Source organism: Prinia subflava, chromosome 6 (genome assembly GCF_021018805.1).
Source record: "Prinia subflava isolate CZ2003 ecotype Zambia chromosome 6, Cam_Psub_1.2, whole genome shotgun sequence".
Lineage (NCBI taxonomy): Eukaryota > Metazoa > Chordata > Aves > Passeriformes > Cisticolidae > Prinia > Prinia subflava.
This window is the reverse complement of record NC_086252.1, coordinates 22,698,159-22,967,192: the sequence shown is the minus strand read 5'-3', so window position 1 is coordinate 22,967,192 and position 269,034 is coordinate 22,698,159. Positions and strand designations below refer to the sequence as shown.

At 38.9% G+C, this 269,034-nt stretch overlaps 1 protein-coding gene across 4 annotated transcripts; it reads right to left on the bottom strand.

The window, feature by feature from the left end:
• Window positions 1–28,157: 28,157 nt before the first annotated feature.
• Window positions 28,158–170,837, bottom strand: RBMS1 (RNA binding motif single stranded interacting protein 1). 4 transcript variants are annotated; one of them, XM_063400662.1, is made up of 14 exons: window positions 170,560–170,837; window positions 92,916–93,091; window positions 68,302–68,360; window positions 65,405–65,496; window positions 54,073–54,230; window positions 50,887–50,966; window positions 42,153–42,268; window positions 41,225–41,274; window positions 41,038–41,131; window positions 37,710–37,760; window positions 35,504–35,614; window positions 34,753–34,833; window positions 33,424–33,508; window positions 28,158–30,949 (listed from the first exon to the last, which is right to left on the bottom strand). In XM_063400662.1, the coding sequence occupies exons 1-13, from the start codon at window positions 170,632–170,634 to the stop codon at window positions 33,431–33,433; spliced, it is 1,221 nt and encodes a 406-aa protein (XP_063256732.1). In that variant the 5' UTR covers window positions 170,635–170,837; the 3' UTR covers window positions 28,158–30,949; window positions 33,424–33,430. The 4 variants fall into 4 exon arrangements, with proteins under 4 accessions (XP_063256732.1, XP_063256731.1, XP_063256733.1 ...); XM_063400661.1 differs by having other exon boundaries at window positions 28,158–30,568; XM_063400663.1 differs by having other exon boundaries at window positions 28,158–30,568; window positions 42,162–42,268.
• Between the last annotated feature and the right edge of the window lie 98,197 nt (window positions 170,838–269,034).

Genomic DNA, 269,034 nt, shown 5'->3' with positions numbered 1-269,034 from the left:
TTCCCAGTACAGCAACTGACTTGAAATCAGAATCATGTCAGCCTTAACTCTGACTAAGTGGCCAAATATTCTACAGCACAGAAACAACTGCATAACAAGTTATTGCTATCTTTCCTCTGCCTTCTCAACCTGAAATGAATGCAAATACATGTATTTCTTACCACCTCATTAAAAGGAAATCAAATTCCTTATTTCCAGATTTCATCTCTTCCCATCTTTTATGTTCTGCTATTGTCTGTTTTAAAAATCATTTGTTAAAGACAAGTCCTGTCTTTTCATAAGGATTTGTAATAGTGAAAATAGAGATGGGTCTGTATTAGTTAAATTCAACATGCCTGAAACATTCCTGGGCATTGAGGCCAACTGGCACAGAAAGACTTGAGTTTATGATTGCAAAGTGCCTATTGGGACCATTCTAGCAACCAAATTGTGCCCAGAAATTGTTTGCAGTGAGTGTTAATTGGAAGAGGTCAAATTCATGCCAGGGAGCATTTTAACAGTCTAATAGCATAGACAATCTCATTCTAGTGCCTGGAAATATTCCCAGGCACATCCAATTTTACTAGTATTTACACAGACTATGAGTAGTTTCAATAGCAACTCAAACTGGATTACATCAGGACTACCTTTGCTCTGCCCTTGTGTTCCCACCCCTTGGCTCTTACTAGTCAGCGTTCCTGTCCAAACACGCTGTGTTTCAAGCTGATCCAATAAAACCCAGTCACCTCCTGTGGGGAAGGTGGAGGGCTGGTTTTCATCTCGTTGGGTCCCTTGACCCCTGTGGCTGCCCAGTTCAGAGCTCAAGGCAGAACAGGCAGGAAAGGTCAGAATATGTTAGGCCAAGTTTAGCCCAGTTGAGGCTGATGTGGAACCATATCTTAGCATTTCTATTTACAACAACATTCCTAAATCTCCTTCAACTGCTCTCTGCGCCTCAGAGTGCCCTTTGTAAGGCACTTGCTCAGTTACAGCAATTTCCTGTGGCGTTAAAAAAGCATTGATTAGATTATGTTCCCTCAGTTTGTGAAGACACAACTCTGTGAGAAGACTGTCTAGGTAATTACATAAGGTCAAAAAGAAGTGGAATCAACCAAAAGTGTTTGCCCTTGCTGAGAAAAACATCCTCCTGTAATATGTCATTCAAATATCCTACCTCCCTGGGCCTGACTAGCATTTGTGTATGTGTCCTTTAATATTGTTACTATGTCCACAGCATTGCAGCCCTCCAAACCCTGGTGCTTTTTCTGTCAGTGTGGAAGGTGACCGTGCAGCTCTTGCCTGCTCCTGTCCCCTGGTAACACAACAACTCTTCAAAGCACAGGGCTGGTGGCAGTCCTGCAGCCACCACAAGGCACAAGCCACCAGCAGTGTCTCAGCTAAGGACCAGCCAGCTGAACAGCTGGCAATTAGCAAATGCTTATTCTTGGATTCAAGATATCAAACTTTGAAGTGCAGAGAGAATTAGTAACACAGCCTAGGTAAAAATTACAAATTCTATTTGATCAGTTCCCCATTTGCTCGTGAGGTAATATTTTATACAGGTCTCAGCAAGAATAGCATAGCAGGAGGCTAAATGCCTGCCTCTGAGTGAGGTGGCTGCCAAAGACTATCTGAATTAAGTCTTTCCTGAATAAAATAGCTAAGTTTCTGCAAATTATTAGGAATAGACCTCTCTGGATTGTCTGGAGAGAGTAGACAAGGAAAAGAAAGTAGCAGAATAAACAACAAAAAGAGACAAGGAAAAGAAAATGGAGAGCAGGAGCCTAAGAGAGGTCCTGAAAGAGAGACAGTGTGCACCAAGAGTAAACCCTGGGCAAGATAAGAATATCTAGACAGGAAGCAGATAGATGATTCTTGTTTAGAAACATTACCCATGATAATTAAAGGTAAGTTGACCAGGAAGTTCCTCTACTGGATCAGTGCTTTGTTTACTTTAATTGTCACTAGAAGAGTAGAATCTCAGTCTGGAATAGTCACGCTGATGTAGGAAGGATGTGTAAAATACTTTGGGGTCATGGCATTGTTTGATTTGACAGCAGGGTTCCCCTTCTTCATAAGGTTTTTAATACAGCCTTGTGTCACCCACCCAAATTAAAAGCATTGATTCAATGAGATACAACAAAAAGGTAGTTTACAGTACAGAAAGAGCACAATTATTATTGTTTCCATGATATCTCCATTTTGGAGCAAATTCTGGTCTCTATTAAGTCAGAGTTACAGTTTTGAAATGACACATCAGAACTGAAGCCAGCTGTTTATCATTCAGTGCAGGCAATGCTGAGCAATGCAAGTCTTCCCTCCATTCCTGATCTCTCAGCTTCACCAAGCTCTTAAGTCCCAGTGATTTTGTCATACACATTCACATCCTGAAAGCCAGAAATACAGAACAATTTAAAGTCTGAATGTCCCCCGGCTGAGAAGATTCTCAGAATATTTACAAAGGTGCAGGGAGGCACCTCTTGCACTTGAGAAAAACTTTCTGAAGTTTGTGAAGTGGAGTCTCCCTTCTCTCCACCCTATTCATCTCCTCAATGCCTCTGGAAGAGACAGAGGGCTGCACTCCTTAGGTCAGAGGCAGGTTGCTTTGTACTTGAAACATCTAGTGACTTTATTCTCTGTCTGGTCGGCTTCCCAGTCAAATCCTGAAAGCTCCTGACAATCTCTAGCGGGGAAACAAGGTAGACTTTAACACTTCAGTCAAACTTTTTAACCTGAAGGGTAGTAAGTGAAGATTCTACGAAAGTCTACAGGTCAAAACACTCCTCTCCCAAAGAAGACATTTGTTCCATAGCTGCACAATCAAGTGCTTCCATACTCTTGGGCCAGCAGAATTGGAAGTCATTTTCTTTGGAAGGTCTGCACAGAAAGATATCTCCCAGCAGCCTGATAGACCCAGTTCCAAAGAAAAGCAATGGCAGAGGTTTCAGAGGATGACTGTCAGTTAGCTAAGCAATAAAGGCTGAAAAAGGTTTCAAAGCTTGAAACTTTGATTCATCTCTAAGGAGCTGGAGATGATGTGAGTGTCCACACAGTGGTGTGAGAGTTCTGCGCACAGGCCAGTCCAGCACAGACAGAAACTGCACACAAGTACTGCAGACACTGCAAGGACTGTCCTGTCTCTGCCTCCGCTGCAGGACAGATCTGACAATGCTTGAAAGAGAGCTGAAAAACATTTCAAGAGGAAGCAACAATCCCTAACAAACAGTTGTATTTAATAGGGAAATTCACAGTGAAGGCGAAAGTAACAAATCAGCAAAAATCAGCAACTTTTGCTTCTTTTATTGTTGATTTTTTTTTAGTTGATACATCTGCTCTCTCTTTCTTTGTTAATCATTATTAATGGTGGGAGTCTGATATTGCTCCAACAGAAAATGACATCTATTCAAAGAAACTGCTGTAAGCATTTGAGTCCCTTATGAGTGATTTGGAGCCTGATGAAAGCAAAGACCTGAACACACAGTGACTGAGCTGCTTCATTTCAGCTCCTGTGTTTTGGGGTGTACTAATGTCACATCCCATTAGGGGCAATGACCAAAACACTGCCACAGAGCCCAGTGAGACATGGTCTTTCCTACCCTCCAGGTGTTGTTTCCAAGCAGGGCTAGGCACGATGGAATGCAGTTTTGGAAGAGGAGGAGGGGTGTCTGTCTGTAGCCTCTTCTGGAGAAGGAGAGATGGGGAATCACAGAGAGGAAAGGAATTTTCCCCTCAGGTTCTGAGCAAAACAAGGTGTTGGGAATTGGTGACTCAGGTTGTGATTCATGCTCTGGTCTCCTCCTGTTTCCGGAGCAGCGTGCTGCTGGTAGAGTAGGGCAGGGAATGAAGTCAACAAACAGAACAAACAGAGGGGCAGAGGAGAAAGGAGGAGGGACTGCTCACCAACTGCACAGTGAGCAGCAGGCAAGAAAATCAGGGTGTTTTCCACTTGTGTTCACCTTGCCCTCAGCTCTGACCTGGCTGGTTCCAGCCAAGGGTGTGAGGAAACCTTTGTTCTCAGATTTTTTGGAATAGGTGAGAAGCATGAAGGATTTGCTTGCTTTTCAGATTTGAATACACTCCCACACTCAAAGAGAAGTAATCAGACCTCTGAACTGCAGAAGGGCTCAGGTGGAACTGGTAGGAAAATGGAGTGGGACTGCCAACTAGCCCACGACACTCGAGTTATGCCAGGGACTTCCACACAACCCGTCAAATCTCACCTTGGTTTCTGTTTGCTTTTCTTGGTTATGTGGTACCCCTTGCTTTCCCTGCACTATAAAAATGTGGGCAAGGTGATGGCCTTGCTGTTGCAAGAGCTCCAAGGGAGAGGCAACCCTTCATCACAGCCCTGCAGCAGGCTGGGCTTGCTTTTGGAAAAGACTGTAAGGTTGTGTAAACACAATGTCTTCAGGCCTGACTGCCCATATGTAAATTCTAAACTACGGAGCTGGGATTAGATCACTTGTAAAAAGTGATTCTGCTCTGGTTTGATGCACAGAAAATAATTTTATAGCCGACCTAGCTGTGCTTAGACCTGTAGAGGTATGGTACTTTGCTAAAACACAGGGTTTGAAGAAGGTGATTCTAGAATAACCAAAACAGGTAAGAATGCTTAGCCTAGCACCCAATACTGAGGAAAGTGGGCTCAGGTATTGCATGGGAGCAGCTCCATTTCTGGAGCCTCCCAGAGCTATCCTGGACTGGGCTGGTTTGATTCCATTCACAGACACCCAGCACTCAGGCCGCTTGACCTCCAGTGGCTGCCGTCTCTTTTTGAGAAAAGAGTAGAATTTATGGTTTCAGGAGCCTTTCGTGCAGAGTGCTGCCATCTGATGGCTACTCTGCTCCTCAGGAGTGGGAAAATGAATACTCAAACTCATGGGGGAAAAAGGTGATACTGAGAGTCCTGTTACCTTTTAACAATGTTTTGCTTTGGGACTTATAGAAAAACCTTTGGAGATATTCACATCTTTGTAAAACTATTTATTCACTTATGTTATATTCGAATTGTAATTTTGTTAGCATCCTTCTTTCAAATTCCATCTCTCACATTAAACAGAACATTACTTCCATTGTCTTTGTTATAAGCTTGGTTACAAGCTTCTGAAATGTCAGAAATGGTTTGCAATATCTTTATCAGTGTAAATTATCACTGTATTTTAAATCTTGCCTTGTTCTTATGTGTTTCTTCTGGAAGCAGGAAGGAAATTTAAACCAGCAGTGTCTGCTCACATGCAAACAGGAACATTGGAAAAACAATATTATACAGAATGATTACTGCTTCTACAATTCTTAAAGTACTGGTCAGGACTGCCAATATTAAACATCTAATAAGCCCATGCAAAACTAAGAATAAGTAAATAGAGCCACCTCTAAATAAGAATAAAATCAAACTAAATCAATTCCAAGTATTTTTGCTGACTATTTACCAAAAGAATAAGGCAGAGCAGATTTTCTCTAACAATGTTTTCCAAGAGTTCAAAATGATTAATCATGTAAATACTGTTGATAATATTAGATCCACGGACACCTTATGCTTCTTATCTCATGTTTGTTGTGCTCTAGTTGGATGCTTAGCAAAAAGATTTATCACATATTTAAACCAATCTTTTAAAAAAGTTATTTCTTAACATTTTGTAGCATATCAATATGACACAGGCCATTGAGTCATGCTTTCTATCTGATCCAGTAAATTAACAGAAATTTAAAAAAACACTGTTGCCACAGTAATAAAAAGGAGAGGGCACAACACTGCAAAGGATCTTATAGATACTGAGGATGTGTCCTTTCTCCTTACACAGCTCTCTTAATAAACTTATGGAAATCCATCATAAGTCTTGTCAGACTGCTCGACTCTCTGGCAGAGAGGCAAAGTGAAAATGGCTCTACTCACCGTTTTGCAAGAGCTACGTAACTCGTGTCATCCAATTTGCAAGGAAATAACTTCCATTTTACTGTGGTACCTACACCTACAGCAGTTTGTCCCTGTCACTCTTACAAGAAGACTGTTTCAGAGACTTCACTCTTCTCATGGCTGGAAACTGCCTCAGTTCCAGCCTGGATGGACTAACTTTCAATATATATCCATTTATTTTAATGACAACATTGTCTGGCAACTTAAATAGCTTCTTTCCTCCCTAGTATTTGCCCTGCCCTTCTTTCCCCTCCCCTTGATGTATTTATAGAGAGCAATTGTATATCCCTCATTCTTTGTTTTGTGCAGCACTACTTTTCTGCATTTCTGTCAATGTACTTTCCTAATTATGGCTGGCAGACTGTTCTCAGTACTCAGAGGATCTTTGACCAGAGGAGCCTCCTACAATGGTGTTTGTACCAGGTATCCCTTCTTTATGTCTGCCACATGATATCTAAGGAGAATAATTTTGGCTTTTCCCATGGCTCCACCCCAGTTCTCTCAGGATCCTTCTATGACTGACCAAGACATTATGGTCTTCCTCTTACCCAACCAGCTTGCCACAATTTACAACAGAAATCATTTCTACCTCAGTCTGGGTGTGATCCAGCACTTGCACTATTAAATTCTACCTGACACCTCCAGATCTCTGTTCCTTCATAATGGAACAGATATTTTTCTCATCTGATCATACCACTTTTAGCAACAATGGAAGTGTTGACACTTTGAAGGGCTAGATGAAACAGTAAAGCTTGAAAACCTCTACTCAACCTTAAGACAGCCCAGTAATTCCCTTTTTAGAGCAGATAGCACCATACAAAATATTTCCCCAGCCCTCTTACACTGTATTAAAAATTAATTGTTTACTTTCTCTATTTTATCGTCACACAATTGTTTATTATATCTTGCAAAATGCATACAAAATTTCCAGATTACTAAGGTACAATGAAGTTGTAGATGTGAGGTCACTTTTTCCTCTGCTTTTCTCTCTTCTTTGTTTTGGGAGATCTTTAAAAGAAAACTTGATTCTATACCTGAAATTTATTTTTTCTCCTTTGAGCAATTTAGGATGGATACAAACACCACTTCACTATGGGCCTACTACACCTTATTTACAAATTTTCAAGTTTGTAAATATTAGTTTTTATTTCTACAGATTCTTCCATTTTTCTCCATGATCTGTACCAACATCTTTACAGAAAAAAGAGAATTTGCTTGGTTTGGGCAGTATTTACACAGTCTTTAATCTCTACCAGAGAGAGAGTACTTGCCACCTACCGGACTCCCTTTTATTTCTGTGATAGGAGAGACTTCCATTTTTTCAAATATTGTTACAGATGGTATGTCTGCAAACTTGACAGATCTGACTGCACCCTCTGCTTCCAGGTTCCCAAAATATCATTTTCACTGATGATCTGGTATGGTGGGGACTTTCACTCCCTGTGCTAACTCCTAATATTTTCATTTCTTTTTTAAGGATTTGTAAGGTGCTAGCAGTCTTCAGTGTCTCCTTGTAAAAATGAAAGATTTTTATATTATTATTTAAATTAAATTTTAATAGGTTTGGAGCTTTCATCCAATTAATATCACTAACTAATTTCTTTAGGTACAGTACTTCACAAAGACAAATTCTGAGAAATGAACAGGCCTATTCTCATTCATTCTTCCATTTAATCAAGTTGGGATAACTTTAGCTAGGTTATTTTCTACAACCAGCTGCTCTATGTCATCACTACCTAACAAAGATCACCTAGAATAGCATCATGGCAGTCCAGTGACTGCTTGCTGATGAAATCTGCCAGCTATTACACCCTGGAATAACTGACTCTTATCAGTAACATTTGCTTTATACTCTATTTCTGACCAGTTAAAATCTCCTGCAGTGAGGCAATGCCTGGGGGCTTCTCTTTCATGCTTGTAGCCATCTGAGTTAGACCTCTCTGTGAAATGTTCCTCCCTAGTAACCCTTCATTAGACCTTTAGCTTGGCAGATTCCGTTCTGCCCAGGCCACCTCTCTCTGCCTCTGCAGGCAACTTCACTGCTACCAAGGGATGTCTCTGTGCCACTGGTTTTATTTCTGGTTTTCTTAAAAGACTACACATTAGTTTAAGTGCTTTTCAGTCACAGATCACCTATCCACCATCCTTCATTATTCTTGGAAGATTTGGGATCGTCTTGGATCCTGCAGCTCTAACCTGTGTTTGCAGGTTTTGTACACAAACATCTCAGCTCATCTTCTATGACAACGTGCAAATTTTTTTTCAAATATCACATCCCTTTGATTCCAGGCCACACACACCACATTCCCACATGTGTTCATTTTGCCATTCCATTTTTATCCCATCTGATATTTCTTTCTTTCTCCCTAACTTATTCACCACGCTTTGCTTTTCAGAACCAGGCATCAAAATTACTTATGAGTGTCCCCCAAGATCCTCTCCTATTTCTTAGAATTATTTTACTGATTATACTGATGTATATATAGATAGAGATATGTTGTTATCATCTATTATTTTGGAACATGCTACATGATCTAACTGTTATACTATAATGATACCAGTTATAGCAATCTCGGTTCCAGAAAATCCATGCTATATTTGCTCCAACAGAATTCATCCAATTTGTGTGAAAAATCCTCCTTCTCAAAAGCTAAATTCCTTACAACACTCCTCATAACACCAATTCTTAAGACATCTGCTGCTCTTTATTATCTTGCATGCTTTAACACACCCTCTTCAGGAATGAAACCCTGCAGTGGGAGGTTTTCCTTCATGACAAACCTACTCACACAGATTTCCTCTGGTTTTTGTTCTTTCCAGTGCTCATTCCTTTAGTCTTTTATCCTACAGTGTGAACTGGTACAGTTGTATTTCATCCCATAAATGATTGCACTGCCAGCAGTATCAAAACGTCTTCTGTTTTATAAATGGAATAAATAATAAACTGCATGCACATACTGTGTGTGTATTTTCCTGGAATGCAATCATTTTACCTTAAAACTATGCTCTAATAGTGCTGCTGAACTTATATTTGTTAAAATAAGTATTTTTGCATGAAAGAGATAAAGCGAAAGCTTGAATATACTTTTGAACTTGAGTAGCTTCGTAAAATGTCTCATCATTTCTCCTGGAGATATTTTAGTCATTGGGAGTTAATCATTACCTGAAATTATGGGAAAAAACCTATTCAAAGCCAGTCTACCATGTAGTGTTGTGTTAGGGAAGAAATGCAGACACTGACTCATGGCTCTCAGTTATTTATTCAGTCAGTTTTGATGTGATTCCTTCCAACATTATTTTTCTTTTGATGTACAGTAAGATACTGATCTGGTGGATGAGACTTTCTCAGTTAGAGCAAGACCCTGCCCACCCTAATCAACAGAGACATTTGAATGTCAAACTACCAGAGGAACACTACAAAATTTTAAAACAGTACAAGAAATATATGAAAGGTAAAGAGGTCAGTGAGTTAACATTATCTGGAAGAGGCATCTGATGGCCCTCCAAAATCAGAAAATTTTTGCTTGGCAATGTCTGAGAGCAACAGGAAAAACCAAGAAAAAATCCAAACAGGTCAAACACTGGTGCTGTGTTTGCTCCCCAGACCGTGCCAAGTCATGGATGTGGCAACAATCAAACCTGCAGGGAACACCAGACACAGGAGATGCCTCACCCTGTACTTTCCACAGATACAGTCAAGAGCAAACTGGTTCCTAACCTGGGCATATCAGATGCTACAGTGCACATTTTCTTTCCATATTAAAAAGCCAGGCAAGTTCCTCTCTGGCTGTGTAGTGTGTCAACTTTCTTGTGTGTAGGGAAAACAGAAACATGTTCTTCTGCTGGTGTCATGTTAATATTAAGATTATAAGATTAGACAAGTTGGGTACATGATGTAACAGTCAAAAATCATGGTAAAAATTTGAATTTAGGTTATCTAACTAATAGTGTCAGCACTTGTGGAAAGTGTCTATTTGTCGTGTTCTCATGACATCACAATTTTCTGTCTAATTTTGTGAAATTTGATCAATATTCACGGTTTTGAGCAAACAGAGAAGTAAACAAGACCATTGCAGTTATTTATTCTGTGCTGACACACAGCTATTCATGATGCCTGTGCATCACATTACTGATAAAAACATTCATTTTTACTAGGTCTGCCTCATCATCAGTTTGCTCAAGGGCAGTAATAAAGACTATTTTTCCTTCATCCTGAACTGATGTTTATGTTCTCATGTGTTACCATCTGATTTATCCTGACCTCTTTAAAAGAAGTATTTTTCTCTCCTTTCCCTGCTGCTTCAAAACTCCCTCTTATTTGCTGTGCTCGTGGGTTGAGCAATGACAGTTTGCTTTAGCTAATGCTTCTGAACCTGTATATTAGTGCATCTTTCAAGACTTGGCCTTTTTCTTACATTCTTCTAAGTTCATGGTTTTCAGGGTGCATAATTTTCTTCATGAACCTGGTGATCTGCTGCTTCTCTTGTTGTAGTAAAGCTTGAGGAAGGTTGTTTCTCAGAAGTATTTTCTCCCCTGTTACAACTAGAACAAATCCAGGCTCAGAGTCAGACAAAGTATCACAAGCTCCAACCTGGGCAGCCTTCCTGGCTGAGGAAATTCCTCAGTGCATTCCTTGTGGCAGAAATCTGACAATCTCTAGCTGTTTACAGTGTCTATTAACACTCTGAGTAACAACACAGGCACCACGGAGGCCTTGACTCTATTCCACAAGGATGGCAGGTAAATATTGCCAGAAAAATAACAGTCCACTGTCAGGAGCAGGGGATTTCCAAATCTGAGCCTGAAAGCCTGGGTGGAGGACAGCCAAGCACAAGAGACGTGGAAGCCAGGAAAGGGTCAGAGAGGGAGCAAAGCTTGCTGAAGCTGATTTTAAACAACCATTTGAGGTATTGGCTGTGGTTGCAATTCCACCACTGTTGGATGAGATTAATTGCTGCTAGCATGGTTCTCAAGGAGGCAAGAAGCATCTTCTAACGATGCCAAGGTTCATCATTCCGAATAGATTTTGTGCCCTGAGGAGAAATGGCAGCATTTGCATTTTCTACCCCCAGACAGTTCCACTATGTGAAGAAAACCCAATCTCTCCATGACCCTCATAAGACACCTCTGCAGACACAGCCAGAAGGCTTTTTCAGTCAAGTGCCATTCCTAAGTAGTCTGGCAGAACCTCATTTCAGGGAAAGCTAGTGCTAAATGAAACCTCATTTGGACGAGGCTCTACCTCCCCCACAAGTGGCCTGCAGAAGGCTGAGGATTGCCTTACCAGCCTTCAGGCTGCCTGGATGCCAGCAGTGGGAAACACACCCTAGAGGAGATGCCTATCCCCAGGTTCACAGCTCTGTACCCCAGGAAAAGGATGAGATCCACTGCCAGAGCACCACTACTCCAGTTCTGCTCTGCTAAATTCTTGGGATGCTACTGGAAAAACCTGCTGACTACAGAAAATCAGATGGATTTGTATTTTCTTATGTGTAGGATACCAGAGAGCAAGACAGAGCAGAGTTTTGAATACCACTGAGATATTAACCAGGTCACAGATGTCTGATTTAAGAAGCATATTCCTATCTTCCTAAACTTCCAATAAGAAATTGTGTTAATGACAGGACTGGCGTCTCATGCATTTCCCCAAGATCCTTCACTCTTAACTGATAGCATGAATGTTTAATTAAAGCTTTGGCAGAGAAGCAGATCAGGACCACTGTATCATTTTCCTCTCAAGGCGTGCTTCAGCAGGCTGATGCAGATTGCTGGGTTGATGAGATATATCAATATTATAAGGCACCATGTGTCAGGCCGAACACATTAAAGGCTGTGTTAAATTTTAACACAGGTCATGAATCACTTAAACTAATTCAGCCAACCAGAATTAATATGAAAAGTATGAGTAACAAGGGGCTGTTTTTTGTTCTGCTTTTATATAAGCAGGAGGATGAGGCACCTGAGCAAAGGTTTATATGCAGCAACAACTGTAACTCTGCTCATGTAGGAATGATTCAGACATTTGGGTCACAATGCAGAAAGATCTACACTTGCATTTTGTTGAAAACCTCATTATTCATTTTCTGAGAATTAAATTTTTGACAACTTGGTTTGGGGGAGCCTTTTAAGACCGTAAACTCTGATATAAAATAATAAACAGTGTATATGAAACAAAGCCTGTTTAAAATAAATTTTTCCTGACATCTCCTGAAGAGAGAACAGGAAATGGTCAAAGTGAATACTGCCTTAATTAGTTTTTCTCTTTTCCACCATTTATTGGCAGTGTCAGCTAAATTTTCTTACAAAGGTGTTAAACTGCAAAGTTATTTTGGGTTAAATTGCAAACACAGTCATTGAAGTGCACTGAATAGTCTTTGGCTTTACTTGCACAAATAATGATTATATGCCCTACACGGCATGATAAGTATTTACATGATTTTACATACTTTGAGCAATATGTCATCATGATTTATCATTCTTTATCTCTCTTTACTTTTGCTGATTTTGCTTCTTTTATAGCTCACCTCTGTCTACACCAACACACAATTCCTTTTAAACGCAAGCTTAACCACACCTAGAAATGCAAGCTCAGCTGGGCAAAGAGGTGATGTTTTCACCAGATTAACAGTTTGTATTTCAGTAGCATGGAAATACTTTGTTCTCTGAAAAAACCTTTCTTTTTTCCTCCTTGCCGTAGGATGTGCGTTGATGCAGCATCTGACAATGACAATCGCCGAGCACTATTATTAAAAGCAAGTGCTACAATAACTTTACTCGTTCACTTTCTGCACGTCCTTGGTAAGTGTGTGGTGTCTCAGAACCTGTGCCTGGAGACGGCACAGAAGCACTCACCGAGCTCTACAGCTCTGCCAGAAGGAAAAGCACCGCTCGTGGCTTTGGGAGCAGCAGTAGCTGCAGAGGGAAAGACCATTGTTGGGAAGTGGCACAGCCATCAGAGATGGTGGCACAGCAGAAGCAGAGCTGAGAGCACTGCAGCCAGAGCTGCAAGTAACAGGTCTATTCATAGCCCTGCTTTTCCCCAGGGGATGGCGCCTTGCGAGCGGCTTCATTAGCTGCTGACAGCAGACAGACTGCGCCGGGCGGGGAGCGAAAGGGAAACACTCATCAGATGGCCCCAGCCACAACTGAGGAAACGCACAGAAGAGATAACTGGCAAGCGTGGTGCTTCCCTTGCTGTTCAGAGGAATTAGTCACATCCCTGAATGCACTGCTCTGTTCCTTTCCTTTCAGTTCCTTTCTCTCCTCTTGCGGACAGAGTTGCTCTGCACAAAGGGTGCTGCTGTCGATTCACTGCACCCTTGGATTCTGCCCAGGCTGTGGAACATGGCATCTGAACTCCAGATTGGCTGTTAATTGTAAGACAACCCCCCAAATATCTTGGTATTTGTTACTTTTAATAGTTGGGAGAAGACAGCCACCAAGCCTCATTACCTGTCATTCAAATCCTTGCTGTGTGTGACCCTGGCACTGTCAAGAGGACTTCCCTCACTGGGTGCCAGCAGGATGTGTGTTCTCTTTGGTGTCTCCAAGGCATTTACTCACAGAACGGGGTCACACAGCCCAGATTGCCTGTATCCTTAAAACCAGGGACCCTCACTCCATCCACAAGATTAGAAACCTCCATCCTTACTGAACCAGCTGTTGTTCATCTGCCCATGCTTTCCACATCCAAAAGGTCTTACTAACAGCTAAAGACCTGAAACGCAAGGCTTTCTACACACAGGTACTTCCTCCTTTGCTCCAAAAATTCACAGAAAAAAGTGTTGCCTTACCTGCTGCTCCCCAGAGCACTTGCACATTTCTCGTGTCCAGAGCACATTCCCCAGCACTGCAGACATCCTTGCACCGTAGCCCAGCTTTCTGCAGGATCACAGAAAGCTTCTCTTCTCCACATGGCAGCTGCCTTGCTTCTCACCAGCCCTGAGGTCAAGCCTCTGTTTTAAAAGCACATCAGCATCCTGCTCCTTCAAACTTCAGTTTTCTCTGTGACTCTCCAGGCTCACCCAGTGTCTGTGTTTCAAAAGTTAATACTTTGATTATTGTCTTTCTTTAGCAGACTTTCTACTCTCCAAACCCCATCTCCTATAGAAAGTCTGACAAAAACTGGCCTAAAATGCCATCAGTAAAAATCCTGTTCTTCCCAGAGGAAACACTACTGGTCCTTCATAACCAAGCATGCTATTTATAGGAATGGTGACAGTGTGTCTAACCCCACAGTACAATGAGAATGAGGCACTCCAGACAAGACAGGATGATAGAGGCTGTTCATAAAAATCAAAACTGGAATTCATGTGCTGTATGTCAATAGGGATTTAAGCAACCCCTTTCTTTTCCCATTTCAGAGGGAAGAACTAAAGGCCCTCTTAGCACAGGGACACACAACACATTGTCACTGGAATAATGAATCCATTACTTTAAAGAATATTGTTGAAGCTATGTGTCTGTTATAATCCTAATTTCCCCTCTTTCTGCAGGATAGTGCTTTCAACCTCAGAGGCACCTGCTTTCACACTTCCCAAAGGAGCTTCTTCCTCATAAACTGCATTGCATGTTCATCTTAATAGACAGAAAAACAGGTTCTTTGATCTGAGCAGCAAAATACAATTAGTTTGGGATAGAGAACAGAGGAATCCCAGACAAGCCCCAGACAAAAGCAGAAATGGCAAGGAGGCAGAATTACCTTAGGGAATGCACAGGGAAGCACCAGTGCCAGCTGGGTTGCAAATCAGAGCAGCAAACAGCTGTAACACTCTTCTAGGGAACTGGGTGGGAAGCCAGGCATAAAGAGCAGAGGCATCCCAGTGCTCACATCATTTCCCTGGGCAGTAGTTAAGGAGCTGGGGGAGCACTGTAAGAAAAGAGAAAAGACATAAAAAATAAGCTGAGATGAGATAAGGATCTAATGTCATCTTAGGAATGCACCTAGTTGAGAATTAGGAAAACCTGTGAAGAGGCAGGGAAATGATATTTCTTGGACTGGGGCTGGAAGCTGCAGTGGCTGGGGCACCCTGCAATGGCACAGTGGGCTCAGCAGGCCACTGGCCCCTTCCCCATGGCCAGGCTGCCCTGAGATGGGGGCAGACCCCATGGGCCCCAGCTGAGGACCCCTCACCACCAGTACTGACACTTTTCCCTCTGCCTACAGTAATAAATGAAGGCACCAGCCCATCTCTTCAAGACCCAAATAGGAAGTTAACCAGCTCCTGTTCCACCCTGGGCAATCATGCCTGGGGCACAGCTCTTTGGGCTCATGCACAGAGGTGGAGAGGCAATAGCCCCCTGTGCTGACTGTCCCCATGTTGAAGCCTTGTGGGATGTGCTGCCATGGAACTGACACCGTGCACTGTCCTCCTCCTACTCCTGCCTACAGAGAAATGAAGCCCCTTAGCAAACTTCTCCCCCTGGTGCCTGTAGGTGACTCCCACAGCGAGCTGGTGGCACAGTTCCTGGGCAGCTGAGGGGTCTCTCAGAGTCTGGGTGATGTCAGGTGCTGCAGGGCACCCCCACAAAACTCTGCCACACTGCAGCTCTGCTCAGCCTGTCCCTCTCCTGAGCCACCCTCAGTGGGGCCCGTTGAGCTGCAGTGTGGCACTCAGGGAGGATCACATCTGGAGAACAGATCCCAGGGAGGGAGGTCGTGGGGACCGATGGAGGTTGTTCTTTAATGTCAGTGTCACCCATGGCTGTGATTGCTTTTTGGCAGAAAGTTGTCTTGGGCCAGAGATGGCTCTGTGTTCAGTCCAGGCTGTTCTGGGGTGTGAAAGGACAGTGGTGGAAGGCATTTCCTGCATAGCCTCTGAGCTGTGAAGGTGATTCAGAGGGGAGGGAGGAGAGGAACAATTGACAATCAAAAGAGCTTCAGGGAGCGGGGCATGGACCTAAAGTGGAATTAACAGAAAATTATTTGGAATTAAATTGAATTGATGGCAAAGCAGTATGGTCAGAGTAGGAGAAGTAGGTTATACTGCAAGAGGAGAGTCCCTCTGAGAACTGGGTGGAAAAACTCGCAGAGCACAGGGTTTGCTCTGAGGGAGCAATAACTCTTGTGGCCCCCTATAAACCCACATCATGACTTTCCACTGCTAAGTCCCTGGAAGCTAATTAGAACCTAAAGCTGTAAATTGGCAGTTGATTGGGAGGCCAGAGGTGCCTGGAGAACAAGGACACAGCAAAAAAGCCCAAGAGGCTCCTCCAGCAGGAGCCACTGGGATGTGCAGCGCGTCCCTGCTGCACAGGGCTCTGTGGCTTCATTGTGGCTCTGCGGGTGAGCGCCAGGATCGCCTGGCAGGCGGGCTCTGCACTGCGGTCACCGTGACCTGCCCAAAGCCAGAGCTGCCCACGGCAGCTGGGGAGCACCACTGAGGGAGGCTGGAGAGGGGCCTGAGATGTCCTGACAGCAGGAGCGAGACCCAGCACGTCAGCAGCCCCAGAGATCTCCCCTGCCCACTCACAAACCCAGCAGCCCAGCCCATTTATAGATATGTACACAACAACAATCAGCAAGAATTCCTTCCTGAGCTGTTAACATTAATGTGGCACTAGGCCTGTGGCAGACTAGGGAATTCTATTACATACCTTTAAAAATGGAATTTAAATAGTTACAGAAGGGCTTGCTAATAGTAAAGAGCAATAAAACTTCCCTAGCAAATTTAAAAAATCACATAAAAAGAGACAGACAAAACTCTTCCCCACTCTGCTTGCCTACTGCACACCTTCCAAAAGATATGGCTGGATTTTGGCCTTGATACCTGGAGGATTATATCGCTAATAACTAGAACTGAATTTATACTTAGATATGTACTCCAGGGAAAAATATTACCCATGTTGTCTGCAGTTATAGAAACTCATTATCATAATTTTCTTTTTTTTTCTTCATACAGGCACAGAATTAAAAATCCATTTCCTTCTTAAATAAAAATCTGAGGCCAGATTCATCCCACACATAATTCTGTAGTTTCAGGTCCTCTTGATTGATTATTTCTTCAGTAATCCCTAAGGAGTGGAAAATTTGAAGGGAAAGAATGTTTGTTAAACACAATTATGTGTGCCTTGATGTACAAACAATAAGTAAGACCAGAAAACATTTTTCCTGTAATAAAATGCAGACTCCTTTAATCCCCAGAAATTCACTGCTTTTCTTCAGAGCAAACATTTATTGGTGATACTCACTTCCTTGAACTAGGTAAAACTCACAGCTGTGGTGGTAAACCAGAAGACCAGACATGAAATGAACAAAATGGCATGTAAAATTATTTTTGAGAAGCTCAATAAAATTAAATGTTGTCATTGCTTAAGACAATCTACCTCTGACTGTATTAAATTTGCCTAGATACATCCCTGAGAGAAAAAATGCAGCTGCCTGGCATAAAACATGGAGATACAGAAACCAAACTCCCATGTGAGAACTTTATCAAAGCAGGGAGAGTAAAATCTTTTATACCCCTGTTACACAAAATTAAGTAATAGAAATACCTAAATATTTTATGGGACAGATTCAGCTGAGATATATTTATTCAAGGCCAAAAACCTCAGGCCTATGTCCTTGAAGATATTTACTTAATCTGTGGTTAAACCTTTTGGTCAAACAAGTGTTAAGTTATATCACTTTACATCCTGAAGGACAAATCCTGCCATTACTTGATTTGTAGATATAAAAGGTGCTGGAGGTAGTGATGGGAACACTTTATATGATTTTACTTCTATTACAGCACTGCTTCAATCAGAAACAGAACTTTGTGGTAGAAACTGCACAAATACCATACATATATATACAACTGACACCAGAAATTCAACACGGGGAAATTCATTCTATAGCAGCAGAGGTAAATTTTGCACAGAAGCTGCTGGAGAGGTGGCATGACACTGGGGATGGACTCAGAGCATGCTGCAGTCTGTAAGTAAAGAGCACCTGAAGAGTGTATGGGCCGAGAGGGACTTTGTGAGGCTGCAGGACAGGATGAGCTTTGCCTCTGCTCTGGTGAGGCACTGCTGAACACTGCTGGGGAAACACGCAGCACCACTCAGGGTCTGCCCCAGACCAAACACAGTGCCAGGAATCACTGCTCAGAACAGAACTGAGCAGTAAATATATGGCATTTATTCTATCAGTCATAAGCCTGACTGGAGTGAAATGTAATGTAGTGCTAATAGTCTCAAAGTATCTGTAAGGAAAATTTGGATCATAATATGATTTTCATAATTAATAGAACAGGTAACTATTGTACCAGGCAGTAAATGGTTACAGGTGTCATGCAGGACTGAATTATTAACACCACCACAGATAATTTCATTACAATGTTACAATTGTGCTTTTTTAACATTCTTAATACAGTAAAATATCTGAATAAGCCAGAATGAGCATTATTATTATTAATTAGGTTGCGTAAATGAACACTAGTTCATTCAAGCACTAGTTTAGAACACTAGTTTAAAAAAAAATCCCAAAGATATTAAAGGTAGGAATAGAAGAGCAACACTGACAAAACAGCTAAACTTCAAACACAGCATTTTCCTAGCCAAATCAATTTGTGAAAAACCTTAAAAGGTAAAGGATATAGCACTGAACCTTTCATGTTTTTTACACAAATTATGAAAGAAAATGATCATTAACTAATTTGTATGTATTTCATGATGAATCATATTCTCTTTTGCAGCCAGCATCCTATTTTATCAAGAAATTTGTTGGAAACACAGGGAAATTTTTTAAAAAATATTTTTTTAATTCATCAGTTGAATGTACTTTTTAATATTATTAACTGCAAATTAGAGTGATGACAGGAACAGACCTAGAATATGTGCTCTGAAGCCTATAATGATGCATTGCACTACTTACCATTCAGGACAGACCTTTCAATTCAGAAAGTGCTGAATGCATTACCAGGCCCATTGTCCAGAGCTGCAGCCAGACATATCATTTGTCTCTATTGCGGTAATAAAGAGATTCCTGGCATTCTGGTGTTAAGAAACCAGAAGTAAAATATTAGTTTTACTTTACCTCTGCTACTTAATAACGAGCACATATAATAGAGCACACACTTTAGAAGACTATGCAGATAGTATCCTATTGAATGACAGACTGTCTGCTTGATTTACATGAAATACCAAGTGCTCGTATGAGAAAAGGTTAAAATTAGATTGACGAGCAAATGTGCTACCAGACTGCTGGCTGACAAATGGCAAAGTTATGCCAACGTATTACTTATTCTGGAGGCGCCCAAGAAGCAAGCAGGAGGATAGTAATTCATGTGCTAAAATATATTCACATTTAGCATAAACAAAGAGTCCTCAGGGTCCGCAACAGGAACATATTAGCTACATGTAATTTATGCCAAGCAGTAAGTCAGTGGAACAATTTCCTTATTAGATATGGAATTTCAATGACTCGTATTTTCTTAAGTCAGGAGTGGGCTGCTCTACTGTCATTTAAATGATTTCAGAATAATGCTCTGATGAATGACTACATTGTTCTTCCAATAAACTGACTGTTGTGCTACATCCTCCTTCCTGCTACCAGCCACACAATGAAAATACAGATTAGTCATGTAGCTTTTCACAGGGGCCCTTGGATTATAGTCTGGCTGCTTCTTGGTCACCATAAAGAGCAGGCTAGGTCAGTAGTGGTGACTCCTTTCCCTTCCTCTTTTCCTTTCAGGAAGTTCTGCTGAGATCCACGCAGCCATCCTTACTAAAACTTGTTCCCTAGAAGGTGTGAACTAAGGGAAAATTTTGACTTGCCCAAATTAAGGCACTTTGAGTCTTGAAATTCAGCAGTGAAGACCTGACCTTCATGTTCTGGGCACGTCTGCAAGTCTGAAAGTAAAGTTTTATGATTCTATGGGTACAAATATCAATCCATCAGAGATAGAGGACACTTCTGCAAGCATCAACTTTAATGATGAGAAGCTGGATTTTGGTGATAATGAGTAACAACCAGTCAGATGTGCCTCAATTTTTGTCTATAAACTAAAAACAACATTCTGAAAGACCTAGAAACAAATTACTGATGCCTGCTACTTTTTAATTCATTTTACACAAATGAACTAATTACACAGTGAAAAGCTGTTACTGTATGAAGTAGACAATGCAAAATTGTCTTTCTCAGTAGTCAATGGCAATTCTGCAGCTTACTCCTGTGGGATTATGGATTGGCTATAAAATGAATTTTTCAACATGTGAACATGAATTAAAAAGGAATTTACAGAGCAGACAATATGGACTTGAACCTGCTCTTCATTGGAACAACTTTTTGATGCTTTGTTAATATGAAATTTCATTAACATGAACACTAAAGCTTTAACAGACCCAAGCCCATTTGCCAACCTGTTTCCTTAGGGAAAAGTGTTCTGATTTCCTTTCCAATCGCCATGACAGACAGCAAGTTAGGGGAGGGAGTTAATTGTCCCCATTAGTCATCACCTTGTCAGGATGACTGGCAGTCAGTAGCCTTCAGGCTTGCAGGAAAAGCTAAAGCTAGTGGAGATCTTCTTAAGTCTGGACGGGAGAGACACCTCTGGACCTGCTGCCCCTCAGTGACACCTGAAAAGCTGGTCCAGTATTTTATGCCAGGTCTTTCACATGTCTGTTATTTCTTCCTCTTCCAAAACTCCTGTCAAGTAACAGGGGAGGGGAACAAAAGGGAATTCAAGGCTTGAAGCCCATCAGGTTCTCTTTCTAGCCTCCTTCTCTTCCTGCAATACTATTCTTGCAAATCATTGATGACCAAAGATACACAGGAACAATTTGTTACTATCTAAAATAAACCACTAGAGTGCAAAACAGGCTCTATAAAAAGAGTAGCCATTTCTGGAAAAATTTCTGCTTTAAAGTTACAATATTTAAATGGAGTTTACCACCAGAGCCTTCACAAGTAGCTGTTGGAAGCAGTTATTAAAGTAGGTATTAGGCTAGATTCAGATCTTGTGCAAACAGTTGTAGCTCCTGTGAGTACGATCACACTGACAGGCTGGTTTCAGTCCTCCAGGCAAGAGAGAGGCAAAAAAGTGAGAGACGCTAGCAGAGCATCTGCTAGTTAGATCAAAAAAAGTCTGTCTTGTTGGCAGAGCTATTGTCCTTTGGTCACACCAATCCTAATTTGAGTCCTGCTTGCAGCAGCACATAAAACCTGTGACAAACATAGTCATGCTGACATTGAGCCGGATGCCAAAAGAAGATAATCACAAGTACTTGAGACTGCAAAGAAAAGAAATTTTAAAAAAAACCCCAAAATACAAAATCAAAACAAAAACCCTGAAGCCACACACGGGGAAGGAAAGCTTTCAGGTCTTAAATTGGAGGGGGGTGGGGGAAGAAATCGTGTCTTTTCCTCCCCAGCCCTCATTCAACATAGAAAAATTCCTCAAAAATTGCAAACACATGCCTGGATCAGATCTTTTTTTCCAGAAATTCAAGTCTGTGTCTGTGCACTGTTTAGCCTAAAGCTGGGGTGTATGCAAAACAGAGAAATACTTTATATTTCCAGACTTACAATATTTTTATTCATGACTGTCTGTAAACTCTCCTACTTGTTCTGATTGCTCTTTGGGTCTTTTATTGTGCCTGATACAGAAATCTGGCCTGGTCCAGAACTGAATCATCTAATTACTTTGAAGACTGACAAAACCCTGGCAGAGATTAACAAGTGCTTCTTGTAGTCTACATCTAAGAGCAAGTCTGTGCAGGTCAGAGGCACTGGCCAGGCCTCAGGCAAGGGGAAGTGCAAGGCTGTGTCCAGCACAACCAGAGGGGAACACAATAGTCTGAAATGCACTGGCAACATGATTCTCCCTGACCAAAGGGGATGCTGCAAAAAGCTTCTGAGATCTGAGGCACTAATATCCTCTGTGGGTTATGGTTAATTTATTCATTAGATTCAAGCTGTACAGATAGAGACAAGCAGCAAAAATATCTATTTCTGTGGGCCCCTTCTCCCACTTGCCACAGCTGTATTAGTCATCTGGACTGATACGTAAGAAGCCCTCTTTAGTGATCACTGACAGTTTTTCTGGAATGAACTTTGCAAAAAATGAGCTGCCTTTTCCACATCACTCAAAAAACTTACAATAATTTTGGTTTGTAGTACAGATTTTTCATTTAGCCCTCAAGACACCAATTTACTTTCACAGCTTTATCTATTTTCTAAGAAGGTATTTGCTTGTTTTACACTGTGTTTGGAATAATGTACTTTCAACTGTCATGGCTCTTATAAAGATATAGCAATAATAAAACAGATGCTCTCAAGAATACATGAAAATTGAGTGGCTTTGAATTAATGGGAAAAAGATTTTTAACTCTGGTCTGGGTCAAACCTTTGCAGGCTGCTTGGCTACTCCAGAATTCCCTTGCTGTTTGTCTCCTTTTGTGTTTGTATGTGACCTACAAGCTACTTACCAATTCTCCCTGATCTTGCATGGAGCACTTGTGTTTCTGGTGACATTGTGGTTTCTGTTAGATTCCTTTTTTTTCCTCCCCCTTGGCTGCTGTGCACTGAAGGCATCCTTACGAGTTTCATTAACCAAAAGAAAATTAAGATATATTCCTCTAATAAAGACAATCCTATTGTTATCTTATTGAGGACTAAACCCACCTAGTCAGAAATGTGAGCACTTGCATAGTATTGTGCAAAGGCGGGCCGAGGTTTCGTTTTTAATGACAGGTGACTGTAAGCGCTCCACGATGACCGCTGTGAACGGTGTTTGCCTGTCGGGACCATTTCGGCTGGTCCCGGTGCCCTCTGGTGGCTGCACAGGAGCTGTTCCTGCAGCTCCCGAGAGAGAGCAGCAGCTGCGGGCGGCTCCGCGCTCTCCGCTCCGCCGGCAGCCACGGGAGGAGGCCGCAGGGAGCGCCCGAGCCCGGCGGGCAGAGCGGCCCTGGGAGCGCGGGGCGGCCCCCGGAGCGCGGGGCGGCCCCCGGAGCGGCCCTCAGAGTCCGGGACTCCGCGCCCTCACTCAACTCACCCCGAGTCCGAATAAACAAGGGCCGCTCCAGCCGCTGGCTTTGCTCATGTAGCAAACACTGCCCGGGAAATGAACTGCGGGCTCGGAGCAAGGCAGCAGCACTGCAGGGCTGATCGGGTGGTTCCCACTCGGAAGAGAGGAGCTGTGCATATGTGGACTGTAGGACACAGAATGGTAGGGTATGGCCTGAACTGTTTTTTCAGAGACGACTGGCTAGTTTAATCTGCAAAATACTTTTTAGAGAGGAATTTCTGTAACTGCCTATTTTTTTGTTGTTTTTTAATAACTGCATTTTCAACACTGTTGTACAAAATTCACCCTAGAATAGAGGGTAACGCTGTTTCTAGGGACACCACAGCAAAGACAGAGCCAGACCACTCTTAAATACGAACAGTTTACCCAGAAACAACTCAAACCCCAAATGTTCCCACTCTTGTGCACAAGCTTACTCCCCTACTGCTGGCTTTGTTCCATAACTTCTGCAGCCCAGGGCACAGTGACTTGCCTGAATGCACAAGAGGAAAAAGGTTTTTGCTGTGTGAAGCCTGCGAGCTGCTGATGAGCTGCCTCCCTCCCCCTCACGTCAGAAGCCTCTGCCTACAGGCAGCTGGAGCCTGATGGAGTATGGAGAGTGAGCAGAGGGGGCTGAAGGAGGTCAGGAACTGGCAGTCCATGCAGCTGCTAACTTCTGGAGCATCTCATTCTACTGAGCTGCACTGGCCTCTTAGAGCTGTTTGAAATATAGTTTCCATTCTGTTCTGGCAAAGACAGCAATATGAGGAGCTCTTGGAATACCCTTTCTTCCAGCTGCACTGGAATGTTTTCCTGACTCAAGAAGACCTGGAGTTTGTCAGCCCTTACTGCAGCTCCTGTCCTGTGCCTCCCTTCCCTCTCCACAGCTCATTGCACATGAGGGCACAGCTCTGATCCAGCCCAGCTGTGTAACCCTGCTCAGAGTGCTGGGAAAAAGGCTGTGAGGAAGTATGAGAGATAAGAAAGGTAGAAATAGACAGAGGTAGAGCTGGTGGGACAAGACTGCTGGGAGCTTGAGGGTTTAGGAGGGAAAGCAGCAATGTGTAAAGGGTATAAAACCTAAAGGGAGCAAAGAGCAAGGCAAGTCAGGAAGCAGCAGGTCAGTCAGTTTCTTGGGACAAGGAACCCATGCCAGGGGCCCTGATGGAGCTTGGCAGAAGATAGAAATGTGGCAATGTTGAGGGTCTGCTCTTGGGAGCTGCAGGGACTGAGCCCTCCCCTACTGCTCCACTCCAGCCAGCAAAGCCCCTGCTGGTACCTCGCTGGGTGAGCAGGCCCATGCTCAGCCCAATGGCTTGTGAAATCCTTTCTCTTCTGTGGGCTGGTCAATAAATAACTGCTTCGTGGGCCTAGTTATGTATATTCTGTTTACAGATTATCTCTGAGACTGGTTAAAGATACCAGAACAAATGGATACAAAAACAAGCTGGTAACAAATGCCTGTAAATATATTTTCAGGTTTTTTGACATTCACTGGGGGAAAAAAATATAGCAGTATTTTCCCATTGGGAAAAGGCTGAAGCACACAAAGGAAAGATACTTTTCTATTTGTACTTGGAAAAAGCTAAAACTATTTACCAAAACACAATATTTACTAGTAAATTTTCTCTTGGGCTTGTTTTACAGCATTGTTTTATTTCATTACCCTTAAATGCTTCACAGACATTGCTTAAAACCATCATCCCTGTGCATGAATTTCAGGTGGTTAAAATACTTGGGGAAATTTTTTAAGATCAGCAGAATGCATGTGCAGAAACCATTTTCCAAATATTATTCCCCTTGCTAACACTTGCATGCAGGGCTCTGGAACAGTAACACTACTTAGAAAGCTGCCTGAGCAGGCTGAGCCGAACACCTGCAGCGTGCACTGGGAAATCTTTAGGGTGCCACGTACCTCCATTCCTTCAGCTCTCCAAAAATCCCTTTGTATTGCAGTGAAGCTGTCAAAAGAGGTCAGTTTATTCAGCTGAAGGGAGACCAATGTAACACAACAGAATTCAGAACACCACTGATGTAGGTACTGAGTGAGGGGATAGTGTTGAAAAAGGCAAGATAACTTAAACAGTTAAGGCTTGCCTGTGGAGAAGCTGGCCTTTCTTCTTGGACATGGAAAAAAACCCCGTAGTATTTTCCTGTGATGTGATTTCTTCTTTACTACAGAAGTGGGCTGCACAGATTTCTCAGATGGTAGATGTGGTTAGAGCTGTCCTGAAAAGGAAAGACTGACTCATTCCACATGCAGGCTTTTACACCCTCCCTCTGATCACTGCACTGTAAATCTTTGCTGTTCTGACATCAGCTTGGCTTTTCTGAGTCACTGAAAGAGAAGTTGCCAAACAGAATAGGTTTTGTATATCCTAACCCCTATTCTGGAGAGAATTAATGGACTGAGTCTGAAAGCCAAAAGCCTCAGATTTGTTTGGGTTAATCAATGCCAGGATTTGTTGGCGGGGGAAGGATACAGATGATCTTTCACAGTTGAAAGAGTACGTCAGTGTGGCAAGCGTTTGGAAGGTAACACGTCTTGAACGCCACCAAACAACACACTGGCTTTCACAAGAAGGCACTGCTGGACAGGATAGATTATCTTATTCCAACACATGTGGAAGCTCGCAAAAAACTCTGGAGTGGTTGACTACAGCAAAAGGAACAAGTGCAATGAAGTGTGCACAGGAGGAGTAGGAGTACAAACGCATAAATATTCCGGCACATAAAACACATTTCTGATATGATGTTTCTGTGGAAAATTAGGTGGCAGTTTAAGTCAATCATGATTTTGTTTGGCGTGGTGGAGGTACCATGGCATAAATTAAAGCTAGAAGGGGAGAGCAAAACAGCACTGACTAACATTTTTTTTTCCCATGAAAACTAACAGAGTACCAGCAAAGTGCTTCAGACTACCCTGACTTACTCTGTTCCAATGCATGCAGTCATGAGCAAGGCTCAGTGGCTCAACAGTACTTGGTTATACTCCTTGTTAATGCATTGCTTGCACTTGTCTTGCACCTGCCCAGAGTAGTTAATTTAGAACACAGAGAAAGATTAAAAAATTATGTTCAGTGCCTAAAGAAAGGCTACTTTGTAATTACTAACAACCAAAAACAACAGGGTGGGTGCATCATCTTGCACAAAAAATTTATATTGGTACACAGTCATCCTACATGAATCTGATACACGTATTTGTTAACAGGTAAAAAAATTAACAGCAGGTTTGCAAGTAGGGCTCAAAACAGGTTGTATGCAAGAGGATGGAGTCAATGTTTGAACAAACTAGCTGGTAATGAGTTTTATTATACACAATAAAAGTATATTACATAAAGATATCGTATTGCTGCATATTGCCTGATAGGAATGACACACACAACCTTATTAGATCAGGCAAAAGATACTAACCTGAAAAAAGCATTCATTCTTATCAAATATACTAAGAGAGCTAAGTTTATCATAGGGATAATTAGAAAAGCAAATAGCAAAAACATTCCCAGCCTGTATTATTCTATTTACATACAGCTTTTGTGAGGGGTATTCATACCTAATTAAAAAAGAATGCTTATTAATCTGAGATTAATTCAGTATAGTGAAGAACATGAATAATATAAAAAACCCTTTTAAACTTTTCTGTATTCATCTTCTCATACATTTCATTTGGGACAGGCAACATACTGGGCCAATATTTAAATGACCCCCCAAATGGTTAAATGGTATTTTTTTCAGTTACAGGAGTTGAGTGTTTAAGTAGCACAGTGTGATTTTTTTTCTCTCAATTAATCACAGATTATGCTGATTTGGAAGGGCCCCACAAGGATCATTGAATCCAACTCCCTGCCCTGTACAGCACCATTCCCAAGAGTCACACCATGTGCCCAAGAGCATTGTCCAAATGCTTCCTGAACTCCGTCAGCCTTGGTGCCGTGGCCACTTCCTGGGGAGCCTGTTCCAGTGCCCAGCCACCCTCTGTGTGAAGAGCCTTTTTCTAATATCCAACCTAAACCTCCCCTGACACAACTTCAGGCCATTCCCTTGGGTCAATCAGTGCTATCATTGTTGAGGATGTCTTCATTGCACAAGCAACTGTAAATCAAGTTTCTTGCTCTCCAAGTGAGTTGCTCTGCCAGCTCCACTCGAAGCTCAGGCTGTGCACTGCCAGCAGCATGCCCCTACCCCCAGCAGGCTGCCTGGCCTGCCACAGCACTGGCAGAGCCCTTGGGATCCCTCCAATCCAGGCGTGCAATGGAAAGCACTGTCTCCCAGGCTGGAGAGGGCTCTCCAGGGCAGCACAGCCTGGGGTCAGCGAGCCTCCCTTTTGCCTATGCAGCTCCCACAGCAAGGAGCAGCAGCCCTGTGGAACACCCAGCCCTGCTCTGTGCTGCTGGGCGCACCCCGGGGTGCCCAGGGCTAGGCCAGAGCCCCTCTCCTGTCACACAAACCAATCCAAAGCCTTGTCAAGACCATGCAGATGGTGAAGCATTTGGCTGTGGAGACACAATGGTTCCACTTTTCCCCTCTTGCCTTCCCAAGCCTTACTTTGGTCAGAGCACTCCTCTACCTGACACACACCACCAGCAGTACTGATCCTGCCAAAGGGATAATCAAACCAGAGATTACCTTTGAAGAAATACGGGGGTTAAAGATGGCAGCTGGAAGGCCAACATTGGGGATCTCTGAATCCAGTGAAGGATCACCTCTGCTCTCCAGACCTAGGCATTCCAGCCAACACCAGCACACGTGGGAAGGCAAAAACATTTGAAGGCAGAGATCCTGTGCCATGAGCTACCAAAGTGACCCTGCACCTCCAGCCTTACCTCAGGAAAATGGCATTTACAGCCACAGCATGCCAGCCTGCTTACACACAGCTCCCATGTGGGCTGATGCACAGCAGAACGGAGATCTTGCATCCAAACCAGACATCTCATCATATATTTTTCATATATCTTCTCCTGTTCTGTTTGGAAGTATTAGTAATTTTGTAGTGTGGTGTGAAAGAGTTAAATTTTGGTTTTGATAAAAGATAGAGGAGAAAAAAACCCCAGGCTGTCAAGCAGAAAGCAATTCCAAACATTTCAAAATAAATGCAGAAGTTTTACTATAACGTGTTTGGGTTTTCCCCCAATAAAGGAAGGTCTGAAGGAAAAAGACGATGCATTTTCTTTTTTTTTGGATCTTTTTTATTCAAAAGTTTTCAAAGAAATAAAACAGAAAAAGCTAACAATCTAATCAAATTTACAGTTCAAAAATGTCTTTTGGCGTTTAACAACAAGTCCTAGGAAACAAAACTACAGAGTTATCTTGAACCGGACAAATAAGTTACCACTGGCAAGTTTGTGGCACTAGTAAAACAAAAATAAAAAATTAACTCTCTTGATCATATAGATATCTCTATGAAAATCTTTTTTTTTTTTTTCAATCTGTACAAAAGGTCTTTCTTCATAAATTAATTTTTTATAATTTAATGGCTGTCTACTATGTGATGTTTAAGTAACTGATTATTTCTTTATGTACAGAGGTTAAATTTCCCAAATCTTACCCAGACAATGAGTATGGCACTTAGTTCAGACATTTCTGGCAGCAACTCTTCCCTCCCTCTAACACAGCTATCATACTGCAGTTTTTAATTAATGCAAAAATAGCAAGTAGTGAGAGATCCAGGTTTGGAAAGTTACCAAATACAGGCAAGGTGCTGCAGGAAGTCTGGACTTTTACAAAGCAGTAATATTCCAGGGAGCATAGAACCAATAATACCACAACTTTTTAAAAAAAGAAAAAACAAAAACACATCTCTTATGACTATGCATTTCACTAGAATCTACACTTCTCAGAGCAGCAATTTACTTTTGAAACTATGAAATGTCACCGACATCTATACTCCAATACTCACACAAAATTTAAAAACTAAAAAATACTTGAAAGAAACAACTGCTTAGCCCTAGCTCCCGAGCTAGGATGATTTGGTCTGTGGAAACAGGGAGGGCCAGCAACCTGTCCCAATACAAAAGGAAATAAACTTTGAGGTAGATAACTGATCATATACAGCTGACCAGAGAAGTACACAGTTTTGGAAGACAACTTAATTTATCATTCAATTTAAAACATATGCAATTGTAATAAAAAGCTTTAGTAGCAGTGAATTATCTAATATGTGAAGTACAAATAACTGTGTATTTATGAATCAGGAATTTCATAGTTTCAAAATTGGTTTTCTTTACATTTAACACTTGTAGTGATGATGTAAAGTGTGGCACTGCTTGGATCCAAGTCTTCCTTCATGCTTTTGTGTCCATACATCAATTAAAATTATAAAACCTAAATGCAAATGTACAAAAAAGGCACATTCTCTTAACCGCAAACTGGTCCGGCAAAAATAAAGAGTACAGAAGACACGATGCTGAGACAAATCAGAATTATTGGTTACTGGCTCTTTGTTCTTTGGTAAAGTTACCTTTTAAAAGTGCCAAGTCTTTTTATTTTTATTTACCTACTATAGAGAGCTAGTACCCAATCAATTATGCTTCTACTTAAATCTCAGCATATGTTTGAAAACGAGTCCTTTAGCTTTTGCCATTTTGCTGTAATAGCAACTTTTTTGTTTGCTAAGTCTCAGCACAATCCTCATCCTAAAGCACTATCATTAGTATAAAGGAAGGACAAAAACATTCGGTGATATCTCCACCCCAAACTCCCTACTCTACCTATGCTAAAACTAGAACATCAAGTTAGTTTCTGAAAAAAGGCAAAAAAAGATTTTACATTGCATCATACAGCAGAGTTCCTAAATCATTCAAACTACCAGAGGGAACTATTGGCATATGGCCTTACAAACAATTTATACTATTAAAATTTCCCCAGTCAGAAAATGTGTTTCACACAAAACATTTTTTCCCCTCTTGCATTTCACTACCTTACATATTATGTGAAAAAATCATTAAAAACACTTACTACACATTAAAAAAGCCAAATTTTCAGCAATTTTTATTGACTACCTTTAAAAGCCCTATGCTGCTGTTTTACAAGGCATAATAGACCAGCTCATTTGGTCAAAGCATTCTACACCATTAGTTTGGACTACTTACTGAAACAGCTACAGCATTGAAAGATTTAAGGCAAATTGGAATTTATAGAAAAGGATAAGACACTTCACACTACATTAAAAGAAAAACAGAAAGCTAAGAGACCAGACACTATAACTGCAACACTGCACTAAAGCAACACTCACACACTGCAAGCACAGAACATCGTCTTAGATGTTTTACTATTTTAAACTTCAGAAAATCCATTTCATACAAAAAAAAAAAAAAAAAAGATAAAAGAAACAAACATAATAAAAATAAACCAAAGCACAAATTCTGTCATGCACGTGAATAAGTCTTCGTGGTCATCTGTGCATACCCAGAAATTTGAAGGTTTTTTTTTTTTGCGTCATAACACTTGATAAAAACTTTTTTTTTTACTAAAATAAACCTGTTCATGGGAACAGCTACTAGATGAATTTAAGGTTTTTCTTATGCACCTTATAGAACTTATAGCAAAAATAGTTTTAGTTGATTTCATTATAAATAACATTTTCAAGAACCTGTGCAAAACTGTCAATAATTCCTAAAGCACAATTGATCAGTAAAATCCATGATTGTTTCAGCCTTTGCACCCTTCTCCAGGCCAGGTCAACACTGGACATCTGTAACACAGAAAGGTCAGAGCTAGAGCGGAGTTACAATCACACACTTCATTTCTAACGTAGCTGTCCACAAAACAAACTGATTTCCTATTTTAGACAGCGGTGAGAAGACTACATGAACGTGAGTATGAACCTGGGAGGGGACACAGGCGGCACTGCAGGCGCTCAGCCCTGCCCAGGATAAGGCTCTCACCAGGACAGAGCCTGCGCTGCATTTCCCCCTCTCTCTCTAGAGCTGCTCAGCACACAGAGCTCCCACGGGGGAACTGTGAGGCTGCACTCAAAGCTCTTCCCTTCTTTGTTGTTTTGTTGTTGTTCCTTTTAATCGACCAGAAGTGGTTGAGTGTGCTACTCCTGTGGCATCTCCAAGGCTTTTGATGTCTGGAAAAGGAACAAGAACTTTCTTTTGGTGCAGCCTCAAGGAGGCTACGTGCAACAGCTAAAACAGACACAGCTACTGTGCCTCCCTGATGGTAACACTGAACAGCAAGGCAGGGCTCGTCATACCTGAAGGCAGACTTTTCAGTGTACTGGCTTGTATTGCCACAGGGGTTTAAAAAATACCCAGCTAACGACAAAAAGTTTAGACAATCTTTTAATTTTTCAAAGCAAGGCAAAGTTTGGTATTTTAAGGCTTGTACATTTGTAGGTGCATATAAAACAGGTTTGGTTTTTTTTTCAAGTCCCTTTGACTATTTTTCACATAGAAGGAACTTTTTGAAAAGAAGCTAGAAAGTTACTAAATGTAGCTGCCAGAGGAAAGACACTGAGTATTTCTGATTGACTGCATCCACTCATGCAAATGTGCTAGTTGTAATTTACTCCTCGAATTATGGGAATATGGATACTGACTTTAAATAGGACATTCCCAAAGTGCTGCATGTGGAGTTAGAAAATGTTGCAGTTTGACAACAGTGACAAAGCCACAACAATCAAGAGACTGCAGTGTTCCCTGTATTTAGGGCACAAAATAAGTGTTGATTCCCTCCCCTTCACCTGTCTGAAACACGACAAGTACCAGCATGTTCCAGGGACAGAAATACCAAATGCCATGCTCTGAGGCTGAAATCAGCTGGGTAATATTAACCTTCCCCATGTGCCCACTGCTACAGCCTCTGCTGACACAGATTTCACTTGTTCCTATGCATATAAATACAGGTAACAGTGCTTCTCTGAAGATTAAAATAAGTGGATAACTGACGTACAGCAAACACAAAGAGTTGCTCACAGAGCTTGGAATTCTACACAGAGTCATCAACACAAAACATGTCTCGGATGGCAACAACTCATCCTTTCAGCAGACTTAAGGCTGTTCCTCATGCCTGGCCTCAGTCTATGGGGAAAGATACTGACAGGCTGGGAGAGGCAGGCAGGATGGGGATGTGACATGCAGGATTACGCTTCGCTGGCTACCACAGATCTCTGTTAGTAAGGAGGTTTTACATGCCCACAGGGAAGACTTAAGGCAAAACATCCAATTCCTTGAAAAGCGGTTAACACCAGGCAACAGCCTTGGCATGGGAAACGTGCAGGAGTCACGGATTTAACAGGAGGAGATGGGTAACGAGAAGAGCCTGTGGCTTTGCTTTCTGCCTGCCCTGGAAGCAAATCAAGGATGTGGGCTTCCTCTAGATGCCAGCATTTGGCCCGACGACAGGAATAACACAGGTCATGTGCTGTGCTACGCTGCTCTGCCATCTGTTGGATTTGCCAAGTTTCCCCATTGGTTTGTTTCTATCTTTCCATACAAGAGGCTGTTATGCCAATAATGGGGATGAGAGCACTCCCGTCAAACAGCAGAGCTGACCTGCAGGATCAAAGCTAATGCCAAAATGTGTGTTTTGTTGGATCAATACATTTTAGAGAGATCACACAATGGTAGCACATAACCGATTTGGATTTTGCAGTATCAAATAAATGCCACAAGGGCTCTAGAGAAACCTTTCTAACATGGCCTCCAGCACATGATTGCAGATAAATGGAATTTTTCAGTGTGAGGTCTTAGAAAATATGATGTAAAAAATTATGTAGCCAGGTTGCCTGGCTTACAAAGCACTCAAAAACAAAAAAACAAAAACAAACCACGAGTTAAGGAAAAGGAAAAACTAAATTCCAAAACTTTAAAACATGGATCATGGAAAAGGGAACAGTTAGTGCAAGTAACATTTTCAGGACGGAAATGTACAGAAAGCAAAACAATTCTGTATAAGTAAGCTGAGGTAAAGCTAATGATTTGCTAGTAAAAAAGGCCATGCAAGCAGAACCAGAGGAAACCTGGAGTAGGAAAATAACATCTGGAATCAGAGCCAAATGAGGACATGGGTTAAAAACTAATTGACAAAATTTTGGACCAAATTGCTTTTTCCTAGAATAATGGGAAGTCTTCAGGAGAAAAGGTCAGCCAGGATTTCTACCAGACTGCCTCCCTGCCCGTGGCCTGTAAGTCAGCCACAAAGCTGCTTCTAATCTTACAGGTACCACAAAACTAGAGCATGATATGTCTGTCAGTACAGTTCCCTTTAGCATTTTGATTCTTGTATTTTTGCATTAATTCATTGTTGTTCTGTATACAGCATGCTGCTAAAATGAACAAATTAAAATCCAACATAATCCAGTTATAGTATAGAGAAATCATTAAAACAATATGACTCAGAATTCATTAATTCACTTCTGGATCCCATGTTTCCTTCCCTGGCTTTTGACTCTGGCCAAGTTCGAATCAGCTTCACTGTCCACAGATATTATCATCAGTATTATTTATATGACCAAAAAAATAGTTCAATACAGAGTAATGTGAATTATGAAATAAAGCATCTTTGAATTCACATCTTTCATGAGACAGGATGAGCCCCTACCTCACAGTTACTTATTTTGCTGATACGTATATGGAGAATGGTCACTGGATGTCTCTACTGTAACCTGCTGCTGACCACTGGCTTCCTGCAAATGAAAAGGAAGGCAAGCCATGAGACACAAAATCAAGCAGCATTACCTGCAATCTGTATTTCCACTTGACTCACACCAGTAACAGTCTTCAAATCTAAAATCTTCATTGCATTTCTCAAGTGAGGTATTCCAAATCTCAGGTGTTAACTTTACCATGATTAATATTTCAGCAAACAGAGAAATTAAATGGTCATGCTAACTTTGTACTTCCACAGACGCTTTTGATGATAATGAAAAAAACCCCTCAAACTTTTGACATTATAGAAATAAATAAAGAGAGCAAATCACTGCTAGAATATTTTCTATCTGTAGATGTAAAAGAGCATTCTGTCCCTCTCTTTTTGAAGGGGAGGGAGAAGAATGGGATCTACTTAGCACACAAACACTATGAATACTGCAATGGGATTAGCACTAGGCAACACAAAGAATTGTAGATGGGACTTTGCACCAGGCTCCCCAGAAACCAGGCAATTAAATCAGTTGAGAGTGCTCTGGCAGACAGAGCAATCAGGCAATTACCAAAAGAACTTCTCTGGTCCACATGGGCAGATGCACCAAAATGAGTCAAACAAACTCTGGAGTTTCTGGATAAACAGACTTTGAGATGAAGGGGTTTTTTCTTACTCTCTGAAGAGACTGTCTGGCACTCATTTTGAATACATGAGCTGCAGCATGCCTTGTCTAACTCCTCTTTAAAGAAGTACTGACCTATGAAAGAGTGCAAGGTAAGCTAAAGTAGTAGATAAATTATTTAGTTTACTTATGTTATGCTCTCCAACAAAAGTAATAAATTACTCTTCAATGGAGAGATTTATTAGGCAAACATGCACAGTATCCTGAGATGCCAGGGTCAAATCAGGATTCTCTGCAAAAAGCTACAATCAAGGTCTGCTGGCAGATAATCCTGTACACAGGTAAACTAAATGAAAGATCAAAATTACAATACACTCCCTGATTTGTTACTATTGGAGTTACATTTGACAAAACAAAGGTTTTGCCTGAGCTATGCTCATAGAGAAGATTGCTCCAAGTATTGTACTGCCATAAGTACAGGTAATTCCTCATTGTAATACTGGCTACATTAGTTGAGAAAAATGACATTTTATAGTTTTAATACATGTGGCATTCACAGTACATTCACAGTTAAAATATTTGCCTTTGAGCATTATTTTTCCCTGGGGGGGAAAAAGAATCGTATTGATATTTCTTATCTCTGGTCTTTTATAAAATATACTGACCTCAACAGGAACTGCTGCTGTCTGGACATGTGTGTACTGGGGGATGTAGGCTCCTTGCATAGCTGTTGTGGCTGGCATGTACTAGAAAGACAGAGTCCATCACATTGAGTTAAACCCCAGGAGAAGTGTAAAAGTATTCAAAATACCTGTCATGGTATTGTTTAACAGACACTGACTGTTTCCCTAAAGCAATGTACACGAGAGAAAGACTTTTGCATCTGAAATCAATAGGCTTCCCAGAAAGTCATGTATCTATTCTGAGAAAATTCAAATTTAGACTTCAAAGACTATGTAAAGGCCTCTTCCTTCTCTGTTAACCCCAGTTATCATATTCCCTTTTTTTAACCCAATCTGGTCAGAAAATAAGGGCCTTGCAGTTTAGAAGCAAGTCTGAATCTCTTTTGATTTAACTTCTGTTCCACACTTTAAGAGACTGGAATTGAAAGGAGTATAAAGAGTAAAACTAACTATTTTTAATCTTTTGGATGCAACTCAGAAGTTATCTCCTGGATTCCTTTCATTTATTACGGTCTATTTTTATTTACTCATTTCCAATTCCCGATCAGTTAATAGAGTGAATAAAAGCTGCTAAATATAATTTTTAAATGGAGACAGTTTCTAATAATTTACTGGACATAAGATGACTAATAGGAATACTTTTTCCCACATGCAAGCTGCACAGGGATCCTGTGATCTACAGGCAGTATTTGCTACTTGGGTAAGTTCTATTTTGTATCAAATGGCTACATACTGTTCCAGTACTGCCTAATGAAAGATGACTCATCTGCTGTGTCAGAGGGCTTATCATCGATGCAGGCTGTAGTGACATGGTGTGGTCCATGGAGGGAGTCAGAACAGCACCCTGGTAAAACAGAGAAACAAAGAAATGGCTGCAGCACTCAGATTTAATTTAATTTTTGATTTGAGAGTCTACGTACGGACTGTCCTTCGGAGGGGATGTACCACAAGAACTCTCCTTAATCCCAGGCACTGACTCAAAAAGCAGGTCTGGGGCATTCTGAGTATTTTACTTGAGCATCTGTAGATGCTCAAGGTGGGAGACCTGCTTTGACTTCCCGTTGTACATTCAATTGATGTGCAATACCCTTGAGAGACCTGCTGAAAATCTTTTGTAAAATATGAGTTTAACCAGATGCTGACTTGAAAGCAAAAATTTGCACATGTTACCTGGTACAGATTCACTCAGCTTAAGCTTCGGAATTTCATGCTTTAGGAAGAAACTTTTATCTCACCTTTAGGAATGGTGGCTTTGGAGGAAGAACATTTGTGCTCCTACCCATCACACGGTACAGCTGCCCTGCTCAGTGGCTGCTTTCATTAGCACGCACATTTTAGAGGAGTGACTTAGCAATCCTGATTCTTTGTCTAAATACCAGCTGCTCCTGATGACATTTCTATTGCTTCCGTATCATTTTGTTAAGTTCCTACAAATTATACTCTAAACTTTTAAACACTTCAGATTGCTTAAAATGGAGGGCACACTCATAAAAGTTTTCAGAGTTAACTGAAATGGAAGATTATCAAGAATTTCATTTTACTGATCGTGTTCCACAGAAACACATTTTCAAATACTTTATATGACTTATGCTTGCAGAAGGTGTTGATTAAAATTAATGGAGGCTCAAAACTAACAGAAATAATTGCAATGTACTGATAGAAAGTATTTTGAATCAATAACTAATCCTTAAAAAGAAAAAAAAAGAAGTAAAGAATATACTTGGAAAAACAACCATGTGATCAGTGTAGATGAAATGAGTCACAGGCACATCAAACACTGAAAGAATTTCCTGTCTGTAGACTGCAGGCTTCTCTGAAAAGCAAATGAGCAAGACAGCACCCGTCTTTGCACAGGCCAAAACTGAACTTCAGTCTAGAATCTAGGTCTTTATCTTCAACTGGGAAATCTCATCTTGTGTACCTGTGAAACGAATACACCTAAACTAATACACCATTATAACATATCAACTCTTGTCTTTCACTGCATTATTTGCAGCATGTTGTTTTATGAAAATCTGTGTTGATAGAGAGGAAAGTTAAAACCTACTCTGTGTATGTGTATTTAACACCAAAAACCCACAAATACAACAACCATCAAGCGTGTGAGAGGGTGTTCTGGTTCAACATCACCTCCTCTGCATGCCCAAGAAGAAAATGTTCTGCTAAAAAGACATACACTCTATAATCTTCATGGAGAGCTTAATTAAAGTCAAGACAATATCCTTTCTATATCTGGAAACAGACCAGTTTGTTAACTATGGGAGTGCATGTATTAAAGTGCCTGTTATTATTAGTACTGCCCATCTCAAGAAACCCAGTAAGTCTCAGATGTAATGGTACTTAATTGGCAAATGACACAGACAGAAGCAAAATATCATGGGAGAGTAGAGATTAGAATGCCTGACAGTCTGCTGCAGATGCCACAGCCAAAAGTGTAAGGAGACCAGCATTACTCATGAGTGGTGAAGCCAGAACAAGCTATGCAGGTTTTCTCAAGTGAGCGCCCATAATGTCATTCATATCACTACATCCATCTGTCTTTCACAAATTATCCAGTCTGAACTATTGTAGATCTTTTCTAAAATACTTTGTATCCAATTTCAGCTCCTGAAAGGTAAACAGTATATAAAATATTTGGTATTTGCAAAGTGCTTTCAATTTAGAGTAAATAAAATAAAACAAAACTAAAAAAACCAACACCACTAAGTTTCCTCTTGGAAATTTTCTCTAGTGGTTCTCATCACATTGATAGTCTGAAGGTAGCTTTCTTTTTTTTCCTAATAAAATGAGGCCCAAGTTCATGTTACTGTCTTCATTTCGCTATTAATTTTGATCCATGGAAGTAATTGGGCAGGAATTGACATATTTCCTGTTGTTTAAAGTATGTAAAGTGTTTATATAATAGATAAAAACAACAGTGGAGAAGCATAGAAACTTACTGGGTGCTGCATTATATATGGTTGAGGCTGCATCCAAGAAGGACTCTGAACCTAGAACAAAAGTGGTATTTTATTTTTCATTTTACACATTCTTGGAATACTCCAACTTAGATATAGTAATAACCTGAATCATGTTAACATGCCTCCTCCCTTATTTATTGACTTTTTAATCCAATTAGCCCCTCTGTGGAACAACATTGATTTCTATGAAAAATGTACTCATTGTAACCAGTAAATCAGAGAAAAGATTTGGAGACCATAGACCACATACACCTGTCAGAACAAAAGACAATGTTTTTAGTGCAGGTTTCAGAAACTTGATCAAGTACAATGACAGGGGTCAAATAGATAAATGGCAGATTTCTGCTATGTTGAAAAAGGAAGCTCCTCCTGTCTCAGAAACTCCTTTGTGGAAAAGTAATTGGGATCTCAGAAGGTATAGCACCTTCCAGTGTATAGCCTTCTAGTGTGATCTGAACAAAAAAAAAAAAATCATAGTATTTTCACAACTGAAAGAAAAAAAAAATCAAGAATTCTGTAATTTTGTTCCAGGAAAAAGGAGAAGATTTAGGAGAATTTAGGAGAGCTATTCTTCTCTGAGACACTGTGGTGTGTTATTCCCAAAGCACAGGAAGAGGAGGTGGCTCTGATGAGAATTCCTGCTCGTGCAACAAGCATTTTCTCTCCAAAATCAGGGACTGCCCAAATACTTCAATTGCAGTAGAATGCCTAACTTCACATGACAAAGTGAATTATAAAAAGGGAAACTAACAGGTTATATTGTTATCCTGGTTAAAAAAGAGCTGGTTGCAACAGCTCTTTGAAAAAGTGTGCTGCACGAAATACTAAAGGTAAGAACAAAAATGTTTCCTCCCCACCTGCTGTAGGTATGTAAGGCAGGAATCTGACCTGCACCACACACAGAGCAGGCTCACCACTGCTGCTGGATATTAAAGCCTTTTAAATGCCTCTACCACCACTCCCAGAGCTGTGTTAACAGGAGAGGTAAAAACACAGCCTTGAAAAAAATTGAGGTGAGGAATTTTCTGGAAGATGGAAATATTTCTTGCCTCCTTTCGGTACTTACTTTCAAACCAGAGTTGTTGTGGGGTTTTTTTTGGGTTTTTTTTTTTTCCTTTTTCAGTCAGGAAAAGAGCAAACAGGAGTTCAAAACTGGAATGGAAAGGACTGGAACACTCCCTTTCCTCAGGCAAAATCTTAATGGCAAAAATACCGGTACAGCCTGACTAAAGCTTTGGCTAATCTCACACTATGATAGCAACAGGCTCAGTCCAGTCATTTGGGTGTACAGGGGCTGCAGAAACAAACACTAGCCAAAACTTTATTTAATTTGTTTACCTGAATAAGAATAAATCTAGGAGCAGGTTATACCATGCCTCAAAGGAAAAAAAAAGCCCAACAAGAACTGTGCTTGTGTGATACATCCTGTTGTGTAGAAGACAGAAAGCTGCAGGATTCAGCGAGAAGAGATCAGTAATGAAGATGTGACTAATACTCAAATTGTGAAACTCTTCTGGCCAAGAACCTCCTTCCTCCCCAATACAGAATACTTCAATTTAATTTTCAATTCCAATTACTGTGTCACTTCAAGCATAATGATATTAATAACTCCATCCACAATAATTTAAGCTCCATGGCATGTATATTGAAATACTGGTAACTACATTTCTGGAAACATAATGGATTGTGGTCTGCCTATCTCAATGAGCCCAAAAAATAATACTGTATTGCTAAGTAGTATGTTTCCATGCCAACTTCGAATTTTTACATGGATTCTGAATATCAGAGAGTCTTATATCAATAAATAATTTATATTTTAATAAAGAATAGCAGTTAATCTTACTGAAATATTTTTCTGGGTAAGAACTTACTGTAATTTCTGAGGTAATGCAGTACCAAGCAGAATGATTCAGTATACTGAAAAATACAGTCTAGCACTGTCTGCCGAGAGCAAACATTGTGTTGCATAAGTCACCTCAGAAATTAATATAAAAAAATCCAGCTGCCCTTCACACCAGAGAACACAGTTTTAACTCCTACACAACACTTTGCTCATGCAAGATGGCATTAGATCCCCAGACTAATATTAGACAATTCTTCCTCATCCTCCTCACTTGGAATTGAAGGTTACATGGAAATTTCTGCAAGAGACAGAGGATGCAGGGCCCACAGTGCCTTTGTTCGCCTTCCACCTCCCGTTTACATTCCCTTCCATATTCATTCACACACAGAGCAATTAGAAAGCTCAGCATGTCTCTCTCAATGGAAAGCATTCTCCTTCTCCTTCCCCTGACACCTAGAGGTAAGAATTTTCTAAATTTAATTAGTTTGGGTTATTTATGACCTGAATTACTGCTGTTTACTCCATCTATGTGTTAAACATTAAAATGCCAAAATAGCTCATCATTTAGCATACACTGGCATAATTTGCATGTCTCAAGTAGTAATTACAGAGCACAGATCTGAGACTGCCATACCAGTTGTATTTAAAGCAAGTTGTTTGTAAACTGGAATGTACAATGCCCTAAAATTGAGGGTTCCTAAGAGATCTATATCAAAGTGCTAAAACTGTTCCATATAATTTCCTGATGTGTTGAATTGTGTATCAATATCCCTTGTGAGGACTCAAGATGGCACCTATCAAAATCCCTCTTCAGAAAGCTTTGGACAAAAGTGTTCACAATTTACATTTAATTTATTATTCAAAATGAAGTAACCTTTGGTTTAGAAATACTGTCCTAGGCTATTAAATGCTTGACTCCTAATATAAAGACACTGAATTTGACTGCTAAAGTAATTTGAACTCTGAGCTCTTTTTTTCAAATTTTCTTCTCTAATGTCAAGAGTGTTTTTGTACCCCTCTTAGTACAACTACACAAGATATTACTGTTGAGCTTTCTGAGAAAAAAAAACCAGAGGAAACCTCAAAATGCATGGAAAAACATCTTTAAAAATGAATTTAATTAAACCAAGAAGGTTTTAAATAAAGAATAATTACTTCACATATACTGGTGACATTAAAAGAATTTGAGAGAAAATGAAAAATCTTCCATGCAATGCAGAATGCTACAAATCCATCAGCCATCAGCACAAGTTGGAGACTTGTTTTGCAAGGCACCAGGATCTCGTTAAATTGCTGTGCTTCCTGAAACACACACTCAGGTCTGCAGGCTGTCACTTGCACCACAAGAAGGCCACTTCATTAAAATGAAGCATTATTGGAGACTTCATAAAAGCAGATGTAACAATTGATAAATAAACACAAGCTCCAATGAACCATTTCAGCTACCAAGATCTAAATACAAACCTGGTATGTAGAAACTGGAGAAGCAATATATGGCGTAATGGATGTCTGAGTGATCATTCTGTTTGCTGTAATACTGTAGGGTGATGGATAAAATCTAGAAAATGCAGAAATATTTATTAAATGCTAGTTCTGTGCATCTTTCATAATGCCAATATTTTTTTTCTTAGTGTGCTGTTACTCAACATACCCATTTTGTAAAGCAGCTGTGGTTGGATCATATGTGAGTGTCATTCCAGCCTTAAAAAAAAAAAAGTGGAAAAGAGAGAGTTGACAAAATTAATTTTAGTTGTAAATTATTTCTCTTATTCTTTCTTTATTTGTCTAAATTTTTAACTGAAAATTTGTATTGAAATAATTTATTACCAAAACTTAATGAAAGGTTAATTAACAGAAGTAATTATACAGTGAAGAGGATCAGCAATATTGATTGTGAATACAAGTTTCCATGTTCCCATCATGAGGAACAAAATGCAATCTATTCAACACCTGGTTAAAAGAACATGTGTGTGTTTGAGATTCAGGGCATGCAGATGATTATGGTAGGGTGTTGCCTACAATATATGAACTACAAGAATGAATGGGGAGTGCAGTTTTTCAGAAGGCACATTTGAATTTTCCTGTCTTATACAAATGAGGTGTCTAGGCTTGCTAACCACAGTAAGTCTATGAAACCATTATCTTGAACATTAAAGATTAAAACCACTGTTGACTAAAAATAATAATGTTGCATGGCACTGGTATACTATTTTAATCTTGTGAAAATTATGTGAATTTTAGTGTTGCATAGATCAAAGGAGTATTTACTGCATGTGAGCATAGTTATATTTCTGGTAGTTTAATAATATGAGAAAGCTGAAGTTTATATTATGATCAAGTTGAAGGAGATTTTATTATTCACTTTAATGAGATAGGACTCAGCATTTCACATTTTGCCTTTTCTCCTCAGAAGAAAGACACAGTTAAGTATTTTTTTTTATAGAGACACAAACTGTCAGGTAAGAATTCCTTGCACATTTTTAATATGCCAAAGACCCAGCCAAGAAGTCTCAATGCCTATCATTTTCCTAAGTATTCATTATTGCACACCCACACTAAAGCTTGAAGGGAGGACTTACAAGTCTCACCTCGCCTTCTCTGTGCCATGCTCTTCCATTCTGTATGTATTTATTCTGATTCTGTCTCTTCTTCTGTCCTCCATCAGCAAACTTGCACAATAAAGGTTCTGCAGGAACTGAGAAGAAAGAAGAAAAATTGGTTGAAGTAGGATTCATACACAGGTGTTCAACTCTCCAAATGAGGCGTGGTTTTAATTTATATTCTAAATCTGACAGTTAAATAACACAGAGCTGCACTACAACACCAACAACCATTCAGCACAGTAGAAAGCTGCCCCACACAGAGCATCTGGAATGCCTTATATATTTGATTTTAAACTACTGCTGTAAAACCTGCTGGAAAGAAACACGGTCTGTATATCCTGAGTATGTGTCTCTTGGTCTGGATTGAACAAGAACTGCCATCTGCATTCTGAGCTTTGTCTCTCTGGAAGTAGATCCTCTAAGGAAGGTGGAGAAAAAATCTGGCCGAAGGTCTCTAAGATATTCTCCCCACCCCTTGGAGGTTTCAGTAATGTCCCAAAACTTAAAGGTGTTTTACTCATCCAGAATAGGCAGAAGAGCTGGCACAGCTGGCACATCCACTTACTCCAGCTGGCAAGGGAGAATGGGCATCTTCACCTCCTGACACCTTGCACTGAGAAAACGCCACAATTGTCCATTCTCATTTTATCTCTGCTCTATAATGAACACACAGTGCAACCAGAAATTCTTCAAGATTGTCCTTTTGGGGTTTTTTGCATACTGCCATGAAACAGCATCAGCATACTTTATTATTTCTTATTGTTATTATTATTTTTCCTAATACAATCCCAACCATGGCTTCGACTTTTAATGTCAGAATTGAAGCAGTGAAAAGGTTTGCATAGTATTCTTCCTTTCCCTGTTCCTAGCTTCCACATTTCCAAGTACTTATGGCTGAAGCACAGCTCTGCTGCATCACACCACACCCTCCCTAATCACAGGGTGGAAACTCTGTTATGACTTGGATGTAAACCCTTCCCTGCCAATAATTCCTGACACATGAGCTGTCTAAGCTTTACCATGACACTCCTCCAATCACTCTCTGTTTGGAAAAATCTTCATGAGACATGGCTGGACCTGAAAACATACAAGTTTCCAAATGTAAAGTAAACACATGGGGTGGGAAGGCCACCTGCAAAAAAAACAACCCCAAGAAGAATTTTCAACCAAATCTATTAATATAACCATGGTGAGTGCTGATGTCTCATCGCCCTGTCTGCATTTGCAAAAGACGATTGGTATTGAAAACCTCAGAGATGCGTAAGCTCGCAAACAGCTTCACTTTTCAAACTTTGGCACAAAGCTAGCATTAATGGCCAACTTATCCCTGGCTTTGGATGAGACACCTAAAACAGTAGCCCTGGTTCTACAGGAAAAACACCCACTTCCTGCATGATACATCTTCTGACAGCCTTCTCTGTAAAAAAGGGAGACACAACTGGTGTGTGGTTCCCTGTCTCATCTCCAGCACTGACCACACAGTTCAGAGACCTGGACCTCCCCTACCTGTGTGCTGTTGTACAGAGTGTCAGACTATAATGTTACACATGACAACCAAATTAATTTAAAATGTACTATCCTTCAGAGAATGGTAATTAAAATCCTATAATCATAAAATAAACCAGGAAAAGGTTAGGCTAAGGACACTGGAAAATATAGGAGACCTATGGATGATGGAGTAAATGAACAAGGAAATAATAGAAACCCTAAAGTAGGAGACAAACTGGAAAATATTGTCTTCAATACCCCGCATTTCTGAGGGGATTTCTGGCATTCCCAAAACTGAGTTTTACTTTGGAGTCTTCTATTATGTGAAGCAACTTCTGTTTCAACATATGTGGAGCAAAAACGTACTATATCAATATGGTGATGGATGATTTGATGTTGCTTTATAAAAGCTGTATCCAGTAACCTTGATCATAGCACACAGCATTTTAGTCCACATACAGTTCTGTTGAAGTAAGAGGAGGTAATCTCAGAATATATCAGCCAATATGGATAAATTTGTCAGGTTCTGGTTTGAAATTATTTTGATTGATTTCACACAGTGTGGAAAACAAGAATCCATTGGACACTGAGAGAGGAGGTCCAAATACTGAAGTTTACTGCCTTAAATGAAAAAAAGCTTTTCCCCTAGTTATCTTAGGCTACTTATACATTACTGCAAAAAATCTAATTTTGTGAGGAGCATATGTGACTTCCAAAATATGCACTATAAAATTTTGGATGAAATCAAAATTTCATTTCAAAATTCAATTTCTCTGGCATGAGAACAGTACAGAAAGACATCACAGAAAGGTTTCTAGCCCTTCATTCTGTATTATAGCATTCACAGGTAGTAAATGCTTTATTTAAAGCTGCATTATGCTTTCATTAAAAATCCCTACAATGAATTGTAAAAACCTTTTCTGAAAGCATTATTTGTGCTTGCATTCCCCATCATTGTCTCAACATAAAGATCTTTTTTTAAAAAAACAGCAAAGTAAACCCATCCAACTCTTTGAATAAAATATTCATAAAAACCTATTTTAAGAATAAATCTGATTTTTTTTTGTCAGTAGATAACTCAAACCAGCAACATTTTAGATGATTAAACATCTTCTGTGTTGCATTGTAAAAATTCTCCAACAAATTTAAAGAGGAAGAAAGAAATGGAGTAAGAATTATACACATGCCCTGGATTTTGCATATATAATATCCAAAACCTGTATCAATAAAGAAACCCAAACATTTAAAAAGCTATCAATCTGTGATCTACTAGAAGTTAGTGCTCCATCTTACTGAACACAGATGCAGCCATGGGATCCCTTGTTTCTGTGACCTTCCCCTTCCCTTGCTCCTCACTGCACCCATCAAAGTCTCCAAATGCTGTGAACGCTCCAGCTCATGGTAAAATCCCCACACAGGCCCTCTCCTTGGACCAGCAGCTGCTGTGAGCAGGCTGCACAGCATTGGCCATCCCTGATTCTGCTTCAAGACCTGAATGCTGACAGTGGGCATGGCTCCAGTTGAAAGCCCAATTTTTGGCTGCTCTTCCATACCTGTGACCTGAATAGTACCGTGTTTGTTCCTGCAACAGCACAGGGACTGAGGGCACCACAGGGAGGGTCATGAGAAGGAGATAAACCTTCTTGGGCTTATCTTGACCTACTGATCTCCTTCCCACCAAAGAATGGACATAGACCTTACTCTCCTCAAAATTAAATCTGAACTTTATTTCTTCCGCTTGCCTTTTCTCATATTTTTCATGAATATGCAACATATTCTCTCTCTAGCATAAAAGAGCACGCATATAATAGATACATATTTAAACAAAAAGCTGTAACAAGTCCTACAGACCAGCTAAGCAATCTTTTGTAGTACAGGAAGGAAGGGAGAGTCATTTTTATTGTTTAATTGCTGGGAACTGTGCAGGCCCAGTGATGAAGCAGATCATTAATCATTCAGTGACTTGTCTGTATGTGCAAACACAAAGGCAGAGAACAAATATTCAGAGTTGCATTCACAGCTGAGAGGTATCTGATGTAAAAGGCTACAGCTTACAGTGGAGTTAACCTTTTGCAGCTAGGACATCACATTTAACATGCCCACTCTTCTGACACACAGAGCAAACCAACACTGCCAGTTGGGCTGTAGCTACGGAGGGGATCTGTAACCACGGGCTTCTGGCCCTCAGCATCAGGTCAGGGCTGTAAAACTTGGGTGTGGGAAGTGCTGACCATCTCCTCCTGCCCTGAATCACTCTCCTCTAGGGCTAACGTTTTGACAGAAGAGAGATCTGAATGCAATATTAGTCCAGACAGTAAACTCTCCCTTGTTGTAGACACACTGTGCACATTTGTACATTAGAATTCAGTTTGTTCAGTGTCTACCCAAATTTGTACCAGGTGATACCATACATGCAATAACAAAACTGATGTTCCTTGTTGGACCTTGAGTTTATGTCCTTAACTTTACATGGCTAATTTTATCAACTTTCCAATAAACCCTACTTTCAGTTACTGAAAAATACAACAAAGAGTTGGAAAATACTATTCCTTTAGTCAGTTTTCAATTAAACTGCATCTTTTAGAGACTTTCATTGCTTATTTTCCAGTGCAAAGCATATGGGACTTAATGAATGCTGACATTAAAATATCACTTTAATTGATAGAGCAAACCTGTACAGCTAGAAACTTTTGCCAAAGGCTGTGGGAATTAAAAAAAAAAAAAAAAAAAAAAAAGCACAATCCAAGATCAGGGGAGCTTATATGTTAAAGGAGAATTTAAATATTATACTTTTCACCATCCTAGTCTTCACTTAAACATAATGCTCAGGATTACATTGCTTTAATAATTTATACAAGGTTTAATAATTTGTCACAGAAGGATATTTTGAGTGGTTTTAAGAAGCATTTTTCTCTTCTATCCCTATCCTGTTGCTTCTTAAAACTAAGCAGCAATTGCAAATTACGGGAGTTTGAGCAGTAAAAGCCTCTGTATCAAAGATTTCACAAAATATTCAGAGTTGATGATCCTTGTGGCTCCCTTCCAAGTCCAAATTGTAAGTGAATGGATCAAACCTACAACGTTGGTGCGTTAGCACCATGCTCTGACCAGATGAGCTAATCTCAGGGTCTTGATCAAAGGAATGAAATTTCTGTTCCTCTGCCTTCAATGAGACAACCAGGAGTAATATCAGCACTGTCAGCCCCTGATACTCTGTAGCAGTGCTTTTCAGGCTGTGGTTCATGTGGGTTTTTTAAAGGATCTGTGAAAGATAATTGCAAGAAAACTTGAATTTATGGTCAAGCAGCTTACATTCACTAGAGGTCTTCAGTGCTGGATACTTTATAGAGGTAAGAAACTAGAAAACACTCCAGTATGACTGACAGAACACAGCTACTTCTGGGCTCCATTTTCATTCCTCTCCCCACTAGAAAGGTGTCCAAGGCCAGATAATTTCAAACCGTAGTGTGTATCATTCCTGGTGGACCTCTTCCTCGTCTAGTCAAGAACACAGGCAGCAGCAGGGCTTTTACACACTCAATTTTTTCCCTAAAAGAGAATCTGAGCTACCAATATTTTATCCTAAGTGGGAAGAGAGGGGTGAGTCATGGATAATTTTTGATTTTTGCATCTTCACCATAACCAGTCATTCCTGAAGGAAAAATGTTATGGGGTGCTCAGCAAAAATGCTCTCTACCTTACACCCATTAAAACAAAATCACCTAAGTTCTTTTTCAGTAAAAGAAATATTAAATAACCCATAATGCCTATAGAATGGGCATAAAACTTTTGTAACTTTTAAACTTCTGTATTTCTCATTTTAAATATAAGTGAGACAAATACACTCAGACTTACATATTCCACAGCACAGCTACTTTGGGTAATTATTTATATAAATGTTCTCATGTATCACCACACAGACACATGCTACTGTGATTGGGAGGAGATGCCTTTGAAGATTTGCCCAGATCATTTCTACAATCACTATGGATCCAACACAAGACTAAAAGCCACTGAACACTGAGTATCATCTTTAGAGGAGGAAGGCTAAGCATGCTGCTGCTCTGCTCTCACTGCTCATCTGCTGGCTGCTGGCTCTTTACACTAGTCTGCTCTGTCCCCTCCAATTCATGTCATACATTTTGCAGGAGAATAGAAAAGCTTAAATATTACACTCTTCACTGAAAACAGTAGTTCTTTAATGAGGAGAATGAAATGAAATGCAAAAGTTACTTTAAAATTATAGCAATCATATGATAGTTACATATCATAGTTGAGAAGATTAAGTAAAAAATTGAAGTTCTGAATATGGTTTTCAGTGAAAACATGGAGAGGAAATCATAGTCCATAAAACACATCCAATTAATACAATAACTTGCATTAAAAAGGACAAAGCCCAACAACAAATGGTGAAACTAATACAACACTTCTAGCAGTTTCAGGATTATACCAACTTGCAGTGCATTTCAGATTGCTGTCTGAGCCAACCTTTCTTCTTCTTTACTGAAGATAAACAAGGACACACTAAATACTGAATATATTCCATTAAGCTAAATAAAGCCTGAATAGCCAGTTATATCTGGGTTTAGCTTGCTCAGCACCATCAATGCCCAGTCACTCACCTAACGCTGGAGCTGACACTTTTGTGACCATCCTGTGCTAATCCCTGGCCTTCCCACATTCTTAGAGGTTTTTTCGTTGTGTCTTCTCATACTCCAGAGGAGGTTTCAGTTATGCTTTCTATAACTGTTTAACCCATTCTTCCATTTAAGCCCAAACTTAGCTAAAATAACAAAGCTGCTTTATGAAAGCATGTTTTTGTTGAACAAATGTTCTTACTCCCACACCTATTTCATTACAGGCCCATCTCTCCTACCCTCTTCAGCCTGATATCAGTGTTTTTAGAGCCAGCTCCCTTTGCTGATTTTAGCCAAGTTTCTAGGACACAATGTTTTAATTTAAACACAGATCCAGTTTTATGATTTTGTTTTGCATGTGTTTGAACTCGATCCTTTATAATCTCAATGGTCGCTAATCTATTTCAAAACAGTTTCCTAATCTCTGTTTGTTCAAGAGCTTTCCTACTACCATCCAGTTTTCTCTGTGCAGGTAGTCCAAAATCACAGCTGCCTCATGACTCCACTCCACTTTTTGGCAGACTGCAGTGTACTATGATGCATAAGCTGAATTCTCTAGTATGATTGCATTATTGGACAGCTGCTTGCTACGAACTGTGGAACTCTGGGAAGAATTGGAACTCCATAAAAACCTTTGCAAGGAGCAATGAAACTTCACAGCACCAGCACGAAACACAGAGCTGAGGCTGTGCCCTATACAACAAAATTGAGGGTCTTTAAGAACCAAGGTTCACACAACTGGACCCTTATGCACCTGATCATTTGTCTCTTTTTGAGTATCACTGAAGGTGAGACCCATCTCACTTAACTGACTTCCAAACCTTTGGAGTTCTCTCTTTCTGAGTGGCTGATCTAGACACCCTTTGTAAGCACAAGGACAGTCCCTGGAGGTGTGTTTTTCTTTACCTGTCCTAGACAGAGAGCCTGGACAACTACTTTGCAAAGTAAGCATCAGAAGTTCAAGCCTGTGAGGTGGATTACATCTCGAGACCCCTGTTTAATTTCCACTTTCAGACAATGGACAGTTCTGTGCAAATTTCTTGCTCCAAATTCATCACATTTTTATGTTAAATGTTTCCTTCAGACTGCAAAAATCATTCCTACAATTCCATGCAGCAATTTTTTATTTCGACCTAGTTGAACCTCCTCACATAAGGATGCAACTCCAGCTTCAGCCATGACCCAACAGGGACAGAGCATGATTAGCAATGACATGCTTGATGGCTCATTCAATGCAAGTGAAAATAAAAATTAACAAACTAAAAAGCACTAATAGCAGCTTCTGTTACAGTTCTTTGGTGTCATTACTGTATATACATAGACTGCAACATTTTTACTAAATGTAATAGAGAAAAGATTACAATATAACTAAAGTAAAAAAAAAAACAACAAAACAACAATGTGCCTAAACTTACCAAAACTTTGTAACAAAGTTTTAACTAAATAACAGCATCAGCAATTAATCCCTGTGCAAAGGGTCTGTGAAAGCAAGGCTAGGGAAGTCCAAATACTGCATTAGATTAGCTTTGCCGAAGGGAGTGGCTTCCTGTGCTCTGAAGCATTTTCCATCCTTACAGCAGCACAGACTGCCTCAAACTGGAGCAGTCTTTCAGGGATGAGGCACGTTTGGAGTTTTACTAAACAAGCCACATTCTTGTCTGCCTGCCGAGGGCTACTTCCCTCCTCCTCAGTGACAGGGTCTGGCTGCAGGGAACATTTCACCAGTGGGATAAAAGCAGCTTCAGCAACCACATCAACACTGTAATTTGTAAAATTCCCACTTGGGATCCTCAATAAAATGCCTACCGAAAGCTGCCTGGAATGTCAGGCATGTATTCTTTCCTTCTCTATTGTCCTCTTTACTTTCTATTTTACTCAGCAGCATTGAATTTCCTCTCATTTTTCAGTATTCATGGAATATACATTTTGTCTCTTAGAAACAGTGCTGACAAAGCAGACAAACTGATGAGGAACTTGGCGTGACAACAAAATTGTACTAAGACTTCTCTGAATTTTGCCTGGCACAATATTTCTAGAACCAGCATTCTATGCTGACCTCCTTCCATTTTCCTGAAGGACTTTAAAACCTACGCTGACTTGGGAGTTGCAGCTCCCCAGTGAATCATCATGCCAGGCAATGCTGCAGATTCCATTTTTTTTTTCTAAGCAAATGTGGGTTTTTTTAAATATGTGGAAAAAATCATCAACAGATGACAAAACCAGCTCATTTTTGCCTCTGAAAAAAGCCCTGTTTATGGACAATCAGCCAAATTCTGTTCTGATACAGATATTTGTTTCCTCACTTCAACTGGGATTACGTGGGATGTAAATTTGTACATAGCTGGCATCTTAGCTGCTTGTTTCTCTGCTAAGAGAGAACACTACTAGATTCCTAGAAAAGGTTTACAACAGAAAAGCAATATACTGCGTTCCAAGCAAGCATTACAGCCATCCAAAAAGACACAGTTTAATTTTAATAAGCCTGCCTCTAAATGAGAAGCCAGATACAACAATCAGTGTAACAGGCTTCCATCATGTAAGCAATAACCCATTCATACATCTTGTAAGAAATATATGCAACATACCAGAAACTCCTGCTGGTGTCTTTATGAATTTTCCATTAAAATGAGCAATCACTGCTTCACATTTTTCTGTTGACTCCATCCTAAGAAAATACAGAATAATTTACATAAATTAAACACTCAACCAGATTCCCATGTTTGTAATTTTTTTTAAAGCATATTTCTTGCTTTTTCTCAAATCATATTTCTTGCTTTTTCCCTCTTCACTGCTGTGGCTTGCTTTCCAATGTGTGAACAATGGAGAAGATGTTTTCTAAGAACATATAACTTCAGGAAGGTAAAGCCAAACTCAATTAACATTTTATGCACTCTGAGACCAAAGTCAGTGCCAAACTGAAAATAATACTCTTATTTACTCAGAAATTGTACTGTAGCTATCCAAGCTGTTTGAAGTACCTCTCTTGTCTTGAAAGAAGCAGGACTGACTCAGTCGAAGTCATAACTGAATCCTCAGTGTACATGCATGCAGCAAAGGTTAATGCCACTCTTAAGAGAGGATTCAGAACTGTCTGTTCAGTTTAAGGGTAATAAACTCAAATATAAACCTGCCTGACTGCATGACCCAAACTGACTTGGCAGCTTTTAGCTAATACACATCACCTCCACTAAATGACGCCCCTGGCTCTTATTTAATCATCTCCAAGTTCCAAACAGGAGCCAGGACCAGCAGAGCTGCGATGGCCACTGAGAATGTACCCAAAATCTTGCAGAGGTTTGTGCACTTGTGCTGTCAGAGCCAGACTCACCACACTGGGCTGACGGCTGGAGAGCTCCTGCTGGCCTGGGAGAGGCTGCACACCCGCAGGGTGGATCTGCCAGCCCCAACCATCAGTCACAGTGTATGACTGAGATGTGCAATTACAACAAAATGTATTTTAAAAAGAAGAACTTATTCTGCAGCTGCTTGCAAGATGATTTTTGGTTATGTTGAACAGATAATTTCTTTTCATTTGTTCATTAAGTTCTGTAATTCATATCCACAAATTAGGCCAATGGTCACATCAGCAAAGGACCACCAGGTCCAGGACTAAAAATTACTGTCTTGGCATGTTTTAAATTCTGATATCCTTTCTGCACAGGCTGACAAAATATAAGCATAGATAATAACCAGTATCACCAAAAAGCCAGACTGACCAAGAGGTTTTCCTAATGATTCAAAAAATATTTCCTAGAGAATTTTCATAAGTTCTGGATTATTGGATCTGCATCAAAGAAATCGAATTTTTTTTTTTTTGTCTCACATGGAACAAACAATAAAATTTAGTTTCAGATTCAAGTCTGAACTTGATAGAATACATTACTCCCTGTGAAATTATTAAAAGTCTCCCAAATGCAAGAAATTAAAATGTTTATTTAATGTCTACAGGTTTCTTAAAAAATTTTAGCTTTAATTAAGATTTATCTGAGAATTTTCCAATACAAGAAAAACGTTCACCTTGTAGAAGGAAAGAAACTCTAATCAGATATAGAAGCAACACTTATCCTACAACTTATGTATACTACATGTATGTATATGAATAAACATTTGTATAAAAATAATTTAGTCATGTATAAAACACAAAATGCATAATACAGAAACTATTGAGAAAATACTTTAAAACTGTTCTGTTTTAATGTCTTCAACATGAGTGAGGTTTTGCATACACACAAGTCTTTTTGACTTTTGCATATGATTCTAGAACACTTCCAGCTATATTAGAGAAAATACATCCCACCATGTTTCCTACCATACCACTCATTAACGGTAGAGGTGGTACACAACTGTAGGGAGGATGAATTCGAAATGTCTACTGAATTTTAGAGTGGGTGTTAGTGGATTCTACCAAAAAGAGAAAGCTACATATAAAACACACGTATATTAAGGAAATTAAAATGTCCAGTTAACTTTACCCCAAAAATATTACAAACACTTGTTGATTTTTTTTAAAGGGGACAGGAAGAAATTTTAGCAAAGCCCAAACTTGCTGGTTTTCTGCTCTTAAATAATGAATTTCACTCTGTTACATCTGATTTTGTTCCTCTGTTATACCATCTTGGAACTTGGTAGTTTGACAAGCATATTAAGTTGGGGGTCAGGAGGTTGGTGGGGAAAGAGATTTAAAAAAAAAATAAAAAAGAAAAAGAAAATCACAGTGCTATGAAATACCCCCCAGCCAACTCACAAGGAAACCAATCCCTAAAAATTTTGGCCTCGTCAGGAGATAAATTTGTTCAGTTCTTTTCTGTGCACTAATTTTAGATTTTGCTATTTTGTTCGAATACAGAGCTATTATAATATTGGCTGAACATCTGAATTACTGAAATTTAATTTCACAGAGATTTTATCACATATTTTGAGATCCCAATCCTTTGCTCAAAGCATGCTTTTATTTTTGATAATAGAAACCATCAATTTAAAGCCTCTAAATTTTGATTATTATACCAGGTTTAAAGCAGGACCTAGACAAATAAAAACAGCACAGAAAAGGCTTTGATGAAAAGATCCCAGAAAAAATAACTGCATTAACTAGATAAAAAGTAAACTTATATGGACAGAATATTTGGGATGTATCTACTAATTTATGGGAAATACTTGTTCTTGTTGATTTGGGCAAGATATTTGACTTAGCACACAAATATTTTAAGATGAGATTTACTGTAAGTGAATAAAAATAGTTTCTTTCCCAGTTGACATCATGTTAATGAGCCTGAAAATTCAAAGGGCTGATGTTCAACTGGCAATGATGAGTTTATTTTCTTCAAGGAACTAAGGAAGAAAAACAAAAAAAAAAGGCATGACGGTGGGGAAGAAGGTTCTTCCTTCTGGTCTGCTGCCTGGGATTCAAACTTCACAAGCCACAAAAGTCACAGAAGTCTCTGGGAAGCATCACGTAATTCTTGCTTACTGGTTCAGGGACAGAGGAGAAAGGAGAAGTACAAAAAAGAGAAGGAAGTGGTTTAGAGTGAATTCTTGTTCTAGATAGTTGTCCAGCAAGAGCAATAAATTTAGATTTAGCCATCTAAGCAAGATGAGACACAGCTTTACCAAAGGGCGAATTAACAAAACCCTACTGGGTAACTCCATCTCAATTTCCCTTCTCTTTATAAACTTTGTCATTTTCTGTAGTTCCTGCCTTTTCCACCTACTCTTGCCTTTTCAATCAAAACAAAGGCAAGAGGCTGCCAGCACAGCTGACACCACTGCAGTACCTTGCAAAGCCGACGCCACGGCTTGTCCCGCTCGAGTCCCGCAGTATCCTGGTGGAGATGACCTGCCCGAAGGGCTTCAGCATGTTCTCCAGCTCCTGCTCATCCATGGAAAGAGGCAGGTTGGAAATGTATAAGTTAGTCGGGTCTTGTTCCTGTTGCTGAAAGAGAATTAAAACCAACTGTTATTGTTGTTGCTGCTGACATTTTGAATTTAAAACAAACAATTACATATGACTTCTGGTGCAGATTTGTAATTCTCAGGCCCTTTGTAAAGGCTCATCTTTCCTAGTAATAGTGACCTCTATCTTCTGCCACTGCCTGCAGCATTCCTGAGGAAGTTCCCCTTCTCCTATTACTGCTGACACTGACATTTTTTAGTAGAGATAAAGGTGAATAATTGACCAGTTTATAGTCCATGTTAAAACTCCAGGTTTCAAATTTTTCTGAAAGGAAAAAAAAAGTAAAAATGAGATAAAGGAAAGAAATTAGCAGACAAGAAGTGCAAGAGAGGTGGAAAGCACTAAGAAAGCCAGATGTAAATTAAAGAGAGAAAAAATTGGGGTGACAACTGGAAAATAATATTAGGAAAAAATGAGAAAATGGATTTAAGAGTATGTACTGCCATAATAATGCCAAAAGAATAGGGTGATAGAGAAATGAGTAGGACACTGCCATCTCCTTCCACACATGAACATTTTTGACTTTTCACCAAACTTTTACGTTATGCATTCAGACAATGCAAAAGGCTTCCAGAAACTTTCTCTAGAAACAGACAAAATGAGAGAGGAGGGCAGCCAGGAGAGGAGCAGTTAGGGAGGACACAAATGTAGCCACATTTTTGCCATTCTCCTGATCTTAGGCTATTCACTACTTTGTGTTATCTATGTATGTGCCACAAAATGACACCTCAAATAAACCTTTTTTGTTGAAATTGATGATTTCCAGTGTTTGTCTAAAGATTTCCAGCTGTGGCAGGGGAGCATCTCTTTCATGCTGGTGATCACTGGCCATGCTCTGTACTGAAGCACATTCTTAATCCACATAGTCATGGGACATGGCCTTTAAAGTTGTGCAAAACTTTGATGTCATCACTGTTAGCCTGGTATAAATTTAAGTCTCTGCAGGATGCCCAGATCCAGTGGAACTTTTCTGGCATCTGCAGTGACATGATCTGGAATCAATTTTAGTGATATATACACACAATTTTCATAGAACACAGAATGGGTAAGGTTGGAAAGGACCATGTCTGGTCACTCTAGATCACATTGCACAGGATTGTGTTCAGACAGTTCTTGGACATCTCCAGTGAGGGACACTCTACAGTTTCTCTGGGCTATCTGTTCCAGTCACTGCCCAGTAGAGAAGTTCATCCTCATTTGCAGGTGGAACTCCCTGGGCATCAGTTTCTGCCCACTGTCCTAACATATTTATTGGTCCCAACATACTTGATGGCACAGTCCACAACATATTTTCCTTCTGGACAAGAGGGCTGACTGGCCTGCAGGGAAGTTTGAATCAAACCAGACAACAAAAACAAAACCATACAAAACCACAACACTTGCCTCCTGCCATTAAAACATTTTTTAAAGTGATTATACTGGATGGATGGTGATATCTTCACATGCAGATCAGGCATCAATTTGTCCTTAAGCTGCCCTTATATTAATAATATCCCAGCACTTTTAGCAGCATATTGCATAATTTTATAACTTGATTTCTTGGATATCACCTCTCAGTTTGGGCTAGTTTTTCCCAGGAGGGGAAAAAAAAAAAGTTTTGAGGCTTGGGGGGAGGTCACATCTTTTAGGCACAGAAATGAACTATCCTGTTCCAAAACCTAATGAAAATTAAAAATGGGGAAGCAAATTCTAGGCTGAAAAACTTTTACCTTTTTAGATTTTTACCCCAAGCCTAACATTCAGTTGAAAAAAGTTAATGTTTTGAAGTTTTCCAAAAGAGTTTTTAAAGAAATCTGAATAAAAGACCTACAGGAGGGAAATGTTCTGCCATTACATCCTCCTGATGTGCATGCCTCTGCCACTGGTATGGCTGTAATTCCTAGGCACCCCCAAATCCCACATCCCTTACAAAACAACCTTTTCCAGCTCCCAAATGTTGCCTCATTGGCCCCTTTATGGTCCATTACAAATGGCATTTGATTACCCTGTATGATTTTTCTTTTGTTACCTAGCAGAGACATCTCCCTTCCAAAATACTGAATCTATATAGCACACAGACAAGTTTGGGGTTCAAATTATCTTATCATAGGATATCTGAATTCTTTTTCATATTAGAAAAATCAACAGAAAGAGAACACAAGAAAATGGATTCACTGTGAGACCAGAGCTGACATTAATATTAATATTAATTGCTGTGCAGTGTTACAGTAGTTACATCTTGACATTCAGCACAAATTTCCTCAGGCAGGAATGTGAGATGAAGAGTTTTCACAGTGTTAGAACTGGTTTGTTACTTAGAGAGTATTAGGCAATTTTGTTTTGCACCTTGAGATATGTATGCTTAACCTCCTTCTTTAACGAGTTCTATTAGCAAAAGCTTTAAAGGAGGTTTCAGGCATTGGCATTACAAAATTGCACTTGTAGCCATAGCAAGATTTTCTGAAATTCCAAATAGTATTTGAAAGGAAAAGTTTTGAATGTTTTATTTTTTATTATAGGCAGTAAAAGTGCATTTTGAATGTCTGACTGGAAAGGATTTCTGCTTTCCTGACCCTTTCTCCACATCAGTCTAGTACAGCCTGAATACTCCCAGGGATTCAGTTACTTCTGATTTGATCCCTTGATGGAACACACAGAGCCCAGCAGACAAAGGGGAGTCTGAAGACACTTCCACACACATCCACAGCTAGAACTGGTAAAGATGGCAGGCACAGAAAGGAAACGAAAAGCAAAGAAGCTGCCAACAGATGAGGATGCCTCACTGAAATCCTGGAATAAAACTTGACATTTCTTCCATCTGTAATTCTTCCAGCAAAATAGCTAAAATGCCAACACATTCCACAGTGCATTGAAGTGGTATCCACACTGCAGGTGCAAACCCACAGCCACTCTGGGGAACAGCAGCAGCTCAGCTATCAGGATAAATCTCAGAACCACAGGATATCTCAAGTGGGAAGGGACCCATAAAGAACAGCAAGTCCAACTAGGTCAGGACAGATTAATTTAACCCACTTCTTCACTTTTCAAGAAAAGAAAGAGACTGCCATTGGTTCACAAAAGGGCTCATTTACAATGCTCGTTTGCAACCCCTACTACAGCTGGCACAGATGCAAAGCAAGACTGAACTTTTTCTTGAGTGTATTTGGAATTCCCTATGGTTTGACAGTGGAAGACTTATACCAGTTAATGTGCAAGACACCTCCTCTCTTCCTGTGAATGACTTATTTCACCATGCAGCTTCTGTCATGTCCACAAGGCTGTTAAACCTTGAAACACCTATCTGAGGACGTTTTGGGAGACTGCAAGCAGCAAGTTAGTTCCTTCCCCTTAGAACACGCTGAGTTTCCAAGCTGACTTCCAAATAGCAGCCACAACTAGGATTCCCCTTCCAGATCTGTGCTACCTTACACAAAAGGCACTGTACAAACAGATGTTTGCCTTTATAAAAGATTTTGTCATGAAAAATGGTTACAGGTTAACAGTTAAAATTCAGAAAGTGAGGAGGAAGACAAACGATTTAAGTCATCTCTCTCTGGCAAGCAAGAGTTTAATACTTCAAGTTCTGTGACTTTCTTCCTCACCAAAACCTGTCTCATCATAGCTTAATTCACAGGGTTATTACTATTCTGTCTCAGCAGAGAAAACTAAATCCTTTGATACCTGAGTTTTTAATTCCTCTTCTGGAATTAAGAAAAATAAAATGAAATCAGCAAAAATACCTTCCAAAATAAGTCAGCTCAAACCTTGCCTATACACTGTAATCATCCTTAGAATTTAAAGTAGGTGTTTCTCTGCTTAAAACAGATGAAATTGTATAAGCCACTTTCCCCTTATATACCTTAAATCTCTTGAAATTATTTGCACTATTTAATGGAGATGATAAAAAATATTTACTAAAATCAGTGGGAAGTTCCCTAATTCTGGGCAGCAAGCCTCCATTAACATACAAACTACTGAAGTAGTAGTTTTTTTTGAATTTATACAATTTAGGAAAACTGCTTAATTTGAGTGCCTTCATATCTCATGCAGGGTTCTCCTTATTTAAGAGAACCATCAGCAGATCCTGAAAGATGCTGAAATTGCTCAGCATTTTCAGATTAAAGGCAATGTCAGGGAATTTGTGGGCTACTGTAAATATCCATATTACTGAGGAAACTAGTAAGTCTTGTTTTTAGCAATGCAAGTCATCAATTTTCTCTCAGTGTTTTCTCACCAAACACCTTCAGCTGTGTCTCCAGAAGTTCTCTACCAGAATGTAACAATATAAAGATGTAGAGCAGAGCTCTTGCAGAGTAACACGATGCTTTTTCCCAAAGAGCTCTTGTAACACACAGCATTTCTTATAACAGTGGTGGGAATGATCCACTGTTAATACTTATTTCTGCAGGAAGAGGTGATCAGGATTCTTACCTAATGTGAAGTGCTCTAGCATCATCTGCAAGAAATTAACAAAAAACCTTCCTGTGCGTGTGGAATAGTTCCTAAATTGTGAGCAAGAAACTTGGCAAAAGGCAAAGGCATCTGTTTTGTGTTGCTCTGTGTAAGGTCAGAGTGAACAGATAGCCATTCACAAACATGTGACTAGGCTCTGCTCACAGCATGGAAGATCCTCGGCCTGATAGGAAAGGGATTAAATGCTTGTCTGCCTTCATATAGATACTACTTAAAAATCTACAATTGGCCAGTTTCTCACTGAAATATGTCTGGTTTAGTCACAGTTTTAATATTGTCTGACCACAGACTGTTAACAACAAAACCAGGGAGAAATCACTACCATAATCTTCACTTGTTCTCCAGAACTGCATATGATTAATACACTAAACATTTAAATTTATTTTTACAGGCACATCTGTATTAAGAAGAGAAATTAAACTACAGTAAGCATTGTGATCAGTCTGACTATCACTGCATTAATACATTCCTTTTTATTTCTCAGTGATTTTGCTTTGCCAGAAGGGCACGAAGGTGCTCTCTGGGAGCTCTGAGCCCACCACAGCTCATAAGAAGGCACCAGACCCTTGCCAGAACAAGCCACAGCACTACTTAGCAACTGAGATCAACTTGTGTGGGTTGAAGCTCTTTACTCAAGGCAAGTGGTTGTTAACTGTCTATTAGTGCACTTGCAATTCCTGACATGATAGTCATTTGGCTCCCAGGTAAGCAAAACTTGGCTTACCTTCAATTTATTTTATAATGGCTTTTAAGAACTTTTACAAATATAAGGAGGAAAAATTATTATGTTTATTTAAAAGGTGTTGCAGTAAGATTTAATACTATTACCTACAAAAAGTAGTACAAACGAGGTAAAAAGGAAACTTTTTGAGACAGTTGCTAAAAACTGCTGTAGAAATCTGCTTGAGTTAGCTCCAGTTTGCCTGTCATCTGTTCTCTGGCATTCAGAAGCCCAGATGCAGAATAAAAAAACTGCAACATGCCTACCTTCTCCAGTTAGCTTAAGTGCACTAGCACCATGGTAACCTAAACTATTTTTCTTGGTTTGCTCTATAGGAATGAAAACTGATTTAATTCTCCAGAAGGTTGTCACAGTGAAGACAAGTACTATAAGCAACATATTAGTGAACTTAAAAGTTCGCTCATTTTTGCTCATTTAAAAGCATGTTCTTCACCAGCAACATAAAGGAAGACCTGCCTCCAATACATTTTGCTTATTAGGTGTGGAAAAGCCTTGATTTCTGTTACAGAGATGAGGACAAGCAGCTAAGCAGCTTTTCCCTCCCGAAGTTCACACTTCATATGGTGTGACAATTCATCTTTTTCAAATGCACTGGGGAAAAAAGTCACCTAGAGTAAGTTAAAGTATAAAAATGTAGGAAAGAAAGATAAAGCTACCTGCACATGGAGAGTACATCACAGTTCTGCCTTTGTAATCATGAGTGAAAAAAGAAAGATTGCAAATTCATCTCTGTACTCTAGAGGGCCAACATGAACTCAGACAATGGGCTCATATTCATCATAAGCTAAAACCCACTCCACGTAACAAGTTTCAGAATTTGGTCTTTTGCTTTGGGGGCCAGTAGACCACTCCAGAAAACACAAATTGTGTCATAAGAATGGCAGGAGTCAGTATGTGATGGGAGAACATCCTTTACATTGTTAGTACATTGTTATTCTGACACAATTCAAATAAGAAGCAATCGTTAAGACGGCCCTAATTTTTTGCACAAGTTTAAAATATTTGAAAGTATTTAGTGATATGGTAATGTGAGAGCTAACACGAATAAGCAGGACCACACTTCATTGTGTCAGCGGAGGCGAAGACTTTAAGGAGGAGGAAATTGTAACATTATGAATCTGAAGCCCCAAGTCCTAAAATGTGCAACTCTGGGGAAATCTTTGAATGCATAAACAGTGAGTCTTCCCACAAAAATGCACATTACTACATAGAACAGCATTCCTGGCTCAAATTAACAAGTCTCACTGACCACAGAAATCTTCCATGTCCGTGGACTATTTTCATGGCTTCTATTGTAAGCATTATGTTTTCTTTATGCTTCCATATGGAAAAAAAGACAAGAAAACACCAACTGGAAAATAATGAATATCAACCATTTGAGTGATAAATTATCTTGACTAACTTATAGTGAAGTTGTACATACAGAAGAACTACAAGTCTCATAAGGAGAGAGAGAATTGAAGAGACATGAGAAGACAAGATCCTCAACAACAAAGTGTGGAGAATCAGGGTCATCGAGCAGCTGTGTTGGACTTGGACAGCTAAATCATTTAAAGAGAGGACACTACACTAATTTCAAACACATGGTTGAAGTTGAATTGTGAGAGCATCCATTAATCCTTCTTGTGATGCCTAAAGTACATTGCAAGTTCTTTGCAAAAAGGGGTAATTCTTATGTAGAACAGTTTTAGTAGATATAAGCCTTTCACTATTACTCAGAAATCTGTCAGCCTACCAGGAGATGGCCAATCTGGTTGTACAAATGTCCCATGCCAGGAAGGAGTTAACACTCAGTGAAGTCTGAGCTGGCAGAGCCACACTGGTATTCTAGCTGGCTTGTGCAGCTCTACAATGCTGCCAGTATAATACAGATATTCTCTTGCTAACTTTATCTGGGCTACAAACGCAATGATTCTCTTCCTGTCTTAAGTCTGCTGGACAGAAAGATGAGAAGAACTGTGGGTTTTATTAACCATTCTTATTTAGTAGCTCTTTTTTACCTTTTATATTTATACTTTGGTTTACATCCAGAAAGTAAGAATTAGTCAACTTTCCATTTGAAACAGTTGCTTCAGTAGCTTCAGTAGCTACATTAACATCATTTAATGGGACAGAACTTGGTCTGAGCAGTGACTTGAATGCTTTATGTTAACCTCAAAGTCAAAAGCCTACAAGAACATTGGTGTCTGATATCTCCATAGCACTTATAGCTCACCATTTCTAAAACATCCTTACAGACTCTCAGTATTTTAAATCTCCATTCAAAATACCAATATATAGTGGATTTTCTGTGTGCATCTATCTTCATATACATGAAGTCACTTTCTGTCTGCTCTGAATAATATAGAAACCTAGAGTTATCTCACTTTTATCTGAGGGGTGGTGGGAAGAGAAGAGGGCTCTCAGAAGAATCACTCTGACAGCAACCACAACTTTTCCAACAAACAAAATGGTCAAAGCTTTTCAATACTACTACTGATCTTACCTAAGGATGCACAGCTCTACAAAACCACAACTTTTGAACTTATGATTATTGGTTTATAATTGTTCCTCTAGGAGCAAGAACAATAACTGAGAAAAAAAAAATTGATAAATTAAAAGAAATGAAAATAGAAATCAGACACCCAGAAGTTACTAACTAGCTTAGTAATAACACTACTCTTGCAAGACATGTATTTGCTCTTTGATCTGTTGAGTAAGAGATAATCTACTGGTTTGTACTGAAACAAGCTGTCTACCAGTACAGCTCACATCATCTGATATCCTTCCACAGCCACCTACATACCCTAAAAAAGATGGACTTACCACTAGCAATACACAAGTGGAAGAGAGGAGGGGGGCAATAGCTTGTTAAATCCATTTTAAATTTCTATCCAAAAACTACTCCCATCCCCTGGCTATTATCACCTTATGTGAGCTCTTAGCCACATTTTTTGGCCACAACAAAACATTGGAAACATTTGCTTCAGCAGTGACCAGAAGACACTGGTAACCAGCACAAAGCAAAAAATCTTCCCAGGCTGCCTTGTCCTAGCCAAGGGTTCCCAGTTCAGATCTCAGAAAGAGCAGAATAGCTGAAGAGATGGTATTTCATGAGCAATGGACTGACAGGGTTCCTTTATCGTGGCATCTCCTGAGTGGTGGCCACTTCTCCATCAACAGTGACCCTGGAACAGATTTGGCAGGATTTGGCTTGAAGCTGTATCTCGGGCCCTGGGCCTTCCCACTGTGCTCAGCAGTAGTAAAACAGCAAGTGGGATTTTTCTCATCTGAGATCAATTTGGAAGCAGACTGCCAAGTACAGCATGATTTTACCCCATGGATAGGGAAAAAAAAACCCCCACAACACCAAAAAACAACAAACAAACAAACCCCCAAAACCCAACCTACAATGTCATTCACTAGTTAATATTTTGAAAAACAATATAACTGTATTTTGAAGTTATCTCTACAAAACAACAAAAAATTTGATATATAAAAATCTGAACCACTTCCACTTAAGTAGGATTTGCAGATGAACTTGCTGAGTAGTTTTTAACTCGCTGACCTAGAGCTACAGTAGGACACTGCAAAAAGGACTTTATGGCAGCCAGAGCCAGGACGTGGCTCCAACGTTTTCCTCCCTGCTCAGCTGTGGGTCAGGAGCCACATCTGGGGAAGGGTGAGAGCACTGAGGGGCTGTGCTGCTCCTGACAGCCTGGGCACAGAGTAATTACAACACCTTCCCATGGATAAATCACACCAACAGGCACGGATTTCCTCTTTGAAACTGCAGCAGTTGTGGTGGCCACTAAAGAAATCATTTGCCCAGACAGCCAGGAAACTCCTCAGATCCCTCTCTGTGACACTCAGGCTTAAGCCTGGAGCAGTGGCACTGCAGGATCACCACCCCCTGGCACAGGTGGTCACATGCAAAAGCATAAAATACCAAATACACAAACACAAACTTTTATAGTGTTTTGCATGTGAAGGGTGTGATCTGCTAATCTTGCCAAAACAACTGTGACTGGCCATTCCCAGTTTGGAGCATCTAAGCAGAGACAGGGTTTTTCAGACAAAAGGAGAACAACATTGCCCAGAGGGGGAAAAAAAATACAATGGCTCAAAATAGACAAAAATCAAAGCACTGAAATTCATAGTCACTAGTGACTGTTTGTTGTGGCACTGTTCATTGGGCTGGTTCCGGAGTTGGTCTTTTTAGTAATTCAAACACTCTCTCTGTGTTAAGAAGCAGAACAAGTTTCACTGGAATGCAAACCTCATAATTACAGGTTTCCCACAGGTCATCAAGCTTCACACAGGGCCAGAAAAATACCCAAAACTGTAGCATATTTTGGTGCACATTTTTTCACTAATGCTAACAAAAAGAAATATTACCAATCTTGGAACTGTCAGAGGAATTGAGTCAGAAATATATACTATAAAAAAGATTAAGAAACTATTCATTAGGTTACTATAGTTAATTATTAGAGCTTCTCCATCTACTCAAGAAAACAGTTAAATCAGATATGAAAGTTTATTAAGAAAATGAATTTACATGACTTCAAAATTTCTTTTTCCAGCTTCTATCTAGATATCATATTCATAGGATGGCAGACAGAACTTTGAAAAATCCGGGGTATATTTTAAAGTGAACACCTAAAACCAAAAGGTTAAATAAATGGCCTTTATTAAGCATACGTAAAACCTTATAAAAGGAAAAAACCCTCAAGTGTTTTCCAGTAAGCATGTACGTTTGTGTCACGGCTGTAATGAAACACGCATTAAGTATGAAACATATGGTTTCCATTTTGTTGCCCTGGAATCCATCCAAAGACATTTATGTTGTTAGCTTAACTGTTCTCTTCAGCTGAGAAGCTGTGGAAAATATCTCATCTGAAAAAAATCTGTACCTAGTGGATAACTATAAAAGATTTGCTAGATTTTTAACAGACTACTTTAAGAAAAAAGCCTCTGAGATTACTAGATTTTAGGGTTTTTTAATTAGTATATAATTTTCAAACTAAAAATAAATTTGCTTTAAGAGGTACCAGAATTATATCAACAGATTCTACTGGTAATATTTTCTTTAGTTAACAAATTTGTAGAGGTGTTTATGGCTGTCTTTTGGAACCAGGCCATCTGACCCAACAAGAATGCATGATGGTATCATTACTAAAGTATCACCTCCCTAATTTCATAAAAGAGCACTGAAGATGCTCTGAAGCTCACATTTGGCAAATAAGCTGGTTCAGAAGCAAGATTCGTTAAAAATTAGAGAAAAAGAAGATAGCTTTCATTCTGTTATTTTTTAGTAATTCTTGGGTTTGCTTTGATGCAAAAGTAGGTCAGCCAAGAGCTGGCTAAGAATTTCAAGACATCTATCATGAATGCTCAGGTTCAAATTTTACTTGTACTCACAGAAAATATACTAGAAGGGCTGAAACAAAGTTCAAAGGTTAAATTATGCCATGGTACACTCAAAAATTACTCCCTACATCACAAGGCTTCTAACCTCAGTAACAAACAGACAATCTTTGAAACCTTTCATACCTTTGTGCTCTAAACCAATTCATTAAGCCTGCTGTAGTTTTTACAAATGATTGCTAAACTTCTGTTTGATTAAGCCAATGGAAAATGAATAAACTGATAAACTCATGTTATGAATAAATTGATAAATTAATAAATTAGATGAATATATATTGAATAAATTGATAAATGTTAAGAATAAATTGATAAATGCAATGAGATCAGTTTGGAGACTTTACAATATCATGCTTCTTTATTTAATTAGTTGAGATTATTTAGGATATGGCAGTCAAAAGTCTTCATTTTATTACATTAAAAATCATGTGGCTTGAGGACTGTGCTCTCTGTTAAGGACCCTGCAGCTGGAAACTCCACACAGCCCTTGTGCCACTGTACAAGCTTGCTCCCCTTCACAATGCATTGCAAAAATTAGCTGGTTATTTTAACTCACCTTTGCCATCTGTGCTTGGACTCCATTGGCCTTTAAAGCAGAAACTGCCTTCTGAGCAGCTGCTGGGCTGTCAAAGTCAACAAAACCATAACCTGAAAGAAAAAAAATCACTTTGTTAACGAGACAGCAACCAGCTTACAAACAAACACTTCACAGCCATGCTACTGGCATGGTTATTTAATACAATTTTCTTGTTGATGAAGAGCCACAATTTGAATTCAAGTTCTTCACCCAGTGTCCCTCCCTCACGAAAAAACCTAGCAAAGTTCTTGAACCTTGAACTGGTGGCGATCTGCCCAGTGGAACAAATCCATTTCCATGCCCACTCATTATCAGAATTTTGGCCAAATTGCTAACAAGCAGTATAGCGCTTCACTTTGTTTTATCTGGTATGTAACTTCTTACAGCAGATTATTTCAGAGATCACCAAATAAAGCATCATCTGTTAATTTTTCCAAAGTAAATTCGCATTACAGTTTGAATAAGCAACAAGTATGTCTGTAAATTACTTTTCATTTATTCAAAATTGGGAGAGGAATTTAGTTTAAAAGACACATATCTACCCAGTTTTTGGTAAATTACTTATCTCACTGTATGTATATACATAAAAGACAGTTAAATTTAAAAGTGAATGAAAACCCAGCTTCAGTGAAAGCAAATGTTTTTTCCTATTATTGAAAGAATGTAAAAAAATGTCCCAAAAGCATTTTCTATGCCATATAACACAATCTTTAAAATATAAAAATAAGCTCAACACTAATTGAAACAAATTCCATATATTTGCAATAACCTCTTTTCTTATTCTGAACAAGAACACATAACTAAGGGATTCCAAGATGTCCAATTAGCAATATACCTTGGCCTCAACAGACACTGACCTTACAGGCTGGGATTTTTAATCCAGCCTGGGAATTGGAGGCTCAAGGCTCACCAAGAGCTAGTCAGAGTTTGGAAGCTACTTCCACTAGATGTTATTGCAAACCTCATTATGCATTTTTCAATCTCCCTCTTTTCTACCAGTGAACTGCCCAAGTATTAATAAAATCCCTTTCCACAGTTAAAGTTGGGGTAAAAGAAAACAAACAAAAAAACCCCAACAATGAAATAACCTCTGGAGGAGTAGAAAATGGAAATATTTCTTCAAAATATATTATTATCCTCTTACAGTATCTCTATACTGAGAAAATGTTGTCTAATCTTATAACAGAAGAAGTTTTAAAGCTCTTAACTCAGGAAAAACAACTCAAGCAGCCTTCTACATCAGTGCAAGCTTATTTATGCTGCCAAGAAGCTGAAGAAGGCAGCATATTGTTTTGTGTAACACGTGGTGGCGTGGATTGTTCAATCCTGACATGAAACAAAGTGAATTAGTTCATATCAAGTTCTGTGCTGCCAAGGCAAGACTAACTTCCCATTCCCCAGACTAGCTCTCCACACCCATGGCAGCCTGGGTGATCACCAACACGCTGCAGGGTGGAATACAAAGTTACACACTGACACCAAGCGTGCCATCAAAGCTGCTTTGCCACCTTCCAGATGATAGAGAAACTCAACTGCTCATTGTTCCAGTTAGTTTAAACCCCATGGTGTGTTTTTTGGCAAAAGCCAGAGATGCTGTCAATCTTTTGGTTAAATTCCAGTTAGATATTTGCATTCTGCTTACTTATGTTCCCTTTGCAATTTCAGTGACACGCAGTGAGCTTCCCTGGAGCCCTACCTTGCAGTGTATTGTCACAACAGGCTGTTCGCTACTGCTTCTCAACAGTGGGACTTAAATTCTGTATTGAAAAAGTCACCCTAAATCTCTTCAAGAATTAAAGTGAGAATTTCTGTATCTCTGAAAGGACTACTGAACACTTCAGGAACTGACAGAATGGACAGACTAAATCAGCTAAGTGCAATTGCAGGCATTAACTAATTAAAATAATTGAAAAGGGCATCTCCACTTTCCTAGTCACAATGACATCTGCATACAAGCTAGGAAAAAAAATTCTAGAAATTTTGATTTCTGAACTGTCAGTGCCTCTTTAATTTGCTTAAGATGGGGAGTTGAGAAGCTATGTCCCTGCACTGCTTCCAAGTTCTGCAAAAAAGCTTTGTGTTAATTAATGATGAACTCTTCTACCTCTGCCTATCAGCTTTCTGCTCATTCATGGGCATTATATGCTTATTAACACTGCTCAATCAGCTGACTTAATATTTCACTTTGCTTAGAAATTATCCTCTGAATTGTAAAAAATTGAAGTCTGAAATCTGGTATTTCAGATTCTGCTACCACACCTTCTCCCACAAGCATACTGGGATCGCAGCAATTGCAGTGAGTGATGAAAATCTGTGAACTGATGTATCCAGCTTATCTAGAGGCATTCTAATTTTTTTTTCCCAGCTGCAATTACTTCATTGAAAATGAACCCTCTCTTTGCTTCCAATACATTCAATAGAACATAACAAAACACAATTAGAGTACTGGAACATGTAATTAAGTGCTGCTTCAAGCTACACTAATCAATGGAGCTTATTTCCACAATGTATAATTTTTTAAGATGCTTAGCAGAGTTGAATGGTCATCTGCAAGCGTCCCTGGTTTCTCCAGGCGAAAGGGGAAAAGCTGCTTTTAGCTCCCTTTTTGTTTTTAAAACAGAGGCGTGCTGCCAGCCAGCAGTGTGCGTCAGTTCACTGCGCCTCGGCTGTGCCACCGACAGCGGCTGGCTGCCAGCTCCACTGGGGCACCGAGTACAACACCCAGCCAGAATGAAACTCGTTCAGGAACAGGAATGGGAAGAAAAAACCCAAACCAAACAACAAAGGTTAAAAGCACTTAAAATACAACATTAATGTATTTTACAGAATCTGTTACAACTTTCAGGGGAATGCACTATAAAGGAAAATATACATACCTTTGCATTTGTTTGTAGTCTTGTCCAAAATAGCCTTTGTGGATACAATTTTCCCATACCTAAAATGTATTATACATGTGTGAGGAAAATGAGAAAAGAACATCCTATTATAATAGACACGCAAATCACTTTATTTCATATCCTAGTACCCTTTACTCTATGCAAAATGAAACAATATATAGACTATATAATTATGGAATGCAAACACATACATAGATGGAATTGACAAAAAATATCAACAATGTCAAGCACAATCTTGTTCTACTTGCCCTATATTCTCAGTGGCACCACAGAATCACAGAACAAGCCAGAAACCAGGGCTTTATAGAAAAGAATTCCATGCAGTTAAAATCCTGGTATGCATAGGACACCATGTTATAGATATAAGCTGGGACTCTCTCAGTATATAGACCAGTTAAAGCAGACCAGTTGCCTTGTCAGTGCTAGGCTGGCTGGCCAGCACAGTATGCAAAGAGAAAAAAAATAAAGAAAGATAAAAACCCAGCAAAACCCCAACTGACAAACACAAAAATATTACATCTGATTTAATATTATTCTGTTCTGGACTATGACAAGTGCAAGACTTACAAAAGCTGAACAACAATGTTGGCAAAAAATTTCTGTACATTTCTGTAAATATAAGCAATTTCACCTAAAACAAAAGCATCCCTTAGGAAAGTTTTAATTGTCAGTTTCTCAGCTTCTCAGTACCTGGTAAGCCCAGTCTGCTCTGCAGCCCAAAGGTGAGCACACAGAGACCTCAGCAACTAAGCTGGGGAAAAAGGTGGACAGCGACCCCAGCTATGAGAACAATGGCTGTTTCTGAAGCACTCTGCAAAGTTTATCAGAATTAGGTATTTTGATGATTTTTAGAGTAGAATTTGTTCCTGCTTGGAATAAAAATCTCACTTGCAATTTAAAAACAGCAATTCTCTTGGCCTGCCTCAACAGTGGGACTGGAAACGGGCACAGGTTTCCCAAGCTCCTTCCAACATCCTCCTCTGTTTGCTTCTCAACTGCACTTATTAGGGTGTCCCGAGCACAGAAGAAAAAAATCATGCAAAAGGAGTTTGGTTTCACTTGAGAACGTAATGCAACTTATTACACTAACAGGTGTATCTATGCACTGTGTGCTAAGAGGCTCTTTATCACTGTACAAGAACCCAAAATGAATGGAGAATTATGAGAAATGTTACCAGTAGATAAAAGGGGAATTTGGGGAAAAATGAATTTTCACCATGTTACCTGCTAAATAGAACTTCAACAGAGTGACTTCAAAAAATATTATGTCAAAAGACAACTAATTCCATTTCTGCAGTAGCTGCATTAGCCTTAAAAATTCTTCAAAATATATAAGAAGCCTAATAAATTAGGCTTAGTTTGTTAAGAGTATTCAATTAACTGTTCACTTGCAAAGTGATAGTTATTCAAAGGCAAAACCTATTCACAAAGTACTTTCCCCACGAAGAGCATTTAAATACATCTTTCAGTATAGTTATCACTTTTGTGACCACTTTCAAGACCCTGCTGTTTATGCAATAGTTATTGGATAGTTTCAAATAATTGCAAGGGAGTAAACCCAGACACAAGCCACGAGGTGGTGGTTTCCTTCTTCTATCTGAAATTGTGAGCATCTACATTGATATAAAATAGAACTATCCATCTATAGCCTAAAACCATAAAAGCACCAATGAAAATCAGTGCATACCAAAATTTACCATTTTAGAAGCTGTAATAAAGCAATAGATACTTGCATAATAGTCGGAGCAGGTACTTCCTTATTTGTATCACTTATTTTTCAAATATTTCACTCCATTCAGAAAGCTGTATAGTCCCTAAGTCAAAACTTCTCACATTTTCTCTAGAATTTTTCTGAGTGCACAATAAATGCACATTCCATAAATGAGAGAGGCAAACTGCTCAGGCTGCTTGCACCCAGCACAACATTTGACAGCCAGCATTCTCCATATCCTATCAGCCTCCCTAAAGCTTCTTAAAGTGAAGAGTTACACAGCCTTTTGTGGGAAAAAAAAATCCCTGCAGGATGATCTTGTCTCTGCTACTGTGTCAGCTCCTGAAAGCACAGCAAGGGGTGGTGCAGACCCACAGCTCTGGGTGTTGCTGTGAACCTGCTCCTGCCCGCCGTGCTGATGCTCACCAGCCCAGGAATGGTCTCTGCACATCTGCTCTGTACAGAAACTTCGTGGATCACCTTCCACTGTGCAAAGATGGCTCAGTGATTTATTGCACTGCCCTAGATAGCACGGCTCCTGCAAAGAACCAGCCACCATGGAAGGCTGCCAAGAAATTTCAGCAGTGTGAGTCTAGGAGCAAACTGGGAACCAGTATAACAATAGCAGCTATCGCCAGGATTTCTCCTACGATTTTCCCTCCCGTGTGTGAGTTGCTCTCCACTCATGCCCTGAGGCACAGAAAAGCCATTTACCAGCCCTGGGCCTGGCCAGCAGGATGCACCCCCTCCTTGCATGTGGTCTGATACCAAGGAATTACTCCTTGCAGTTTCTCCCAAGTGCTTCCTTCAAATTATGACCATTGTGAAAACTTTTCTTTCCCTTGAATCCTACAGTCTGCTTTTAACACAAACTCTTGTCTTTAACTGCTTATTTGTTGGGTGCAACTGCAGTCAAGACCCTGCAGAAATCAATGAGCTATAAAACACAGCAGTCATGATGCAAACTGGTGTGTATTGCCTGCTTACAAAAGGATTATGGCAACAGAAAATTTGTATTCTAAAGATGTCTGTGATGTTAGGTCTTGCCTGAAGATCCTAACTCGCAAAGCCTACACACATTTAGCTGTCCAAGGCACTTGCTGAGGGTTCTCTCCTGCTCCACAGCCTTACTGCATGCTTGGTGAGATTCTGTACCTCCAGCAGGTCACTGTTCTCATGGCTGGCAGAATCACTTCTACAGCGACTGGCGATTGCTCATTCCCTCTCAGCTGAAACAGTTCTTTAAAACATGTTTTCTTTTAAATTAAGTACTAGCCTTAAGAAATAACTGCTAATCTGCCTGGTGACAAGCAACTAGGTATTTCTTATTAAATGAGATTATTTTTCTCCCCAATATAGCATCAAACTCATGTTCAGCAGTAATAGAGAGTTCTTTTTATTTTCTTTGGAGTGCTATTAACATATTTTTCAGTCTGAGTTATGTTTGGAGATGGAAAGATGTTTTCAGCTTTGCTTCTCTTTTCTATACAGCACTTGTACCAATATCAACTCACACACTGAGAAAGAGAGGGCTTGGGTTAAGAGGCAGGTGAATAATTGCCAGGGTGCACTGGGTATGGGATCTACAGGGGTGCACTCAGTGACTGCCTGGACCCAGTGTACAAGATACAGCTGTGGCACAGAACACCAACACAAATGTCTGTCTGGAGAGAAGATAAAGAAGAAACGTGTTCAAAGCCAAACTAGGAAGAAATGCAGTACAGCTGCTAACAGGATAAATTTACTACTGCTCATTACATATTCATAGGGCAGAAATGAAAAAATAACCCTCACCTGCTCATGCTGCCCCAAAATCTACTGCCAGGTGATAAGAACATTAAACACTGCACTCTACCTTTGTCTTAGATGCTTTTGAAGTGGAAGACTTGAAGTGAAGCACCACCATATAATTTTTTTTTTAAATTGTATTGTTCAGCAACATGGTCAAAACCAGTGCAAGCAATCACCCTGACAGATTCACTGCAAACAGCTAGCAATACATTTGACATTTAAAACATCTCCGAAGCCTAATTTTGGCAACCTCTACAACACTGAAAGAAAAGGATCCTTAGAAAACCAAGTACAAGAATCAAACTGAACCACTATTTATTTTTCTGCCTTCGTACATCTGGCAGTGTAATGAACATATGTGGAAATGTGAGGGTGAAAACACACCATCATGAGCATGACAAAGAATGGGGAATGAAGTAGCTTGAAGTCTCTGCCCCATGTGTTGTTTCGAGTGCTGAAAGAACTTATCTGTGTGTGCATTAGGGGAGGTACAGTAAGAACAGGCAGCGAAAGGCTTGATAAGGTTTGTCTGGAATGAATTGTTCAAATCTTTGTCCACAACATAATGTGATATACCTCATACCACCAAGCTTACAGTGCTCCCCTTTGCAGTACTTTCAACCTGTCTTCCAGCTTTTGCTCTGAAAGATTTCTCTACCACAAGATGTTGACCTGGACAAAAATATGCCAGAAGGATCTCTGCTACCATGGAAAGTTGTTGCCTTTAAATGCTGCCTAGGTCCATGTTATATAGGCTGACACAGTTTGGTTTTTAGTTAAAATGGAAATAGTTAAAATTGGTGAATGTGAAACTACTACAGTCCTCCATCCCAAACTGTCCAAAACTTTGTGTTGAAGATGAACAGTGATGTCCCTTTGCCTAAGTCCAGTCCAGCTGTAAAAAGAACATTCCTAGAGATCCTGCTGTTACAGTTTGCATTGCTGTAGTGCAGTCAAAACTCCTCTGATATACAGAAACAATGTTGCATATCTTCCGTGTTTGTTCTAGATAAATTTTTACATCTTAGCATCTTATCACTGCCCTTCATGGAATGCTCTTATTTTTAAGATCCAGAATCATGCGGTAAAACCAGACATGGATTTCATAACTTGTAAGTGGCTCCAAGTACATGAATTCACTTTAAGGTGGAATTGTGAAAGGAAAGAGAACCTGGCTGAAGACAAAATATTCTGATAGGGTGCCAATATTCTCACCAGATGACTCAAAGACTGGAGAGCAGAACAAACAGGCAGATCTGGCAAGGAATGTCACATAGGAGAGCAGATCTCTTAATCCTAAAATATAATGCAGCTGCTGAATAGATCCACATCAAAATAAATTGTAATTTTGACTAGGGTAAGTAACTAGATGAAAATGCATAAAACAAATACTTCCAAAGCAATTCCTATATATTCATGGCAACACTAAAAAGAAAAAGCAGGTAGGCCTGCTCCAAATCAGCTTTAAAAATAAAAGAGACAACAACAAAAACTGAAAAAACATTTCTTATTAAAGATGGCCTTGTTCACCACACAGCATGGTCAGTGGGTACCTTGCATGTACTCTAAATGCAGTAAATTCTTGCTTGAAATCACGTTGTCTTTCAGTATAATCTCGAATCAACGCACACAACAAACAGGGACTTCTGCAAATCAGTGATGTGCAGATTTTAAGATCCTCACCTTCCAAAAAACAGAGTATTCTGTTTTGAACACTATGACTCAAAACATTTATATGCAACTGATGGTCTTACCAGCCAGACCTGTACCACCATCTATCCTGCTTGTGGAGTGGATGGAAGCCACTCCACTCATCTCAGTTGAGAACTGATAAGGAAAAACCCTAAAGCCCATGAGAAAGGCTGATCTCAGCTGGAGTTCACAGTTCCTCTGTAACACCGGGTGCAGAAGGAACAATGAAAATTCCCTGGGTCTGAGAAAAAGAGGGAGTTGTCAGCAAGAGCTGACTTGGTCCAGCTCACTCCTTTTCCTCACCAATTCTCCTGTGTTCAGGGCATTTCTAAGCCAACAGCACAGCCAAGGGAACATGATCAGCCCCATCAATCTTTTCTCCTGGATCCAAAACCCAAGCACAAAAAGTTTTATCTGGCTCCCATACCTCCGCGCCTCTGCTGCATTTTGAGAAAATGGTGTACTGAACCTCAAGCTCTTGGTTCCTTCTAAGCTTAGACAAACACAGGGAGCTTTTGTTTCTCAATGTATCAAATTTTCAATTTTCCAGTAAGGGGGATTTTGGAAAATAATTGTCAATACAACACAACTAGTCCTTGTGATAGACTACTCTGATCCCACTCTTTATTATGGGTAAATGTTTCTTACAAAAACTTGATAAAGAAATTTATTCAATCCAGCAGAATACTGAGTTTAGAGAACAGAATCAAACCATATGGTTTCCATTTTTAAATTCTTCTTCACCACATCTATGCCCTCGTACAGAAGGAAACATTGCTGAGAACATTTTGTTTTCTGTTGTTGGAAGACACACTGTTCTCTGAGAAACTCTTCAGAATACTCATTTGCTCAAGGCCATCATGCACCTAAAGGTTTTCTACCAGAACAAAATAAGTATCTACCACCAAAAGCTGGACCAATCATTTTAAGTGCATAATTAAACATTACATAAGAAGTTGCAGCTATAATTTTATATTTTTATTTTCCAAGTTAATGGGTATGGATATTCTAGCTTAGTATGAGGTCTGTTCTGAAATTGTTACAGATTTGGCTAATTTATTTGGTTTAGTAAAATCTCCTTTCCTAGCTTCAGATATTCAAGCACTGGGTTAACCAAGGCCACCAGATGTGCCCTGTTTCAGGCATTAGACCATATTTTTCACTATCTGCAAAACAGAACTTACTTGAGTACCTAAATTAAAGTGTTCTTTTCATGACATGGTGTTAAATGGTAATGTGGTTTTGACATAAAGCTAGTTCATTGCTTTCTTACTGATTGTCCCTTGGACTCTCTGGTACTTCAAAAGAAAGACAGTATTTTCAAAATATCCAAATATCCAAGAAGTTCTCATTCTCATTTATTATTATTTTATTTGGGAGATAAATAATACCTCCAAATAAATCAGAATTTATTATTATAAAAGCCAACTACTGTTTTGTCTTTACAAAATTACAAAAATTACATTTTATCTACTAACATAAAGACTACTTTTGAGGTCTGTGTACTAAAAAATAAGGGGAAAAAAGATCCCCCAACTAAAAAAGACAAAAAACTCTAGGTTCCTAGGAACCTTGCCTTTACTGACAAATCAATATTCTTATATACTACTGTAAACTCTTCATTAAGATTAACAAAGCTTTCTTCACAAGATGTCTATGTTTAAATCTTCTTTTAAATTTGATTTCTGTGTAAATAAGAATCAGTCCATGTCATCACCATTACCAATGCAATTACTAACATCTCCACAGAGCAAACTACTATTATTTTGGTACAAATAATTTTTTCTTCAGTCTCAGTAGGTTACAATTCCAGATCTCCCTGAGAAGTAATCAAAACCAGCAAAACCAGATGCAAGCCCAGATATTCTCTCATCTCTTACAGCTGTCTGCCCTCACAGGAGAGCAGATGCTTTGCACAATGGACATACACAATTCAGTAAAGTGTCAACAAATACCTTCTAAGTTTCTTGGAAAATATTAATTTCAATAGATAAAAGCAATATTTTATGAATAGGTATTTGGTTTGTAGTGTACAAGCTGTTCACAAATGTAAATGCTCCTTAGAATTAAAAATAATCAGGAATTCAAAATACTAATGGACAATGGAACATCACACAAAAAATTACTTTGGACATGATTATTTTTCAGCTACCCAATTTGTTTTTCCCAGGAGTAGTTATTTCCTAGTTCAGACAAAGATAAGCTGTGGGGACAGGGAAGATATGTTTTTAGAATCAGGAAATGCTTGCTTCCTTCTGGTCTTGCCTTGTAGAGTTGTGAATAACCTCTATCCACTCCTTAGAAGCTGACTGAAATTCAAGGGGGAAGAGCCCCATCAGCATCCTACATCGCATCTTTATTACATTTTCCAAAGGTTTTTCAATTAATATGATACTTGTTGCACAACTAATTGATTATTTTAAAAGGAAGACTCACTGCACAACGTACTTTTATTTAGCAAAACTGAGGTAGACTTGGGGTTTTGATGTCTCTGGACATTTTAAACATTTCAGTAATATTAACACTAAAGCAGCTTTCCCAATGTGGCTTTCTAGTGTCTTAATGAACACACTTTCAACAGCTGCCTGCAGAGGTGTTTTCTCTGTCAATCTCAAATCAATAAAAATGTAAGGGCATGTTTATTTAGTTTTACTTTATAAGGTTAAGAATGTTGCAATATGTGAAAAAGCAGCTATTCTTCAGTACTATGAAGAGACAGTTATGGTGGGGGAAAAAATTAAAAATAATCTGTTAAGTATGCACACACACACACACACACACCCCCACCCACTTCCAGCAAAAAGCTTTTGGAGTTGGAGGGGAAGGCTCTCGTGTTATGCCCTGTCAGGCACCAAGAAGAATTCTGCTGATGCTGCTTTGAGAAAAAACACAACAGCTGTAGAATCAATTTAAAAAGAGATTTAAAAATATAATATAAAAATCTTTAGATTAGGGTTTTGGGGGCTTTTTTTCTTAATTTAAAAGAAAGAAAAAGGCAAATTCTGAAGGATGAACCTGTAACTTCTATTCTAGGCTCTGCCAAGTTTATCAGTATCTGCAGTCTCAGCCGCTCCACCGAGGATGTGAATTCAGATACTTGGCAGAGCTATGATTAATAATCACCCTCTCTTCAGGGAGAGATTTTTGTCAAAGCCCTCAATCTTGGCCTATCCTTGCTCAGCTGCAACATGAATTTTACTACTAAACATATGGCACCTAATTTCCATTTAATCTTCCATAGGCTGAAAAGAGAATGCTGCTCCACGTTGTGGTAGGGACAGACAACAGCTCCAGACACTGAAAAAGGAGAGGGCAATAGCAGCTAAAGTGGCAGAGTTGACCTCTTGCTCTGCACTGGAGATCAGCTTTCATATTTTAGAGACACCTAAAGATTCTCATCAACCTAATGACTCTTATGAAAGCCAGAATACGAACATGCTGGTCCTGAATTTGCTGACAGCATAGCTGTTTTAGCTGTAGACACAAGATGTCTCATGCTGTGAAGAAAAATGGAATTTCAAGCAACAAATTGTGAAAAATGATCCTGTTCTTTGCTTCTTGCAGTCTCTGCCCCTGCAGTAACCCAACCTGACTTCTGACAAGCTGAGGTGATTTTGCATAATCTCTGAACCATCTGCTAGGCTATCTGTCAGTTCAGTAGCCTTGTTACTTTACAGTTTATAGGTTAAGCAGGATAAATAACCTATCAGAATCACAACCAGATTTGCCTCTGACACACTTTGAAGTGCAAGTATTGTCTAAGTAATCATAGCTTGCTTACTCCTAAATGGAAGAAAAAGAAAATAATAATCAAAGTAATGCATTAAAACAAATGTCTGTTCTTTTGGAAAAGGAAATTGTTTATCATAATCTTTACAGTTTATGAAATGAATAGAACAGCAAAACTCAAGTGATTTTTCCTAACTAATTTTTGCCTACACTTTTAGGAGATTTTTCTCTTTACCCATTTAAAAACACATACATAAAGTATTTTTAAATGTGTAAACTATGCAGAGTTATGGTTTTCAAACATCTGTTTGCAGGAACACAATTGCTGCTTGACATTAAAAGTGCTGTTTCCTGCCAAAGATCTATTGAGTTTGTTAACCAATGAGAGTAAAAGACCACTCTGGTTTTCCTTATAAATTATGTGGCATTGTTCTTTTGAGAAAAATATTTAAATATGAAGTGATGTGTGCAAATTAGATAGAATGCTTTAGAAACTGATTTGTTACTATTCTGCTTCTAATATAGAATATTGTAATTTATGTGAAGTACTCTTCCACTGAAAGCATTACAGAGTTTTACCATAAGACAGGGAACTGAGGATCCTTTGCATGAAAATAGTTTGCAGTTATTCAGATAGTCACAAACAATAAATCTCGGAATGATCATAAATTATCATAAATCAACTAACATGCATTAAGATGATCCAAACAAGAAGCTGCCAGTAAATGCTACAACATCAGAAAAATCAAAGACTCTGCCTCTCAGTATCTGCCTTACAAAGCAGGCTGCACTTCCTAATCTCTACTGTCCAGCATGTAGTTCAGCAGTTTTGGAGAACCCTGACCTTACAATAAGTAAAAAAAACCCCAAAAACAAAAACAAACAAACAAACAAACAAAAAAAAAACACCACAAAAAACACCAAGGGAAATTTTTTTTTAAAAAAATAATTCAATTAAGATATTTGGAATTCTTGGCTAACTCACTTTTTAGTACTACCATCACTCTTATTTAAGAAAATACAGGATAATCTATGTTTTCTGCAGCAGTTTGCATGTACAATTACTGACAAGCCTATCCAAGTATATGGCAAGAGGTTACAGTTCCCTGTTGTTTCAAGATGGAAGAACAAAGCCATGTTATTTCAAGAAAGCAAGTGGTCTTACCCTGATGTTTTCTTACCCTAGTTCTACAGAATGGACACAAAATAAGTATTGAAAAAAAAATCTGCATTTTACAGACAACTGAAAGCTTGAAACAATATAATTTGCAAATAAATTATCACAGTTTCTGTGGCTCCCAGAAAGAATATAAAAGATAGGAGAGCATACGGTTTCACATAGCCACAAGATACAGCTTTTTTTTTTAATAATAATAATTCGTTTGCAAGGATAACAAGAAAGTACCAAAAAGGTTGAAATTACAAACCTGAAATGTTGTTTCTATAGTCTAGTGATTTCTTTTATAATGTTCTTTATACTGAGAAATGATCACTACTCAGGACAATGACCTGGGAGGATGAGAAATGAATCTAGATGAATGCTAGTATGTATTTATAAGCCGAGCTCATGGCAGGTCTGCAGACATGCACATATTGATTTACCACTGCTCACTGTTTTAATCTGAAAGTATGGCAGCATTTCCACACTCAACCACAAATCTTAGCAAATTTCAGCCTCACTGATTTTGCAGAGCCTATACTAACAGCTTGAAAGAATAAAACTATGAAGACATTACAGAGCAGTTCTTGTTATTCATAACTCTTTCCTCTTCCCTCTGTTAAAAAATAGAGATCAGCTTCGGAGCATAAATGAGTCTCTCTACCTGCAGACCTTTTATTTTGCAATTCCTCCTCCTCCATCCAAGGAAGACAAATTCAGTCACTGTCAGCATATGATGCATTATCCATTACTTTGGCTATTCCTAAGCATATTTCTTTTTCTTGTGGGAGGGAACTAAGGAAAAGGCACAGGGAAAATAAAATCATTTATCTACGCTTCCCAATACTTTTTCTCTTCTTTAGTCAGAACAGTATAAATCAAAATTATTTTATCATCTGGCTACAGGCTTAGCTAGCATGAGATTACCTTGTTTCTGGATAGATAGGCAGACACCTATTAATACCACAAGCCTACGTACTTGCAGAAGATTACTCTTTAATTTATTCTTGCATATCCATTTCACTTCTGGTGAAGGTTCCTAACCAAGTCTTACACACTCGGTTTAAACAGATGAAGTCTCTCAAGGAAGCCACCAATCTAGAAAACCATGAGACTGAAGACTGCCATAAAAGGGCCCTTTCAACCACATCCCACTTCCCAAGCCCTGACCCATCTGCCAACTCTGAACTACAAAAAACTGTTTCACATATTGTGAAAATTACATATAAAAAATACATACCTCTACATGCACATGCATACATAATGCTTTTTCTTGCAATGAAGATGTTTTGTTGTTGGTATAATGCCTAGCATGGGTAACTTTTCCAAAATACACCAACAGATTTTGTATGTTTTCTTTCTGGTTTTGTAACATTAAGACAACTCAAAAGCCAACAGGATTTCCAAGACTTGCCTGCTGGGTTAAAGTACACTATACATAAAGATAACTGTTTGTCCTTACCTCTATCTTGCACTAATTTAACACCCCCTCTCAGAAAGTGTTGACTGCCTCTCTTCTGTCTGGAAGGCAGGAGAGGAAAAATCCCAAAACGTTCAAATGACTTCCAGTTTCTCTGAATTGCATTTTACAGTGGTTCTTTTAAGAAATACTCATAGCAACATCCTGCTTTCAATAGCTATTCTATACTGGAATTAACACCTTGTAATGAAGACACTACAATAAATAAAGTACGCACTCCTTTAATTTCTGGTAACAATGTCAATCTTATTAGAACAGAGCTAAATGGACAAATGACTCAAAATCACTGCTAAGCCTCCTCGATGCTTTGTCCCCTTAATAGCACAGCATGTAGACTTTATCTACATTTGAATCTGCTTCTGTAGTCTCAAGTCCCAGCTGTGCTGAATAGCAAATATCTCCATTTCAATAGGGAAGATGGTTGTACTAAAGTAGTTCTCTCCAGGGGTCAATATACTTCAGAAGGGCATTTAAGTGGCTGTATGTTATTGAGCAGAAACATCAGCTCACATATTATTGATTGTAACTGCACGGCTCTGTTGAAAAGCTGCCTGCAATAGTATTAAGTGCTGAGACAGGGATAGAGGAGTGTTATGCATTAAAAAATACTATCCATCTGTTGCCAAATTTTAGATAGATGAGCAATCACAAGCTGTAACACAAAATCTAAAGCACAACCTCTGTGGCTGATGCGTCATGGTCATATTCAGTGACACTTCCTCAGTTTCACACTGCTTAGATGGTTTTTTGAACACTGACTGAAGCAAGCAGGAGGCAGAGCTTGATTTCTGCAGTTTTGCAAAGAGTATGTAATAGACACTTACATGAAAATCTGCTTTTGGTAGCTTAAATAGACCCTTTTCTTTAAGAAGTCATTAATCTGTTCTGATCAACAACAACTGAAGCCTTCTGTGGAACCACTGCACCCTCAGCCTATGAGCCTGAGCTGCAGTCACACAGCCTGGGCACCACCACACTGCCCTGCAGAACACATGGACTGGCTGAAACTCATGTGATCCCAGACCCTCACCTCCAGTGACTTTTGCATAATGACTGGGTCAAATACCATCATGGAAGGGTAAGTCCAGCGTCCCAGGCTGCACTTTTGGCAGTGTGCCCAAGGAAGCACTTGGATCACTGGGCTTCACAGTGAAGTACACGGATGACAGAGGTTAATCCTGGCCTAGCAGGGAAAACTCAACCCAAAAGCTTTTGTGCAAAGGGGGGAGTCAGCTGGGCTCAGAGAAAATTAGGATCTTCCAGCTGTCTGTGTCAACCTGGATGGAAACTACATTAAGCAGAATAAGACATACAGTCAAAGTTTCTTAAAAGGAGCATCTGTAGGAGTTTCACAAACCCAGAACATCAGCAGCCACAGAAAGGATTAGTCAAAAAAGATGTTCTTATACAGAGTCAAAAAAAATCAATCAAACACTGCGTGACTGCAAAGCTGACAGGTAAGCCCAAAGTCAGTAAAATCCATCCTGTATCACCACCTTTCTTGAACAGATTCAACATTATATGACAGCAAGGAAGCTTGTATGACATGATCACAGTGTTTCTGGGCTTTACAGACCTTTTTGTTTCAGGGAGCCCGAGATGACTATTTTTTTGCCTGCAAGAGGGCAGCAGAACAAGCTTTTCTCTCACAAGTGATAAAGTACTACAGGAAAGAAGCTGTAACTTCTGAGGATGAATCTCCATGCCCACACTTCAGGTTTTAAACTACTTTTAAATTTTTTCCAATCAATTTAGTTAAACAAGATGCTTAAAACAATTCAAATAGAAACCTTAAAATACTTTATATGAAAATCACTCAGAGGCAAGGAAATGTAATGGATACAATTATCACATAGGAAAGGACTGAGAATGCAAAGAGGCAATACCCAATGTCAGAAAGCCACGCCCTAGTAAAGAGTTAAATAGTATCTAGGTCACTCTAAAGTCTTTCCTGCACACCCTCAGCTCACTGCATATCGGAAATGCTGTGTGGGAAGGCCAGGGAACTAAACTCACCGACCAAGTATGACTCAGACTGCAGCAACTTAATGATACTTTTATTCCCTTAAATTATATTTGGGATTAAAAGAATCCACACCCTTGACGTGAAACCAAATCACAATGAAAGGAAGAAACCACAAATTAACAGATCTTAGTGTTAACAAAAGGTATCTAGAAAGAAATGAATTATTAATGGCAAGGACCGAAACCTCTCCTATAACATACTACATGGTCAGAACAGCAGAAGGCGAAGAATTTGAACCCTGTCAGATGTTCTTCTGAAAGCCTAGTAAGGATGATCTCAGCAACAGGAATGTCAGAGAACTCCCAGCCAAAAAAATAAAGGAGAACTGTCATAGCCAAATGCTGACCTCTACCACTAGGGGAAAGCAACTTGAGAGAAACAGCCTCCCATTTCTTCCACCGCTGAAGAAGTTGAACCTAAGAGTTTTCAAATATCTTTGGCACAAGCAAGAACAGAACTATTGAATCCTGAAGAAGGCAGAACACCAGTGACCCAGATCCAAATACAAATCCAGCAAAAATCTTGAGGAAAAATTAATTTTTTTGCAAATTCTCTCCCCCATAAAATCCCAAAAGTTTGGAAAAGACACTAATGAGCAGAAGAAAACACAGCTGCCAGAAACACTCTCTCCTGACTGCAATACAAAATTCTGAAAATTTACTCTTTCCTCTGCACTTTAAGCTGCCTCCCCATCTCTCACTTATGGAAAGGACAAAACAAGGCACAGCAAGTACCAGAAAATGATGAGCAAATCTCAGATGCCCTAAAGGCACTCAGATGTCTTCTATCACAAGAACTTGAAAATCTTCACAGAGAGAAATAGAAATTAATTTCCCTTTTTTCATGGCAAATAAATAACTGATTTTGTTGTAGTGATATAAATAGCAGTGGATGTCCTTTTCAGAAGAGTTTCTATTAGTATGTTATTATACCATTCTAAAGAATTGAGCATCTGGCTTTACAGCTATGTTTAGATGTATTCTGCTCTGTTTCTAATTAAACGGTATTTTTTAAAATCCTGTAAGATAAAGAAACTAACAATGGTCCCAAAACCTGTATCTACCACTAGGATGCTTGTTCAGTAACCTGTTACCTTTAAAAGCCAAGCTTTGCTACTGCTCACCTGTCAGCTACATCCAGACCAGTGAGCCTGTGCTCCTCAGATCATCACCTGACCTCAGCTCAAGTGTTAGAGGGGAAACAGTTGAGCAGTGGCAGTCAGAGCTGTCCCCTCTTCCTGGGAGGGCCACTCTTTTCCAAACATTTAATGACATTTGTGAAACTGCATGAGTGAGTGTCCTAGACTTCAAAGAAAATTTTAAAATATATAATTAATTTTAAAAAATGGGTGGGAAAAAAACCTTCAAATTTTCCGTGGAAGAAAGTAATATGCAATTCACTTGGGAAGAACGGAGGACAGGGACAGATTCTTGTATATTTTTAAAATGTCATAATATCTGGAAGATGTTCAAAAAGAATTGATCCAAATTTACATTTAAAGTACATTCGCGCTGAGGCCTTTGTATGATGATGGACTTTCAGCAGCAGTCCTGGCTTAATAGTCTTTCACTGCTAGTTCTGTACTTCTGTTGTGAAATGTGGAAGCCCTGTAAGCTGTTACAGAGAAAAAGGAACAGAGAGCAAGACTTTCCCTCTCACTATTTGAGATCTTCAAAATGTAGCACACAGACTTTTGGCAACAAATAAAACGCCTTAGCAATAAAACTAAGACAAAGCCTGCCATACGATAAAAAACATGTAGCTTCAAGTATGGGAAATGTAAGAGTTTGAACACAGGATCTCTGGGGAGGAGGGGGAGGAAAGACAAATGATTTACTAAGAGTCCTTTCCAGATCAACAATACCACAAACAAACAGTGATGAGAGAAAGGAAATGCACACTGCTACATCGGCTCGGCTGGATACCCCACCATGCCGATACCCTCAGGTCCTGAAAGAAAAAACTCTCTCTTCTCTCTGCCAAACATCTCCTCCAGAACTCAGCCAAGGCATTCAGGCTTAACACAGGGGAGATTTCTGCCTGGGGTACTGCAAGCTATGGGTTGAAAAGAAGAAACCACAACGCCAAAAGAACCAGACGCGGTGGAGTTCATCTGGCACTCTGCAGCTGCAAGCTCGGCCCTCCCAGCAGATCAGAGCTCAGGGCACACTGCGGAGGGCTCTCACCCCAGCGCTGCCCTGGGCTCTGCAGGACCAGGCCCCTGTGAGCGCACTGCACACAGACAGCTCCAGGCAGGCCTGCCATCGTCTCTGGGGCATGGGGAAGCATTTCTGTCTGTGGGCACAGCAGCCTCTTTGGGCTTTGATGCACACACTAAATGAAATTATATACCAAACTATAAAACTCTGCTTGTCTCTGGGCTCCAAAAGCTCTTCAGTTACCCTTTCAACAAAGTCCTTGAAACCAGAAGTTGTTTGGCTCTTTTTCAGGTCTTTCTATTTATTTCTGACATTAAAGGTTTGCAAATAAAAGCTTGGAAGTTTCTCATGTATCTGTACTACCCTGTATGAAGCTCTTTTCTTACAATTTTAGATCTTTTTATTAACATAACACTTATTTCACTATTGCATTCACTCAGACATTAAAGACCTTCTTAATGCAACAGAATAATTGTTGATACTTTGAGAAGACTTGTGAAAGCTTATTAGTGACTACAAATAAGCCAAAAAGCAGCACTAGGATTAGAAATATTAATAATGTGTAAGACCTAAGTCCACAATGTTCTCCTAGGAAAAAATACTGATTCAGACTCTGTCTTCTAAAGATAACATATAAAACTACACAAGTGCACAGAATATGGAAAACGAGCATTTAAAAAGAACACACATTTTAGGCTAACATATTTCAGTTAAGATGGCCAAACCGATCAGTTAATTAAATGTAATTATTTATAATCAAAAGTGAAGTTACATGCATTTTGGTGGATAATTTTCCTGGTTTGGCATAATAAGTAAGAGAAGAAATGGAAATGTAAGGGGCAGGATAGGAGTACAAATCAGAACATATTTCTTCCACTGCAACTGAGTCTGTAAATGATTAACTCAACACACACAGGTTATTTCAAGTAGAATATTTGTACTAGTAACAGTGTCAAAACAGACCCCAAATCAAAGTCTTCTCTTTTTGAGTTTTCATTGGTGTTTTTTTGCTCTGTGCTCATGTATCATAACATTATCAACATTCAAATTAAAATTTGATTTTTTTCCCAAGTATAGCACATTCATCGACAAAGATCAGACATTTAAATTACGAAATTCTAATTCTTCTCTCAGTAAACTTTAATGATTTAATCTTCTACAGAGTTGGTCTGCGGCTTGAGTAAGACAACTCCTCAAACTGAGCTGAGGCAGCTGACATTTTCTGAATGTCAAAACAAAATTTTAGGAGTTGTGGGGGAAAAAATTGAGGATCAAGGCTTAATATTCTGTGGAGGTTTTTAAAAGATAAACACTGGTTTTTTTATTTCCTCAGTTACACATTTCATTTGAGGTAGCAGGATCTGAAAACTAATTAATTAATTAATTAAATTAAACTAGTTTACCTATATTGCTACTGGTTTCATTCTGCAGGTTAAATATGAATATTTATTATATGGGTGTTGTTTGCCAACCCTAAATGTAGCTCAGCAATATTGTGGGTAAAAAAAACATTAAAAGGTTATCAAAAAAATGAATTGCCTTATAACTTGTCAGCATCAGATGGCTCATTTTTTAATTTCAAGCGATTAGCATTACAGAAATCAGAGCTAAGCAGAATGAACCTTTAGCAAACAAAGTCAAGACTTCACAAGATTTCTACAAGTTATGTGAAGCCACATGAGATATTCAACACTGGATATAAGAAACTGTTTGCAAATACTAATCCTGATTTCTGAATGGTTTCCTGAAAAAAAAGGACAAGCTTGATGTAAGCACACAGAGCCAAAAACAACTTGGGCTCTAAGCTGAACCAATTCTGGACTGGTTTCTGACTGAGATGCCTGCCCAAGAGGTCTCTGACAGGAGGGGCAGTTGTTGGCATCATGGAACCCACTAAAAAGCCTGATTAGTGCTTGTTAACATTTTTAGTAGTCTACAGGAATTAAACTGTCCCCTTCAAGATGTTCTTGAATCACTGGTTATTCCAATGAACAACTGCTGCTATCCCTTCCCATCTGCATCAGTCCCCTGCACTGGGGAGCCGGGACTGGGGCCCTGATCAAAGGCATTCCAGAGGCTGCCGCTGGACGTTCCTTTCCTGCAGCTTTGTGGTTGCATCTCTGTACAACAAATACCCAGCCCTGCGCGACCCAATCAGCTTTTTGTTTTCCAATAAGAGATCTTCAATGGTGGTAACTTTTACCAAATCTGTTTTCCTAGTGCTTCTTTTGCAAGCAGCTGTGGCTGAAACATTCTTTCCACTCTCTTCTCCTCCCTCGCCCCCACTTCCTCAAGGAAATTCCATGGGATCACCATTCCTCTGGCCCCACTGCAACAAAACTCTCATCTCCCAGGGGACAGGGAGCTTGTGCAATCATTGGATCTCCACATCTGTGAGCACAGAGCAAACACAGAGTTCCTTTGCACGTCTGTATTTGGATTACTTGTTTTTTAAACAATGTGCTGAGGGGAACTGCTTTTAAGTTAGGCTAAACGAAATACTTTGAAAAGCCAAATCTTTGCTTAATAAAAAATGGAAAGAGAAAATTAAAACTATATTTGTTTTAAATTCAAGGTATGTCAAGAGACTATCTGCAGGACAGACAACTGTTTTACTTTCTCTCAACTACAATTTCCCTGAAAATATCTATGGGTTCCTAATAACATTCTAAGAAAGCATTACTGTAAAAAAACACCCTGGAACTTCTCAGAGAGAATTTCAGTGTTGCTTTCATTTGATCATGAATGTAAAGCTGTCTGAATTTTATTTCTAACTAATTAAAGTCCAAATACTGAGGGGAAGATAGTCTTCCTTCACATCATGCCAGGCTAGACACCTCATGACATGACTGCTGAAATCAGTTGCTAAACAATAAAGGAAATGACTATTTAAACCAAGCATCACATCCCCAGGCCAATCGCAGCTTCCATGGCATACCAAGCAAACGCCTCACTGCTTGTTGTGGAAGTCAAGCCCTGACAAAAAGGAGCATTTCACCCTCCATACCAAGCCTACATCTCTCTGGTGCATCTGGCAAAAGGAACACATGATAATAAATTCTATTTCTTTTCAGCTGTAGAAACGGGATACTTATTTTTGACAGCAACCTCTCAGAAGATCGCCAGCTCAGACAGAAGCCAGCAGAGCCGGTTTACACACCACAGTGTGAGGCCACTCCTCCTCTGAAAGTCTGTCTGGTTGAGAAACTGGGTGCAGCAGCTGGGCAGAACACAGCTGAGATTAGCTAAATCTGCTCCCAGGGTTCCTGTGGGTGTTTCTCTACAGTGCTCCACACCTCTGCACAGGCAGCAGCACAGGCACAACCAATGAATACATCCAGGGAACACACCTTCATCATCCCTGGGGGTACGTTTGCTCTGAAGAGCAAAACTGAGTGAAAAGTGCTGCTAAGGAAAATCTGCTGCAGGTAGTACAAAACCCACACCATGCCATGGTCTTTGAACAGGGAATAAAGGAAAAATATGATACTGGTATTGTACAACAGAACTGAACAGTACAAATCACATACTGCTAAATCACTAAGGAATTTATCTCCTCCTAGAATCAAATATTATTCTGTAAACTTTGTTTTATTTATTCAGACATGTATGCAATAATTCCATTTTAAAAAATGCACACATAACTCTGAAAAAAAAGAAATTTGCAGAGGGCTTCTTTCTACCCTAAAAAGGTAAGAACAATAGATAGGCTCCTGCTACAATACAGTCAGTATTAATACTATTCTCAAAGGGAACAGTTTCAGAGACGCTGATGTATCACATTTAATTATATGACATGAAATCATATTCCACATAATTATGAATGCAATACTTCACTGCAGTCAGCAAATCATGAAAGAAAAATGCAAGAAAAATGGAGAATAAAGGAAAAAAGGAATAAAGATTAAAAACTTCAAAAAAATAGAGAAGTTAGCTTTGAAAACTTCCATTCTACTTTCACTTGGCCACACTATTTATATAGAAGGGTTGTGTTCATGTGCTATAAGTATTTCTAAGCAGCAATGACCTGCCCAGACCACTCTCCCAAGGAGTTAAATTCAAGAAACGTTCAGACTATTTTGTAAAGCCCAGTCTTTTTTTTTTTTTTTTCTATTGAGGTATGCTGAGTAAAATTAACAAATTTCTTGATTTTAAGTGACCACAGTGGTGCCAGCTCCCTGCTACAGTAAATGTCTGAGCTCCAGTTCACCTCTTTTCAGCCCTAATGTTTGAAGAAGATGAGAAATGGCAATGTGGGAGAGGTCACAATTACACAGCAAAGAACACGGAGACATGAATATATTAATGGATGTCACATGACAATGAAAATACATCTTTTATTAAGAACAGGGAATGGAAACAACTTTCAAGTGATCTTGCCTCAAAACAGGGAAACTCTGGAGTACATAACTATGTTTTTGAAACAAAGCTGTATATCTGGGTCATATATTTCAAGAAAACCATTAGCCTGCCAGTTGTTTTAGCTATGCCTGTGTTCATGATGCTGAATATTTAGCAAGGAGCCCTTAAATTACTCTCTCAACAAGACAGGTCATTTCAGAATGCACATATGCAAAGGCAGCCACTGCAAGGTCCTGTTTCTCTGTGCAGGCCATCCTGACACAGAACAATGACCTGCTGTGGTAATTTTATATTTTGTTACCTTAAAGCAGCTGCTTTACTGAATGTAATCCCATTAAAAAGCCACAATATGACCCTACAGTGATAACTTAAGGGGGAAGGCCAACTAAATTAAACTGTCCAGAGGAAAAAGCGATTTCAAAAGTATCATATAGACTACAAACAGCTTGATACAAGCAGCAGTGTGAGAAAACAGCCTGGAAAGGAAAATACCAAAGGGTGGGCTGACCAGATAATTTATGCTGAGCTGAAGAGAGAAGAATTGAGTTAAGCCTCAAAGCTTGAAATCTCACCCAAGGACTGGGGATAGTCAGGAGGATGAAGGCTCTGCTGCATCATCCTCATTTAATGATGTAAATGTCACAAAAGGAGGTCTCTAAGAAACAGCATTACACAGACACAATGCTGCTGCAGGCCAGCAAGCAAATCATAAGCAAGACAGTGGAAAGCACAGGGCTTTGGAACCATGTGGCTTCAGCATAAAGGTCATCCTCAGCAGAGCACAGTGCTTAGTGAGAGTCTGGAAAGCACCTAGAAAACATGTCAAAGCAAGTTACAAACTCCTGACTGAATCTGCTAAGACCCAATCACGTAAGTCCCTAATCAGATAAGCAGGCTCAACGATTTCAGTGAATAACTGGAATGGATTTCATCTTGTATCTTCAGATCCAGATATTCAATAAGTTAAAAGAAATGACTGAGAGTCACCAAATAAGAAAGTATAGTTAAAGCCTAAGTAATATATTCAACAGGAGAGCTGAAGAAAGCATATCCAGTATTGATATTCACACCAGGAGAAGGGAGTGCAATTAGGCATGGCTGAAGTAACCAGTGCTTCAGCAACCCTGTCAGACCAGCTCTTCACAGCAGAGGTTGCTCAGTGCAGCAGATCCCATGCAATGGCACTCCATGGTTGTGAAAAGAAACCACACAGCAGTCAGGCAGCTTCCTGCAGCCTTTTCCAAACCTCACTGGCTCCTGTCCTATTTAGCTGATTGCTCCTGTCCAGCCTCCCACAGAAAAGACAGGATCTGTGGGCCACTGCATTGATTGTTTTCCCCACTCCCACATACCTGATGGGAAGCTCTTACAGCCAGGACTGACTCACACCATGTCCCCCCGACACTCCTCTGGTTCCAGGCTGTTATGACATCCTTGTGACAAACAATACCTACTTTAGTCCTCCCCACACTTCTGCCTCTGGCACAACTGATATGAAGAAATTTGTTTTCTCAATGCAGAACTGGAGTAGCAGGCTCGAGTTTGAATGAACTATTCAGAAACATGGCAGCTTCATTTACCACACAAAAGCCAGTAACATGCTCTGAAAAACAGCCATGCTCCCAAGCCCTCACAACAAAAACACAACCAGGAAGACCTTTTCAACCAGGAAGACAGGAAAAAAGCTTCACCCAACAGAAAAACAGAAAGGACCAATCAGTTGAAGGTGGAGACAGATTTGTAGACACATATACTGGCAAATTGTGCTCTTGCCAGGAAAATACTTTTCCACAAAGCTGGTGAACGTTTGTTCACTGTGTCTGTAAATACTGCACAGCTGTGCTCCAACAGGAGAGCAAGCCCAACGCTTCCATAATTGATAAGGGGTTTTTCTAGTGATTCACCAAAAATAACTAAACAAAGTAAAAACATGGCCAAAATGAGCACTGCTGTCATGACAAGAACTAATGAAAATCCTGACTACATCAAATAAAAGTCACAGTATAACAAACCCTCACAGATTCTGGAGATAATTTGAGCTTGTATTCTGAGGGATTCTGTGAAAAGCAACCTTTCTCTACCATAACCATCACTGAAAATAACTTTTCAGTAGAGTATGTATGATACAAGTCCATGATGATCAGAAGGAAAATCTCTGCAGATGGGATGTTTCTGGCACTAGCAGTGACAATGATGTTTTTCAACCATTATTTCCTCAATCCACAGGTGTTTCTCTGTCCTGTCTGACATCAGCCAAAAGACACAAAACAAGCCAGTGACCTTCTAATGTACACCCACCAAAAGCTGCTTATTGCCAGCTGGCAAGATCATTTCTACACTATGCAGAGCAGCCTTTCTATTCATTCTCGGCATCAAGCACTGCAGTGGACACCCTCTTAGGATAGCAAGACCCACTCTATATGGAGAAAATGAGCTAAAATTTCTCTAAAAGCTTCTCAGTAAAATCTTAGGAATTTGGAATGAGCTAAAAAAAATTTCAGAGACCTGGAGTAAACAACAGTCTCTTCATTGACTTCCATGCGTCCATGATTTTATTCTCCATTTATTTTGTATTATCTCAGCTTAAATAATGAACATGGCAGGTTCACTCTCAAGAATATCTTGCCTTTTACATCCTAGAAGCTTAGGCAGATTTATAAGAAAGAAAAGGTTTGTATCTTAAACTTTCCATGGTCTACAAAAGTGGATTACTGAGCTTTGGTGAACAGAGAGAGAGCTGCCATTTCTATCTTATTGCTGCATCCAGTTAGTTGCTAAGAGATTACGTTGTCCAAACTACAGTTTCTGAACATGACATCTCACTGGCTTCCTCAACAGAAATGGAGAATTTTGAGACAGCATCTCCTTTCCTCTTAAGTAAAATGCTTAGGAGGGAAATATCTCACAGGAATAAAAGTCGTGACTTTCCAAGTCTGTAAATTCACATCAGAATTGATTTAACAATTTCATGGGTGAAGTTCTTGCCTGCTCTTTATTTTTACAATTCATGCAATTCCAACTACAATTATATATTGAACAGCAACAACAAAATTGGAATCTTTGGCCATTTAAGAGGAAGGGGACCAGTTACAGCAAAGCATTGAACATATTTTTTTCTAGGCTGTTCATGCATCAATGACATCTGAGACTGTGCAAACCAAAATGTCTTCAGAAAGAGATTTAGGAGTTATAGTAACCACTGCACAAATAGTAGTTACTGGGGCGGCTCCAGTGCAAAGTAACCTCACAGCTCTGTCCTAACAGAGTGCACAGGCCAAGGTTTCTTCATCAGTTCAAAAGACAAAAACGGGAAGGAAAAATCCACTTCTGTAAAACATGCATTTGCAACCAAAATTCAAGTTACAAGAGGTCATTGTCACAGGGGAAGTTATAAAAATGTTTAATTTATCAACAAGTCTTTTCACAGATTGATTATCTATTCTCTTCTCTGCAAAACACAAGGATTTCATTTGCTGGTGGAGAAATGAGCAAACTGAATTTTTTTCTTTAAAGACTTGAGAGCAAGCTGTTTTTATTATAATACTAAGATGACTTATATGTGACTACTACTCTGAAAGTCCATTTTTTAAAAAAATAAAAATACCAAATCTTCTCTATAAATTAGGTATCAGAGTTTTTGCAATGTTCAAAACCAAGGTACTTCACATAAGTTTGGATCCAAAATTTTACTTTTGATTTCAAAATAATACAGACAATGCACTATGAATTTCAGAAGTACTAAGATATTTTAAAAATCCAGTAAAACATTTAAGGCAGGTGATTTTAAACAGTGTATAAACAACCCAACTGCACAGTCTTTTGACACATAACCAATATTTGAAAGTAAGAGGCACATGCTGCTGTAAAAATTAAAAAACAGAAGAAATAACTCCTATAAGCAAAAAAATCTTATGTCAACAACACTGCCTAAAAGCCCTCTGCTAAGGCAAGTCTACCCAGAACTTCAGCCATTAGAGAGGATTCTTAGATGGATCAGCTATTTCTAATCATAAAAATAACTGTGCAGTAAACTGCAGCCATAAATTAGTCTGAAAATAGGATAAGCTTCAAATGCACATTGTAGTTTACAGTGATTCAGAACAATTACTTGAGTTTGTATCAACAGACCAACTTAGTAGTGAACAGAGGAGACCCTCTATGCAGGTTCTCAATAGCAAGTTTCACATTTAGGTATTAATTTCATCTGTGATTTCAACAGCACTAGGGGTAATCACAGCTTTTACAAAAGCAGTGGGTTGCTTCAGTTCACCACTGTATTCCCACTTTCCTTGCTTCTCCAAAGCATCAAACAATCTTTTCCTTCTGATTGCCAACAAAGCTGAAACCTGCCACCCTATCACAGCATGAAGCTGTTTGTTTATGAATCTGGTTCTCTTTCCTCATAATCCAAACACTCATCTTGGATACCTACTATAAGCTTTTAAGGTATGACATTATAATTTACATTTAAACGTAGTACTTACGGTTGGCATAATTTTACCAGGTCCTGATCAGTGGTGTTTGGAGGCAGTGCTCTGATGTAAAGGTTAGTTTTACTTAATTGATCCCATCCTGAGTTGCTGCTGCTACTACTGTTGTTATTACTGCTGGTGGTGCTGGGACTAGGAGGAGCCATTGGGTGGGCTGGTACAATGGACTGCTGTAAAGGAAAAAGCATGTTAGAGTAAAGAACAGGCAGCAATCACAGCATGCACATCAGCTCAGTCTACAGCAGCCTGGTTACCATTTGGAGCACTGTGCTCAATCTGTTACCATGGGATTTTAAACAACTGCTTTCACACCACATTTGGGACAGGATTCACAGGCACATCCTAATATCTCCAACCACCATTTGATGCATTACACAGGGTCAAATTAAATATAACCTCCACTGAATATTACTCATAGGATTTTATCACTCTTCATTGTGTCATCTGATGTGAAAATGAAATAGGAACTATTGTTCCTCTCGGTTCCAGCAGGTACAAAGTTTATACCACGATGACTGTTTCACATGTCAAATTGTGGCGAACACAAAGACGACGCTCTTTCCTTAATCTATCAAAAAATACAAAAATAGTTGGAAGCCACCTTTCTTCTGGCTTTTAGTACTTCACACAACACTGCTATTATTTTTTTAGAGATAGAGAAGGAGCACAGATAGCTTAAGGACCAGACTTTAAATGAATGGTGTGCCTTGGGAGAACGTTCATACTGCTGTCTGTCTCCGTATTTGTGGATTACTTCACAATTGTCAAGAAAAAGGCTCTGTATAATGGTAATAAATTCAGGTTTCAAAAGGAGAAAAGCACTTTTACTTACTCCTCAAGGTATCTAACACTATTGCTCTTAAAATCAGACCCCAGTGGAACACAATAACATCCTAGAGGAAATCTGCAGTAATCGTTTGCTTTAAGAAAAGTATAGCAGGGCACAGTTCAAAAAGTACTATGAACATGTCTGTGGTGTTGTAAGAGAGAAATACTTCAAAAATATACTAGAGAACTGAAGTTGCCTGTAAACATCTTGTAGCTACACCATTTTCACTGACAAAGTGGCTGCACATGGCCCCTTTCCTGCAAAAGCCTGAGCTTCCACCACAAACTCACAGCAAAGAACTGACCCATGAATGCAGAGGGAAGGCACAGGAGGGGGAAAAATACAATGGAATACAAAGTGAGAGGTCAGTGTAGACTCACTTGTTCCCACCCTAGTGCCACCCTCTTCCTTGGATGAGTACAAACAGTTGTATAGCCACAATCAACCAAAAAATGATCTTCCCTGATCTGGTACACCACATTGTGGGCTTTGCACTGCGCAAAAGCTCTGGCTGTCACAAGGCAGGGAGCAGGAATGTGAAGGCAGGGAGGAAAGGATTAGAGTTTACCTCTGTTTAAAGCACCTATAAAACTACACACAAGAAAAGCAAAACTATTTTGGAGATAACCTCAAGAAATTGGAATGGAACTGTGAGTGGGAGAAAAGTACAAAGGCATGCCTTGTATCAGATACTTTATGGTAATTATGTGTTTCTTTTTCGTGTTTCCCTAGGAAGGTTTTGAAATCTTCCAATTTGGCACGTTGCAAAGTTTATTATGCAGCTATAATGGCCTGGAACAGCCAACTGCAAGACTTGCTACAAAATCAACATTGATAAGCAGTAACATTGTTTCTGCCTAATTTAATTGAACTGAAAACTACAAAAAAGAATGAAATACATTCCCGATCATTTAGCATTTCAAAACTGAATATCAATATTTCATTGCCATAGAGTTAGAGGTTTATCTGTTTTGGTTGTTTTTAATAAAGATTTTTAGAAACATCAAATCTCTTCCAAAATATTTATATTTGGAATTGAAGCACCGATCTAGAATTTCTTCCAGGGAAAAAGATTAAATGCTCCTTTCCAAGTTTGCAATGGAAACATTGACGGATTTTAACAATAGCAACACAAGTCAGTCTGTCAGACCACTCTGCTTCCAGTAACACCAGGCAATTATTTTTAGGGTTACAAGCAATGCAGAATGACAGAGCAACTAGTTTCAAAACATTTTCACAACAGAACAAACTAGTCTGGCACAGTGATATTCTCTTTAAAAAGCCTTCAGTGAAGTTCTCAAAATGCAAACAGTGATCAAATGCAAAACTGCTCTGTTCATGGTTCCAAATTGTGCACATACAGCTGCCAGAAAACTCAACATACACATACCTGACTTCAACTAAACTGGTAATTACAACTGAAGGCTAAGAGCCTCTATTAAGTCTTTCGATATCTTTATTTTTTTTATTTGCTTTTATTTCTTACGGTGTTTTTCCCTTAAAATCTTTGCTTTTCTATGTTATGTATGAAGAACTGGAGTTTTGTAAAATCTTGTCACCAGCTGGCCAAAGGCAGGAGAGGAAAATATGTGTCTGTGTGTAGAGAGAACAGGAATCCTAATTCTGTCTGTCTGTAAAACCTAAACATTCCATTCTGAGAAATTTAAACTTCTATTTAAACATGAAGATGTTCTAGTGCTAGTGGTCACATTCAAACATGATGGGAATGTAAATGGGACTATAGCTGTCGTCCTAAGTTTACAGACAGAAGGTTTTTCAGTGCTTCCAGAGAGACTCATACCTGTACAAGCCTTACAGGCTTTACAAAACACATGTGCTGGGTGTCCTGCAGCTCTCAAAGTCTGCAACCCAATGACAGACAGCCATTAAAGGGACAGTGACATCTTAAAGCCATACAACTAAAACACGTTTTTTACATTAAAACTTTAATTTTAAAGTCTGAATCACTTTTTCCGTTCTGCTCCTCATCGACGACGACTTGTAAAAACTAAATTATAGAAGTCCCTCTGTTGTTCAAAAGGGCCTTTTTTTCCAGTTGCTATTGCTGCAAAGGGTTGGTTGGCAGTGCAGGCTCAACGCCGTGACCGCGCTGGCGGAGCCGCCTACGCTGAGAAGAGTTTGTCTGCTGGCGCAGTCGCATCACCTCCCCAAACAACAGCCGAGCCGATAAAAGCTCCTCTGCCTGCACAGCTGCATCCACACCTGGGCTTTTGCCAACATATTGATGTCAGCGAGGATGTAGGGCTTTTTTCCACACCCCTGGCTGATACATACTGCTTTGCTGGCAAGACATTCTGCAGTGGAGACCTGGCCAAAGTTTGAGGTTGTTTGTTTAGAAACAGCTTTCACAAACCTTAACTTAATGCTTTGTCTAAAACCTGAAATCAAATTTGAAAAGTTTTGGTTTACAAACTGTAGTTTCTGCTAAAAATCCTTATCAAAAGCTGTTCTTAAGTTTTTACTATATGATTTGCAATATTGCAACATACACAAAAAAAATTTATTAATTTTTCTTCATAATCATTGCATCTTAAATTAAAATATAAAACTCAAGGATAGAAGGAATGAATGTAAGCAACAGACCATTATTTCTTGTGACAATATTCCTGCTCACAAGAAATACCATTATCACACTGGTTTGCCATTTCCTCCTTAGTTTTCACTCCAAAAGGTAATTAGTGATCCTTCTTTTTACACAGCAGCTTCCTGTCATCTTCACAGACATCTAAGCAAAAAAGGCCAGTGACAGAATAATCAGCCCATCTGCTCTATGATCTCCCCAGCCCATTCTGGAGCCAGCTGTGAGGCGCTCCCAACACCCCCACCTGATCTCTGAGGGACCTTCCCTCCAGCCCTCCACAGCCTCACCACAGCAATGGGAAAACCACAGGTACTTATTAGGAAAATGAAAGCCTCAGTGACACAATCCCCATGAAGTGCCTTAAAAAAGGGAGAATTGTCAGCCTGTGTATTCTTCTCAATATAAACCCCAAATGGGAATAATTGCAAGTACTGAAAACCAGCTGGCAAATATACTCATCTTATATGAGCCATTCCTGTCTTTCTTAAAAACCATTCTATGCTTAAGGACTGCAAATGAGTCAGAGTAGGATTCTGTCTATGAAGGAACAGAAGAATCCCTTTGCTGTCAACAGATTTAAAAAAAAAAGACACTAAACCAAAATGGAAGGATCCCAAGAAATTCCTTTGACCTGGGGGCTGAGAGGTATTGATCCCTGATGCCTTCAGACTAGAGAATTGCAACAGAACCTCAACGAGCAGAAGATAACTTGGACAATGACTGTCCCAAAACTGAGTAAGATCATTGCAGTAGCAATCCATTTAAGTCTCTCACTTTGTACAATGAAAGCATGCATATAAAGTTAGATAACATGCTAGCATTTAATTATGAGTTAAATAACTCAGCTAAAATTCCTAATGGGAAAAGTGCCATGACTTAACAAGACACAGTTCTCACACATCTACTCTAAATTCAAACCAGAAATTGCAGCATACATTAACTATCAGATTTAGCAGAACTGCTATTTGGATCATCTCATAGTATCAAAATTTCCTCATAGAGTTTCCCTAGCTTTGTGCAGGTGATTAAAATACAGGCACCTCCTTATTCTGCCTGACTTTGCCTAACCTTCCTGATTTTGAAAGCAGCACATTCAGTAACTGGCACTGATATAAAAATCACCATACAGTTCTTTTGTGGATGTGTGCAACGGTGAGAAAAAGTATTAAATCTAGGTTTATTTTTTCTTAAATTGGGGGTTGCTTGGTTATTCATTAACCTATCTAACAATTTAGGTTAGGGAAAGCTTTACATATACAATGAAAGCAAGGGCTCGGGAGAATAGAAGATGCCATACCTAGTGAAGGAAGACAATGCAACACTTTGTGCACAGCTCAGAAAATAGCAGCTCGTTAGGAATTAAATCATGTCCCTAGCAGAAAGAAGAACTCCAAGTGTTTAACAGAAATGAGTGTTCATAGATGAAGAGAGTTGTTTTATTACCTTTCTTTAAATAAGGAAACAGTTAACCTTGATCACTTATTCTACAGCAGCAAAGTGACAGCCGCAGCAGAGATGCCATTTTGAGTGTCCTGCACTATTCTGTTTCATGTTTTTCCTCATCATGTCTGAAACATTACAGCAAGCAAAACTGAATTTCTGGAGGCCTCTCCAAGTTCAATTCTCAGTGGACGTGAGTCAACCAGTAGAAACCGAAAGCTTTGCTTCTGCTTTACTCACATCTCCTGCCTCAGGGTAGCTTCTCCAACAGCTCTTCTTGAGTCTGTAAGCACTTGTCACAGGAAGATTCAGCAACCAAATCTAAGCATTTTCAGCATGACACCAGTATAAAGAGTGCCTCAGAAACTCCAGACTTCTGTTGAAAATCTCCTCAGGCAGGAAAAACCCTGATTCCTGCCCCCTTTCTCTCCTTTAAACCACCAATCTTAATTCCTCTTTGCACAGATAAAAAATACAGTGACAATGTAGGAGTCAGCAGGACTATTCCAGAAAAGGCTGGTGTACTGCATGAGGCAGAAACTATGAATATTGTGTTTTGTGATCAGGCAGAGGTATTTGCATACCCAGGATGTAAGCCTATTCCATCTCTCCTTAGTGGTGATGATAGGTGTTAGTGGTTCAGCCACATGGAGCAGAAACAGCTGCTGGGAAGATGCAGGACCCTGAGGATGGAGGCTGGCATCAGGCAAAGACTCTGCCTGTTACAAAACATGACAGGCAGACCAGGAGCACCTGGAGATCCAGCCCTGTGCTTCTCCCAAAAAACACTCTAAATGTTCCATATCTTGGTATGAAAGAACTATGCCCAGAATAATACAGTTGGGATTACAGCAATGATGGACTGCAATAAATAGGATGAAAATTAAGTAATCATGGAAAAAAAACCTATCACACTCAACAGGGAAGCCCCCTTGCCTCAGTAGATAAGTTTTAAGAGAAGCTTTGCAAGATAAAAATACAGGGTTATACCTTTTTTCTTGCCTGTATGTTACAGTCAAGTCCTATGAAAATTATTTTTCTAAATACAGGTAACAGTCTTTTCCATACTAAAAGGAGACAAAAGGAAACAAAACCATAGGTGGATATCATCCTGCATCTATGAAGATAATAATAAAAAAGTTATTTTCACACTGATATTTGTTTTTAGTTAATAATCTCTTTCTCCTTTGTTGTACTTTAACCAATTTGAACCAATTTGCCAGTAAGAAAAACGTTTCTGCTAAAATCCAGGGAAGCCGTTAATGCATTTTTTTCTGAGCCATTTAAAGAAGCCCTCCCTTGATATACAGAAATGCATGAATGAGTAGGTATTTCTTGCAGCTTCCTTTTTAAAATATCTTCATGAAGAGTGGCTCTCAGCAATGAAACAAGACAAAGTCTAGCCTAACCCCCTAGTCATGGATCAGATGCTCCTAACAATTTCACCTCTAGACTCTTCTGATGATAACCCAAGCTCACTCCTCACTGAGCTTCCTTTCTTCAGGTCTTACGGCAACATAGCAGGACTGAACCTGTTGTCACCAGAAAGCAACAATTACTAAAACCAGAAACTATTGAAGTAAACCATTCCAGCTTATTATAAAATGTCACATTTTCATATTTTGACAGGAAATTGAACCAGTATTATTTAAATTACACATTTAAAGCTTAATGCAACAGCAATCTCCTGCTAGCAATGAAAGAAAGCTCAAAATCTGTCTGTATCCTTTCTATGAAGACACTTGAAGAAGTGTGAGCATAATCCTGGCCACATTGAAGTATATGACAAAACCCACACTGACGCTTCTGAACATGTTTTTTCTCCAAGAAAAGGGTGTGGAGAATTTTTTATTGTTATTACTCAAGAAAAAATGCTTTCTAACTTGGAGCTGGCAGGCAAGATGGTAACAATAAAGCAAGCAATAGCACAAGAAATTCCTTCTGGTACAGGTAGCTCTTCTAGAGTCTCAGTGAAAAATTTAAAAGTTTCAAAGTTCCCAGGAACTGACTCACTCCACTGACTTTATCCCTTGTCAAGGATTTTTCAGTGCTCCACTGACTGATTCCCTTAGTTCAAATAAAAGTGCGAAATACACAAACCTAGCCGCACTGCTATCCCAAACAGAGCACAGGGAATGCTAAACTGGGCTACATCCTGTTCCTTCCCAGATGTTATGAACCCTCCCTTTCCCCTTCCACCTGCTCATCGTGAACCACAGTGTCAGTCTTCCCTCTCAGTTTTATACCTGCACTTCCTGGATAATCCCCTGAAACAATACCTTGATACCATGCCCTAGCCATGACAGAATTATAGACACATATAAAGCAAAAGATTTAAGTTTCTCAAATACAAACAAGCTGCAGCAGTCCAACAGCTAAGCCACATTAAAAGAATCTAAAAAGGAAGTCAAGAAGCTGAAGTACCCGAAGAAAGAGAGCGTGGTACTAAGATCTACCAGACAGACAAAAAAAGCATGTATATGTTTTTATAGTTAGCCCTTCACTGAGCAGCAGACACAAAAGAATTGACTGCCAACTTCCTTCTTGATTCTAGTACATACACAGGCCTGTTTTCTTCAGTGAAACCAGCCAAGGCTTTTGCTCAGGATCCAGAAAGCACAGAGTACTGAATATGTAGACTATGTTGAAGGTTTTGTTCCAGCCTGAGGATTCAAACTACAATTAAAAGAAAACACGTCCATTTTCATACATTTTAGTATGTCACTTGCATACTAATGGTTTATGCAAGCACCTGAAATGTAGCAAGTCCAATACATGAAACTGAATCCAAATAATAAAAAATTCCTCCCTTGCATTACACATCTCTTGGTACGTGGTAATAGCGGGGTATAAAATCTGACAATGTTCTCCACAACAGGAAACATTCAAGATACCCTTGGCAGGAGAAATGCTTCACCTGAAACAGCAATTAACTTAGAAACTCCTGGGTCATGCAGTAGTTCAGATTAGATCACAGATGGTCACGTCAGAGCCTGCAAATCAGATAGAGCTCACAAGCACTTCAACGGCTGCTCAGAGGACAGTACTCATGGAATTAAAGTAACAAATTATTCAATAAGCTTTCCATAAGCAATAAAGAGGTTCATAGTGGTCCCTTCTCATTCTATATAGGACTCTGCTTTAGCATTGATTAAACAGGAAACTCCTAGTCACTACCTCCATTTAAAAACTCTTCAGATGTCAGCATACAAAGATCTGAAAAGAAATAATATGTATTATTCTCTCACTGCACTTACAGTATAATGGGAAGAAGTGGGACTTAACTGTATGGAAAATGAGAGACATGGCTTTATCCTGGGCATTTTTTGGCTCCCCTGTAGGAAAATACAAGAGAGCAGGTAAGCATTTCCCTAAGTAAATCCCACAAAACCACGCTCTGGCAGTGAGAGTCCTGCACTACATAAGGCAGTTACTTCTGTTCAGACCAGACTCTCATTAGAAGAATGTTCATCTCCAGCTCTACTGCTATTTGTTCAATTTCTTTGTCATTATCTCTTGTGAACTTTTACTTCCAGCACCAACAAAGAGGGCCATGGACAATATTCAATGTGATCAAAAATATGCTGCTTTCAAGAGCTTCTGTTTGTGACGTTTAAAATGCATATTTTTTATGGTTGTAGGTAGTTCCATTTTCAATTTCATAAAGCAGTAAATATGCCATGTCTTAACTATTAGGGGTGCTATTTATCACTGTATTTTGGGGGTTAATCCTGCTAAGTCTGTATATGTCACAAAGTTGATTAAAAAGTAGCAGAGTACAGATACAAACACCTTGTTTTATTCAAGAACTGCATGAAATCTGTATTACAAAAGCTCACAGTACAGGGGAAAAAGAAAAAAAGAAGACAATAAAAAGAAAAGTTTGTTAAGAATGTTCGGCCAGTCTTTAATTCTTTAAAATAACAGAGGAGGAAATGCTTTAAAAAAAAAAAAAAAAAAAAAGCAGCTTAAAACACTGCAGAGAAGTTTTATGAAGTATTATTTATTCTTCTTCCATATTGTATTAGACTTTAGATTTCTGATAAATCTATGCAAGTATTGTCTCTTACTTTAAAAGTGTCACAGATTTTATCATGCACACAGGAGAATTTTGCTGCTTTTCAAAAATTATTTGTATACTTCCTTTTCCTTTTTTATTTTGTATTTTCCAAACTGTTGGCTTTTCCCCCAAAAACTAAGTCACCATTCTGCTCATCTGGCTATGCCATCCACCCTCCCTCCATGCACAGCAATTACAGGACAGGAATGCCACCGCATTGAAGATGCATGTCAAAAGAAGCATCTGCTTTTCTGGCAAACTCCACATTGTTGGTGGCATTGGAATTATTGCTATACTGTTTGTCACAGGGTTAGACCACAGATGGCTCTTTTGGCTGACATGGGATCCGCTATGTCATTTTCTGTTTATTCAAGTTAAATAAATTGAAGAACTTGCGCCCGACCGTACATGAGGGAGTCAATTCCCAGCAAAACCCCTTTGTTTGTGATTGCTGATTCCTTATGGGCAACATGCTGCACCCAGCGTAGCAGCAGCAGCATTGTCATTGTCAATCCCTCTATTCTGCTCTAAAGAAGAGAATGTATGTTCTTCCTACATTACACAAGTATTTAATAGGTAGCCCCATCCATTCCTGCTGCTTTCTTTGACAACATTGACAGAACAGATGAGGCAGCTGGCTCTGGCCCTTTCTTCTGCACTCCTAAATCTTGATCTCCCTGAGAGACCACACCCTCTTCACCACAGCCAGCATCAGCATCTCCAGCTGTTGGAAAGGTGGCACATCAGACAAAAAAGGGATAGAAAAAGTCACTTTTATAAGACTTCATGATCAAGACTGAATCTGGATGCCCTCATGAAAAGGCTCTTCGAGCTGCACAATTTATGCTTCAAAGTACAGATCACTTTAGGTATTTTAGCCTTCCTACTCACTTTGCAAATTATTTTCCTTTACAAAGTGTCTCCAAGCCTAACTAATGTAATCAGCAAAGAACAAGCTTGTGTAGATACACTGCCTGAATGCAGCACAAAGGTTACTCTAATTCTGACACAAAGAAGGTCCAATTCTGCTGCTCAGCAGCTTATGTGCCTATGTCAAGTTACAGCTGAACCTATTTCAGTGAGAACAGCATCACTTTCCATGGGAATAAATGACTCCTCCAAGAGCTGAAAAGCATCACTGTCCTTCCTAGTTACTCCACAGCAATTATTTCCATAGTCTTTCACTGTATTTGCCATAGCATTGAGGTCAGCATGACCTGTGCTGGACTGAAAATTCCATTCATCTTTTTGCTCCTCACTTCTGAAATTTCAAGAAGTGTCCTTAAGGTTTTAATATTCTGCAATGTGATAATATGCACCAGATACAATTCATTATAATCAACACACTGAAACAGGACATGCACAGCATTGCTGTAAAGGATTAAAGCAAGTCTCAGGTATAACTAGGAAAGTACATACCAAATTCAAAAAATATTAACGGTGTTAAATTAATCAGGCTTTCAAACCCCACTGCCTTTTACAGTCCAGGAAAGGGGAAGCACAAGATACTTTTACAGTTATTTCAGCAAAAGTTGAAGTGACTAACAACTAAATTTCAGCTAGGAGCTTGTGCTAATTTGTCACAGTATTTTGACATTCATGGAGTCTACAAACGAGACTATGTTTCTGCAAGCAGTGCATGTATACACACACATTTTATATATATATATATATATATATAGTCTGACACTGAACTCGTAATTTGCTATGGGAGAGTGACCACACCTCCATAAATGTGATTCTCCTCCATGGCAAAACCACCAAACTGAAGAGAAGCAGCCAGGCATTATTAAATTAGCAATACAGTTTTAAAACATGAGCAAGATCAGTAAAAACTTTTTAAAGCATCACACTCATTATGTAAGGAGTTGTCAGTTTTCCACAGCTGCACATACCAGCCTAGTTCCACTCTTACCTAGTGGTTCTGCATTCATTTGCACAAGCTAAAAATCTCACCAGAAGTTTTATAAATTTCAACATTGCATAGAACTGACAGACCAGAAGACAGCAGTGTGTAATGTTGGCAAAGCTTCTCTATATAGGGCTTTTCTACAGAGCACAGGGAGCAAACTCTGCTTGGTCTGCATGCTGCAACACGTACACCAATTTTCTTTGGATTGTAATGAGGCTGCGTGTAGCATGCATGAGACTGCAAATGACATTCCCAAAGTCTTCTAAATGACTCCAAACACTCTATGTGGTTTCCTAGAATAAAACGTGGAAGCTCAAAACTCATTGGAAAAGAACTGGAGTTTAACTTCATTGCTGCTAAAACATTTGCCTCCTGCATCATTTCCCACTTGGGAGGGAGTGTGGCCTCTGTGTGGGCACCTGGCTGCAGTGCCTGCAGCGAGGGTGGGACACGGCAGCAGATCTACCAAAGATTTTCATTAGTTCCACTGTAACAGTGCAGGTACGCACACTGTGACACCTCCAGGACACTCAAGGTCTCATCTGTGCTCTCATGGAAGGCAACGAACGCTGCAGTGCTGGAAGTTTGCCTTATACCCAGCAAAAATGATTTAAAGTAAGAGTGGGATAAAAGCTGTGTGCAGGCAGCACCCAGGACAACTGTTTCCAAATTTCTGGGGCCAGTGGACACCATGCAACTTTTGACATTTCTCAGAGATGATCTTGCACCATTAGAGAGTCCTACTAAAGCTGACCACTTTTGGCCAAATGTTCACTACAGCACATCCAGCATAGCTGGCATTAAAGGTCCATATTCTTCAGATGTATGATGTAATACAGTCACATACAGCATACCGTGTGCTCTTCAGGAAAAAAGGAGTGGTCTGTCGTGCCCAGAACAATTTGTACAACTTTCTCCTATGCAGCACATAAAAATTTACACTCATGAACAGGCACCACGGGACAAATTACAATCAGTTTGACATGACAAAAGCAGCTATGTTTAACTCTTGGGAAAGACGGTAACAAGAACAGCTCATCCAGCCAGTGAATGGTTCAGACAGATACCCAACATCACCCTTCCTGCAGCTGCTATTACACTAGAAAATGCTGCTGAGATCCTACAGACAACTCAAGACCTTCCCAGCTGATCAGGAAACACTAGCAGCAGAAGATGCAGCTTGACAAACAGCAAGAAATACACACTGTTTCTCCCATTTGTTACCCCTTTGCCCTTGAAAGTGTGTTCAAGTAAACACACATAAAAATATATATACACATATAAAGCAGTTCTACAAACATTATTTTAGATCTGTGTATCCCATATATATCTTGAATTAAATTATAGGCTGTTTGAACACTATGGATTAAGACATCTTCAGCTAATTTTTTTCATCTTTTGCAAGCCTTTATGAGCTGCTACCTTGAAATCATCTGCTGCAAAGAATACTAGGGAAATGTTGGCATTTGGACAATTTTATCCTGGGAAAGACAAGAAAGAAATAATTTTTGTCTTTAGAGATCTCAAAAATCCTAACTTGCTTGGTTAGGATTGGCTTAGCTTCCTAGAAGTTAGAGGGAAGCATTTTCTGCTTACATTTCCCATCAGTACATCTTTTTTGTCTCCCAGTATTCAGTGGCTAAGCCCTCCAACACTTTTTTCTCTCTCTCACTTGACAATTTTTATGCACAAGAGTGAAAAAGGAGCATTGCTTCATTTCTTTAAGAAAAACTTTAGATGTTACAGTAATACAAAAATCACTTACTTCATTACCAGAATGCTTAATGGAGCGATCACTTTTCCAGCATCATTTCCAGGAACTGGGACTAGGATACTCCACACAATGCCCAGTATAGTACAAACACAATTTAATCCCATTCAGCTTGGATCAAGCAGGGCTTGTCAGCATTTGCTCAGCATCAGTCTCAACAGATCCAGGCTATTTGTAGCAAAACCATTCTGTTGTTTAATGAAAGCCAGTTTGGGCAGCATGTCTACATCCGTGGCCTAGAGAAGTTGATTTTAGGCCTGTTTAAAGCACAAAGTTGCTGAACATTCATTTAAGACAATCTGTAGGTGAACTCTTTTGAATTTTAAGCCCTAGCAAATAGGGCATGACACATCTAAATTAGAAGTAGTACCAGTAGTAAGGGCATCTAATCAATTAGTAAATCTAATCCTCTTTATGCAAAGTTATGAAAAATGTAAATACTTTCCTAAATGCAAGTGATCAAGGGTGCACAGATGAGAAGGAGTTCTTTCATACATTAAGGCAATTCACTACAATACTGTGAACACAACAAATCTGGGGTCTTGATGAAACATAGCAAGGAGTATGCTAAAATCAGCATAGCAAAATCCAGCACATGAGCCTAATTTTATAGATTACAGTCTGCTTCTCCTTACAAATAAGGAAAATGGTATTCCTTCAGTAGGATGAAATTCTGAAAGTTGTAAAGGTAGGCCTTTAATTAAAACTGAAGATTCATCCACAAAAACATGAGCAAGATTTCCAAGTGCAGGAAACTTTTGGTGGAGCTCTCCAGTAGATTTCTAGCTGCTCATTAGGAACGATTTGCCTGCACTGACCTTTGATGGTCTGAACGTAGAACCAGGTCAACTAAGAACAGCCTGGAAAGCTGAAATCTTTCAAATGTTACTGATTGGGTCTGTTAACATGGAAATTCAACTCCATTCAAGCTGTCAAGTAGAAACAGCACTTTCTGATATACCAAGGATGTGCAGATAGTGAAAAGGAAGAGAGCGGTACAGGGATGTCAAAGTTTTGAGACGAGTGGTTAGATCTGCTGGTCTGATGAAATGGCTTTGGGGTAGTATCAAATAAAGAACAAAGATGGCTTTGCTGGTCCTGCTGGCAGCTCAGCTTTCAAGTCAACCTTTCCCTCAGCTGGGCTGAAAAGATCCAAGTGCAATGGAGGCAATTGTGGAGCCACAGACCAAGATGGCAGTTCAAGGAATAGCTGAGGTTGGCATTAATTCAAAAAGCAGCATCTTTGCCCATATGGCTGCTTACTCTTCCTCCTCTTTCTCCCCCTTGCTCATTAAAAGAACAAGGAGACTTAAAAAAAAAAAGAAAGAAAGAAAGAAAAAGGAAATTCAGACTGCTTTATTTACCAATGGTGCTGACTCATGAAAGTGGTAACAAAACAGCATTAGGCTGACAAACAAACAGGAACTAAACCAGTGTTGGTTTTTCATACACAACTGCAGCAAACACACATGGTACCTCTGGCTGAGTCTTACACGTAAGGCAACAAGCAGCATGCACAAACTTGTCTGCTAGCAGTAAGTGAAATCCTGTGTACATACCACATGCAGCAATGCTGCTCTGGCCTTAGGGTCAGATTTTCCTTACAGCCTGATTTGAAACAAACCCAAGTCAGTCTTTTCTCATTCTTTAAAGGATGATCTTTTGGTAGATGCTTATCACTTATTAGATCCAATACTTTCTGACTGCTGACTTTTTACAAATGACAATCTTGTCCAAAATCCTTGTGCATGCAATTCAAAAAACCCCCACGTTATTACTTTATTTATAATTTCCTGTTCTTCTTGATAGCTGTAATTTATATTGAATGATACAAACAGAAGAGTTGTTCTAAGTCACTTCCACAGCCCTCATCAATTTTTCTCACATATTGCCTTCTAATTTAAAATTTCACTCTTGATTTGAACCAAGAGACAGAACTTTTCTTCTTTTGCAAACTACTATTTTAACTCATGCAGCTACTTTAACTCAGATTTTGAATTCTGAGAGAAAAGTGGTTTCAAGTAGTTAAGAATATCATTCAGATGTCAGAAAGTCAAGCCACACAATATGACATATTCTAAAATCAAAATGTTTGTGACTTCACAGTGTATGATAAAGAACAATCCCTTTTACACCCAGAAACTTAAATCTGAAGATAAGTTACAAAGATTTAGCAGCTGTGTGCTAAGCAAATGCAGGATGCCATTCCTTGGTGCATCCAAATAGCTGCTGGGGGAATGTCTGACTGCACAATGAATCATTGTCAATTCTGAAATGAAAAAAACACAAGAACTAGATAACACCTAGGAAAGCTTCCAGATGTACTGCTAATACAACATTAATAATATATGAGAGATTCAACTGCCAGGCAGAACTGGTTGTGGCAGTGCAGGTAAGAGTCTGACTCAGACGTGTGAGGCTACAGCTCCAGGCAGAGAGGATCCAAGGAGCGCTCACTGTGACAGCCACCAAAGTGTTCAGGAGCCCCTGCAGGCCACGCATCAGCACAGCTGGCACAACAGCTGCACTCCTGGGGGACACAGCCTCCACCTCTGGGGGACAAGGGTGGCTGGAAGCATGTCTGCTGCTAGGGATGGAGAGGTGACTAGTCAGGAACAAACCTGACTCAGGTTCATTTGGGCACACAACCTAACTCATCCAGTAATGTTCTTGCCCTTGCTACAAGAACTCAGCTGAGGAATCATACCTCTGAACATACCACAAAGTTACAGGTGAAGGAAAATACTTCTAACAAGTACATCTGGAATTGATAATTAACTTTAAAACACTGCAGTGAAAGGGAATCTGCTCAGCCCATGGCTAACTTTTTAAGATAAATTAATCAGTTGTCTCTGCTTACTGCCCAACCCCAGTCCTTAGCAACTGCTTTCAGGTTTGTCTTACTTTGTGGACAATTTCAAGGAATCACATTTTCAGTAAGTACATTCAGCTGCACTTTTCTTAGCAGTAATTCTACCTTTTCAGCTTATCCATCTGCACAATAGTTGGATGTTTAACACTGATAATCTTGTACACCACCACTGGCTCACTACAAAAGTCACTGTACTGAATGACTGTGCATTACATTTCCTTTAAAAAACCCCAAAACAAACAAAAAACTCCCACAAAACAAACAACCCCCCAAAACAAACAAAAAACCAAACCAACAAAAAAAAACCCCAAATATTTCAATTTTGAATTTATTCAATTTAATTTGGTTTCAAAATATAAATGGGACAACAGAATACTGGAATAAGGACATCCCAGATAAAAAAAAAAAAGAAAAAGAAAAAAAACCCATAAGGAAGTTCATTTCATAGGAAAGATAAGGCCATAAAACCACTAAAGATAACTAGATTAAATTTTCTGTAAAATCTAAGCCACTGAACTTCAGGGAGTTATTCCTGTTCTCAGTAATATTTTCATGGTTGACTGCCTTTCTGCACAACAAACATCTGCTTAGAAATAAACTTACCTATTGTTAACAGTAAACCAACCTTTACTCTTTTCCAAAACTAGAGTTCTACATAGTTTCAACAGTCCAGTTTCTTACCAAAATGAACTTTGCAATGCTGTTAATCTGGAAGTAGCAATAATAGAGTTCAGGTGAATATGGTTCTCACAGACCATAAAGAAACTACTTACACTGTATGTGACAGGCAGAATTTGAACAGAGTTCTATCATTCCAAAGAATCTGTTCTATCCTGAGCTTCAGGGGACAGAAAAACATAGACATCTATGTAGGTATGTGTGCATGTGTACATAAATTTTTTTTCAAGATATTTAGTCCAAATTACTGTAGTATTTGAATCACTTGCAGGTGTTACTATATTCCTATGCAACATCTGAGATGTAGGAAACTAGTAATAGCAAATACCTTTTGAAGAGTCAAACCTTAACAATTTAGTCAAGATTATCCAAAATATTAGTGACAGGACCATTCTGAACTTCAGGTCACCATCTTATCCTTATGAATAACCTTTATAAGTGTGGCTGACCTGGGACTTCTACAATCACCCAGGACAATGACACAACACAGCACTGATTTCAGGGAATGAAGAAGGTGGAGAGGAATTCAGTCACTCTGAAGGAGGGTCAACAGAGAAGTCTCACACCAAAATGTCTTTTGCTAGAAGGATAAGACACACAGATAGGCTAGCATCTAATATACTGAAATACAAAACCATACATTAATAATACTGAAACAATAATAAAGTTACAACAGAAACATTAAACCAGAAAGAAACAAATTTTCAGGAGCTTCAGAGCAAGGAATTCCCAACAACTCACCAGAATACATAAAGAACAGTGACATGAAAAGCCAGAGTGCCTTTTGTCATGACTACACCAGTCTACAGCCCTTAGTAACTTCTGAGACCATGACACTATACACCTGACAGATCTAAGAACAGTATGTTTGCTGCAATCTGGCAAAGTCTGCTTCCACAGTTATCATGATTTTGTCAGTACAGCAATTAAAATATCGACCTAATGCTGAAACAATGACTTCCTTAACCATTTCCATCTTGCATAAGCCTCCACAGCATTGTAGAATATTGTAACTGGGAATGGAAGCAGCTCTTAGAGCACTTCAAAAAAACCTAAAAAGCCCCTGCTTTCTTCTACTGGTGCCACAGTGTGCCCTAGGTATCACTAGCATCTTTAACCAGCTGAATTTCAGAATACTGAATTACATCTTAGTATTCCTCACCACTAAAATTACTGAAGATTTCAAATGTATTCTATAGCTCCTCGGTACTGCAGGAGTTCTCTGGTTCTCTCATCTCAAAAAATGTCCCTAATTCTGGAATATTTACATGTCTATGTGTGCACTGGAGGCATTGTTACCCTAAGACAATAAAGAAATCCTACCATTTATATTTTTGTTGAAGTGAAACACTTCTCTTAAACCCCAGTTTTGATAAGTATTTCTCACAAGTAGCATTTAGAGATAGATATATTACCTGGAATGCTAAATAAACACCCCAAAATGCCCCTGTTTCAAAGGTTAGTAGCTAAGCAATCATATTTAATATCTATCTCAATTTTTTTTCAAGTTACACAGAAGACTCATCTGGAAGACAGACCACTAAACATTTCAAGGGATCTTGTCTGCTGGTGGTTGCTTTCATACCAGACAGAAATCCATGGAACTGTGTGCCAGCTCTGCCAAAGCCCAGGTTTATCCAGGGAGGCTTTTCCAGGCTCACAGGAGGCCCATCCCTGGCCAGGTCACGGCACCCACCATGTCCCTCCTCTCCCCCAGCACAGCCACGGGGGCTGAGCTAACACAGACTTGTACTCTATGTTACTTCTACACTGCGTACTTCAAAGAGTTCCATGTTGTAACAGGTTATTTAAAACCCTGGCTAAGCGACTAGCTAAGCCAAGCCAGAACAACACACATGCATGTGGCAATACAAACAGGTCCAAATGGGTCACCACGGCTGTGCTCACAGGTGGGCACATGGGTGACACACGGGTGACACACAGGTGACACACACTTGCCAGTCACCTGCAGCAGCTGCAGTGACAGGGTCTCCCCCACTCCCATAGCAGCCCACCAAAATATCTGCTGCACAACTGCTTAATGCATTATTAGCAAATTGCACACGTAAGCAGGAGAGAAAGAAAAACACCACAGACTCGAAATTCCTTCATTTCATACATGAGATCTCATTTGCAACACACCAACCATCTCTTTAGTGCTCAGCTGAAAGCACTCCAAAGCCTGGGCAGGCAGCATTGCACCTCGGGATCCCCAAGAGACATCACTGCTTCCAAAGCAGGAAAAAAAGGCCAACCTATGGTCTGGTGAAAGAGGCACCACTGACTCACAAAATAAAAAGTAATATCTACCCCTTACCCTTCAAGTGGGTTAAGTACAAATAAAATACAGAGAAATACAGAGATGTAAATGAGAGTCTCTTCTCCAAACACAACTGGGGATGACAGGGTTGGACAATATCCAGTCTCCTTGAGAAGACTGGAGGTTGTGTGCCACATGCCTGCATATAAGGTAAAAGAAACTTCCATCTCCTGCACCACTTTTTTATTTGCGTGGGGTTTTTTTTTGTGGGTTTGTTTTTTGGTGGGTTTTTTGGTGGTTTTTTTTATAATTTCTCTTTTAATAATAATGTATTTTAATTTTTTGACCTGTTAATAAGGATCTGCATTTCATTTTACCCTTGCCTACCTGGTGTTTGGAGTGATTTTAGACTGTTGCAGTGGCACAAGCAAAACCTGATAAAGTGTCTGTGGGTCAAGTAAACCTTAAAGCAGGATTGTGAATCACCTCAGAGTAGCTAGGAATCTATGAAGACTACAGATTTTCAAAGATAACTGGATAATCCTTCACCAAGTTGCAGCAGCCTTCCTGGGAGCTGCTAAGACCACAGTATGGAAAGTGCCCTGCAGTGACCCACAATCCTGACAAAAGCTCCCTTTTAATGCTCATCCAAACTCACACCTGAATCCTTCTATTTCACCCCTCAAGCACAATCAAAATGGGAGTGCCATACACATACCTGGAATATCCTAAAGGACTGAATTCTAACTGTTGTGCTGTAGCACCCAAGTGACAGAATATACGAGCTGTAGTTAAAGGACTCATGTTTTCACTTTATTGAACAAAGCACCATATGGTAGAGGAGATTCTGATACAAAAGGACAGAAAACAATAGAAGGTAAGTAAAGAAATAAATCCCCTTCTCATCTAAGCAGAAAAACCCACACAATAAGGTGAGAAAGTGCCACTGCCAATAAGAGACACTGTAAAGAAACAGAATCAATGGTGAAATAAAGTTACATATATTTAGTTGCAGTAAAAAAGCATTTCATTTCACAAGTAGGTTAAGCATCAGGCAAGACTAAGTTTGATGCTCACCTTGCCCTGGTGTTTCTGCAGTTCTTCAACAAAGGAAAATGAAGCCCAAATGAGGCTTCCCAGAACAATGTGCTGTTTGTTTCCACTGCAACCTCTGAAAGTTGTACAATTCTATCAAATAAGTAGATTCTAAATACTCTATTTGATACATCATTTTTCTAAAGCAGAATACCTTAAACAAATAAGACACACACCAGTGATTTCCTAAACAATTTCAGTTAAGTGTACAACTTGGCTTTTATGAGGACATATGAACAAGAAGGTATTACTATAAATCATATTATTATATATTTCTGTAGTTGTCAGCTATTATTCTGTCCCTAGTCCCTAGAGCTGATATATATCCTTACATTACATCATAAATTCCAAAAAAAGACATTTTTGAAATGTTTCAACTACATTTTTGTTTGGAAGAGCTTGTAAGACTTTGAATTATTTGCTAGATATTTTTAAGCCAATGACTCAGTGCACAGGATAAATCTTACAATTGGTATAGAGTTTTACTGTTACAAATCAATTAACATAATCAGCAATAAAAGTTACTAAATTTAAGTTCCTAGAAATAAACTAACTCTAACTGCCACAAACCAAGGTAATCTTGAATTTGTTTAAAGCAATCTCTCACCAGAATTCAATTACTTCAACTGCAGTTTCAAACTACTTTGTGAGTCAAGACACAGCTGCAGCTACACTGCCTTAACTGCAGTCTCTTGAGGGAAACAACTAAAGCTGTGCTAATCACAGTAACCAGCCCTTACAGCACATGATTTTTTTGTTGTGTGTATGCTTCCTAAATTGCTGGGTTAGGAGGTTTGTGCTTATCTAATCCATGGTTCCTCTCCTCGTTTCTCCTTTATTTCTAACTCATCCCTTCCCTTTCCTGTTGCATCAGGAAGCTGCAAATACAGTAGCTTCTGCTGGGCTGTTATAATAACCACAGTACACTGCAATTCTGAAACGTATGCAAAATAACTCACAATTACTCCAACAAGGCTGGAGAACTTTCAAATGTGCTTCTCTTGGCTTCCTAGAATACTTCTGAGCAACACTTCTTCCAAGATCAAGACATCTCCATGCACCTCTTCACCAGGATTACAGATTTATAAGCCTTCACACTGTCCCCCAAGTAACGTATTTTAAAACAACTCGCTGTAGAAAAGGCGAAAAACGCTCATAACAGGTTGGAAACAGATCCATGAGGAAAAACCTACTAGAGGTTCCTAGTCTCCATTGACTTCTTTTGTTATACACCATCTTGTGCAACAAGCAAAAGTCAATTTCAACCACAAATTTAAAAGGGGAAAAAATGCAGACCAAACCAGTTTTAATGTTAAATGATCATTATTTTTATTTACTTGGTTGCAGCACTGTGCGGATGTTTTACAAGCCATCTCAAGCTCTCAGGAAAGGATTTTCCACTCCCTTCCTTCCTTCCCCTCTCCTCCCTGCCAGCAGTTACAGTTTAAAGGATCTAACTCTTCTGAAATGTGTTAACTCAAGCAATTTTTTTAACAGTTGGAAGTTTCAGGGGGAAAAAATGAACCCAAAACAAAACAGCAGATGTTCAAGACACAGACTTCTATCTTCCCTTCCATGTGAAACTAAATGGCAAAGACATACTTTAAACAATATCATTTCCAAAGAGACAAAAATATATTGTTCTCCCTGTTAGAAACACTAAACAAAAACTTGAAATTGCCAAATACAGATGAGATAATTATATCACTTTTCATAATCTATAACATCATGCCTGAACAAGATAAGTTGTTTCCTTTTATTTCTTTCATTCACGTTTCGGTACCAGTATAGAAACCCACTGACTGAGTAGTTTTGTTCCCTTGAGAATAAAGCAGAACTTCACAATGTTAGAGACGCACTTAAAGAATTAAAGTACCTGGTACTTAATGTGGGAGTTCAGTTTTGTGAAACCCAGGTAGACTCTTTAACATTGTAAACAATGTCAAGGGAAAAAGAGTCTCTCACCTCAAGCCAGTGATACAAAATTACAATTCTTACAGTACTGAGAGAAAGAAACAAATCCCAATTATTTAACCACAGATATCTGTTCCATCTTAGGCTCCTCAGCCTTCCCCCACCCCATACACGCAGGAGGTGTCATGTCAAATCCCTGTGGGCACAGAGTGCTCCATAGAGAGCCGCACGTTTTGAATTATGACCATGCCCAGGTCTTGCAAATTTAATGAGGTTCCTTCTCACACACACAGACACCACACACAGCACCAACTGGGAAATCCTAAAGCAGGATTACAGGTGGAGCTTCTTGATAGGTTAAACCTACAGACAGTGAAAGGCTAATCCACACTTTCAGCCTAAAATTGGCAAAAGCTTTCTCCGTTTCACTGCCATTAGAAACCCACCTTAACCTTCAACTTTCAGAAAACCCAGCGTGCCACACAGCACTTGTTATTAACAGAGCTACATGAAAAGATTGGTCAAAAGCTTTGTCTGTCCCCCTGCACACAGGCCAAACATCAAATCAGTGTTAAATTCCTCACGTGCAGCTACACCCAGGTAATCCTGTCGAAAGCAGCAAACTATGTAAATCTCCTTATGCCGGTGAGATAAACTCAGCAAATGTAACAAGAACCACTGTGACTGGGCAAAGCTGTTAAAAGGCACCGAGCCCGGGCTGAGCACCCAGGCTGTGCTGGTAGGAGCCTGCAATCGCCTCCCTCCCAGGCCTCCAGGGCTGCTTCTGGCTTCCTCTTCGCGAAACCTGAGAGCAGAGGAACCTCCCTGCACAAAGTGATTTAAAATCCCTAATCGAATAGCTGGAGCAGCTCTGTAGATTCAAAGAGCAGATGGCAGGAGAAAGCCTAATTTTCCATTTATGATAATTTTACACAGTGTAGAAATATTTACTTCAGAGGAGCGCCTCCCAATTTACATGAGAATGACAAAAGTGGGAGGAGGGACAGAATCATCTCGTTCTCAACAAACCAAGAGCTAAAAAAGCCTGTATTAAGCAGTGTATTGTATGTCATTTTGTTTCCTTCTCATTATGGATGCACACATGTACATTCTTTGCAATAGCTCAAGTAACCTTGATAGCAAAAATATTAGCTTACACCTATCCTTTTCAGACAGGATGTATGGCTGTGAATGTTGTGATAGGTTATTACTGCAGATATTGTGTGGCTTTCATTCTTCAACAAGACCCACATCTGCATTTCAAATTAATTCTCAGATGAGCTGTCACTCATTTAAGCAATGTCTCAATTTTAAGCCTGGTAAGAGTACTTTTAATATATCTGTCTGCCCATAATGCAGGAAATCCTTTTGAGCAGAGACCACATTTTAATATTCTTACAATTACTATAGAAGAGAGAAGATGATCAGGCCAATCAAATCTGACCTGAAATTGAGAATGTTGACTCACTCCTACATGTTGAGTCACTCCTCACTCCTACTCCAACACTGTACATAAGTTGTACAGTGTGGATACAACAGGTAGCAAACTATATTATAAGCATAGATTTGTTCATAAAACAAAACAGTTATTTGAGAAAACAAAGAGAGAGTATGGGTACAGATCTGAACCTACTCTACCTATATGGCATTTTGTCAATGTTTTAAACTAAGATGGAAATCCACATTATATGACAATGCCTTAAAAATAAATCAAGTTAGTGTCACCTTGTCTTTTATCAGTTAATCACTCACTTTTTCAACTGAATCTGCTAAAGACTCTTAAGAATGAAACAGGATAGTACTAAACATAAAGTGTTCTTTTATTATTCTGGCATGTATTAAAATACCAATAGAGACATACAAGCTGCTCAAAAGATTTTAATTTCTAAGTTACTTAAAATTGTTTCAGCTTCACATACTACACACTGTTAGCATAGGAAATCCAGTTACTCCTTTTAGAGACATTGGTTGACAACTTTTCCTGCACTAACCATACCTAGTGTCTCAGGCTAAAGCTCAACTACAATGCAATTGTCTGAATATGGGTTACATAGAGCATACAGAGACTTAATCTCAACTTTTCTTAATTATCAAGAGTGGAAAAATTAGGCTTGCAGTGCTCTTCAGCACTGTTTGACATCAGCTCACCCCTTCAGGTGAAGTCTGAGTGAAAGGGAGATCAGAAAGCCAATTGCTAATCGACGTTAGTCTACATGAATGAAGTTAATAGGAGTTTTCCATGGACTTAACCGGAGAAAAGCACAGACCCTGGCTCCTTATGTAGGAAGTGTTTGAGCACAGAATAGCTACACACTAACAAAAGAAACCTTTGGTACCCAGGGTCTTAAGCCCACATAATACCCCTGCATTCATTTCTTTCTCTGCCTGTTGGGGAAAAAGGGTCTGTTTGTTTTTCTGATTCAGTCGGCCCTTTTAGCTCTTTGAATCTAAGGAGTGCACTGTGAAAAGAAGAGCATCTTATCAGGCTGCTCCAGACCAGCAGGCAAACTCACATGCACACATAAAGCACAGCCCTGCCAGCACGAGGCCTGGCCCCGCTGCCCTCGGCTGCTGCCAGCACCCTGCCCCGCTCCCGACCGCTGCTCTGCCTCACAAGGGCCCTCCTTGATTAATGGTCCTCTCGGGGACAGCGCCAAACTGCATCTGATGCACTGCCTTCATTTATAAAGTATGCAGGAGCACCAGGCAAGATGATCGGCATGGGCGTACCCAGGACATTTATTAACAACGAACCACAATCAGCACACACAATAAGCATGTTTTGTTATGGATGGACTTGAACACTTTGAGTACAAGATGCAAAGATAACTCCATGCACTGCTGGGCAGCATCTGCAGAGCGCTGCTGAGATAACACACCAGTGATTCTTATCAAAAAGATATTTTTATAAAATAACAGGGAGGAGAAAAGAAATAGCAATTTTTACTTAAGCTTCAAGAAACTGTAAGAGTCTAACTTTCACTGTCATGCAGGTTAGCCACACAGATCATGTGTCATTCCAACAATGCACCAAGAGTTCAAAATTTCCAAGCCTATGTCCTCATTATTTATATTAAGCTCTTCACTGTGTGCAGCAGTGATATCTGATTTCCTATTTCTGCCCTTAATGCATTCTGACCCCAAGCGAAATAGGACAAACTTCCCCAGTATTGCTGACTGAACCCGTCAAATTACTTGTTTCAGCTACTAAGTGCAGCAGACACGGAGCGATTTTTTTCTCACCTGGAAAGAAGCCTGCCATAGTATTTTTGGCATGCTTTGTCAAGCCGGTAGCTTGTCAGTGACCTCTACTCCATTTACCCTCTGGCACACGCAGAGAGCACGCTTTCTCACTAACTTAAAAAGTAAGTTTTTTTCGTTTCTTTTTGGAATTTAATCGAAGAGTCAATGAAAAATATTGCACTAAGCAGTAAATAATGTAACATTAATACCAACATCGGGTCTCGTGTGCGTAAAAAGTGCAGCCAAAGACAAACGGTACAGCAAGGTTGTGTAGCGCAACTATTTCAAATATTTTATTTCCAGCGACTAAACAAAAAAACAAAGAAAGAAATACCTCTTTTAGCACAGCTCCATAGATGCGAGTGCTCCGAGCTTATCAGAGATACCTCTCTGCCCATAAAATGTCCCAGGGTCCCCCTGTGCCCCCTCGGGGGGAGCTGGGGCGCACCCGAAGGGCGGCGGAGGTTTTCTGAGGGGTTGTTTGAAAGAAAAAATGCGCCCGGATCCCCTCGCTCATTTCACGCCGAGTGAAAAACATCCAGCCCCAAGTTTCGCTCTTGCGACATCGGGTCCTTCCTAACCTGTTGCCGAGCCCGGCGGGGCCGGCGCCCGCCCGGCCGCCCCGCACGCCCCGCGAAGGTGACCCGGCGGCGGCCGCCCCGGCACTCGCCAAGGTCAAGGCGCGGCTCTTAAGGGGAGGTAAAAAAATATATAAAAAAGGAGAAGAGAGTTTCATTTTTCAAAACCCAGCCCTCGAGAAGTCAGCAGGCTGTAAGCCGCAACTCACGCCAGTCGCCACCCCTCTCCCCACTCCTCCCCCAGCACCTCGAGGCTGCGGGGGGAACGCGGGGGAGCCGCAAACCCCCACACCCCCTCCTTTACCTGCTTCCGATACGGGGTCCGACCGCCGCCCGCCGCGCTGCTGTTGCTGCTGGGGAAGATCATCGCCCCGCCTGATCCCCCGCTCCCCCTCGGGATGGGGAGCAACTTTGGCGGCCGCCGGGCTGCGGCGCGGCGGGGCTGCAGGGCGCTCTCCGCCTCCGTGCCTTCTCCGCCGGCTGCGGCTCCTCGAACACTCCGCTCGGCCCCCGCCCCGCCCGGCCCCGCTCCGCGCCGACCCTACCCCGCGGCGGCCGCCCCGGCTGCCATCCACGGGCCCCCGCTGACCGCCGCCGGCTGCCCCAGCCCAGCCCGGCCCGGCCCCACCTCCCGCCGGCCTCAACCACCGCCCAGCAGAGGGAGGGAGCGCGGGGCAGCGCCGAGCCGCGCCGGGGAAGCGCGCAGCGGGCGCGGTGCTCGCGCCCCGCCCCGTCCTGCGCGGGGAGGGGGGCGCGGAGCGGGGCGCGGCGCCGGGGCGGGCGTGGAGCGGGGCGGCGGGCGCGGCTCCCCCCGCGCCGCGCAATGGTAGCGGCCGCGAGGGGCGCGGGGGGGCGGCGGGCCCGCGTGCCGCGCATTCCGCCGCGGGGCGCGCCCGGCGGGTGCGACCCCCGAGCGGCGCAGCGCACACCCCGCGGAGCCCCGGCCGCGGCGGGACAGCGCGCTCGGCGCACCCCAGCGCGGGCCGACCGCCCCGAGGCCATAAACGCTGCGCCCTGTAACTCTCTCAAGTTTTCCTTGACTAGGGATGGGGAGAGGGGAGCAACATCCGGTCACAGCCCTCTCCAGTGCCTCAAGGCAGCATTTGGGAAGCGAGGGGAAATTCTTCGTTTCTTCACGAAATGCAGGCCTAGGGAACGCTACAGTTCTTAGGCTGTAAGACTGGGACATACGGAGTCATGGAGTTCCCAATTTCACTCCTGGCAGTCTGTACTGTTTACATTACTATATTTACATTACCCACTGATGTTGACAATCTAGTTTCTAAGAAAGCCCAGAGCTATAGCTCTGTCAGGCCACTGAGTGATCACTGTAGAACTTCTGTCACGGACATGCATCATCGGCACCTTTTGGTTTCTCTTCCTCTTTCTGACAATACGGTGGCCCCGCTCCCCTACACCCCAACATGGCCATGGGAAACAGCTGTGAAGAAGCAGAAAATTGCCAGGTAGCTCATTACTGAAAAGCCAAATAGTATGTGACAATGCTAATATTTACAAAAACATATAATCTTCAATTACTGACTTCCCTGGAAATAATCTCTATTTTGGTGTCCTAATATATTGCTACTACAGATCAGAGCCCATCTGAATACAGCGAACAATAGGAAAGCATCAACACTTGGCAGAACTACATTCTGCATAACTTTCCTTTTTTTCCCTCTTTCAAGTCCTAAAATGGATCTCATTCTGTTTGGCCTTGATTTGATAACGCAAGTTTAAGGTCTGCTAGTACTGGATGAGAAGCAGTGCAGCCACATCATGATCACTGGCACTGGAAAATATTTGATGGAATAAGTTTGTATCAGCAGATTTTATGTCAGGTCAGGTACCATCTGTCTGTACTACCCTAATTTCATGTTGGATCATGGAACATTCGTATTCCCATTGCTGGCATAAAGCTAGCACAGAGGCTTAATGCTAGGATAAATTCAGATTCCCTGGTGTGGCTAATGCCTCATGTCTGCTTCACAACAACATCAGTTGGCATCAATAGTGAAAAAGCAACAATTCAGCAACTGATTCTGAGTGAAACCTTTTTTTTTTCTTTCTCTGATCAGGTTAATTTTCTTGCAGATCATTTCCTTTGCTGGGTTCAGCATGTGGCTGTGCTGCTGCTTGTGCCAGTGCAATGGATGGAGGAAGCAGTGAGCAAAAATAGGCAGAGGCAAGAGGGTGGATATGAGTGCTTGTTTTGGCAGCATTATCAGATTATATTGGCTTAATACGTTCATGTACCTGTGGCTTAATTTGACAGAACTGTAGCCGTGTGCTCATGCCTTCCTGAGATATACCACACACAGGAGTCAGTCTGTGCTCTGATCTATTTCAGCCCCTTGGTCACAGATGTCGCCATCAGACTCCGTGCTGAAGAACTGTCTTAAAACAGTACAAACTGGAATGGTGACAGGCTACTTTTCCTGCTCATGTCTCTATTCCCAACTGAAAAACAAAAAAAATATTTTCTGGACACCGTTGCAGTCACCCCAAAGGGGTGACAAAGCTTACATCTGCTCCACCTAAGGGAGGGCTTTGTTAGCTGGAGATCTGTATAGTGACCACACCTTCCCCTCGCAGGGAAAAGCTTTCAAAAGCCATCAGTCATCCCTTGCTTCCTTCCCTCTCCTCTTCCTGCCCCATCCCCCAGGGAAGAGGCTGGAGGGATGTAAACACTACATGCTCGATTGGGTCTCAGTCACTGTCGTACCAGGGAAGGCTCTCAAGAATATTCCAAAGCAGCATCTGAAACGCTGCAGTCTTGCCCTCTCTGCTGTCACATGCCCCAAGGCTTCCTGTGATTTGGACACGATTTCCCTCTCTTAGATTCAGTATGTGGCACATTTCTCTCAGTTACCAGTTTACTAACATATTAGGAAAACACATAACAACAAATCCTGTAAACATCGACTAGATCACAATCTAACAGTATCTGATTATTTATGTTTGTTAAGGAAAAACTCATTACAGAATTTTCTGGGAAGAAAAGTTGATATAATTTCCTAAGTGCTAATGTGCTTTTCAACGCTATCTGTTCTTTTTAAAAGCCTTGAGTAATCTGTCTCCATTTTTGTCTCAAACAGGGAAATAGCTGCCTTCCAATAGATTTGACAATGTTATCACGAATACCGAGCCAGACTCCTTACAGCAGTGTGTCTGAGAGAAAGGGACAGCAGCGCTAAATTGAAACAGGAGAGTTTCTGACTGGACATCAGGACAGCCAGACCTTGCTCTGAGAGGCTGTGCACTCTCCATTCTTGAGCATTTTCAAGACCAGAATCCATATAGCCCAAAGCAACCCGATCTGATCTTTTTGCTGCTGCTGCTTTGGGCTGGAGGTTGGACTCAGATGCCCTGAGGTCCGTTCCAATCTGAAGCTCCAGAACATAGGCAAAATTATTTCTGTGTAAAACCCTGTATTTGAGATTATGTTGATAAAGCTCAAGATAAGTGCCTGGACTTTTCAGTACTTGTGCAGTGATATATCAATTCAAATACTGACAACACTTTTCCTACATATTTTCTGAGATGCAAGAAGCATGCTTTGTTTGCAAAGAACAGTCTCACTCTTACTGACTTAGCAATGCCAAAACTGAGATGCCTAATCTATCAAATGTATGCAAATATGATCATAAAAGTCATATTTTTAAGGATTTTGTTATTAACTGCATACAACAGGTGTGAACAGACTTGCAGGTAGTCAGGCATATTGTTGCTTGCAGTTATAAATGAGCAATTCCTTTTGATCCTGAGGGAAAAAGGTGACCACAGGGTCTAAGAGTGCCTCTATAAATCATTCAGAGCTTCTTTAAATTACCCAGAGTTGCTGATTCAGGAAAAAAAGGAAAACTTATGAGCAGCTCTGGTGCATTTTAGAAATACAGTGTAGCAATTTACATTTGCTTGTTTGCTTGTAGGTTTGCAGAGAGACCGTGTAAATACAGAAAGAAAGACTTGTTTGGAAACCTGAAAGTACTGAAAGTACTCAAGAATCTTTCCAGTAATGTTTATCAATTTTAACAAATAGTAGACTGGCAAAACGAAGCCATTATTTTAAAAACAGTTCTACACATTTAAGCTGCTACTTTTACCATTTCTGTTCTAAATCAAATTCATGGCTTCCCTTACTTATCTCAAAATTCAACCAAAGTAGCTATTTTCCCTCAGGGCTTTCAGTGCCTCTGTAGGACAGATGGCCTCTCAGCCCTGGATCTGCTTTAAACGGGAAACTTGGTCTATTGCAAACCCCTGTGAGTCCAGGCTGGATCTCCTGAATTTCCTCACAACTCTGCTCCCCTGACCACTTCAGAGCCTTCTCAAGACCCACTAGTGGAAAAGTGACCGTGGGCACCTCATTTCCCCACCTTGAGGGTATTGAGGAGACTGACACAGTGCTCAGTTCCCTGAGCATCCATCCTCCATCACACCCGGTCACACTGAGAAAGATAAAAACTAGAGTCAGCAGGAAGCGGAGCCACAACAATGCAAAAATACTTATAAATACTCGATGCAAGCCAAGGAAACAGAATGCAGGGCTGAACTTTGAGAGATATTGAGCATTTCCTGTGAAGAGTTAATAAAGGGATATGTGAAGCTGAGTATCATATAGAAGCAGATTTTTAATTTTTGGCTGAAATTCATCTATTAGATCTGAAAGCATGAGAAGAATTTCTAACAGCCAAAGGAAACTTCATTATATGGGAAGCTCCTTCAGAGATAAATTATCTCAAAATTAATTGTTTTTATTTAAGTATTCCCAGTATACAGGTAATGAAACAAATCTGTATCTGGCTAAGTGAGAACGAGGAGAGGTCAGTAGAAATGGGACACAGTAATGTTGTGAACATGCCGAACACCTTATATATAAAATCTTCTGTATATTTTATTTTTTTTAGAAAAATAAAATCATTATGAAATGATGATTTCTGCAGAAGTATATGATCTGCTAAGAGTGAGGTATTGCATACACAATGAGACGCTCTTGTTTAAGAATGCAGTCTTCAAAATAATCACATGAATATATTCAACAATAAGAAAAAAATCTCCATGATGATCTGAAAAGGAAAAACAAATAATCTTTTCCAGCTGTACCATTTCAAATATACCGGTACCAAAGTACCAAATTACTTTATACTAGAATATGATTAAAAGTGCCGTATTATCACTCATTATCAAACATGTGTGCATCATCAGTGTAACAGATTTTTTTTTTATCTGAACGCATCAGCTCATTCTCTCTGGGAGTCCTCCATCCTGTCTCTCATTTTCCTGTCACCTAAACTGCAGAGGTTTTTCCCTTAAATCCAACAGCTCACTGTGAAAAAAAGAGCAGTCCTCTGCTCCCTGCAGTGCTCACAGAACGCATCTGCTGTGGCCACTGGGGTTGCACCTCCAGTGCCATGCTTTGATTCCTAGTCGTTTTGGCTTGCTATTCATTCCTTCCATGCTTCCTTAAATGTTCTTGGAAAGACACCTAATATAAATTGCACAATTATACATAATTGTTGCCATTCCTTCACTGATGACTGGTATTAAGAGTACGAACATAGTGAGCAACACAATCTCCTGCTAATGCCATGCCAACATTTTATATTATGGAAAGCACTATTTATTATTTGAAAGACATGACAAGATACTTCTTTATAGAAGCATTTCCACTGTCAAACAAATCCCCTTCCTAAATATACCCTGTATATTCTGGGAAGCACAAGTATGAAACATAATTACTGTAAAGGATTACTATGTAAGAGAAATTTAAGGTGGCTGCTCATAATCAGTAATTAAAACACAAGACAAAATCCAATCTTCATCTGTGGAATGAACTGAAATGACTCTTAAAGATCTCATTTCTGCCATTAGCCTGATAATGTTGCTAGACACTTGTTTGAAACTATAAAGCAGTCAAAGTGTGTAAACAGTTCCGAATACATTGTAGAATAAAATAATAAAGACTGTCCAAAATGACAAAGCATTTCCTTTTTCTGCTCTGTTATTAACTGTGTAGAAAGTTCATCAACATTATATTGAAAATTATTTCTTTCTTAACATAGACTACTAAGAATAGTTTACTCTGTTGACATGCTTTTTTGACTGTCTTTTTATATTTTGTGCAGAATAAATTTATGGAACAATAGAAGAAGTAAGCAAAAATATTGGCTAAGTATTTTCTAGAAAACAATGACTCCGTGCTGATATTTGATTTTTATATATTTACATTTTAATACAAATATTAATAATAGATAAAGCAAAATCTGGAAATGCACAAACATTTTTTCTAAATCTTCACTCCATGGGGTTCTAAAGCAGCGTCATATACTCTGTTTTTTAACCAGAAAAAAGGCTCCTTCTAGCCACAATATGTTCAATTTTGTTGTGCTGGGTTTTCTTGGATGACATTATTCACCATTTTGGCCAGGCTTGAATGGTTACTATTTCATGAGAATTTTAGAAATAAGAAAGAAATTAAAAGACTTCTACAGTTAAAATGTTTAAAGGCTGAGAACAGTTAATGACAATGAAAAGAGAAATCACTGCACAATGGTTAGAGTAGAAGGTGTGACCAGAAATCATCTGGACATACATTTTATTTCTTTGTGTGTTGTTATTTTGATATCTAAGGCCAAGAAATAGCTTCAGATTTGTCAGTGCACTGCTGCTATAGAAAAAAAATCAGCCTCTTGCCTGGTCTTTACACATCTATAATTAGGGACATACATTTCGAAGCCTTGAATGAAACAGGCACTATTTGCATTGTAAGCAGATTTGGTACTAATGCAAGGAGGAGCAGGCAGGAATCATAACACACGTGGAAGAAAAGGAAGAAGACAGAGAAAGTCACGTATGATAAGAGACATCAAAAAGATGGAGTTGCCATCACTAGTGCAAAGTCAGGCTTGTACACTCAAGCATGGGCTTGAAGAATACCTGAGGAAAAGCCAGAGCAGGTCCTGTTGTGCAAAGCTCTGCTGCAGACAGCAGATGAGCCAGACTGGGAACTGCGTACAGGAGGTGCATACATGTGGGTACCTTAGAACAAAACCACAAAACACCACTCTTGCCAAAGCTGTTGTCATAAAATGACTCTTCTTGCCTTTTTTCCCCTTTTCCTCAAATGAAGTCCTGTCATGTTTGTTCGACAAATACTAGTAGTCAAGTGAAGAACTGACAGCTCTATCCACTGACAAGCACTGTGCAAATTTTTCCTGTCCTCACACACTTCCCTGTCAGTTAACTTCATTTCTGACCTGCAAATGTCTTTACAGTGCTCCAGCTCCTCTGAGTACACCATCAACACTGTACCAGCTCTCTGGGGTCCACTTACATCATCTTGGCCAGAGTGTGAGAAACTATTTTTCATACAGATTTCAAAGGGGCATATAAATTTTACCTGTTTCAAAATTACAGCCTTTACCCTCCATGTTTGTTTTATAATCATCTGTAAACAGAAAGATGTTTGTTTATAATGCACAATCTGATTTTAATGACCTAATTTAGAGTACAAAGTGAAGAAACACAGTCATGTGTCAGAAGTTAAGCAAATGTTCAATAATGAGCCTTAATCTTATCTCATTTTCAATATCTTTAAATAAAAATATCCACATAAACCTTAGAATACTTCCTGAAGTACCTGGAATAGCTTGCATTCCTGAGAGGCATTATGGATTTCAGTTTGCCAAAGAAGCTGTGAATTGTATTTTTCTCTAAAAGTACATGCTCTACCCCTCTGAATTTTGAAATTGTGTACTTGCTACATCTGCAGCACCTCCACAACATCAGTATAGCACAGAACAAAATGATCAACAGATAGATCTTCAGAACAAGCAAATTCTTCTTCCCATATAAATTCAGTTCTCATAAAGGTCACCTGGCTCATGGTCACAGCAACGAAAGACCTCCACCATCAAGGCATTCAGCACTGGCCTTGGAAGGTTCTCCCTGCCCCAGTAACCTGCAGAGCTCACTCTCAGAGGTGAAAGAAGGGTGCAGCTCCTGCTGCTGCAGCCCTTCCCCTAAGGGCTCTCCTGAAGGTGCAGGGTGTGGCTGATGCAGCACAGACAGGTGAAAGGCAGGAGCTGAAGACCAAAGGCATCTCGTGACACACTGTCTGTCCCTCAGCTGCAAACAGGGGGTGTCTGCCACTTCCACTGAGCTAAACTAGCAACCAACTGCATTGCTACCCCAAGTTTGTGTCTTCACCATCAGCATAAGGGCTCCTGTAATTTAAATTCAGATAGGATCTGAATATTTATGTTCAGTAATCAGTAAATTAATCAAGATGGCTAGGACAATTTATTTCAGGGAGTAACTCATAGACTTATTTACTAATGCTCCATACTAAGTGTCATGGGCTGGCAGCAGCACAAATCATGGTGGGAAAATACTTTATTGCATCATAATTAAGATTTACATTTATTTAGGTAAATAGGTTCTTAGAGTTGTTTTCTACATATTCTCTTGAGTTGGATTCAAAGTATTTATCAGATATTGCACAACCATATTTCAAAGGTCTGTTCACGAATATCAATGCACATAAATCAAACATAAAACCTGAAATGAAATTCTGGTCTGATCAATAGATTTACAAGCAAGTCCCAGATTTCACCCAGAATGAAAGCACTTACACTGTGCTTTTGTGATTTACTGAGTTTATTCCTCAATATATTTAATGCTCAGAGATGCTGAAAAGGAAGAAAGCTTCTATTCCTTTACCCCCTCTTGCCCTGAGCTTCATGGTTATGAGCCCTTTGTTTAATCCTTTTGCTTACTGATTCAAGGCACTAACCCGGCAGCTTTTCTTTCTGCCATGGCAGGGAGTTGAGTTCATTAGGGTCATTAGGGGTCTAAACAAGACCATCACAAATTAAGTGGCCGGAGCGCACCGCGGGGGGAAGGCAAGGTGGGAAGGTGTGTGTCCCTCCTGGGAGGAGGCTTCACTCAGTCTAGGCTCCCTCATGGAATTTTACTCGAAGTATTTTCACTGACAACTATTTTTTTAACAATACATTTCCAGTCATATTCCAGAAAAGTGAAGTTATTGCAGCAGCCAGACCCCAGACGTGTTATGCAGATATGCTGCAAGAGGGGTGGGTGAGTGAGTTCAGATAACACAAGAATTAAGCTGAACTTTCGCCCCTAGTTCCAGTGTTCTTTGAAGTTCTTCACTGCCTTGGCAACTCCTCCCCCTATCTTCCACTATTGCAGCTTCTGTCAGAGGCTCTGCATAGTCAGGATTTTCTCCATTCTGGGATGTTCAGAAAGAATTTTGCACTAAGCTCTCCAGGGGCCAGATCTTCTCAATGTTTCCGTGCTTGCAAGTACAGCTTGCTACACTAATTTCTCAGAAGAGCAAAACTCCCAGCTGTGTTTGCTGAATGGGGCTCTAAGGCAAAAATTATTTCAGCAAATGGCTACGGGAACTTTCTATGACTACTTACTAGGAGGAAATAGATGATCTTCTTCTAGCAGGATTTAAATTTGGATAATTTTCTCAATAGTATTTTAACATGAATCTGTGAATAGATGCCCATACATACACATCAGACTTTTGCTACTTATTCATCAAAACCACAAGCAAACAACTGCCCACTTCAGGACCTGGTCTACTTGTCCCCTAATATAATCCATAAGGACATCATGAAGACAACTGGGCACTATCATAATACTGCTTCTGACCCTAAGACACAATTTACCATTCACTATTCTAAAGATCATTGAAAAGTTCTCATGTAAATATTTGTTTACATAATTTGTTTACAGATGAAGCTTTATTGTATTTTTCAAATTTATCTGTCAGATATAGTATTCAACCTAATTAGCTGAACTCCAGTCCAAAATACCATCTGACCGTATTTGGTGAAGTACACAAAGATGTGTTTGGACAAACAGAATGTTTTTGCAGACCCACACATACCACTGCTCCAGAACACAGGCTTAGGTACTCGAGAAACAAGGGAAGAAGGGTAATGAGCTGGAAAGGCAAACATGTCTGCTTCTTATTCCTTCATTGTAATCAGTTACTCTACAGCAGACAGTCTCATTACTATAAATTACAACTAGAGGCACTTTTGCCTTGCAAAGGAATTCATAAAAACATGTCAGATCATGTCAGCTGAGATGTTATATAAATCACATTCTGCAGTAAGTGAAAAAATACATTTTGCATCCAAGTAATTCTAGATTGTTTTCTGAATAGAGCCCACTGTTTCACAACTCAAGAAGAATTGTCATCAGAATTACAGACATCACTTAAAAGACATGAAAGTTGAAAATCTAAATATGCTTAAATACTTCCATTTTAATCCCCTTGTTCATTACATTTCCACTAAAGTTGCTACTTCATTCCACAGCAGGGCTGTTCCCAACAGTGCCTCAGACTGTGTAAGCACACCATTAACTTCTGTGCTTGCATGTATGGAAGTGACATTACCCAGAGAAAAAGGAGTGTTCTGAAATCAACTACAAATGTAATGACAGGAGGTATGAGTAAAGAAAAATCCTTATTTTGTAATACTAACTTCAACTGCTCCTGCACCAGTAACTAATTTCTAACTTTTTCTGACACTACGAGATCTTTGCCTTTCTTAAATCTGATTCAGTATTTGGTAACTTGAGATAGAACAAACCTTTTTTCCTAGCAATGACATACAATATGACAGTTCATGGATGTAAATCATGTAGGCACATGATTTTGCAGAAACTAAGCCAGAGTGAAAAAAAGACAAGAGAGCTGCATTAATCCCTTGGTGACTACATTCAGTGGGCTATGCATTAGTTTCACCAGCAGATTTGACTAATTTTTTCTTTCTTCATTCTCACAGAATGGAAAAGAAAAATAGGAGAAGCTGAATTTTTGAGATAAAAATGACTTAAACTGCAAAATAAAGCCTAGTTTGCATCTTCATTTTAAAAAAATTAAACAAAAATATTACATATTTTTTATCAAAATATGTAGTACATGGCCACAAATCAGCCTAAGCAGCATCACAAATAACAACTCATGTTGGGCTTCCTTGCTGTAGTTTTTACTCATGTCATCATAGGACACACAAAAAAATCTGTTTATTTCCACTAAAAAACTCAGGTTAAGTCTTTGAAATGTCACCACTGTAGACGACCTTTAATTTTTTAACAAAACAAAAGGCAGTCTTAAATTAACTAAAAGGTTAATTCTAGAATGCATTACCATAACATTTCCATTTAAAATAGTACCTTCTCTTATAACCTGTGTTTCAGATTCCTCAACTGCAGTTTGTTTAAATACTTAAAATTGTCTAATTCCCGATTTCCAAATGTTTGGCTGATAAAATTCAAGTTGAATCAAAACTGTGCTAGACCTCCTTTGTTAAAATGCTAAGCCAGCCAGGCAACGTGCCTCTCACTAACCACAGCCACTTCTTGACTGACACCATCGATTGCCTGCTAGGCAGCTCACCCTACAATGGAAATTATTTTATGGTATCTACCTACAGATCTCAATTGGTGCTGGACTGCTCCTCCTCCTTGCTTCTTTCATGAACTGCAAACTATAAAGTAAACATATAGGGGGTGGGGGGGAGGGGAAGGGAAACCCTTCAAGCTGAGAAACTCCAGGCCTCAGAAGACAGATAGTGCTTAATACTATTTACTGTAGCACTGCAAGTATTTGGTAGCTGATCAAACCAATAAACACACCGTTTGGCAGAAAGGGGACTTGGGACTACCTGAATGGATGTGAGCTCCTTTTCTTCACTGGGACTCCATTTGTAGCAGACCTGATTTAGGAGAGGTCTCTCCCTGCCATAGCATTCCCTCTCCACATCCATGCCAGCCACTTATTCCACCCTTCAAAGCAGACATTACCACACTCCTTAGCGGGACTGCTTTATGTGGGTGTGCTATGAAGTGGAAAAGAAAACCAATACAGTTTAAATCTGCACATGTTCACATACATGTTTTCCTAACGTTCTGATGTAGAGAGCAGCTGTAACATAACACGATTGGCTAGAGCCGGGAAAAGAGGCAGAACTTCTAAATCCCACCCAGCTGCCAAGGGAACAGCAACAGCAAGACACAGTCTGACTGCAGAGCCCTGACCAGCCTCAAAACTGAAAGCAAGAATTTAACCTGGGGTTTTACGTAGCTGCACATAAAATGTTTTCATTTTGAGAGACATTTGCAAACACAGAATATCCTTAGTTTTGTTTTCAAATCTTAAAGAAACTTGCAAAGGAAATAATCTCTGTTTAAAACCACATTTCAGTGAAAGACACTGTGGTATACTATGTGCTTGGAAACAAACTAATAAACCTCCACAAAGAGAAGGAAAATGGTGCAATTTATTAATCTGAATATCAGCAGCTTAAAAAAACAATGTGGAGATGTTGCACATTTAACAAAAAGCTTAGGTTCACAGATTTCCTCACAGGCAGGGCAAATCTTTTTCTTCAACAGCTGAAATCATGGTTACAGTAACTTCCTATTCAGTCATTTCCTTAATTAAACCATTGAACTTTAATGTGAAATGCAGCCATTACAAAACCAGAAAGGAATCTGAACAATAACAATCCAGTCAAATGGGCAGTGCAATAAGAAACAGCAAGGTCAAGAACACTGGCTGGCACGTTTTGGTTGGAATCAATGATGCTGTGATTCCCTGAGATATTAAATGAAATTCAAGTAAACTCTGTGCTGGATCAAAGCTGCATGATATGATGCAGTGAAAACTTGGCACAAAGGGGTTCTCCTTAGTAAAGGCTACTTAAAAACAAACTGTATGTAATCTTTTTCCAAAGTTTTTGAAAGGTGACAACTTTAGTCCAGCAATAGCTGTGCCTCATCATCATCTCAAACATCTGTCCTCCTCTAAAACCGAATATTACCCAAATGGATGCATTTTTTAGTCCCTTTTTGTCTCCCTTCTACTCCAACCCTGAAGTGCCAAAGGGTCAATGTTCTCATCTTAAGCAGGCTCTTTCCTGTGGACACTCACGCCTGTCTTTGCCTCCCACAAATGGTCCAAATGCCCAGACAGCCAAAAGCCAACACCTGGGAGGATGCTGGTCACCACTGCTCTACCCAGGGCAGCGCCTGCTGCATCAGCAGCACTGGCTCTGTTCCTTGAGCAGTGCCAGAATCCCCGCCTGGCTGCAGTGCTGGGACACTGCCGGCATTCAGCAAACAGGGCACCAGTGCAGGAAGCTGCAAGGAGTTGCAGGTGGGCTCCAGGTACCACTCTGCCTCCACAGCTGTAAGGCCTGCACTGTGCACTCTGCCTCAGCAGCAGCAGCAATGCAGCTCGTGTGTGCTCCTACCTGACCTGGGCCACATCTGCACAGCCAAACAGACACAGATCTGGTCAGAGTTGGGTTTTGATAGTATTCGACACTCTTAGCTCTTTCCTGCTGTCCAGACAGTGATAACTGTGTGGGTTTCCAGTTACACAGCCCCCTCACACTCTGGGTAGGTGTGAAGGGTCACGGAGTCACTGCAGGGAGGGGCATAATCCATTTTCCAGGATGGTTTAGGTGAGGGGGCATAGTGACTTCTGGAAAATCCAAGGCCAATCTAAACAGACAGCAGCTTAGTTTTTGAGACATCAATAGGTCATTAAAAAGTAAGAGTGATAAAAGAGTTTACAGAACAAATGCTATCAAAATTCTGGTGCTTCCTATCTAGAATTTAGATACTTATAGAGAGATAAACTTTACATTTGATCAGGATAGTTTTGACTGGTATAATCAAAGATTTTGCAAAACAATTGTAAATATGTATACACTGCCTACACTGCCTTTTTTTTTTCCCTTAGCTGTTTTACACCCCTTAATTCAAAAGTGAAAGGCATGTTAGATGTGAGGAACTGCCTGACCCAGTGGGTCCATGTCTAGCATACTTGGGTTACCTTAAAACTTCAAATTGGGCTAAAGAAACAATGTTTAATTGTTAAGTGTAAACTTTGTTGCAGAGATTGATGCTCAGTGAAATAGGCACAATAAAACTTGTAATTATTCCAGGTATCACCATACCACCAAGAATACTTAGTTAAAAAACCAAACAGATCAAACCTCAGTTAAGAGATTACTTTTAAAACACTGATCTATTCAGGCTGTGGAATAAGACACAATGGTGATCTCTTCTCTGCCTCATGCAGGACTCTTCTAAATGTTTGCCCCAGCTAATTTTGTTCTTAATTGGGAAAAAGGATCCATAAAGGTAAAAATAATTTTAAAAATCCCTTAATTATGCATTTTAAAGTGCATGGTGTCTGCAGTCTGACCCAGCTCGCAGACAGTGGGATTTTTTTTCCATGTAATGGAATGATGGGTATCATGTTGCTAGCTTCAATGCTGCAATCTGATTTGCACAGGCCAGCCCCAGCGGAGAGCTACTGAAATCAGCTGGATTCTTTTACAGTACAAGATAAGAGTGTCCAGATAAGGCTGAAGACTGAGGGCTAGGTCCAGAGCCTGCTGATTTCTCTAACTGGCTGCACTGACATTCCAGCAGAGCCCCCGTGGCTCTGCCAGCAGAGCTCTGCAGGAGCAGGCAGTGCCCCAGCTCACGCTGCAGGGCCCAGCCCTCACCTTGCGCTGGAAATGCCCTGCAGCAGCACTCTGGATAAACAGAAATCTTGTTTTCACAGGTGTCAATCCAAAGGGACTTTTTGGTCCCGTTTACAAAACCCAGCGGGGAATGAATCCTGGATTTCTCTGTTGCTAGGTGCATGTAAAACACCGCAAGTCTCTATGAGCTAGTAATTAAGTAATAATAGCCATCATAAAATTGCAAAATTCCTATATACTAGATAAGACCATAATCCTGCTGGGTGATATAGATAACCAACTACTTTTTCCTTGAAATTAAACATAAATGTGATGATATTTACTGACATGTTATTCTTAATACTGCTTTTACTTTTCAAACTCTGTTAAGAGAAATGTTTTTCAGTAATTGTTTAAGAAAAACAGTACTTGTATAATAACGCTGTTAGACTGACACAGAGATATGGAGGCTTTGTTTGTAATGAAGATACTTTATTAAAGGGAAAATAAATCTGCTCCTGGGATGGATCTCCAAATTGAAAGGGGTTTTCAGGTGATGGAAGTGAGTATTGTGCTGGATCTCCAGCCTGATTACTTCCTGCAGGGATGGTTTTGTCATTGTGCCACCACCACTCCCCTGTGACTTCTAAACAACCCAGGGTCACTGTGTCCTCTCTTTAATTAGTATCTCACTGCTGGAGGGAGGGCAGAATGTCAAGGAAAAAAAGACTGAGAAGACACTGTAAACAAAGGTCCTCAGGGGCACCTTAACAATTTGGACAAGGAATGAAAAAAATGTTCTTTTGTTGGCAGCAAAACGAGAAGAAATGTTGGGGTGGTCCAAATATTAATTTTAGTTACATGAATTTGGATAAAATAAAGAGCAATCATGCTAAGAAAAAAAAAGAATTCTGTTCCCAAGAGGGCTTTATCATCCAACAGATAAGGATGCATCCTACATTTTACAAGAAATCCAACTCAAATATGGTGCTCCAACCATAAGGCAACCAAAGCCCTGAGGAATAGTTTCTGCTTCCTTAAGCACTATGACCTCAGTTGGGGTGATAGCAATTATTTTTATTTGCATTAAAATAAAACTTCTAATGGGTATTTTTTGTACAAATATTTGGACTGCAATTTATACCTATATTTTTCACAGAAGAATTCAGATAATCCAACAATTAAGTAAAATAGCTTATAAAGCGGTAACAGAATCCCACCACCTTCACACTAGATAAGTAACTTGCCCTAAAAGTTCTCTAGACTGATGAATCACAAAAGCAGCAAATATTACTAAAGACTGGACTTACCATAAGGCAAATGTTGTGCATTTGAGTTATGGGTTAAGAGTTAAAAACATTTACCTTTTTTACTTTCTGGAATCAACAATATGATAGAGAAATTTCCTTTTTTTTTTTTTTTTTTTTTTTTTTTTTTTTTTTTTTTTTTTTTTTTTTTAATGTAAATACAACAAAAGGGCCAGTGCTTACACAAAATTTTATTTCCCTTAGATTTTGGAGTATTTTACAACATTTTGTAAACTACTCTTTTTCCTGTTATCTCCTGGTAAATCAGGAAGTGAAATTTGATTTTAAAGCAAAACTCTGCTGACAGGAGGGTTTCTCTTTAAAGCTGACAGCATGAGAAGTTAAATGGCAGTTTGTCAGTCACTTGGCTATTGTAACACATAGTAGGTGGCCTTCCCCCTCCTGGAATTTCCTGCTCCAAGGTAGGCCCTGAGGTCACTCATGCCATGAGTAAAGGGAAAGGGAAAAGAAACCACACACGCTTCTGAAGAAAACCATACACGCGAGGAGAAACTGATGTTTGGAATGTCGCATTAAAAGAGGAGCCCTAAATTCAACCTGGAGCCAGAACTCACACCCCATTCTAGTGCCTGCTGCCTTGAGCACTCAGGCATGGATCTTTCTCAATTTCTGCTGTCAATATGGCCACAGTTTATATTAAATAATGTAATAATGCTAGTAGGAAGAAGGAATAGACTCTATAGCCTGTGGCTGTGGCACTGATCCCAAATATAAGAAAACCACATTTGAATCTTTTCCCTTATATTCTGTTCCCAAACTACTGGATGCAGAACCACACGCAGAGTATATTTTGGTCCTTAGGTGCCCACAGAATTAGGTACCACTTAAGGCAGGGCTTTACTGGAGAGCCTCAATGACAGACTCAGCTGCTCAGCCCCCATATGGATTCAAACATTCCATTCCTCTAATTAAAAACAATTGAGCAATTTGGGTTTGGTGACTTTTCTTTTTGGTCTTGTTTTAAGGTCCTGGATCATGCAGTCTCATGAACAATAGACTTATGTCAACACCTTTAACACGTCACTTCAGCTCATGGATGCTTTTGGTTCTGTTTTGCCTCCTGCAGCTCCTGAGCAGTGCAGTCTCCGGAAGGTGTGGTTCAGTCCCAGTGGCCTAAGTCTGGCTGCGAGCTGAACACTTTTCCATGGTTTCAGTCAATACCCAGCAGTGACACTCACCAATCCGCAAGTGAGCTCAGATTCTACCTTTGGATCATAGCATAAATATATAAAGAATCTCACATTTCATCTTAAATACATTAAAAAATACTAAACATCTCCCATCTCTTCTGTGTAACATTGCAGTATTAAACTAAAGAACTGTCTGATTTTGTAATTTATTTTTTTTTACTGAATCAGATGTAGCTTTTAAGTATTTCTCTTTTTAAATCAGTCTTATGATTTTCATGACCTGACTTATGGTACAGGTTAGAGTGCCATTCTATGTGCCCTAACTCTTTTCCCACCTCACACAATCACAGCAGAAAATTATTTTTAAAATATAAAACCAAGCAAACCCACCAAACTCTCCGTGTGAGGGGAAATAAAAAGCACATTTGAATCGTATGAATTTTAGCTTTAAAAACATTGACATTGATTAAAGATTTCCATAGTGTACAATTTACAAGAAATTACCTCAGCAGGGTGAATGGATTTGGTTTCATAATCACAAAGTTCCCTAACTCCACGGTATTATATTCCAAGCAAGCTTGTGTATTAAGTTTAATTTCACTTTTTTCAGGAAGTGATTTTACTCAAGATTGAATACAGCTGTTAGCAAAGCTCACTGTTCCAAAAATGCTTCAATGCAAACTGAAAAAAAGAGATGTTTCTATAGGTGAGGACTTGCAGCCAAGCTCCATTTTCAGAAAACACTACTGAAAAAATAGTCTTCAAATATTTAAATACTAAAGAATGGGAGAGGTCTGTGGAACACATTTGATGACTTAAACGAATTGCTCCATCTTCTTTGACAACAAAAGCTAGCAGACTCCCTGCTTTTACAAAAAGAAACGTGACAGTAGATATACCTGTTTTTATTTTGTGCCAAGCATTAGTATCAAACCCTCACTTTTTGGGGGGGTGGGTGGGGGTTTAGTTTCATTTACTATTTCATCTTGATTTTGTTCTTTTAATATTCACAGAAATGTACACTGGCATACAGAACAGGGCCTCTGCAGAGGAAACGCTGCCAGCTAAAAACACAGGATGTAATCGAGACCACAAGAGACACATACTCAGTTATAAATGTAACTATGCTGGAGGTATGGGAAGGAAAAGAAACCCTCTTATTTTTTGCTGCCAGTTTTAATTGTTTCAGTGATATTTTCCCACTCCCATTTTTTGCCAGTATTAAAAGAAGAAAAATAATCAAATTTAATTACTTTTGCAGCTAAGATAACTGCCAGATTCAGTATCCAGCAGCCCAGACGTGCATTTCTCCTTGCAGGAACTCCCCGGGTGTTTTACACACATCTCGGATGACAAGCACACACTCTTCGTGCAATGCAAGCTTGAGCAGGGCACTGTCTGGTCAAATAAGCACCAAACGCATAATTAAAAACAATACTAATATAGTCTCAAAACACCCCACCCCGAAACTAAAAAAACAAAAAACAAAAACCAAAAAACCCCAATAACGGCAGAAAAAAAAACCCCAATAAAAAAACACTAAGGGAACTAAAATTTAAGACTGGTAGAAATACACAGTGGTAATCCATTTTCATCTCTGACTCGCCTGCTTTGAGACAAGAGAACTGGGAAGTAAAACAGACTAAAAAGCGGGGGGGAAAGTAAAAAAAATTCCTGTCTTCTACAACAAAATATTTTCTCTGAAGCAGTCGAGAGTAAGCGAGGTCCCTAAAACGCTTCCCATTTTAATAATAAACGTGTTTCATTACAATAGGACTCCAGACTTTTAAACCCGCGGTTCACAGGCGGCCCCGGGCTCCGAGCGCGGGGTGCGGCCCACACGGCCCGGGGCGGGCTCGGGCCGCGCCGCCTCCTTATCGCCCGCGCCCGGCGCTTCCGAGCGCGGCGGGGAAACACCCCCGGATCCCGGGGTCGGGCCGGCCGCTCCGCCCGCGGCAGCGGCGGGAAACCCGGGAAACTCCCAGGGAGCGAGCCCTGCCAGAGCCTTGGCGTTTGGGCACAGCGGGAGTTAACTTTTCTCTTAACTTCACGGGAACAGCCCGGCCCGGAGCGCGGGAGGAGCTCCAGCTCTCAGGCTCTCGCAGCCATCTTGTCTTTCAGCTCTGGAACTCACCGAGCAGAACAATCCCCAAGAAAAGCTCCTGACGCTAAAATTCCCCGCTAGAGGGCACCCCAAAACCCCGCGGCAGGACCACTGAGGCTGTGTTCAATTAGGGAAGTCGCATTTCGACTTTTTCGGAAAGTTTGTATGTGATGTATTTAGAACACTCCACCGCCCGCCCACAGCCCCCGGTGCTGCAGAGCTGCCGCTCCGTTGCCAACAGCCTCCCTGAGTCACCGCAATATATAAAGCAACCTTGAAGTTTGGAGGCTATCACTGTTACACAGTATTTATATAAATTCACCAGTTCATAACGCGCTTCAGAAATAGCACGGAAGTCAAAACTCCCCCTACAATATTTTCTATATGAGTATGTACTGTCTGAAAGGCAGATACGCGTCCACAGGCGCAAGTGGAATGCGCAACACAAAACCTCTTTTTCCAATCCTAACGAGGCTTCCCTGGCTGATGTGCAGGAATAGGGAATAAATTCTGCTTTTGCTTAAACCATCAGCCGTTTTACCTTTGAATGGTGAGGGCAGAGTTAGCTCTAGATGAACCTAACTGGAGGGGTCCCTATGTTTCCCCATTCAGTGGCTCTAGGATTCCACACAATTTGCAGCAATGAAGCAGCTCTTGGGCATCAGCTAAAAAAGCTGTAGAGATGGGTCAAGTCCTGGGATGTATTTGTCAGTTAACCTCCATCCATCCAAAATGCTCTACAGCCCCTTCCCAAAGTGTGGTTTGTGCAGAAAAGATGCGTTTTGCCTTGAACTAAGAACATCACTAGAAGTTTCTTCTTTGCCTATTCAACATTTTTCCTTTGGAAATATAATTCCTACAAAAAAAGGAAAGTAAGAGAAAACCACTTTGCACAAAATGTAGGTTTGAGACCTACATTTGAGCAGTAAATTTGTGATAATAGACAGGAGTCTATTCATATGAAGTTTGACAATAAATGCTTTTATTTCTGCATCCACTGAAATCCATATTGTTACTCATTTGCTTAAACCTTCTGTAACAGATTGCTAGTACATTTAGAATATCCTTTATCATTTTAATTCTGTATCATTTACCCCACTATTACAGCTTACTACTGCTTAGATTTTAAACTGTACACTAATTGTGAACTTTCTTTAAATGAAAGAACTACAGTACAAATATCTAAGTTTCCAAAGCCAATGTCAAACTTAAATAGTTTTAAGTTTGTCCTCTTGAACGCCCTATCACAAAAGGGCACTCGTGGTAAAGGGGTCTAGTGGTTAACACACCACAATAGGATTCAAGAGCCATGTAGGTTCTATTCTGCTTCTGCCACTTTCTAATTCCTCCACTGTGAATTCATTCCTCTCTCAGTTGAATACAAACTGATAATCCTGGGATCATACTTTAAAGCTATTTTGAACCTACCAATGAAAAAGGAGGCATTAATACTATGATATTAGAGCTGTGGTTGTTCTTTAGCTACTGTTAGTTCTCCATTCTTATTTGAACATTTATAAAAAACTTGTTATTGCAAATATTCTATCAACTTTTTTTACCCTTGGAATTTAAATAAGATTTGAGCTTATATTTGATCCAATATTAGTTATTACTATTGATTTCAAAGAATTCTGCTTGTACACTTGGAGTATCATCCAAACACTTGAATAGTTTTGCCCATGTTTCATGTTACCTGTTTGGAATCTTGACCTTTATGCCAATTCTCTTTTAAAATATTTGACTCATACAACATTTGGGAGATCCAGTTAGGTCTTCTTAACTTAATACTGCTTTTGATTGTAACAGCAGAGAGAGTGGAGTACTTGCAGTACTTCAGAAACAAGACTTACTATGAAGAAATAACATTGAAATAAAATGTTACTGAAACATGCAACCAGTAGTTGTTTGACAAGCACTGGTTTAGGCAGGGTCAGGAGAGCCACTGGGTGGAATGATGTTTCAGTGCTTGTTTTGAGCTTAGGTCTTGATATCTATGTAATTTTGCACATAAAATTTTGCACATAAATATGCAGATAAAAATAGTGCATAAAACAGTTATAAACTGTATGAAGTAGGTGAAAACTATTCTTCTGGTGATTATGGCAGAATGCACAGCACCCTGACTGATTGCTGTCACCTAATCCTCTCAGTAGTCGACATGGCAGACACGACACATCTTCAAAGTGGGACAGGGAGAAACTCCTTGCACTGCAGAGCTGAGTTGAGAACTGGAACCAGCACTGTTCCCTTCACACTGATTACTGTTCTACTTTGATATGCTGATAACTTCAGATAATTTAGTTTACAACCTAGAACTAAGCAGAAGAATCTAAAATGTTACAGAGCTAATACACAAGGAAATAAAAATAGTAGTGATCTGTTAACCTTATTCATGTTTAATTGCTGCTGGTTTTAACTGGGAAAAGCAAGGGGAGACAACAGAAAATGTGACAGGCACATAGGGAAAAGTGACATTTTTCTGTCTATCTTGCTGAAGTAATCTGGCAGGCTACTTCAAATATTATGAACTAGATAATGGTTAAATATTATGAAATTTAATGGCTGTATGAAATATGGAAAATAGAAACATGGAGGCAGTCACCAGAGAGAAAACTCTGCATTTGCAGCCTGCAAACATTCATAATGGGGACTAGATTTGATCTAAGCATCTAACTGACCAAAAATTAAATATAAATATATATATATCTATGTATGTATGTATCTGGACCAATCCAGATTTTTAGTTTAGCCAAGAGAACCAGACATTGTGTTGACAGGCCAGCCTTGCAACAGGAAAGCAAATTAGAATTTTCTTTACCGGTTATAGGAAATTACACAGTTGTAGTACCATTCTTCCAAACACAGAGTCAGGATTTATTCCTTTGGAGGTACAAAAGTGTTTTAACTAAAGGGACAATTTAGGGACTACAATGGAAGGTTCTAGAAGGTGGCCCTGCTGCTAGACTTTCTACTATCTTGAGTATTATTGAAACAACCTCTTGTCTTGATTATTTGCAGACTACTCAAGCTATCCATTGCTGGAAAGTGGATGACAAGCAGGTAGTCTGGAATGGGGCAGATGTGGGACCGGGTTCATGAATTCCCCATGCTCTGGGTAATTACTTATTCCAGTGTTAGAAGACTACTGAAGATCTGATTTATTTGAAGGCTCTGGGTAACAAGACACCTTATGCCCACTTTGTTTTGCTATAAATACTTTCACGAGGGACAAGGCAATGAAGAGTAACAGCCCCTGTCTGTCCTGGTTACACACAGAAAACTCATGATGATCAGCAAGCAATAACAAGGACATTCCTTGTTTTCCTCTATACTTAGTTCAACCCTCACGGGGAGGTGGAAGGGGTGTCCACCAACACAAATCATTGGGGGTTTTTTAACACATCTTTATTTATTCTTTTCTACTTTTAGACCTATATCTATACATAGAACCATTCCTAGAGATAAAACAACTCCACAGTATCCCATTCTTCCAAATTCCTAGAAATAACACTGACTCTGTATATCTGTGGATAGATTCCTTGCTCACTTGGCCATGAAGCGCAGAAGTCGGGTCAGAGGAGAGAAAAATTTTGGATATAATTCAATACTGATTTGAAAATGGTTGCTGAATAGCAGAGACAGATTGGATCTAAAATGTTATCCTGCTGTGGCTGCTATCCTAGGCAGCTTTAGGATGTATTTGCCTATTATTTGAGAAGGAAATGGTGCCTTCAGTTGCAGAATGAAGAGCTTCCCTGAGAGAAGTAAAGAATTTTGCCCCATGTAAGCAAAAATGGCAACATGGATCCATGCAAAAAGGAAACTTTTGCATTAGCTACAGATTCCTTCTCCATGCTCCCCTCCCTGCAGCCTGTGTGTTTGCCATTACTGTGGAGCACAGAGCACACAGATCACTCTTAGGGAGGAAGAGATTGTTGCTGGGGTCAGGCACAAGGTATTTCCTGAATTCATTATTTTCAAGTACAAAGTTTTGCAAGCCTGTTGTCTGCTCTGTCAGACAGCACTTTGTTTTCTGAGTATTTGAAATGGAACTGGAAGTTGTGCTTTAGAGAAGTTGTGCTTGTATGCAGCATTCAAGTATATAAGGACATGAATGTTTTAAAAATATATATTACAGTATATTATTTATATATACTTTATCAGTATACATAACCTGTATATTATTTGATACATGTTTTTATATATATTTATATATGACATATATACATGGGAATGTCGTAGTTCCATAAATGCATGCTAATGAATGTGGTGTGCTGTCAATGAATTATAAAACACCCATTAATTCTTACTCAGTTTTCACAGTGTATAAAATAAGAATCCTGGGTTTCATCTTTCCACAAAAAAACAGACTAAAGAGGCTAAATTCTGACTAATTGCTTTCCAATCTAAGTCACTTGGCATATTTTTCTATTATATGCACAAACTTAAATTACTAATTGGATTTATTTAACATTTTTCATTCTTGAAGCACTGCACAAATAATGAAGCTCATCAACACTATTATTACTACTCATATTTATTATTATTATTACTAAACTTTTCATTTACAGATGGTGGAACATCTGTAACTGTTTTAGGGAGCTACTCTCAAGCGTAAACAGAAGACAGCAAGGTTTAAAGACTTTTCTCCATTTGTGCATCGGTTTTCAAAAGCCTGTTCACTAACACAGCATCCAGTTGAGAACTCAGTATCTTAACATCTTCCCAATAAAATCTTCTGCTCATCTATGCCAGACTCAGCCTCACTGACAAGGGCCAGTCAGTCCTCTAGCCTTAAACTTGCTTAACTAAATAGGAAATAACTATGAGCTGTAAGCAATAGCTCCCAAGTTAGCTGTAGTGGATCGTTCCTGGGCACCAGGAGTACTGAAGCAGTCTGTTACTATTGTTCCCAGCCTCTTTATGTCCTTAAAACCTACTTGATTACACAATTTTGTGTTTGGTTTGTTTTTTTCACTGAATGTGATCCTACTTACTGCCTTTGAAATCTTAAAGTCTGGTGATAGGCAAGTACAGAAAAAGTGATCTGCATCTGGCCTGGACCCTCAGTTATTGCACCACAGCCAGCATGGCATGATTTTCACATTAAATCTCAAAAGGTTTGGTTTTTAGCAGTTAAGGACTTGCTTAAATTTGGATTAAGACATTAATCCCAAAGTTAAAACTTAAATTCTTCTTGAAGTTAACATCAAATCGTTCCTTTTCCACCTTAAAGCTGGTTTAGTAGCTCTGGAAATGCCTAGATCACGTTTTTCAATATGGGCACTAGGAGAGGAAGCTTCCTCACCTTCCCTGTGTATTTACTTCAAACCTGCTTTTGGAGGTTTGCTTTCAAAAAGAACGAGTATGCAGTTCCCTTTTTTGACTCTCTGCTGAGCGTTTGAGCAAGGTGACAACTGAGACAGTGCCCTCTGTAAGTGCAACAAACACAGGCTGGGACCAGCATTTCATTCCACATCACCAACAACTGACAACTTTGTCCCCTTCCTACTGGCTACTATGCCTTCAGTCAGTAACATCAGACTGGAAATTAGCTATGTTTGGGAGAAACAAAGGTTTTTTTAAATAAAGGCATGTCAAAATCATTCACGTCATTATAAACTAACTATACTCTCATTTTAAAATCTTGAGCATTATAAATGATGACACAATTTGCCAGATGTAAAATAAGTGAAAACTGAGCTATCAGAAACCATGTAACTTCTAGTGAAGTTACTTGCACAATCTGTGAAAAGCAAAAATATAGAGAGCAAACCACAGAGGCAGCACTTGATTAAAAATTATTTATCTTAGGGCAATGTAGTTCAATAAACCCCTTTATTAGTCAGGAGGAAGATAAAGGATTTACCCTATCTTCCAAAACTCAGGGCATGGAAGTAAGGAGAGAGTTTTAAATATACAAGGAGGCATTTGGAAGATGGATACACAAGGAGGCTCCAGAGATAAAATACAACCAATCTGAGCTAATCTCTCCATCATATAAGGGATAGGCACCATGCAGCAAAAACAACAAACCTCATAACGGTTACTGACAATAAAACCCTTTACTACACTCTGAACTTTTTCTTATTAAATAGTTAAACATATAACTTAGAAATTATCTTCACTTCCCTTAAAAATCTTGAAAATTAATTGGGGCAAAGAAACAATTAACTCAGCCTGAAGCAGAATGCTCTCCACTTAACTATTTCATTGAAATCTCTAAAAATGATACATTTCAAGTGAACTAAAACATTCCATTGCAGCTGGACTCCAAATGCATTGCCTTTTACTCCCAGTTTCCAAATTCCAGCAACTCAAAAAATCCTTCAGATAGTTCTTGCCCTATCAGATAAATCGGACAGTCCTCCAAACTGTCCAGTCTTTCCATCCACTTTATAAGGCATAAACCCCTCACAGATAAGATGTGGTTATGTTTGAAACTCATTAACAGACCCATGCTTTAAGGCAAATTGGGGTTCTTAGAGGTGTTGGGATGTTGGAAGAGGTTGGTGAAGCTCCTTGGGTGTGGGAAGACCTGTGCCTGCAGCACCCTGCTCCACCGCACACTTGTCTCAGCCTCTGTGCACCCCTTGTGCGCTGCTCTGCTTTCCTCGTTTGTTTTTAGCTGCAGGTATGAAGTACAGTGTGCCGTGCCCTGTTTACATGAATGAAAAGACCAATTTACAGACACATCTTAGCCTCTGTAAATCTGATTTCTCCCTAAATATTACGTCCTTTCCTCATTCCATTTTCACTTTATGAACCTTTTCATGTCCTGAGATATGAAGATGGTTTTACCACTAAGAACAGACTGACTGATTGGATTATTTCCTTATTCTGTACAACAGCAGTCATTGTTTACACAGAAAAGGTAGCTCGTTTTCTCCATTTCCACACTTTGAGATTGAATTAATGTCCTCATTTCATTTGGAATTATGAAAATAAATATGTATTTTTAAATATAAAAAGTCTATTTATCATGACTGTTGGTTTATTTTATACCAAAGACAACAAAATCTAGGATTGAAATACTCTAACAGTATGGCACAGGATTTTCTCTAGAAACCTCCTAATTCTAGTTAGTTTCACAATTACTTTTTCCTCTACTATACCAGAAAAGTAATATTTAATATTTAAGTTCTGAAACTAATTTTTTACTTACAGATTACAGAAGTGCCTGACTCTAGGCAGTGTTCTATATTGCAATAATATTTTTGTAATACATTAGTAGTGTCTCGCATTGATATAATCCCTTTTATAAGATATAAAGGTAAGTAATAACTGTGATAGCTTTCCTCAGACTGCCAGGACATCGATGTCACATTTTACTTCGCACATCATCAGTTGTTTTCTCCAATGGTAAATGAGAATTCAGTAGTGCAAAGTTTCTTAAATTTCTTTCAGCAACAATGCTAGCATAAACATTATCCTGCTTGTTCCTAGTATTCATTTTTGCTGTTTATTTTTAACCTGGACGGTTTCCCAGATCTATTTCATTGTAAGGCCCCACTAACAGCTTTGCTGGCATTGTTGATGGGGTAATGTGGGGAGAAAGAATGGCTGGAGACAAAGAAGGATGCTTAAAGTTGGTGCTGCTACAAAAGAACACATCTGAGAACACAGCTTTAGTTTTACAATGTATCTTCTGTACTGTAGGACACTGATGTGAACTGAGCTGCAGACCTCGGAGCACACATGTTCGTCTGCTGTTCATCTCCTTTAGACCCAGTACTTGCACCAGCTGCTTCTATTGATACCATACAGCAACGACTCTGTTTGTTGACTACTGGAGAGCAGTGAATGTTCTTACTACAAGTTGGGCTTTGGCAGATGAGCATTTACAAGCCTGCCTCTAGTAATTTGAGGTATTGCTGCCTCCAGGTGTCCTTTTTGCTCTTCTGCCAAAAATGCCTGTCTGGCAGAGTGAGCAGAAGGGAATGCTTGAGCCTCAGCTGCTCCAAATACAGCGTGTGGTATCTCAGCTCAGCAAAACTTTCCCCCCACATTTCCTCAGCCTCCTGCACCACTAGAATTACTTTTCAGGCACTCCAGCTCCTGACTGAGAAGAATTTTATTCCCTTAGCACAGACTGAGGAGGAGGTTGGAAGGTGAGCTTCCATGTGCTTGCAAAGTATTCTTTCTGCTGCTGCTCTCCTGCGTTCCCCTGGCTGCTGTGTCCTTACCCCCTTTCCCAACGAGAGTCTCTTCAATGAGGCTCTATGTCTGTCCCAGATGCATTGCTCTCTCTCCTACTGCCTGCAGCACACTTTCCTCTCTGGTCCTGGGTAGTCACCATGGTGGGGACACCTCTCTCCAAGAGGCAGTGCTGATGATGCTATATGATCAAGCAAGGCAAATTTGAGTGGCAGTGCCAAACTCTTCCAAGGAACAACAGAGGCACGTGCAGGTGTCCCCTTGCTGCATTCACTGAGGTGTGTGAGTAGGGAGAGAGTAGGCAAGGAGGCTGTGGTTAGATGGGGAAAGTAATGTTTGACATCTGTGCCAGATTCACTAGAGTTAATCTCTAACCCCCTTAAATTATTGCTTGCATAACAATAGTTTAAAAGTGCATTTCTCTCATGTTTCTCCATTCTCCAGAGTCAAGAGGTTTGTGGTCAGGATTAAAAATAAGGAGGCTCAGCCTGTGTCTCTTTCAACGTTCATGGCATTTGTGACACATCCTGAGTTATGACTCTAACAGAAGAAAATGTCTTATGACCAGAGTACTTGGGTGGAGCCTTTAGCTAAGCAAAAGCTGAAACAGAGCCCTTCAGTGCCTTCTTTATGATTTTAAATTGTAATCTTGTTGTGAAAATTAAACTTAGGAAGGCAACAAGGAATTTCCCGAGGAGGACTGTTGCTAGGGACTTGCATGGTTTGGGAGTAAAATACTGCAGTTTGTAATAAGCAGTTTTCTACTGATGATTTAATAATATTTAATAGATGTTACTCTAAATTTCTATGTTATTTGAGAAACAGTTGCTGCCTCTGAGCTTTACTGTCATTCTCTCTGTATACCTTTAGACAACATAGAATATATCTGCACAGACTTCTCCCTGGAATTACCCAGCCTGTGCACCTGGACCAGCAGTCACCTCACTCACACCTCGGCAGGATTTGTCCCAGCACATTTGCCATTGGCTCTGGGTTGATGCAAAGTGATACCAGCATGATAAAAAAATCCTGTGAAAACACTTGCAGATATCCCTTCGGGGTATCCCTTTGGGGTATTCCCAGCAGCTGCTCTGCTAATTGAGGAACACTGGAGGACATGAGGAAATTCTAACTGCCCACCTAGAGGAGCTGCATCACGTCTCCCACGGATTCCTGCTCTGCCCTTTGCCATGCCAGGTAGGTGGCAGTCCCTGCCTCTGGTGCTTTTACTGTGAATCTGGAATGTGTTGGCTAAGCTGCAGGAGAACACACACACACCCCTGGCCCTCCCCCACCACCAAATTTTGCGGGTTGTTAAAAGGGGTGAATTGCATTTTCTCTAAAAGAATCATACCCCAAGGATTAGAAGAAAAATATGAGAGCTCTTTTTCTTTGCAGCATTAAGTGGTCCAGAAAAGGACCACTTCTCACTGGCTGTGCTACCATAACACTTAGTTCATAATAACAAACTTCAAGCCTTCCCTGCCTCACTCCATTTGCCATTAAAACTCCCCTAACAGGCGACAAGCATTTAATTTTCTTCTCGATCCATCTGCGACTTGTATCGGCGCCATGCTGAGGGCAGCAGGAGCCGAGGGTGCCGGGAACACTCGGCAATACCCAGAACCTGGAGCTTGTGTTTAAGCCACAGCTCCCTGCCAGCTGGAGACACATTTAACATTCCCTGCATGACTTCAGCAGTTCAGCCACTTTCCCACATTCCACAGCTGGCCTCCCACCACCGCTCAGCCTGCAAGCACACACCACACCGGGGTCATATTCTTGCCATCAATTCTCAAGTACAACTTGCTAGTGAAAGCACTGGAGAGTTCTGTTTAAAATGCGATGGCACCGTAAGACCTGCATGTCCTGGCGTCTCCGAAGCGGCAAGGCTACATATAAAGAAGTACTTTCCCTATGCTCTTCAGCCCTTCTGTGTTTTATAAAAGCTCTGCATATCTTGGGAGCCACAAAATGGTTGGGTGGCAACCCTGTAAAGTCCCAGAACAAATCCCTACTACCATGAGTAATCCCAGTGCTGTACAATAGGACACATAGAGTCCTTCAGGACTGCATCCACGGAGGTTTATTGTTAATAGTTCTCTTTTCTGACTACAAATTCATGTTGCTTCACATATATGCCCCATCCATTTTTGTCATTGTGCAGAAGTTAAAAAAAGGAAGCATGAAGTCTGGAGATGTCCATTTTTAGTACCATAATTAGCTTGATGAGTTACAGTGGTTTGTATATTTTTATGTCTACAAATTGAACTGGCTCGTGCCTTGTCATGCTTCTTGTGTCATGAAAAAAAACAACAATTTTCAGAAAGTATTGATGAAGAAATCTAAGTTCAGTAAATTCCAGTAACAGTTCACAACAGCAACATTCCAGCAATTTGTACTTAGAATTTATCTTAAAAGAAAAGCCAAAACTATTCAAACAATTTAAAGGTTAAGTATCACGATTTTATGGGGATCACTAGAAAGGAAGCCTATTGTATGATTTGTATCTGGATTCCTCATTTATCTATTACCAATCACATCAGTGGTTAGGGACTGAGCAAATAAAGAATACTTGCACAAAATTAAACCTGCATGTCTGGGTGTGTTGTGTAGTAAGGTCTACAAGTTCATGTTAGTTTTCCCTGGAAACAGTGAATAAGTGAACATATATCACTGAATTTCTGGAGTGCAACACAGGACCATTAATTCCACTGAAATAATGATTTGTGTAGCTGAAGTGATCTTGACGTGAATGGATAGCACTGAATGTATCACATCTAAGGAGATAATCACAACAGTTGTGAAACTGGACAGGGAACAATGCAATGCCTGGACATTTGTCATGTATCATTTTAGGCCTGTTTGGTACATAAATAGGACCTCATCATTCTGTAGCACCTTAAAGCAACAGGAGTTAGATCCAGAAAATATTTACCAGAAGATGTATTTTATTCTATTTTAACTTTTGATATTTATTTTAATACTTACTTTACTAATGTTTGACTGAATGCCTTAGAAAATTAATCCAATCGTATCATCATTGAAGTACATAGACTTTTGGCCCACATTTTGAAATATCAAGTAACATCCTCTCACTTCCTTTAAAAAGCTAAGTCACTATTAAAAGACAAGTAACGCTCACATAAGATGGTAGCTGCCTCTTAAAATAAAAAAAAAAAAAATCAGAGAAGCATAATTTGTATAAATTATTTTCTATAAACTAGTTTTGAGCAAAGTTCCAGTTTATGAGTTAACATGGCAAATGAAATACACTATAGCTCTAGCTGATACAAATTTATCATGGAAGCAGTGACAACCCCTTATCTGCACCAGGACTGTTGACACCAGTACACAGAGGGAATAGCTACAAATGCATGCCACTATTAGAGGAAAATAATGTGCTGCCAGTGATGAGAAGGTAGATTTATATTAGTCAACATTAAAATGTTGTTAAGGCAGAATTCTTTTCAGCCACAAGATATGCTGTGTAGCATAATATTCTTGCAGTCTTAAAGGAAATATGATAGTTGCAATTGAAAGTGAACCCTTAACAGCTTTTGGAGTTTTTCACTCTCCATTTGCTGGGCACAAGCCCATTCAAGTTAATATGGGTGATGTTACCCATGGCAACAAAAATTTCACCAAAGCCCACAGGGAAACCTCTCCACAGCACAGTGGACACAGCTTTGACTTTATGGATGTGCAGCAGCTATGTGCCTTTATGTCTGGCATTTCCTTTTACTCTCCTCAGACTATAATTCTTGCACTCCTAAGTATCAGTCACTGTTTAAACCCAGGGTGTCCCCACAGGGAGCTTGTTTAGACCTGCAGGCACAAAGCTGTGTACCAGCAAATGGTGGATTCCTCTCTCAGTCTCCCCAGTGGCTGTCCATCAGTTTTTGCACCTAGATCACCAAGCTATTCATTGGATTTTGCAAGCCAGGACCTCCCTTTGGCTTCCCAGAATATACAAAAAGCCATCTAATTTAAAAAGAAAGAACTCATTAGATACTGAAGGAACATTTTTGTATTAAAAATATGAGGGAAAGGTACTGGCAACAGCTGGCAATATAACATGAATTGCATCTGACAGAAAGGCCTAATTCAAAGGACAGTAATTTGAGAAAATATACTTCAAAGGTAATAAAGTCCCCGTACATTCACTTCTTGATTGGGCTGCTTGGAAGAGCACTTTCTAATGCTGTTAGCAAACATGCCACAGGATTGCTAATGAAATTTTTTATCTACTTCTCCCACAAGAGTCCATGCACTACTCCGAAATTCTGATTTTTTAAAGCAATAATACTGACATGCCACTGTTCTCCAGCTCAGTGTCTGTCTGGATAAATGAAAGGCCTCTTTTTGAAAACTGGAAGTTATTCACCACTGATGGATTGAGGGTCTTGACAACATAAAATGATTATTTTTCCTCTTGTTATCAACTCTAGTACAGAGTAGAATATAATTATTCTATCACAACTGTAATAAACTGCAATTTCAGACAGCAGTATGAATAACTTTTGGTCCATGAGCAGTAAAAACAGCTCAGTGAAAGTGAACAGAATGTACAGGTTAAACACCATTTCAAGTCTGCAAATAACAAAAAAACCTGTTTTCATCTCTGATGAGTGAGTGTTGTGATTATCTGAAATTGCACAAGATTAATACTGTTCCAACAGAAAGCAAAGGCCAAGAGGTCTTGATTAAGAAAAAGGATTTTTGAAAGAAAACATTATCTATTTGAAACAAATGCAGGCTCCTGCATCTAGGAAGAAGTAGCCTCACACAGCAGCACAGGCTGGGAGCTGACCTGTTGGGAAGCAGCTCCATGGAGAAGGACCTGGGGATCCTGGTGGACAAACAGCTGTCCCTGAGCCAGCAGTGCCCTTGTGGCCAAGAAGGCCAATGGGATCCTGGGTGCTTTAGGAGGAGCATTGCCAGCAGGGCGGAGGAGCTGATCCTGCTCCTTGCCCAGCCCTGCTGAGGCACGTCTGGAGTGCTGTGTCCAATTCTGTGCTTATCAGGGAAAGAGAAACATGGAGCTGCTGGAGCAGATCCAGCAGAGGACAGGGAAGATAATTGAAGGACTGGGGCGCCTCTAATGGCTGAGGGAGCTGGGCCTGTTCAGCTTCCAGAAGAGACAACTGAGAAGGGACCTCACCAATGTCTGTCAGTATCTGAAGACAGGGTGACAAGAGCCCAGGCTCTGCTCAGTGGTACCAACAAACAGGACAAGAGACAAAGGGCAAAAACAGATGCACAGCAAGTCCCACCTGAACATGAGGAAGAACTTTACTGTGCAGCGACTGAGCACGGGAACAGGTTGTCCAGAGAGGCTGTGGAGTCTCCCTCACTGGGGATATTGTGGAACTGTGCCATGTGCTCTGGGGTGGTCCCACTTAAACATGGAGGTTGGACCAAATGACCTACTCTGGTCCCTTCCAAACTGGCCCATTCTGTGATTTACATTTATAATTGCTCTGTAAGCTTTGAACTGTTCTCTTCTGGATGTGGATGTAAGTTTGGAACATTTGTCATATATCAACGATTAGTGTCCATTTTTCTGTAGTGTCATCAACTGCACACAATTTCATTAATTGTTGTACAATTAAGTCATATACTGTACATTTAAATTCACATCCCACATTACCTTCTGCTTTTACATACATCCATTAATGTTAAGTTTTTCATTAAAAATGTCCATTCAGGTATAGTCTCTACATAAAAATAAACAGCGTAACAGCAACTGAGAGTGGCCAGTTAATGAAAAATTGAAGAAATAACATTAGTTGCAAGCCCTGCAAGAACTATTATGAGGTATACATATGCAAAAGTATCCAACATAATTTATTTTAAAATAGAAAATTAAAAATAACTAGAATAAATATAAAGTAATGCTGGTGATTCAGGAAACTCCTAGTATTATAATGTGAAGCACAAGTATTTCTGAGACTAATGACAAGCTGAACTGCAGTTACAATTCAGATTATTCACTTTCAAAGTCTACCAACTGGCTTGTTGCTATGGCTCTCCTTTATTCCTTCAGTAAATTGTGTTTGCCTTGCATGGGTTACTGCACCAAAGCAAGGACATGTATATGGATGCTTTTTAGTCACAGAAATAAGGGTACCCAAACCAATCAGAATTAATTTTGCAATATGTTATATAACTATTAGTCCATTCTTGCAACTCCCAAATTCAGGTACACATCCATGTGTCTGAACTGAGTTCAGGTTTTGCTATACCCTTACCATTATTTTGTATATATAATTTACTCCTTAAGCTGTACAGGTGAAAATGCAGTCGTGCCCCTCGATGCACTCAGCCACCATGGGATAGAATTACATGCCAATGTTCTCTCCTCCTGTTTATGTTGTAAGTTCCAAGAATGACTATCATATGAGTACAATGGAGGGCTTTTCAGCAGTATGCTGACATGAAAGAAAAGTTCAGCTATGTTGTTTAATTGTGTATACACCAGTGCTAGGCAACTCTCCAAACCTTACTGTAAACATTGTTTAAGGTTCATCCAGATCAGCACGATAATGAAGCTTGTGCTTTTCAGGCTTAGCTTTTAATGACAGTTGCTTTTCTTTGTGGTTTTATATTTACCTCCTCTGAAGCTCAGTTAGAGGCATCATACCAAGCTGACCTTTTTCTTTTACAGATTGATAGGTTGTCCTCTAAAGCCTTTGTCTAATATTCTGTTTACATCGTGTTGTTTTCCTGGATGGAGAACTGATCTATTGTCTTTTGTTAGTTTGTCTGGAGAACATATTCATCACTGCCTAACAAATGGCAATACTAGGTTAGTAAGGAAAAAAGTGCATATTCAACAAACATGGTGTTGAAGACTTTAATGGAGCCCAAAATACTTAAAAGTTCCACAAAATGTATGGTTACTCAAAAAAAATATCATTCATGTCCTAACAAGTATGCATGCACATAATAATGTACAACTGGCATCATTACCCCTAGTGTATAATCATTATGAAGTTATTTTTGTTAATGTAAAGACATCTTCAACTACAAAAATATACATCTGAGACCAAAAATACAGGACATGTGCTTCTTCAGTGGCGAGTTGTTCGAAGTGCAGAGTGAGTGTGTGTAGGCAGACAATTATGAGACAAAGAACACTGCATTCCTGAACTTCAATTTAAGAAGAAAGTTCATTTATTGGTGAAATAACACAATTTACAGTGTTCCAAGTTTCTATTATATAAGTGCTACTGCATTTTCTTTTCAGCAGGACAGTGAAATTTTACTGAAGAAATGGCCATTAGATTTCATATAAATGCAGTCTTCACGTGAGACCTCTTTTTGGGGATGAGTACTGCAATATGTGCTTTTTTGTAAATGGCTTTTATTTTGCAACATAACAGAAAAATCAGTATAGTATTTATTCAAACCCAAATTTAAATTTCTAAAAACTTAGTACGGCACATCAACATTTTAATCTATGTGCTTCTCAGAATTTAAGCAATTCAGAGCTCTGATAAAGACAGGCAAAATACTTCAGACTTAATCTGCAAAGGTCAGATAGAATTTCAGGTTTTTAATCACGTGAATATTCTTAACTATGTTAATAAGTTCCAAATGCTGTTTTCATGATTAAGCATTTTACAAATTGTGATGCAGAGCTGAAGGTTGTTAAAATTGACAGAAATAAAGCATAAGCAAAAAATACCATCTCTGTTGCAGCTGAGATGTATATATAGGTCTTCTGACAATGAGATTAATGCATTGCATGGCTCTTTATCAGGTCTGCAATGAGCCTGACATCATCTCTGAACATTGGAGATTTCCCTAATAGTACCCATTAGTCACAGGATATTGAGCTCACAGAATGCTACAAAGTTTTTAAAAAGTAGTAGTTCACCTTAAACCCAAGGATTATCACACAAAACACTTCCACTATCCCTTTTGCTTATTCCTAAGGGCATTTTGTGCCCTGGGTTTCCCTGAGGCACGAAAGGCCCCTGAGCCTGACACGCTGTGCCATGGAGGCCTGGCCTGTCCCAAGGGGACAAAGAGGGACGAGCAATAAACGGCATCAATTGTCGCTATCGCCCCGTGTACCACACCCAGCTGCCAGAGACAACCCTCCTGACCACCTGGCCTCACAGGAACAGAACATCAAACTAAAGAACAATATAAGAAAACCTGCTTTTCCCTTAGTATCTATTTCATTTCACATAAACATCCTCCTCTGTTTTTCTGAAGGTTTGGCTGGATCCTTGGTGATTTCTTACATCGCTCAAAGGCAATAGAGAAGGGTCTCCCCAGCTATGAGAGCTGTTGAGCCAAAATCATGATCACCACCTTCCCTGGACCAACAACGCTCTAGGAAGGCAGGAGTATCATGGGGAGAAACCAAAATAAAAGGGATCCAATACTCCTCATTAAACCTGCCCAGTATGGGGCTTCAGTTTGTACTGGGAATGGATTCAGGAAGAGTGAGCAGAGTTGACACTACAGAAAGAGCATCCTTGAGGACAAAACAGCTCCCTTGTAACTGCAAGGGTCTGGGTCACTCTGAGAATGAAAAGCCAGGAAATTATGTACACTTTAGATGCAACAAGGTTCACCAATTTATTTGTTGTTCTCAGTTACTTTTTTTTCATAAAAGACCACTGACCACTAGTGAATGCTTCTATGCAGATGCTAACAAGATTTTAGGGATACTCGCTCCTTCTTTGCTGGAACAAGTTGGTATGTTTGGAAATTAATTGCCTAAAATCAGAAATTCCAAACTTTATTGGAATGAAAGAAAAAGAAGAATGTAAAAAAAAATTAAAAATACATACTTCAAAAGTGAAACATAAAACTCTAATATATTAACTCAAGGAAAAATTTATTTTTTCTTAAAAAATTATTACTAAAATGCAACAAAGACCAGGAAATGCAAACATATATATTTAAATGTTTCATCTATTTATGCTCCAATGCATATCTAGAAAAAGAAAATATAGATTGTTTATCCAGCATAATGCTCTCTTTAACTAGGAAAATATTTAATTTCAAGTATTCCTAATGTGTAACTTGATTCTCAGTTCTTAGCTACATATCAGTCATGGGATACATTCCATAGTTATGAAGTATTACCTTGAGAGATTTCATGCTTCCAAGCACACGGCCAATTTCTGCCCTCGGATGCAAATGTACAATTGTCTTTGAAGTCTATAGAGTCACAAAAGTAGAACATGCTGCACACTGCAACTGAGTTTTTTCTGTATTTAGTGTCAAATTCTACTCAGCATTACTTATTTAACTCCACTCCCCTCCAATTTTAATTGGAGGGCTACAAGTAAGCAGACTTGGTCTCTCATGCCAACACTTACCGTAATTAAATTAAATATACATCTATATATGCATCACAGTAAATGTGGTTTTTAAGCACTAAAGCACTAAGCAACTTCATATTCATTCCTCTGTATAACATAATTTTTTAGTTCTAAAACTCCTGGTATTTAATTAAATGTGTTAATATAGTTATGATCCACTCATGTAATTACTTGTGTTTCGTACTACTGCACAATCTAGGAACCTTTCAATTTGAAATTAAATCCAAGATACCTGTGTAATTTCAGTACTTATAATTCTCAAGAAAAGAGACATCAAAAAGAATGCAGAGAAATCTCATCTGTGTTCTGCCAAGTGCTCTGCAGCCCAGTTCTGAATACTGCAGGCAGGCAAAATGCTCACTTAGTGAAGTGAATAAATATTAATTGTGCATTTATTTACTTCTGCTATTACTGGATTTAGTCATATAATTAAAACTATTAAAATCATTAATTAGAGGACAATATAGTTATTAGAGTTTTAGGTGACATGAGTTTAGCACACTGAGTCAGCTTAATTAAGTCTTGTCTACATTTGGAAAATTACCAGAACTACTCTGAAATAACCCTGGATAGGGATGTGTAGATACATGAACATCAATATGGGAATTTAATATGCTCAATAATTCCAAAAATGCATTTCCTTATAAATTCCATTATATTTTAAGTGTAGACAAGCTCTAAATCTTGTTAGCATCAATATTCTACACCACTGACAGCTTTTACTCTCTAACACTCCAGCACGTTTGCTTCAGTATCATCAAACCTTTAAGGCTTCATCCTGGAAAGATGCATGAACAGAAGCCTCGTGCATCCATTAACAGATTTAAATATAACTACATCTACAAGTAACAAGGCAATCACCTTGCAGAAGAATTCCTTTTCTTGTTTAGCTGGCTTTGAAAGTGGATTAAGCTGTTGTGGACAATGGCACTGTTTTTTTTCAAGAAAGCTCTGTCCACTTGAAACTATTTGGGGATAAATTTTCCAGAATACCTAACAAATCCTTATACCTGGCCTCCCACCAGTGCTCGCTGTGCTAATACTGTGCCCAGTGCTGGCACAGCAGTTACCTCTCAAGGATCCCTGCTGTCAGAATCAAGGATCTAATGCCAAATATCATTCTCAGGGGGTGACTACACACAAGACAGATGTAGGATGCAACTATATACTGCAGAACTCTGAGATTTTATCATTTTTGAGTGTTAACATCACCAATATAACCTGTGATTAAAAAAAAAAACACAAACCAAAACCCGAACATCCAAAAGGAAGAAAACCAAAATCTACAGAACAGAAACGTTAAACCTGAACAAAATAGAAAGGATCTTCTCTGGTGTGGATGCAGTTATAGCTTCAGGACAGCACACTCAAAGTGCAAAATCACTCTGCACTATTTGCAACTCCTCCATAAAACCAAAGCCCTTTTGTGGGCTGTGTTGCTCTACTAGGGTAGACTGTGACAGAAAAACACCAACTCTGTGTGCCACTGCTTTGGAGTATCATGAACTCCACCACAGCCAAAGGCCATAACATGCAGTCATTCTGGCCACTTCACATAAAATGAATTCAAATATACAGATCATTCTATTTCTGTTATAGAAACTACAAATGCTATTCTGCAGTGATTATTTAGGCACTTCTAACCTGCTCTTGGTCCTACTTTTTCCTCCAAGTGATCTTAATTTATACTGAAAACCCACCTCTCTGCTCACCAAAGCAGGTTAGAATCTTATTTCTAGTCCAAACACAGGATCTCCTCAGGCTGCAGTGATGGACTTAGCCTTGAGCTGACTGGCACATGACCAGAGCAGGGACACATAAGGGTTCTGCCACAAACAGCACAAATGAGCAAGGAAAACTTTATTGTAAGAAAGCATGTCTCTCTATGCATGAAGTCTAAAGATAAAAGAATATGTTACTATAAATTCCAAGTTTCATTCTGACTGATATATTGCATAATTTCAACTGAGCTCTACTCCCCATGCATACTCTTCTGATTTTTTATATTGAGATAGGAGCCTTTTGGGTTTCTTTTCTGTTTAGCCACTTCTGCTAGGAGCAGTGATACTCTGTCTGCTAAGTGGATACTAACTCCATTTAGTCTTTGCTATACTGTATACTTTCTTGTATTCAGATTCATGCCAGGCCTATCAGGATAAGAGAATTTATAAACATATAAAATATCAAAAAGAATTGCAACACCACCACGTCACTTGAGAGACTGTTCAGGAAGTTCTCACATTTACTGTCGTTTCAGCATAACAAGAAAACAAATGTATAAGCAACAAGAAGTAAAAAGAAATGCCAAACTCTTCAATTCTGAGAAGTTTACCTCTGTAATTTTATATCCAGTATCACAACAGGATTGCAGATAACAGGCAAAGATAACTGACACATTTGCCCCAGGAGCACCTTTTGTCCTCTCATAATCTGTATAAAACAAGGCCTTTACCCAGAGCTCTTGTCTGTCCCTTCCCCAGAATCATCCATTGTTCTTGTAAAAATAACCTTTTATTCTTGCTGAACTTTAGCAGTCCCCAAATTGAGTTCTTGCAGAATGCTGCCTTCAATCTCCTTTTATTGAGATGCAACTCCCCATGGATGGCCTGGCAGCTGGAGGTGTCTTCTCGTGCCATGCTCTGGCATGCATGCCACAGCCTCTCCACTGAATTGGGCTTCTGCCCTTCTCTGCTCTTTTCACTTATTCTTTTCCCTTATCTGCTCCCTACAGCAATTTTTCTCTTTCAAAATTATTTTTCCTTACATTTTCTCTTCATCTGGCTTCGTACTTTTCCTCTTTTCCTATCTCAAGTAACAACACAAGGCTCAAGGGACAGGTCTACAGGCAGCTTTTCAGAGCCTATTGAAGCCACTTCCAGAGACAAGCTCAGTGCTGGGGGCAGAGAAATCAAACTGGAACAGTCCCATGGAACCAGCTCCCTTCTGTGCCAATCAATCACTCATCCAGGTGCTCTGGGCCTCAGTGTGGCAGCAAGGACTAACAGTGGATAGTTCTAAAGGTGCTGTCACTTCTGTGAGGCCAACATGAAAAAAGCTACAGAACCCAGACTACTTCTCTGCTGCTATCTCAGAGGCATTCCGAGACATGATTCCTCTCCTCTTTTCCAGATGCTGTTCCTGTAAGTATCAATTATCAAAAGATTCTCACTAAAACTGTGGAACATTTGTCACTCCCAGACATGGCTCTCAGCTTTCTACTCCCAGAAATCCCAGCTCAGTCTCCCAACATCCTTCAATAATTAGGCAAGCCAGAGTTGCTCAAATTTATATGCAACCTTTGATACTGGTGAGCCTTCTTTCCTCTGTCTCCAAGGCATCCAGAGGCTCCTGAACTCTGTTTTAAAACTTCTACAGGCTGTCTGGTACAGTCTGGAGATTTTCCAGATCATTTAAACTGAAAAATGGGGGGCTGTAATAAAATAAACATTCAACTTAAGATTATGTTTATTATTTCTTGACATAAAAGGAAGATTCTGGTGCATGATTTTTCTGCAAAGACTAGATTTTAGGGACATTTAAATTAAAGAACACATGGAACTCAGTATCAGTGCAAAGAGAAGGACTGAGGTCCTAATTTATGAAGAAATCACAAACTAGTTCCCATTTTACACATTAATGCCTTCATTACACAGATAGCAATGCAGAGTATTTTTTTAAATAATAAATGCATATCCATACTTTACTAGTTGCCTGATATCTAAATCACTTGAAGCACAGGCTATCCTGCAGAGGAGGCACCAGAATTCCAAAGATCAAAGAATAGCAATAACTAGTCAATCAAGGAAACTGAACCAACTATAAATATTTTTAACAACTGGTAGGTAAATCTAAACTAGACTATATATCCAACACATTTTAAAAATGCATGTATACAACCACCACCAGAGCACTGGGATATGCAGCATCCTCCTGGATGAGAGTTTCCATCTATGAGATGTACGTCTATGAGAGTACCACAGTTTCCATCAATGAGAAGGGCAAAATACATCTTAAAAGACAACACTCAGATAAACTCCTACTCTTAAAAGGTGTGCCACAGAAGTGCCAGGAGTTCTGTTGTTTGGCATATACACATTTCTAAACTTCACATAAATATCAGTAACAGAGTAGCCATTTATATTAACCTTGACAGAGCTGACTAGAGTGTAAGTAAGCATGGAAAATGACCCATTATATTTCATATGAATAAAAAAGGTATCTATTATTCATTTGATCATTATTCAATTATTCATCTGACACAGAATTTCACTTTCCATTTTAAAAGAAGGAAAGGGGCAAAAAAATTAAAATATGCATAGTTGCTTTTCTGTCTCTTCAGGGGGCAACACAGCAAAGTAAACTTTTGTGGTTCTCTTTCATTTGTACTATGGTGTTTTGCTATTTTTCCCAGAAAGTAGCATAGCTACTCAGCATGTAAGTGTTAGATGCTTGGTAACACGCCTCTCTAGTCCCAGGCCCTCAACTAAATAAAATTCCAAGAATGGCATTTAAAATTCCTAAGAGCAAAGACAACCCCAATACATAAATGTATCTTCATTTTTTTTCCAAATTATATAGTTTTGGAAAAATCTGTACTTTTTAATGTATTTGGAAAGCCCGGTCACCATCAATGTAAATACTCCAGGACAAAGAAAAAAAAGAAGTATTTAACTGATAACTTCTTTTCTGTTATAATCACTTGCAGGATAATGCTGCTATCTTTGACTTTCTGGCAATGAAAGTCATCTTAGGGCCAACTTAATCCAGTGTTAGGTCCCTAAATTTATATTCTGGCACCTAAAAAGAAACCTTATTTTCAGAATTAATGGACAACTATGATCAGTTTAGTTAGCAGTGTAAAAATGAGCTGACATTTGGTGGGTTTTACATGTTTTTCTCATCACCAATCTGGTTGACAACCATAGCTGTGATTTTATTTTTTTTAAGACCTAGTAAAAGCAGCATCTTTAAGATTAACTCAAGATTTGGGAACATGTGAGTTCCTATTATTATACCTGCCAGTGAAAATCCTTAGAAAATCTGGGGGAGAGTATATAAAAGACGCTGGAAAGAAGTGCTAATAAAAGCAGAGCGAGCTAAAGAAGTTGGGTGGGTGGCTTTGGAAGCCTTTCATGTATCCATAGCTCCTGCAGCTGATGAACTTACTGTAATATGGAAGAAAAGTCATGTGAAATATAACAGAACTGTTAGTGAAAAGCAATAGGAACATGTCAATTCTTCCAATTTTTTCTACTAGAAAGAATAGTGCCTTCCTCGGTATTCTGCTGTTCCTCTGAATAATGTCTGCTTAGAAAGAAACAAGATATGGGGGTTAACTATTGCTTTATTTTATATTTAATCCATGTTCCAGACAAAAACTTATCAACACATTCAGATTTGATACAGGAACAAGAAACATTATCCTAAAAAAATGATTTGGTATAAGAATGTATACAAGTCTGTCACAATTTACAGCATAATTTTGTAGCACTATAATGTTCTGACAGGAGAAAAATAAATAGACAAACCTAAACCCTCAAATTTTAAGCAGCTTAAACAAGATATTTGCTTAAATGGAATAAGAGAATTTGCATGATTTATGATTATTGGAATGTCATTTGCATATTTGTATAATGCATGTTCTGTTAAACAGAAAAAGGGATTTCCTTCTATACCTTTCCTTTCCAAATTCCATAGCACAGCTTACAAGGATGGAACATGGAAGGAACAGTCACAGTTTCTTTAGAGCCTCTTGTGCTGGTGGATGGCTACCAGGGCCAGCCACAGAATCACACTCCAGTTTGGGAAGGATAACTGCAGGTCATACAGTACAACTTCCCTCCAAGAGCAGCTTGCTCAGGACCTTGTCCAGTTGAGTTTTTTACCATCTCTGACAAATTGCAGAACCTCTCTCAGTACCTTCAAGTCACACTTAGGGTGAAAAAAAATTTCTTCATATCTAATTACAATTTCCTTATGTCCTAATTTTGTCCACTGTGCTGCACCCTATTGCTTATTCCCCTCTATGATAAAACTACCAGCTCTTAGACACAGGGAGAGCAGTGAGCGTCATGCCTGGCCCACGTGGAGCACTTCAAGTTTCTATACTGGGACTGTTTAACATTTTTACCTCAGAGAATTGCAAAGTTCTGCACCTGTAAAGGAAGAGTCCCTTGAAATGATGTCAGCTGAGAACTGAGTGGCTAAGGAGCAGCTCTGCTGGAACAGACCTGGGGGCTGTAGCAGCCAGCCAGCCAAGCATAAGCCAGCAGCGTGCTCTGGTGTTGCTGCTGGGCTGCTTTCAGAAAGGGGGGTGACCATTCCCCATTTGAAAGGCTCCATTCAGAATCCCACATGCAGTTTTGAGCCCCCAGTAAACGGCACTGATAAGCCAGAGCGAGTTCAGAGCAGGGCTGTCAAGATGGCTGGGGGCTGGATCACATATTCTGTGAAAAGCTGAAGGAACTGGGTTTGTTCAGGCTGCACAAATGGAGGCTTTGGTGGGAGCTAATAGCAGCTTTCCATTTATAGAATGAAAATTTATGAGGAGGTTATCAAGGAGAAGGGGCCAGGTTCTTACAGCGGTCCATGGTGTGAGGATAAGTTAATGTGCTCCAAGACTCGGAGTGGAAAAAGGGGAAAAAAATCACTACAAGAACAGTTAGCATTGAAACAGGTTGTGCTGAGAGGCTGTGCATCTCCATCCTTGGAGACTTTCTAGAACAGACAGAATAATGCTCTAAGCAACCTGGTCTGATCTTCTAGACAAACCTGATTTGAGCAGAAGGCTGATTTAGAGAGCTCCTGGAGTCCCTTCCAACCTGAATTATCCTCTGATCCTATCCCCATACATCTCCAAGGAGTGTCTGTCTCCACTTTTTTCAATGCATTTTTGTTTGATACATTTAGACATCGATTAGAACTCTCCTTAGCCTTCTCTTCTTAAAATAGCCTGCTTTTTTAAATAAAGCCATTTGTAGGACCTGAGCATAAAACAGGGAAATACCCATATTAATCCAAGAAAGGAAAAAACCCTCCCCCAAATACAGATGTGGAAAGAGCAGAGAACAACCTAAATATAAACACTGTGAATACAGTCCAGTAAAAGGCCTGAGCAGTGAGAATAGTGAATTGGGGAAAGAAATTTGGGACTGAGAACAAAGACTCTCCTTCTATGATCCAAGTTCCCCTTGTTCAGGGAAACTGGAGTTTGACTACTCTGTCATTTATTCCAACGCATCAAAGAGACTACTACATATAGCCCTTTTTTCCAGCTACCTGGAACAATAATAGTCTGAGCTTTTGGACAACTGCCTGGGTCAAAAGAAGTAAGGCATTTTGGAGTCTTTGACCCTGATAGGAGCCACGTTTCACCCTCCAAAATGTCCCCGTGTATCCCTCACTTTCATGTGCAACAGTCAAAAGCAAATGGTCACTAACGAGGAAAGCCACCCAGAGGAAACCAGAGGGTCACTGACACTATTCACAAAATTCAAAGTTTGTATCATAAACCCTTCTTTAATGTTTTTTCTAGGAGACAGAATGTTTTAGCTAGTACTTTTCCAAATGAGTCACTAACACCCTTGTCTTAATTCTGCAGCTGCTGCTAATTTGAAGTGCCAGCCTTCTCCCCTCTTTCCCCAGAATGAAATAAAATATCAATGTTGCACTGTGCTGAAAATGGAAAGTTAGATGTAACACTATGCTACAAGGCCTCTGGAAGTTTCATTTACATTGATTCTTTCTTTCCTCCCAGGCCTACACCTAACTTAAGCCCTCTCAGCCAATTATTTCACACCTCCACAATCATTGGTCCTAGGAATGAAAGAGACTCAAAAGCGTTTTTAACACTTAGTGCACCAACATCTAACACAATTTAAAACAACAAAAAAGAAGATAAAGTCATTGAAAAATTATGTTAACAGTTATCTGCATTTAAGTGTAATCAGCAAATGTATGTGTAATCAGCAGCCCTGTTGGCCAAGGCCCCAGAAACCCTTTTATCCAGAAGAGCTACACAGCACCACTGCATCAAGCAAAAATCAGACCCAAAGGGGGTGGACTTCTTGTGGAGACAACTTCACCCATACCCATCCAAATCTCAAACTTCTTAAGTATCTCATTAGTTGCTCCACTGTAAAAAGGTACTGCAGCTGGGGGTTTGGGCTTAGTTTTCAACCAGACTGGTTTCTTGATTCAGCTCATTGACCAATGATACAAATGCCAGGGCCAGCACAGGGGAAGGGAGAGGAATGGGTTGCTGGGAGCAATGGGGAAAGACAAGATTGCCCTTTTTGGCTGCTGTGCATAGTTATGTAAAATTAAAGTGATTATGTAGCTATGGCCTGAGGGATAGAAGAGGTCACAGATACTGCCACAGCCTAGAAACTGCTGTGGAAACTGTGTCAGTGTGTGTTGCCAAGAGACAAGCACAGGAATTCATTTCTTAACCTGTTGTAAAATCCACTAAGGGAAGCCTGTTCGCTCAATCTCTCTAGAAAACCTCAATACTTCCCTCTCAATACACAGGAGTCACACCAAACATTTTGTGTTCCATTTAGTATCCATAAGCTCTGTTCATCTACGTGGAATGATTCTGAAGCATTTCTCACAGGCCTTACATGCATGCTGAGATTTCAGAAATGTAGCTTAAATGTATTTTGAAATGTTTTCATTAAGTTCAAGCAATTGTGACTAAATGTGCTCTTGCAATCTCAGACCATGAACAAAAACTCTGCTCCAAGAGCTACCATGGAACAAGTGAGCCCTGTATCTGGTTATGCCTACCCACGTCCAAGCTCTTTGTCTTCCCCAATTCTGAGATAACATAATTCAGCTTAGAACTTACTGAAATAACATTTAAATGCAGATCTTGGTATTTTCAGCTGAGGATAACTAAGAAGTTGCATGGAGTCAGATAATAATTATCATCTATTTAACCACAATAAATATAACCTGAATCTGTTTTGTGTCTGTTTTGACTGAAATGAATTAAACTCAAATAGAACAGATTTTTATCTGCATGCTTTCCCAGTATTTTTCACTTTTTTAGCAAAAAAGGAGTCTTTCCAGTAAAAATAGTTGTGCATACTACTTTGCACAGGCCACAAGAAGTCTATACAACTGAACAAAAACAAGTCTATAATTTTAGCTAAATCTGAGCATACATCTTCAAGGGACAATTTCTCAAATCAAAAGCATGATTTAATGAAAACAATTTTTTTTTAAGCCATTCTTAATTGCTCCTGGTTATGGAAGACTGAAACTGAAATATATAACTGTCCCAAGATATATTTTCCCATTTATTACCACACCTTTGTTCAAACTTCTTTACTACTACCGCAGTCACATTTCTTTCATTAGGAGCACTGTGTTAGTAGCATCAATTACCTTTCTGAGTGATGCATCTACTATCAAAATTGATAGGACAAACTTTGTTGCTTGGACTTCAAAGCAGATGAAAAATTTTGTCCAAGGTGTTCCTTTGATGTATATACTAAAAAGATATATTTCTTAAAGGTATTGTTTCATAGAAAAATAGATTTAGAAAACAATGTTTTACTACACTGTATTGTTATTTATTGGAAAACATGAATCATTTTGCCTACATTTTCTTTGTTCCTTCAACACTGAATGGAAGCTCAGAAGTTTACTAAGGAAGTTTCATCCTTGAGACTGAGGCCTAGAGACTTATGTTCTAACTAGAAGCAAACTATTTAGAAGTATATAGCATGCTCAACTGTGGTTTAAAAGTAATGAGAAAAAAACCTACTATCATTAGGAAGAGTACCAGCTGAGTTTTGAAAAAAACATACTTTAAGGATCTGTTTTATTCAAAGAAAATTAGCTTCTCCCTGCACAAACTTATTGCACACCTTTCACGACTGCCTTGGGATCCTGTGCTGAGTGTAAAGCTAGAAAATACACTAGCATAAATCAGACCTGGTGTAATTCTGGCTTCTTACAGCTGTTGCCTACCTACTGGATATAAACTTCTCATTCACAAACCTGGTGCCTGAAGGGGGTTAACAATCAAATACAAAAGGAAAACAGCACTGAATAAATGTCTCAAGACTATTTCAAGTCATCTACAGGTTTATCACTTTCCTGTTAAAGTCAGTCCCATAAGACCATCAGACTCAGGATCTGCTCATATGTCTGCAGTAAAGTTACTACAGAACCACAAAGAGGGACCAAGATTTTCTTGACATTTGTTAAATGAGGCAAATCACACAGTATCAAATTAAGCCCCAAACATACGGTACCCTAGGGATGAGTTTAGTCTCAAACCCCTATAAGCTACAAAGCTAATAAGAACCTGTAATTTCCACCATTGATTCAGTGGAGAAAATATTTTTACTTTGTCATTTGCAAATTCAGTCTGTAGAGTGTGTGTATATTTATACCATCCCCCTCTATAGGGAGGTTGGATTTAAGGAGGAAAGTTATGGCTTTTTAAAAAGTCTTTTTAAAAGATTCCCCAGGAGGAAAATACAGAATTAACACACCTTATGGATGCCATTGCTGCTTTTCCTTGATTCCAGCCCCAATCACACAATCTCTATGTTGCACTCCCTAACTTTTGCTTCTCTGAAGATTATGACCATCATGGCATTGCAAATCACCTCCAAAATAAACATGGTCAGCATAACCCAACCATAATCAAGGTTCCAGCAAATGTTGCTTATCTGAAATAAAAGGCGAAACTCACGCTGACTTCAATAAAGCCAGTGTCTTTGAGATGATGTGTTTCTACAGTTCATGTTCCTTTATCAAAGTTATTTAGAGTTACAACAATGTACACTAAAATACATGATATGAACACTTGCAGAACTTTGTATGAACTTTGCTCAACCCATTTCTAGAGAGGATTCTGCATATATAACCATTATCTCAGCAAGAGTTTCTGGAAATACTTTCTGGAGGGCATATTTCTAAGTTCATCACAGGCTACCTGAACCAAACCTTAGAAGTTCAAAGTAGCTATAACTGGGACAAGGATAGAGATGTCCCTCACAAAACAAACTGGCTGGAACAATTACATAGAACAATCATTGAGACCAGTGACAAAAAGTTACTGGTCTGATGTATGGATGTAAATAGATGTTCTCAGCTTTGGACTGGGATGTTTGGAAGAAGGGAAAATGCTCTTTCTAGGTAATACTCTTCATTTCTCTCTATTTTCCATCCTCTGAAATAATTCTGTAGAGTCAGAGGGATTACCTTACCACCAAAATGCACAAGTTTTTCTTAAAATGGGTCGATTTTTACAATTCTTTCCCTTGCACAGTATAGTACATTTTTGGAAGGAATTCTTTGGATAGTTGCACAGTAAACTTAAAGCCTGTCTGGAATGGGAGAGAACACATTCAGGAAGCTGGGGAGGATAATGGGATCAGGTAACTGTGTGGAGACAAAAAGTTTGCTTGCAACTAACCTGTGCTGTTTTTTCGTTTATTTCAATGAATTTCTAAGCTCAATTAAGAACCACAGAGATCCCGACTAGGGACAATGAATAGAATTTCCCAGAATATAAAATGTGCAAATTACTTCTGTCCAACCTTATAGACACTTGTACTCTGCTTCACTGTAAATTGTCTTTTACTACGTACAGATTTTGCAGTCTTAGTGCATACGGAATAAATCTAACTAAACTGATTAGAATTAGTAATCATTGATGCTGATGAAAATCAGCTCATGAGCTACTGAAACTTTTTAAAGGATGACAGACCTGTGCTTGCTGAAGAATGCAGTGCCAAGGTACATATTAGCAGCAAACAATTAGCAGGTCCTACTTCTGCCTTAGAGGCAGAAGGTTCTACATCGGTCTATTAATTTCATATACTGACACTAAACTGCAGTGTCTGCTAATACGACAATTTCATGTCTACTTTGTTTAATACAGTTAACAGATTTCCTTCTTACTCATCAACAGGCTTGGATAAAACTTAAGTGTTCCTATTTTAAAGTTTGCTCTCAACAACCTGAGAACAAGGTTTTGACATGGCAGAATCTGTCTGCTCACTAAAGTTTAGATCAAACTACAGTCCTGTCTACAAACCCACACAACTTCTAGAAATATTGGTTTCTCTCAGAGCTGCCAAAGCACCAGTTTTGCAGCTAGCACATGATAAAGTTCAAAGCCCACTCGAAGATAATTTAGCAAGATTCACAAGACTTCATTAGTTCTAGGTTTTGTTACCTAATACCATACAAAACATCTAGAATTCAAGTATCACACAGGTATTATCTATGACTACTAAATGCTTACACTTCAGATAAGCCATGCTATCTATAGGGAATGTTGCCATCTTCTATGAACTCTCTCTTACACAAAGAGCTTTCCTTTATGATACAGAAGCCAACCAGTGGAACTACTCATATTGCCACATTACTCTCCAAGGGAATACCAGTATTACAGGTGGTTATCGCAATTTAGTTGTAAACTGTTGTGTGCATTGTGACCCTGAATTCCATTTGATATAGGAAAACAAAACATAGACTCACTTTTATTTCTTGTTTGACCAAAGCAAACAGATTGTGGCCTAAACATGTCTCTATACATTTGTATTTGTTTATGTATACTCTGTCTTGTCAAATATTACAATACTCTGTCTGGCACAGCCAGGTTTTACTCCTGGGCAGACAGGCCTTTAAGCACTGGTATAACACATGTAATCTTAATGAAAATAATTTTTCAAAATGTTGAAACACAAAATCTCTCAATTATAAGTAAAGCTTCAAATATGGAAACTAAATACAACTCAGTTGAAATTTCAAAAACAATGTTACAGAAATATGGTTAAAGAAAGCCTCTAAACCATTAGAAACATCCATTGAACTTGGAAAATATTTTTGATGATCTCTGACAAGCCATACAATGCTGCAATACAGGAACTCTCCTACAACAGACACTCCTTAGAAGACACAAAAATTAGCAGATATGTCAAACATATCATTCCAGAGTAAAAACTGTCCTAAAAATGAAGGTTTTACAAGATTCAACTTAAAGCCATTTCAAACTGTTTTCATTGCCATAATATTTCATTTTAAAAGTCTTCTTCCAATGTCAATTTTGTTCTTTTCATTTAAATCCATGGTTTCACTAATCTCTTTTGATGCTGAGCTCCCTAAGACTAGGGGGAGGGAGGTGCTGAATCACAGCAAATGTTTATTTCCTCACAGAATATACCACTGAACCAGCCTGAACACTTCACGAATAACGTTGTGAAAATCATAACAGTCAAATACAAAGTCTATTTTTTTAAATCTGTAACATATTAATATCAATTCAAATAGTTGACCACATCAACATTTTAACCTAAAGAGCCATTAGGAATGTATGCAATTTACCTAATGAGTATTTTTGAGTGCAGAAAAATCCATCTACATGAAATTCCTGTTACCTCCTGTTATTGATTTGCAGATTATTAGTCAGCAGATTTTCCATCATCATTTAAGTAAGGATGAGAAGCAGAAATTCTGGTTTAGGAGATTTTCCTACCCCCCCTCCCCCCAGTGTAGTTATGTACTATTATCCACCTTTCATTCAGCAAAGGCAATTCACTTCTATTATCATTTGTGTTGAATAAAAACTGAAGATTTCTCCAGAATTACTGGAAGAGTGGACATAGAGTGGACACTGAGTTGTTTTAAGTTCCAAAGAATAGAACAGGTAAAAACTATGAATTAAATGAATATTTCTACATGTTCAGAGGGGATCCATAGTGGGAAGATTACTTATATTACTGGATTCTGTATATTTGAGTATCAAAACCTACAGTCACCGATCCCTGGATCTCTACCAAGGAGACACCTATTTTTCTTTTATTTCTTTTAGAAAATCAAGATCTCTGAAAAGAGGAAACTTTCACTAGATCTCAGATATTTCATTGCATGTGTGTAGGTCAAATGACTCTGTGTTCTCTCTGCTGAAACAGAGCAATGTAATTTCAGGCTGTGTAATTTTATAGCAAGGACTGCAAGACCGTTTGAAGATGTCATTGACTGTAATACAAATCAATATTAAATTACCTGTACAGGAAACATTTTCAAAAGACGGTCCATCATGCTTTCTCATAGGATCATGGATTTCTAGAATCATTCTTTACTAACTACTATAAGCTATTAGAGTTTATCTCCCTCTTCAATTATTTACAGGTCAAAACAGCCAAGTGATACTGCTTCATATATATTCCATGTTAGGTACTTGGTTTGTAACTTACTATTGCCACACAAAACCATGAAGGTAAAAGTTTCTGAATAAAGACATTTGCTTCATTTGAGAATGTACATAAAATCATACAGCTAAGTGATACAAAAGGCTGTCCTTTAGGCATTCCACCTTTCTTTAAAATAATACATTAAATATATATATGTAAACAGTACTGCAGTTATTACTCTGCAGCTTAATCTTTAAATGGCTATAGTCTGTACATCTTTAGCCTGATGTTCATTATACATTTAACACATAAGTAATTTCAAATCACCTAAAGACCTTCATCACATTTCTGTCAATTTCTGTATACATGAGAGCACATTTCAAAGCCTCCTCATTGCTGCCTTGTAAAATGTCTCATGACTGTCAAATGGAATTTCTTTTTTAGCCAAGGAGTCTAAAATACATTTCACAATACAGTAACACAAAGACAATAAAAAGAAGAGCCTATCAAGTGTGCAGATAAAGGGAAGGGAATTCTTTCCTGTCGCTGCCAAAGAGGCAAGACAGTGCAATAGCAAAAAAAAAAAAAAAAAAAAAAAAAAAAAAAAGAAAAAAAAAAAAAAAAAAAGAAGAAGAAAAGAAAAATCACAACCAAACCCACACCACGGTTATAAGCTCTAAAAAAAAGTTCACACATTGAAGCCTCATATGGGTCTGTTTTGATTTGTGAGGAGTGTCACTGGTGGTTGGAAAGGCTTATGCTAAATGTTCCAGACAGCTGATGCAACCACCTCTGCATCTGCCAGTTTGCAGCATGATGTTTCTAGAGCAGTGGGGCTGGCTGCCCTTAAAGACTTGAAGGAGAAAGGGAAAAAGGTGGAGATCCTCCACCGCAAGGATTACTAACATCAATATCACCGCAGACAGCAGCTACCCGTGTACAACATTAATCATCACGAGCTGGACCCTTATGCGTTTTTTAATCCAGTTTGAAAACTGCGAGGTGGCAGATCACAAAGGTCTAACTCCACAGACAATGAGTATCCACCCGAGTCCGACAGCTTCCCCAATGCCCGTATTTAATTGCAATTACGGCCACCCCCATGGCGGCAGCCTGCACGCCCTGCCACCCCCGGGATGTCACAGCACCCCCGCCGCGGCTGAGGCACGGCCATGGCAGCCCCAGCCCGAAGTTGGGCTCCTCTCCCCACGTTCCGGGGGCTGCGCCGGGCGAGGGCGGCGGGAGCGCGGCCCGCAGCGCTCCGCTCCGCTCTGCGGCGGGGTGGCCGAGGACGTGGTTGTGAAGGAGGAGACACGCCGGGAGCACTGGGGAAGAGGAGGGACCGACGGCGGGAGGGGAAGGGCGAGAGGGGAGTCAGGTCGGAGACTGCACGGTCGGGAGAGAGGGGAAAGGATGGAAGCCCGGCGGGGACTCCCGGGGCGGCGGCGGGCGGCAGGAAGGGGCTGCGGGCTCTTTCCTGTCTCCGTCCCCCGGCGCAGCCTGACCGCCTCCCCCGGGCCGTGCCCCAGCCGCGGGGCTCCCGCCCGGGCTCGGCCCTGTCCGGCCGCCCGGAGCGGGGCCAGCCCCAGACCCGCCGCGCCGCCCGGCGTGCCGGACCCTACCTTCGCCTGCAGATACTGGGGGTAGTAGTAGGTGGTGTACTGGGGGTACATCTGCTGTTTCCACACTTTGCCCATGAAGCTGGAAATGTAGCCTGCAGTGCAGGGATGGGGGGGTACTTTGGGGGGCTCCAGCCGCCTCTCCGTCTCTCTCTCTCCCCTCCTGCCTCTTCCTCTCCGGCGGCAGCGGCTGCTGCTGCTCCTCGGCCGAGCTCAGACCTTCCTCCGCCCAAAAGCCACAGCGGAGCGGAGCGGGGGCAGGCACTCTCGCTCTCTGCCCGGGAGTTGGTGCCAAGTCCCCGCCCGGCCGGGCCGAGCAGCAGCGGCAGCGGAGCGGCGGCGCGGGGAGCGCTCGGGGCCGGCGCGGCGGTGCCAGGCGGCGGGGCAGGGCCGGCGAGGGGCGGGGGGCAGGGGCGAGGGGAGGCGCTTAGCCTCGCTCGGAGCCGGGGCGAGCCCCAGCCGTGGCCCCGCGGCGGGGCAGCCCCCGGGCCGGGGGGCGGCGAGCGGCGCCGCTGAGCCCCGCGGCCGCCCCAGCGCCGGGAGAGCTGCGGTGCCCGGCGGGAGCGGAGCGGAGGTTTTCCACGTTCTGGAGGAGAGGAGAGGAGGAGAAGGAGGGCTGCAGTGGCCGCATCGCGCCCGGCTCGGCTCTGACCTAATTAGCCTGGCTGTGCTTTGTTATCGCCTTCTCTCTTTTGTGCATGCCGCTGCTGAACAGTGGTGCAGGGCACAAGGGGAAAACTGGGTACAATTTTGGAAAACCAAATTTGGCTTCAGTTCCGCCTGACGGTACAGGGTCCATTTATCTGCCGGAGCAGAAGAGACTGCAGTGCTAAAATCAGTTTACAGAGCAGCAACCACAAAACCAGACCAAATTCTCCGTCTAGCCCGTTTCACGTTCTTAATTTTGTACTTTAGCCAGTGGTGCTGAGTTCTCCAACAGGAAATATTGCTGTTCTAGACAATAATAGCTATATTTTTTTCACTTGAATATTTTCTTTGTGAAAGTTAATTTCCTGAACATTAGAAGTAGGGACTGGCAGCAGTCTATGCTCTACTGTTGTGTGTAAAAAACTTAGTCCAGTTGGTTTACTTCTGACAAATCCATCTATTTTCAACCCAAAGATAAGCTGATCCTCAGAGCATTAAGCAGATGCCGTTTCTTTGTCACACTAATCACAATCATTTTTTGTCTTGCAGCACTGTTTGATTAATAAAACATGTATAAGGTCCACCAAAACTGGTTTTATTAGCATCAGCAAAATAAATGTAATAATAGCATAAAGAAATGTTAAAAACCTGAAGGATGTACAGGCATCCCAGTGTGATAGCAAAGGCAACCTTTGTGCAGCCATGAATCCCTGGTGCAGGCTGAGCAATGAGAGGTAACTGCAGATATTCTTCCAAATTCCAGCTGAGCAGAGGACAATTACGCAAATGACATTGCAGCTCTCCTTGGCGGCTATTAAGATCACTTTAAAAGTTGTGGGTTTTTTCCAGGGAAGAGAATTGTACACGTTTTGTGGTGCACACACATTAAAGGACTAGTTGCATCTTTAGAAGGCGTTTTCTCCAGAAAAGGCATGGGAGCTTTTGAGTTTTGGTTAGGTTTAGGGGGTTGTTTGGATTGTTTTGGGGTGTTTTTGTGTTTGTTAGCATATGTCCAGAGTGACTATGAAAACAAGGAGAAACAGAAAACACAGGAGTTGGTAACATCTTCTGTGAGAGGGTCAAAGATTAAAGCTAGGGAAAAGCTGAGCAGAACAGATATGTCAGATATTTGAGGGGGTTAAGAATGTGCATCTGGAGTAGCTGAAATGGCCATGGCTAAAATCAGCTGTCTTCTGTTTACTGGTGTTTATGCAGTGGAAAAAGCATTTATCTCCAAAGAATGCCAGGTAATGTGGCTCCGGGGTAGTGCATGGTCAGAGGACAGCAGAAACAAAGTTTCAGAGCTTCACGGGGAAATGTGTTACTGCAGCCCAGATACGTGAGGATACTGTTGCAGACTGCTTTGAGAACTGCCAAATCGTGGTCTGAAATTCTTGGTTGAACTACAAAGAATGTGATGGGGGCCTCTCAAGCTGTCAGGTTACGGGTGCTAGTACACTTAGTTTCATTCTAAGAAAAACAAAACTAGAAGAAGAAATAAAGACTGATGGATGCACTTTGTGAGGATCTTCCTGAGGAGAAGGAAAGAATGAGATCTGAAAGAAAACATTATACTGAAGACATCTGGAAATAAAGAGTGTTTTCCAAGAATCTATCTTCATGTAAACAGCAACTGTGGTTGTCTCAAGTACATTGTGCAATCCTGAATGAGGAGAGAAGCATCCAGAAGGGAAAAAAAAAAAAAACCAACAAAAAAACAAACTTTAGGAAATGAGGAGAGAGGAAATGCAGCCTGTATCATTCCAGCATTTACAACTGCAACAGTCTCCAGCTTAACTGTGTCAAGTGATAGGTAATGGCTGATGGCTGCCAGCGAGAGGAGCAGCAATGCACTCTGCCACAACAGCTCCTGGAAGTGATGAAAGAACAAATCTGCCTAAGAGAGTATTTGATTTCAACCATATCAGCTAAAGCTGAGCTCCAAGTTCCTTCCCAGTCTCTCCTTGCAAAGATTTAGAACTTTTTCAAACAAAGTCTTTTGCTCTAAAGAATAATCTCATCCCCAAACATGTGTCACTGTTAATGTAATGATGAAACCAATTTGATTCCATTTTCAACCAAAATATTATCTAATTAAAGATCTACTTCTATTGGAATAGCTGTGAAGCTGACATTAAAGAAGTTCAAAATTCATAGTTTAATATTTACCATTGAATTTAAAAAATAAGGCTGCAACCTAATCGTGCAAACTTTTACAATGCAGTAATCCCAGTGACGATCACTGAGAGTTTGAAAATAATACTCAGTTTTATTAAAAAAGGGTTGGAAGATATAATTTTTATTGGAATCATTTACATGAGCTTCAGTTAGAGTATTTTTAAATTTTTTTAATATATAATTATATTTAAGGTGTTTACTGAATTAATCAATGAAGAATTCTTGGGTAAAAAAAATCAAATTTACCATCACACAAGACAATCTCTGCTTCTGTCTTTTTAATACATTGATTATTCAGCCAACTTAGTAATATGAATGCAAGTTGTGCAATACAGACAGGATGGCATTGCAAATGAAACTTTAAACCAATTTACTAATTTCTTAGCTTTTCATACTAATGGAAATGTTTGGATTTAATTAGCTGCATTAATTGCAAGGACACATAAAAACTTTTAAATTGAAACAGTTTATGCTGTCTAGTGGTACCAACTCCTGTCATCATTATTAAATACAAGGTTTAAAATGCTCCCCACATTTTTGCACTACACAAGGTATAGGATTAAGAAGGAAATTAAACACTGAGGTGTGTTTTGGAAGCAAGTAGATACCCAGAAGAGTAAAAAGCTGCCTTCCTACAAAATATTAAGGAAAACAGTACTTCATAATTTTGTCCATGGCCAGAATTCATTGAGTATTAATGAAACAGTATTAAATTCTACATTTTTTTTCCTTTATATTACTTCTTTATCATCGATATTCTCTAACTGCTCAGGAGTGATTAAAATATGATGAAAACAAATCGGGTTCTTGCTGCAAATGCCGGAGAAGAGCTGTATGTGCTGCCATGTCAGAGGAGTTTTGGGCAACTCAGTTGAACTCTGTCACTGGTTATGCACTGACTCTAACAGTGTTGTAAGAGAAATCCCATTCATGCTGTACAAATTAACTTAAACATCAGGAGTTCTACCCCAAGCCAAAAAAATTCAAATGCAATGCAGAATAGGAGGGAAATGTATTTAAACCATCTCACTTTAGGAGTCAAGGGAACTGCTGTACTCTGCACAGTTTGTGGTCTTTGCATTGGTTGAGCTGAAAGAGACAGACGTTTATGCTGAAATTGTTATTACTATGACACTCAGGGGTATTTGAACAAGACTTTTTTTTTCTAGCTAAGATACTAGCTTGAGTTTTGGGACATCTTTCTTCAAAACCAGATGTACCACAGCATGTGGGTGAGAGGGTGAGCAAGTCACTAAATTACCCTGTGCCTTACTTCTGTTTGCAAATTGTGTCAAACATTCACTCCATTCTTTGCCTGGCAGGGCACCACAATCACTCGCAAAGAATCTGCCCAGTTCGATTCACATAAAAGGACTAAACCAAATGGAAGCAGTGGCAGTGCATCAGTTGTGGACGCAGACAGGCCAGGTACTTCGTCCTAATTCACACACAAATGTTAACAAACCAAGAATCTATTTTACAGCCTCAGACAGCATGTTAGGGCTACAGAGATGCAGTGAGGTTTAAGCTGTCCACCAAAACTTTTTTGCTCTTCCCCACGCCTTCAACACACACTGTTCCAATTACTTGCAAAACCTCCTTGTTGTAATGCCACCCTTAGCCCCATCACAGGGCCTTGACTGCTTTGCAACACGAATCAAAGACTCTTCAATTTAGGTCGCACTAGGCCACACTCAAGCACAAAGGCTAAATAAACGGCCATTGTTCATGGGCCACCAAGATGAAAAGCACTTGATTGTTGTCATCAATTAAATCAGCTCTCTAGCTTTAGTGGCTATTAACCCTTTCACCAAATTCTCAAATATTTATTTCAACAGAGCGACTACAATTCTGTACTTTTACAGTAGCATTTCCCTGGAACACTGCTGAATGTAGCGTGCCCTTTTTTGTCCTCACAGCGGAGCCATGCACTGCACTGGCTCAGCTGCTCCTGACAGCTGCAGGCACCGTAATTCACTTCTGAAAATCTATAGGACTATACACTATTCTAAGATTGCGCCAGTGAAGTATTTAACCGGCATTAACATACAGGCATTTAATGTGCTTCTGCATTTGAGCCTCCCCTTTCATGGTTTCTTGTGCACCAGTCAATGCTCCCAGTATTGGCAATGGATGCCCACAAAAGATGCTGCCAGAGTGCTCATGAGAACAGTTTGTGTTTGCAGCTAAACATATCTCCATGAATTTGGGTAAGAACCTTTTCCTCACGTTTAGATAGGTCTGAGAGTATCCCTTCCCACATAAGGGGAAATTTTCTATATTTCTATATAGAATTTTCCATATTTTCTGTATTCTGGTTTACCCCAAGATGGCCAGCTAACAGAGATGATTGCATACTAAAAGCAGTTTGGTTTTTTCCAGCATTCTTCATAAAACCCTGTGAGGCACCTCTTGTTGGTCCAGCTCTATTGATCTATGTTTTATGTAAATAGTCTTGTCTTGATGGCAAGAGTGAGTTGTATTACACAACTGTGCTCTCTCTAAGGTGGAGGTAGTTAAGAATCCCACTTCTGCTCATGTATAATTTATCAGAAACTTCCATCCCACGCAGTTACTAACTATCCTGGAGTCTCTCTGCCAATAGTCTCTCTTCACTACACAAGCAGATGAACAAGGAACAGAATAATTGTACCTCTATAAAATATTGACCAGCTACAATTCTTTCATTAAGATATTCCCTTCCAGTTTTCTCATCTCAGTTTCAGGGTAGTATTTGCCATTCCTCCCCTTTCTCCTTAAACACCCAAACTTTGGCTTCAGTATAATAAGAATAATTGTGGGTGTCTTATTACCAGCTTGACCAACCAGCCATGGTTGGTCCTGATGGAATTCAAACCATTGATTTTAAACATTTACAGATATTTTGGAACAAATGTGTGTTTTTCCCTGCCATGCAAACAAAAATTGAAAGTTTGATTAACACGGACAACAGCTATCTTATTTCTAAAGACTTTAGGGACATATTGCACATCTTAAGCAAGTGAAGGATACATTCATCAGGCTTCATTTCAATAGGACCCTAAATGCCCCTGAATATTCCTATTTTTGGAATAAAACTATTCCAAAGCATGAAATGTCCATCTTCCAATCTATACACGGTTGTATTTCAGACAAGCTCTACAGCTTATAAACCACCTAGCAAATCTTTCCAGTGTCTCAAACTCCTCCCTGCTGCTTCCATCACACAGCAACACCTTGAGCTGCCCCACACTCTAGTGTGGTGTCACGGAAGCGTGAGCTGCTTTAATCCAAGTGCTGGCTGGCCAGGCGGCCCAGGCTGAGCCCCTTCTGGGGGCTCTCAAGCACACACCAGCTTCCTTGCCCTTTCCCACCTACTGCTTTCAAACAGCTTTCAGTGTCATCCTACCTGTGATCTCTGCTCTACCATCACCTTTCACTGAAATCTCCTGAAGGCTTCAAAAATCTGGATGGCCTAAGGGAAGATGAAGGTGATTAGAGAAAACAATTGCATGAGCTTTCTTTCCTTAAGAAAGCACATGAATAATTCAAAAAGCATAGGTAATTTACCCATAATCAAATATACAACATTAAGTTCTACATTTTTGATGTCTTAAATTTGTCATTTAATGAAACAAGAGAATAAGTAATTTTTTTGAACTTTTGAACCCCCTTTTTCACATGAATCAAATACTTCCAGTATTTATCTCAACAGGTACCCAGCAGTGCTATTTTTATTTGATTTTCTTTACACACAGAAAACATCTTTCTCACAAAAGGACCACACCACATTGTCATTTGGAATTAGTCCATGTATTTGAGCTTCATTCACAATTTGTCATGTTTATCACAAACTATTTGTAAATGCTGGACACTCTGCTGTGAACATACAGATTAACACAATGCAATATATTGTCAGAACTAATAGGTGATGTGTCTCTACTGCATAATTCAGAAACACAGCAAAGTGTCCACACCCTTGATCTCCTGTAAAAATGGAAGCTTGCTCCCTGACTTTGACTCCATCTCTGTGGTCCAGATGAAATGCCAGCTCTTCAGTCAAGCTGGGGTGATTCATTCTAGCTGATGATCCTGCTGCAGAAGCCCCGGTATTCCCTGCTGAAATAGTCCTCAAGTCATGCAACACTGACAAAGCAAAGTTGAGCAGCTTCATTTATTTTCCTCTGTCTGGCAGACGGTAATGCCAATGCTGGTGGGAATTTGTAGAACTAAGAGCAAGGCCCAGGTAGATGTCCCACTTATGCTGTATTTCTTAGGTGATGAAAAATTCTCTTATTTCTGAAAATTGACAGAGGAAGAGTGTCAATCTGATAAACTGAAATTCTTCTGGGTCCATTTTGTGATGTTTAGGACATGCCAAATTACTGACTGAGAAGACAAACACTTTTGCATTTAATAATAAACATTTACGATATTTATAAGACATCCTTTTACTGTACTGTGATAATGTCAGTATTTTTTTGATTCATCTTCACAATACTTTTCTGAAACTATTTTTTGAGTGCATTCACAGACATGAAACTGGGATGAGAAAGGTCTGTGTGACTGTTACAAAATTATAAAGGACATAATTTTTATTGCAAAAAATAAAAATAAAATAACAATATATATTAGAAAAAAAACCAACATGATTTTGGATTTTCTGATTCCAAGGCTAGTTCTCCAGTTTTGGACCAGCTTAATGAGTTTGTTGTTTCTAACATAAATAAGTGAATACACTAATAAAAAGCTTTGAATTCTCATCTGTAGGTTTAACTGTTTCATATCTTTCTGGTTTCCTAAATTATGAGTCTTATCTTAATATAGTTCTCCCCTTTCTTAGGATTTCATGTCTGTCAGAAACATTGTTGTACCAAAAAAGAGAGACAACAAAATGTTCATAGCATTTAAAAACCTTTCCAGTTCTTGTGTTTCACAAAAACTCTTTATAAACCAGTGTATTTATTTTGGTGGAAAGTTACCCAAATAAAAATATTGCATTTGCAGTTCTGGTCTCTAGGGCTTTAATCCACTGAGAAACTTATGAAAGTACTCACTGATCATGGGATAATATTTCTATCAGATGCTAGCAGTATATATTGCATAATTTTGTGAATTTGGACTTTTTTTGAAAATAATTTGATGTTTATAAAGCACTTTTGCTTCCATTTTCACTAGGGGAGACACAAAGATATCAAATCTCCAAACATATGTTCCAAGGGGACCTAAAAACTGTAAATAAACAAGGCAAAGTCTGAGCTGTAATCAACACATCTCCAGCAAGGAAGAATGTTAATAACTTTTTCTCAGGGGACTTAGAGACCAGCCAATATTTGATAAACCTTGCAATTATCTTTAGAATTCATCATTTCAGATTTTTATATTTTAATACTGCCTGATCAAATATATTAGGAATTCACAAAGGTTTTATAGTTTTAGTTTATTATAATTTCTAGTTCATTTACAACCTTAGACTCCATACAAAACCGAAGGAGCGCCAGCATGTGTGTCAACAGCTGTAGGACAGAATTTTCAGAATATCACACACAGTTCTGTGATGGGACAGCCCTGCCAGGCAGGAGCAGCAGTGTCTTGGACAGAACAACATGTGGACAGCCTGGATAGTCAGACTTCATCACAGTCTATAGCTTCTTCACAAGGGGGAGAGGAGGGCAGGCACTGATCTCCTCTCTGTGGTGACAATGCAGGACCCGAGGGAACGGCAAGAAGCTGCGTAAGGGCAGGTTTAGGTTGGATAGAAGAAGCAGCACTGGAACGGGCTCCCGGGGAAGTGGTCACAACTCCAGCCTGACAGAGTCCAGGAAGCGTTTGGACAATGCTCTCAGGCACACGGTGTGACTCTTGGGAATGGTGCTGTGCAGCGCAGGGAGCTGATGATCCTTGTGGGTCCCTTCCAAATCAGCAGATTCTGTGATTCTGTGAAGCCGCATTTTCGGACGGCTCAGGAGCAGTCCCGTGCAGGCTGCGCCTCTGCCGGGTGTGGCAGTGCTGTGTGCACCGGGCAGTGCAGTGTGTGCCCTGGGCAGTGTGTGCCCCAGGCAGTGCAGTGTGTCCCGGGCAGTGCTGTGTGCCCCGGGCAGTGCTGTGTGTGCCCCGGGCAGTGCAGTGTGTGCCCCTGGGCAGTGCTGTGTGCCCCCGGGCAGTGCTGTGTGCACCGGGCAGTGCAGTGTGTGCCCTGGGCAGTGTGTGCCCCAGGCAGTGCAGTGTGTCCCGGGCAGTGCTGTGTGTGCACCGGGCAGTGCAGTGTGTGCCCCGGGCAGTGCTGTGTGACCCGGGCAGTGCTGTGTGCCCCCGGGCAGTGTGTGTGCCCCGGGCAGTGCAGTGTGTGCCCCAGGCAGTGCTGTGTCTGCCGGGCAGTGCAGTGTGTGCCCCTGGGCTATGTGTGCCCCGGGCAGTGCTGTGTGCCCCTGGCACTGTGCGGCCCTGGGCAGTGCTGTGTGCCCTGGGCAGTGCAGTGTGTGCCTCTGGGCTATGTGTGCCCTGGGCAGTGTGTGCCCCAGGCAGTGCTGTGTCTGCCGGGCAGTGCAGTGTGTGTCCCTGGGCTATGTGTGCCCCGGGCAGTGCAGTGCTGTGTGCCCCGGGCAGTGCTGTGTGCCCCGGGCAGGCCGGGCCGTGAGGGCCGCTGCCATCGCGGGCGCTGCCGAGTCCCGGCCCGGGCCGCAGCGGGGCACAGCGCCCCCTAGCGCCCGGTGGCGGGCCGGGATCCCGGGCCGAGCGGGCAGCTCGGGGAGCTGGGGACCGGCGAGGGCCCGCGGGCCGCCAGCTCCACACCCGGGAAACACCAGCTCCACACCCGGGAAACACCAGCTCCACACCCGGGAAACACCAGCTCCACACCCGGGAAACACCAGCTCCACACCCGGGAAACAGCAGCGCGGCCTTTGGATGCCAGCTGTGACGTCTGGACCGTTTGATGCTGCGAGGTGCCAGGTGCCCCTCGCTGCCGGGCTGCCGTGAGGAGATCATCTCCCACAGCAGACAGACACGGGCAGCCCGCAGACCCCAGGGCAGCGCTCCCGCCCGCCTCAGGACCGGCTCCACCCGCTGATGTTTTCTATTTCTATAAACATTTCGGATTTCGGCCTTTCCACACTCCACCATGGTGACAGACTCACAGAATGGTTTGGGCTGGAAGGGACCATAAATATCTATTTCCAACCCTTCTGCCATGGGCAAGGACACTACAACATCATTCTGAATGCTAAACAAAATAAGTTTTGTTCCTTACTTCTCATTTATATTTAAACAAGATTTTTTTTAAAGAATGCTTTAAGTTTCAGCAGACCATGCTGAAAGCCTTTCTACCTTTTCATATCTGTTTTCGTTCTACTTGTTTTAATCATGGTCACCACATATAATACATTTAACAGCAGTTTCTTTAACTACTGATTGTGTATTTTCTTACCAGCCCTGGACATTTTCCCCATCTCAGAATCCAATTAAGCATTCAAAACACCCATAAAGGAAATAAAATTAATCTGAGAGAACTGAAAATTTGAATAATTAAAATAACTGAAATTAACATGTTTACATGACTATTTAAGAGAACTAAGGAAATTCACCATTTTTTACATATTTATACAAGATTTTAACTACAGCTGTCAGTTTTTAGTACAGTGCACAGATTCTTCTTACCAGTAAATGGAAAAAAACCCCATCTCTTTTTAAAATATAGATTGTTAAATCAGTGGGTATGTTGCTTTGTCCTTTCAATTTCAATTTTTTTCTTTCTTTCCAGTTAAAGTATGTTCTCAGTAGGATACAGTAAGACAGAGATATCAACTCATTTCTTAGCAGGATTAAGAGGTGAAGATAGTCCTAAAAAATAATAAACTCAATATAAAGTCCTTTTGCAAAATATATGTATGAACCAACTCAGCTGGCAGCAGTTAAGCACATTTGTGTGTGTGTGATGGGTATCCTTGCAGGTATAAATAAACATGGACATCATCAACTCAAATGAGGGGATCTGGCAGACTGTGGATTTCAAAGGCCTCCAAACAGGGAGGAGCCTTTTTTCAAAACAGCATAGTTACAATTAAAAGAAATTACATGTTTACATGAACAATACTGAAATTTGACTTTTTTCACATTTCAGCCTCTTCAGTTTGTCAAAGGAAAGGATAGGACATGGCTTCAGTCACAGTTGCTCACATATGAGCTCACAGACAAGACCTTTATAATGACCTTTCTTCAGTCTGCCATCCAATCATGGCATGATTCAAATCCAGGAGTCAATTTTTATGTCTCAATTTTTCCTTCCCTGTGTACATTCTGGAAGCTGAGAAAATTGCTCAGGAAGGATCACATCTTCCCATGAACAACATTTGTTTTATTGCTAAAAGGTAAGCATTACACATCTTTTAACATGGGTCATTTGGCCTTGCCCTGTGTCTGATGATCCAATTGTTATGAATAGTCCTTTTCATGGGTGTGACGGTCACCCGGCTACTTCTACTTGCACAACTGTTTCCATGCTGCTGTCCCTGCCCCTGTTTATCTCCCCATTTCTGATCCTTTCCTATTAGATTAGTTAAAGTGGTTTAGGGATCAGAGATAAGGGGTCATCTATGCTATGGTTCTTTGGATCTTAAAAATATAGATGCTTACAATTTATGAAAAAAGTGACTGAATAAGGTACCCCTTTCATCTAGAAAACCAGCCAAAGCAGACAACTTGTAAAGAGCTTATTCATAAAGAGGAAGCTGATGTGGTAGACTTTGGACTCCAACCCTTTGGGAATTGACTGACTACCATGAAAATGGACCACAGGATCCCAGCAAGCTGTAGGTTTTTGTTTTGTGCACCTAAACTCACACAGGATGGGGGAAAAATGGCTTTATTTCCTCTGTGTCACTTTGTTTTTACAGTCTCCTGTGTTGCTGTAATGACTCCCTTCTCCAGGAAGAATACCAGCAGATTCTTTTCTCTCTAGAGTTCTGCAGCTCTGGAGTTTGGTTTCTGAAAGTTGCAGATGAAAAAGGTGGGGATAAGGGCAGACTTTATCGAGAAAGGACTGTTTTCCCTTTCAAGCTTGTCACCTATGAAACTTTTCTTTCTATTTTTGCTTAAACATGCTCACAAACACAAAATCACCTAAATTAGACCTGTCTCTCTCTCAGGTGGAGAGATGAAACACTACTTTGTTGGGTTAGAAAAAGAAATTGCAATATGTGCTCTCTGTTAAATTATATAATGATCTCACTATCAAGTCTCACACACAAAGGTAAAGAAGCACTACTCTAAAACACTGGATTGTCCTGCATTTTGGACAGCATAGAACTCCATCAGACCTCTATTAGAAAAAGATTCTTGTCTTATGGATAAACATTTTTACTCAGCACTAGTGCTCACAGTAATAATTTGCAGTGGACTTCCAAATTCTTACAACATGTTTCTTCCTTAAAAAAGGTTCCTTGAGATGTCTGTCCCTTTCTCGGTAGCTGTGCATTCACAGCAAGTGGAAATATTATTTGTAAAAAAATGAGAGAAAAAAGAGCTGCACAGAGGTAATTTCCTTTCCAAACCATCACGTTTGACAGTTCTGCTTTACACTTCTGGAAGATTCTCAACAGTGCCTCACCCTAACTGGCTTGCAAGTGACCTACCTCAGTCACACCATAAAGAGTTAGCAAACTCAGTCTAAACTGGGAGTTCCCAAGATGCTGATTTCATGGTTATTCCAGGAAATTAGTTGGGATACATTGGACAAAAATTGCAAAGAAGCTGGAGAACTGTGGTTGTCCCACTGAAAGAACAAATAAGCACAGGAGTTTAGTCTTCAAGGACAGCCAACAATTCAAAAGGACAAACTGGCATCATTTTAGGCACAGTGCTAATGGTAGGCAAACATAAAAAAACCCAGATCAGTTAGCATTTAGCATCCAGAAAGCTCAGTGGCTTTGTTGAACAGCTTTGGACCATGAAACTTGTGAAATTTCTGCAGGGGTGTTAGCACTTCCTGGCTTTGGCAAGGCAGGAAGTATTGCACAAAACAGCCCTTATCAGGGTATTTTGGTGCTGCCAGTCCTAGTGCCAACAAAGCCCAGGAAGGCTCAGGCAATTATAAATGCTAACACACAAAAGAAAAAAGGTAAAAGGCTCTGAATATAAAGAAAGCATAAAGTTATAATACTTTTTAAAAATTTAAACTAACACAAGTCTACCCTGAATTAATGGGTTTTGCCTTAATTTCAATAGTGTCATGAGTTAAACTGTGAAACAGCAGATAAATACTTGCCTTGTAAATATTTTAGCAGAAAACATGCTTTAAATAATTTGCCTTAGTGAAAAAATCCAGAGCTATGTATATTACAAGGCAAACATTAATAAAAACATGTAGGGTATGATAATAGTAAGGAACTAATTGATCTCCCAGTTACATTATCGTTATTATTTGCTGCATATTAATGATACTTTGTATAAGATGCTTTATTTCTTCTCTCAAAAGGATTACTCTCTAAACTAACACAGACCCAGAACAGATGGTATAAACAGGGAAGGTAAAAGAGAACAATAGACAAGCCCAATCTACATATATTCCATCTGTTTAAAATTAATGCTTTCATCACATTTTGTTGGAGATAAAAATTAATATCTCCACCTGGTCATGAGAGAAGTACATGGATGGAGGGGGAAAATGCTGACTCTGTGGTCTGCTTTCTTTCAACAAAAAAATATTCCCAGACATCCTCATAGGAGTAGAAGCAGGTGAACAGCTGACAGGATGAAATGTCAGTCATTCTCCACAGCATTATCCTGACCAGCCCACTAGAAATTTTAAGCATAATTCAGTGATAATGTATAAGAATTAATTATAGTGATTCATACACCACACCTGAATCTTTCTGAATAGGGACGGTGCATCTATGCTGTCAAGAAGGGAGATAAATTTCTGCTAAAGCCTTCCTTACTTTTCTTTCTTACTTTTTAGCTTGCAACAGCTCTTCAGTGGTGAAAAGCTTTATCGTTATGAGGTGTGGATCTTTCTTTAGAGCTGTGGAGGGCCCTTTCAACAGCTGTTGAGCATTCAGTGCTGAAAAGTACTTCACCTTGGCTTTGGTTGAAGGCAAAATCCAGAATAACTCAAAGTTATTGCGTCGGCATCAGAACATGTGAGATAAAGGAGAATGAGTGACATAGAGGGCATAAACCTTTTAAAGCTCTCTTGTCTCTTCGTCCAAGCTGCAAAATACATGTTCTCCTGTTACAGCTGTCCTAGGTTCACTGCTTCCTTACTAACAGCTTACAGCACTCAGAAGCTGGGCAGTGACAGTTTCCTTTCTAAAGCACTTCCCAAAGGCCCTGGAGCAAAGTAGGATTTGCAGCATACTAGGAAAGCAGGCACACATGCTTTCATACATGGGACAGATCCAAATATAATGTACAAAAAACCTGAAGTTACAAAGTCCACATCGACTACTACACAGAGATCTCTATGCAGATAGAATGGAAACAAATAGAGGACAGATAGAGGAAAACAAATAAAACCCATGTCTTTCTGCAAAGTGGAAGAATTTGAGAGTGATGAAATAAAAAGAAAGTGGGCAAAACAGAGAAGTTTTTCAAAGCAATTTCATTGTTGCATGTATTTGAACAAAATTCAAATAAAATTGAAAGTATTCCATGACAAGCACACCCACCCAAGTTTGATTACCTGTGTGTTTGTGCATTGGAGACCTCTCATCACCAGCTACCCAACTCCACATCCCTTATGACTGCACAAGTCCTGTGACAAAGCCAGCTCCTACTGTGTTCCCAGCCACTCTCATTCCCTGACACTCCCTCCACAGCACTCCTTCAGCCAGAGGCAGCAGACCCAGCCACTGGTTTCTAATCAGGGAAGTGCTCCTGGCCTGGCAGCTTTTGCTGATTGGTGACAGTCTGACAGCACTGATGACTGCTGAGGTCGTTGTGCAGCCTCTCCCTTTCCTGCTTGGTGGCAGGAGGGCACTTGGGAGGCACTGCTTGGTGTCTCTTTCCTTCTCCCTTTCTATTCATCTGATTTTCACAAAACCTGTTGGAATCTGATGGGTGAGATTTCTGCCTTTCTGCCTAATTTCAAGTAATATTCCGTAATTTCAGCACTGTGGTTGAGAATCACTAGAGGATGCACACAAAGCACCACTTGAGAACGTTTTTTCTGGATGACACCCAAGCTCTTAGAAAGGCGTGGAAAAGCTCTTCAGAGAAAATGTTGCTCACCAGCATTGGTACCAATTACCAAACAATAAAACAATATATTATGTTATAAAACAATAGCAGTGTAGCAGTACTGAACACAGCTATTATATAGACTGCAGTGAATTCTCATAGGTGAATAGTGATACTATGAATTATTTTCTGTATATTCAAAGACAGCTCTTCTACAGAGCAATCTCACGACAATGAAACTCGTTGTTAGTTACTACATTTATTTTAATTCAGTGCAATAGCTCAGCTTCAGCATAACCCAGCAACGAGCTCAACTGATGAAGTCAAACTGAAAAAAAAGTACTTTCTGAGCAAGTGAGTTCTAGCATCTCTCTGAATAGGATTTAGATCTGTGAATCTTTGCAATTTTGCCATTTGGTCATGTGTTTGCTGTGGGTTCTCCAAGCATTTGTGCCTCCAGAGGAGAATTTTTCCATGTCTCCACTGATTGCTCTACAGTAACTCTATGTCAAATTGATGAACCCCAAATTAGAAAAAGATATATTTTTAAAAAGATCTATCTTTCATTCATTCCTGAAGTATTTGCAAATATTCCTGGCTACAGTAACTTAGTTATGGTATTTATAAAGGATGAGTGATCTCTTAGAATCTTAATGAGATCTGCAGTAACCAGAGAAAACAAAACGATAATCAAAGGCAGGGTGGAGTTATAATTACATTCTAAAACTAGCATTTTCACAAGAGAAAGGCCATTCTAATTTAGGACAATAATAGGATGGATTTTTTTTTTGAGATACTTAAAGAGGTGAAAAAATTGATAATAATAGGAAATAATTAAGAAGTTAAGAAAATTTTTGAGATAATGAATAGGATACCAGTCTACAAATTCTGCAATCTTGGTAAAGGTAGAAGAGCAAGTATTGCAGCTTTTCAAAGGACATACAAGAAAAGCCTGTGGGATGTCAGTTTGTAAGGAAAGAGGGTAGTAATAACTTTTTATAGCAAGAAGAGCTGTTGCTGGACAAAAATGTTCCCACACATCTTCATGTGCAATAAGCTTTTGAGTGTTAAAGAATAGGTAGGATTTTATTCAATAGAAAATTTTAATTTTTTTTTTCCTTCAGGGAATCAGGTTGAAGAAGAGAACCTGACAAAAAAATTTACATTGATGTATCAGCAAAAATGAGATTTGTTTTGGATTCTTTTTGTACTATTTATGATATATATAGGGAAAGCATTAAATTTTTTTTGTTTTAAGTAACAATTCACAAAACCAGGATTTTGCTTCTAAAACATACTATATCAGAAGTGTCAGTGTAAGCAGAGCATTGAATCCGTGTCTCATTTACTTTTGGGAAATTTTGCACAAGCTGCTAAAGATGCAGACAACGTGTTCTGAACAGATATTTAGTGGGTAATACCAAAATAGAAGAAACTGAAGCTTGTGCTGGTATACCAAACCTATGTCCAAGTAGAATAAATAAGACAATTTTACGAAAGTAAATATAGCCATCAAGTTAATTAGAAAAGGTATAGAAAGCAAGGCTGAAGGTTTTAGCCAAACACTATAGAAGACAAGTGAAGAGATAAATCTGAGAATTCTTGTAAACTTTATGTCACAGAAATGGACAAGGCAGAGCATAGCAATCATAAAAATTCCAAAAGTTGTACTCTAGGAATCTATTAGGGCATCAGTCTTTAGACACTGACATAAATTTGGAGTTTTGTTAGAAATTCCAGGTGGTAACATATGATCTCTAAATATTTATGAGAATGCATTATTATTCAGAAGGGATCAGCTGATTTCCTGCTGGAGGCATTGAAAGCCTTTGGTGGTCATATTTTTAAAAATCAAGGTGTTTATTTTGATTTTAAGGACTGTGAACTCCTGATTTTAAGGACTGTGAGCTTGTTCAGAATTTGATCAGATAGATAAATTGATTATGTAATTGTAAAGAAATTCCAGAGTATATCCTTTACACTGATTATGCCATAGGAAATAAATCACTCAATGGAATCTCCTGGTTTTCTTTTTCTTTTTCTTTTCTTTTCCTTTTTTTTTTTTTTTTTTTTTTTTTTTCTGACACAATGTTAGATAGGAATTTGAGAATCTGGATAGAAATGAAAAAGCCCTTTCTCAGTGCCTGGTCTTCCTGACTTTTTAGCAAAAATATGTTTAAATATTTACAATGTTGATACCAAGATTTTGATATAACACTAAAATATTTACTACATGTTTTATTTTTCTTTGTGCCAACAGCTGCTTTGTGCTATCAGTGATGAAATCACATACTATAGAAAAGAAGAGACCTATTAGATCATCTCCTGTGTCTGCTTCCCTCCTCCAAAACCAAATAGCTGCTTCCTGCTTGGAATTTTCCAAATGGCCCCTATGTTTATCAACCTGAATTCTTTGTTTTTCAAGACTATGGTTAAAATTTCTGCACATTTTGATAACAAAAGCTTCCATAAGAAAAGCAAGAGAGCTTCTATCTTGCAAAGCTATCAAAAATATCATCATCATTAAAACTTTTTACAATCATTTTCAATTTTCCCAATGGTTAGAATCAGCAACAGCATAAAGAGATAATTGTTGAGTGACAATGGAATAAATTCAACCAAACTGCAGTATGCTAATATTGTGCAACGTTACTTTGTACCTATATTTATTAATATGAGAGACCTTTCCTTTTTTACCTCAGACCACTTTCATCAGATTCTTGATGGAAATGCTGTCATTTCTGAAAGGAATTGTCTGCATGGTATTGGATGACGCGATGTGTCTCTAAATGCTGATTTTTTTCCCCCTCGTTACCTATTTTGCTTGTCACAGGAGTCTCTAGCCTGGAATCAGCATAAATGAGTGTGGCTGGCACTGTGTGCATGCACAGTCACACAGCCTCATCTGTGAATCTGCAGCAATTAATTATATTTATAGTGAAATATCTGCAGAACATTTGCATGTATGAATTATGTATTGAGGAAAAAGCAGTACACCATGGTTTATGCATTTTTTGTTCTCATGAGAGCCCCTTTGTATCTGTAATATATGCTATGAAGCAAACCAGATTTTTATTAATTTGTCTATCATCTTAATGATGAAATATAATTTTAAATTAAGATGCTATTTTTAGAAGTGGTTTTCAAACAGCCATTTACCATGATTTTACCCTTACATTTTCAAATAAATTGTCCATTACTCTTTAATGTATTTTTTCTTTAACATTAAGTTCTTCTAGCAAACACTAAGGAAAAAAACCCATGAATCATCAATGAGTACAGGCCAGAGTTTAAGGCAATGAAGTATGCATGAAATATAAGCGTGATGTGATTATCCCTCTTATTATGGTTATTACAATACATAATGAGCAGTGTCAGTCTGTTATCTTATCATTTTATTATTTTGTGGATTCACCCAAGAGTAAAATGTAAATGTAGTAACAGAAGTAATGAGTCAATGGGCTGGGAAGCATGATAAAGAAATAATAAGAAGGTAGTATGCTGCAAAGACTATTCTGAGCTAGACTAATTGTATGCTCTGAAATTAATTATCTGCTACAAATATGACAGGTGGCTACATTAGCTGTGAAAGAAAACAGGACAGAATATTCAGAAAACCCTTTTTCTTTGCTGAAGAACTTTTGGAGACAATGTTAAATTAATGATTCATACTCTAGAATTAATCTCCTTGAGGCTCCTGTTAAGAACTCATTCTTATTCTTCATATACTGTCCTAAATAGAAGTGCACCAAATACAGCTTTAAATTTTTGTGATTTTTTTTGTCTGCATATGAACGACTGACTTTCATTTTCAGTGTACATTAGTATATTTCCAAAACGCAAGAATAAATACCTAAGAAATAATAAGAAATCAGATAATTTCTTTTTAAAAATGGTATAACATACAGTAGCTTCAAAAAATATAAATAAATTTTATTACAACCCCAATTTCTTTAATGATAGGGCCAGAATTTATTGCAGCTCTCTCATGGTGTGACTATTAGATATACTCCATGAGCCTATTTGCTTGGGTAGAGTTTTGCAGCCTGGAGAAAGATTCCAAATATTAAAACTGAAATTATTTAAATTAAATCTTCTGTGAATATTGGTCTCTAATTATACTAGTTGTTTACAGTTACCACAGAATTTTCACAGATTAATACCGACCATTAAAAACTAATAATTATTATAACACTTGATGAGAATTCTAAGATGATATTGTTTTTCTTGCAAAATCACCGTCAGCATAGCCATACACTCCAGTGTTCCTTAATTTATTTTGCTGTAGAACAGTACTCAGCCTGGAATTATCTTAGTTAGAGAGGAGGAGGGGATTATATTATTCTTCAAGGTTCTGTTGCAGGAAACATATTAACATTCATTGACCTTGCAGTGGCAATTTGTACTGATGAGCATCATTATATGACTGGTATATTAAAGCAGCTTATTAGAGATAGGAAGCATCCTCTGCTATTCACATACACTATTACCATTTGAGACGTGGCTGTTGTGGAGTCATACATACAGGAGATATTTGGAACAGTGGAAAACTACTAGAACAGCCTGCCTAAACCAAGTTATTGTAGCTCACAGCTCAACCTGTAAAAATTAGATCATATGAAAAATTCACATTGATACCTTTCTAGTAAATAAGTATCACATCTTTCCAGTTTTAACCACAGAACTACCTTCTATCAGTAGATGAGTAAAAATTAAATGGTGTAGTGAATGAGAAATGCACGTTTGTGAGTACAGAGTCACTCTCCGTTCTGACCATGGAGATGCTGGCCGAAAATAGAACTGTGATTGCAGTATTCTAAATAGAGAGTCACCCTGCAAGCTCTTCTTAGGAGGTGCAACACATCTCATTACCACATTTTGGAAGAAATATGTTCTTAACAGTGGATTTTCTTCTTGTATTGAGGCCATGAATATAATTACCACTTGATAATTTACAGTGTGCCAACTGTTTTACTGCATCTAGTAAGCAATAAAGCACTAAAGAGAACATGAAGTTTGTGGCACCTGCAATTCATTAAAAGGGCAGTATCAGAAACAAAGTGTTCAGTTATCATGTAGTGCTTGGCTATACACAAACATCATTTAGGATTAATGTAGGGATCCTTACATAAAGGACCACTGGCAACATAAGGTGTTCAGGGAATATATGTTCAGAACAAAGAATACAGGAAGCCATACCAATTTATGAAGGGAAGTTAATTTTCTTCAAAAGTAGAGCATAACATCTCTGGCCATAGGAAGTTATTTTCCCTAATAGTCTTTATATTCTCTCTTGCCTCTCACGTTCTGAACACACTTCTACTAATAAAAGTGTTTATTATGTAACCACAGATGAGAACATTTCAAAGTAATAATTTCACTGATTAAATAAACAGGTACACAAAAAGAAACCTCAACATTTCTTTTGTAACATAATTAAAGTTTTCCTAGAAGAAGTTATTTAGCTTAAACCACACAAAGTTTGAGAAGTGCTATGTCATCAGCTCCTGTCCCAGCAATTGAGAGTTCTGACACTGTCCCTGTGTGCGCTCTGTGCAGAGCACAAGCACCAGAGCAAGCACACCTGCACTGCAAACACATCCCCCGAGGTTTAATCCTGTGTGCTCCAGGACTGCCAGAGAAATCACTCAGGGAACTCACAGAGCCTGCTCCTGGTTGTCCTGTTTATTTGAGGCACCTCCTGTGCGTGCAGAGGATGGGCTGAGAATTGTATGAATTGAGCTGGGTACAGAGCAGGAGAGATATCCTCGAGGAACTGTATCTTTGTAAGGCGAGCTGCCTTCTCCAAGACTGTCCTGTTGGCACTCACAATGTGCACAAGGAGCTGCAGGAGACAAATGCAGGCAGAATACCAGAGAGCGTATGGAGGTAAAGAGGGAAGAAAATCTGGAGGAGGGAATCTGGTGATACTGGGATTGGGTGGCTAAATGGAAATAAATTAAAAGACTGGTTGTGTTAAGGCCAGAAAATTTTTAAGAAGAATAGAGGAGGCCTGGGAATTGGTTGACTGGGAAAGAATGATCTCAAGGTAGAACCGACCAAAAAAGGATTGCTTCAGTAAGTAAACTGAAAACAGGAAAACAATAGAACAGCTCAGATGTGTTTGGTAACAGCCTGGATTACACTCAGCCTATACATCAGTCAGAATACTGAGATAAGACTGACTGGACAAGAGACCTCTACTGACCTAGGCTAAATGTCAGGGGGAGGCTGAAAATCAGACCTGAAGGGGAGATGGTGAGGCAGAGTAAAGAAAGATGTGAAGCAAGAGGCAGAAGAAACCAGACCAAAAATAAGAACAAAGAAACTGAAACGGGAGGAGAGAGGTGACGCAAAAGAACCTGGAATGATACAGGTAGTACCAGAGAGGCTAGGAAACTGTGGGATTGGTAGATTTCTTGGATATCAAAGTACATCATGACGGAACAAAGAGACTGGAATAGCAGTAGAAATCAAGTATATGTGTTTACTGTTCTGTCACCCATTACTGGATGCTGCATGCTGGAGTCGGTATGAACCCAAATGTTTTAAATCTCACCATTTCTCCCTTCTTAGCAATATTTGTAAATCCCACTGAGCTACTCTCCCACCCTCTGCTGTCTCTTCACCATCCAGCAGAACATCCTGCTACTGCCTCTCACTGCCTATCCAGCAGCTATGCCAGCTGAAACAGCTGGACAGTGCATCACAAACTTCAATCCTGTAATGACACATGTACACAGTAATAACATGGACAAACCTTTACATTTTCCTTTTAATTTTAAAGATGTTTGAAGTTACATTCACAAGAATCTTAACGATTGGCTAAAACCCATGCAAGGGTAACTGGTTATAAGGATTTTGGTGCAGCTTTTAAGCCAATAATTCTTCATTACAATATTGTGAGCCTTTGAGCCTTTAGGAAAAAAGCAGCACTAATGTGAAACATTAGAAGCATCCAGTAACGTGGAAGATATTAAGTCTTATGAGTACTGTCTGTAGATAGTTTGTTCATGATTCACAGTTGCTCATACTGAAATGAGTCATCCTAAAGTGGATAATCAGCAATCTTTCAGCCATTTTCCTTTTCCACCAGCAAGGACTTTGTAGGCTTAAATTAATGAGAGGCTTTAAAAAGTAGCTGAGAGAAGAGAATTCCGTTTTTATAGAGATCAATATAAGTAGAAATTAATCTTTTTAAGAACTAAGTAACTCATTGTTGAATGCTTTTCTGTGCTTTCTACTGAGAAACCAGTTAGGTCTCCCTTTTCACAAGGAGGTGCTCAGTTTACAGCAACAGCTTTGTACTACAGCATTCGATGCAGGCATGTAGTACACAGAGAGCAGCAATTAGAGTTAAGTGAAAAAAGAAGAGACCCATATTTGTTACTCATGGTTGAAAACTGATCCAATTAAAGTCTGTTAAATTGACCCATTTTACACTAGGCTAACCCTGAATAGGGCTCTGGATAGAGTTTTTGGGTGTGTGCCAGAGGAGGGACCATTGAATACACACTTTCACATAGGAAGTGGCAAATATCCTGTAATGGGATGGAATGATATCAGGACCAGCTTTCCAAGTAAGTTTGAAGCCTAGCTCCCCCTAACCTTACAGTAGTCAGAGAATACTCTTTTTTCCTCCTTGCACATTCACTGCACAGTGCAAAATATTTTTGCATTTGTGAAAATGTATGCAAATCCTTACATGACACGATTTCCTACTAATAAATTATTCTGGTTATGCTTCTTTCCACACTTTTGTTCCTTTATCCTTCTTATCATGAGGCAATTGTACGAGAAAAGCAAAGAATAGATTGTTAATTATAACAGAGTGATTACTATGGAGATGTGTTAGCATCAACACGGAGCGGATCACGATCAGAAAGTCCTTTCTGTGGATGTTCTGTGGGTTTTGTAAAAATAATGAAAAATTCAAAATGAAAAAAGTACAATTTATTTTTAAAATTATCCTCAATATACTGGAAAAAGAATGAACATATTGGACCAATAATCTGTAAAACTTGCCTTAAAAGAAAACAACCATTTCACAGATTTTTTTCCCTACTGCAATGGAAAAACAAGATAACTCTATAAAAATAAGCCCTTCCCCCTCACTCTTGTGTTCAGTCCTATCTTAATCCTTTTAAGTGCTGAAAGAAAAGTCATTATTACAGAAAGACAAGGCATCTTCTTAGTTTTTTAATTGCACCTGGTGAAACAGGGACAGATCTGTCTCCCAAAGCAGTGATTCAGCATTTAACTCAGTGAGCCAAATGTAGTCTTTGTGACTCATGGATCTTCAGCAGGCTTGTAGTGGGAATTATTCTCTTCCAATAGACTTAGCTGTTTCTTCAGAATGCCACCTACTTTTATCCTTTCAATTAATATTCCAAGGCTAACCTCCAACTCACAGCCCTCAAGCACTTTCTATTTAATTCATCATTTATTGCTGTTGCAATATCTCTTTTGATGTAGCCCATTGTTCAGATCACTGTTCTCAACAATGTTTTATAAATTGCCTAATTTCCTAAATAACAGCAATCATTTTTCTCCTTACACCTTACACCTTAAGAGAGAAGTCATCATGCAGAAGCATTTTCCACCTTTTTGTTGGCCCAAAGGAATGGGAATTCCTCTCCTTTATGGACAAAAAGCAGCTTTGAGGTTTCTCCCAAACATTGCACCAAGAAGCTGCACTGCAGCAGCTGAAGTAGGAATTGGATTTTTCTCTTATCACAGCAGTGAATCAACTGTTTATAGTATTTGCTTCATGGCAGCAGAGAACTCAGGTTGGATTATATGAAACCTATCACTGAGGAAAGCAAAGTAACAACAAAACTCAGAGCAGTAGAAGGAGATTGCTATTTCAGTGACACAGTTTGGAATAATTATTTTCTAATTCCTCTGTTAATTTCCTTAACTTTGTCATCTTGGAGCAAAAGAACCAAGGTTGAATGTCATTCCCAAAACCCTCAGCTCTACTGTGCTTTATTAAGGAGTAGCCTGAACTTTTTTGAGATCCATGCAAAAAAATCCCAAACACTGGGCAGGTAAATTAATATTTGCATCATGTCTGGTTCATGTCAGAGCTTGGCTTTGCCAGCTTCCAGGTACAGGGAGCCACAGGAAAAGGTTCTATAAAAGCCCATAAATCTTTGCTAATATTTAGATAAAGGAATATCATGGAACAAAACAGAAAATCAGTATCTGCAAGACTCAAATCTATTCTTGTCTTTGTCCATATAAATTAGAGATGTCCAAACCTCAGAACATTCCACCAAGGAGAAGAGAAAGCCTCAGCTGAGCTGATGCTCTGCAGCACAGCCTTGTGTTGGTTGCCCACACAGCGTCCCCCCTGCTGCAGGCTGGGTGGGCTTGTGCTCAGAGCAGCACAGACTGCACAGCACTGCACAGGCCTTTTTATCTTCCTACTCTCATTGTACTTATCCACTAATGTAAATATTTCCAAAACAATATCTGAATGGTACAGTCATAAATGCATAGGCTGGCAAATCTTCTCAGCTGCATTAGTCACTTCAACTGTATGTCTGAAAATCTGGTTTGGATGAAAACATTTACAAGTCTAAGTTCTAAACTCTGTTCCCCACCATGCAGCCGCTGAAAATTCCAGCCCCAAATATTCTTATCAGGTACACATAATGCATTCTTTATTCCAGCTGCATACCAATAAGATCCTTGAAAGAAAACCTGCAAGAATGAGAGCTCACAACGTTTTTCAAAACAGGAGATTCAGAGATAATCATTACTTCTTCAGTCTTGGCTTCTAAATGTACATCCCTTTACTGACTCTGTTTATAGCTGTTAGGATGGATTATCTTTACAGCTGCTAATTGGGAGCTGGATTTGAACACTTAAAGAGCTTTGTCTTTGGTTGCCATCGAGTTGTTACACAAACTGATAAAATACACCTATGTGGTATAGCTGCAGTAACATAAAACTCATTTTTAGCAATATAGCAGATTGCCTCCAGCATTTATCTTGCTGCTTAGCAGTTCAGAAGGAGCAAAATGGGACAGAGAACAGGAGGGAAATGCCCAGAGTGTCTGGAAAGCCTCTCATTTCAATCTTTGCCTGCACCCAAGAGGTGAACACTAACACGGGTTGGGAACCCTGTTCTCCTTGGAGTAAATGCTAATTTAAACTTTCACTGTGATCTGATATGCTTTAAAATGCAACAAATCCCTTATTTATGAGTATAAAGGCCATGAAAGGGCTTTAGAATCTAACCCTAGGGGGCTCTTCAAGTGCATGAACCCAGCAATGTTTAACACTTACACTTAGTCTTGAACAGTTGCTTGAAAAGGATAGAGAAAAATACCTAGTAGATTCCCTCTTTTCTGAACACTTGAGAAAGCTTCTTGCATGAAATGAAAAATGCTTTTCTTACAAAAATGCTTTCTGGTACTGTAGCTATTGCACTTTGCTATTTAGAATTCACATTCCTAGAACAGAGCTGTTGCATACATTTTTTATGACATAATCTTTCACATAAATGCAGTTCTTGGAATGCTGACAGGCCAATAAAGAAGCCTTGCTGTATTGGGGGAACAAAAAACATTTCAGGTCTAATATCAAAGGCGTTATTAAATATCTCCTTTGATTTTTGTGATGTGAGCTTTCCCAACTAAGTCCATAGCACTGGCAATGAAACATTATATAAATATAAAAAGAAGATGTATTCTAAAAGCTACAAGCAATTAAAAGGCAGTGTATTGTTCAACTAAGATTTGAAATATGTTCCATGAAAAACAAGCATAATAAATTAATTCTGTTAAGCTGATGCAGAGTCAGATAAGGTACCCTGGGATCAACAGTTTTACTTCTGTAAATCCTGATTCGAAATTGCTTCACTGACTTACATTTTGCTTTTGAAAGTGTTTGTGTTGCTCCCAACAGGACTACAAAAGAGTCCTTTCATACAACTCTGGTGACCCTCTGGGATGGTATTAGAGCCCAGTATGGGGTGTTCCCAGCAGTTTGCCTTCCTTCCTCCCCTCCTCCATGCCCAGGGTTAGCATCCAGATCAGCCCCAGTAAAAATTATATTAAGAACCTTCATCCCCAAGGTTCACAGCCAGAAGCATTAGCATCTGCTGCCATTGGTCTTGGGTTAAAAAAAAAAGCCAAAGAGTGAATGTGGGGAACACTTGGAGGCTGACATGCAACAGGTATTTGCTTTTGTCTGTCTTGTTCCAAAGGAAGCATTCTCTCCAGCACTGGGACAAACTGTTGCTGGGACTGGGAAATGCTCAAAATATCCCTCCCTGCAGGAAACTTTTGCAGGGCTGATCTGCAGGCATCCCAAGAATTGTGGTTCTTGACAAACTTCAGTATTAATTACTACAGCATTGCTCTGACTCTCCCTGAGACTATGAAGCACACAAGGACTACCATGGCTGCTCATTTTCATTAGTGCTTCCTTCTTGAAAAATAAAAGAAAGCATTCTAATAGCACATGGCTATGCAGCACATTCAGACACATCTAATTAGTAGCTGCCTCACACTTATTTCTAAAAAAAAATTGTAACAAAATGAAAATAATTTCTTGTATAAAACCCAGGCTACATATTACAGGCTGTTTGAAAAGGGAATACTTTCCCTCTTTAAGCAAACTATCTAGCTGCTATTTCCACCTGAAAGCCTTGGCAAAGGTTGGAGCTATCAGTACCTATTCTTTAGCTTTTTCAACAGCTCCACAAAAGTAAATATTCCGTCCCATTTAAGCCCAGCTTTTTTGTGGAACCAGTTCCTCCTGAGCAAATTTACCAAACCAGTAAGCTGTATCTTCCTCAAACGGAGTGCTCTCACCTGCAGTTCTTGCTGTTTTTCCCCTGACAGCCTACAAGTGAGGTCACAGATAAGTCACTGAGGACTGCAGGCAGCTCCAAATATGTTTGGGAGCTTTATTATGCTGTCCTGTTCTAAAAAAGTAGAAACATATAATCCAGTCCCATCCAAGAACAGGAGCAATATCCAAAATGTAATGTGACAATTTCATTAGCAGAACTAATTAGCAAACCACCTCTTGTATCACACCCACTAGTTAGTGGAAATCAGCATTTTACACAAGTTTATGCATAATTACACAGAAGGAACATTGTATCAAACAATTCATTTCCACACTGAAAAAGGCACAGGTGTGGAACATAGGGTTTGCCACAGCATATAAAATTGATAGTCCAGTGCTTCAGCTATCCCATTTTAGACAGTGGTTAGTACTTCATCATCTGATGAAGAACCACTGAAATGAGTATTGTGGATTTCACCATGAGAAAAAAATCCTAATAACTCACCCTTAGTCAGTAAAGCCTGTCTAAGGAACCAGGAGGAAGTTAAAAAGTTCAGGGTATAAAACATTTCATAAATTTGTACAGAGATTAAAGATGAGAAGGATAAGGAGATTTTTTAAAAAAAGTCTAACATTTATACTTCATGGAAAGACAAAAAATATTCATCCTCATCATGCAATCAAGTGGCAAGCAAAAAGAACTAACATTCATTCTGAATATAAACGGATTTATTTACATGGGACAGCAAAATTACTATGAAGTGGTATTAGCTACAATCCCATAATTGATACAATTAGAAAGCAGGAGGGCTCAGCAGAGGGGCACAGCACCACCTGTCATCTTGCTTCCTGGGCTGAGTTGGCTCAATTAGCTTCAGTTTGGCAAAGAAGAAATACACAGCAAGGGAGGTGTAAAACATCCAATTCATCTCATCTCAAGTCACATAATTTACAAATTAAGATTAAAATTCAAGGTCTGGATGAGTCATAAATCCTTAGGGCACTTGAAATTGTTGTAAGAGAACGTGAATAACAAATATAGGTATGTAAGACTACTTGATATACACATATAAATATATCCTAATTTATTTTGTAAAGTCAGAAAATAAATTAAATTGAGTGGTTCCAAGTATTGACATGCCAGCATTTATATCTCTGTTCCAGATTTATATATTACTTTTGAATGACATTTTTTTTCCTTTCTCTCAAGGTATAATGGTTAGTTAACTGATATTTGTATAATTTCATGGAAGTAAAATGCACTATGCATAAATGAAGAATTACACTCTGATGAATTTTTTTTTTTTAATAATTCAACATCTTGTTACTGAGTGCCACATGAATTCATGACTGAGGAACCTCATTCCCACCCTTTTGCCTTAGACATGGTCTGAAAGATTAAGTTCTACTTACAGGGAAGGCCTAATGTATGGCAGAGACAACAAATTGCTTCCCAATTCTGTAAGTGTAGACCAGGCTTTGCTCAGCATTGTCCATGTTTACTCCATGCCTGTTCTCAGGGGCCAAAAAGGAAACACTTCATTCCTATATAAGTTCATTTTACTCAAAAGGTTTCCAACAGTATCTTTTCTTCCCTCCTTTTCAAAGCCACCAGATTAAAACATGGCAGAGCTAAAATGATAAATGAATATTCTGTCCTGATTTTCAGGGGAACCCTTTACTTAATACGGCAGACCTAAGTGTGTAGACAACAGGCTGAACCCAGCCTGGGTTTAAAAGCTGATGCAATTTATCCAGTAGCTTATCCTGAGTGGAAATTAAAACCATGTACTTTATACTGACTTCTTATTCAAATGCCAGTTGATAGCTACTCTTACATTGCATTTCATACTACAGAGACAGAAATGTAAATCTCACTGAAAGAAAAAAGATATCCACATTGCTCATTGCCATTTGACCATCAAACTGCAGATTTTCTCAGAAAACAGAAGTATTGTATGTGCCAACTACACAGTTGCAGACGCTTCAGCAAATTCTTATGAAACCATAGAAAGGAGACCCTTATTAATGTAACACTTCTTTGATATCCTTCAAGTCATTCATTCTCACAAAAGACTAATCATCATAGGAATATATCCTACAAACACATACTAGCCTTTAGGATGATTGAGAGTAATTGCTTAGCTCTGTGCAAAAGTGACGTGTAGATATACAGGAAGAATTACTTCATATTCACAGAGGGCTGATTACATGGAACATACTGTGGTTCTTCATATCATTTTTTTGACAAAAATTATTTGACTAAATTATTTAGTCCAAGCTCCTTCTGGAAGCTGCATTTATCTATTTTTAATATCTGTCCTTGAAAAATATGATTTAGAAACAAGAAGAGAGTTTCATGCTGTGAAAAAGTGAAATTCTCTACAGAGACTTTTTTATTTTTCTAAAGACTACTTTGCTTGAAGTTGTGGATTTTCCTCCTATTTGCCAGCTGGACTATTTTATCAGAGAAAACTCTTGGTTTAGGTGGTTCAAACAATAATTTGTACTTGAAGAGTTTACTCATGTTTTTAGTAAGGGTAACCTGTGGAGGGTGAGGCATGATGAGATGGCATTGTCTGATGTAGTTGTACTACTCACCAATACAAGCTAATTCTCAGTACAGACAACGCAGAAGTTATTGCAGTGTGAGTTCAAGTTTACAGCAAGGATGGAAGAAACTGGCAACAAGTCTGAAATTTGGCAAGGTTTTATCAGTTCCTTTTGCAGGGCTACTTAGAATTTCACTCTGTGAAATATTTCAAGCCTGGCAATGTTTTGAAGGGAGCAGCTTGCAAAATCAACTTATAGCTTGGAGTTTTATTGGTTGATAGTAGGGAAACTGTAGCAACACACTTCTGAAGAAGTGGTATCCCATGAAGCACATGACTGAGAACAGGATGGGAAAGAACGTGAGAGTGCCTAGATTTTATCTCCCAAAACTGAATCTGATGAACCATAATATTCCAAAGTCACACAGGCGGTATGCTCTGGCTCTGTTTGCTTTAGCCCAGTCCTGCACCAGCAGCAACACCTAAAAGAGACAGTGCTGGAGCCTCTGTCCTCTCTATTAATGTTCCTTCTGCTCCATCTTTCTGTATCTCTTTGTGATTCCACCTTTTGGTACCACGTTGGGCTTCTAGAGCAGATATTGTTGCATTGAGAATATGTGGGAAGGGAAACCTGTAAGGTCTCTTTTTAGGGTTTTCACTTCATAAAACAAGGTTTACAAATAGTATTTGATTCTAAACATAATTAATTACCAATAATGGTTCTTATTCTAATTTATTTTTGTTCAATGTTTCCAACATATGAACACCCATCTGGCCAAATACCCCTGCACTGAATCCCTGAATTCAAGAATCTGATCTTGATGTCTGAAAAACTTTGGACAGATTATTTTGAAATGGTCAAAGGAACTATTTGACTGTGTTCGAAGAATGTAAGAATGGATTCCATATTTCTGTGGATTTCCACAGAAGAAGTGTCCCTTGGAAACAAGAAAAGATACCTTACAAATGTGAAATTCTGTGACTAGAAGACACACAATAAAAAACATTGTACATATATCAATAGCAGCATAACAACACTCATGAAGATTAGATGCACTTTCCACAATCCTCCACCTGTCTGAACAGAAGAGAATGGGAGAACAAATAATAAAATCCTGGTTAAAATTTACAGTACAGCTATCCTCTTTTTTAAGGTACTCACACACTCTCTAAAACCTGCAGCTGTCAAAATGCTTCAGTAAATTGACAGATCAGGCAGGTCAGGGCCATTAAATAGAAGACACATGGAAATCAGTAGTTACAGGTTTCACAAAGGCTGCAAGCTGAGGTTGCTCCTCAACAGCCTCATCCATCAGTGGTCACCCTTTGGTAGAGAAGCTCCAGCACTTGTACGTAAGGTGTTTATTTCCTTTGTTTGTTTCTCTACCAATTTTTATAAGCTAAACCACTTTTTGGCAAGAAAAGAGGTTTTATGTATTGTAAATATTTTAAGTTGTTTTCTGTGCACTTCTTTATAGCCTATCCCTAACTACTCTGCATAATATATTTCAAAATAAACAGGAGTTTTAATAGTGCAGTCATCAAATTACTTCATTTAGACTTATGTATATATATCTGAATAATTTTCAGTGCTTTTGGGGATTTAGAGCATTTTTAACATGTCCAGAAAGTCCTAACCATCTACCCTTGTCTCAACTGTTAATGCAAGGTGCTAGTTTAGGCCAGGCCCTTTTTTTTTCTCCTGAATCAATCACAGGACATGACCTTTAAATTTCAGTTATGTTCTCCATTTCTCCTTTGCTTCTCACTGCAACTACTTAAAAATATTTGGTTTTGTTTTCGTTAGGATGTCAAAAATATGCTTCAATATTTAATTCATAATGTAGTTTTAGAGATTCTCAGGTGAGTTGGAACATGCATGCACTGGTTTGGGATTAGGACAAATAAAGCATTTTTTTGGTGTTTCCAAGTGTTTTTATCTAAGCATAAAACATTGCATTTGGAGTAATATTTATCATGGGGAACAGGAATTTGCTCTGGTTTAATTCATGATGCAATAAACTCATTATTATCTGCTACACCTATACATGTGTGCAACACGGAATTAAAATTGCTCCTGTGTCTCACCATCACATATACATGCACAAGTTATGTATATAAATTTATTAAATCAAAAAAATCATAATATATACTATATAATATATACTTTCATTCTTCACTGAATATATTTGGCCCTCATTCTCTGCTGCTTCCACTGAAGGCTGTAGTAGTGAAGAGAGCTATATGGAGTTTCTGCCTAAATCACATACAGGATAAAGTAGTCTATGTTGGAGCAGCCAGCTATGTTCCTTCAGAGACTCCACTGTAGCTGAGAATTGCTCAAACAGTCTGCATTACTTATTTTGCTTGGCACAATCCACAGCTTGGAGCTGTAAGAAGAGAAAATAGAAAGTGTTTTAGGAATGAGCTGTGCTGATCCTGAGTCTCGTGAGGACGCCTCAGCACAAAAGGGTGGCACTCTCAAGAATTCTCTGTGAGAATGCTCAGGCCTGCCTTAACACCAGGAAAACAGAGAAGAATCTTACTGGTTATGAGTTGTTGGTGCAAAGAAAGGAAATATTGCCTCACTGTTCCTATGGATCTGACCCAACAGCTTTAACATTGATATAGTCTCTTCATTGAGGGCAGCTAAGGCTGATGTCCTTAAGTTAACTGTGGGGCTGCAAGGAGGGAGCTGCAGATCAGCTGCACAAAGAACACACGTCACAGATGTAATGTGTACACACACAGCTAAACACATAACATATGTGAAAATGAGGCTTCTTTTCACAACCACATAAATAGTTCACAGAACTGTCCTTGAAAATGATAAAGGCTTCCTTCACACATGTGGGACTATTCTATTTACTATCCATTTTTCTTGATTCCATGCAATTAGCTACTCTGCTTTACTTAACAAGGTATCAGTCCAAAGACTGCAATCCTAAGGTTCTTTCAAACTATATTAGGCACCTAAAATATGAAATTAAAAGAAAACAGAGTTCCAGCCAACAGAAACAAGTGACTCATTTCCTTGTGAAAACACACAAGGTTTATGTTACTCTGGCAACGATGTTCACCATTCCAGAATAAAGTCTCTCTGCTCCCTTCAGAGCTTTTATATATTCCTGTTACAATCTATGTTCCACTGTGACCTGACATTGAACCAAGTTATTCAGTTATTCACAAGAGACTGTAAGTTATGCTTTAATTTAGACAGATTCTAAATCTACGCCTTTGACAATGAATTAATAAATACATACATTCTTTTTCATGTAGTAGTGAGGATTTCAGAGGAGCAAAGTTATTTCTGGGGCATTTTGGTGATATGTGCCTTTTCAGAATTGTGTTTTGCCATGATAAACTGGAAAGGCTGTGGCTGCATTCACACAACCCTGCAAGCAACAAACACATCAGCATTCCAGCTGCTGGTTTTCACCAGGAAGTTGATTCAATTGTTTCACATATGTCAAAATACAAGTTAGGGGAAAAGCCACAATTTATAATCTCATTGTGAAATTAACCACATGTGTCAGGAGAACACCAGCATAATAGGGATACAGAAATTCTGCCCTTTGGAATTCATGCCAAAAAAAGGGTTTTAGTACAGAAGTTCCTTGTACATAAAGTCATAATCCTTGTGCAGTGTGAAAGAAGTACAAAGTTCTCAGTTTGGTTCAAAGTTTGAAACCAAAACTTTAATTTTGTATTTGTTACTGATTTACTTCAAGATATGTCCTTAAAAGTTAGATGAGAGATTCCAACTTAACTGACAAGGTAAATTTTCTGCTTAAATTTTGAAGATGTTGCCCATCTATTTGGAGATTGCTCTGGAGCTAAAAAGGTATTCAGGAGATTTTGTCTGCTAGAGCTCTTGCTTTCCTTGATAGCATAGTAAATTTCAGTCTTAAAGAGCATTTTCATGGGAGACTGTGAACATTAAAAGTTCTAAAATACTGTGTAGGAAAACTCCCACAGAACACATGATGAGCAGAAATATATTGCCATAAACTTCTGTGGAGTAACTGAATTTGAAAACCATATGCCAAAAAATGAAGTTTTATGACATTTATATGAACACATAGGTGTTTGGCTGAATGGTTTCCTTTACCCATCTCTAAGACTTTTGTCATTCATGTACAGCTCAGGTAAATTAAGTTTTGGGAAACTTCCTTCAAAGTCCCTGAAAGCTTTGCTGCTGCCCTTTGAGGGACCAGGGTTTGTTCCCTGCCCCCCTGAAAGCAGCAGGAAAGAACACACAAAACACCACTTTGTGCCCAAATAATAAAACATCTTCAATTGCACTCAGACTTTCCCTGTTTCACTATATTAATATTAAGCTCAAGATTCATAAGAGGAAAGTGGAACATTAAACAGAATTTGGATAAAGATAAATGAAAGTTCTGAAGAGCTTTCCTTGAAAAGCTATTGCTTCTTAAATAAAACCTTCCAAAAATCACTGACACTTTTTAAATGCTTCCTGGGCTTGGCTAGAATCTCATTAAGTTACTGATCTTCATGATGACTGACAATGAATTCTATGATTAAGCTGTGAAAGCCTCAGCCATGAGTTACTATTAAAGCCAAACACATAGCAGAATTCAAAGCACAATTACACATCTTGATCCAAGTTCTTGGCTCCAGTTCTTTCTGTTGAACATTGCTGAGACAGCACAAAAAAGATAGAAAGAAGATTTAAAGGGGCAGATGTGCATTCCCTGACACTGAAAAATCTTTGACTGAGGCAAAGTTGGAGATTGGACTATTGCCACCCAACCCTAACTTTAGTTTCTAAGAGATGGCTCAGGATTGAAAGATGGCAGGGAAGTGGTACCAGGTGATCCTCAGCTGCCTCAGCTGCTGTGTCTCACATGTCACACCCTGCAGACACACTTCTCACAGTTTGTGGAGCACATTCTGAGCACTGCTGAAAAAGTCAGGGATTTATACAGATGTAAAAAATGAGGATTAGATGGGATAAGTTCAATGGGGCCATGCTGTTCTAAGATGTACAAATATATTATAAAGCAAAAGATGCCTGCTAATTATCTGTTGAAGATCAAGATGAAGACTCTTTTTCTATGGCTTCCTCCTTGCTTCACGAAAATATCTGGAACTGGTGATTAACAAAGGCAGGCTATGTATTTGGAATACTGGAGGAATTTCAGGTATATTTCCACATGACAGTCCCTCTGTTGCAGTAATGCAATGTCTTCATGGAGATAGGAAATGTAGGAAAGAATATTCTGCCTCTTTTTTCATATTAAATAATTGAAACAAATAGCAGAGTCAGGCAAAAAATGCTGGTTTATGAAAGTCAGTAAAGGGAAAAGGGTTCTTTCATACTGTAGGATCCCACAATACTGAATACTGCCATAAGCATTCCTGGATATTACAAGGCAGTGAGAAAGTACTACATAATCAGCATGTGCTCCAAATACTTGTTATAAAATATGCATAAGCTGTAATTGCCTGTGAAAGCTGAATGTTGATAAGAAGAAATAATAATTGTGGTTTTGGCCTTGATCCTTAAAAATACATCTCACACTAATAAAATGGAGTAGCTAATACAGAAATCATTATTATCTTATGAGAAATGTAATAATTCTGCCTAGACTAAATTGACAGATTATATCCACAGTATATAAATGTATTCAAACAGATAAAATGGCACCAGTTTACATGAGGCTGATGCATGATGTTCATTGCTATAAACTCACAAAACCATAAAAATAAATTTCATCTTACATTGTCACATGCTGAATACCAACTCTGTTATTCAGTTACTGGAATGTACTTCTCATAGGACCCAAGTACACAGAAAGAAAACATTGTTTGAGTGCAGTCACTGGCAAATGACAACAGCAAGCTCTCACATTGACATCTCTGATTATAGCATGAGGTTGAGTGTGATTAGCAATAGCTTGCTCATTACTGTCATTTCTACATTTCTTTATATCTTCCCAGTGTGTATGTTATCAGGGTAGTAAATACGTTTTACTAGCTGGGTTGTTTGGGTTTTGTGGACTTGTTTGTTATTTTTTTTTCCCCCAAGCACCAGGTAGCATTGCGAGGCACAATAGATTGCAACAATCAAATGCACAAATCAGAAATATACTACACGTGGGTCCTCCTTGGTCTCCACCATATTCCTTTCTTTTTTTTAATTAAAACACTTCAAAGGACTGTTCTTACGTACAAAAACCAGTTCTTTTAACAGTTTTTGTTGCCTCTACAAAAAACAAGGACACTGGGAAATACATTTTTCTTTCCCTGATTTAAATATCATGCAAACTTCAGTTGTCAGAAGAATATAAAACCAACATTACTTGTGCCCTAGAGTAAACAGTGCTTCTAGTGAAAGCTTGTGTTGGAAAGAATATGCACATGCAGCTTGGTTTAGGAGTGCCATTGGAGTCACTGTTACTGGGTTTGTGGTTAAAAGAAACTTTCTGCCAAAGCAAGTAGTAACCAAAAATACCCAACATTAGTTATTTGAGCGGGTCAAAAATCTTTACAAAGTTTACTTAAGATATTTGATGGCTCTTCATACCTTTGAAGGCAGGAGTAGTATCCTTTGGAGATCAGTGTCTGAATAGAGGAGGAGAGTGTTCTCTCAGAGGTCTCATGTCAGCACTACGAGTGCTGGGGAAGCTGCAGCCCTCCCTCGGTGCTCAGAGCCCCTGGATGTGAGCAGCTGTCACTGTGCCCTCACTGCCCTGTGCCTAAAGCACCTGTGCATCCATCCCATGCAATGCAGGCCATGCAGAAGGTGGCAGTGGAGAAAGTTCAGCCTCCCTGGTTTGTACAGAGCTCTGTGCTGTCAAGCAGAGGAACCTAAGCTCTTTCTGAACTGGCTAGCTGGGAACTAGGTAGTCAGCTACCTGGAACAGAAAACCATGGAGCTCTGTGCAGTGTTTGCCCCTCTGAGAAACTCTTTCTTTTGGCTGGACCTCCTACACAGCCAGAACCCATCTGTGGAGCAACTGCTGAGGGTTGGGAAGGGAGCTGTGCTCACCATGCTCTGCATGCAGGAAAGGAGCAGTTGGCAAAATCTCAGTAGAAGAAACCTCAGTAGAACAAAGCTCAGGCTGAAGCTGGTGCTTACTTGGGATTCATTCAGAAAGTGCAGTTCTGACAGTTGAAAACAGGACTGGAACCCAAGAACATTGTTTTACTTACCTTTGGGATTTGGGGGTGGGTTTTTTTTTTTTGAAATGTGCCTTTGTATTGGTTACTGTTGTCTGCATATATATTCAGCACACTGCCAAGAACTGACAACAGTTTTCTGTGTGCACCCTGACAGCCATTCTGCAGATTCTCTCCTATGATTTATTGAGTAAGTGCCACCTGCTTACACTAAATAAAGGGTAAAGTGGGCATGGATGGGAAGAAATGGCAGCTCAACAATTGAAATAATCTCATTATCCCTTCTGAATTGCAGAAGGGATTCGTAGCAGAGATATGGAGAAGGTGGACAAAGCCTTTAAAAAAGGAAAACACTTGAAATAATAAGCAGAGAAGAAAGAACTTTAAAATCTAAGAACAAGGAAAATAAAAAAGGAAATACAGAATGGGTAAGAGGAAAAGAGATTTCCATTAGTAGCAGATAAGAGAAAACACAGGAAATTTATTTTTAATGATGTGGATAACACAGAGGAAGAAGAACTAAAGGAAAAAAAATAGAAGAAAACAAATAAACAAACAGGAAGGATCTGAGAATACATTTAGTAATATATTAGTAAATAATATGAGGAAAACCTCTGTAACTTAATAGAAGGCAGTATTGTCTGACTCAGCCTGTCTCAATTCTAAACAACACAGATCATTTACACAGACTCTCTTTTCAGCTAGTAAATTCTCACCCAGGCTAAAGCAGCTGATGCTCTCCTACAGCACCTGAGCAGAGTTTTGACTCACTAATATTCCAGCTCACATTCAGACCACCATGAAGTCATGTTTTTAAAATCACCAAATACAGATAAGTGCTTGTGAGGTGGGAGTGGGCTAGAAGAGGCAGGTTGGATACCTGGCTTTGCCTACAGGTAAAAGCATATCTGCAATCAGTTTTCTTTACCTTGAACTGCAGTTCTTCAGTACTATGAGATTATTTCTAAAAAACTTTGTATGTCTTTAAGAAGGGGACCTTTGTACTGCAGTGATGATATTCAGGCTCTACCCAGCAAGGCATGCAAGGAAAATGTGTTTTTGAGTTTATCAGTGATTTCTCCACAGGTTACACCGACAGCTGGCTATGGCAAGTCCACATCAGTGTGAGGATCCACCCACATAACTAAACATGTCTAAAGCTCCTGCTCTATGACTCACACAGATTCACTCACCATAATACTGAGCTGAGCAAAACAGGCAGCAGGACTCGATGAATGCTTGTCTTTGTATTCCACAGAAATTCGCCTGCATAAATATTTTATTTAGTTTAAATAAAAATATCTTAAAAATGTTTTCTCTGCTGTTCTGTTCAAATGGTATTTGGTCCATAAAATGCTAACTGTAAATTCACAGCTGGCTAAGCTCAACATTTGTCTTCGTGTTCTTCATTTTATTTTTTTCTTTAAGGGATTTTGAGTGTTAAGGATGATAAAGTGCTGACATTTATGGGAACATTCCATTATTATAGTTTGTATTTGATAAAAGTATATGATTGAACTTTACAAATAAAATCCCTTCATGCTTCAGCAACTCTAGTTTATAACAGGAAGCATAACATACTATTTTCTATATTTATTTTTTTATTTTGAGTAAAAGAAATTAGATAAAATCTCACCTCGAGATACTAATAATCTGAGTAGCAAGCAGAGAATAGACCAGCTACAAATAAGATAGGATCCTGGTGTAAGAACCAAAGAGTGAATGTTTTTAAAACAGAAGTTGATGTCACATTAACTATTGCTCATCAACTGGCAATGATTGCTGCATGTCAGCTTTGCATAAATAAAGGACAAATATTCCTCATGCTTTCTGTTGATGATAGCTGTCATGAGAACATTAAAAGCACTGAATGTATGTTTTTTAATTTGGAAATGTACCTTTCAGAGGAAAATGTAAGAAAAATCATTGCAAATGCAAAAGTGTAGAAGCACCACTATGCTATTTTCTCCTGCTGCTTGGGGGAATTATAAGAATTAATCCAACAAGACAATAGGATGGGGTTGATAGAGTTGTTGATATGTGTAATGATTCTTAGAGAAGATGGAATTCTTTAACCTAAAGTTAATAGTGAGCTTCCAAGTAGCTGGGAGACTTCTGATATTTATTGGAGCATTCTTATTTTAAAAATGGCTCTCTAAATGCAGTCTGTATGTTGCTTATTATAGTCTGGTTTTCTTGCCTCTTGAATGTGGTTCCAAATACTCCTTAGATGTGGAATTTACTCTTTACAGAGATTCAAGCTCGTATGGGATAGGAACACACAATGCAACTCAGCTAAACCTCTCTCTCCTTACTGAGCAATAGACACAAAATCCCAAATGTTACTTAGAGTCCTAATTAGTTAAAATACTGGAGTTTGACCTGGTCTTAGTGTCTACCTCCTGAGGAAGACAAGACTATAACCTCCTGAGCATCTGAACAGAATGGATTAGCTTTTAGAGAGCAAATATATTTAAAAGTGGAATCAGATTTATGCTGCAGTTGCTCTGTGTGACATTGCATTCGCAAATTGTGTTTAATTATGAAGTTATAAATCTGTAGATTTATGTCTACAGATAGAGCCATAAGATCTGCAGATTTTTGATCCTTTTCAGAAAATGGACTTTCTGACTCTTAAAGGAATTCCTTCTACAGTAGAGATCCTACTGGAGCAGTAGATGCCTTTTAAAAAAAAGCATCCTTCAATCTCACTCCCACCAATGAGAGCTCTATATTTGCATGGTACAGAGTTTATTGAGAAATATACTCCCCAGTTCCTAGAATCAGGCAAAGGCAGGTATAGTTCATTTTGCAAATGGCCCCAAAAGGCTTCCAGTCATGTTTTCAGGCAATGCTCCTTGTAACTACTAAAGAATAAGTCAGTGGTATAAGAAAGTAAGACAGCACTTGTCATTCCCTGTGCTCTACATTGTAATTTTCACCATTTGTTGTGCTTCAAGTAAGTGATTTTCTGCACTTGTTACTCTCTCCAGTTCTGTGGAAGACGTTTTGAACAGGGAAATCAGCTTTTAAACAAATACTTTCTTTAGTGCAGAGAAAGGATGGTGACTTCTGAGACAGAGCAGCTTGCAGTAAGTAATCTCCATTATATGTTGTAATAGGGGCGAAATGGCCCCGAGGTGGCTGTGTGTGAACTGACAGTCTGGGAACATTATCTCACTGCAAGGTGAGAATTGCAATGCAGGAATCAGATCTTGCATAACAATTGCTTGTGACTTCCACACAGATGAGCCACACAGTGAGTCGAGATGGCAACATGCCAAGTGCTTTACTTCAATTTAGCTTTACCACACAATTCAGTAAATTAAGGAAGGATATGAAAAATACAAAGATTCCACTAATGTAAATGTCAGTAATAGGATGATTTCCTTCCAGATATGTCCACAGAAACAGAGATATACAGGTACTCCTATATACAGATGATTCATCCTGGAGTAACTGCCCAGATAAATACAGGCAATCTGCTGACATAATATTTTATAGTGCTGCCATCGCAAGAGTCATCTTCTTCTTTCAGACTGAGAAGGCTCCATTACACATCTTGATTTGTGATGAAGATTGAGACTATTAGACTGGTCTCAGAGAGCAGGGCCTCTTTGGATTGCCAGAGAAATAAAGAGATATTAAAGACCTACAGGATGTTTCTAGAGAGAACAGAAAGCGGGAATTGTTCTTGCTGAGCTGCGAAGTTTTGTTCTAGACCCAGGAGAGACAGCACAGCCTGAAGACCTTCTGCCTCAACTTACAGCAGTATAACTACACTGACACAAATAGAACTGCAGATCAGATTTTTGCCTTAAAAACATTAAAAATATGACCCCTGGGAGCCACGCCAATGTACCTGTTTGTGAGATAAAATACTTTATATTTTAGACTTGTATTGAAAGTCTTCTACTGTTTGAATTTTGCACAGCTTGAGAGATTAACAAAACAATACTTCTAGGCTGTATCTCTGCTCAATTTGAATTGAATATTTACAACCTTTTTAGTATAATATATATATAATGCCTGTTAATTACACAACATATAACAGCAAAATCTAGTGTGTTAGTATCTTTCTCAAAAAAGTGTACTTTCCTGAAACTGAACTTTTTCCAGAGCTCTTGTATATTCTATAAATATATTTCCACTGCTTAATCACTGATTTGCAAGCCTGATTTTGTGCTGGCTTGGAATTAATTATTTTCCATCAGTTATGATCAGTGCTGAACACAGAATCCCAATGGAATAAAACTATTATTCAAGAAACTTTAGAAAGCAGGGGAAGCCCTTTGCCATTTACATCAAATGTTGGCAATTGAACCATGAGATAAAAGCAAGAAGATGAAAAGATAAAGTGATTGATTCAGTGCATCTTTTGAGATATGGTGGATTCATTAATGAGAGTGGTGAGAGAAAGAATTTTCATACTAACCATTTTAAAGTTTTTAATTTTTAGAAAGTCTTGTGATATAAAAATTTTGCAACAATCAGATTTCATTTAATGATGTCTCTGGCTCCTTATACATACACTTCTTATCATTATGAAGTTTCAACATATTGTTTCATTTGCCAATATTTAACCAAAGGATAAAACAAGAGATGGGCTCAGATAGCAGGGAGAATAAATGTGAATGCTTTGGTTTCAAGTAGTTCAAATCAAGATACCTCAGAAGAAAACTTCTGTCCCTGAGTAGCTTGGGCTCTTGTTCCCTTTGGATCGTTCAAGAATTTATATTTCTTCATTTTTTCAACTTTAGTAAAAAAATGTGATACATACCTTCCCAATCCAGTATTTAAACAGACAGATAGACAAGTAGATAGATAGATAGATAGATAGATAGATAGATAGATAGATAGATAGATAGATAGACATGGCTTGTGTTTATGGTTCCCTGTACATCCAACCATAGTTAAAATTTTATTTATCAGATATAAGTAGAAGCAAGTACTCTTTTGGTGGTTACAGTATACAATTTATCTAAGAAATTCTGTTCATCTTTGGAATTACTCTTTTTGCTCATATGTCATACAGTCAAGATATATTTAACATCTTCACTAAAAATAGTCCTATGGGGATGAGGATGTATCTTCTAAATTAGTAGAATTTCAAGCACTCACGAAGTTGCAAAAACACAGCTCCAGTTTATTTTTTCAACTTGTTTTCTGAATCACAGTGATTTTTTTTTCTTTACTATAGTGGGAAAAAGTAGCACAGAAAAAAGAATCAAAGTTATAGTCAGATTAATGAAGTGACACTATGTAACTTTTTGCCTATGACTAAAGGTAGTTCAAATTTACTTGTTGTTTGTTTAGCCAGTTTCATTTCTCAGGTCACAGTAAAATGATACCAGAATCTTTACAACTGCTGTCCAAAGCATTTCCTGCTACCCAGCAAAAGGAGAGTTATTTGACCAATCTTTCATCAAAACAGACCTACAGCACTTTGTTTACATTACCAACCACAGGGACTCGAGCAGCAGCCTCTGACAAAGACATGTTCCTATGTAAGTTCAATGCATTTGGTTTCCTTATCAAAATTAGCTCTTTTTATAGATGCAAGGACTATATGTGCAGATTAAAAAGATTTTATTCTGTGGAATAATTTGGGCCAGGTTTAACTTTTCTTAAAACAGTTCTAATCTGGTGGGAACTTCCTGTAACTTGTAAATAGCCTTTGAAAATAGTTAGCATTCTTTGGCAAGGAGACAAAGATAAAATAGCTTGGGCCAGGTTTTCAGAGCATGTGTACATCTCTGTATGCCCTCTCTGTTCAAGAAGTTCACATACCTGATTTTGATGACTCATCAAAAAACCAAGGAGAGGAACAGATGTTTGCTTTATGTTTTTAGAATTAGCACCTCAAAAAGTTACAGATCCTATTACCTTTGTTTAGGATAAAACCATTGAGAAGTACAACACTTGACATCTGAGGTTTTTACTTGCTGTTGGTAGGAACACAACACTATAGCACAGTACTACCATTGATAACTGTCTCAGATGTATTATTTAAACCCATCCAAACCAGAAAATTTGTTGCTTTCTACTAAAATTTAAACTATTTTGATCTCATAAACTCAATACTTTCCTCACATGATTTTTCAAGCTGCAGTGATGGTGACTTTTATATCTAATACACGAGAAGCCTGGATTGTTTATTTGATTGCACTTAATTCAGCAAACAAACTAGTCATTACTTCATCCAAGCCAATAAACATCTGATTTTACTAACTGGAAACATAAGTCAGATTTAAGGAAGTCTTTCATATTAAAAAATAAATAGATAGAATGGAGTGAAACATTGGCATTTATGGTCAAAATATTGAATAATAGTAGAAACCAAGCTGAATTATGGACTAGAGTTCATATGAGATCCTTCTAAAACTATTTCTAAGTGGTTACAGAACTCTTGGAAAAATACATATTCATAGACCTACTCTGATCCTAAACTCTTTTCTAATCTGACTTAAATGACAAAAATTTCTACAACTGATGAATTAATTTCTGTTAAAGAGACTCCAAGGTCTGCATTAAAACTGCAAGTCATAAAACAAATGCAACATCTTTCCTTTCCCAGTGAAGGATGTTCATGATCTTTCATGATCTAGGAAGTAAAGTAAGTACCTAGGTTAAGGCAGGAATACTGTAGGCGATGCTTCCTGCACCTCTGTAAAATGCAGTTATTGATGTGGCTCGAACATTTTATCCAACTATGCCACTATTTTTTGAATTTCAACAATAAGCAAAGTCTGAAGCAGGAATGAAAGATGTCATAATTAACAACACTTTCCTCTCAGCAAGTCAAAATCCCTCCCTTTGGTAACTCCCCCAACAAAGCTCTTGAAGAACCTAAGTGACTTATATTAGCTAATTATCTAAACTTTCTCTCATGTAAGGTTCAATGGCAATGAGCCACTGTAGCTCTGAAGAAACCAGCAGAGCAATGCTGATTTTTGCTGGTAGAACTCAAACTCCACTGGGGGGTCTGAATGTGCAGAGAATGAACTTATGTAACATATAATCAAAACAGTCTTGCAAAGCCCACTGTTTTTGTCGTGCTGCTTCCACAATTTCCAATTTCTTTTGGAAACATGAAAATTAATTTTAGAGTCAATGTTGGCATAAATAGCTGACAAGTCTATTTCAAAAGTTTCATTTGATAAAATGGCTTTAGTAAACTCAATATTAAAGAAGCACATAAAATTGTGGGTTGAGAGGCTTTGTGATCCTTTTTCTGATAAAATCAATTTTTATTTTTTTTTAACATGTAAGAGTTGAGAGTGTTAATGGGACCTAAGCATGTTTTGGAAATAACAGTAAGCATGAATTCACACTGGCATTTTCCTGTGTGCCATTTGAGGGTGGATCAGCTCACACTGCAAGCTGTGAAGTCACAGCCACTCGGGGCACTCAGCTCCTCCATCTACGCTCTGTGATGACTGCGCCAGTTGTGTTGCACTGGGCAGAGGCCCAAAGCCTGTGGTTCCCTCTCTACCATCATGTGTTCCTACTACCAGGTTGGAAAAAGAAAAACGTAAATGCTGAGCATGTTGCAGGTGGTAGTTGAGTTGGAATAAACTGAGATCATTGTACAGGAGAACATGAGCTGAAACAACCACCAAAGAGGGAAAAAAGGCATAATTCAGAAGGAAAATACTCTACAACAGAAATATGGGGAAAAACTCCATATGCATTTTGATTTATGGGAAAGCTTGGGCAGGGGCTGTTTCAGTTTTGGTAGAATGGATCCTACTTGATGAAATCACCAGAGAGCAAAGAATTTTCATGACCTCCACTCAACAAGAGGCCCCATGGCCACAGAAATCCATAGTTTGCATTGCAACGGAACATTGCACAATGCACTGCATGGTGCAAAAAATCATCCTTCTGGAGAGAGGAAAACATTTCGTAATGACCTGTCTGCAACATTTGGTTAACCCTTCTGCTCTGAAGAATGAAATGTAGGAACCCAATATTCTAAACTGAACAATATTTTAAAGGTTTTTTTAAAGAGAAGTTGTATTTTATTTCTAGGTTTATGTGCTCATAAACCCATTTTGAAAATCCCTCAGTCATTGCTGTTGAAAATCCAGCTAATAAAAAAGAAGCATATCAAGAATAGGGAGGAATTTAACTTACAAATCACAGTACTTTGGGCTTTAACCTTCAAGAAAAATAGTATCCACCAGAAGAAGACATTTACTTAGTTGTTGACCCTTTTGTGTTTTCAAATAATTCAAATAATTTTAAAAGGTTCAAACCTTTTAAAACTTCTTGGAAAGATAAACCCAAGAATAGATCAAATTAAAAGGAAAAAATGTGGGAGCAACTATGGATCTGACTGAAGCTGCTTTGCTTGCTTCAGGATTGTTTTTCTGCATCTATATTCTGCCTGTGAAGGATAAAGGAATAGTTGTGTTTCTGACAAGCTCATCCATTATTATTTTTTTAATTCTAACATTATTCCTTACCTAACCTTTTGGGTTTTTTTACTTGTATAGAGATATATGTACCAAAATATTGAGAAACTTCTGTGTCAATGCATATACTGATTTCTATTGAAAAGCATTCATGTCTTTGTTTCAGTCTCTATAAATCAGTGGGTGGTCTATTAGGCTGTGTCTTATTCCTTTTTCTCTCTTCTGACAAGTGTTCTAGGACTCATTATGAGATTCCACATCTAAATTTGGACAATAAACAGTGCACTTATATGTTGACTGCAGTTGGTACATAGTAGACTACACAAAAAGACAGAGGTAAAACCCTTGCATGTAGTGGTCACTTAGAACATATTTTGTGTTCTCTTCTGCACTTACCTGAAGTATCTTCAAATACAGCTGTAAGTTTATGTGACCTATATGGAAGTATATAGCTATCTAAAAATATTTGTTTTATAAACAGAGACCCTGAGGCAGGTAGGGTGAGATTTTCCAATATGATGCCAATTCATTTCAATCTTTAGACCCTGGAGTCCTTGCTGTTCATAGGTTCACACAAGGAGAGTTTCCATTAACTTACAGAGCCTTTGTGTTCAAAACATTTAAGCATCTCTCCTCTTGGTTGCTCTGAGAAACCAAGGCATTCAAAATCCAGTACATAATCCAGCATTTCTTTGTCGAAATGTAGGTTTCTGAGCATTCTTTTATAAACAACATATATTACTGTCAACTACACCAGCCTCTAATACCACTAACATCAATTTTAGTCCATGTCCCTCATCCACACACCTGATCTGTTCCTTTCCAAATCCTCCAGCTGATCCTCTGCCTCTTCAAATTTCTTCATAAACCTGATTGTGTTTTGTGTTCCATTTACAGCAAGAACACAAAACTGTGTTCAGTTTACATCAAGATCTTTATCCTAATTGTAGCATTAACCCACTCAAGAACATTCTAAATGTTTTCTTCCTTTCTAGAAAAAGATAGCTCTTAGGCAGAAGGCCAGGATCCTAGCTCAGGTCTGTCTCTCCTGCCTCTTTACACATGGAAAAGTAAGTAGCTCTTGCCTTTTTATCTGCATCAGTTGCTGACTGCCAGAATAGTTCCTGGAGGCCAGGGGCATCTGAGCACACTGACTTGGAACTGGATTGACTTCAGCCAGCTAGGAGAGGAGGGAGCCACAAAAGCTTTAAAGCTCTCACTTCCTTTTCCATTTTCAAGTGCTTTGCCAAGGGCAGTGAATTTAGTCTGGGGAATCTAGCCACAGGAATCTGAAATCTATTTGAAGATGTACATTCCTGAAAGGACAGTGATCCAAATCTGACTTTAACCCAAGCACAGTTTCAAGTTTGACTTAACCAGGGTCCAAAACCATAGAGTTTTAGACTCCATAAACAAACTGAGCATTACAACCTGCTATGATGGGGTGAACAAAGTGCTTTGTTTGAGAGTGTAAATGTATTAATTCTGCTGCTTTTGATTCAAAAAGAGTTTGCAGGTATTTGGTGTTCCTGAAATTAATTAATTAATGTTTGGATTTGTTTAGAGGTCAGACTGGGAACTTTAGGAAGAAATCCTCACATCTACAGCCTTCCTTTCTAGTCTCTCGGACATTTCCTTTTCCCCTCTTTTCAAGTGGGAAAAGATCAGGAAAGTTTGTTCCACTAAGAAGAAGCTATCTCCACTCATAAGCTTGGGCTGATAACCCTAAAACACCAAACTTGTACTTTAAGTGTTCAGGTGCCCTCAGTTTTAATTCTAGACAAACAGTTGTAAAGTTTTCTGAGCTACTTTGATAACTAATTTTTATCATGTGATTATATAGACAAAATTTTAAACCCCACAAAATTTACAACTTTTCTGCAGTTAAATTGTTTGAAGAACATGATAGGACAAACTCTTAGACACTAGAATTATACGTGTAATGAATCTCAGGATTAATCCTGACAAATACAAGATTATGTTTTGTTATGTTTATGTTTATATTGCTTAACAATTTGAAGTATGCAAAATACTGATCATTCTTCATATGTCTTTCCAGATTTAAAGAAGATAATTATATTGTTAAATTAACTAATCTTTTTGGTTTTAATCATTCCTAGAATCCTATTTTTCCCCGCAAATAATTTTCATTTCAATGAAAACAAATTTAAAACAGAAAATTCGCTTTATTTTATAAATAAATGTAATGTCACTTCTCTGTCAGTACCAATACCAAAGTAACTGTGCTTCATTGCTTCTTTTCAGTGCTTCACTTGGAAAAAAAGAATAAATCTGCAATAAATCTGTTCTTAAAAATTAAGTAACGTGGTCTTTCCCAAATATATGTCATCAGTTCTCAGAGGGTTACAGAGACACAAGCTTTTTGATTAAATGTTGAGACTGGTGGAGTTCAAACACACCGGGTAATGTAACAGAACAAAGGACAGTAAAACACCAATGACTGGTGGTAGCATTCCCACAGATTTTTATGTAAAAAGGGGACATGAAGCTGACAAGCTCCAACTGACAAACTAAGACCAATTGTTTGTGGGATTTTTAGGTAATTATGGAGATTTTTACAAGTCCAGATATACTTCCAGTGCAAGATGTCTGGGAAAAGCTTCTTGAAATTTACATCATCAGGGTTTTTTAATGAGCCAGATGGCTAAAAATTTCTTTCACTTATGAGGATAATCTCGTAAAGTAACCACTCTCAGATGAAAAACTTCGTGTAAGGTTATTTAAGGGGAAAGGTTACAAAATTGCAAATGGCTATGGCTTGCTTGTCTTTCATTTTCATCTCTGTAGTTTCTCTAATCAGTCTTTCTCTTCATATTAAAATGACCTCACTAGGTCACTGCATAAATTTGGCTGTACTGGATTGGAAAAGTCTTTCAGAGTGATCAACTTCAGTGGTCACTATCTTCAAAGTCTGAACCCTCCCTCAGCAGCCCCACCTACCTAACATGAACATGCACAAGGATAGCAGAAGAGTGCTGCAGGAACCGGACCTACCTCATTGTTGTCCTACATCCTATTTTTCCCCTGTCTAGAAAGCACATAGTTTTTTTTCCCTAGTCTCACTGACAAAAAAATATTCTGGGCTGTAATGGCCCAAACAACTTAATATGCAAAGTGATTTCTTCAATGGCTACAGCAGAGCAAACAGAAGAGAGATATTGCTTTGGTATACAAAAATTTTATTGAACCAATTAAAATGCACAGGCTAAGATAAAAAATCTCCAAGATCTCAAGGTAGTTTGAAGCCAATACACATAATGAAAAGCTATTATGTAGTCCATTCTTGAATGCAATAAGGATTCCTTCAGATTCCTTCGCACTCCAGATTTCTTGAGCTGTTTTTCACAAATTCAGGAAATTTGTCTGAATCCCAGTGTGTGTAGTGCACTTGCTGTAAATACTAAAATGGAATAAGGCACTTCTGGATTGTTCAAAGTTCACCAACACAGAAATACCAGCTGAAAAACACTGGTAATGGAAAGTGTAGAATCTGTCTTACATTCTTCCTGAAGTAAAATGAGGAATGCAAAGCCAAACAGGATTACCATCAGTCCTCTCGACTGCAATCCATCAACCACTCAAAAGCAAGTACCATTTCCAATGGATATTTCATAGAAGAAAATTAGTTTTAAAGAGAAACATGACTTGCAACACTGCCAAGTTAACGCACTGTTCCAGGACACAGCCATGTGCTGCGGGGTCTCACGTAGAACAGGAAATATTTGGCTACAGTTTCAGCCTTAGGCCATGATCCAGCAATCTGATCCATGTGTGTACACTACTCAGGCTGGAGCTTCTGCACCAGTCGGATTCAATTGCATCAGACTGCTGCACCCTTTAAGAGAAGACATGGAAGCGGGTGGTGGAATGTGGGTGGGGGAATGAGGGAGGAAAGGTACTTTTGGAGAGTGATGAGCACTGAGGAGATTGCAGGGCAGATGGGTTGAAATGCTACAGTAGAGGTGAAGGGCTCTGTAAAGGGGTTCTTTCACTTTCTCACCATACCCTGAACTGGGATCCCCTCCGACTTCTCAAGTTCTCTGAGATATGATATCCCACCTCAGACTTCTTATGCCATGTAGTCCCCACTCTCCATCCTTGAAGTGACCTCTGCTTTCCTTACTTTTCTACTTTAATTTTATACAGGAATGGGCTGTACTAGAAAATTTCTTACCCTCACCTCACATCAACAGCAATGAAAGGAGGGCTATGCAAACAGAAAGTTAAAAACCATTTCTCCAGGTACAAGTAAAGTCAGGAGTCTCAGGTACCAAAGCCTGTTTCTAGTTACCCCAACAGAGGTATCAGCTACTTGCTAGCCCTATTAGCAATAACATTTTGTCATTACGGTAAAAAACCGCCAGTCCTCACAGGTATGTTCACTTCCTTATAATGTTACCATTGTAGAGATTCAGTTCTAAACACCAGCAAGAGAAGAAAACCAATACTCATAAATTTCCTCTTCATGTTCGAGTTATCCTCCACCTATCTTGCATGGTCTAGGAAACAGTGACTCGTAATGCATATTGTTTACAGGATTCCCAGTTTTTCCTCTCCAGAGTACTTTGCAGATGAAAATTATATGAGCTTGTGTAAGACAACTGATACACAAGTGTAAAGGTTCTTTACATCCACCTTATCATTACCTTTGATAAAACTGCAATACTGCAGCAGAAATTAATGAATTCAAGAAAGGTCAAATGTTTACCCAAAATTTCTCTTCAATAAATTAAAGACAGAAAAATACAGATGAAATCTAACTTTAAGTGAGCAATTCATAAAAACCCTGAATAACTATAAGAATACAGAGAAAAAACCCACAGTGCTTTCTGTCAATATTTTAAAAATTCTGCCAATACATGTTGCAACACTTGCCCATAATTTGGCTAAAGGGGATGGATTTTGGTATTCATCTCCGCTCTGTTTGGGACTCATAAAGCATTCCTATGCCTAGGTTTTAGATCCAAATTCCTCAATGACCCAACCTAACTGTACTTCAGATTCCTAATACACAGGATGTATTACATTTTGCACAAAAACCTCACCCACTTAATTGAAAGGAGGAGCAGAAAGGTGACATTTTTTACAACGTACTGATCAGCTACAGAATTTGGCCAGAAAATAAAAATTCTCAGTGCTTCTTTAGCATAAGGAGGCTCAAATTGTAGTTTTGATCTTCTGGAAGTGCCTAAACTCTTGGGCTACATAAGTTTAACAGACACAGAGTATTCTGTGGCCCTTCTCTTGAAGCTGAGTTGACATAAAGGAACACTGAATTTTGGGGTCAAAAGCAGAAAAAGAAAGGTGGCCAAACTAGCCAAGTGGGTTGATTGCTCCCACCTGTTTAAGCTACAGGTATTAAGAAAGCCAAGTCAGCTAACTCAAGTTGTACTAGAAAGTACACATAAGTAAAAACATGGATAAGGAGTTATATTTGAGAAGGATGTCTGTAGAGTGTCCTTTTTTCACTGTCCAGGGAGTGTAACTGACCTCTGGCAGTTCTGTTTTTTCTGATACTGGAGAAGTTGAATGTAGTCACATGAAGTTAACCCTCTGTTTGTTACTGAACAGATGCTCCTGTCCCTGAATTCTGTCCCAAAATAACTTTCTGGAAGTGTATCTATGTTTATGATTTGTTTTGTTAATGTACTTTCAGTGCTCTGGATTTTCACTTTCTCATGGTGCCATGCCAGTGCCATTGTGAGGAACTGCCAAGAAAACAGTAATGAGATAATCTGTCTAACAAAGCCAGGCATTTCTTAGCTCAGCTTCAGTGAAGAAACAACTTGCCACACCAGCAGCTGAACCATGCTGTGTCAACAAGATGGAATGTAACTTATTTCATGCTGCAATGTGCATTAGAACAGAAATCAAGGCATGATTACTGCTTGGTGTGTGGGTTTGTTCAGGCATAAGAACAGAAGTTTGAGAGTGTGCCATGATGGAAAACATCTGGCCCAGCTGGGCCTTCCCTTGCACAGCCAACCTGGATATATCCACTGAGAATAAACCAGCTGAGCACTCCTTTCCTAATCACCAGCCTAATATCCACTGATATTTATTTAGGAAACCTGTTGAATCTGAGAGACATAGGCTCTGTGTAAAGAGAAGCTATCCTGGAGAAATTTCACTGTCTTTTTCTGAATCTAACAGATCTAACAAATCACAAAACGAACACTTTTTGCTGTCAGACATGAGACATGCCATGGTGATGCCTCGGGCATAGGGTTTTCTGAGCCAGAAGGAAGAGGGTGTTCTGCAAGAAAAGAAAGAGTTTGTACAGGTTTTGATTCATTTTCCTTTCAATATTGCCACATAATTTATAGGATAACCACAGGCAAGAAATTTTGATAGTTTTTTTGAAGGAGGCAGCTCCATGCAGGAATAAAAACAGAAGAACAAAGTCTGTAGCAAAGAACAAAATTAATTTTGAAGCAAAGATGAAGTCTCCCAGTCCTAGACTTAGAACAGAGAAGGAGAACCTAATAGCTGAGCACTTGGCTAATTTTTTCTTTATTTTCTTTTAAACTGTAGTTTAGCATTCTTCCAAAATATTCTGTTTCTCTTCTTGAGTGAAAAATTAAAAAAAAAAAGGTAGATAAAAACATGTTTATATTCTTCTGAAATATTTAGTAACTTTATGAGGATACAATCAGATTGCTGACTCTCTGTATCTGTGTTTCTCATCACAGTGCAGTTTTGTACTGCATTTCCTACTTATTACTTCAAATTATTTCTTGAAACAGAGACCTAATAAAGCTTTGATCATTTTCCCATGCTCTTATTTATGGTTACAAGGTTTCCTTATTAGTAAAACTTAATGCATCTATTTTACACATATTTTGAATACTATATTTGGTCTGACATAACTTTTAAAAAATAAAAGTAGAGATAAAAATATCTAGTGATACTGTCATATCTGAGATTCACAAATGGAATCTCCCCCTTCAGAGGGAGCTGAGAGGAGACAGAATCATTTATCCCACTGCCCTGAAATAAAGCAGATGTGTTTTCAGTCAGTAATGCTGCAACTTAATGTAACTTTTGGCATGACATCTGAAGTGCCAGTGTGCTGTGTTCTGTTTCACAGCCAGCCTCACACCACTAGATACCACAGTGGGTTCTGAGAGGATTTTCATCCTTTATTTTGCTGTCTGCTTTCCTTCCCTCATCATCATACCTTCCCTCTCTCTTCTCCAAAAGGAAGTCTTATAACAGAATCAAAAGATAAATGAACTCTTCCTTACACTAATCACTACATTACAAAAATAAAGAGGCACTAAGAGGGGCTTTGTAGCAAAATATCATAAGGATACAAAGAGAAGGCAGGATCATTCTGCTTCACTTTCTTCATGGGAAAAGTGGGAATTAGTAATAACAATAATGAAGAAGCAGGAAAAGAAGAAGCCATTTTCAACATATGTATTCCATTTCCCTAAAAAGCCTTTCTAGAATTCCTACCAACTGATAACACCATTGGTAACAACATATGACAACTTCAAAGGTTCATAAAATAGGTATATCTGTTAAATAAGCTCAGTTGTTCTGAAATAGTTCTCAGAATCCTCTTGTACAACCAGCCAAGGAAAATCCTGCAAACACACTTTCAGTGGTTATAAGACTGAAGCTTTACTTGCAGGGATCTGAGCTCTTAGGAAACACAAGAGAGTGTTCTTAACCAAACTTGATGCACACAATTTCTTTAGAGTGAAGAGAAAAAGGTTCCTCCACTGCGCAATTCAAGCACATAAATGAACATTTGCCATGGATCTGCACTGAAAGAAAGCTACTTTTCAACTAATTATATTGGAAGCATGAGGACATTAGCCAGCTAATCAAGCTGGGTGAAATTAGGACCTTTAATTCAGTAAGCTGAACATTCTGTCAAGTTTTTTGCAAACTGCTGTCTTTATGCTTTCAGTGTGTCTGAACCACTTTTTAAAAATGTATTTAAACTTTATATGTAATTCAACATTACTGAAATCTTATCGCTAACATTTTTTATACAGGAAACATCTTTATATGACGAAGGTTTTGCTGGAAATACTTTAGAAGAATTAACTCCTTGTGAATTTTGTAAGAGAGCTCTCCTCCAGACACAGAGAGTTAAATGTAATTTGTACAGGTCACTAAGACATTGGGATGCATTAGTATCGCTGTAAAGCAAAACCTTTTCTGCCCTCCTATCTTTGGAGTCTGCTGCGTAATTTAGCATTTTGCAACTATTTCTTAGAAATGGTAAAAGATTATTGTTAAAGAGGTGCAGTAGATTATTTGGATGAAAATAAGTTACCATGTTCCATTTCTTTACTTTCAAGGTGTGCCAACAGCAACACAAAAAGAAGGAATATATTGCCTTACTGGAAAGAACAAAAATACTTGCAAAATTCAAGAAATCAGAAATTCAAGCCCTTATGCCACATAAATTCTGATCATTGTCTCACTGAAAGCAGTGGAATTTCTGATTTAACTGAAACCTGTTTTCAGACCTAAATGATAAATTATCTTTAATGTCATTATTTTCTACTTGATAATAATATGAATAACTGTAAAATACCCTAGAAATCTGAGGAAAAATAGCCAAACTCTAAAATTATGTCCTTTCTATTGTAACTATTGACTGCAGAGGCACAGCCAGTGGAAGTGAGAATTGTGAAATCCAACAGTGTATGGGGAAAAGAAAAAGAAGATGCAGGTACAGTTTTTTATTCATTTTAAGCAATGCTCTGCTTATAATGTGCTTCTGCCAGTTATTGGAAAGTGAAAGAAGTTAAAAAGAGGAGGCCTGTATAATTTGAAAATAGAGAAATAACAGTACAGAAATAACTAGGATCCATGGGAGCTTGGCACTGAACCAGAAAGTGTATGCTTATCCTAAATGACCAACTACATAGGACCTCATTATCACCAAGAGAACTGTCTGGGACACACACACTTCACATACAAACTTTGGCAGCACCCTCAGTTTTTTTAAGTTCCTGGCCAAAGCTTATAATGACAATATTTAATGCATAGTTAAAGGCCAATCAATGTAACAATACTTACAGGAGTCTACCAAAAGCTTGAAATTGTAGAACTGGCAAGGATGAATTGCTGGTTTATTGTCATTGATTGTGAATCTTACTGCTCTGGACAGATTTCACCAATGCTCTGCCATGAGAAGACTTTTAAGCTCAGCAGTAGATGAAAGCAAGACCCATCAAACTCTACATGTTCCAGCTGTTGGAAATGCCCCTCAGAGGCTGGAACTCTGGAGGAGAGAGAAAAAGCACCAAAGAAATGTCTCCAAAAGGATGGAATTTTCATTCTGCTCTTGAGCTGGGACTGGGAGACCAGGCAGGGGAGTAAGAAAATCCAAGCTAAATCCCTGCAGACAGAAGGGCTCTCTGTGAGAGCAATCATGAAGAGCTGTTTAAAGCGGTGCTGTTCAGTTGAGGATGAAGATGAAGATATACAGCAAGAGGAAAATGAGGGAGCTTAAAAGGAGGGGAAAAAATGAAGAGGGTTCATTTGGCTTGAGGATTCCTGTTTCTGATGACAGAAGAGAGTCTCTGTTGAGACTTTGGGACAGCAGACAACAGAACGAGTTCTTCAGTTGCGTCTCTGCTCACTTGCCTTCTTAGTTCAGCAAAGATGGGAATTTCATTGTTTGCTTAAAAACCCAAGAAGACAAAGGTGTCTGCCTCCCCAACAATGAGATTGCAAAGTCAGGGTTTGTGCTAATTATCTGGACTAATTTGGTAAAATTTGGAAAGTTCTGCTCTTCCTAAATCAGATGAAAAAAGGTACATGGCTGTAGGCAGGGTTTTTTACTCATTTTCTTCATCACCTTCTCAGAAACTTATCCAAATGATGGCAACAAAGACCTACTAGAGAATATGCTATGAAGACACTTTAATATCAAAGCATCCAATTTATTTTCAAATACACTATAAACAATTGAACATTCTAACTCTAACAGTTTGAGATACACAGATATGTACACGCAAATTTAGAAATAGTTCTTATATAGAAGTGACTGAAAAACAAAGATATTTTATTCAAAATGTCTTACCTTTCACAAAGAATATTCACATTTTTATTTGGTTTTCTTTTTTTTATGAGTTCTTATTGTAGCATGCTGATAAATTATGAAAAAGGAAGAATCTTAATAAGGAAATATGAATCTTAATAAGTAAATATTTGGTATATCAGATATACTTATTCCAAAATAGTTGGTTTTATCTTAGAAGTATTTTTTTAAAGTCAAAATCCGTCATGTCTAATGGGTCTTCCGGGAATTCTTCAGAATTACTTTACTTTTTCAGATGTTTTCAAGTTATATGTTCCCTTCTATGAGGGAATATATATTAATCTTCACTCATATCCTGTTAAATAAAACAATGTGTGAGGAAGAGTTATGACCACATTCTCTGCTCACATCACTGATTCATACAGAGAAGTTGCTCTACTGGGTTCTTTCTGTTTTTCTAAAATTATTGAATGCTATCAGCAAACAGCAGGCAGCAAGGCTTGGAGCTTCCAGATCTAGTGCAAAACTCCATAAAATTGATTGAATCATCCAGCAGCTTTAATGAGATTTGGGTCAATCCTTTAAAACTCTATTTGCCTTCAACAGTAATTTCCTTATACTGGCTGCAGTTCTAAATCATACCTCAAACCTCAAACCCTCAACTCGGGGGACCACCATTTACTTAGGCAGTAGATTTTCTCTGACTATGTTTAGAACAGCAAATACTGTGGTCAAACAGTGAAGAGTCAAATAGTTGGGACTGAGGAGATCTAAAGTTTCCATTATGTATTTCCTTATTATCCTTTTTTTGGCCTTTTTTTTTACTTTGGACTCTCTGTAGTGGAGACCCCTTAACTGAATGTCCTTTTGCAGCTGGAGCGTATCAGATGTGTTCCTACCGTGCACCTTGCAGTTTAGTTTCACTCCAGAGGAATTCATTTGCGTTCCTTCTATTAACTAAAGTGTTACAGAGAGAAAAATCAACTTCCTCTTGCCACACACACTCCCTCTACATATCAAAGTAGGAGGAATACTCCCTTTTGGCCCAGTAAATACCTTGAAAAGTAACCTGTCCCCACAAATTCCCACTCTTATACTTCGGGAACATTGTATTTAGCCAAACTCAGAGCTTTGAAAGATAGGAGGTATACAGTTAAGGTAAAAACAAAAAACAACTGAACTTATAACTACTGGTCTGTTTACATATTGGGAAAACTAATATGTATTAAAGTCACAAATATGGTATTCTCTTTGTAAAGGTAAAGGGACTGTAAAATTTCAAACATAAAAGGCACACTGCATATCCATGTGGTGCTGTAGTTCCACGTAGTGAGACCAGCTGTGTTTGGATGGGGTGTATCACCTAAAACAAATATGATGATAGCTTGTCCTAGATTGATTTAAGTATCTGAACATAAGAAGTAAGAACCAAGACTGAGATATTCAAAACACATTGTTAAAAAATGTGAGTTTGCTGAACCACATAGTTTTGAGAGTGGCAGGAATCTTCCAGGCAACTTCAATTCTTATTAAGCTGTTATTTAATTTCCAGTGTCAAAACCAGAAATGTTCTTGGTGGCATCAGCATCCAACTCCCCATTTTTGTTGACATACGGATGTGCAGCTAAACAGCCAGCAAGTGGTACAGCATGCTTTACATCCCCTGTGTGCTTCTCACCCAAACCATACACCTGGAGTGCTGGAAAGCAGAACTGAAATGGATTTTGAAATGTTTTGAGGACAATCACTGAAGAGGAGGTGAAAGCAGAGAAAAGTTGAGGCTCATGAACTGAAATTTCTATTACGTGGTATTTACAATAACTGAAATATATGAGAGTACTTAAGATATTCTCTTTTTTTGTCACCTTTATCACATTCTCTGCATCCCTCTGTCTCTGCACGGGGACCCTCTTTATCCTCCAGTATGAAACTGCTACTGCACTTTCTGAGCACACATGATAAAGGTTAGGCTGCTCATGCACTCAGTCTAACCTGTATCTTTAAATATAGATTTGTAGGTGGTCACTGAACATAAAATTCTGTTAACCTTTAACTGCCTGGGAAAAATATATGTCATCAGATACATTTTACAATAAGGTAGAAAAATGCCAGCTGCCAAAATTCTAATTATTTTCTAAGGTATGTGAAAAGTATGTATTCAAAGCTATTTTCAAAATATGCATGTGCTTCTTGAACTCACATTCTGTTTGTTTCCAGTTTATATTGTATCCTTAGAAATTGGAAGTCTAGAGATAAAGTTTTTTCATAATTCATGTTAATTGTTTATTTTTATGTTTTAGAATAAGTAGTCAAATTTAATAACCATTTATTCTTACTATAGGATTTCTTTTTCATGCCATTTTTAATGTTATTAAAGAAAAATACTCTAAAACACTCACCTTGGTCTTGACTTTGTTTCCTTAGGGAAAATATCATCGCTTCTAAACTCTTACAAGTGTTTAAAGAAACAAATATTGTATTGCAAATGCATACAAAAAAAATACAAATATCATAAATGTCCCATCACAAGAAAGTGCAGAAAAATACTTTGGATTAAACTAAGTATTCCATTTTGATGTGATTGTCTTAAAAATTTAGCTAGTAGGCAAACCAATGTATAGTTTTGGAGTGTTCTGTTTTGAAATAGCTGGAATGAAAGTAATTTAAATTCTTAAAACTGTTTTATCTCTAAGGAATCTAAAAGTCCTTGAAAATTTCCCAAAACATGCTACTTTTGATAAAACTGAATTTTCCATTAAAATAGTACACCTAACTCCTAGTATTAATTTAACAATAATGTTTATGTTTATATAACCTTCCATAACAAAGTATTTTATGTTTTTCACTTACTGAACTTGTGCATATTTCCATAATTTAATTGTATCTTTGAGCCTGCACTGAAGCCTTATTTGCATTTAATATCCCTAATGTCCATTCTGATTTCAATCTCTACTAATATTCTCTTTGAAGATCAGGGTTCCAGGCAGTAAAATTTCCCTTAATATTATCTGTTTCCAATATCTCTCTGAGAGAAGACATGTTTACTGAAATCTTATACCACTTGTCAAACCTGAACATTTCTGTGTTGATTATACTTTCAAATACTAATTCTAGCAAAATCAAAGATGCAATCTTTATGTTTGAGAATGGCAAACACAGATCAGAAGGCTTTTCTAAGCATACAGTGCACATCAGTGTTATTTGATGAAGGATATCAACTTTTGTATAAAGCAAAACTGCTGAATTTCATGATAGATTATGTGTTGACTGTTTTTTTTTCTGAATAGCAATGTATATAAATTAATAAAAACTCAAAGTAATATTATTATGACATTTTTTGTTTTTCAAGTAATTGCACTGCAGAACTAATGCCAAAAGATTGTATTCTCAGGGAAAAAGAATACAAAACCCTATCATTTATACAGTTGAAAATGTTTTGTAGACAAAAGTATTTTGTATTTGCAACACAGAAGTCTTCATCCTTAATACATTTAAGGCATGGTATTAAAATTCATTCAAGGTATCAGATTATCTTCAATTGTGTATAACAATTAATGCCAGAATTTTTATTCTGTTTGAAAAATTTGAGTGCAGTAAGAGACATCAGGTATGCTAGTTCTGGTGGGATTTGAGCAGTACAAATGGAATTTCATTCCTCCCATCATCACTTCCATGCCTTCTTACCAAAGCCAGAAGATGAGACAAATCACATACTACCCTCATGGTATGTGTTTTTGCTTGCCTGACTGTTTACATCAGCTACATTTCAGTGCTTGTTAATATTCACCAAATACTTATCAGATAGTCAGAACCTCAGAACCTCAAAGAATTCAAGGGTGAGTAAGATGTTGAGATCATCAAAGCTACTGCACTGCCCAGAGTGAACTATCCTTACATCATTTCTGACAGATCCTTGTCTAACTCCTTGTCTAACTAATAAAGGGGATTTCATTATATTGCCAAGCCTGACCTTAATTATCTTTGTTATTAAAATAAATAATTGAATGCTAACATATAATCTACAGATCATTACTTCTTGTACTGCCCTTCACAAATGTGGGAATAGATTCTAATTCTCCTTCACATCAACTCTGTATTGGTTACACTGATGCCAGGTCTCTTTTCTCTCTTTCCTCTGTACAAGTGCTTTGCCTTTTAGCTCATGTTTCTAAGACCTGAGAACGTCATTGCTCACCTCTACACACTCTCTGGTCATCATCTCTCTACAAGCATGATCTCTACACATGGATACATGATTTCAGCTGCACCTTTTCTGCTAATGCGTTCTGCATTAACTTCTTCACCTTCTGCTGAGCTTCTTTACATCTTGCAGGACAAGATTCTGTTTGCATATCCCAGCAAAACGTTTGCCTTTTTCAAACCCAAATGATGAAGCTGAATAATACCACTAGCAATCCAAAGTAACTCCTTAGTCCTTTTCAATACAACTGCTCTTAAGTATCCCTTTCCCCGAGTTCCTGCAATTCAGTAATCTTACACTACATTTACCCTGCAGTTACCGTACATTCCTTGCCATTGATTCACACACAATTTGTTGTGGCACAGCTCAAAATCTGTGCAGACCACTTTGCCTTTCAGATAGCTCTGATAAGCACTTGGAAGCACAGGGCCTTACATGGCCTAGTTTCATATCAGAACACTACTGACAATATGGAGGAGTAATTTTGGATTTAACAGGTTTTGCAGCTACTTTGTGTTGATATGCTACATAACCAGAAATCCTCTGTCACTGCTGCACAGAAAGCCTTCGTTGTCTACCTGCTTTAAGACATGAGATGCAGAGCACTTCATGTGAGGTTTTTTTGTCTTGAAGTGGAAAATTCTCCACTGGTAATTTTGAACTCTTGTTTCTGTCCTTCTTTCAGTTGAAATACTTGAATTATTACAGAAAAGAAACTGCACCTTCTCTGTAAGACCAATTCATTAATATAAAGTAGTTGGACAGATAATGTTGCGGGAATAGAAAATGCTAAACCTTCTGCTTCAGAAAGGAATTTATTAAACATCTGTAAAAATTCCAATTACTTTTTGGCATAATTTGGGGGAGGAAAAAAGGGTTTCTATTTATTGCTTAGTTCTCTACAGACAGTGTTGCTTCTGCACTCTGCTCCTGCTGCTGAATACTGGTGAAATGTGATTTTTTTCCTCTTGAAGGCCAGTATTACTACAAGGTGCTATTCAATGAGCTGCAGTTACCTCCATTGCTAGGCAAGCAGCAGGCTTGTCTATAGCCAGTTGTTTCCTACTGACACCTCAAAAATGCCCAAGTAAAAATTGTCTGTGTGCAAGACCCCAACAGGATAAAAGTAAGGTTTTATAAAATATTTGAAAAAGGGAAGTTTTCTCTTGGAAATCCCACAATATCTAAATTCATTGGTTTTTGCATTTATGAAGTTTCACTCAAGTTTTATGTTGATTTGTCAGCATCCCATTTAACTATATGATATTTGTAAAATTTTCAGTTCACCTCAAATTTTACTGAACAGTTAACAGACAATATTTTATAAACCTACCACAACTGGACAAGCTGTCAATTATTAAGTCATCACATGAGATAAAAAACCCTCCACAATCCTGCTTGTATGGAGGTGAAAACAAAATTAGCCAATTAGTGAGAGGGTTGATTCCTTGCTGGAAGCATTAGCTTCCCTTCCCCGTCACCCCCACATTAACTGAATAGAAACAGGAGACCAAGCCTATAAGGCACAGCTTATAGAACCCAAATTTAAAATCGAAATAGTTTACACTCTGAAGACAAACTGAAAGGCATCCACAGAATAATATGACTCTTGTCCTCATACATGTGCCAAACCATGAATCTGCCTGTAGAGTATATTCATAGTTATACAGGGAAAAATACTTATCTCCTGCAGTGTTTCAATACAGTTATTTCTTCCCTACCCTGGGTCACAGAAATAAGGAGTGTAAAGCCACAAACAGAAGTTAATGGTAAAAATTCAGTCTTGTCAATATTTTATATTTAAACTCTCAAAACCACCTTGTTGCAGACATTTAAATGCATGTAGTATCAAATGCCTCTGTCTCTTATGACTGTCATTTGTAGTGTTCCATGCCTGAAATTTATAAAAGACTTGAGGCAGTTATGTGAGTGAGAATACTGTTGATCATGTGATACTGCTGTTTCCAATTCTTACCCTGTGGGTTGACAATAAAGGGGATTTTCTCTCTAATTAAGGAGCAGTTAAACACCCCCCCACTCCCCAAACAAATAAAGGTTACTTAGTTGTAATCTTATCTTTTGACTTGTTCTTTTGTGACATAACCAGATGTGAACAGCCACACAGCAGCAAAGAACTCAGACCAGGCAGGAAGAAAACTTGAAAGTCTCAGAATTCTCCAAAAGCGAGTGAGTCTCCAGACTCACTTACTATGTAAACTCTATGCTGCTTAAGTCATTTAAAGACTTAGCACAAGTGGCTTGTGGTATAATCTTTTAATTCCATTGCTTCATAAGTTTCCTTATAGGTTCATTGAGCAAGGAATTCAGCCTAGCTGTTTGAGGCCCTTAATTCTAAAAGGGGCTGGGTATGGAAAAATCTGCAGTACTGAAGCTTCTAGAAGAGTTTGGAAATTAACCTCCAAATTTATGTGACATAAAAGCCATTATCTCCCAGGGATTCTTGCGTTTCAGGCTGTCCACATTTACAATCAGATGCTTGCCATAGGAGACGCTCCCTATCAGCAAACATCTGTGGAATGTACTCAAGGAGTTACAGCTAAATATACAAATTTGTGCCACCAGGTCAAAAAAGAAAAAAGAAAAAAGAAAAAAGGAAAAAGAAAAAAGAAAAAAGAAAAAAGGAAAAAGAAAAAAGAAAAAAGAAAAAAGGAAAAAGAAAAAAGAAAAAAGAAAAAAGAAAAAAGAAAAAAGAAAAAAGAAAAAAGAAAAAAGAAAAAAGAAAAAAGAAAAAAAAAGAAAAAAAGGCAAGGAGAAAATAACTTTCACATTTTTGAAGATATTTTATAAATACTGTGCATGGTTGTCAAAATTGCAGATTTGTTTCCTCAAAATCTTCAAAATACGCATACACACATTCCTGATTGTTATAATAATAATTCCAACTTAGATTATAAATGACTTCAGAATTAAAGTAAATCTGGTTTAAGGTAGGTAGCCAGGCTTGGTTAACACCCTGAAGTTAATGGTTCTATGTGGAGTAACATAATCAGGGTGGATAAGGTACATGAAGAAGAGAAGCTTCTATCTTGTGATTTCTTGGAGAAGGAATACACAGGCAATGGCCAGAGGCAGACCACAGGCTGGCAAGAAGGAACAAATAATTTTTGCTTTTGATGTGATGTTTGAAATATATATAGGGAAGTTAGTATGTTCTTTGTGTGAATCTAGAATATTTTACTGATTTACATACATTTTATTTCCAGGAAACTAAGGTTTGTAAATTTGAGCAAAATGAATAACAGTATGAAAAAAATAGAACAGCTATCCCAATTGTTTAAAAGTCTTTAATAATGAAGCCATAAGTATTGATGTATTTTATATGAAAAGGTATCTCAGCTTTATCCTAAAGCTGTTTCAGAGACAAAACAACATAGGTTGAAACTCAATATATGGCATGATACTTTTTAGGTCATATTTAGTAAAATTTTATATTACTATAAAATATTTAATTAGTACATGAAAATATTTTAATATAAAAATCTAGATATTTAAAATTTTGATCAGTAAAGAAATAACAAGCCTTACAGACTACAAGGAAAAATTAGACCTTTTTTGTTTCCCTTGAGTTTCTGATTTTTTAAATAGCATACCATAAATCTAGGTGGAGTGATTTTGCAAGCTTAATTTTATCTGAAAAATTGTGTTTGTCCATTGCCAGTGTCTTCAGCGCTGTAGTGAACAGTCATGAACACACAATTTTATGTCACAGATACGTTATACACCACTGAATCATTTGGAGTCAGTCAGCATGGCTAATTTTTCTCAAGAGAAAATCCCATTCATGCAAGAATTTAGAATATGTTTTCATTTCAAAGTAAATCCTTATTTTGGTGTGGCTCTGCCTAGCCATGAACCATGATTTGCATTGCAGTCACTTCACCTCAGTGAGCGGGTCCCTGGAGCAGGTTCCGTCTGATCTGGCCTGGTGCAGTCAGAGCGTGGGCTCATCTGTCTGCTCGGCACTGCACCACCTCCCCTCCCTTAAACCCTGCGTGCCCAGAGGAACACAGAACACAGGCAAGAATTTTACTGGCACAAGAAACGTAGAAAACTTCTTTTAAATGTGGGTCACCACCCTTCTCAGAGTACATGGCATATGTTTGCAGAAATCCCAGTGAAGTGCACAGGTGAACACAGTACGTCGAAAGTAACTTGGATATAAATTTAGGGTTAACACCTTAAGGAAACAGGTTGATGTGCTCATATGTGTCAGCAGTGACCTGAGGTAACACTGCAGTGCTGATACTCATTATTATGAAGCACATTTCCATCCTCTCATCCAAGCTTTCAGAAGATAATCTCGCCCACCTTCTCCTTTAATGTCATGTTCAACCACCTAAGATAATTATGCAACCTTCTACTCAAGTGTAGAAAAGTATTCTTCTAGAAAAGTGGAACTCTTCCATGACATGTTAGCTTGCAAGATACTTTTAGCTATTAAGTTTTTTCTTAGCCACAGTGCCAGTATTAAATGAATCTTGGAATCAGCAGAGACTGCTGGTTTTGGAAAATCTGATTATGGAACTTTACTTCTGTTAAATGATGGTGAAACACTTTAAAAATCTATGCTCTAGTTGCACAGTACACTTGCACATGATGGAATAATCCACCACAGTGTTCAGGGATTGTTGCAACTGAACCACAAAATGCATGGCAAAGTCTATAAACTCTTATTTATCTATCTCAATAAGAGGCCTTCTTTTGGCTCCTTTCTGCCAGTTTGAAATGGGGACTTTTTCCCCTCAAAATGATGTCTTGCAAGACACAAGGCTGTATTATTTTGTAGATGTTCATCATAGAAAATAAAAACAAAGATTATGAAAATGTTTTTCATTAAATCTTCTCAATGATTATTGTTAAATTAATGACTGTGCAATTCAAAGAGAGCTTGACAATTTAATTCATCAAATACCTATGATGTTTTTCAAATCACGTTTATCAAATATGTTATTTATATGTGGACTTAAGGAAGGAGATCAGCTTTTTTATCTTACTATATAGTTCTTCAACTCAGGATTGCAAAGCACTAAGAAATGTTATCCCCAGTTTATGAGAGCTAGAGTTGGAGCATTCTGAAGGGAAAATGGCTTGAATAGTCACAAGGCAATCCCAAACCCCCAAATCTTGGAAACCTCAGTTTTTGGGACCACAACATCTGCTTTGGTTCCTGTGTTTAAATTAAAGGCTGTACGTATCAAGTGTGTTGGTCGTATTGTGCTTCATAAGGCTCATAAACTCATGCAAAGTTCTGAATGTATGAAAGTTTATGGATGTATTAGTGTTAACCTCAATTTATTACTTAGTTAGAATCCCTTTTGCTGAATCATGTGAACCTCTCATTAGAAACTTGTCTTCCCATTCTAACCATGAAATCAACTGTTGTTTGCTAATGCATTTCAAGTATCTTTTCCTAAACACCAACTAAAGTCCTCCAGTATCTCTCCTAAATATGGGATTCAGCAACCAGCCATGACTCTCATCTCTGGCTCTCCTAATCTGTTTTGGTTTGTAAATGTGATATTCAACCTCTCCTCAACTGGAAGAAAACATTCGATAAATCTCATAGACCAAGCACTCTTTTAAAAGTGCAGTTCAATGAAAAACCAGAAATGTTTTCTGGTGATGCTTCTTAAGGGGTTTGTGATAAACACTGTGGAGAGGCACAGAGCATCATCAGTGCCAAACGGTGAGAGCTGGAAGTTCTGCAGCCCTGCTCAGCAGCACACTAACATTTGTCACTCACATGTCCCCTTCCCTGTCTTACAGATATTTTGAAAATATTCCAATGCATGCACAGGTTTCTAGTAAAAATGGGCTTATGGATGGATGGTAAATCAAATACTTTTTATTTAAAATAATTCATATAATTTGGGAGCATATTCTTGTACATTCTCAGGCACAAGAATTCTCCTATCCACCAAGTTAGTCAGGCATATATAAAAATTAATTCCAAGCCAAGATAATAAGACTTATTTTGAAATGAATGCTGAACACATTTGTTTCTGGCGTGGTCACACATTTGTTTTCATGCTGTCAGTTTGGGTTTGACATTAAAATCTCACAGAAATACAGACTTAGACTTTAAATATATTTTGTATTTTTCTTGGATAACTTTTTTCAAAAAGGAGATATTCCTGTGAAACTGTTTGATTTCAACAGAACTGTATTTTTCCAACAATTAAAATATTGCCAGAACATTCTTAGCACTGCTGAGAAGGAAGGTGAGATAGATAACACTTCTATGTGAAGCTTCTGGTTCTCAAAAACCACATATCAAAATGCTTTTTTCCTGTTCTACTTGCTTCTCCAATTGCATTATCACATAAAAAAATAAATTCTACTGCCTTTTCCCTCAGAACTTGGCTATGTGATCTGGGAAGATTGTCTGCAAGACTGTGAGACATGAAAAACAAAGTGGTATCTCTCTATAAAATGAGGGTACTGTGGGACATGAGGATATTACCACCCTGCACCTACAAGACAGCAGTTCTTAAGAAGTTTGAATAACAGAGCTTGCCCTTGTGGGAATAAATGCATGGAGGCTGCCATCAGGGAGAGGATTTGAACTCCTTAACCCTCAGGACTGCAGGGAGTGACCCAAGCGTGATCACAGCTCAGGTGGTCAGAGCTGCACAACATTTACCTGGGACACTGGTGCTGTGTAACAAGGAAGATGCAGCAGGACCTGAGAACAGCCCAGCAATGAAAAGCATCCTCCAGTGACCTCTCTGCTTTCTATCTGCACTTCTAATTAGACTAAATTGGTTCAGATTCAACTTTGCACCTCAGACCCACAGATGATTCACATAGGCAATCTCGAGATGGAAGGAAAATTTAAAGTACCATGGAAGGAAAGTGTAAAACACCTGGAAAGTAAATTAACAGAAGTGAGTCATTCAAATGGAAAAAGAAAATTACTGTGAAAATAAAGAGCTAATATGAATAAGCAGCTAATCTTGGACTGCAACCCCCATGCTGAAGTTTAGGTTACATTTAATATTTTTGGAATGTATCCTAATTTTTCAAAGTGAAGGGAGGAGAATTTCATTCTAACTGCTATATCTGTGCAAAAATTTCAGCCATAAAAAGAGACTGCATGACAAGAACCGCATTCTCTTCTTTCAGAGTTCAACAGAAAATATTTAAAGAAGAATTATGGAGATTTCTTTGAACTCTATCTAATACAATTGCGACTTTGATTTTTTTTGCCTTAACATATTCTTCAAAAAGTACAATGAAGGAGTTCAAACTGTACATACATTCTTTTACATTTTTCATAGTCATGCTTTTCCTATTCATATCAGGAAGAATTTATTCACCAAAAAAAATGCAGTCTGATGTAATTTACCTACCATTATGGTATAGAAATGTTCTTCTCTCTCTACTAAAGTATAATTTCATGCCACAACAGACTAGTTTTTGGGAGCCCAATTCTTTCTTTCTCTGTGAACAGAGGGAATACAGAGTCCACTGTTCATTCAAATCTTTGCTATCCTGGGACATTTTTTTGCAGATTTTATCTTTGTCATTCATATTTTGAGATGTTTATGAGCCCATGATTTTTTCAAGAGCAGGAAAGCTACATTTCAGGATGCAGAAAAGAACATTGGTAATACTAGTAGTAGAGTAGAAGGTCACCAAATATAATCAGCTCTCAGTTACCAGTAGGGGATTATCTGGGTTATGGATTAACTGTGCAACCCTGAAAGAAAACCTGCTACATGATATATTCTGAAGCCTAGCAGAGAGATGAGCCTTCTTCTCTGTCACACCTCTCACCCAGCAATAAATTCAGCACAGACTACTTTCCCCCAACTTAATTTTCATACTTTCTTGTGTTGCATTGCTGTTATTCCACCATCCACTGCCCTGGGGAGTCAGAAACAGTGTGGCTGTAGCACAAATTTTGGAGACATGCGGATAACATTCTGACATGAAAATGTGCCTAGGCAGAATCACAAGTCATCATTAGACTTCTGCACAATATTAGGAGGATTTTGCAAGCTTTTAGAAAGTGAGGTGATTATAATCCTCTCCTAGGACATGATTATCTATGTCAAATTAATTCTATATTCAAAAGTACAGAAGTGCTGTTAGGATCACAGGGAGCGTTAATATGGTTATAACCGTCTGTATGCCCCAAAGGTAAATAACATTTGCATGTGGTGCACTGACACTTTCTTGAGGCATGTTCTTCCTTCTCTGTGCATAATTCTCACCACTTCAATTTTCCTTTGAAGCTTGCATCTCATTAAAACATTTCATTTTGTCTAACAATGTGTGAGCAGAACCATAGGTATCACAAATCAGCATATTGACAGCGAAGGAACTATTGCATTGTACACACAAAACCTGAGTTCTGTGTGTTTGGGGTTTTTTTTCCCAAAGAGAGGAGAACACTAAGCCATGCCACAGTGAAAGTGATATTTTTCTTAATACTTATTTTTTGCCTTAAGCATACCATTATGAAATATATCTTCTGAATTTCAGATATCTGTTAGTACGATTTGTCAGATTTGTCCTTAATGTACCAGAGTATGTAGAAAGTGGAAATAGTGAAGTCAAAATTGCTTCTCATAGGTAGAACAAGAAACAAAAATGGGAGTAGTGTCTATCAGAAATATATACCACCAGTAGCTAATGCTTATCACTTTCTTTTCTAAACCCCAGGGTTTACCCATTAAACCAATATTTGCCTATAAAGTAAAAAGGCAAATTTAAAAAATCACGTGAGTTACAGTTCTTACTTTGACACTAAGAGCATTAATGATACAAGTGAAAAAAAAAATCCCCAAACTGGAAACACTACTACATAGAGTTCACTTCTGCTTTAGCAGGTTGATTTTTATGTTGCAAAGATTATATCAAGCAGAAACATACTGATCTAATACCTAGTTTGAGGAGTCAGAGTGTTCTTGCAAGTGTGCACAAAGAAAAGTTTCTTCTGTGAGCAATACTGAAAGTTCCTGAATAATCTATGCTTTAGATATGAATGCTTAGACATTATAAGATGGCCAAAAAAGAAAATAAATCAATAAAAGTTATGTTATCTGGTGATAAGATTCATTTACTGCCAAAGAAGGGTGATTTTTAAGAGAGAAGAGAGAACTCTTGGTTTGTCTTTGTTGCTTGGATTAGTCCAAGCAACAGAATATCACATAGTTATAGATAAATAAAAGGTTTAAAGTGTATCTCATTAACTTTTTCAGTTGAGCAAGAAGTTTTAAGAACTACAGTGACTGGCAGCTCTGTAGAGTTTTTTTTGTCTTACCAAAAGCAGGTTGCTTTAGGCTAGCTATAAGTTCCCATGCAGAACAGTTCTCAAGGATCCTTAAGAAGAGAGATTTTAAAAAGGCCATCACTATTTCTGGACAGAAATATTATTGTGCACATATAAAGATGTATTATATATATTTATAAATATATACAGAATGTAACACATAAAATAGACTTGTAAAAATATGAGACAGTTCACATGCACATGTGCTTCATGTCCAGTCTTGCAAATCTGAAGTCAAAGGAAAATTTTGATGGATAGCTCAAAAGACCTGTGACTGCAGAAAGAAAACAAAACTGCAGTATTTTGTCTACAGTATTTTGCCTAACAGCCAGACTGTCATTAAATGTACTTCAGAAAGTTACCTCAATAAATGCCTGCACATCTTCTGTTTTGGAAGAGCTTTGCCAGGAGATGAGAAGTGGTTTCTACCAAGCAACAACGTTCTGAACCTCTCCATGTCTGTGCTCAGCAAGGGCCTCACTGAATCGAGGGTACCCCAATAAGATTCATTAGGCAAAATCCTACTGATAACCACACTGAACAGCAGATCTGTAGCAGTGTAAGACAGCAGTGCAAAACATGTCTGATTTTTAAATAATAGCTTGAAATATAAGTAGGATTGTGTGTTTGCATTTTGGATGTTTATATTTAATAGTATCCTTTTAATTTAATCCTATCCTTTTAGAGGCTATACTTTCTCATAACAGATGAAAGTATGTTGTTCTTGTTTCAACACATCAACAATTAAAAGTTAAACAAGTAAATTTAACTATACAAATTTTATATATAAAAAAAATTAATGTTTTATTCTTTTTGTTTTGTTGAGATTTATTTTTATGAAGTGCCATAAATCTCTGTCATATTATAGCTACAAAAAGAGAAAGCAGACTTTTTTAGAAAAAAAAAAGTACAAGCCAATCAGATTTTTTTCTGTGTGCCTAGTGATTACTTTTTGTTGATATTGATTAGCAGGAGGAAAACAGCAGACAAAAAGACTTTAATTTCATGCCAGCAGTGTTTATTTTGCAATGGGGCTAAGAGTTTTGTGAAGACTGAAAGTATAAAAGTGGAGTGGACTCAATGAACTGAAGAATGCAGTAGGAGGGGAGGTAAGACGAGCTGTAAAACTAATTGGTGTCCAACATGTTTTGGACTGCATTTAATTTTCTTGAGGGGAAGAGAGGTCAAGAATGGAATGAAGTCAGTGGGAATAGGAATAAGAAAGTGGAAAGCAAAATGGCCAGTATTAAAAGGTCAGCGAATATCCCAGGGACAGGAAATGAACTTTAAACAAAAGTATAAGGTAGTATTTCTATCCACGTTTGGGAGTTGTTAAAATTAGTATTAAAAGAAGGAAACTTAAATAACCAGATGTTTCTTGTATGAAAGCTTGTTTCAGTCTGCTTTCAATTTATTGGAGGCCTTAGTTAGACCAAGATTTTGTGTGCAATGCAATTAGGAAATGAGTATTTCTGGAGAGTGCTAATGTTATTTAAATATTTTAAAAGACTTCCATATTTCACACTGACTTGCTTCCTGCTACACTTTCATATTCTTTTGCTCCTGATTTGGGAAAGTAAATTTCTCACAAGCTTTAATACAGAATTTAGCCACAACAGCCAGCCTGCCAGGATCAAGCTAATATATGGACACTTTGCAGTCTACCTTAAGATATTCAGGCTATATTCATAAATTCATACATGGCCTGTAAAGTCACTCATAATATTTTAAATTATGTTACTTAGAGTATCAACTTTGCCCCTCAAAGGCACAATGTTTCATTTGAAATCTTTTCTGACACTAAAGCCTTGGCTAAAACTGAGTTCAGAGAGGGTTGATTCCTGTTCCTGGTTCATTTGTGTCAACATCAGAATGAAAGAATTTCTTCCCACTATATTTAGTTTTTTATCCAAAGCCCGCTAGTTTTAGCAAGAATCTTTACTTTTACTGAAATTGGCTCTGAATCAGCATCTTTGTGTTCTGACCTGGCTGGACAGCAGATAGTTTTCTGCTCCAGAATACGTTTAATTCAGAGCACCCACTATTTTTATCATTTGCACAGCTCCACTCTTTTTTTCTCAGAGCTGCAAGTAATTTATAGATGCTGAAATCATATGGAGTAACTGCTGAAGGCACTGTCCTGGTAGCAGCAAAAAGGGCTGTGAAGCCCAGAAGAGTAAGGAGAGGTCCTAGAGCACGAGGGACACACTCTAACTGGCATCTAAGAAGTAGCACACCCAGGGGAGAATATTTGTTTTATGAACTAATTTCCCTCTGCCATAGTTGCCAAAAAGCAGCCTCAGCTGTTGGAATTACAACTTTACTAAGAATGCTCTGTAGTACAACCACCCAAAGTAGAAAAAGCTAGTTTTTAAAAAATCATTGCTAGACCATATTAACTTTTACTCAGGCCAAATATGAGGAGTAATGATGTTAGTTATAAACACATTCCCATTTTCAAGTGAAATTTTGATTTCTTTTCCTTTCAGAGAATATAAATCTCAAATGGATCTGAAACCATACAGCAGCTTTGTAAATGCAATGCCAGGCTTCCTATAAAGATTTAAATGACATTGGTGCCAAAAACTGGGCGTTAGGCTTCTAAATTCTATTTCCTATGTAGTATGAACTCATGTAGTGACCTCATAGGGTGAGCAGGGTAATTAATTATCATTTCTGTTTGAGACATTTCTGATAATACTTCAAAAGGGTGAAGATAACAAGTACCATATCCAAGGACTGTGTGGATTTATGTTTACATTCACGTGGCATCTCCACTTGGAGATTTTCCAGGAATTTTATGAAGGTATTTTTGTGGAAATTTGAAGAAGCTTACCATGTAAGGATCAGTACCTTCAATGTACCAGTAATGCCTTAGTAATTTTTTTTTTTTTTGGCAAAGGAAGTATGAAGCATTTGAATGTGAATAGGCCTACACCAGATTATCTCATGTTTAGCAAGATAACATTAAGGGAGACTTACCCTTTAGTCAGATCTGAAGTAAATACTTTTTTAAAGGGCAGAAGAATAACATACCCAGTAAGAAACTGCCAGGGGATTTTGCTAAAAAGCATAAAAGGGTCATAGCCAAAAAAAAAAGAATCCTTCAGAAAAATATTTCCTTTGTAGACAGGAAGAATAAAATGGAATGGTTTTGAGCTGAGTGGAAAGTCATTTGATTCCCTTCCTTTTTCCCTCTTCCCTCTTCCTTCCTTTTTCCCCACCTTTTTTTCTCTTTTCACGGATAAAGGCTTGCAAGTCTTCACACAAGTTTCCAAAATGCAAGTTGTCTTCCCCCAGGACTGGTACGGTTCATATCTTCTCACAAATATTCCCTGTAGTCTCTCCTTAAACGTAACTCTCATCTAAGTGATTGGACCTTTCCTACTGGTATCAAAGATCCATATGGCATTGAAAATGAAAGCTGGACAGATCATTCTTCAGAGCCATAGTGCAAGGAAAAGCATCTAGATTTTATTTGTGTTGTGCTTAAGAACATCACCAATTCATTATTACTCTATTTAAGCAAGAAGAAAAGCTTAGAGCAATTATTTTTAAAAACCTAAATAGATCCCTCATTACCTAGTATATGCATTTCACTCAGTGAAGACTAAGAAACCTCAAAGACTAATCTCTCATTAATACACGACATGTTCACAGAATGCCTGCCAGAACTGGGAAGTCAAGTTTAGATGGAAACTTGGCATGGAGTTACTGGCTTGTCCCTTTGAGGGTTGGGAAGGAAAGGAAAGGAAAAGAAAAAACATTGAATAAAACCCTGTTTGCATGCTTGCATGCATGTACATATGAGAAGACTTTTTAACTTCATTTTCTCATTAAAGTAAAGAACAGTGAAACTGTAAAGATTCCATGTGTGTTCTTATAAACTGTGCTTTTCACACATCTTTTGTTAGACACATGGAATGTTAACTGAAAGGGCTTATCTTAAAAATCAGCAGGGTAGTTGGAATGCAATTTTACAAAACCTGGCCATCTTTCAACAAGAGTGGGTGGATTTTCAATGCAGCAAATGTTTGTGTATTAAAAAGTATTTGCCATGGTGACAAAGCTTGGAGAAACATCCCATTAGCCACAGACGGGAAGCCATTGCAGATTGTTCTGATTATCCATGCCCAAAACTTAGTCTGGCTCTGTTTATACGGCATTTCCGATAAAAAAAAATAATTCAACATACCCCTAAAACCTGAGCAAACTGTTTGCACTTACTTACACATGCCTTGTGCTGTATTTTCTGGCTCAGATTCAACACATGATTAGATTCTTACTTTCCTGGAACTTAAAACATGTGCTTACAGCTAAGCATATGCTTAAATATTCTGCTGCTCTGGGACCCAAGACTGTGTTCCTATATTCATGGTACAGTCAGGACATCTTGTGAAACAAATAGGAATTTTAGAGTAAGACCTCTAATCTACAACTCAGTAAAGAGATGAGTAGAACAAGTTGATAAGGGTTTGTGGTGAGCTGAGGGATTGTGTGAGGGAACACAGGAGAGCATCTGGGTGTACTTTGCATGTGTCTGTCCAAAGATCTTGTCTGCAGGAATCTGGGACCGCTGCATTAATCATGGCCCCAGGATGGTGTTATTAAGAGTTGGTGTATTATATCATTGTGATTTTGGTTTAGAAACCTGCAACAAATAGGACATTTAGCTGCTAGGGCACTGCCATTTTCTCATTATTCTTGCAACATAGCTCTTCCTTCCATGCAATATGACACTTTTGAGACCAACGGTTTGGGATGTTAGAATATTGCATCTCACTGGAAATTTAGGAGTCTCCCTCCCTAGAAATATGAAGTTCTAATTTCCGCTCCTCTTGAATAGTAAGCATGTGCTCCTTTTGAATAGTAAGCAAGCAGTGTGGAGCCTGCAGAAGTTAGACTGTCACCTGCAATGGCGAAAAGAAAGAAAAATCACCGTGTCAAATGGTGTCCCCTGGAAAATGCTCAGTTCTAGCTGTAATTAATTGGTGCAAGCAGAGTGGCCAGAGTAGCCCTGTAAAGTGCATGTGGGATCATTAGAGATGAGAGGGGGAAAAATTACAGGTCAGACCCAGTCTGCAATACCTATAAGTGCCCAAGCCACATGTGAACTCATGGGTTTGATACCTCTGGCTCGTATGTAATAATCAGAGATGGATTAAAACTTTCCAACAGAAGTGTGAAAACTTAGTAAAAGGTAAAATGTCTTTAAACACAATAAGAACTATATTAAGCTCTGTCTGTGAAACAGAACACAATGGACATTCCTTATGACATATATACTTAGGTTCTGCAAATATTCCTGCAGAAATTAAAGTAAATAAAAGACTTAAATAGTTGAAAGTGTGTGTGCCTCCTATTTTATTTGTTTTGTGACATTCTTCTGAAACATAACCTGGGAAGCTTAAAAAAGACTCATTTTACCCCTATTTTCATCAACAATGTTTATAGGCAAATGATCTTTTATGTGCTGGAATGAATGACTAGGCTATAAAACTAAGTATCCTCCAGAACACTGCTTTGAAGTTATCCTTGGCTGCGCAAGGTAGATGACAGACAGTGTCAGGAAAAAGGATAAAAAAGCTTAAAGGTCATAGTAAGGCCAAAATAAATAGGTCACAGCAAATTAATCCTAATCATCTGACCACTGTGGAGCAAGAAAAGGGCAGTGTTCGAGCTCAAATCTGCTAAAATTTAGTGGAAAGGTATAAAACAATTAGCTGTGACACTGACTCCTTTCTTCTCTTCAGTTGCTGGACATACAAGTTCCCTTGGAGGATAAAACTGTAATTTTAAAATATTCTACTTAATGATTTATATATCCAAAGAAAGCTTTTTCATCACAGATAAGCCCAATTGGTCATTTTTTACTCCAGTGCTAGTTTCATCTGAATAAAAACACAAAAGATTTTTATCTTTTCAGTGATAATTTTATAGAAATGGTTACCTGTTTTCCAAATTTGGTTCAAAACCGTGTTGTGCTAAGAATCAAATCAATATGACCACAATTATCATTGGCTTTTTGTAAGAAAAAAAAATCTAGACATTATTCTTTTTTCAGAACATTTTTTCCTCACAACTGATAAAATGTTGCTATTGTTCAAAGTAAGGCTATCATTTATAATCAAAACACACAGTAAATCCTTCATGGAGTTTGGAATAAATCTATTAGACTTTTTGTCAGAATAGAGGAATACTAGACACTATTTTGTAACCTTTGCGTGTCCATCTATACTTGCTGTTATCAATGTGCTTAGATGTACAAAGCTTTTGTACATGCATTCCCTAGATTATATGTGATGCTCTTTAGAAACAGCAGAAAGGAAATATTACTCCAAAAAATACTAGTAAGTAAGCTAAAACTACTTAAATTGAAACTGCAAGTTGACAGGGCTCTATAGCTCTCTGGAAATGGATGGAATTTTCATCAGAGCCCTCCTTTCTGACTATGACATCTTTAGGTGCTCTCCCTGACTTTCTTTTCTGATCATGCCTACTAGCTATGCTGGAAAGATAAATTATTTTTTCCCATAACTTCCATCTCTCCTAGGTTCATAGGAGGACTAAGCCTAACTAAGCTGGAATGGAAAAAGCTGAGTAAAGCTGCTCACAGCTAAGAGCGCTTCTCTGTCAGAGCTGACTCTGCTCTGGTGCGCAGGGCCCCTCCCCTGCCCTCAGCCTCAGAACCTGTGTGTGTAAAACCTCCTTCAAACTGTCCATGCCTCTCATTTTCCCTTTGCTTCCTTTCAAGCAGCAGTTTGGGAACAACTCTTCTCAATCATTTTCTTATCTGAGGTATATCTGTCTCAGGAATGCTTCAATGGCCAGGCTACAACTCTGTATGCAACTTATTCATGTAACAAAGTGTAATACACAAAATCTCTTCTGTGCTGAACAGGTACCAAATGAATTTCTGAAATTATTCATTACTGAAGCCTTCATTAAGAGTAACTTGAAGTGATTCCCCAGTGATCTCCCCAGACATGCCAAAGTCTGTCAGAATCAGCCTGTGGGCCCTGACATCTGGAAGACTCTGCATGCTTCCAAACTGGTTTCTACCACACCTGCTACTACCAACAGCAAAGCTGTGAGTGAGACAGAAATCCAGTTTGAGACCAGTGGAAAGGTAGGAGAACATCCCAGGTTATTTAGCTGAAATGGGCCAGCTAGAAGGAGAGTAAATAGAACAGCAGATACATGTAGTCCGCATTCTGAAGAAAACTACAAATATAATATTGCAGTAAGGATGCACAACTAAGAGTCATTAAAAAAAAGGCATGAATGTAGTAAACATATCAATTACTAATGTGATCATTTTACTTACATGCTATAACTCTTCCTGCTCAACATTGAATTCTAGGATAATGTAACTACATTTTCTGCTTAATCTGTCCCCTAAAACTTGTAGATATTACATGAATGAAGAAAATTTACACTATTTAACTACACATTTGTGTAATAGAGATTGTCAGCTGAAATCTACAGCAAATATCCCTCAATTGGAAGAGGGAGCAGACTAGGTCAAATTTTTAAATAAATTTGAAGGCAGATTACCTTTGGAAAAAAAGAACCACCCACAAAACATGCCAATTCAATAAAATCTGAAATAATGCATTAAGATTATAGCATTCCAAAGTGATTTTAGAACCTATTTTGTTTTCTGAAAAGGACTTCACATTTATCATGTCTCTGTGATATTTTATGTCTGCCAAAGTAAAACAGAGCATAAGAGGTTTCATATCGGGAAGTGATAACTTGTGGTGTCACATTTCAGTATATAGAGTTTAAATATTTATGTGCAAAAGTAATTTAGCTATAAGCCTGTTTCCTGTTTTAAACCAGATGCTGTTGCATAAGCTAAAAATATTTAAGGAAAGGTCTAGAATGATAAGGGATTTAATTTGTAAATGTCCTCTGTACATAGTGTCAAAGGACAATCCTCTGGGCTTGAAAAAACAATTGTCTAGTTTTGTGTGTGCCTCAGTCTTGATGCTGAGATGTAGAACTCATTTCTGTGCATTTGCACAGTGGCACTTTTAATACAAAGAATAATTTGCATTTACAACATATACATTTCCCTGAAAATCATTATACTTATACTTTGCCCTTGGAAAGCTTGGGGTGGTTTTTGTTTTGCTGTTGTTGGTTGGTTGGGTTTTGTTTATGTGTGTGGGAGTTTAAACTATAAACAAGAAAGAAAGAAGAATGAGAACCATCGAGGTATTTAATCAATGATTAGCACATTCCTTGCAGCTCTCAGCTCCTGGCAGGTACTGTGGTAAAGAATAAAAAAAGAGTTAATCATGACCATAAAATGGGCATGTCTTTAGAAGGCTGGAGTTTGCAATACTATATTAAATTGGAAGAGATTAAAGCTCCTCATAGAAAATAGAGGCCTTATTTCAAATGCACAGAATTTAGCCTTAGCAAGCAATTAAAACAATATAAAACCTGTTACTAAACAAAATTAAACCCAGCTTTTTCAGCCATCTGTATGTCAGTATTTCTCTTGAATTGGGACAAAAATATCTTAAAATCAAAACAACTATGAGGTAGGGCACAACTCAAACCTGCAAACTATCTACAATAAATAAAAGCCACTCCATTTACCCTATACAGACTCTGATGATATTTCTCTTCAACTACAATGAACTGCAACGGGTATTAAGAAAGAGAACAAGCTCCAAGGGAATATGTTCCATGTGGTAATACGACATTATGATGTCAAGGCATTTCCTTATCAGCTACTTTTCCTTTTTTCCTCCCAAATACAAGAGTTTGACCCTTACAGCTTCCTAGTCTCCACATTCTGCAGCCAGTTCAGGAACTATCTATTTTTAACTGGAAAGTCCAGGTACACTCCTCGCTTGCCATCCATACAACCACAGGCAATAAGGTGCTCTGCATATGCACTGCTGGGAGAAAACAAAGCACTGGCTTGCCCTGGTTTGTACCATGAGATTTTCTTGTACCTTACCACACACTCACATACCTGTAATCTTGAATGACCTACAAACATTCCCTTCATAAGTGTCACACAGACCTCCCACCTGAGAGAGGGAAGTAGGAGTTCAGCTCAGTTTGATTCTGTGTATTTGTGAACCTTTCCTGAAGTTAGATGTTGTTTCTAGTACAGTACAGTATGCACTGGCCAGCTGCCAGTCCACAGCATCTACCCCACTGCCATACCCGGCCAGTGACGTGCTGAAACCTACCTGGTTCACAATGACCAGCTGTGACTGAAGGCAGGAGTGCAGTCTGGCCCCTTTGATGCTGATGTTGGTTCCTCTGAAAGTTTGCTCTGTCATGGAAGACAGAAGAGGCCGCTCACATAGTTTCATACAGAAACTCTGCAGCCATTTCTGACCATGCTGTATGTGCACAGAACGGCCTGTTTGTTATCCACACGACTGTTCAGGCTGATGGAAATCAAGCGACCTTTGTGTCCTCCCATCTTTTGCAACTGGTCACATCTCCATACCACAAGTATCTTTAAACAACTCACTGAATGTCTATTCTGATGTATAAACAACTGCTTTGAAAGCAGGAGCAATTAAATCAAGGGATCTGTGGCTTTCTCCTTCATTAGACTGAAACAAGAAAGTGCAGGGTAAGATCTCCAAAAAAGTGTGTTGACAAGATAAGCCACTTCTGCACATGCTTATTTAGGTTGAAAACCTCTCCTTTGAATTGATTTTTAAGACTACTGCTCTTGACAAAGTGCTAAGAAAATCCCAGAAATCCTAGAGCCAAATATGCCCTGGTTCAGTACCTATGGAGGTGGGGAGATGGTTGTAATTTTTGCCTTTGTTTTTTCCATTGTATTTGGGACATGCAATACGTGATGTTCAGCAACCTGAAATCTTGGAAGCAAATTGAATAACATGTGCCTGCCAAGATAGAGTACAGCACAGTGTTTATACATGTCACAGAAATGTGATTTATATAATTAAACCAATAGAAGCTTCTGTACACGGACAAGCCTTAATAAGTTTTCTCTCCAGACATGGCCTTCCAAATGAACATGACAGCAAGGAGAGCTGCTTGGCAGAGCAGGAAAGCTTTAGCACTTTTTGTTCAACTACTTTACAAACACTGAAGCAGCAGAAGGTACAACACACTCAAACTCCAAAGATAGTAGTTCATATACGATTTAATTTTAAAGCATTTTGAGACAGTATTCTTACTTTAAAAAAAATCTTTTTTTTTTTTTAGAGTGTATAAGATTCATGAGACAATTATTTCCTAGAATTTTGCAAGGGAAAAAAATCTTTCAATCAAAATAAGCAACAAAACTTTTCTCCTAAAATCAAACATTTTAATGATTCACTTTTACAAATAGGAGACTAAAACCTGGAGGGAGTCAGTCAGCTGCCCAAAATCACTGAGGAAATCTTAGGATTCCTAAACCCTGATTTTGAGCCTAAGTAAAATGTTTCAATAACAATGACATCCTCTAGTCTTAAATATGTTGTGTCTTTTCAAACTAAGCACTCACATCACAGTGAAGAAAAGGGCTGGTCAGTAGCAGATGTGGGAGAAAGGAAAAGGGGATTATGTTGAGCAGCAGCACAAACATTTGCTTTACTACAAAAAGCCAGAGCATATGGGTAGGAGTTTAGAAAGATTTTTCAAATCTAAGGCTATAATAAAGGTCATAAACCAGTAAAACAGAACAGCTTTTCTTGACATTTCCATGCTAAAATACATTTTCCTTCCTTGGTCTGTATGAAGGACCGTGGACTGTGATCTGGTCAGCAATAAGTCATGGCGGGGGAGCACAGCACCCACCGCAAAAACAGACTTCTCTAAGCCAATAAGTATATCCAGAGGGAGGAAAATAATGTGAAAAGCTCACACACCAGATTTGTTTTTGTTTATAGACTATTTCCAAATTAAGAAATTCTTAGTGAAAATAAATCTTCTCTTTTTCTAAGAGACGGGGCTTCAGTGCATACTGCTCCATGCCTTCTCACATATAAGCAGAATTTAACAACACTTCACCATGATAAGACTCTGTCTTGCACTTCAGTGAGTTTCTCAGCATTGAGCCTGCATCTACAGAACTGCTATTGAACAGCACAAATATTTAATCAACCACCCAATATTAGAAAGAAATATTTAGAGCCAGTGTTTTCATTTTTGTTTTATAGCACTAAAGAAACATGGAGGTTCTTGTTTCTGCAGCATCCTTCAGTTTGGTGCAATTTAAATTCTCAGCACTTACTCTTGAAAGTGAGGGAAGATTTAAGAACTAAACTCCAAGATTTTACAAGTTGCAAGAAAAAGGATTTTTTCTGTCTTTTATTCAGATAAAGGTCTATTAAATGTAATGGTGAGTATTCTTTTTTCTGAATAATGATAGCAGTAGATATTTCAATAGATTATAATTTGCTTTTATACATGTATTAATTTACAATATCAAGAAGAACTAATACAAAATGAAAAAATATATAATGAATGATTAAATGCTTTGAAAAAGGACTATGCATTTTAGTCATCATGTCAACAAGTCTCATGCGCTTGAAAATCAGAACACCTTCATCATAGAACAGCAGTTTTATTCTAATTTAAATTATACTCCTCTTCATATATCTGAGATTTAAATCTGGATCTTTGTCAACTCAGATCTCAGTAAACTGTGGGGGCTGTTGCAGTTTGTGAAGATCTGGGGGAAAATAAAACATATATATACTAGATAAACTCACATGAAGCTATTTTTAAGTATATTGTAAATAACTAAAGGGAACATAGATGTTGATACTTGAATCAAGAACAAAAGAAATTTAGGAAGACTGCGGTATAAAGAGATTTTGAGTGCATGTCAGAACATTGCTTGAAAACCTTGAGAGATCAAAAAGATTTGATCTATGAGGGGAAAAAATAAGAAGAAAAATCAAAAGTTGTTATTGACGGTTAAGGTTCAAAAAATTAAAACAGAAGAAAAGCTCTAAGAAAAAGAAGTAAGTATGATTGATTAAAATAAATGGTGAGTTTATATTAGCTTTTAAATGCTTCCAGACAAATGCCTTACAGAATATTTTTAAAGCAATTACTTTAAAGCAATTACAACTGTTGAAAAACATCTTTTTACCAGTTGATCTTTATATCACATAATGACAATTACAATAACAAATGTTAGGATTGTTACAGAATGAGAAAAGTATCATTAACATGTACCGTGTATTGTACAATGGTTAACCCTCAAAAAACCAAAATATGTTTTCCCAAAATAAGTTATGAACACACAGAGTCCAACAAGACTCTGTCAACATAGAGGTTAGAGCTACAATAGCCCCTCAAATTTTGTCTGGTTTGTAGCACTCAGAACAGCAGTGTAAGGGCTGTCTTTATATCTGTGATTCTCCTTTAGAGGTGGATAACCAGGAACACTCTGTCCAACAGTGTTGGATAGATTTGCAAGAAAAAGAAAGTGTATGTTGTGCAAGAGGAAGATCTTAGAATGTTTTAAAGAAGTAATCCTAAGGAACAGTGGTTTTTTCTTGTAATTATATGCTGACATACCATGACCATACCATGCTGCAAGGGACCTAGGGCAAATTTTTCATGTGAAGAAAAAGTTTCTTTTTGTGCTTAGCAAACATGATTGCAGGTTTGGTACCAAATACCAATGTGTACATCCTTAATTTGTAGTAAGAATGACTTACACAAGTGAGGTCCACCCAAGAATGCATACAAGATTTGAGGATCTAATATCTAGGGTTAATGTGTCCTTTTACTACTGAATACAGTATGCTTCGAAGGAGATAAGAAAAGTAGCTGTTTCAAGATGTTTTTAGATACAGTTTGTTCCAGGGGCAGAAATATCTGCTTGATTTCAAAAAACATACAAAGCAAACATCTGTGTTGCATGAGGACTTCAGTCTTGTTCCCTTTCCACTTCTGCAACCATTTACTTTGGAAAGTTTCTCCTGGATGTAATTAAAGATGATGGGATTTGGTTTTCTTATGCACGTGAATTAAAATTCTAGAGATGCTACAGGTGTTGACATGGACCTGTTTAAGAACACTGGCTTTAATAATTTCTTTTTTGGTTTTGGGGTTTTTTTAACTGAAATATTTTCATTTTCCATTGTGTCACTCATGCTTTAAAAAAATAAATATTACAACTATTTGCACAAAACAAACAAGTGAGATTCTCAAGTACCACAGGCAAAGGGCTTAGAATCTTTTTGGTCACTACCTTATGAATAGGATGTGAAATTCATAAGCTAAGACAATCATTAGAAAAATTGGAAATGACTACTACACTTTGAAAAATCAAGGGCTTAAAGCTCTCCAGGCATTTGCAGAAAATAACAGTGCTGTGATGAAACCTGGCTCTTCAGGCTAAGTTAAACTGCAGTACCACACTTGCAGTGCAGTGTGCCATGAAAACCTGGTCTCACATCAAGAATGCTACAAGGAACTCTCTCAAAAGCTTCAGCAGTCCCAAACCATCTCAATGTGCAGGTTTCTGGGCTGTCTCAAGTTCCATATAACGTGCCTGCTGGTCAGAGATAAAAGGCAATTGATCAGCTTCACTCAATCAGAAATTGTCAGCAGAGATAATGCTCATGTAGTTATTCCTGTGTCATTGTTAGTTCAGCAGATCTAAGTTACTTTAGGTCTCCAAGTTCACCAGTTTAGCTTGAAAAATTTTTTGGGCTCAAGGTCTAAGTGTGTGAGACTAAACAGTCCAATATTTACTAGTCAGACCAAGTGTTTTAAAATATTTTAAAGTGATGCGTTTTAGAAGTGCCTGGATAGCAAAGGTCTGATAGATCCAAAAATCTGTTCAGAAGATGCAGCAGCCCTTTACTTCCCATTTAAATCTTTCTCAAAATCAAACAGGGTTTGGACACTTTTAAAACAAAATATAGTCAATTTCGTCTATTTAGTGACCACTGAATTCAGTGGAAAGATTACTACTATCTTCAGCAGAATGTTTTTCTGCCTTTTTCTAACCTTTACTCTGAGATTTTAAGAGAAAACTCATGAAATTTTCTGTAATTTGCAGGGAAAATGATGTGTATATCTTAATTCAAGAACAAATCTAGAAATGGATTATAAAAGACTCTGAAATAACTGGTCTGTTGAATCAGCTCAGTGAGGAGCTGTGTATTTCCTTTAATTACTTTAGTGTAAAGCTGAGTTTTCATCCACTTAAGCTTACATGGTCTGTCTTTCAGAAAGTTATTCTCTTCGGCTTTTCTTAGATGTAATCAGAACAGTTCTGTGTTTCCCTAATTACAAACACATTTCTTTCTCCATGCAATATCCCTAAGAATGCAGCAATCATCATCTTGCCAAAGCTTTCTGGCATTTTTATTCCAGTTAGATTCCAAATCTACATTTTTCTGTGAGAAAAGCTGTAGGGAAGACTGTAAACAGGATAATTATGTAGCAATACAATTTTAAATGCAACTTTTACTTGCATATTATTTTGAATGTATGGGTTTTAATTTCCTAGTGACTTGTGGAGACACAATGCTATTGTTCCTGAAGCATAGATACGTTTTCATTAATGTAAATTTCAAGAATTCTGTGAGATTTTAAACAGCAAATATGAGGAAGATAAAAAGATGTGCAGAACGTTACAAAAGTTGCTTACAGTCATTGTAATGGTCTGTAATCTCTAATCTATGTCAATTTTGTGTGGCCTCCTTTATCTCACCCTGTGGAATAGCTCTGTAAAGAAGCCAACCAATCAAAAACTCCACAAGGAATGTAGCCTAGTTTTCTTTGTCCTTTACACATGCCAGAAGCACCTCATATTAGACATTTTTTCCAGAGTTTTAGAAAATATTAATACAAATATTTTTGAGAGCTGAGTTGAATGGGAACTTAATAACTGCCAACAATATTTGACATTTGGAACTGAAATTGTCTCTGTTTACCTTGTTTCAGGAAGACAAGACCCACTCTTTCAAGGAATGAAAAAAGTTCTCTTTATTGTATACATGCCTTTATATAGAGTTTTATAAACCCTCCCATATCTATCCCCTAAGGGTTGGTGACAAGCTGGCACCCCGTGGTCAGTTTTGGAAAAGGTGTCTACACGCAAGAAAGAGTTGTTTGTGATATGTTGTTTTTATTCTTCACTGAGACAGCTGGGATTCTTGAAACAGATGTAAGAAAACAGTCTTGATCTGTAGAAATTTTTTGCTGGGAAACGAGTTGTTTTTCACCATTGCAGGCTCCCGTTTTCATGAGGAGCTGTAGCTTTCTCACGGCTGTGTCGGTCTAAATCGGGATTCAGACTGTAAGGTCTGTACAGGCCCCCAGTCAGCCACCACAGGAATCTCCAGTGACATGCTACTGCCACTAATTTCCTGGGAGAGTTTTGTACTCATAGAATCCTCACAGAGGGACATTTACAGGTCATCTATTTCAACCTCCTGCAATGAGCAGGGACATCTTCAACTAGATCAGGTTGCTTAGAGCCGCAGAGTTTTACAATGAAAGTGATAAAACACTGGCACAGCTTGCCCAGAGAGATGGTACATGGCCCATCTCTGGAAACATCCAAAGTGAAAAGCTGTGAACAAAACAGTCCTTCCTTACAGGTCATGGAATGAAACCACAGCTGGGTTTGAGCAAAATTTGTCATGTTTTCCGCTGTCCTGTTCCCTGACCAAGTCTCCTTGGATCTGTCCTGCCACCCACTGATATACATCCTCCTTTTGCTCAAGTGGGCAAATGGCATTTGCTTTTGAAGGGACATTATCTGAATTACATTCCAACACCAGGCATTAAGTGTCTGGAAGCTCTGGTGTGCAACCTAATGATTAATACTGTTAGTGAATAGCCCCTGTGTTAACTAAAAACTGAATTACTCTTGAAGGATCAAATTAATAATCTCTTGTTTCCATTAAAGCATTCTCCAAGAATGGTGATTAGTTAGTTTACTTTCCCCTAAGCAAACTGTGATTATAGCCAAGGTTACCTGTTTCTTCTTCTGGGAAATTCAGGTTTGCATATAGATTAACTACTACTTGCATCTTGTCAGAGAAACACTCACAGCACTATCTGTCATGTTGCCCAAACTAACTGGTTATGCACAGATTTGCAGCTTTCAAATTATTTAGATATTTATATATTCCTATTAAATTATGCAGTCATTGCCATCAGTAAATGAATTGTTCATATCAGCATTAGAGGAAATTTGTATTAAATTAACAAGTAGCAGAAAACTTACTAATAAGTGACCAGTTTCACATATAATTTTAAACAGCATTAATTCACCTTTCTATAAATTATGTATGGTGACTTACAGATCTCATTCTTCTTTTTGTCTTCAACCTGAAGGAAAATAAATAGAATATCTAACCTCCCAGAGGAAAAAAACGATTTTGTTTTATCCAAGACATTAAATGTTGAAATACTGCAGGGAGAAATGTAGTTTTATGTACAAAATTATGTTGGAATCGGTCTGGAACCACAAGCACCTCTCCAACAATACATGTATAAATGTTGCAAGGATATTTTTCAAATGTTATTCAAATGTATTCTGTTTGTATGTGTTTGTCAACATTCCCCAGAGAGGCAGACACAGGAATGAGGACTTGGCTCAACAGGCACCGCTGCTGGGCATGGGTGGCCATGAGAGCAGAATTTTAAAGATGAACCTAGAACAAAACTATATACTAATTCTGTCACACTAGATGAACTTTTCCTCACTACTTATCTATAAACATGAGTTCTTGTGTCACAGTTAATTGGGAGGCAGTTGGAGGGAAAGAATCAAGTGGAAACACAACATGAATAGAAAAGAAACCATCAAACAACTCCCTGCACAAGCACAGATGAAATATAAAAGTATCACCCATATGCAATCCAATGGATTTTACATGGCATTTCCATAACAGAAATAGAAGAACTCTTTAAATGCCCCAAATTCTATAAAATACAATACAGTGTTTCCCAACACTTAATATAAGGACTTGGCATTTAAAATGCAGTAGCTAACATGCAAGCCTTGCCAAGCAGTGTACAGACCCTTTCCAAAACTTGTCATCACTTACATATCTGCTAAACTGTTCTCCTAATTACAGGTCTTTAAGTAATACTTTTTTGAGAAGCTGCTTCAGTAAGATAGAGGAAGGAAAACTCAAGAGATCTTGAATTCCAGTTCTTTCATCTGTCTCCCAGTATCATACAGAGATATTAAGCGCAGTGAAAAAAAAAGCATTCTAAACATTACAAGAAGATACATCTTAAACTCAACGGTTAAAACAAATGTAGAGTACAACTAATTTCAGTTGTCAAGTTGAATGTATGGAATGGTCTACCAAAAGAGATTGAGTTTTATTGACATAGTTACTTTGCAAAAGACAGAGAAACAGTCATTTCAGTGTCTTTCTTTACAATCAGCATTTCCATTACAAATCAATTTTTAATATATCTTTAATACTTCAATGTGTAACCTGGCAATATTGACACATAGATTATTTTCCCCAATTTGCATAATATGTAGTATAAATACTGGCCAAATCAATAAAGTTTTGGAACAATATACAAACTCTCTTAACACAAACATAACTTGGTATGTTTGCTGCACAGAGAGGATTCATGTATTGAATGAACAACAGAGGTTATTCTCAACTGGAGGTTAATTACACTGTGTATGAAGCCTCAGGAACCTGAAGTATGAAAAGATAACATCTTTAGAATTACTACAGACCTATTGAATGTACAGTTACACATTTTCAGTGAACATAGCTGGTTTCAGAGCTTATCAAGATTTCAGTTTTCTCAGTGATACTGAGAGACCTTTGTGTATTCAAGTTTAATGCAATCAGATCAATTAGAAGTACATAGAACAATTGCTTAATATTTGCAAATATTTGAACTTCTCTTACTCGAACATATTTAAACTGCTTTCAGTTTAGTCTGCTTTACAGGTGTGGACTGATTTTTTGGGGTGTGGATGCTTCAGGGAATGTCAAGTGTCTTCATAAGAATGATGCTTTTCTTGTTGTGCTTGAATCTTTTGTTTGCTAAGTTGTCTTTAAGGCAGTACTGGCAAGTGAATACATTCTTTGCCCTGACCCAGGAACGACTTATGAACACAGTTAGGTTTATGTACTGTGAGTGGCCTCATTGACTGGTGATTTAGTGCAATGTTTCACAGACTTTTTTACTTGAGTCCCTTGAGAGGATGTAATAATACAAAACTGCCTTGCCATAACTTTTTGCTTTGAAAAGAACAGAAACAAAAATATATGCACTTAAAACTCATACAGAGTTTATATTCTGTATTGTAAAGTCAGAAACATTTACTATGAAAACAACTGAAGTAAGCACAAAATAACAAATAGATAATACATGCATCTTGTTCTCTAGAAAATACAGTGCTTTGTAATTTATATTCATATACCCTGAGTGTAGGTACATCCCCACTTCTAGGTTATCCTTTGAAAAAGGAATTATCAAAATGTCTGGCTAAAACAAGACCTAGAGGATATTGCTCTTATGAGACAGAATGATAATTAAGTGAAATTTTGTGTTCATTTTCTACAGACCATATAAACCCCACAGGAGAAGCTTTCAGTAAGTATGTGGGGAAAATGTTAGTTCCTTTCCATTCAATTCTCGACATAAGAGCAGATTAGTCAGAGTTTTATAGGAAAAGAGTGAATACTGAAGCATTGCCTGAAATGGCATGAGACATTACATTTCACATTAACACTCAGTTTGATAAGAGAAAAGCCAACAGCCACAGGTGATCATGGCAGTTATTGTGCTTTGAAGTCGAGTGGAGCTGAGTTTGCCTCCATCCTGGTAGAAATGATGATTCCATGGTCATGCCTCTTACCTTTCTAACAAAGTCTTTGTTAGATCCAGACAATGACAACTTGTGCTGGTTTGAAAGCAAAACCAGTGAGACTCCAAGTCAGAAATAGAATTTAATAGAGAGAGAACAAACAGTAAGATAAAAATAAAATAAAAATAAAATAAGACAAATGCAATAGTACAAAGGACCACTGACAGAGTCAGAATGCAAACCTGACACCCTGTTGGTCAGGGTGTTGGAAGCAGCCTGAAGTGAGTCCTCCCAGAGTGACAGTTGTGGCTCTGTTGAAGTAGAGATGAACCTCAAGAAAGGGTCCAGTCATCCTCTGGGAATCCAGTGGAAACAGGCCACCTTGGTGTTTGGGATTGCTGGTCTTGTCTCAGTGGAAAGGCTTTGGCTCCTCACACTGGGTGGAGCATCTCCCAATGGAATGAGGTGATGTTATCAGTCATGTGAGAGGCCTTAAATGGCCCATTCACAGGTGATGTCCCTGGGAGGAGGATGGGTGGAGGAAGAGATAAGGAGGCACTGCCTTATCTGGAGTTATCAGTTGTCCCATTAACAGAAGGCATCCGCCCTCTTTCCCCCCCCTAGAGTTACAGGAGATAAAGAACCATGCATCCCAACCGACTGCAACAGATGAAAATAGAATACACATTTTTGGTTACATTTTTCAACCCAGGACACAACTCTTTACCGCAACACTTGCTTCCTAACATCCTTGTTTGGCATGCTTCTGAAACATGATTTTTGTCTTCACTCTTGTCTAGAGTGGAAGAGTCTGGAAGGATCAAAAGCCTTCCCATGTAGCCTAGCCCAGATGAGTCTCACTGCTGCACTTCCTGTACAAGATTCACTTAAATGCTTAGAAACTGTTGGCAAATTGGTCTGAAAATGGGGAGGGGGTGTTATGCTGAGTCCACAGGAGGTTTCGTTTTTACATAAATGAATAAGGAAAGATATTAGGGACACCAAAGCAAGGGAAACAAAAAGAGACAAAATTCTACTACAGCTGCATCACTGTTACTGCAATAGTATCACAGCATCCAGGAACTTATCAGGTCCTTGCACTGCGTGAAGGAAATGTTTGTCCTTGAATAATGCATCACCACATTTGCAGTGTTTTTGTAAACAGGTCTTCCTGCCATTATTATTTCCTTTTATTCTCTGCTTTGAGATGTAATCAATTTAAATTGCAAATGGAATATTTTCACAGTATTTAAATAAAAGGTACAAAAGATTTAATTCTTAGAGGTCCTGTAGAAGGATAAAGAAAACATTTACCTGGAAACTAATAGAGGAAAAAGCAACTGAGTGAAAAAAAATTTTCTGCATAGCCCTTTTGTTGTGAAAATAAGTCTATGGAATTAACAATGTCTGTAGGAAATGTATCAAGCAGTTAATAATTGCTTTTTATTGAATCTTCTCTCTTCCGCAATACATCAAGAATTTTCTCTAAAATAGGAGAAAACTGGAAGTTAGACTGTCAAGCTGCTACTACCACAGAAGAAGGTAATTGTGGGAGCAGAAACGCAGGGACTGGTATAAAATGAACAAATATGTGATTCAGTGAAGAGCAGAGTAAGTATGGCCTGAAGATGGTAGAGAATCAGACATTACGTGGACATAATTGACAAAGCATTTTCATCATCAAAGCAGTGTTGCACCATCTCATTCATGCTCTCCTTTCCTACTTCTTCTTCATCTTATTCCCCTCTAATCTGTTATAAAAATAATTTAAACACCTTTAGTTTATCATCTAAGCACCAGTAGAGGTAGAGGGGAAGACGCAATGAATTGGCAGCATGATGCTGGAAATAGCATAAGTACATTAATTTAGAGAGCATTGCACCTGCGAGTTATTTTCTGAGTGTGATGTCTGCTAAAAAGGATCTCATAACAAATGATTCTTTGGAGCAATTATGTTAAAACTCATAAAAATCTCTTTCTACTATTGGTGTATAGCAAGGGTGCAACTTTTTTTGCCAAAACAGATTTAGGATAACTTCTACAAAATTACTTCTTAATTTTGGGATTCAAATTTTCCTATTTAGCAAAAAGTATTGCATCTTTTATGTGGGATGAAAAGCCAGGGCAAGACAAAATAATATTTTTTTTTTTTTTTTAATGTTCCAGAGCTTAAAATATCAAAATATCATTGAGAACTTTAAAAATTTCCATTTGACTCTATTATCTCCCTGCCACCAGTACTATTGTACCTATATGGAGAGAAATTACACAGACCTCTGAACTCTTTAATTGAAAGATTTTGAGGAGGAGTAATAAAAATTAGACTTTGACAATCCAGCTTTCAGTGCAGACACAACCTCAAAAATGTAAAGATTCCTTTTCTGTTTGGCTGTCTTTCATTAGGATCAGTTAGATTGTATTTTCACTTTTGTCTCCTTTTTCCAATCAGCAACAGGAAAAAATTAGAAGCAAACATACTGAAAAATAGTTATCTATATAGTCCAATGACAATTTCCCCCAGTACAAATGAAATATTATTCCCAAACATCATCAGACAAAGTTTAGTTTCTAACTTGAGAGTAATAGGCATCCAAAACAAGTAATCTTGTAAAAATATTAAATAATTCAAAGTCCTCCAAATTTTCAAGATCTCATTTTGGCCCTTTTTTCTTTTTTTTTAAAGTTGCTCTCTTTATTTTTTTTCCTTTATTTGCAAAAAGAAAAAGAATTAAAATTGTCATTTAGTACAATACAGTTTTCAGTAAAACCATGGCATTGTAAAATTAAAATTCTTTAAAAGCTTTTAAAGTAATTTAATGGACTCAAAATTACTATCTCAATAAAATCAACATTTTAGAGAGAAAATAATCCATTATTGCAAAATCTTTAGAAAGGATCTGTAAGAAAACTAAAGGAAACCTTCTGCAGTAAAAGAGTAACAATTCACATTATTTTTTTTTACAGGCAAAACATGACATATTATCTTTCTATTATGACTTTCTATTTACATGCACTTACAAAATGATTCCACAGAGATTTCTGGGATTTATTTATGAGTTTATAATCAACCATACGAGTAAGGACTTCACAAAGTCAGCTCATAGCATATAAAAGCAATGAGGAGATCAGGTTACATCATGAAAGATTTTATGCTTGTAAGCCTTGATAATTTTAAATGCTACACAATTAAAAAGGTCAAGAACATTTAGAAATCTTAAAGAACAACTCCATCCAGTGAAGAAAAAAATTGCAAAAGAGATACAAATGGTAAGGAAGTAAATTTTGTCAGATTATTAATGTAAAGAAAGTAAATTTAATTGTCTCAGGAGAATCACTTTTTTTTTTAAGGAAACCATATATCTTTCCCTTTCAAAATGGCAGACTCAATCTACCTCCTGAATAAAATCTCCAATCTCAACATGGCAATGCTATTTACTAGATTTTTCAAGGAGAATTCTAATATGTACAGAAAGGCAGCATCATTACTCAAGTTGACATGAAGTCCCTAGATAGCCTTTTTAATTAACCAGATAAAGCAGTGCAGGAGCAGTTTCATCCTGATGCCGTAGCTCAGGATGTGCTTCTCAGTGATTTGATGTGATCTGATGTGACAAATGACTTACTAATTTTACCTTACACCCACATTTAAAAGAATATTGTAAAAAGCCATAACCCTTTAAATGGAGAGGACACATAATTTCAAAAAATTTCTTGAAAAATCAAAAGTCAAGGTTTTTATAATCAGACAAAATATAACACAGACCAATTAAAATACTTGGATGTAGTTTACATATATCTCTGAAGGAGAAGGATCAGGATTCAAGGGAGATATTCCCATTAAGACTTCTTTAAGGCTTTAAAACTGGAAACTGAGCTTCATTCTCTATATTGCCTTCTGTGCTAACTTTCATACACTTGATAAGGTATTGGTGACCTCTAGAGCACAAGTAAATCACAGAAATTGCCTTTATCCCCCAGAGACCTACAAAGTGTGTGGCCATCCTTCCTGTTCCCCCCCTTCCTGCTTGCTGTCTCTACTTTTATAGATGGGCCATTAGGAATGGGGAAGACATGAAACACCTTCATTGCCAATAACATGAGAATAACATGTCTCCAGCAGAATAAATCAATGACAAGAAATAAAGGTCATTATACATGAATACTGCCAAGACTGGCATGAACAGTGGCTGGTTTGAACTGAAACTTCACCAAGACCTAGGGGAAACTGTGTGGCCTCTCACTGAAAGGATGAGCACCTCCATTGTCAAATGAGTATTGTCATTCAAAGCAACACAGTGGATCATATTTGCTAAATGTTAAATAATTAGATTTGAAAAGGGGTTTGAAGGGTGAAGGAATGTCTTCTTATGAAATAATCCATTTTCTCAGTCACCTCCCTGCACGACTCATACAACACATTCAGAGCAGACTTATGTTATCTAGTAACTAAAATGAAATACAAATCTCCACCTTAGAAATCTACATCTCCACTGTAGAAAATAATTCAGCAGCTTATCACCTTACCAGGACACCTGAGAAAACAATGCATGTATTATTGCAAACCTTTCACTGGCTTGCAGTTCACATTCAGTGCCAGTTCAAAGCCATGAACCCACTCCTCAGTGTATACACCTGTTTGATGCCTGCATTACTGACAGACTTCTGCTCTATTTGTGATCCAGTGAGACAACAGTGTTCCACTGGCACAACACAACACTGATTATAATTTATAATTACTGATTATAATATAAATTTTGATATATCATTCACAGACACATTCACCCTTTTACTTTCTTTCTCTGTTATTGACAAAAAACCCCACCAAATGGTCAATAAAGAAAACCAGACAAACCAAGGGAGGATGAAGACCCTATTAAGATCATCTTGGCATCATTCTTCATTACTAAATTAATGCTTTTCTATTCTAGCATGCAATCCTTCAGAAACTAGTCTGGCCAGTTAACCTGACTATACATGAATTTACACAAATAAGGCTTAGGTTGGAAAGCAGAATATGAATGAGAAACAAATTTTGAACAATTTTTATCTTTAATATATAATTATTAACAGTATGTTACCTGAGAACACAGTTATGGTTCTTGAAAAGCAAACTCTCTAGACACTGGCATCACAACAGTGAGGAAAATGATTTACTGTTTCTTGACTGACCATATAAATAGGACATAGATTTTAGGAACCATTGTTCATCCTGATTCCACTGCAGTATCAAGGTATGTTGAGTACATGATATTAGGAAGTCATGTAGTCATTTTTGCTTCAAGATTATTCGTTATATTATACTTAAGGTATTTTGTTACTTATTTTCATTTTATTTGTTTCTACTATCAGTGTACAATCATTATTTTTTCAGGAACTATTTTATTAATTGTCAGAGTCTCCCTGGTGCTCAGCCCAGGAATGCTGAGCATTCCTCTTGTGAATCTACAAAACATTCGTTTAAGGTAAACTAGAAGCAGGAACATATCCCAGCATATTTGTGCAAAGCTTCAGAGGCGTTAGAAATGACCCATAGTCACTGAAATCCTTTCATACGACATTTCAGGAATGACCAAGATATGATGCACAGAAACTGATGGTTTTTTCTTTCAGTTGGAGCTAGGAAGTGCATATAAACACAAATTTTAAAACAGCTTGGTTACAGTCCCTCTAAGCCTGGGTTTATATTTATTTCAAGCTCCAGTTTCCATATTTAGCCGGAATTTCGATTGGAATGCTGTGAATGTAGGCTGATCGGAGACAACTGAGACACAGAAGACCACAAAAGGTTTCCATTCCCATTTGCAGAATGTTCCCCCCCTAATCTACTGATTCCTGGAACCAGTACCCAAAATGTGAGCGAGCTCCTCGAAGGTGGGTAGGTTGTGCATCACTGCCATCTTCGGTACGCAGGAGGAATCGCTGGAGTGGCGGTCATTTAAATGAAACATGTTGAAATAACTCATTTAAATATAATCAGATGGTTGAAATTTGACAGCAGAATGGAACAGATTTTTCCACTGTTTGCAATGCTACAGAAATCAATAGACACAGCTTTTCTGTGCTGTATGCATATTTTAAAAAAATATTTGGAGATTGAAAATCCTTGCACAATAAATAGGAAAATTAAAATATCTCATATCACATTGCCAAATGATGGGGTAATAGACACAAACATATTGTTCTGTAAAAAACTGCTTTAAGAAGAAAAAGTATGAATTGATTCATTTAGTCAAACAGTGCTTGAACAGATGGTGTGATTAACAACTAGTATGTTAGCCATCTCAGGAGCTTACAGAAAAAGTAAACAAATGCCTTTAAAACATATCACTTTATTCCCCAAAAGGTATTTTCATTCACTTATTAAAAAATGTGAAAATCTATATATTTATGATAGAGGTATGAATATTTGGAATATAGCAATCAGAGGTCTGGCAGCTAGAGTTGTTTAAATTCTGCTTTTTAATGTGGACTTGAAATCTTGCAAGTTTTGGGTTTCACTGTCTGAACTTTCAAACTGATTACAATGCATCAATATATGAAAAAAAAATAGGTGGAGGAACGAAAATTCATCATTCAAACTTTAATGAGGGATCTAGTACAAATGAATCGGTATTTTATGAGAAATTGTTCCAAATAGGCCTGATTTTCATGTAGAAATCTGCATTTTTTGCAGCAATATTGCACCACTTTAACAGGGCAAAAGCTCTAAAAGCAGCCTTGGGAGTGAGGTTACCCATGCACAGAAAATGCATGTATTTTTTTCACCACCAGCAGGAGATGGAACCAAAAAAATATTGGCTTGTGCTGTGCTTTAACAATTCTCAGGTATTCATGACAGTCAGTATAAATGAGAGCAAGATTTTCCCCCACTCAGCTGGACAGGACTTGGAGGAGTCTTTCTGAACTGCATTTGTGAAAAATGTCTCAGACAGTTGCTATATATGATCTTTCTCTTTGGGTCAGTTTTCAGTAAAGACACTGTGAAATGGAATAAGAAAGGAAAAGAATGACACTAAGAGCACTGAGGAATGATACTAACAGCACTGTGCAGCAGAACAGGAACAGAAACAGAATTTGTTCTCCTTATCACGTAGCAAATGCGTCACATGCATGGTTGTATTCCACCACAAACCAGCAGTCAGGTCAGAGCCAAAGGCCACAGGACCTTGCCAATGTGTTGCCAAAACTAAGCAAGGCACTGCCCAGTAAATCAAACTCAGAGCTGTGCTCAAGCCATCACTCTGCTTTGTAGAAAGTCTGAATAATTTGTGCTGTATTGGACCTCAATCTACCATAAATAAGTTCAACCTTAAAAGATGTACAAAGTATTTGAGAAGAAAATTTCAATATGGTCCGTAAACTTAATCTTGCAGCAACATATCTTTCCTTCAGTAACGAAGTTTGGTTAATCCATGGATGAAAAAGGAAGCTGACCGTATTCTTCTGATGTCTCAATTGTTTATCAAGACACTTCTGGGTTATGTTATTTATTTACTCAGCTAGAAAAAGAGAATGTCAGTGTAATTAATATAGAAAGCAAGTCACTGCCAGCCAGTTCAGTTCATATAAATCTGGAAAAATCAGAGCCCATAAAAAAATGATTCTGCTAGCAGAAGAAGATTAAAAAATTGAGAAGTAGTTATATGCCAGAATATAAGCTAATATGTTCTCTTCTGAAAAATGAAATAATTTATTTAAAGTTTGTCTTCTTTCAAGGTTTTTTCCTTGCATCAGCCAGATTTGTTTCAGAAACAGCAATTCTGAAGAAATTTTTGCTGTATATAAACAGGATGGAAAATTTTTCAGAAAAGACCAAAAAGTACAGATCAGTGAATTGAACTTTCATTATTTTAATTGTTTTCATTTTAGCAGATTAATTAAAATAGCAACGTGTAGTAAACACAGTACTGACCATGATGATGCTTCTGATTATGAGTGAAATGAGAATGTGCTGCTGTGTGATATAAAAGTGCTTGCTTAAATCTCTAAGTGCCATCAGTAGTCTTAAGAGTAAACTATTAAATACCTGACACATCAAATGCAAAGCCCCACACAACAGTCTGCTTTCAATGCTCAACCTTCACATCAGTGATGTGCAGAGATGAGGGGACAAAAAACCATTTCAATACATCGGCAGCCAAATGCACATAGTCATAGCTCAAGCAACATGTGAAGAAGTCAAATGTTGGAGATGTAAAGTACCCAACCAGCCACCAACCCCACTAAGAAAATTTCCAGATAGGATGTTCTCAGTGGATCACAGCTGCAGTAGCTTAGGTAAGGAAACAAGCAGCAAATAATTTGTGGCTTTACATGTTAAAATATACAGAGCTGATCACTTGGTACATGTCTAACACTCTGCTTCACAGAGCTAAAATGTATTACTTTTCACCCTAAAGTGTAGTCTCCAAACCTCAGTGGTGTATCAGGACCATACTTCAAAATGAATTATACAAATTGACAGACTTCTATTCTTATAGTATGTCAGTGCAAAAGTGAAAATATCGTGGACTTGTGGGTTTGGGCATTACTATAACTTCTTGAGGTTTTAAAAGGTGGGGGAAAACTGACTGAGAGTCACAAATTTTTACATATTTATCTACTAAGGAAATCTAGCAGACAAGTCGTGTTTTTTTGTAAAATACATTGAAACTAGATCATCTTTAAGGTCCCTCCCAACCCAAATCAAACCATTCTGTGATTCTATGATACTGGAAGAAAAAAAAGAAGGAAAGTTACAGAAATAGGAAGTAATAAGTTCATTCATTTGAACTATAATGAATCAAACTTTACCCTTGCTAGTCAGACCTTCCTAGGCTTTCCTTTTAATCACTGAAAAATTTAAAACTCCCCTAGAAGTGATGCTCTTTCTCAAGTTCAAATATGGCCAGCTTTCCCTCATCTTTTTCATCTGTATCTTGTAAGGGAATCTGGTTGAATCACACTGCATGAACATGTGTTTGGTGTTGAAATCAAGTTGATTCCTCCAGGCTTTTGAGATGATAAAAAACCCAACAAAGCTGTAGGTACAGATTCAAGAGCAGTTGCAACTGCAAAATCCGCTCACACAAAATTCAGGATCACAGTTGATTTTCCATCAGCTAGAAGCCATACTAGAGTTCAGTGCCTCCCACACAACAGAGACCAGCAGATCCTGCTCTGGAAGCAAAGCAAGGTATCTGCATCACCATGGCACTGAGCTGCAGCCAGGGCTCACTACTGGGAGTCAAAGATTTTACTGAAGTACAAAATCACACTAATGCAGCTGGTCAGTTTAGGCTGGCCAGCACTAGTCTGGGGCTATCTGAACTGTATTTAATTGCAGAGTGCGGACATTCCCTGACGAACCTGCCTTCCCCTCATTTTCAGTCCTTTAAACTTAAATCTTTGAACATAGCAGTACAGACACTTACTGACATCCACTGAATCATCCAGTGTGAAGAACTGCCCTGTCTGATTATGCAGTCTCCAGATATGAAATTAACATAATGACACTAAGTGGAATTTTTCTTAAGACGACAGCATTTTCAATGAAACTTGGATTAGCTATCTGTACACCTGTAGTTCCTGATGAAATAATGGAGAACCTGGCAGTGAAACCACTGTTACATCTCCAGTGATCAATAAACTAGATTGCCTAAAGGCAAAAATTACTATACTGCATGATTGACACTTGACAAGAAATTCATGTCACCACTGTTATTGACCAAATGTTGCTTGAATAGCTAAAGTAAGGCACAATTTTTATGAAGACATGCAGCATGTGAATTTGCAGATACAAAAGAGCATTATTATTACCCCAAAGGCATCAGAGCTTATTTTGAGGAAGACTATCAAGACTGACACTGCTATTGAAAAAAGCAATATGAAAAATGCAAAAAGCAAGACCCATTCTTTCAGATGAATATTCTCAATATGTACAGAGATAAATATTCTTGATAAACACTCTCAACATGATCAATATATTTCCCTAGGCAAAAACCCCGTCTAAAAATTAGAAGTGATTTATAGCACCACTTCTAGGGCAACATCAGAATCAGTCTGTGGGAGTAGGATACAAAAGTAAACTACCTATGGAAATTTGGCATTCACATCAAACTAAGCCAAAGCTTTGGAATAGGCTAAATATCAAAAATTTTAAAGTTAATGCTGTAAAATTGTTGCTGTAAAACCAGCACTTTGAAAAGCATTGGAAAGCCATATGGATACTCTACTGCAGCTTCCCATAAGTGATTCAAGACCCTTGTGTCAGCAACCTTGTACACCCTGGATACTTTCGAAGCGGAATGGAACTGCTTTGGTGACATTGTTTACACAGCTTTGAACACTCAGACTTCTTTGAATACATTGGACTTCACACTTTGGAAACATCAAGACTAAAGCAACAAAAATGTAGGAGAAACAAAGAAATGAGAAACCCTGTCTAGAGATTTAACTTGGGTGATGCAAGGTGTTTGAGTAGAACTGGTCAAGGCAGGGCCTGGTGCAAGTGATAACCATGGCTCCCCATCAGATTGCAGCAGAAAATTTGCAGAATGGTTCTGCAGCTGCTGCTGAGAATGTCAGAGCTCTTCTGAGAGCAGACTCCTCCCCAGTATGTTCTCTGCCACTGTATGATTGGGATCTTCATAAAAATGATTTTGTTTTCTCATCCTATTTTCCAGATACCACATGACTGATTTCAAAAAAAGCATCTTAGTTCTCCTGTCTTATCAACTGGAAGAGAAGGAAGAAGACATTCAGTTTTGGCATTTTTCCATACTTGCCATTCCCTCACATGGTAGCAGTCAAATATGTTGCAATGGAATAATCTGCATCTATGTATTAACCAGTGGTGCAATTATTCCCTTAAAAGGGGCTGGCACATGTTGTTTTCAATCTACAAACATCCTTTTAAAGTACCTTAATCTAGGTAGAATTACAGTTTAAATATCTCCTACCAATATTGATAGCATTGCCTGTAACTGATAATCCTCTCTAACACTCTGTAGACATCACATTATAATGCTTCATTCTTGCCAACGTTTGCTCTTGCTACATTTTTTTCAAGCTAGCAATCATCACACTCTGTTGGGATAAGAACCAAGGATATTTGATTTATTCAATAATTCATAAAGAAAAAAGTTCTAATCCAAAGCAAACTTTAGGTTTTCTATATTTACCCTTAATCTCTCACTTACACTGGCAGGAAATAGGTATATTTATGCCGTCAGAAAACAGCAATGTCAAAGCAGAGCTCAGATGATACAGTTGGTGTCTTTAC

Bases quoted from the DNA above. Each gene is read 5' to 3' on its own strand.
- RBMS1 (XM_063400662.1), bottom strand. From the start codon at position 170,634: ATGGGCAAAGTGTGGAAACAGCAGATGTACCCCCAGTACACCACCTAC. The intron at 93,092-170,559 runs GTAGGGTCCGGC...TTTCCTTTACAG, and splicing joins CCCAGTATCTGCAGGCGAAG to CAGTCCATTGTACCAGCCCA. The intron at 65,497-68,301 runs GTATGTATATTT...TTTTTCTTTCAG, and splicing joins GACTACAAACAAATGCAAAG to GTTATGGTTTTGTTGACTTT.